General features: G+C 43.7%; 1 protein-coding gene across 1 annotated transcript; it reads right to left on the minus strand.

Annotated features, from left to right (window-relative positions):
- Positions 1-64,264: 64,264 nt before the first annotated feature.
- LOC124798756 lies at positions 64,265-208,364 on the minus strand. Its single transcript, XM_047262284.1, has 7 exons — positions 208,260-208,364; positions 179,500-179,760; positions 169,754-172,675; positions 161,768-161,922; positions 153,696-153,897; positions 82,704-82,839; positions 64,265-64,401 (listed from the first exon to the last, which is right to left on the minus strand). The coding sequence occupies exons 1-7, from the start codon at positions 208,362-208,364 to the stop codon at positions 64,265-64,267; spliced, it is 3,918 nt and encodes a 1,305-aa protein (XP_047118240.1).
- Between the last annotated feature and the right edge of the window lie 79,994 nt (positions 208,365-288,358).

Here is a 288,358-nt window from a genome sequence, read left to right on the forward strand (position 1 = left end):
TGCGAAAATGTGGGGGCAGGGGCACAGGAAGTGATGCCACCGCCCACTAGTGCTCAAGGAGATGTAGATAAAGAAATTACACCACCTCCAGGAAAGCAGGAACCAGCGAGTGGTAATCTTCCTGGCGGGTATTCACTTCAGGCTATATTAGAGCGTGTGCTAAATTACCAGGCAGAATTTGCCCAACAGCAAGCTGAGCGAGATCGCCAGCAAGCGGAGCGAGATCGCAAGCAAGCTGAGCGAGACCAGCAACTTGTGCAATCGTTAGAAAATATGAAAAAAGAGATTGCAGATATGAAACAGAATTATGAGTCGATACCTAAGGCCGTGCAGGAGTTGACTGTACAGGTCAACAACCTGCAAGTAGCAAACACTAACATGGTAGATGAGATAGGTGTCTTAGCCAACCGGTTAGAAAAGCTAGAGGTAGATTCCACACAGCTTGTAGAGCAGAAGTGGAACGAACAAGCGACTAAAATTGAAACCGAATTCAACTCATGGCTAGAAGTGAAGGCGAGTGAGATCGAAAAAAATATTAATTCTAAGGTACAAGCAGCAATAGCAGATAGAGATTCCGAATCGTTCAGTACCGCAGTAAATAGTCAGGTACAGAACGATGTGCAAACCATTAAACAAATACTCAGTGAGGATATCCCGCAGTGGCAAGTGAATATTAACAAACGGATATCCGACTTGGAAAAGGGTTTAACACAAAGTAGCAAGCATCTTGAACATGAAACTATGTCGCCAACAGCCAATGTTTTTGGCAACGCACAAACTTATACGCGACGCAACAATGGTGAATCTGTAGTCGATAATGCGAAGAGCTGTAGCTTCGGTTCGGAGAAGACAGCATATGTCCCAGGAGCAAATCCATATAGTTCAAAAATATTAGTTGAAGAAAGTTTAATCAAAAATAGGCAGTTTCAAACGTTTACTACTGAACGGAAGTCAGTACACCCAGTAGTATTCATAAAAAGCTTTAAAAATATCTTGCCTAGTGTGTGGAATGAAGCACAGAAAATTCAATACGTAATGTCATACATTCAGGGTGATGCAGCGTTGTGGGCTACGGAAGTAGCAGACAGCTGCATGACATATGAACAGTTCGAAAGGGCGTTTCTGTCGAAATATTGGTCGCCTTGTATACAAGAGCGTCTAAGAAAAGAAGTATATAATCCCGAACCGTACTCACCCCGTCTTGGGAATTTGAGACGGTATTTTGAAAAGTATATAAACAAAACGCGCTACTGGGACGAGCCTATATCACCAAGAGACATAATAAGACTACTAAAATCACATTTACCCATTCATATCAAAGAGAATTTAATACACGTACCAGAAAGCGACATGGAAAACTTCCTGTCTGTTCTAGATTCAATAGACTTGATCCAGGAAGACGCAAAATCAGCGTGCGATCACTCGCGGAATAATGGATCAGGGTGTAAACATGACAGAAATAATAGAGCACAAAACCACAACCATGGAAATGGTGGGGGTGGTAACAAGCGGCAAGAGCATTCGCAAAATGGTAGTAATGGTAGAAGCCAGAACGGGTATGGGCAACCAACTTATAACAAAAAGCGTCGATTTGACGACCGGTACGAATCCGGAATGTCAGGGACCAACCGCTGGAAAAATGCGCGAGGTCAGTGGCATAGCAATTATAGTGATAGTAATCGAAATTGGCATCAGAATCAGAGAACAAGCCCAGAGCGACAGGGTAATGACCGGTATGACAACAATAGACCACCACCGCAAAATGCGCCTATTGCGCAGCCGTGGCGGCCTACAAATCAGAATGTACACATAGTGGAGGTCACGGACAATAGCCGTCCAAGTACCTCACAAGTAAGCAACCCAACAAACTAGGATCGGCCTCGATATGCTCTCCATCGCTGGCCGAGGGGTGGAGTGAGAGCAACACGAATGATAATAATATACCTGGAATATGTATGCTGCGATACAACGACGGTATCAGTATGGATAAAGATCTACTGAACGAACCGCACGAATGTAAGAAAGATAATAACTAAAATGTGCAAGCCATAATAGAAGCGAAAATCAATGACGTTGCAGTGAATATAATCATCGACACAGGTGCCTCAGTAAGTGTAATGAGTATAGAGTTATTTAAAGCACTGGGAAAAGGACGTAGCATACCGACTTTCCCGCTTAATAATTGTAAGGTGTCTGGAGCCATAAGTGCACAGAGCCAATTAGTTAAATACCAGGTGCAGGTAGAGATTTGTAAGGAGGGCGAAGCCATAGTGAGCTCGTTCCTCATTGTTAAAGGACTAAAGGTGGCCTGCATTCTGGGAGTAGATTTTCTCCGTGAGAGGGACGCAGTGATCGACCTCTCCTTGGGGAAACTAAGCATAGTTAATAAAGGTAGGAGGATTGAGTTGTCTATTATGAAATCGAAGGAGGTACTTGTGCCATGTTGTAATCGAATTAATATCAAATGTAGGAACCCTTGGGTACTACACCTCGATGATTTTTCACATGTAGCAGACCTCTATTACCCGAATTTAGAGGATCGAAATTTTGAAACAAATGTTGAGACATTTCAAACCAAAGTGCAGGAATCTGAAGGTTTAAGCGATATCCAAAAGCAACAATTGACGCAGCTGCTATCGGAATATACTATGGTATTTACCGACCGACCAGGCATAGTCAAAGGGTACCACTATCACATAGAGGTGATGGCCCACAAAACATACTGTCGCGCAACTTACTCCATCCCTTGGTCGAGGAGGGAAGTAGTGGCTAAAGAGACTCGGAAGATGTTGGCACACGAATGTAGCTATTTGTTAGCACATCCCCAGACGGGGAAAATAAAAGGACTGTATCCACGTAAAGATGTAAAGTTATTTATTCAGTGACATGTCTGATGTAAATAGTAGTGGTAAGAAGATTTCAATTGTGTTTTAGAGTATAAGTATGTTAGTTTTAAGAAAGAATTTATGTATAGTTACAATTTTGAGGAAGTAGAATCAGTAAATTGAGCAATAATATGCAAATGGAAGACTTGGTTTACAGACAGCTAGTGTCATTAAAATACTACATGCTCTTCAAGCAATGAATAATCTTTTGTTGATAAAGTAATGATTAATTTCTTGAATCATTTTGTAGTAAGTAAGTACAATTAATGATGAAATCTCATATAAATATGTAGCAGATGTAATTGTGTTAGAATTAAGGAACCCTGAGAGAGAGTCTATACTAGCCAAAAATTGACTTTGTAGTACGAAATAATTATGTGATGTAATGTTTACTGCCAATAGTGATCTGAGAACGACACTGGAACAGAATCCAATAAAAAACAAAACCGTTCCGTGTAACCTATGCTTTGTATGTATGCATGCTTCAATTGAAGCCTGTGTACTTGGCACACGTTCTTGAATATTAATTACGCGGTACGCGAATCAAGTTACGCGAAAACTACACTGTAGTCCTGTAGGACGGACCGTTAAAAATAATACCAGTACTAAATGAAGTATTTATTGAACAATATGCCCAAGTCAAGCTGTCATGCACATGGTAAAATCTGTTTGCTAGATGGGTGATAACCTGGCAAGCTACACTAAAAGAGGAAAAGAAAGCTATGTACAAAAAAAAAAAGACACACCTTTAAATAATTATAAAAAAGCAATATATGCCTAGTAATAGTAATAAAAGTGTGTAATGAGAAGGTAACACAATGGACTCAATGTAGATGAGAGTGATTATGCTAAGAACAGTTGTTATGCATTAAAAATAAACTGTGTGCATAAACAACCTAGGAAAGGACGGAATATTGTGTGTAGTAGGGACAGAAAATGACTGTTGTATCTGCACCAATATATACGTCGGTATAAGTTAAGTGTTGAGTGACTAACTGTCATAGTGCAGTGCTCAACGAACAGTAGTACACTGTGAGTAAAAACGGTAGTTAGTGATCCGTTCGGAATCGATTCAAACAAACATCGCTCGACGGAGACATTTAGTATGTGTGTACCGAAATATTTTCGCGTGTTGAAAGACGCTCTGGCAGTGTATCAACCGTGAGAACAAGTGAAAGTGTGTAGTACAATGTGCGTGTGACGAACCCTGAATACCAGTGTCACAATGCCACAAGAAACCTGTTATCATGCCAAAACATCCTGTGCATACCAGCGAAGCGACGGCGTAATGAACAATAAACACTTTTAAACAAGTTGCATTTTCTTCCACAGCTAGTAATCTGTGTCCTTAGAGACAGTACACCGTGTGCACTACGACGGGGAGCCATGCGGAGAAGCAGAGACGAGTGCCTTGCCGCCAGCCGGCCGGTCGCGGTAAACCACGGCAACTCGCCGACATCGGCGAATGGTTCGGCGCGGTTCGCGACTGCTTGCGTCACGTCAGCACGACGTCGCTGTTGCTGAGAGCCGGTCGTTGAACCCAGCGGCCGTCGGCACGCGGCGTTCCAAACGACGCGACTCAACAATTGCTTCGCGCCGCCCGCTCCGTACAACATTGTTGTCATTCAAATGAACTATCAACTATGTGGTTAATGCACTAATATGAAAACGGTATGTTGGACACGAAATGACGTGACAAACATTGTGTTTTTCTTTAGTTACTCGATGCAGACTCAAAGTATTCATCGGTTCAGTGATGTATAGATATAATATGTTTTCGTCATGTTAATGAAGTAAACTTGCACGAATGCTAGAACATTTTAAAACAATTGTCGTGAGTAAGTGCAGAGACGATTCATTATACCACTGTAAAACTGTTTAATGAGTGACTTTCATTGCAATACAGAACACAAATGTGAAAAAGGGTAGAAGGTATATTGGTAACAAAGAGATTAAAAGTTTAACACGTTGTCATAAATAGCCTTTGTTATCTGTGAACATTGGATAGAGTCTGAACTTTTTGTGATCAAACTGGGTATTAAAACAAATCAGGCGAGATGACTATGGCTCCGGCGCAGTTTTCCCAGGTTTTCTGATCGCACGTAGCCCAAATGGGGGAGCCAGATAAATGTAATGACCCTGGGACTAGGTTTATGGTCACCTCGCAAAGTGTAAGAACAGTATAAAAAGTGTAATTAAACCTACAGTGTAAAAGAACTAAGAAGTTTAAAGTGAATGTTCCAACCAAGGTAACAGACAATAACCAAACAGACGTTAGTGGCAGCATATTGCCGAACATTCTTAACGTTAGTCAATTGCTGCCAGGGGGCATTGTAACGTCTAGAAAGAAACAAAAACAACATATTATGTAGTAACGAGAAAATTATATGTATCATATTGTTATTGTATAAAATTATGTATTTTTTTTATTATTTATTTTTGAGAATATCTGCGTCGGCGAGTAATGAAACCGCCACAGACGATAAATGTCGAACAAAGATTAAAATAAGTAACTAGTATATAATACGTGACGAATAGCAATTTCTTTGCCTTCTTCATCTGGGAGTCGAGCTAGTAAGATATCCTGTGTCGTAGTAGCGAACGCTAGTGTAGCATTCTTATGTCGAGACTAAGAGATGTACGCCATTACGTGTGAATTCATAAAGGTGTGTAACAATTGAAATATTTCAATGTTTTAATAGAGTTATGTAAATGAAAACTTGCATTATTAATTGTTAAAGCTTGCTTGCCTATTATCCCATCCTGTTGAGACATTTTTCAGTTATATAAATACACTCCTGGAAATTGAAATAAGAACACCGTGAATTCATTGTCCCAGGAAGGGGAAACTTTATTGACACATTCCTGGGGTCAGATACATCACATGATCACACTGACAGAACCACAGGCACATAGACACAGGCAACAGAGCATGCACAATGTCGGCACTAGTACAGTGTATATCCACCTTTTGCAGCAATGCAGGCTGCTATTTTCCCATGGAGACGATCGTAGAGATGCTGGATGTAGTCCTGTGGAACGGCTTGCCATGCCATTTCCACCTGGCGCCTCAGTTGGACCAGCGTTCGTGCTGGACGTGCAGACCGCGTGAGACGACGCTTCATCCAGTCCCAAATATGCTCAATGGGGGACAGATCCGGAGAGCTTGCTGGCCAGGGTAGTTGACTTACACCTTCTAGAGCACGTTGGGTGGCACGGGATACATGCGGACGTGCATTGTCCTGTTGGAACAGCAAGTTCCCTTGCCGGTCTAGGAATGGTAGAACGATGGGTTCGATGACAGTTTGGATGTACCGTGCACTATTCAGTGTCCCCTCGACGATCACCAGTGGTGTACGGCCAGTGTAGGAGATCGCTCCCCCCACCATGATGCCAGGTGTTGGCCCTGTGTGCCTCGGTCGTATGCAGTCCTGATTGTGGCGCTCACCTGCACGGCGCCAAACACGCATACGACCATCATTGGCACCAAGGCAGAAGCGACTCTCATCGCTGAAGACGGCACGTCTCCATTCGTCCCTCCATTCACGCCTGTCGCGACACCACTGGAGGCGGGCTGCACGATGTTGGGGCGTGAGCGGAAGACGGCCTAACGGTGTGCGGGACCGTAGCTCAGCTTCATGGAGACGGTTGCGAATGGTCCTCGCCGATACCCCAGGAGCAACAGTGTCCCTAATTTGCTGGGAAGTGGCGGTGCGGTCCCCTACGGCACTGCGTAGGATCCTACGGTCTTGGCGTGCATCCGTGCGTCGCTGCGGTCCGGTTCCAGGTCGACGGGCACGTGCACCTTCCGCCGACCACTGGCGACAACATCGATGTACTGTGGAGGCCTCACGCCCCACGTGTTGAGCAATTCGGCGGTACGTTCACCCGGCCTCCCGCATGCCCACTATACTCCCTCGCTCAAAGTCCGTCAACTGCACATACGGTTCACGTCCACGCTGTCGCGGCATGCTACCAGTGTTAAAGACTGCGATGGAGCTCCGTATGCCACGGCAAACTAGCTGACACTGACGGCGGCGGTGCACAAATGCTGCGCAGCTAGCGCCATTCGACGGCCAACACCGCGGTTCCTGGTGTGTCAGCTGTGCCGTGAGTGTGATCATTGCTTGTACAGCCCTCTCGCAGTGTCCGGAGCAAGTATGGTGGGTCTGACACACCGGTGTCAATGTGTTCTTTTTTCCATTTCCAAGAGTGTATTATCTGTGGTGCTGAGCTGCGTGGCGAACGAAAGAGCCGCTGCCGCGGCGTATTCAAACGACTTCCAATATAGTCTATCGTACCGCAAGGAAGCGGTAAAGTAACAGTAAAATAATATTATTTCTTTTAGCTTCCAGACGTGCAGTGCAGATCAACAGATTTTATGATGTGTTGCAGGTTGACGCGGGCTGCTGATAGTATATAACTCACAGTACAAATAAGTTAATGTACCGTCAAAATCTATTAGGAATCTTGCTGTGCTCCGTTCTGGTCTGGCAAACTTAATAGTGAAAACGTATTTTTTTAATAAGAGTCTCATGTTTTTGTGCTAGTCGTGGCATTGAATGGTGTTTTACCGAGAAACAAAATCCACTGCAAATTTTTGTTGTTGAACGATCATACGAACTGTAACAGCAGTGTTCATAACCAAGTAACTTCAATTTTCAATAACTATAAAGTAGGGAAGATATGTCGATTTTTAGAATGAGTTACAGTCACGAAAAAACGTTCCTTTAATTGTAGGCCAGATACAGAACAATAAGATCTCAATATATATATTTTGCTTTGTTAAAAGGTAATGATGATAAAGAAATTCAAAGCACGGCATTATTATCAGATTTTTCGCGGCTCTTTTCGTATATGCGTTAATAGAAAACGTGAAAACACATGGAGGAAATTAGTTAATTATCAGAGAAAGTAGTTGAACTTTCGTATCAGCTAAATAATTTATCTACGAAGGTAGATGATAATCTGAATAACACAAGACCGGTAGTCTTTAATGCCACATAAGAGTACGGACAAATTAGGAAATTCAAACAAAATCAGAATCAAATTAATACGCAGCACCAAAGAGAAATCCGGGAAGTACAAGATCAGCTGACACAGGTAATACAAGAATTACGTATTTCAGAGGAAACTCGCGCTCCAATACAGGAAGAGGGACATGGAAATACGGAACAGCCACAAAATAATAACACGGGGTACTGCGGAAAGTATGAAATAAATTGACAAGGTACACCGAATTTTGAGATGGAACCGCCGAAACGAAGTAACAATGACCGATATGCGACTCGCCGACATGATGACTTTGACTATAAGCTGTTTATTACTACACGTAAATTCAAAACATTTAAGAATTCCGACAACGACAGTCATCCACAAGCGTGACTTCATCAATTCTCTCATTGTTTTCCTCCCAACTGGTCATTAGAGCACAGATTGGAATTTATGTGTGGCTATTTAGAGAATGAACTAGCTGTAAGAATGCGATCGGTCATCACGATTGCCATAGTGCAGGAGAATTTTATCATGCCTTCCTTTCAACATATTGGTCTCAAGCTACACAAGACCGAGTAAAACATAGCGTCATAATGATGATACATTTCGAACAATCTGAATTTTCCGGTCTTGTGAAATATTTTGAAGACATGTTGCACAAGAATCAGTACCTGTCAAACCCATATAGCCCCTCAGAACTCATCCGCATTTGCTTAATCAAATTACCTGAACATTTACGGCATATTATTTTGGCAGGACGTTGCAAAGACGACATTGAAGCTTTTCAGGGACTCTTACAAGAATTACAGGATGAGCCAAAAGTCCATTACATTCTGCGAATCCACTAATTCACCGTGTAATATAGCTATGCAAGTAAAATTTGAGACACATACCTGAAATGACACGGGGTTTTTTTGAAACCAAAACTAGTGCAAAAGCCGGACAACAGATGGCGCTAGACAGCAACACGCCAGGCACGTGGCATGAGGGTGAGAGGTGCAGATTCGCATCATCTGTAGCATGGCTGATTAACACCTGCATGATGAAACTTCTAAGCAGGACATCCGACGGCAGTTTCTCACCATACCTTCTGACATGCTGTGCAATGCTGTTCACAACATTACCGTTAACTACAGGTGCTGATGAATATGAACATTTGTTATAAAAAACATCATATTCGCTTAAAATATTTGCTAATATTTGTTAATTATTGCTAATATTTGCTAATTATTGCTCTTGTATCATATGAAGCGCGATATGTTCTTCATTTTGTCCACTTTTTGAGTTCATTGAAACCCTATGTTATTTCAAGCATGTGTGTCAATTTTTATTTCTCTACCTATATTATTCCGTGAAGTATTGAATTTTCAAATGTTAACGGACTTTTGGGTCATCATGGAAACACAGTAAGAAGTGAAAAAGCGTTTTTAGGAAAAATGTAGCTTATCATCACCAAATACTTAAGCAAATGTAACTTGCTGCACATAAATAGGCTTAAAGATCCACTAAATTGCGACCAAGTGACTGCAGAAAAATTCCTGGAAGCAGTCAAGTCCATGAAATATCTTAGAGTATGTGTAGAGAGCGATATAAAGTGGACGAGTACATTAAACTACACTACTGGCCATTGCAAGATGACGTGCTACAGACGCGAAATTTAACCGACAGGAAGAAGATGCTGTGATATGCAAATGATTAGCTTTTCAGAGCATTCACAAAAGGTTGCCGCAGGTGGCGACACATACAACGTGCTGACTTGAAAGTTTCCTTCTCATACACAAACAGCAGCTGACAGGCGTTGCCTGGTGAAACGTTGTTATGATGCCTAGTGTAAGGAGGAGAAGTGCGTACCATCACGTTTCCGACTTTGATGAAGGTCGGATTGTAGCCTATCGCGATTGCGGTTTATCGTATCGTGACATTGCTGCTCACGTTGGTCGATATCCAATGACTGTTAGCAGAATATGGAATCGGTGGGTTCAGGAGGGTAATACGGAAGGCCGTGCTGGATCCCTACGGCCTCTTATCACTAGCAGTCGAGATGACAGGCATCTTATCTGCATGGCTGTAACGGATGGTGCCGCCAGGTCTCGATCCCTGAGTCAACAGATAGGGACGTTTGCAAGACAACAACCATCTGCACGAACAGTTCGGCGACGTATGCAGCAGCATGGACTATCAGCTCGGAGACCATGGCTACGGTTACCCTTGACGCTGCATCACGGACAGGAGCGCCTGCGATGGTGTACTCAACGACGAATCTGGGTGCACGAATGGCAAACGTTGTTCTTTCGGATGAATCCAGGTTCTGTTTACAGCATCACGATGGTCGCATCCGTTTTTGGCGACATCGGGGTGAACGCACATTGAAAGCGTGTATTCGTCATCGCCATACTGGCGTATCACCCGGCGTCACGGTATGGGGTGCCATCGGTTACACGTATCGGTCAGCTCTTGTTCGCAATGACGGCACTTTGAACAGTTGACGCTACATTTCAGATGTGCTACGACACGTGGCTCTACCCTTCATTCGATCCCTGCGAAACCCTACATTTCAGCTGGCTAATTCACGACCGCATGTTGCAGGTTCTGTACGGGCCTTTCTGGATACAGAAAGTGTTCGACTGCTGCCCTGGCCAGCACGTTCTCCAGATCTCTCACCAATTGAAATCGTCTGGTCAATGGTGGCCAAGCAACTGGCTCGTCACAATACACCAGTCACTTCTCTTGATGAACCGTGGTATCGTGTTGAAGGTGCATTGGCAGCTGTACCTGTACAAGCCATCCAAGCTCTGTTTGACTCACTGCCCAGGCGTATCAAGGCCATTATTACGGCTCGAGGTGTTTGTTCTGGGTAGTGATTTCTCAGGATCTATGCACCCAAATTGCGTGAAAATGTAAACACACGTGAATTCTAGTATAATATATTTGTCCAATGAATACCTGTTTATCATCTGCATTTCTTCTTGGTGTAGCAATTTTAATGGCCAGTAGTGTAACTGCACGTAAGGCACGTGACAGACAGCGTCGTTGGTGGAATCATCAGGAAAAGTAGTCCATCCACAAAGGAGGTACCTTACAAAACCCTCGTTTGACCAATATTGGATATACCGTAGATCGTCTTTCTGAAATTCGTACCACGCAGAATTGATACAGGAACTGAAGAAGATCCGAAGAAGAACAGTCTGTTGCGTTGCAGGTTGACTAGTAAACACGAAAGCGTCGCAGTGATGCTCTGCCAGCTACAGTGGCAGACGCTGCAGGAGAGGCTTCATGCATCACTGAGCATACCTTATTAGAAGTGTAAACTAATACGTTGCTTCCTGCTACGTACGTCTCACGAAAACACGATGGCGGTAAAAATTAGAGAGCTCCGAACTTACACAGAGCCCTACCAATGATCGTTCTTCCTGTCAACCATTCGAGACTTGGACAGGAAAAGGCGGAAGTGACAGTTGAACACAATGCATCCTGCACCACGCACAGTAAGGTGGCGTGCAAAATGTAGACGTAGATGCAGACAGAAAATGAAGTGCCAAATGTAAGAAGAGACAATGAGCAAAAATCTTTAGTCGTGAATCGATAGTAAGTAGTGACAGGGGACAAAAATTGTGGGCGAAAATAAGTTTTAAAGCGTGTAGTATAAATCAGAGGTTTTTAGGAAGGAAGGACACAGCTGATATAAAGAAAAAGGTTAATTAGACAAAGTAACAAAATGGCGGTGGGGCGGGTTGATCTCTCACTATCCTTTAAAGGATGTGTCCGCCTACCTGGATGGGCTTCAGCTTGTCTGCCCCTCCACTCTGCAATGGCAGATACTGGTTTAGCCGACAAAAACAATGTCGACGAGAGGGCGACTAAATACATACCACGCAAAAGCCACATACCTCCAGTCTTTGGGTAGCAGCTGAAAGTTAAAGTATCGAGAGTTCGGCATTCTTGCATGCATCGTTTGAAGAAAATGTCAAAAATTTCCTTTTAGTTGGTTTATTGTGTTTAAAATAAGGAAAATGGATATCAAGTCCGTATTTAATATCCCGACATCAACTATACAATATTACTGATTGTCTCTTGTATATGGTAAAGCTACGCATTTATATGAACTTCATTATATACGTGCACTTATTGAATGCACTCACTCAACAGTAATTGTTTAGTGTACTTTATTAATTTATTAACGTATATTGATTGATGTTTGGTTGGTGTTTGCCGTGTCTTCTGCGGTCTGCATGTGTTTCAGTTTCTGCGAGTTCGGGTGCGTGGGTACACAGAAGTTGTGACGTGCCGTCTAATGGGAACTGACTCCCGGTTGGGCCGCGACGCTTCGGTGTTGTTTGGACGGCTGGTCGGCCGTTTCCGGCATTTAAGTCAAGTCACCCATTCCCAGGGCAGCCTGAGGTCACTGCGCGTCTGATAAATATAACCTATTTCATGTGCTGTTTGTGTTTTCTTAAAAAAAAGTGATTTTAAATTCGTTGAATATGAATTGTAATTATAGTCATGTGTTGTGCTAGTTGGGTTTTGGAGGGTTCTAAACGAACTGATGCTTTTGGTAAATTACCTTCATATTGTATAATTTTTTTAAAAAAAATTTGTGCCTTTTTTTAAAATAAGCTTTATACTGTAATTTATTTGAAATCTCTGTGTGTCATCTCTTGAAGTCTGTTGGTAATTGTTATCTGCTCTGTAATATTTTATAAAAAGATGCCCACGTTGATTGTCTCTTACCTGTTTTGAATAAACAATGAATTTGGTAGTTCTTGTTTAAGGAGTGACATTATAGGTGCCTTGACCTTCCATCCTAAGTGAACCCATCATCCCCATTTCCCAAGTAACAACGCCAACCGCTTCATTTTGGTGCAAATTTGATCAGCGTGTTTTAACATACGTGTTTACCAGAAGACGGCTCCCGAGCAACTATCTCGACACCTAGATCTGAGGCACAAAGCCCTACTCAAACGCGGGGGAAAATGCTGAATTCCTGCTGGCTGATACGTAAAGCACCCAATCACATCATCTCGAGCACTTCTTTACTCACGGTATTTCTAATGTCAGTCAATCAGATTCCCACAAGTAACTTAGACTATAAATTTCGTAATTCCGAAACTAAATAAAATTTAATGAAAACCAAATACGATTCCTTTTCATAAAATAAATTACTAATAAATTTAATACTGATCGCCCCTTATGGCTACCTTTCAGAAAATCAAGCTCACTTGCACAAACAGCACAAATTTCCCTGTTGCGCAACAACTTCCTGCAGAATGCGTTTGCATAATTTTACTAAAATATGATATTCTCACTTTACGTACGGCCTCCATTCACTCTCTCAGTCTCTCCAAAACACCCATAACCAAAACATGATGAAATACTAATTTTCCAAAGTGTTTTCATTACGTCAGAAATATGTGGTAATGAAACTAAAGAAAATTAGATTATGTGAATCTATTCTCTTGGTTGTAGTTCTGCAATTGATACTATAGATGAATACATTACAGTACCTAACTCAGTTTCACAATGCCAACACAGCTGTTATGAGTTTTAGGTAAAAATTTATATCTCCAAAAGTATTGAAGTTTCTGATCTAAAATGTTAACAGTATGTTTGTGTTATCCATAGAAGTTGGTATACTAAGTGTGAAAAAGAGCGATTAATGTTTAACAGTACTACTTCAGCTTCATGTACAATATGTGTAACTTATTGCACGTAGCGTTACTCAAGTACACAGATCGCTCGACCTTTAGCCAGCCTCGGCTGCTCCAGCGTCAGAACCAACATCTGCTCTCCACCCGGCTTGACGGCAAGCTACGCTTTCAATGCATGGTGACAACTCGTAATAGCTTGCTCCGTTACGTGTTTAGTGCAATACACGACCAACTACAATACTACTGTTCGACCATTAAAAAATCTTATAGGCTCATGTTTTAAAGCACTCACTGAAAAGTGGGGTGCCATCTTTCTCATTCTACCCGCCTCAGCACCTTTAAAAATGTTCCCAAGAATTTTGACATGGGAACAATTCGCGCTCTTTTTAACATGCAAATCACCTCTCACACCCATACGCTCCTATAGCTGTGGTTCGCACATACCCATTAGTCAAACGCCGTAACTCTCTCACACCCATTCATTCCCACTTGTCCACCCTCACTCACTCATTCAGCCCTCTTCATTATCATTATCTCTTTGCTCCTATCTAACGATTACCATCTCCTGTCTCTTTCGTTCTGCCCTAATGCTACTGTTCCTTCTCACTGTAACTGTCTCGCACTTGCTTTCTCTTATTGCGTCTATCTGATTCATTAGTTCCCACTGCTCTCTCTTCTCGCTGTTATTATCTCTCTCCTCGTTGTTATAGACTCAGTCTCTCATTATCAATGGCTGCCACTGGTCAACTGTGTTCCAGTACCAATGTGCCCCCTCTTTTTCTCATAGTGCCGTTGTCTCTTTCGATCTTTCTATACCACAACCACTGTCTACTATCTGCCGGTATTTATTACTTTTCAGTCTCTCTCCCAGTGCCACTGCCTCGTTCTCTCTCATCATAAAAAAGCGCTATATGTTCGCATACCAAATTTTTTCAAAATATTTTAAAGCTGAAGAGGAAAGTAGAATGGGGCAGCTGCTACCCCACTTCTTCATCAAAGACTTTTAAAACAGGAGCATATCAACAGTATAGGACGTATCAGAGTTAATAGGGAGGCATTCTTAAGTAAACAAGCCCGCCAGTTGCACTTGCCTAATTTAATGATCCTTATGTAAAATATATACTTGGGTTAATGCTTTGCTTATTTAGGACATAATTAATGGGCAATAACTATCAAGATAATTACCATATTTTTGTGGCCAAGATGGTGCCCTTGGTTAATATGTACACAGGGGACCAAATGCGTTTAACGTAAAGTGATACTACCATTTTTAACGATGGTAATTTATGACCCAAAAAATGACGTTTTCTCACCCCCCACTGTGCTGCTATTGGACGTTCTTCCACCACCAACACATTCTCTGCTCCTCAGCGGCACCCCAGCGTCCTGAGACTGTCATTCTTACCCCGTACGTCGCTCCGGCAGCAGCAGCACCAGTAAATTCAGGTGATACTGCAAATATCCAACATGTCAGGCACCCAGTTGTACTGACCTCGATTTAGCGAATAGTCGATACCCATACTATTTTCTGCAACGTACCAACCTGCTTACGGTTCCCTACGTAGTTTCTACCGAATTTTTGAGAAGACGCACATTTCACTGCTGTTTTAACGATTTTCGCCATTTTTTAAGAAGATACATGTAATGTATGTTCCGTGATTATTTTTTGCTGAATTTTTAAGGAGATGCACGTAAAAATGCGTTTAGTGGATAATTTTGACTATTTCTCAAGATGACGCATACAAATATTGGTTTCGTGGATATTTCTTATACTGGTTTATTACGAAGACCCACGTAAAATGGTTTGTAAATACCACCAGCATTGATTTCGAGCAGGCCCTTAAATGTATAACGCTATTTGCAGTTTTAGGAGGATTTTACCGATTTTTCTAGGAGACACATGCAAATAGCTTGCTGTTAATCCATAAATAATATACGTAATGCACCTTCAGCAAGCACACTGCTGCTATGTACGGTTTTAAAGATGTTTTTCCTTTAGTCCACAATTACACTACTGGCCATTAAAATTGCTACACCAAGAAGAAATGCAGACTATAAACGGGTATTCACTGGACAAATACATTATACTAGAACTGACATGTCATTACATTTTCACGCAATTTGGGTGCATAGATTCTGAGAAATAAGTACCCAGAACAACCACCTCTGGCCGTAATAACGGCCATGATGCGCCTGGGCATTGAGTCAAACAGAACTTGGATGGCGTGTACAGGTATAACTGCCCATGCAGCTTCAACACAATACCACAGTTCATCAAGAGTAGTGACTGGCATATTGTGACGAGCCAGTTGCTCGGCCACCATTGTCCAGACGTTTTCACTTGGTGAGAGATCTGGAGAATGTGCTGGCCAGGGCACCAGTCGAACATTTTCTGTATCCAGAAAGGCCCGTACAGGACCTGCAACATGAGGCCATGCATTATCCTGCTGAAATGTAGGGTTTCGCAGGGATCGAATGAAGAGAAGAGCCACGGGCTGTAACACGTCTGAAATGTAACGTCCACTGTTCAAAGTGCCATCAGTTCGAACAAGAGGTGAACGAGACATATAACCAGTTGCTCCCCATACTATGACTCCGGGTGATACGCCAGTATGGCGATGACGAATACACGCTTCCAACGTGCGTTCACCGCGATGTCGCCAAACACGGATGCGACCATCATGATGCTGTAAATAGAACCTGGATTCATCCGAAAAGATGACGTTTTGCCATTCGTGCAGCCAGGTTCGTCGTTGAGTACCCCATCGCAGACGCTCCTGTCTGTGATGCAGCGTCAAGGGTAAACTCAGCCATGATCTCCGAGCTGATAATCCATGCTGCTGCAAACGTCGTCGAACTGTTGTTGTCTTGCAAACGTCGCCATCTATTGAGTCAGGGATCGAGACGTAGCTGCATGATCCTTTGCAGCCATGCGGATAAGACGCCTGTCATCTCGACTGCTAGTGATACGAGGCCGTTGGGCTCCAGAACGGCGTTTCGTATTACCCTCCTGAACCCATCGATTCCATATTCTGCTAACAGTCATTCGATCTCGACCAATGCGAGCAGCAATGTCGCGATACGATAAACCGCAATCGCGATAGGCTACAATCCGACCTTTACCAAAGTCGGAAAGGTGATGGTACGCATTTCTGCTCCTTACACGAGGCATCACAACAACGTTTCACCAGGCAACGCCGGTCAACTGCTGTTTGTGTATGAGAAATCGGATGGAAGCTTTCCTCATGTCAGCACGTTGCAGGTGTCGCCACCGGCGCCAACCTTGTGTGAATGCTTTGAAAAGCTAATCATTTGCGTATCACAGCATCTTCTTCCTGTCGGTTAAATTTCACGTCTCTAGCACGTCATCTTCGTGGTGTAGTAATTTTAATGGCCAATAGTGTAGCTACCTTTTTTTTAAAAGGAAGATACACATAAAAACATCGGTCAGACAATCTCCACATCGTATACATCCCAGGCTTACGTTTTCGTTACACGAACTATCTACCGCACTTCTTATGTACGACGGCACTGTCAGGTCACCCTCACACTACATTATTATGCTGGACGTTCAGAAAAAATCAACGGCTGGAATGCTACTACAGAGAAATGTATACACGCTCGCAAAATCTGCACTACACCGGGAGAGCACACCTGTGCGTGTTAACATGCGCCTAGCGGATAGATGTCACTTCCAGCTCACTGCGTTGCTTTGAATTTTAGGGACGCACACTGGCATCTACATCTACATGGCTATTCTGCAAATCAAACTCAACTGCCTGGCAGAGGGTTCATCGAATCACCTTCGCACTAATTCTCTGTTATTCCACCCTCAAACAGCACGGAGAAAAACGGACATCTATATCTTTCCGTGCAAGCTCTTATTTCACTTCGTTCATTATGGTAATCATTCCTCTCTATGTAGGTCGGCGTCCACAAAATATTTTCGCATTCGGAGTAGGAAGTTGGTGATTGAAATTACATGAGAAGATCTCACCGTTACGAAAAAAAGACCTTTCTTTTAATGATTTACACTCCGAATCCTGTATCATGTCCTTGACACTCTCTCCCCAATTTCTCGATAATATAAAACGTGGTACCCTTCTCTGAACTTTTCCGATGTGCTCCGTTAATCCTATCTGGTAAGGATCCCACATCACGCAGGACGGACAAGCGTAGTGTAGGTAGTCTCTTTAGTAGACCTGCTGCATCCTCTAAGTGTACTTCCAATAAAAAGCAGTCTTTGGTTCGCTTCACCACAACATTTTCTATGTGTTTTTCTTTTCCAATTTAAGGTGATCGTAATTCAAATGGCTCTGAGCACCATGGGACTTAACTACTGAGGCCATCAGTCCTCTAGAACTTAGAACTACTTAAGCCTAACTAACCTAAGGACATCACACACATCCATGCCCGAGGCAGGATTCGAACCTGCGACCGTAGCGGTCACGCGGTTCCAAACTGACGCGCTTAGAACCGCACGGCCACACCGGCCGGCTGATCGTAATTGTAATTTCAAAGAATATAGTTGAATTTACGGCCTTTAGATTTGATTGATTTATCGTGTAACCGAAGTTTAATAGATTCCTTTTAGTACTCATGTAGAAGACCTCACACTTATGTGTGTAAATAATTGCCACGTCTTTGTTTAAACAATCGCCACACAGTGTAGTGTTACCTAAGTGCACAAAAAGGATACTGTCATGATGTGCCCCAGCTGATACAAATTATCCGAATGGCAGTTGAAGTTGATGACCAAGAAGTAATGGTATCGGGAAGATCTGGGCAAAATGTATCAGTTTAGAGACCACATATATGTTTGCGTAGGACGCACGTTGTAGTCGGTTCAAGCTACGACCGACATGACAGCGAACATGATGCCATATGGATCCACAGGTACGCCAATGCCACAGTGGGGTGTGTGGAGCCTGTAGAGTCGGTGCCTAAGTAACTTCGGGTGGTACCGATGGGGAGTCCACGCCCGAAACCTATCATCATTAATTTTCGGAGGTTAAGGGTGTTACCCGAAAAATTTCCGTGCTCTTGGATGTAGTAGATGGTGTCATTTAGTTCCTGTGTGAAGCAGACGAGAAGTAGGAGATCATCTGCATAGGCCCTACAGCGGTAGGAATGACTACGCAAGGAGAGACCTTGAGGGCGAGTTGTAAGACTAGCGAAGAGGGGCTCCAGTGCAGTAGCCTACAGTAGCTTGGACGACGTGCAGTGTGGCTTATAGGAATCGGTCCAACAAGTCTCCCATTGACCTGCACCTTGGAGACAACAGGAAGCACTAACTAGCGATTGGCGTCCAGAAAGACTGTCTATAACCCTTATGTATCACAACTATGAGGAGGAATAGGTGTCGAACGTGATCGAAGACTCTCAAATCAATGGAGACCAGTTCCACACATAGCCGACAGCCCATAGCTATCGCAACGAGGTCACGACATTCCGCCAGAGCCATTTGAGGGGTATCCTCATAACCACGTGCAGTCTGTCCCAGTGAAAGAACAATAGATAAGACTATGTGTAGGCACGCTGTTAAGAGGTGAGCGTAGATTTTATGATAGGTTTTCATTAATGTAAGTGGACAGTATGTGAAGATATTTGTTCCTCCTGATGGCTTAGGCACCGGTAAAAGAAAGCCACTAACAATTTTGGTTGGTATCAGGAAGGACGAGTAAAGAGTTCCTGAAGCATCTCCATCCAGCAAGGTGGCATTAAGGAGGTGACACTTGGTAGAATTCCACCAGAAAGGAAGAACTCCACCGCAAGACCATATGGTCCCGGCGATTTGTTCTTCATCCCCTTGTCATTCGCTTCCACCACTTCATCCACGGGATCGCAGAGATTATCGGTGTCGACTCTGCAATGATGAGGGTCCGTTCAGGAATGGGGCATACATCCTCAGGAATTTGCGTCGTCGTCAGATCGTTGTAAAATTGGCAGTAGTGGTCGGCGAAGTCAGACACCACTGCCACTTGGATTGTGTGGGAAGTATCACCAGAGGTGGTGAGGGCAGAGACGCAAAGGCGATGTGGACGACGATGATCAGATGCAGCGTGCACCGTGGACGCCGATTCCTCATGTAGAAAGCCCTGTCATCGCGAACATACCTTGACACCATACAATTTGTTGCGTTAGAGAGTGGGGAGACAGGCTTCAGTACGCTGACGTTCGCTATGGACATCAGGTTATTGGGGCACTACGTGTAGGACAGTGTAGTGAAGGTTGGCTGTGTCTCGATCAGATGCTCGTGAAGATCTCTGTGATTGCAGGTTTCACACTCTTGAGCCACCAGGCAACGTAAACATGCTTTTTGCAGGGCGGTCATGTTATGGAATACGTTGTAGGCAGTGTGAGTCTCCAACTAGGAATGTGTTACGCTTCCAGGACCCTTTGCTGCACCAAACCAACAGAGATGGTGGAGTGATTGCGCAGATGATGGCTAAATGGTCCGAAAACCCAACAGACTATTTCTCTGCTTGGGAGGTTATGTTTCCAAGGTGGAGAGAGATGTAGAACCAGTCGTCTGCTAGCAGAATGTGATGTATAATGGGTATAACCAGGGGCGTCGTCATGAATCTTCTCCCAAACATCAAACGTGAGATGAAAGTCGTCTACCAACGTAGGCAAAGTCGGGTTAAAACCAGGTTTCTAGTCCTTTAAGTGGAGGATGTAGGTGAAATCACCGCCCACAACAAAGTGATCATAGCGTCCGGAAAACAGGGAGGCAACGTTGTCTGTAAAGAACTACTGCCGTCGATTCGTGGAGCCAGGTAGGGAACAGATGTTGACGACGTGCATGTCGATGATGGTCAAAGCCATGCCCCATCTGGAAGGGAGGAGTGTCATGTCTGTCACTGTGATCTCTTCACGTATGGAAAAGGCTACTCCACCCACCGAGTGATCGCCTACAGACGTGTATGAACTATAGTCATAAACTCCTGGTAACGTGGCAACATGAAATTGCTAAAAAAGGGCGACGTCGACGTCAGAGGCCCGAAGCAAATCGCAAAGGAGCTACAGCTTTGGTGTGGTGCCGATCATATTGATGTTGAGTGTGGTGAACCGATCCATATGTGCTAGTAGTTGTGCAAGCGCATCTGCCATTGCTGGCGGGCAGCAAGGAGCGCCTTGTAAAACATCATCGGGGGGGGGGGGGGGGGGAGGGGGCGACACTTCCGTAGGGGAGACATTTGGTCCTCCAAGTCGTCATCTGACGCGGCCTTGCAAACGATGTGTACGATGTTTGTGCCAGCTTCGTCTTGATGCAAGTGATCACGAGATGTTGGCAGGGACACAAGCCTCTCAACCTGCCCATCGATCAGTACTACTTTTGTGGCGGTCTCCACAGGTTGCCCATGCGGCAAAACGTGTTGACATCGCTAGTGACGTCCGCCGACATCTGCATGGGACTGTCGGCTGGTTGGACGGCTTCTCCATCCCCTTGTGTAGGAGTGTCTGGAGGACCCTTTTTTTGTTCTGACGCGGCTTCAAATGGTTCAAATGGCTCTGAGCACTATGGGACTCAACTTCTCAGGTCATTAGTCCCCTAGAACTTAGAACTAGTTAAACCTAACTAACCTAAGGACATCACACACATCCATGCCCGAGGCAGGATTCGAACCTGCGACCGTAGCGGTCTCGCGGTTTCAGACTGCAGCGCCTAGAACCGCACGGCCACTTCGGCCGGCACTGACGCGGCGAGCGTTGTTTACACACGTGTTCCTCATTGTCGGACGACGGCAAGGAGGAGCGTCGACCAGGTTCGAAAGCCTCGGTTGGTACAATGAAGGAGTCGAGTTTATGTCTTGGAGAGGTACCCGTCTTCTTGGCATCCACAGTCCGTGTGGCAGCGACGCCGTCGGGCGGAGCGACTGCGCCGTCTGAAGGGAGGCGCCGATCGGAGAGATCATGTGACGGGCTGAGCGAAGTCCGTAGGCGTGGTGAGGGCCGTCGCCTAAGTTACTGGTAGGGCGGTAAGCGTGTGTGGCACTGATGTTTATGACTACGGAACCTGCAGGAGACGTCTTTTGACACATTCAGGCCGCAAATGGCCCTCCCTTCAGCAACTGGAACAGGTGCGGGGCGGAACGTCTTACTTTATGATGGCACGGCAGGCTTCGATTCCATGATAGGAGGATATGTGACTCTGAAGGTCGATACAAACCTTCCCGCTGCTTTTTAAGACGGAACAGGTTCCGAATTGTCCATTTTTCGTCGACTTGTTCCAGGACGGCGTCCGCAGGGGGTTCGATCGGCTGTTCGAATATCCGTATCGTTCGTACTCCGAGACCCCCGTGATCGACGGTAACGTGCCCTACGTCGCCGTCGAAAAGACAGAGACTTAGTCCACGTTTGGCCTCCTGTAGCACACTGTCGCACGCTACGTCGTTAATTCATCTTGACGCACACGGTACCAGCAACTATGGACAGGTGGACTTCAATTAGATCTTGTGCTGGAGGCGATGTCGTGCTCTCAGCAAAGGCGCTCGCGTCGGTCGTCTGCTGCAGTAGCCCATTACCACTAAATTTCCCCGTCCCTGTGCTAACGACTACGTTCGTCGTGCGTCCCACACTGATTTCTACGGTTATTTGAAGCGGCGTTGTTTGTCTGTTAACGGTGACAACTCTGCACAAACGCTGCTGCTCTCGGTCGTCAATTGAGCGCCGTCGGTCGCTGCGTTGTCCGCGGTGAAGGATAACATCTCAAACCTGGTAATCTCGGCAGACTCTTGACACTATAGATATCGGAATATTGAATTCCCCAACTATTTCCAAAGCGAAATGTCCCATGCGTCTAGCTCCAACTACAGTTTCGCGCTCAAAGTCTGTTAGTTCCAGTCGTGTGACCATAATCACGTCGGAAACCTTTTCACGTGAATCACCTGAGTACAAATGACAGCTCCACCAATGCACTGCCCTATTTTATCTTGTGTACGTGAATTGATACTACAGCCATTTGTATACGTGCTTATCACTACCCCATGACTTTCGTTACCTCAGTGTACACATCACAAATTAGTAATAATGACAACGTTTCCAAAGGTCAAAAGTAAAATTTAAATTCAGGTAGCGAACCAGGTCGTGTTGTTACAGCAACCGTATGATTTAGTCCAATATGTTACCTCACATATTACAACAGAAGTTTTCAATAACACTGTACGCAATTGTAAGGATAGCGTAGAGGGTAAAGAACTAAGACTATGTCTATCGTTATCGAGATCGAATCCTGTAACTTCTACACATTATGATTCGTTGTTAACAATTAACTATTAATATGGGACGACCACTTCAACTTGTAACCTCCCCCTCACTTATCGACCTTAATAACAGAGAAAAATTAAACCGCGTGCACCTAATGGAAATTTGGGAAAAGCAATCGTCACCGAAGTTAATTTGTCGGTAAAGAGGGAGGAAAGGGTTACATCTAAATGAAAGGAAAAATGCAAATGAAATTGGTGGAAATTAATTTTGAAAAGGGGTGAAGTTAATAAAGAAAGTAAATGTGCGGTCGTTACGTTAACAATTAATTGGCGTTAATTAGATATTTGAGATTTGGGGAAAATTACGGTCGCCAGTCCCATGGACAACTACTATAACAACTGAAAATGAAAGATTAATGCACATATATTTAGCACTAAAAGCGTGGCAACTGAAGGTTGACACGTGTTGTGTGAAAACTGAATGTTTGTCAGAAGTAATAAATTTCGCTACAGTCTGACTTAATTTTGCAAAAGAATTAATAAAACCGGAAAATTGAAAGTTAATTTAGTGACTGAAATAAATAGTGAACTTTGTTTCTGCAGCACTACGAAATTCAATAAAATAATGTTAGTCTTGGGCTACCTCAACAATCATTTCAAAAGCTATTTGAATCTACGCAATTTAGAAATAAGAGATTTAACTTTGAACTTGAATTAAATGATTCTGAACAATTAACAACAGTAAAATTTAGTACATACCAAGCTGAGCTGCAGTCACAGGTAAGCTAAAACATGGTAACAAAACTCGCACTCTTAATTTGAGGTTGTGTAATCTAAATACTGTTGCCAGCTATGAATACTTTAACTGAACTTTGAAATTAAAGCAGTGAAATGGAATGATATTACTTTAATGCTGGCGTTTGAATTTGAGCGACACTCGGGATCATTCCGGAAAAGGAAGGGACCCTGCTTGGTAATGCAATTGGGACAATGAGCAACAAAGGTTCACGCTACGTTGCTGTAATTTTGAAACAGTTTGAAAAGCTGAGGTCTGCCATACAGTTCTAAAACTTTACGTGCTTCATGTCTTCCTTGTTGGTTGATTGAAGGTTTGAAATCGTCCATCGAGGAGGTGGCGACAGTCACTCATTGTCGGCCGTCGCTGTTGCAGAAGCTGGATGTGGGCGTGCCTTCTTCTCGACACGGTCACCAGGCGAAACGGGCTCTTGATGTGCGCCATCTAATGCTTCCCGTCCGCGACACCGTGTCAGAAACTATCATAGCAAGTCGAGCGCAATTACATGCTGCCAAATGCCGAAAGTGCGGCAACTCGCGGGAGCGTCACTCAACACACCTGCTCCACCACCCTACTCCAGCCAGACTCTCTCTGCCCGTGCTCCATGCGGCAGAGTTCACGCTACCAACGATCCTAACCACTTTGGTTCTGCACACGACCTATCGATGTAATCGTTCGATAGCATAGTTTTCCCTACGCAAGACCCAGCGAAAAAAATACAAATAATATTTACAAATAAACTAATTATATATCGACATAAATGCATAAATATACATATATACAAATTATAAAACAATTTAAAGGCACCGAAATGTCATATCTTCAGGTAAAAAAATAAGGAAAAAATTTATAGTACAATAGATGGAAGTAGGAGGATATGCATTTCCCGTGTTACAAACTGTATCGTTCAAAGTATTCACAGTATTGTATACATTTCTGTTGGTTTTCGATGCTCGTTGGAGGAAGGTAAGGACAAGCAGTCTCCATTAGCTTTCGTGTTATAAATAACATAAACTCAGCCTTCGGTTGACAATCGTTTCGTATTTTTATCAGTACCGTACACTTAAGTGTTAAACTGGGTTTCGCCTCATGATTTCCATAGCTACAGGAACACACACCTTTTGATATGCGTTAGGCATAACATTTATGCAGTGCTATCAGATGAAAAGGCAGACCTTGTCCAGAATATGCAGATGTTGTTTTAAAAATCTTTTGCAACTCAACAATGAGCTTTTCTTATTCGGTAAACTTGTGAAGCTTTTAAGAGGATACTAAATTTTTTCGTCAAAGACAATGTTAAAAGAAATCTAATTAACGGTACTAAATAGCGGATTGCGAATCGATTACAGACCCCATTTTGCCGCATTTCGCTGGTTAGATGGGAAAAAGCTGATTGACAAGAAAACGTCTTTCACAGGGAAAGGAGGAACGAAATGAAATCTCTCATGTTGGGAGGTCAAGTCATTTTATTTTAGTGATTATAAAATAAAGTGAAACGAACAATGCAGTTGGGAGTACGAGCACACTGCCGGTGTCTGTATGGTGTTGCACTATCTGGGACCTGAACTGATGCAGAGCCAGTTCTGAAATCCGTATGCACTGGTTGCATACGAAAATATTGTTACAGTGTAGTTATGGAGACCAATAAGTCAACCGCGCATTTTCCGGTGAGAAAGAGCACTGGCTAATAATCATCTCTACAGCAGATTACTGACAATAGTGCTTCACAGAGTTACAATTTCGTACTGGCGACTAAGTAAAACACCACTGAGTCAGATGTAAGTTTTGCAACTACGCAGTATTTTTCTACACTGTTGAAGCGGATGGTAAATTTAAACAAATTCCGCAGAAATGTGCACTTCCACCACGTAAAATGTAAAATTTGAGTTTATTGCAACGAAAACAGTTGATGTTTTGCAATATTTTTTTCCCTTATACCGCTTGAAGTAGGTAATGTCGACCATGTCATCTGGAAAGAAAGAGCGTGATGTTTAACAGGAACATTAATATCCTATACCTTTTAAATTGGCATTTAACGCCAGTTTTAGCATTTCACAAGTCTAGTTGCTAAACCCAAGTAACGCGATTTCTATTATCAAGTAAAGTATTCATCAGCTAATTTATTTTTAATGTAATCTACGAGCAGTTAGAGGTGTCTTAATCAACTTGAGAAGTATTCTAAACTCTTCATCAGTAATTTTTTGTGTAATCAACGAATAGTTGGAGCTATCTGATGGCAACTTGAGAAGTATTGCATTCAACACTGAAAGGAGTAAAATAATTTCCTGATTTTACGCAACAGCCTGTAAAACTGGCCAAAAAGCATTAGCGCTTCCTCGAAGCATTTGTGTGCTGGTAGTGGAATGAAGAAAATAATAGGACTAATGACTATAATAATCGAATTACCTGCTAACTTCATACTCTGCAGTGGTACCTCGTGAACTAAGAAATTCGTTGGAATAGTCAAAATTTCGAAATGGCTTCGATCGAGGCTAGGACAGCTAGAAGCATCTTAACAATCACTGACGTGGGACTAGCATAATTCCGTGTCAGATAGTTGCCCAGTTAACACAGAGGAAGATTTTCTTCACCTTGTTTAATTTGTAAACTAAGCGCAAACCAACACCCACAACAACAGTTAAGATACCCATGTCCACCTCGCAAGCAGAAGATGAAGAGGTTGAGAAAGTATATGAGGATACTGAACGGGTAATTCAGTACTCAAAGGGAGTTGAAAACCTAATATAATAGTCATGGGGGATTGTAATGCGGTTGTAAGGGAAGAGGAAGAAGAAAGAGTTATGGAAGAATATGGGCTTGGTACTAGGAACGAGAGAGGAGAAAGACTAATTGAGTTCTGCAATAAATTCTAGTTGGCAGTGGCGAATACTCTATTCAAGAATAGCAAGAGGAGGAGTAACATTTGGAAAAGGCCGGAAGATACAGAAAGAGTTCAGTCAGATTACATCATGGTCAGACAGAGATTCAGAAATGAGATATCGGATTGTAAGAATTACCCAGGGGCAGATATGGACACAATTTAATAATGATGAAGAGTAGACTGAAATTTAACCGACTCAATGCGCAGAGAAGTGGAATACGGAGGTACTAAGAAGTGAAGAGATACGCTTGAAGTTCTCTGAGGCTATAGATACTGCCATAATGGTTGGTTGGTTTAAAGAGGGAGGAAGGGACCAAATTCTGCAGTAATGAACGTTTCAGTAAGCAGATCTGTTGAAGAGGAAAAGATATCACTAAAAAGGACAATCACAGAAGTTAGAGAGAAACACGTACGATACAAGAAAGGTAACTGCGAAGAAACCATGGGTAGCAGAAGAAATACTTCAATTGAAGGAAAAAAGAAGGAGGTACAAAAAGGTACAGGCAAATTTAGGAATACAGAAGTACAATTCACTTAGGAATGTAAGAAACAGGAAGTGCAGGGAAGCGAAGGGGAAATGTGAAGATATCGAAGAAGAAATTATTGTTGTAAGGACTGAATCAGCACATTATAAAGTGACTGTGGTAACATTAAGAGTGAATTGGAAATTCCAATGTTAAATGCAGAGGAGGGAGCGGATACATGGAAAGAATACATCGAGGGCCTCTGTGACGGGAGGACTTGTCCGATGACGTGATAGTCGAAGAAACGGGAGATGACATGGAAAAGAAAGGGGATCCATAATTAGAATCAGAATTTGGAAGCGCGATGGAACATTTTAGATCAAAGAAGGCAGAGTGGACAGAAAACATTCTATCGGAGTTTGTAAAATCATTTGGGGTGCTGGCAGCAAAATGCTTATTCACATTCGCGTGTAGGATATATGAGTCTGGCGACATACCATCAGATTGAAGGACAAACATCAGCAACACAGTTCCCAAGACTACAAGAGCCGAAAAGTGCGAGAATGATCGCACAATCAACTTAACAGCTCATGCACCCATGTCGCTGACAAGACTAGCATGAGAAGAATGGAAATGAAAGTTGATAATTTGTTAGATGACTATAAGTTCGATCTTAGGAAAGGTGAAGGCACCAGAGAGGAAGTTCTAACTTGGCACTTGATAATGTAAGCAAGACTGAAGAAAATTAAGATACACACATTCGAATTATCGCTCTACAAAAAGCGGTCGATAGTGTGAAATGATGCAGGAAGTTCAAAATTCTGAGAACAATAGGAGTGAGCTACAGAGAAAGCCCAGAGATTTAGAATATGTACGAGACTCATGAGAATAAGTCTGGGAGACGAAGAATGAAGTCCACGTATTAAAAAGGGAGTAAGATAGGGATGTAGTCTTTCTCCCATACTGTTCAATCTAAACGTCAAAGAAGCAACGATGGAAATAAAAGAAAGGTTCAAGAGAGCGGTTAAAATTCGGGGTAAAGGGATTTCAGTGACAAGATTTGAGAGGTGGCATGCCTTTAGATGCACACAGTGCCTTCCCCTCTCTCATATTTGTATTTTACTCTGAGTAATTCGATTTGGGGAAGTATGGCCGAGTATTGTCATTACAAGGCTAGTATTGAGAACTCAGAAGTTATGAATATTTTCCTCTATAATTGCATGTGGTTAAAAGTTGCTATTGCTTCACACGCAGACTTCCCACGCAGCATCTCTCGTCACCCGGGTGGCCCAGTGACAGGCGGGTTCTGCTGATCTTGAAAGGGTTATGCCGACGGGTGGGAAGGAGTCGAGTGGATGCTTTCAGACGCCGACATTGTCATAAGAGCGGGGGCGACACACCCACAGGGGCATGAAGCGACTGGGACTAAAGATTCCGTTAATCCGCAGAAACTTAGTGAAAACACTTTCTGACGGGCTACCAGCAAGGCGTGGGAATGACTTGTGTTCCCAGGCAGTCTTGCAGTCTTGGAGGACAAATTCCCGCGTTTTCTGCAAAATCATATCTGTGATTGGATTGCTCAGGGGATAGCTCCGTGACGTAGCAGAATCGGCGCAGAAATTGGCGCCAAATATCTCCATTGGTAGAATAGTAGTGCTTCGGCAATAGAGTGGAATTTTCCGCCGGTTTGCAAGTTGCTGATTGGCACGTTTTAACCACGGCCACTGTCGTGGGGGCGGGAATGTTCTGTGTTCGGCTTGTATGGGTGCTCTTGAGAGAGTCGTTTCTAGCCTTTCGGTCAGAGTAGGTTACAAGACTGAGCTCTCGCTGCCCTGGACAGTCTGCCTTCCGTTGGCTGTCTAATACACTTTCATTTAATTGTAACTGTTTGACGAAGTTGCTGAAGTTTTGACTTCAACGTAACTTTCTGAGTACAGTTGGCAATTGAGCGTTCTGTGTACAAGCAGCCTATGTTGTCCGTCTTGAGCACTTTTGGCTAAAGTTGACTATATCGGAGTTATTTTGTGACTTCGCTTGTTAAAATCAGTCACTGTACCATCAGTGATTGCGTAGCGAGCCTTCTTCGTCTCCCTCAGAGGCGCATTTGTGTTGCTAGGAAGTCTTTAGTCTGGAACAACCACACCAGGATAATTTGTTTCGGGCTATACTCGCGATATTATCATCTCCACGACGAGACGTCGAAGCAACCAGCCATCGCCTCCGGTATGCCAGATCGTGTCCTTGCAGTTAAGAAGACAGCTTGGTAATGTATGTCCGCAGCACTGGCAGATTAGGGAATTTAGCTATGTGACAATCAGAGCTCAGCAGAGCGCGCCTGTTCCCATATTTTCTAACGTGGTTCTGTCCTGGGTGTTCATTGAGTTCTCACTACTGAAGCAGGAATTAATGTTGGGTTGGCTGGGTGTTTCTCTTAAGATGTGAGTTGCAATGAATTGGCTCCACATACCACTTGGTCGTAAATGTCACAATCTAGTTTATGGACATCTTCACCTTCACAGCATTTATTTGAGTATCCAATTTGAGGTACTGTAAATGTTTCATGTGTTTTGTTTATTATTTTGAGTTTAGTCTAATAAATCAAATTGTTATTTTGGAGAAAACTTTCATTCTGTTGATCGCTAGAGCAACCCTTTCATTTCTCAATACGTTAGTGAAACTTTCCTTTATCAAACTTATTTCTATCAAATTAAATTATTGCAGGTGCCAAACTCTTTTCTACTCCACTTGCAGGGTCAATTGCAATCAGTTAGCGTTTCTTTTTAATACATGTGCAGCAGCAAAAGTTGGAGTTAGAAAAGATGGGCTTAGGGCATCATTTCCATATGAAGTTTCTAGAAGAATTTAGTGTTAAATACACTCCTGGAAATGGAAAAAAGAACACATTGACACCGGTGTGTCAGACCCACCATACTTGCTCCGGACACTGCGAGAGGGCTGTACAAGCAATGATCACACGCACGGCACAGCGGACACACCAGGAACCGCGGTGTTGGCCGTCGAATGGCGTTAGCTGCGCAGCATTTGTGCACCGCCGCCGTCAGTGTCAGCCAGTTTGCCGTGGCATACGGAGCTCCATCGCAGTCTTTAACACTGGTAGCATGCCGGGAGAGCGTGGACGTGAACCGTATGTGCAGTTGACGGACGTTGAGCGAGGGCGTATAGTGGGCATGCGGGAGGCCGGGTGGACGTACCGCCGAATTGCTCAACACGTGGGGCGTGAGGTCTCCACAGTACATCGATGTTGTCGCCAGTGGTCGGCGGAAGGTGCACGTGCCCGTCGACCTGGGACCGGACCGCAGCGACGCACGGATGCACGCCAAGACCGTAGGATCCTACGCAGTGCCGGAGGGGACCGCACCACCACTTCCCAGCAAATTAGGGACACTGTTGCTCCTGGGGTATCGGCGAGGACCATTCGCAACCGTCTCCATGAAGCTGGGCTACGGTCCCGCACACCGTTAGGCCGTCTTCCGCTCACGCCCCAACATCGTGCAGCCCGCCTCCAGTGGTGTCGCGACAGGCGTGAATGGAGGGACGAATGGAGACGTGTCGTCTTCAGCGATGAGAGTCGCTTCTGCCTTGGTGCCAGTGATGGTCGTATGCGTGTTTGGCGCCGTGCAGGTGAGCGCCACAATCAGGACTGCATACCACCGAGGCACACAGGGCCAACACCCGGCATCATGGTGTGGGGAGCGATCTCCTACACTGGCCGTACACCACTGGTGATCGTCGAGGGGACACTGAATAGTGCACGGTACATCCAAACCGTCATCGAACCCATTGTTCTACCATTCCTAGACCGGCAAGGGAACTTGCTGTTCCAACAGGATAATGCTCGTCCGCATGTATCCCGTGCCACCCAACGTGCTCTAGAAGGTGTAAGTCAACTGCCCTGGCCAGCAAGATCTCCGGATCTGTCCCCCATTGAGCATGTTTGGGACTGGATGAAGCGTCGTCTCACGCGGTCTGCACGTCCAGCACGAACGCTGGTCCAACTGAGGCGCCAGGTGGAAATGGCATGGCAAGCCGTTCCACAGGACTACATCCAGCATCTCTACGAACGTCTCCATGGGAGAATAGCAGCCTGCATTGCTGCGAAAGGTGGATATACACTGTACTAGTGCCGACATTGTGCATGCTCTGTTGCCTGTGTCTATGTGCCTGTGGTTCTGTCAGTGTGATCATGTGATGTATCTGACCCCAGGATGTGTCAATAAAGTTTCCCCTTCCTGGGACAATGAATTCACAGTGTTCTTATTTCAATTTCCAGGAGTGTACACTGCTAGCCCCCGCACTTCACAGATTCTCTGATGACACTGCTATCCTCAGTGAAAGTAAAGAAAAAGTACAGGAGCTGTTCAACGGAATGAACAGTCTAATGAGTACAGAATACAGATTGAGAGTAAATCGAAGAAAGACGAAAGTAATGAGAAGAAGTAGAAATGGGAACAGTGACAAATTCAGCATCATAATTGGTGATCACGAAGTAGATGGTTCAAATGGCTCTGAGCACTTCTTAGGTCATGAGTCCCCTAGAACTTAGGACTATTTAAACTTAACTAACCTAACGACAGTCGAACTTTCTGCAATCAATAATAGCTACAGTACTCACGCAGTGTCATTCGCGAAAATGTTTTTAGAGCACCGCGTTCTGTCCAATGAAGACGATATCACTGCACTTGCAGCCACATTCCTGCAGCGCGCATTCGTCTCAGCTTCGGACCCCGCCCTGGAACGCGGAAATTTCCGTCGCGACGTTGTGGGGTGCAAGGGACGGGGGGGCGGTGTTTTGAAACCTCACTCGCAGTCCCTGCTTCTAGCGAAGCTGCTCCACCACATACAAGCTACGACAGATACGAAACTTCGTAAGAACTTTCTTTAGAACAGATTTTGTTGAATGATTTGCACAGTGTTATTTTTTATGTAAAAGTGTTTAAATCTGATTCTTCCATTCACCTTGACGCTTATATCATTTACGATTTTCGAGGCGTTCAGATTACTCATAAATTACAAGAAAATACTGGGTTCTGCCATGACAGTTACTATAATATTTTGTTTTAGATACAAGATGAAGTTCATTATGCCCGTTATTACATGGCTTGTGCTGTGGTTTTCGCACTCAATTCCATTCAGTATCAAGTATTTTGCAAGACAGACTAAAATTGCACATTCACTGATGTGTGGCAGTTCATAGCCTTTGAGGATGTAGTGAACTCTGAAAGGCTAAAGACGTTTTACATTAAAAACTTTAATATTTATTTTATAACGCTAGATGTTGCGCTCTCCCGATGCACGCGTAACGAATTTCCTTTGACTCCTCTTGCTTTTAAAAACGCAGAGCTATGTCGGGTCATTAATTACTACCTAACAACTTCACGTTGGCCCAGATTACGCACGTAGCTAATTCTAATACTTCAACTTTCCTCCCTCTCAGTTTCAGCTCTGTTATGTTATATTCACGTGCCATTAGTGAAGTACGTGCGTCGTTTTCACTTCCATCACACTTCTAAGCTGTCTGACATCGTCTCGCTAAGAACGTGTAGTTATGTAGAGACTGAAACATCAGCATTAAAACAGGAAAAGCTTGAAGGTAGCAGAAAACCGACTGAAAGACTGACTTAAAGAAATCTTGGGAAACACCTGTGCACCTCTCTCTCGAGAAACACCGAAGTCAATAAGAAACACCCGAGAATCCATGGAAACTGTTTATTCATTATCTTTCAGTATCAGCGATTCCCTGGTGGCCCATACGTGTAAGCAGCTAAGCATCGTTTGTGTGTGTGTGTGTGCGCGCGCGCGCGCGCGCGCGCTCGTTTGTGTGTGTGTGTGTTTGTGTGTGTGTGTGTGTTTGGCCGCATGAGCGCCCATGCGAACGCTTTCGCAGTCGATGGTAGCTTTCAACACTGTTTAGAGAGAGAGAGAGAGAGAGAGGACGATTCTGGCGCAAACTACTGACAGTAGGGAACGGTGCACCGCCTCCTAGCTGTACAACAAAGTATTCGTCCAATACATGATTTTATGTGTAACTGTGTACAAATACTGGAAGATTGTCAAAATAAGTACAGTAGGGACAGACTCGTTTATTCTCATTGATAAGGAAATGCTGTAAAGAAACACATATTTCTGTTTACAAACACTCGAAAGAAAAGACAGACAATTTAGGATGCAAAATGAGTAATTCTCTCTAACACTGAAAAGGACACTCTGAACATAGAATGGGTTGTTTCGTACTTAGTTCACTCTCCTTCCCTCTTTATAGTCTCTTGCATTCTCCTTGGCATCGATTTCACCAAGATTCTCTTAATTACGCTTTACTTTTAAGCAGTTCCTGTACTAGAGAGTTCTTTACGTTACGTCTGTTGGATATCTGATGATTCTTCATATTTTTGTACAGTAAATTCGACAAATTCTTTATTGAATTAATACCTGGAGATTGCCGGTGGTGTCGACATTCAGCCGAGTGTGTCACAGCCTTGCATCTAGAGCTGTATGTTCTCGATAAGTACTGTGTTACAATATCTACAGAAATTCACACTTCTGGATATATGCTTTTTAGAACGTTTATGTACACCTTGTGGTCCATAGTTCCTTCAATCAAACAAAAATCATCCACGTCATTTGCACTCATGAAGCTCCAGGTAAGTCGCGAACCTCCTCAATGTTTAACTGAAGCTTTTTATTTGTATGTTCGAGATAGGCTGTTGTATTTCCCTCAAGTCCACAATTCTATTTTCTTCATACTGTTACTCGCCTGTTTGACTTAAAAGGCACAAATGGATTCTCGTAACGAAATACAGTCTTCTTCGAGAAATCAAACCCATCGAATTTATGATCTCTTCCAAATGCAAATCGCTTCCTTTTGTTGATTTTGCTGATGCATGGTTTTCTCCTGGCTGCTCAGCCTCCATACCCAGCTCCATAAACCACATTTTTTACAGTCTGTGTTGAAACATACTTTCCTGTATGCATCTGAACTGCCGTAGTAGGTTTTGGAGCGCTTAGTTTCGAATTTTGTTGACTTTTCTAAGTACCTATCGTTTTCCCATTTCGGATAAAACAGCAAGACGACCGCATAGTGACTGGTTTTCGTACGTTTTGTTCCAATAAAACCTGTATGTAATAGTCTTCAGTGTATTGGTATTCGGTACCCAACGGGTACTGATACTGAATTGCTCTTCTAAATGGCATTCCATACGAGCAAACCAGTTGCGTCTTTACGTGTTTTTACTCGCACATTAGAAACTTGGTGCTAAGCGTGGCTCTTTTTAAGAAAAAAAATGGCTCCGAGCACTATGGGACTTAACATCTGTGGTCATCAGTCCCCTAGAACTTAGAACTACTTAAACCTAACTAACCTAAGGACATCACACACATCCATGCCCAAAGCAGGATTCGAACCTGCGACTGTAGCGGTCACGCGGCTCCAGACTGTAGCGCCTAGAACCGCACGGCCACACCGGCCGGCTTTAAAGAAAACATAGCTCGATGTAGTCATGGGATCGAGCGGCACACGTCTGCTTTCATGCCGTGCAGCTCATTCACTGCAAATACCACCATACATAGAATCTCTGATTTCTTGAAAAGATTTTCCTTTTCGAAACAACCAGATGCAGTTTGCTTTCTCATCCTTTATAGTTTCGCGCCGTTTTCAACTCATATTACTTAAATATCAGTCTACGGCTCTGAAAACAAATTGGGAACTATCTAATACCGTATTAAGAAAAACGCTCTGAGCACTATGGGACTCAACATCTTAGGTCATAAGTCCCCTAGAACTTAGAACTACTTAAACCTAACTAACCTAAGGACATTACACACACCCATGCCCGAGGCAGGATTCGAACCTGTGACCGTAGCAGTCCCGCGGTTCCGGACTGCAGCGCCAGAAACGCTAGACCACCGCGGCCGGCGTATTAAGAAAGGGAGAGGGTTGTGTGTCAGTGCGGTATCACGTCTGGGAACCTGTTTAATTGACAAGTACTCTGTAAAACTTTCCTGTTTTGTCGCTTATTGTTTATGATGGTGTGCGCGAGGCGACAGAGATTTGGCAGCGCTTAGTGCAAGCTGCCTGCCACACTTGCCAAAACACAGGTTTAAACAACATACTCCTTCGCTACCAACTGGAGCGGAAGTGGTTCAAGTTGAGCCATAACAAAGGCGAAAGTCGGAAAAGGTGTAAGTAGGCTGATTAGGTTTTTATTTTGGTAACGCCATGTAGCGCTCTATATGAGGATCTCTGACTGTGCTGTGTGAAGGCTGTGGTTGGTTTGCATTGTTGCAATTTGCTATTGTAGTGTTGGGCAGTTGGCTGTTAACAGCGCGTAGCGTTGCGCAGTTGGAGGTGAGCCGCCAGCAGTGGTGGTTGTGGGGAGTGAGATGGCGGACGTTTGAGAGCGGATGATCTGGACAGAGACTGTAAATTTGTAAGACTGGATGTCATGAACTGATATATATATATTATGACTATTGAACACTATTAAGGTAAATACATTGTTTGTTCTGTATCAAAATCTTTCATTTGCTAACTATGCCTATCAGTAGTTAGTGCCTTCAGTAGTTAGAATCTTTTATTTAGCTGACAGTATTGGCGCTCGCTGTATTGCAGTAGTTTGAGTAACGAAGATTTTTGTGGGGTAAGTGATTCATAAAAGGTATAGGTTATTGTTAGTCAGGGCCATTCTATTGTAGGGATTACTGAAAGTCAGATTGCGTTGCGCTAAAAATATTGTGTGTCACTTTAGTGAATGTCTGAGTACGTTCAGTTTTGCTCAGCTGTTTGAAAATCAAATAATATAAGAGGTTTTTTCAGCACAGTCATTTATAATTTGTCCAAGGGGACGTTACAAAGCAGAACCTCTGTCAGCAGTAAACTTTCTGACACTAGAAATTTATTTATATTTAATGGACAAATGGTCATTTAAGGTCACAGGACTCCTATTTTATTTAAAGGTGAGACACTGAAAATTACGTAGCTGGGATGGGATACGAATTCGAATCTCCTCTTTCGCAGTATTTGATCCTCTTGGTCCGGCCGCTGAGGCCTAGTAGCTCTAGGTACTTCAGTCCGGAACCGCGCTGCTGCTACGGTCGCAAGTCCGAATCCTACCTCGGGCATATCTGTGTGTGACGTTCTTAGGTTAGTTCGGTTTAAGTAGTTCTACGTCTAGGGGACTGATGACCTCAGATGTTAAGTCCCACAGTGCTCATAGCCATTTGAACAATATTTTTTATCCTCTTGGAACGACATACTTGGATCATATCGTTGTTTTCCACAAGTCTACAAACTCCACTAGATCTGCACGAAAGGCTTTTCTGGATTCAAATCCTTGTGCAGCAACAAATATTAATTTCAATTCAAGCCGTAGCATGTGCACACCGTACTTCTACTGAAAGCTAATTTTCATATTTAACGTCTCCCCCTGTGTTGTCAACCTAACTAACCTAAGGACATCACACACATCCATGCCCGAGGCAGGATTCGAACCTGCGACCGTAGCTGTCAAGCGGTTCCAGACTGAAGCGCCTAGAACCGCATGGCCACACAGGCCGGCGGAATCGGTGGGTATAGGAGGGTAATACGGAACGCCTTGCTGATTCCTAACGGTCTCGTATCACTAGCAGTCGAGATGACAGGCGTCTTATCCACATGGCTGTAACGGATCGTGCAGCCATGTCTCGATCCCTGAGTCAACAGATGGGGACGTTTGCAAGACAACAACCATCTGCACGAACAGTTCGACGACGTTTGCAGCAGCATGGACTATCAGCTCGGAGACCATGGCTGCGGTTATCCTAGACGCTGCATCACAGACAGGAGCGCCTGCAATGGTGTACTCAACGACGAACCTGGGTGCACGAATGTTGAGTTTTTGAGTTTAGTCTAATAAATCAAATTATTATTTTGGAGAAAACTTTCATTCTGTTGATCGCTAGAGCAACCCTTTCATTTCTCAATACGTTAGTGAAACTTTCCTTTATCAAACTTATTTCTATCAAATTAAATTATTGCAGGTGCCAAACTCTTTTCTACTCCACTTGCAGGGTCAATTGCAATCAGTTAGCGTTTCTTTTTAATACATGTGCAACAGCAAAAGTTGGAGTTAGAAAAGATGGGCTTAGGGCATCATTTCCATATGAAGTTTCTAGAAGAATTTAGTGTTAAATACACTCCTGGAAATGGAAAAAAGAACACATTGACACCGGTGTGTCGGACCCACCATACTTGCTCCGGACACTGCGAGAGGGCTGTACAAGCAATGATCACACGCACGGCACAGCGGACACACCAGGAACCGCGGTGTTGGCCGTCGAATGGCGCTAGCTGCGCAGCATTTGTGCACCGCCGCCGTCAGTGTCAGCCAGTTTGCCGTGGCATACGGAGCTCCATCGCAGTCTTTAACACTGGTAGCATGCCGCGACAGCGTGGACGTGAACCGCATGTGCAGTTGACGGACTTTGAGCGAGGGCGTATAGTGGGCAAGTGGGAGGCCTGGTGGACGTACCGCCCAATTGCTCAACACGTGGGGCGTGAGGTCTCCACAGTACATCGATGTTGTCGCCAGTGGTCGGCGGAAGGTGCACGTGCCCGTCGACCTGGGACCGGACCGCAGCGACGCACGGATGCACGCCAAGACCGTAGGATCCTACGCAGTGCCGTAGGGGACCGCACCACCACTTCCCAGCAAATTAGGGACACTGTTGCTCCTGGGGTATCGGCGAGGACCATTCGCAACCGTCTCCATGAAGCTGGGCTACGGTCCCGCACACCGTTAGGCCGTCTTCCGCTCACGCCCCAACATCGTGCAGCCCGCCTCCAGTGGTGTCGCGACAGGCGTGAATGGAGGGACGAATGGAGACGTGTCGTCTTCAGCGATGAGAGTCGCTTCTGCCTTGGTGCCAATGATGGTCGTATGCGTGTTTGGCGCCGTGCAGGTGAGCGCCACAATCAGGACTGCATACGACCGAGGCACACAGGGCCAACACCCGGCATCATGGTGTGGGGAGCGATCTCCTACACTGGCCGTACACCACTGGTGATCGTCGAGGGGACACTGAATAGTGCACGGTACATCCAAACCGTCATCGAACCCATCGTTCTACCATTCCTAGACCGGCAAGGGAACTTGCTGTTCCAACAGGATAATGCACGTCTGCATGTATCCCGTGCCACCCAACGTGCTCTAGAAGGTGTAAGTCAACTGCCCTGGCCAGCAAGATCACCGGATCTGTCCCCCATTGAGCATGTTTGGGACTGGATGAAGCGTCGTCTCACGCGGTCTGCACGTCCAGCACGAACGCTGGTCCAACTGAGGCGCCAGGTGGAAATGGCATGGCAAGCCGTTCCACAGGACTACATCCAGCATCTCTACGATCGTCTCCATGGGAGAATAGCAGCCTGCATTGCTGCGAAAGGTGGATATACACTGTACTAGCGCCGACATTGTGCATGCTCTGTTGCCTGTGTCTATGTGCCTGTGGTTCTGTCAGTGTGATCATGTGATGTATCTGACCCCAGGAATGTGTCAATAAAGTTTCCCCTTCCTGGGACAATGAATACACGGTGTTCTTATTTCAATTTCCAGGAGTGTACACTGCTAGCCCCCGCACTTCACAGATTCTGTGATGACACTGCTATCCTCAGTGAAAGTAAAGAAAAAGTACAGGAGCCGTTCAACGGAATGAACAGTCTAATGAGTACAGAATACAGATTGAGAGTAAATCGAAGAAAGACGAAAGTAATGAGAAGAAGTAGAAATGGGAACAGTGACAAATTCAGCATCATAATTGGTGATCACGAAGTAGATGGTTCAAATGGCTCTGAGCACTTCTTAGGTCATGAGTCCCCTAGAACTTAGGACTATTTAAACTTAACTAACCTAACGTCAGTCGAACTTTCTGCAATCAATAATAGCTACAGTACTCACGCAGTGTCATTCGCGAAAATGTTTTTAGAGCACCGCGTTCTGTCCAATGAAGACGATATCACTGCACTTGCAGCCACATTCCTGCAGCGCGCATTCGTCTCAGCTTCGGACCCCGCCCTGGAACGCGGAAATTTCCGTCGCGACGTTGTGGGGTGCAAGGGACGGGGGGGGGGCGGTGTTTTGAAACCTCACTCGCAGTCCCTGCTTCTAGCGAAGCTGCTCCACCACATACAAGCTACGACAGATACGAAACTTCGTAAGAACTTTCTTTAGAACAGATTTTGTTGAATGATTTGCACAGTGTTATTTTTTATGTAAAAGTGTTTAAATCTGATTCTTCCATTCACCTTGACGCTTATATCATTTACGATTTTCGAGGCGTTCAGATTACTCATAAATTACAAGAAAATACTGGGTTCTGCCATGACAGTTACTATAATATTTTGTTTTAGATACAAGATGAAGTTCATTATGCCCGTTATTACATGGCTTGTGCTGTGGTTTTCGCACTCAATTCCATTCAGTATCAAGTATTTTGCAAGACAGACTAAAATTGCACATTCACTGATGTGTGGCAGTTCATAGCCTTTGAGGATGTAGTGAACTCTGAAAGGCTAAAGACGTTTTACATTAAAAACTTTAATATTTATTTTATAACGCTAGATGTTGCGCTCTCCCGATGCACGCGTAACGAATTTCCTTTGACTCCTCTTGCTTTTAAAAACGCAGAGCTATGTCGGGTCATTAATTACTACCTAACAACTTCACGTTGGCCCAGATTACGCACGTAGCTAATTCTAATACTTCAACTTTCCTCCCTCTCAGTTTCAGCTCTGTTATGATATATTCACGTGCCATTAGTGAAGTACGTGCGTCGTTTTCACTTCCATCACACTTCTAAGCTGTCTGACATCGTCTCGCTAAGAACGAGTAGTTATGTAGAGACTGAAACATCAGCATTAAAACAGGAAAAGCTTGAAGGTAGCAGAAAACCGACTGAAAGACTGACTTAAAGAAATCTTGGGAAACACCTGTGCACCTCTCTCTCGAGAAACACCGAAGTCAATAAGAAACACCCGAGAATCCATGGAAACTGTTTATTCATTATCTTTCAGTATCAGCGATTCCCTGGTGGCCCATACGTGTAAGCAGCTAAGCATCGTTTGTGTGTGTGTGTTTGCGCGCGCGCGCGCGCGCTCGCGCTCGTTTGTGTGTGTGTGTGTTTGTGTGTGTGTGTGTGTTTGGCCGCATGAGCGCCCATGCGAACGCTTTCGCAGTCGATGGTAGCTTTCAACACTGTTTAGAGAGAGAGAGAGAGAGAGGACGATTCTGGCGCAAACTACTGACAGTAGGGAACGGTGCACCGCCTCCTAGCTGTACAACAAAGTATTCGTCCAATACATGATTTTATGTGTAACTGTGTACAAATACTGGAAGATTGTCAAAGTAAGTACAGTAGGGACAGACTCGTTTATTCTCATTGATAAGGAAATGATGTAAAGAAACACATATTTGTATTTACAAACACTCAAAAGAAAAGACAGACAATTTAGGATGCAAAATAAGTAGTTCTCTCTAACACTGAAAAGGACACTCTGAACATAGAATGGTATGTTTCGTACTTAGTTCACCCTCCTTCCCTCTTTATAGTCTCTTGTATTCTCCTTGGGATCGATTTCACCAAGATTCTGTTAATTACGCTTTACTTTTAAGCAATTCCTGTACTAGAGAGTTCTTTACGTTATGTCTATTGGATATCTGATGATTCTTCAAATTTTTGTAGAGTAAATTCGACAAATTCTTTATTGAATTAATACCTGGAGATTACGGTGGTGTCGGCATTCAGCCGAGCGTGTCACAGCCTTGCATCTAGAGCTCTATGTTCTCGATAAGTACTATGTTACAATATCTACAGAAATTCACACTTCTGGATATATGCTTTTTAGAACGTTTATGTACACCTTGTGGTCCATAGTTCCGTCAGTCAAACACAAATCCTCCACGTCATTTGCACTCATGAAGCTCCAGATAAGCAGCGAACCTCCTCAATGTTTAACTGAAACTTTTTATTTCTATCTTCGAGATAGGTTGTTGTATTTCCCTCAAGTCAACGATTCTATTTTCTCCATACTGTTACTCGCCTGTTTGACTTAAAAGGCACAAATGGATTCTCGTAACGAATTACAATCTTCTTCGAGAAATCAAACCCATCGGATTTATGACCTCTTCCAAATGCATATCACTTCCTCTTGTTGGTTTTGCTGATGCATGGTTTTCTCCTGGCTGCTCAGCCTCCATACCCAGTTCCGTAAACCACATTTTTTACAGTCTGTGTTGAAACATACTTTCCTGTATGCATCTGAACTGCCGTAGTAGGTTTTGGAGCGCTTAGTTTCGAATTTTGTTGACTTTTCTAAGTACCTATCGTTTTCCCATTTCGGATAAAACAGCAAGACGACCGCAGAGTGACTGGTTTTCGTACGTTTTGTTCCAATAAAACCTGTATGTAATAGTCTTCAGTGTATTGGTATTCGGTACCCAACGGGTACTGATACTGAATAGCTCTTCTAAATGGCATTCCATACGAGCAAACCAGCTGCTTCTTTACGTGCTTTTACTCGTACATTAGAAACTTGGAGCTAAGCGTGGCTCTTTTTAAGAAAAAAAAATGGCTCTGAGCACTATGGGACTTAACATCTGTGGTCATCAGTCCCCTAGAACTTAGAACTACTTAAACCTAACTAACCTAAGGACATCACACACATCCATGCCCGAGGAAGGATTAGAACCTGCGACCGTAGCGGTCATGCGGTTCCAGACTGTAGCGCCTAAACCGCACGGCCACACCGGCCGGCTTTTAAGAAAACATAGCTCGATGTAGTCATAGGATCGAGCGGTACACGTCTGCTTTCATGCCGTGCAGCTCATTCACTGCAAATACCACCATACAAAGAATCTCCGATTTCTTGAAAAGAGTTTCCTTTTCGAAACAACCAGATGCAGATTGCTCTCTCATCCTTTATAGTTTCGCTCCGTTTTCGACACATATTACTTAAATATCAGTCTACGGCTCTGAAAACAGATTGGGAACTATCTACTACCGTATTAAGAAAGGGAAAGGGTTGTGTGTCAGTGCGGTATCACGTCTGGGAACCTGTTTACTTGACAAGTACTCTGTAATACTTTCCTGTTTTGTCGCTTATTGTTTATGGTGGTGCGCGCGAGGCGACAGAGATTCGGCAGCGCTTAGTGCAAGCTGCCTGCCACACTTGCCAAAACTCAGGTTTAAACAACACACTCCTTCGCTACCAACTGGAGCGGAAGTGGTTCAAGTTGAGCCATAACAAAGGCGAAAGTCGGAAAAGGTGTAAGTAGGCTGATTAGGTTTTTATTTTGGTAACGCCATGTAGCGCTCTATATGAGGATCTCTGACTGTGCTGTGTGAAGGCTGTGGTTGGTTTGCATTGTTGCAATTTGCTATTGTAGTGTTGGGCAGTTGGCTGTTAACAGCGCGTAGCGTTGCGCAGTTGGAGGTGAGCCGCCAGCAGTGGTGGTTGTGGGGAGTGAGATGGCGGACGTTTGAGAGCGGATGATCTGGACAGAGACTGTAAATTTGTAAGACTGGATGTCATGAACTGATATATATATATTATGACTATTGAACACTATTAAGGTAAATACATTGTTTGTTCTGTATCAAAATCTTTCATTTGCTAACTATGCCTATCAGTAGTTAGTGCCTTCAGTAGTTAGAATCTTTTATTTAGCTGACAGTATTGGCGCTCGCTGTATTGCAGTAGTTTGAGTAACGAAGATTTTTGTGGGGTAAGTGATTCATAAAAGGTATAGGTTATTGTTAGTCAGGGCCATTCTATTGTAGGGATTACTGAAAGTCAGATTGCGTTGCGCTAAAAATATTGTGTGTCACTTTAGTGAATGTCTGAGTACGTTCAGTTTTGCTCAGCTGTTTGAAAATCAAATAATATAAGAGGTTTTTTCAGCACAGTCATTTATAATTTGTCCAAGGGGACGTTACAAAGCAGAACCTCTGTCAGCAGTAAACTTTCTGACACTAGAAATTTATTTATATTTAATGGACAAATGGTCATTTAAGGTCACAGGACTCCTATTTTATTTAAAGGTGAGACACTGAAAATTACGTAGCTGGGATGGGATACGAATTCGAATCTCCTCTTTCGCAGTATTTGATCCTCTTGGTCCGGCCGCTGAGGCCTAGTAGCTCTAGGTACTTCAGTCCGGAACCGCGCTGCTGCTACGGTCGCAAGTCCGAATCCTACCTCGGGCATATCTGTGTGTGACGTTCTTAGGTTAGTTCGGTTTAAGTAGTTCTACGTCTAGGGGACTGATGACCTCAGATGTTAAGTCCCACAGTGCTCATAGCCATTTGAACAATATTTTTTATCCTCTTGGAACGACATACTTGGATCATATCGTTGTTTTCCACAAGTCTACAAACTCCACTAGATCTGCACGAAAGGCTTTTCTGGATTCAAATCCTTGTGCAGCAACAAATATTAATTTCAATTCAAGCCGTAGCATGTGCACACCGTACTTCTACTGAAAGCTAATTTTCATATTTAACGTCTCCCCCTGTGTTGTCAACCTAACTAACCTAAGGACATCACACACATCCATGCCCGAGGCAGGATTCGAACCTGCGACCGTAGCTGTCAAGCGGTTCCAGACTGAAGCGCCTAGAACCGCACGGCCACACAGGCCGGCGGAATCGGTGGGTATAGGAGGGTAATACGGAACGCCTTGCTGATTCCTAACGGTCTCGTATCACTAGCAGTCGAGATGACAGGCGTCTTATCCACATGGCTGTAACGGATCGTGCAGCCATGTCTCGATCCCTGAGTCAACAGATGGGGACGTTTGCAAGACAACAACCATCTGCACGAACAGTTCGACGACGTTTGCAGCAGCATGGACTATCAGCTCGGAGACCATGGCTGCGGTTATCCTAGACGCTGCATCACAGACAGGAGCGCCTGCAATGGTGTACTCAACGACGAACCTGGGTGCACGAATGTTGAGTTTTTGAGTTTAGTCTAATAAATCAAATTATTATTTTGGAGAAAACTTTCATTCTGTTGATCGCTAGAGCAACCCTTTCATTTCTCAATACGTTAGTGAAACTTTCCTTTATCAAACTTATTTCTATCAAATTAAATTATTGCAGGTGCCAAACTCTTTTCTACTCCACTTGCAGGGTCAATTGCAATCAGTTAGCGTTTCTTTTTAATACATGTGCAACAGCAAAAGTTGGAGTTAGAAAAGATGGGCTTAGGGCATCATTTCCATATGAAGTTTCTAGAAGAATTTAGTGTTAAATACACTCCTGGAAATGGAAAAAAGAACACATTGACACCGGTGTGTCGGACCCACCATACTTGCTCCGGACACTGCGAGAGGGCTGTACAAGCAATGATCACACGCACGGCACAGCGGACACACCAGGAACCGCGGTGTTGGCCGTCGAATGGCGCTAGCTGCGCAGCATTTGTGCACCGCCGCCGTCAGTGTCAGCCAGTTTGCCGTGGCATACGGAGCTCCATCGCAGTCTTTAACACTGGTAGCATGCCGCGACAGCGTGGACGTGAACCGCATGTGCAGTTGACGGACTTTGAGCGAGGGCGTATAGTGGGCAAGTGGGAGGCCTGGTGGACGTACCGCCCAATTGCTCAACACGTGGGGCGTGAGGTCTCCACAGTACATCGATGTTGTCGCCAGTGGTCGGCGGAAGGTGCACGTGCCCGTCGACCTGGGACCGGACCGCAGCGACGCACGGATGCACGCCAAGACCGTAGGATCCTACGCAGTGCCGTAGGGGACCGCACCACCACTTCCCAGCAAATTAGGGACACTGTTGCTCCTGGGGTATCGGCGAGGACCATTCGCAACCGTCTCCATGAAGCTGGGCTACGGTCCCGCACACCGTTAGGCCGTCTTCCGCTCACGCCCCAACATCGTGCAGCCCGCCTCCAGTGGTGTCGCGACAGGCGTGAATGGAGGGACGAATGGAGACGTGTCGTCTTCAGCGATGAGAGTCGCTTCTGCCTTGGTGCCAATGATGGTCGTATGCGTGTTTGGCGCCGTGCAGGTGAGCGCCACAATCAGGACTGCATACGACCGAGGCACACAGGGCCAACACCCGGCATCATGGTGTGGGGAGCGATCTCCTACACTGGCCGTACACCACTGGTGATCGTCGAGGGGACACTGAATAGTGCACGGTACATCCAAACCGTCATCGAACCCATCGTTCTACCATTCCTAGACCGGCAAGGGAACTTGCTGTTCCAACAGGATAATGCACGTCTGCATGTATCCCGTGCCACCCAACGTGCTCTAGAAGGTGTAAGTCAACTGCCCTGGCCAGCAAGATCACCGGATCTGTCCCCCATTGAGCATGTTTGGGACTGGATGAAGCGTCGTCTCACGCGGTCTGCACGTCCAGCACGAACGCTGGTCCAACTGAGGCGCCAGGTGGAAATGGCATGGCAAGCCGTTCCACAGGACTACATCCAGCATCTCTACGATCGTCTCCATGGGAGAATAGCAGCCTGCATTGCTGCGAAAGGTGGATATACACTGTACTAGCGCCGACATTGTGCATGCTCTGTTGCCTGTGTCTATGTGCCTGTGGTTCTGTCAGTGTGATCATGTGATGTATCTGACCCCAGGAATGTGTCAATAAAGTTTCCCCTTCCTGGGACAATGAATTCACGGTGTTCTTATTTCAATTTCCAGGAGTGTACACTGCTAGCCCCCGCACTTCACAGATTCTGTGATGACACTGCTATCCTCAGTGAAAGTAAAGAAAAAGTACAGGAGCCGTTCAACGGAATGAACAGTCTAATGAGTACAGAATACAGATTGAGAGTAAATCGAAGAAAGACGAAAGTAATGAGAAGAAGTAGAAATGGGAACAGTGACAAATTCAGCATCATAATTGGTGATCACGAAGTAGATGGTTCAAATGGCTCTGAGCACTTCTTAGGTCATGAGTCCCCTAGAACTTAGGACTATTTAAACTTAACTAACCTAACGTCAGTCGAACTTTCTGCAATCAATAATAGCTACAGTACTCACGCAGTGTCATTCGCGAAAATGTTTTTAGAGCACCGCGTTCTGTCCAATGAAGACGATATCACTGCACTTGCAGCCACATTCCTGCAGCGCGCATTCGTCTCAGCTTCGGACCCCGCCCTGGAACGCGGAAATTTCCGTCGCGACGTTGTGGGGTGCAAGGGACGGGGGGGGGCGGTGTTTTGAAACCTCACTCGCAGTCCCTGCTTCTAGCGAAGCTGCTCCACCACATACAAGCTACGACAGATACGAAACTTCGTAAGAACTTTCTTTAGAACAGATTTTGTTGAATGATTTGCACAGTGTTATTTTTTATGTAAAAGTGTTTAAATCTGATTCTTCCATTCACCTTGACGCTTATATCATTTACGATTTTCGAGGCGTTCAGATTACTCATAAATTACAAGAAAATACTGGGTTCTGCCATGACAGTTACTATAATATTTTGTTTTAGATACAAGATGAAGTTCATTATGCCCGTTATTACATGGCTTGTGCTGTGGTTTTCGCACTCAATTCCATTCAGTATCAAGTATTTTGCAAGACAGACTAAAATTGCACATTCACTGATGTGTGGCAGTTCATAGCCTTTGAGGATGTAGTGAACTCTGAAAGGCTAAAGACGTTTTACATTAAAAACTTTAATATTTATTTTATAACGCTAGATGTTGCGCTCTCCCGATGCACGCGTAACGAATTTCCTTTGACTCCTCTTGCTTTTAAAAACGCAGAGCTATGTCGGGTCATTAATTACTACCTAACAACTTCACGTTGGCCCAGATTACGCACGTAGCTAATTCTAATACTTCAACTTTCCTCCCTCTCAGTTTCAGCTCTGTTATGATATATTCACGTGCCATTAGTGAAGTACGTGCGTCGTTTTCACTTCCATCACACTTCTAAGCTGTCTGACATCGTCTCGCTAAGAACGAGTAGTTATGTAGAGACTGAAACATCAGCATTAAAACAGGAAAAGCTTGAAGGTAGCAGAAAACCGACTGAAAGACTGACTTAAAGAAATCTTGGGAAACACCTGTGCACCTCTCTCTCGAGAAACACCGAAGTCAATAAGAAACACCCGAGAATCCATGGAAACTGTTTATTCATTATCTTTCAGTATCAGCGATTCCCTGGTGGCCCATACGTGTAAGCAGCTAAGCATCGTTTGTGTGTGTGTGTTTGCGCGCGCGCGCGCGCGCTCGCGCTCGTTTGTGTGTGTGTGTGTTTGTGTGTGTGTGTGTGTTTGGCCGCATGAGCGCCCATGCGAACGCTTTCGCAGTCGATGGTAGCTTTCAACACTGTTTAGAGAGAGAGAGAGAGAGAGAGGACGATTCTGGCGCAAACTACTGACAGTAGGGAACGGTGCACCGCCTCCTAGCTGTACAACAAAGTATTCGTCCAATACATGATTTTATGTGTAACTGTGTACAAATACTGGAAGATTGTCAAAGTAAGTACAGTAGGGACAGACTCGTTTATTCTCATTGATAAGGAAATGATGTAAAGAAACACATATTTGTATTTACAAACACTCAAAAGAAAAGACAGACAATTTAGGATGCAAAATAAGTAGTTCTCTCTAACACTGAAAAGGACACTCTGAACATAGAATGGTATGTTTCGTACTTAGTTCACCCTCCTTCCCTCTTTATAGTCTCTTGTATTCTCCTTGGGATCGATTTCACCAAGATTCTGTTAATTACGCTTTACTTTTAAGCAATTCCTGTACTAGAGAGTTCTTTACGTTATGTCTATTGGATATCTGATGATTCTTCAAATTTTTGTAGAGTAAATTCGACAAATTCTTTATTGAATTAATACCTGGAGATTACGGTGGTGTCGGCATTCAGCCGAGCGTGTCACAGCCTTGCATCTAGAGCTCTATGTTCTCGATAAGTACTATGTTACAATATCTACAGAAATTCACACTTCTGGATATATGCTTTTTAGAACGTTTATGTACACCTTGTGGTCCATAGTTCCGTCAGTCAAACACAAATCCTCCACGTCATTTGCACTCATGAAGCTCCAGATAAGCAGCGAACCTCCTCAATGTTTAACTGAAACTTTTTATTTCTATCTTCGAGATAGGTTGTTGTATTTCCCTCAAGTCAACGATTCTATTTTCTCCATACTGTTACTCGCCTGTTTGACTTAAAAGGCACAAATGGATTCTCGTAACGAATTACAATCTTCTTCGAGAAATCAAACCCATCGGATTTATGACCTCTTCCAAATGCATATCACTTCCTCTTGTTGGTTTTGCTGATGCATGGTTTTCTCCTGGCTGCTCAGCCTCCATACCCAGTTCCGTAAACCACATTTTTTACAGTCTGTGTTGAAACATACTTTCCTGTATGCATCTGAACTGCCGTAGTAGGTTTTGGAGCGCTTAGTTTCGAATTTTGTTGACTTTTCTAAGTACCTATCGTTTTCCCATTTCGGATAAAACAGCAAGACGACCGCAGAGTGACTGGTTTTCGTACGTTTTGTTCCAGTAAAACCTGTATGTAATAGTCTTCAGTGTATTGGTATTCGGTACCCAACGGGTACTGATACTGAATAGCTCTTCTAAATGGCATTCCATACGAGCAAACCAGCTGCTTCTTTACGTGCTTTTACTCGTACATTAGAAACTTGGAGCTAAGCGTGGCTCTTTTTAAGAAAAAAAAATGGCTCTGAGCACTATGGGACTTAACATCTGTGGTCATCAGTCCCCTAGAACTTAGAACTACTTAAACCTAACTAACCTAAGGACATCACACACATCCATGCCCGAGGAAGGATTAGAACCTGCGACCGTAGCGGTCATGCGGTTCCAGACTGTAGCGCCTAAACCGCACGGCCACACCGGCCGGCTTTTAAGAAAACATAGCTCGATGTAGTCATAGGATCGAGCGGTACACGTCTGCTTTCATGCCGTGCAGCTCATTCACTGCAAATACCACCATACAAAGAATCTCCGATTTCTTGAAAAGAGTTTCCTTTTCGAAACAACCAGATGCAGATTGCTCTCTCATCCTTTATAGTTTCGCTCCGTTTTCGACACATATTACTTAAATATCAGTCTACGGCTCTGAAAACAGATTGGGAACTATCTACTACCGTATTAAGAAAGGGAAAGGGTTGTGTGTCAGTGCGGTATCACGTCTGGGAACCTGTTTACTTGACAAGTACTCTGTAATACTTTCCTGTTTTGTCGCTTATTGTTTATGGTGGTGCGCGCGAGGCGACAGAGATTCGGCAGCGCTTAGTGCAAGCTGCCTGCCACACTTGCCAAAACTCAGGTTTAAACAACACACTCCTTCGCTACCAACTGGAGCGGAAGTGGTTCAAGTTGAGCCATAACAAAGGCGAAAGTCGGAAAAGGTGTAAGTAGGCTGATTAGGTTTTTATTTTGGTAACGCCATGTAGCGCTCTATATGAGGATCGCTGACTGTGCTGTGTGAAGGCTGTGGTTGGTTTGCATTGTTGCAATTTGCTGTTGTAGTGTTGGGCAGTTGGCTGTTAACAGCGCGTAGCGTTGCGCAGATGGAGGTGAGCCGCCAGCAGTGGTGGTTGTGGGGAGTGAGATGGCGGACGTTTGAGAGCGGATGATCTGGACAGAGACTGTAAATTTGTAAGACTGGATGTCATGAACTGATATATATATATTATGACTATTGAACACTATTAAGGTAAATACATTGTTTGTTCTGTATCAAAATCTTTCATTTGCTAACTATGCCTATCAGTAGTTAGTGCCTTCAGTAGTTAGAATCTTTTATTTAGCTGGCAGCATTGGCGCTCGCTGTATTGCAGTAGTTTGAGTAACGAAGATTTTTGTGGGGTAAGTGATTCATGAAAGGTATAGGTTATTGTTAGTCAGGGCCATTCTATTGTAGGGATTACCGAAAGTCAGATTGCGTTGCGCTAAAAATATTGTGTGTCACTTTAGTGAATGTCTGAGTACGTTCAGTTTTGCTCAGCTGTTTGAAAATCAAATAATATAAGAGGTTTATCAGCCCAGTCATTTATAATTTTTCCAAGGGGACGTTACAAAGCAGAACCTCTGTCAGCAGTAAACTTTCTGACTCTAGACATTTCATTATATTTAATGGACAAATTGTCATTTAAGGTCACAGGACTCCTATTTTATTTAAACGTGAGACACTGAAAATTACGTAGCTGCGATGGGATTCGAATTCGAATCTCCTCTTTCGCAGTATTTGATCCTCTTGGTCCGGCCGCTGTGGCCTAGTGGCTCTAGGTACTTCAGTCCGTAACCGCGCTGCTGCTACGGTCGCAAGTTCGAATCCTGCCTCGGGCATATCTGTGTGTGACGTTCTTAGGTTAGTTCGGTTTAAGTAGTTCTACGTCTAGGGGACTGATGACCTCAGATGTTAAGTCCCACAGTGCTCATAGCCATTTGAACAATATTTTTTATCCTCTTCGAACGACATACTTGGATCATATCGTTGTTTTCCACAAGTCTACAAACTCCACTAGATCTGCACGAAAGGCTTTTCTGGATTCAAATCCTTGTGTAGCACAAAAATATTAATTTCAATTCAAGCCGTAGCATGTGCACACCGTACTACTACTGAAAACTAATTTTCATATTTAACGTCTCCCCCTGTGTTGTCAACCTAACTAACCTAAGGACATCACACACATCCATGCCCGAGGCAGGATTCGAACCTGTGACCGTAGCTGTCAAGCGGTTCCAGACTGAAGCGCCTAGAACCGCACGGCCACACCGGCCGGCGGAATCGGTGGGTATAGGAGGGTAATACGGAACGCCTTGCTGATTCCCAACGGTCTCGTATCACTAGCAGTCGAGATGACAGGCGTCTTATCCGAATGGCTGTAACGGATCGTGCAGCCATGTCTCGATCCCTGAGTCAACAGATGGGGACATTTGCAAGACAACAACCATCTGCACGAACAGTTCGACGACGTTTGCAGCAGCATGGACTATCAGCTCGGAGACCCTGGCTGCGGTTATCCTAGACGCTGCATCACAGACAGGAGCGCCTGCGATGGCGTACTCAACGACGAACCTGGGTGCACGAATGGCAAAACGTCATTTTTTTCGGATGAATCCAGGTTCTGTTTACAGCATCAGGATGGTCAAATCCGTGTTTGGCGACATCGCGGTGAACGCACATTGAAAGCGTGTTTTCGTCATCGCCATACTGGCGTATCACCCGGCGTGATGGTATGGGGTGCCATTGGTTCTTATTGACGGCACTTTGAACAGTGGACGTTACATTTGAGATATGTTACGACCCGTGGCTCTACCCTTCATTCGATCCCTGCGAAACCCCACATTTCAGCAGGATAATGCACGGCCTCATGTTGCAGGTCCTGTACCGGCCTTTCTGGATACAGAAAATGTTCGACTGCTGCCCTGGCCAGCACATTCTCCAGATCTCTCACAAAGTGAAAACGTCTGGTCAATGGTGGCCGAGCAACTGGCTCGTCAAAATACGCCAGTCACTACTCTTAATGAACTGTGGTATCGTGTTGAAGCTGCATGGGCAGCTGTACCTGTACACGCTATCCAAGCTCTGTTTGACTCAATGCCCAGGTGTATCAAGGCCGTTTTTTCGGCAGAGGTGGTTGTTCTGGGTACTGATTTCTCAGGATCTATTCACCCAAATTGCGTGAAAATGTAATCACATGTCAGTTCTAGTATAATATATTTATCCAATGAATAACCGTTTATCATCTGCATTTCTTCTTGGTGTAGCAATTTTAATGGTCAGTAGTGTATATTACAATTTTAAAAACAGCAAACATTTTGAAAGTTCAAGATGACCAGCAAGAAAGTAGTTAATATAATACTTGACACAATAAATAATACACAATTTTAGTTGATCCCAGTGACTTGTGTCAGTTGAAAGTGCAACTGAATGAGTTGAACGGCCCAACAAGTACACAGACAAATGGTTTTGAGAATGCACCACCTTAAATCACGAAAAATTCAACACTCCATTCGTGAACAAGACTGCCACAAAAGTTATATACCCGAGGCAGCTGACACTACGTGTATGTTTACCAAAAGAAAAAAGTTGCTTGCGTTAAGTAACACCGGTACAACAACCACACCCAATTCCCGCTAAAATACATAAAGTACGTCTTTCAGCAGCGCCAAACAGGTTCCACTACCAGCAGGAAGTCCTTCTTAACCACCCGAAAAAAAATAAAGTTCAATAGCTGACACAGTTACCGACCAGAATGTTAACAGGGCGGTGCGACGGGCGGCCTGCTGCAGGAAGGCGAGCCCACTCACCGAGCCTCGCAGGTGGGCAGCTGGATCACCAAAGACACAGGTCGCGATGTATCCACGCAAGGAGCGGCTCATAGCAGACGCGCGCCACAGTCGCACCGCTACCGGCGTCGCGCCACATCAAGTGCCAACGAAGTTGCGCGGGAATTCAAGTCGCCGTAATGGCAGTGTCGGTGCAGTAATGAGAGGAACAATCCTGTTTTTCCCTATGTTTTGGAGCATCATATTGACTGTGCTAAACCAGAAACATATCTGTAAGCACTTTAAAGTAGGTGCAAATCATGCAACGAGAAACAACATTCTTCCTCGAGTTTTTTGTGCGTATAAATCCAGATATTCTCTACACCTTCACAAGTAACATCAGCTGCCATAAGGAAGTGCAGTGACTGGTAGTTGACTGTGAACATGCTGTAACTTACTGAGGAGAAATCCATTACTGTTCGATTACGGTACTGATATAGCAGCAAAGCTTATTTGGTCACCAAAGGTTCTCACAATTAACAAACGATACATCGAAAACTACACCTTTCGAGATATACATCCCATAATCAGGACAACATAGTTAGGAATGTATATTTTGTAACACACACTTGAGAGATACAGCATACCCATACTAAACATGATTGCCGTACACCACGCTTGTTCACCTCTTCTCTCGACTATTTCTGCGCGGTACACAATCTACCAGGTAAAATTGATGGATGACATCTAAAAATCTTTTTCAAAGAAGGTTGGATCATTTTTGCATTTTCGCGAAGTGGATGAGAGAGTCTCAAGGATGACACTCTTTCCCCACGTAAGCTGGCATACCATTCAGGGAATGATTTGCTTGATTGCACTAACTGGTGTTCGGGTATTTTTGACAGGATAGACTTATGGGTGCACGTGTAGATTTCGTCAGCATATTGCGGTCCCATCTACTCAGAGGTTGCTAAATTCGTTTACAAATATGTGCCAAATCTCTTATCTTTCTATTCACTGAGTTAAGTCAGTGCAATCAAGCAAATCGTTCCCTGAATGGTATGCCAGTTTACGTGGGGAAAGAGTGTCATCCTTGAGACTCTCTCATCCATTTCGCGAAAATGCAGAAATGATCCACCCTTCTTTGAAAAAGATATTTAGATATCATCCATCAAATTTACCTGGTAGATTGTGTACCGCACGGAAATAGTCGAGAGAAGACGTGAACAAGCGTGGTGTATGGCAATCATGTTTGGCATGGGTCTGTTATATCTTCCAAGTGTTGTGGGAATAAAACAGACTTTGCCTGCCGTTCCACGTGCTGTAATCGCATTATTTCGTCTCCGTTTCTGTGTATTTAGACCACAAAACATGTAAGCAGTCTCGATAGGGTACAGAAGGTATCACGCTACAATACCTAGAAAAAAAAGCACTTACAGTGCTTTGCAAATACCATGCACACCTCTCAAACTTGCGTGCCACGATTCTTTCTGTTTTCAAATACGATGTGAGATTTTACCAGTAGACGGATCTCGTATTAATGTCCACTACTAAGTGTCTGGATTCTTCCCAGTCAGAGAGGCTACAGAATATATACTGTACATCGCAAATTCGCACTATGTTTGAACGAGTTTCGTAATTCCAGCCGCAGTTCGTTTAACGAAACTTTCCTAATGGTCTCTGTAGGGAAGTGTCTCAGAGAGGGGAAAGGGGCGGCGGGATACCGATAGATGGTTGTCGGGGTGGGAAGTAGGGGGGGTGGAAGGGGAGCTGATGAAAGAGCCCGCTGTCACAGGCGCTCAGCTACGCTGGCGTCCAGCGGTGAAGGGGCAGTTCTCTCAGATCTCTCTTACTACAGACGTGAGCATTGCCTGAGACCACGAGATGGATCGTTCCGCGCTCCATGACAGTACCCTTTCGGTGCACTAGGGACAGTCTACATTGTATGGTGTTCGTTCAAATGTAACCGTGGAAGTTACCTGCATATGGCTGTTTGCGCCTCTAAAATGCAGAGCAACGACGCTAGCTGGAAGTGACATCTATCCGCTAGGCGCATGCTGACGTGCACAGGCGTGCTCTGCCAGCCTAGTGCAGGCTTTGCGAGTGCGTGTGCATCTCTCCGTAGAAGCGTTCCTGCCGTTTTTTTCTTTTTTTACAAGTCCTGTATCATCATATAGTGTTAGGGAGACCTGCCAGTCATTTATACACAAAACGTGCGGAGGAAAGGTCGTTTAAGTGAATTGTAGGCCTGATGCATATTTTGATAATGAATGAATTTGGGTAACGGTAAATATCCATGTTATTCGTTAGATTACCGCGATGCGGTGATTATTTGACCAATATTTTCAAGTGTAGCTTCCTCAGAAAAGAAGCTTCTTGTGGAATACTAGGAACAAACATCTTTAAAACAGTACATAGCAGCCGTGTGTTTTTTAATACATTCATAGTGGGTCTTCTCGAAAAATCGGTGAAATTACTCCAAAACTATAAATCGCGTCATACGTTGAGATGCCTGCTCGAAATGTGTGTTGGTGGTATTTATAAACCCATATGTGTCTTCATAAGAAATCAGTATAAAAAATATACACGAAATCAATGTTTACGTGAGGTGAAATTAAATACTAAACGCATGTTTAAGTGCATCTCCTTAAAAAATCGTCAAAAATAGTCAAGAAGCTCATATTTAGGTGTATGTTCTTAAAAAGTGTCCGAAATGTGTAAAATAGCAATGAAATGTGTGTCTTCTTAAAAAAAACATCGCAAAAAATTACCGCGAAATCGAAAACAGTGATATATGTTGCAGAAAATGGCATTGGTGCTGAACATTCACAAAGTCTAGCCCATTGCCTCTGGATGCTAAACTATGGTGTAAATTTGCGGTATCACCTGAATTAACTAACGGTCCTGCTACTGCTGCTGGAGCGACGTACAGTGTAAGAACGACAGTCTCATGGTGCCGGATGTCGTTAAGGAGCAGTGGAGGTGGTGGTAGTGGTGGGGGGAATGACCAATAGCAACACAATGGGGTCATATATTACCATAACTGAAAGTGACACTTATCAATTATCACTTTACACTAAAACCATCTGAGCACCTAGGTAAGCATGAATCCTTCGCGCCAACTTGGCTATAAGTTATGATAATATCTTGACAGTTAGCCCTTCCATTATGTGTTACATAAACAAAACATGCACCCAAGTGTTTACATACTGGTCATTAAACCAGGCTACAGCAACTAGCTGGCTTTTTTACTTAAGAGAACGGTGGCCGCAATTGAAGTAGAACTTTCATACGCCCATTACTACTACCGTTTTTTACCCTCCAGTAGCAGAATTTCTCCACCGGTTCGCTTCTTTTCCCTGCTACAGCAAGGCGTGACACTTCCATGAAAAAAAGTTTATTGACCAGTAAAATGTCGATGGTTTACTTACGCGAAATGAAATAACGCAAAACTAATTATTTTACATGTCAGATCGGATTTTACGTGCAAAAAAATTTAGTATATGCTTCAGTACTACAACATGGGGTTCCCACAACACTTCTATCGATAACGAATACACTTTACACCAGATTTCTGTGTGTTACGTCACTTCATAAATTTTCTTTTCACCTCACACCGAATATTAAGAGCTCAAGGCAGTTCGAGGTCGAGATCATAGGAATATATCGTACAAATTTCAGCCATCAGCTGTGCATAGCATTCTCGGAATACATGGCTCAGTTTGGTAATCTAAAACGACGTTTTCCTGGTTTTCAAAACGGTTCAAATGGCTCCGAGCACTATGGGACTTAACTGCCGAGCTCATCAGTCCCCTAGAACTTGGAACTACTTAAACCTAACTAACCTAGAGACAGCGCTCACATCTATGCTCAGGCAGGATTCGAACCTGCGACCGTAGCGGTCGTGCGGTTCCATACTGTAGCGCCTAGAACCGCTCGGCTACTCAGGCCGGCTTTCCGGGTTTTCTCTGGAAAATTAAACGGCACTTCCTTAAGCCCCTTAAGACGTACCACGGATCACATACAATGCAAAAATAACCAACGTATTTGCTCCATTTGTCTGAAGTGGAGGATTTCTGTACGGACCAAGGAATTACTGTTTAATCTCAGATTAGTGTGTGTGTGTGTCAATTCCTATGGGACCAAACTGTTGAGACGATCGATACCTATACTTAAGCACTACTTAAACTAACTTATGCTTAGAACAAAACACACACACACACACATGCCCGAGGGAGGCCTCGAACCTCCGGCGGTGGGAGGGGCCGCGCAGTCCGTGACATGGCACCTCTAGCCGCGCGGCCGTTTCGCGCGGCCTCAGATTAGTACATCTTGAGAGACATCTGACTCAGTGTCTAGAATATCTGTACTAGCTGAACTTTGAAACAGGGCATTTATTTAGTTACGTTAATGCACCGAAGAACATACACTGATGAACCCGAAATTTGGCGTTAATGGAGTACAGCAGCAGACGACTAGCGCGACTGCGTTTGACTAACACTACGACATCCCTGCAGCCCCTATCCTGGGCTCTTTACCATATCAGTTGTACTCTAGACGACTGGAACACTATGGCCACATCAGATGAGTCCCGACTTCAGTTTGTAATAGCTGATGGTAGCGTCTGAGAATGGCGGTGACCCTGCGAAGCCAAGGACCAAGATCGCTCGATGTCTACCTTTTCAGATATGGTTGGGGGACCTCGGCTGTTCGTATAGAATTTATCTTTGAATGGTTTGTTTTGAGAGTTTGTGTAACAGTCGGCAGATAACGTTTGAAGTGAGCACTGTATCCATCAAATGTCTACGGATAGCAGTCTTTGAATGCTGGCTCTTATTTTGACCAGAACCGAGGTTGGAATCTTCCTACACGTTGGTCAGGGGTCCTGAAGATGGTATAACATATCGCCGAAACTGGTAACCCAATAAAATAACAGTTTCGAAATTAGGCAGCTGAAAGGTGTTTGATTTGACATTCGACGGGGACTAATGTTGTCAACAAGGCATTGTGCCAGCTGCTAATGTTTCGAGAATGCTGTGGGCTGTGTCCACATGTAATGGACTGTGTCCTCTGGTCCAACCGAATCGATCATTGACTGGAAATGGTTATGTTAGGCTACTTGGAGATCATTTAGGAGACAATATACACTAATGGCCATTAAAACTGCTACACCAAGACGAAATGCAGATGATAAACGGGTATCCATTGGACAAATATATTATAGTAGAACAGACACGTGATTACATTTTCACGCAATTTGGGTGCATAGATCCTGAGAAATCAGTACTCAGAACAACCACCTCTGGTCGTAATAACGGCCTTGATACGACTGGGCATTGAGTCAAACAGAGCTTGGATGGCGGGTACAGGTACAGCTACCCATGCAGCTTCAACACAATACCACAGTTCATCAACATTAGTGACTGGCGTATTGTGACGAGCCAGTTGCTCGGCCACCATTGACCAGACATTTTCAATTGGTGAGAGATCTGGAGAATTTGCTGGCCAGGGAAGCAGTCTAATATCTTCTGTATCCAGAAAGGCCCTTACAGGACCTGCAATATGCGGTCGTGCATTATCCTGCTGACATGTAGGGTTTCGCAGGGATCGAATGAAGGGTAGAGCCACGGGTCGTAACACATCTGAAATGTAACGTCCACTGTTCAAGGTGCCGTCAATGCGAACAAGAGGTGACCGAGACGTGTAACCAATGGCACCCCATACCATCACGCCGGGTGATACGCCAGTATGGCGATGACGAATACACGTTTCCAATGTGCGTTCACCGCGAAATCGCCGAACACGCATACGACCATCATGATGCTGTGAACAGAACTTGGATTCATCCGAAAAAATGACGTTTTGCCATTCGTGCACCCAGGTTCGTCGTTGAGTACACCATCGCAGGTGCTCCTGTCTGTGATGCAGCGTCAAGGCTAACCGCAGCCATGGTCTCCGAGCTGATAGTCCATGCTGCTGCAAACGTCGTCGAACTGTTCGTGCAGATGGTTGTTGTCTTGCAAACGTCCTTATCTGTTGACTAAGGGATCGAAACGTGGCTGCACGATCCGTTACACCCATACGGATAAGATGCATGTCATCTCGACTGCTAGTGATACAAGGCCGTTCGAATCCAGCACGGCGTTCTGTATTACCCTCCTGAGCCCGCCGATTCCATATTCTGCTAACAGTCATTGGATCTCGACCAACGCGAGCAGCAATGTCGCGATACGATAAACCGCAATCGCGATAGGCTACAATAAGACCTTTATCAAAGTTGGAAACGTGATGGTACGCATTTCTCCTCCTTACACGAGGCATCACAACAACATTTCACAAGGCAACGCCGGTCAACTGTTTTTTGTGTATGAGAAATCGGTTGGAAACTTTCCTCATGTCAGCACGTTGTAGGTGTCACCACCGGCGCCAGCCTTGTGCGAATGCTCTGCAAAGGTAATTATTTGCATATCACAGCATCATCTTACTGTCAATTATATTTCGCGTCTGCAAAACGTCATCTTCGAGGCGTAACAATTTTAATGGCCAGTAGTGTAAGTAGCATTGTTCCAATGTAGCTGACGCAGGCATTATCGTCTTGTGAATTCACCGGATGATCTTAAATAATTCCAAAATCATTTAGACAAGATGTCTAAATGGTACGAAGTGATTTAGACGATGTCTGTGTGGTGCGAAAAGTGGCAATTAACTCTAAATACTGAAAAGTGTGGAGTCGTACCACAAGTAATCTGCCACTTTTCGGTTACACGATAAATCACACAAATCTAAAGGCTGTAAATTCAACTACATACTTAGAGATTACAATTACTAATAACTTAAGTTGGAACGATTGCATAGATAATGTTGTGGCAAAGGAAACCAAAGCCTACGGGTTACTGAATGAATACTGGAAAATGCACAGGTATACTAAAGAAACTGCCTAAACTACGTTTTTACGTCCACTTCTGGAGTACTTTTGTGCGGTGTGGGGTATGCATCAGATAGGATCGACGGAGGACATCAAAAAAGTTCAAAGAAAGGCAGGTTGTTTTGTATTGTCGCAAAATATAGGATAGGATACGTGAATTGGGTTGGCAATCTTCGTTGCGGCGGTGACTTTTTATGAGATTTCAGTCACTAATTTTCTTCGTAGAGTGTGGAAATGTTTTGTTAGTGGGCACCTAAATAGGGAAGAATGATCATCATAATAAAATGAGATAAATCAGAGCTCGCATAAGAGGATTTAAGCGTTCGTTTTTCCCGCAAGCTGTTCGAGAGCGGAACGGTAGAGTGATAGGTTGAAGGTGGCTCCATGAACGCTCTGCCAGGCACTTGATTGTGGATTGCAGGGTAATGATGTATATGCAGATGTAATTAACGTAGAATATCTGTTGCTATGGAAATAGTTACTGTTTTACTTTTATACAGCAATGGACATGTAGAACTTTCCCAGTATATCACAGAACATTTGATACGTACGCTCTCTCAGAACTGAAAATTCAAAATCTTTCCATTCCGTAGTCCTGGTTACTTATCCCTATGAAACAGGCAATAAAAATACGCAAGTGAAAAAGTAATAGCATCAAAGCAGTTCATAGATTTCATACATTTTTCATTGTTATTTGAACAGCTGATTACAGCCATAAGAAAAGAATGAAAAGCAGTGGAAGGAAGAGACCTTTATAAATAACATATGTGGCCACGAAATAGCATCGTACGTTTTCAAATTTTATCAGGCCCTCAGCGTAGAGGAGAGTTAAAAAAGTAATTTAATACAACGGCAGCAATAGCTGTGCGGACATGTAACGTTCACGATTAATTAGCGCCATACATTTGCAGTTTCCGGTGTAGGCTTGTTTAATCTGCAGCTTGTACGCAGTGTCTTGATGGAAAAAAAAAGTAAGGTTGACGTAAAGTGATTCTCTTACAGTGTAGTGAAACAGCCTTGTAACGTTTTCTTGTTTACCGCTGATAGAAAGAAGAAACTCAAGGTCGCATCAACACACACTTTGCATCACCTTATAAGAAAGCGTGCCCTTTTTTTGGCTTCCGATTGGTGGGTGAGACAGAACAGGCGCCCCTGCTAAGCTGAAGAAACGCAAAGCTCACACCAAGTTTGGTGGTCTTGCCGTGCGGTCGAGCATCTGCGAACGCTTCAAATTAGTGGCCATATGAGTATTCATAGTTTGTGTAACAATACTGTACAATTATCTGTGAACTAGACAGTTGCTCGTGCAAATAAGGCGTCGCGACGCTTGTGAATGATTTTATTCATTTTTACCTGATGAATGGACAACTTTTAAAGTATGCCTGAAACTCAGGCACTTATGCATAAAACAGATTTCTTCCATCCCCTGTACGGTATAGCGTGACACATGCAGTACGCTCTGTTTGTTTTCTTAATTAGAAACAGTATTGCATAGACCGCGGACTATCGGGTAACAGAGAAATACGTTGTCTGTAATAATCATTCACTTTATCTACAAATCGTGCAGTGTGAATGCTTGGGGCACTTTTACAGTTAAGTCAGTGATTACTAGACCACGGATTTTTAGGTCGTAAAAAAGTGTGTTTTAAGCACCTAAAATAGGCTCCTTCAGTAGATCATTTAGGCTATATAAAACCTAAAATAGGCTCTAATAAAAATGATGCAGAGAAAATAAAAATAAATTAAAATACACAATGTTGACAGTACGAACATCTTATTAGTCATTAAAACAAAGAGAATGAATATGCACACGTTACAGAGCACAGCAATCTACAACATTAATGTTGAACATAACTCCAAATATTTTTGAGTCCCTGCACGATAAAGATCTCCGTAAAAAAAGATGTGGCAATGGTTTAATTAATACATTCGTAGTTTCACATATTCTGACCATAGTTGGCTTCACAATAAATAACCAAAATCTTTTCTAGGTTTTCTAGTGAAAAGCTGTGGCGCTTGTCTGTCAGAATCCATTTATACGCTGAAAAAGAACGTTCTACATCAACAGATGTGACAGGGGCGTATTTCAGGTTGGACAGGAATGATGCAGTCAGGAGTGCTGGATTTTCCACTAAGTATGTCGGCAGCTGCACACAACTCCTTCAGGCCAGTGTTCTTCTGCAAAACCGTTTGCATTTTTGCCCGTACTTTTTCCCCTACTTCACCTGGCACTTCATTAATTTTCATTTTGACTTCTTCAAGCAAAGAAATATTGTCGTAGATAGGTCTCCCTGAGCCTTCTAATTGTGAAAATATTCTTTCATAAATGTGTAGTGGGCCCTAATATAAGTCCCGTTATAAAGAAGAATCTTTGAGTAACTCCATTGCTGCAGTTACGGATGCAGCATCCTCCGGTATATTTTCAACCACCTTCTGGACAGTTGAGAGATGCGTACTATAGTATTCATCTGCTATCAGCCACGTGCCCCAGCGGGTGACAGCAGGCTCTGGCGGCAATTGGATATCTGGAAGCTGTTCTTTGAATGCCTGTATTCTTGATGGTGCCTTAACAAAAATTTTCTTCACCATAGATATTACTTTATTTACTTTAGGAAATTGTAGCCGTACTTGGTCTGCTATGCGGTTGATCCCATGCACTATACAAGTTACGTGCAGCATCAATGGGTAGAATACTTTTAATAGTTGAAACGCTGCTATCATATATGCAGCAGCATCAGTGACGGCCAGAAGCACCTTATTCTCATCCACTCCGTTTGGGTATAGCACCTTAAGCACATTGTTCACAAACTGTGCTATTGTTTGTTGGTTAGTTTCTGCAAGCTCTTTTGAGTAAATCAAATGAGCCCTGGATGGAGCATCTGGAGCATCTGGATCTAGCTTGCCAATAATCAGGTTTGCAATGTAACGGCCAAGACCGCCCACAGAAATCCATATACAAGATTCTCCAACATCTTCTCGGATTCTGTGCAATGTGCAACATTTTAAGCTGAATCCACATAATTCTGACTCTTCAGGAATAGACTGATGGCAGTACTTCTCAAGAAAACCTCTGAAAATAGGGTTATTTAGTTTCCGAAAGGGGATGTTTGCTGCCACAAGTGCATGACACAAATCACTGCAGAACTTGTTTTTTTCGGAGGATTCATCAGATTTATTGGTTAAAAGAGTTTTCTTCAATTTTGACTTTCGTTCAACATTAGCTTTATGTGCGATTCCATCTTCATGCTGAGTTAAGTGAGATTTCTTAACACTCGAAACCTAATATGAGAGAAAAGGGAAATGCAGTTTAGAATCGCATATAAAGAGTATTTCGTATTACTAAAGGATAGCGATAAAAAAGAATCTTAAGTGACAGGAAAATAAGAAGTCTAAGAAAAAAATCAACTAACCTCCTTGTTGCATGCTTGGCAGAAAATAATTTTCCCATCTGTTGTATAATGCGGAAAATCTTGCAGCCACTGCCTTATACGAGTAGACTTTGAACTAGCTGTTTTCGGCATGGCGTAGTATTCTCACACAGAAGCTAGAATTTATTTTGCACTTAGAACGCCAGTAACACTTAACTCGTCGGTCGCTACACAATGTACTGATTTGTTTTCGCTGGGAAAAAGTGAACGATGACCTGACTTTTTTTTCCTTTTACTGCGGTGCATGGGAGCGATAGGGGAAATACAGTACTCTTTGCTGGACATATGGCACCTGACAGATGGCCACCCCTTCTGAACAAGCGAATGGAATCTACCGGTGCTTCAGATGAAAACATCTCACTACTGGCAAATTATTTTTCGAACCGGAAAATTCACGTATAATACCTTTCACGAAACAGAGTAGTTTGATAGGACTGCCTGTAGACAGCAGCGAGAAAATTCGCGAAGGGCAGTAATTTGGCTACAGAGGGCGTATACGATTAACATTGTGATTTTTTAATCCGTGCTCAGCTTAAGGCCTATGAAACCGTTTATTTGCAAAAATACACAGCTGGACAGAATCCTACGAACGAAATATTTTCAAATATAACACTTAGTACTCCCACGTTCGATTCTAATGTGTAACTCAAATCTTTGACCGGTTCCCATTCGCTCACCGGAGTTAAGCACTGTCGCACTCGGCGCGTACTTGGATGGATGACCATTAGACCGTGCCGAGTGCTGTTGGTGGTAGGGCAAGCAAAGGAAATGTAAACAGTCTCTAACGGCCTTCGCCTTCGACGAGACGTAAAGCCCTAAGTTTACTTCCTTTTTCTAATCTTTGAAAACACAAGAACTCTATGTCAGATTAACGAAATAGGTATTTTTTAGGATTTTGGTGCCGAAATAGGCAAAATTAGGTGTCAACGTCGAAATACACAATTTAAGTCTTATAGAACTAACGGTATTCAGTTTAGTTAGTCATGAAACGCATAAGTACAAACTTATATGACGATTGGAGTTTAGGTAAAAAAGTAGGTTTTAACTTAAAGATCCGTGATCTATTTTTTACATATGAATAATAAAACACGTATAAAAAGAGTATTTGGTATTAAAAGGGATAGCGATATAAAATATAAAAAAAGACCGAAGTGTTAGGCAAATATGAAGCATGTGCGCATATCAACTAGCCACCTTGCTGCACGTTGGGCAGAAAATATTTTTTTCCATCTGTCGTTTAGTGTGGAAAAACTTGGAGCCACTGTCTTATATGATGAAATAGGCACTTTTTAGGATATTAAAGCCGAAATAGGCAAAAATAGGCACTAACGTCGAAATAGGCTTTTTTAGGTCCTATAGAATTAACGCTATTAAGTGTAAATAGTCATGAAACGCATAAGTACCAATTTTTATGTAAATAGGAACTCAGGAACAAAATAGGTTTTTACCTAAAATCCGCGGTCTAGTGATTACAGTCTCACAAATCAGTTTACTACACAACCAGTTTATGTTCACAAACGTAAGTTCTGTGACCCGTTAGCTGTTCAAAGCAAATATGGAAAGTGCTTCTTGGAAATTATACGAATGGCTTCAGACAACTTAAAACTCTTGGAAAACAACATAAATAAATCTCTACGTGAGACTATCCTCTGAAAAGTTCTCTTACAAATGACTATCTTCTTAGACACCAACAACAGGCAGACAATTAAAGTCCCTTCTCATGAAAACTGCAAAGAGATCCAGTCATGGAGTCCACAACCGGCGCTGCTGGTTGGGATGCCTGGTGGTCCCGGTGCCAAGGGCGATGTCAAGTGTGGGCGGCGGCGTGGTGCTGGCGATCTTCTGCTTCTGCTGACGGAGACGGATCTGCCCCCTGCTCCCTGGGCGAGGGCAGTTATACCCGCGTGGTGGATGGCTACCAGTTAGCTATTGGTCTAGCGATGTAGATTGGCTGAGCAAAATGAGGTGGCGGATGCACCAAAAAGTCCGTAGAAGTGGCGACCGCAACTGCTCTTGACCAGGCCTTTGAACTAGCCTGCATCCCGGAGTTCGGCTAACTTCGGCGGGTGTGCCTGCGGAGTTGCAGCGATGACCCGCATAGCGGTGCTGCGTTGAGGGTTGCCGACATTGCAGGAGACCCCGCAAACACGTCAAACACTTCGTACTGACACAGTGCAGTTATTTAAAGATCAGATAATTAAATCCTGGCTTAATCTGCACTATCGGAAAAAAGTTAGTACTCCTCAAACCTCCAGCAGACAAACAGGAAATTAAATGGAAGGACTGGACGGGTTCACCATTGCTTATTACACTGAAGCGACAAAGAAATTGGTATAGGCATGCGTATTCAAATACAGAGATATGCAAACAGGCAGAGTACGGCGTTACGATCGGCAACGCCTGTATAAAACAGCAAGTGTATGGCGCAGTTGTTAGATCGGTTACTGCTGCTACAATGGCAGGTTATCAAGATTTAAGTGAGTTTGAACGTGGTGTTATAGTCGGCGCACGAGCGATGGGACACAGCATCTCCAAGGTAGCGATGAAGTGGGGATTTTCCTGTACAACCATTTCACGAATGTACTGTGAATATCACGAAACCGGTAAAACATCAGGTCTCCGACATCGCTGCGGCCGGAAAAAATCCTGCAAGAACGGGACCGACGACGACTGAGGAGAATAGTTCAGCGTCACAGAAGTGCAGCCCTTCCGCAAATTTCTGCAGATTTCGATGCTGGGTTATCAACAAGTGTCAGTGTGAGAACAATTCGACCAAACACCATCTATATGGGCTTTTGGAGCCGTAGGCCCACTCGTGTAACCTTGGTGATTACACGAAACAGTGTTTACGCCTCGCATGGGCTCGTCAACCCCGACATTGAACTGTTGATGACTGGAAACATGTCACCTGGTCTGACGAGTCTCGTTTCTAGTGTGCGGATGGATGTGTACGGTTATGGAGACAACCTCATGAATCCATGGAACCTGTATGTCAGCAGGGGACTGTTCTAGCTGGTGGAGGCGTGCAGTTAAAGTGATATGGGACCCCTGATACGACTTTGACAGTTGACACGTACGTAAGCATCCTGTCTGATCACCTGCATCCATTCATGCCCATTGTGCATTCTGCTCGACTTGGGAAATTCCAGTAGGAACAATGCGACACCCGCCCCAACCCCCTTCACGACCATAATTGCTACAGAGTGGCTCCAGCAAAACTCTTCCGAGTTTAAACGACTCCGTTGGCCACCAAACTACCAAGACATCAAGAGTATTGAGCATATCTGGGATGCCTTGCAACGTGCTGTTCAAAAGAGATCTCCACTCGCTCGTACTCTTACGGATTTACGGACAGCCCTGCAGGATTCATGGTGTCAGTTTCCTCCATCACTACTTCAGACATTAGTCGAGCTCATCCTACGTCGTGTTGCGGCACTTGTGCGTGCTCGCTGGGTCCCTACAAGATATTAGGCATGTGTATCAGTTTCTTTGGTTGTTCAGTGAAATTATATATTTATTTAAGATAAATAACTAAGGTCAGCTAGATTAACAGTATTACAAACAACACTCTGACTTTTCAAATTTAATAAATTACACACCTTAGTTCGGTGACAATTTAAATAAGGCAATAGTTACGTTGTGGCCGAGGGGTTCTAGGTGCTTCAGGCCGGAACCGCGCGACTGCTACGGTCGCAGGTTCGAATCTTGCATCGTCCATGGATGTGTGTGTTGTCCTTATGTTGGTTAGGTTTAAGTAGTTCTAAGTTCTAGGGAACTGATGACCTCGGATGTTGAGTCCCATAGTGTTCAGAGCCATTTGTGCCATTCTGAGCAATAGTTGAAAACAAATGTTGTATCTGATTGCGGTTCTTACATTTTTAGACTCGAAATTCCCACCTTTACGAACTGCAACTCAGATAATGCTTCAACAATTGAAAAAATAATTAATATTTCGAAACAGATGGGTCTTAAGACAACATAGAAGCATAACTCATTTCAAAGGTTAAAAACTTTACAGCTATACCGGAAGACAGAATAACTTACAACTGCCTCGTGACAACTAGGAAAACTAAATTCTTAGAATACACCTCTAAGGCCGTCTAGATAATTTAGTAAAGTAAAGAGGTGCACAAATTTACAGAACTGCCTACAGGCAGACAGAGAAAGTCTCCCTAAATCTCGCCCCGATGAGCAGTTAAGTAACTGATAACAGAACGAGTGTGCACAGAGTGATATAACTGCCTTCACATAGACAGTGAAAATTCTCTTAAGGTATACCCTAGAAAACTCTTAAGTGATTCAGTAAGTGAACGTGCATACATAGCCGCTGAAAAACACTTAAAAAGGAGGAGAACCAGTAACTGGTACTCAGAACCAACGTGTAGCAAAAGCTAAATGTCTATATAAATAAATAAAGAAATAGTGAGGAAAACATTTAAATAACAAATAGTTGTATAATTAAATCCAGTAAGCTGTAACTCTTACTCTTCCACTCACAAATGGCTAGCGAACGAACACGTGAGAAACTTCGGAGTAACGATAGTTTTACACCCTTTTCTTTTTAGACCCTGTGAACCTCAAGTGAGTCAGCTAGATATAATCAACGGGCTATACTTTCAAAAGTCTGCACGACATCTCAATGTGACGCTTGTGATTCATATACAACCGACCAACATGTGGTACCCTAACGAGGTTTGACACTATGTACAACAAGACAACGTGAGTGACCAAAGCCCCAAACAGTAAAATGTACACAATTTTAATACAAAATTCAAACAGTAATTTACATAACTTGAGTGACGGTAGCCCAGGGGTAGCCGGTGGCGGTGCATTCCATGAAGCCCCTACACAGAGGCGGCTCTAAGAGGCATAATACGATGAGCAGGTCCAAGCCAGTCGAAGCGTGCCACAACAGTAAAAAACTGGAACAGACTAAGGGAGCGTTTAAAGTCCACTGTAATTCTCACTTAATGCAGATCAACAGACACTTCAGATGATCCACTTAAAAAATTTGTGCTAAGTTTGAACATGGTCGCACCTAAAACAATATACAGGATTATCAAATCATCGCATCCACTGTTGAACGTGGGAAATTTAACTGCAATAACAAGTCTTTCCGGCTAGTTGCTGCCCCTTCCAAGGCAACTCCACAAGGTATTAAGTCGCACCACACGACTCAAATCAGGCAGTTTATCGGATCAAAAAGCTCCTTGCATAACGTGATTTCCACCGAGAAGAACCAACAGAAAATTCACATAACCAAGACCACACAAATGTTCCGACTTTTGATAACACCTGTGGGCACAACTATTAAATGGACAAAACGTTTAAAGGGCTACCAATCACTCCATGGCACGTCAAGTTCGGCCGAACGGCACACACTACCCACGGGCTTTCCGCATCTCACACTCTGGTCCGGCTTCAAAACGCCGACTGCCCCGTGGGATCGGCTACCGCTCATCGCCGCCCAGGGCGGCTCCACCACGCTCCCTGGTGCCACAAGCTCCGAGCCACGAGAAGGTGCGCGAGTCGGGATTTCAAAAAGAGAGCCGACCATGGCTTAACACCGTTTTAGAAGTTTCCATTTCACTCAGGATTTATTGTTGCAACAGGGCATAAGGCGTACATGAAATGATTACATTTGCAGATCAGTAGCACAAGCGGTTCTCAGGTACCAGGTAGACCCATGCTGAAACACACATAATAGCAAGTGGTGCAGCCTCTGCGGGTGGCAATGCAGGCGCTGACTCTGGCAACCAGTCGACCCTACAGATGGTGAACACTGTTCTGGGATACGTTATTCTACTCCTGCTCGACCTGTTCACGTGGTTCTGCAAGAGTTGATGGCTGACGAGTCTCATGAGTCACATCTCTTCCCATCACATCCCACACGTTATCGACTGGAGAGAAGTCCGGAGATCGTGCTGGTAGGAAAGTTGCTGCATGTCTTGCAGAGCACGTTGAGTTTTACGTGTAGAATGTGAGAGAGCATTATCCTCTAGGAACAACAGATCAACTTCCTGTTGCACGAAAGGCAAAAGAATGGGTCTTACAACATTCTGCACGTACTGAGCACTGGTCAGCGTCCCCTCCAGCAACACAAACGTGGCCGGCCGCTGTGGCCGAGATGTTCTAGGCGCTTGAGCCCGGAACCGCGCTGCTGCTACGGTCGCAGGTTCGAGTCGAGGCCTCGGGCATGGATGTGTGTGATGTCCTTAGGTTAAATAGGTTTAAGTAGTTCCAAGTCTTGGGGAAATGAGACCAGCGAGAAACTTAACATCAGGATTGATGGTCACGAAGTCAATGAAGTTAAGGAATTCTGCTACCTAGGCAGTAAAATAACCAATGACGGACGGAGCAAGGAGGACATCAAAAGCAGACTCGCTATGGCAAAGAAGGCATTTCTGGCCAAGAGTAGTCTACTAATATCAAATACCGGCCTTAATTTGAGGAAGAAATTTCTGAGGCTGTACGTCTGGAGTACAGCATTGTATGGTAGTGAAACATGGACTGTGGGAAAACCGGAACAGAAGAGAATCGAAGCATTTGAGATGTGGTGCTATAGACGAATGTTGAAAATTAGGTGGACTGATAAGGTAAGGAATGAGGAGGTTGTACGCAGAATCGGAGAGGAAAGGAATATGTGGAAAACACTGATAAGGAGAAGGGACAGGATGATAGGACATCTGCTAAGACATGAGGGAATGACTTCCATGGTACTAGAGGGAGCTGTAGAGGGCAAAAACTGTAGAGGAAGACAGAGATTGGAATACGTCAAGCAAATAATTGAGGACGTAGGTTGCAAGTGCTGCTCTGAGATGAAGAGGTTAGCACAGGAAAGGAATTCGTGGCGGGCCGCATCAAACCAGTCAGTAGACTGATGACAAAAAAAAAGTCTTAGGGACTGATGACCTCAGATGTAATGTCCCATAGTGCTCAGAGCCATTTGAACCATTTATGAACACAAAAGTGAACGGGAGGCCATAATGCCATCGGTGTGGCCAGTGCGTCTTGGACAAATGCACTCTGAGAGACAGGGCTCATCAGGCCTACCTCGTACGCGCAAGTGACCGTCAGTTGCGTGCAGAAAGAATCTGCTTTCATCGCTGAAGACCACGTCGCGCCGTTCCATCTTTCAAGTGATCCTCTGAGGGCACAAACCAAGCCGCGCACATCGATGCCGCAGTGTGAGTGGAAGTCGGGCTAGAGGTGTGCCTGCCACTAGTTCCCCTGCTAATAATCGGTTTACAGCAGTTCGTGTTGACATATCTGGGCTCACAAGCCATCTAATTTGTGGCGTGGCAGCTGTACGATTAGCCACTGTTGCCGTTACAATACGACGATCCTGGCAGGCGTCTGCGCTGCGTGGACTTCCAGAACCTGGTCCACGAGTGTGAGAATGTTCACGAAACCACTGATACCAACATCGTTGCACAACTGATGCAACACGTCCAACTTGTGTGGAAATTCCTCAAAAGGACCATCCCACCACTTGAAAGGTCACAACTGACTCGTTTCAAAAACTCGATCAGCTGGCTGTAGGAAGCAAAGGTGCTTCTAAGTGGCATGGTTGCTTGCTTGTTTCACACGTTTGTACCACACTGAGTCTTCCGGCTGTGAGCATTCCCTAGTAAAGGGCAGACACAGATGGCGCTCTGGTAGCTATGCCACTCCGCCATCAGTTGGCGGACGACGCTGAAAACAGTGTTAGTACATCTATTATTCCCCAGGTGGCATATGCTGCTATCGGATCAAAATCGACGTAGTCTTTCCAGGTGTACTCCCTTTTTTTATGAAATTCTATAATGGGAAAGGGAGGAAAGGAGATCTTCAATGTTTGAAAACTCTAGACTAGCTGGTATCCTGAGAGGATTATGCAAAAGTCATTCACAGTGTTAACTCAGACACTGCCTACATACGGCCGTACATATTCCAATATCGCACACATCTAGACATTAAGTTACATTTACCATAATAGTAATACAAGCAAGATACTGACTGTAAGGGTATCACACTGCACAGAAGGTGCAATATATGCGATCACCAGTCGGTAATACAATAATGAGAAGCAAATGTAACATTTATAGAAGTTTGTGCCAGTAATAATAACTGATGCTACAAAAATAGATAAATATTCCACATAAATATACTGTTTATTGCGAAAACGTTACATTGTGTTAAAACAGATGAGTATGGAAATAGTATTAACTTTTACTGATTTTATGACAGCTTGAATTCCCATCACTTTGTAAATCAAACAATTACCTTTTATTGCACATTATTGCACAGCTGCGCTTCATTATATACATATGAAATGCTTTGAGGTAAGCCTTACTTCAGCTTAATAATCGTCAATTATCTCCTGTCATTGGATAACATGCTTTATTAATTTAATATGCTTCAAAGCAGGTGTAATTAACTGTGGAATGTTATAATGAAAAACAGTGAAGCCATCATTATGAATGGAAATGAACTCACTAAAATGCACACTGCTGATTAAACACATTATTATTGCAAAGAATCATAGAACTGAAAGATAGACTTCGGCTTTACACTCAAATTACTACGTATCTTGAGCTTGCAATACGCCTTTACTGACCGTCAATAACCGCATAACAGAATTCAAGCTGAATCGTATCTTGAGATCACTATATTACTTGCTCCTACCATTTAGAATAACTATTGCTCAACTCTTTTCTTCCACATTTGCAACATTTCCGTTTGTTACTCGTCGCGAGTTAATTCATACATCTGGCTACGTCTTTCCTGCCAATGCGTCAAGCCAACAGCATGAATTTCCACTGTATTTGCACCGTCAGTTGTAGGAAACTCTCTACAACCTGAGAGCAATCTGGAACTATCTTTCCACGAAATTTGTACTGTGTGTGTGTGTGTGTGTGTGTGTGTGTGTGTGTGTGTGAGTGTGTGTGTGCGTGTGTGTGTTCAAATGGTTCAAATTGCTCTGAGCACTATGGGACTTAACTTCAGACGCCATAGTTCCCTAGGACTTAGAACTACTTAAGCCTAACTCACCTAAGGACAACACGCACATCCATGCCCGAGGCAGGATTCGAATTTGCGACCGTAGCTGTTGCGTGGTTCCAGACTGTAGCTCCTAGACCCGCTCGGCCACTCCGGCCGGTTGTGTGTGTGTGTGTGTGTGTGTGTGTGTGTGTGTGTGTGTGTGTCGGTCAGTGCAACTGGATCAGAATTTCTCACTCCACTCAGTCAACAGGTAGCAGGATTCTCCTCGCTGGTCGACTTCCTCCATTTTCTCGAATGTCATTCGTGTACCAAGATCTACTTACAAACCTTCATCCCAATTGTACTACTGTCCAAAGAAACATCAACTTTTTTCAAATGGTTTTTCTTTATTATCTCTACACTCTCGACTCATTAAATTTTAATGAATATAACAAACAATTCAGTATGAATTAAATGCAAAACAAAACTATCAGAGTATGCATTAGGCATTTACACATTTCTCGACAAATACGCTGAAGGAAAAAAAAATCACAACATCAAGAACGAGTTGTGCCACAAAAAAGAAAGTTGATAATCGTGTTTCTATATCTGAAGAATTGTGTCCATACAAATTTCGCGCCAGTCTCATAAGAGTTGTGCTAGTGGTGCCATTATGAGGATTAAAATCAGGTTTGTTCTAAATACAGGGTGTTTCAAAAATGACCGGTATATTTGAAACGGTAATAACAACTAAACGAGCAGCGATAGAAATACACCGTTTGTTGCAATATGCTTGGGACAACAGTACATTTTCAGGCAGACAAACTTTCGAAATTACAGTAGTTACAATTGTCAACTACAGATGGCGTTGCGGTCTGGGAAACTCTATAGTACGATATTTTCCACATATCCACCATGCGTAGCAATAATATGGCGTAGTCTCTGAATGAAATTACCCGAAACCTTTGACAACGTGTCTGGCGGAATGGCTTCACATGCAGATGAGATGTACTGCATCAGCTGTTCAATTGTTTCTGGATTCTGGCGGTACACCTGGTCTTTCAAGTGTCCCCACAGAAAGAAGTCACAGGGGTTCATGTCTGGCGAATAGGGAGGCCAATCCACGCCGCCTCCTGTATGTTTCGGATAGCCCAAAGCAATCACACGATCATCGAAATATTCATTCAGGAAGTTAAAGACGTCGGCCGTGCGATGTGGCCGGGCACCATCTTGCATAAACCACGAGGTGTTCGCAGTGTCGTCTAAGGCAGTTTGTACCGCCACAAAGTCACGAAGAATGTCCAGATAGCGTGATGCAGTAATCGTTTCGGATCTGAAAAATGGGCCAGTGATTCCTTTGGAAGAAATGGCGGCCCAGACCAGTACTTTTTGAGGATGCAGGGACGATGGGACTGCAACATGGGGCTTTTCGGTTCCCCATATGCGCCAGTTCTGTTTATTGACGAAGCCGTCCAGGTAAAAATAAGCTTCGTCAGTAAACCAAATGCTGCCCACATGCATATCGCCGTCATCAATCCTGTGCACTATATCGTTAGCGAATGTCTCTCGTGCAGCAATGGTAGCGGCGCTGAGCGGTTGCCGCGTTTGAATTTTGTATGGATAGAGGTGTAAACTCTGGCGCATGAGACGATACGTGGACGTTGGCGTCATTTGGACCGCAGCTGCAACACGGGGAACGGAAACCCGAGGCCGCTGTTGGATCACCTGCTGCACTAGCTGCGCGTTGCCCTCTGTGGTTGCCGTACGCGGTCGCCCTACCTTTCCAGCACGTTCATCCGTCACGTTCCCAGTCCGTTGAAATTTTTCAAACAGATCCTTTATTGTATCGCTTTTCGGTCCTTTGGTTACATTAAACCTCCGTTGAAAACTTCGTCTTGTTGCAACAACACTGTGTTCTAGGCGGTGGAATTCCAACACCAGAAAAATCCTCTGTTCTAAGGAATAAACCATGTTGTCCACAGCACACTTGCACGTTGTGAACAGCACACGTTTACAGCAGAAAGACGACGTACAGAATGGCGCACCCACAGACTGCGTTGTCTTCTATATCTTTCACATCACTTGCAGCGCCATCTGTTGTTGAAAATTGTAACTACTGTAATTTCGAAAGTTTGTCCGCCTGAAAATGTACTGTTGTCCCAAGCATATTGCAACAAACGGTGTATTTCTATCGCTGCTCGTTTAGTTTTTATTGCCGTTTCAAATATACCGGTCATTTTTGAAACACCCTGCACATGCTGCATCTCGGAGATTGGACGTGGTGAATTAGTGTTATTCAAGCATGCCTTTAAGGCAACAAGGACGCCATTATTAGCACCTCACTGAGTTTGAACAAGGTCGTGTAACAGGGCTTTGAAAAGCTGGATGTTCCTTCCACGATGTTACAGAAAGACGTGACAGGAATATGGCCACTGTACATGATTTCTGGCAGAGGTATTCACGAAACTGTACTGCATCTGCTACAGAAATTTGAGCACCACTTGGCAGCACAGTGACGCAACGAACTGTTACAAATCTATTACTTCAAGGACAGCACCGAGCCAGACGCCCTGCAGCGTGCATTCCACTGACCCCAAACCACCGCCGTTTGCGACTTCAGCAGTGTCAAGTTGGAGGCAGGATGGAGATCTGTTGTGTTTTCTGATGAAAGCTCTTTCTGCTTCGATACCATTGATGGCTACGTGTTAGATAGATGTAGTCCAATTGAGGGTCTGCAAACAACCCGTCTGCATGCTAGACACACTGGACCCACACCTGGAGTTACGGTCTGGGGCGCAATTTCGTACGACAGCAAGAGCACCGTCGTGGTAATCCTACGCACTCTGACTACAAAATTGTCCGTCAGTCTGGTGATTCGACCGGCTGTGCTGCCATTCATGAAGAGCATTCCAGCGGGTGTTTCCTATCAGGGTAATGCTCGCCCACATAGCGCTGTTGAAACCCAGCAAGCTCTACAGAGTGTCGACTCGATGCATTGGCCTGCCCGATCACCAGATCTGTCTGCAGTCGAGCACGTATGAGACATCATCGCACGACGACTCCAGCTCCATCCACAACCCGATATTGACCGACCAAGTGCAACAGGCATGGGACTCCATCCCACAAACTGACATCCGGCACATGTACAGCACAATTCGTGCACATTTGCATGGTTGCGTTCAACATTCGGGCGGTTACATAGGTTATTAATGTACCAGCGTTTCACATTAGCAATGGTTTATCTCGTGGTTACATTAACATGTGGTCTTATAAGCTAATCACTTAAATATATAACAAAAGCAAATGTTGTTGTTGTTGTTGTTGTTGTTGTTGCGGTCTTCAGTCCTGAGACTGGTTTGATGCAGCTCTCCATGCTACTCTATCCTGTGCAAGCTTCTTCATCTCCCAGTACCTACTGCAACCTACGTCCTTCTGTATCTGTTTAGTGTATTTATCTCTTGGTCTCCCTCTACGATTTTTACCATCCACGCTGCCCTCCAATACTAAATTGGTGATCCCTTGATGCCTCAGAACATGTCCTACCAACCGATCCCTTCTTCTGGTCAAGTTGTGCCACAAACTTCTCATCTCCCCAATCCTATTCAATACTTCCTCATTAGTTATGTGATCTACCCATCTAATCTATAACATTCTTCTGTAGCACCACATTTCGAAAGCTTCTATTCTCTTCTTGTCCAAACTATTTATCGTCCATGTTTCACTTCACTCCATACAAATACTTTCAGAAACAACTTCCTGACACTTAAATCTATACTCGATGTTAACAAATTTCTCTTCTTCAGAAACGCTTTCCTTGCCATTGCCAGTCTACATTTTATATCCTCTCTACTTCGACCATCATCGGTTATTTTGCTCCCCAAATAGCAAAACTCCTTTACTACTTTAAGTGTCTCATTTCCTAATCTAATTCCCTGAGCATCACCCGACTTAATTCGACTACATTCCATTATCCTCGTTTTGCTTTTGTTGATGTTCATCTTATATCCTCCTTTCAAGACACTGTTCATTCCATTAACTGCTCTTCCAAGTCCTTTGCTGTCTCTGACGGAGTTACAATGTCATCGGCAAACCTCAAAGTTTTTATTTCTTCTCCATGGATTTTAATACCTACTCCGAATTTTTCTTTTGTTTCATTTACTGCTTGCTCAATATACAGATTGAACAACATCAGGGAGAGGCTACAACCCTGTCTCACTCCCTTCCCAACCACTGCTTCCCTTTCATGTCCCTCGACTCTTATAACTGCCATCTGGTTTCTGTACAAATGTATTTCCGATATTTCATTGCTCTACATTTATTATTTTTAGGTGTTCCGATTTTTTTCCTTCGTGTGTTTCTGATAATCATCAACAGTTGGCACTAGCATACGGAAACCAGCACTATGTAATACTCAGAGCACAATGAAATACACGTATACTCCATTCATCGAAACGAGAGACTACATGTAAACACACAAGAGCGCGTGACTATACCACTGCCGTCGAGGGGTGAAGAAGGCAGGGTCGTGTGGCCACATCCGTTGCAGGCATAAGATCGTTAGTATTTGTTGTTATACAGCGGTGATTTTAGAACCTGACTGTAAAGTTCACCTTAAAATACCTTTGACACACAAGTTATTGATTATCAGGGTACGTATAAGTTTCAAATGGCTCTGAGCACTATGGGACTTAACATCTATGGTCATCAGTCCCCTAGAACTTAGAACTACTTAAACCTAACTAACCTAAGGACAGCACACAACACCCAGCCATCACGAGGCAGAGAAAATCCCTGACCCCGCCGGGAATCGAACCCGGGAACCCGGGCGTGGGAAGCGAGAACGCTACCGCACGACCACGAGATGCGGGCGGTACGTATAAGTGGGTGTAATTACATTCAGCTTTCACTGTTTCTGTGCTCATCTAATTGCATTTTTTCCCGTTAGCATCATGCCTCAGTAAACTCATAATGCAGTCCTCAAAGGGTACAAGTCAGTTCTGAGTGAACCAAAAACGTTAACAAAGAAGAAATCGGGATTCTTAGTGTACAAAACGGAGCTGTTGTATTCAGAGCACTCAGTTGCCCGATATTGTTCTGAAAACGGTTGCATCTACAGGTGTTTCTCATTAGTAAATGTATCGTTTGATAAGTGTAATCATGGCCATACACACATTTTGAAATCCCCAACAAAGAAAAGTCACGACAGCAGCTCTCAGAATGTGTTGATGACTTCGACAGAAATGCTATACGGAGGAAAATACATGAACTTTTTTTTCGTAATGAATTAGCGTTAACAAAGATCCAAATTTAGACAATGTTTGGAAACCTCTTTTTATGAATTATTAAAAGAAATGAATTGTAAATATGTTTGGCGTGAACGCGGTAGGATGCTAACAGACAGGGGTGCCATCATTTTATGGAGGTGGCGTTATATGCGAACCATTAAATTGTTGAGAGATGAAGGAAGTCCACTTACTGTTTGGACGAGACACAGTTGCAGTATCTGGGAAGATGACACCATAAAATCAGTAATACGAGCGTTGTCCGGATTATCCACCGGAAACAAAGACCCACTAGCTACAGGAAAACGCCTGATTTTCATACAAGCTGGGAGAAACGGAGGTTTCGTTGAAAAATGTTTGTGGATTTTCGAATCCAAATAGAGTGGAGATTATCGTGAAGAGATATGCATCGATAGACTTGAGGAGTGATTTCTTCGGATTCAGGAAAACGCAATTCTTGTAGAAAAAAAGAAGTTCCTTATGTGAATTCCAATAAGCGAGATGTATCAGAATGGCTGAAATCTAAAAATATAGCTTTTGAAGACTGTATGTTGAGGAAAGAACTACTATACATTATTTAAAAACTCAGAGTAGCACACAACAAACACGCAGTAGACGAAATGGCTAAGAATGCGGGAAAAGCAACTCAAATTCCTCCATGCCACTGCAAATTAAACACCGTCGAATTATTTGGGTTTGTTAAAAAAAAGAAAGAAACAGAACATTCAAGTCGTAAGTCAAAGAACTGCGCTCAAGAGCCAAAGAAACTGGTACACTTGCCTAATATCGCGTTGGGCCCCGCGAGCACAGAAGTGCCACATCACAATGTGGCATGGACTCGATTAATGTCTGCAATAGCATTGGAAGAAATTGACATCATGAATCCTTCAGGACTCTCCATAAATCCGTAAGAGTACGAGGGGCTGGAGATCTCTTCTGAACAGAACGTTGCAGGGCATCCAATATATGTTCAGTAATGTTCTTGTTTGAGGAGTTTGGTGGCTCGCAGAAGTCTTTAGACTAATACGAGTGTTCCTGGAGGCTCTCTGTAGCAAATCAGGACATATTTTGTGTCACATTGTCCTGCTGGAAAGCTTAATGGACATGAATGGATGCAGGTGATTAGACAGGATGCTTACGTACGTGTCACACCCCTACCTACCACGTAAACATTCAATGCAGGTTGTGGTCGGTCATGTGAAACTGTTTCGTTTTCGTCCTAGCTCTCGGTGAATAGACTACAGTTACTAAGTGTTACTAGTGGATGGAGGTGGTATGCAAAAGCCGAAGTTAGCGGTGAGCGTTGTTAAGTGTATCGTTATACACATATCAGTATTCATGTAAGATATTCTTTAGACAAAATTGAACTATCGCACGACAAAAGACAACCAATTTTCGGTAGCCGTAGCCGTTCTCTAATATGCTTTTTTGGACAGAACATGATCCAGAGAGAATGAAAGACGATTTTGGAACCAATGGCAGCTGCTGTGTAAGAGTACAGGAGCACGTGAACACCATAACTTTTGACACCTTGCGAATTTATTGGTTATTTTTCTTTGAATGCTGTTAATCGTAATGTAGATACGGTAATCTGAAATACACGGCACTAAATCTACCGCGCTGTGAAACTTGGCATCAGGATTCTGAGCACACCTTCACTGGTGCACGTTTTAAGGGGATTCTGCGCATGCGCAGCTGGAGTGACGTAACTGCCTCACGGGCCAAATACATACGGATTTGATAAACAGTACGCGGTGTCCGCCCCTGGTAGCTGAGTGGTCAGCGCGACGGAATGTCATATCCTAACGGCCCGGGTTCGATTCCCGGCTGGGTCGGAGATTTTCTCCGCTCAGTGACTGGGTGTTGTGTTGTCCTTATCATCATGATTTCAGCCCCACCGACACGCAAGTCGCCGAAATGGCGCCAACTCGAAAGACTTGCACCAGGCGAACGGTCTAGCCGACGGGCGGCCCTCGCCACACGGCATTTCCAGTACGCGGTGTGCACAACTACTACCACTCAGCTACTAGTTTACGTCTGTGTGACTAGGTGGTAGAACATTTGCAACAGACTTCTATCTACCTTCGCCATAAATCCCGCATGGTGGTAGCACACTCCACAGATATGCGAATTCACACATTATACACTAGAATTAGATTGGACATCAGTATATGTTATACTGAGAGTAGAACCTGATTTATGGGATTCTGAATGAGATATGGCACATTTTTTATCATAAAGTAATCAATTTGAGGCGCTGAGAACCATAAAGCACATCATCTTCGATTGTGAGACTAGATTTATTCGTGCTTCTGACATCTGTTGATCCTATGGTTTATCTGTACTGTAGGCTGGCATTGTACATATATTTGAACATTCAAGAAACACTGTCTCACTGGTTTGCCCGGTATTCACTTAAACAGAGGGAGGGGGTAGGGGTCGGAGACGGTGTGCTTTTGGCCCTTATGGCTCTCAGCACCTCATTTGTATTCTAGTCAAGTTACCTTGTTGGTGGATGGTACTACTTAAATTTGATCATTTCTGCAAACGGCAGTTTGTCTTTGGAGTAGATTGTCTGGTGTGCAGGAATCAGCTTTCATGTGGAGTGTCATCTTGAACTTTGTTGAACCTTTGTTAAGCGCTAACAGAAAGGAAAATTATTGGGAAAAGTTAGCCGCAAAGAAACTAGGGCAAACCAGACCAGAATCATTGTCTGGGAAGGTGAGGAAATCAAATTAGCATGACTACAAACGAACACTTAACAAAGAAGTGTATAATAAGCATAAGTCGTTTTGTGGGTGCAACGTAAGAATGCCTGATTTTTCATCGCAGAAGTTAATTCGTTAATAATACATGAATTAGCGATCTTGTGCATTTGTCTGAAGAAAAATCAAGAAAACTTCTATTTACATAAAACTTACAAGCGAAAAGTAGAGAACTTAAACAGTATTTCGTTCTTTGCATAAAGTATACTTAATTATGTACAAAACAACAAAATTCCACAAAAAAATTCTTCCTTTTTTCAGACAAGTTATGCATATTCTTCTTCTTCTTCTTCTTCTTCTTCTTCTTATTATTATTATTATTACTCACAGGCGCTGAAGTTGTATAAATATATTGATGAGCATAACTGTTATACAGCAGATGCTATTAATTTCGCACTCTCATATTTATCTGAATTTAAAATTTTGTAGACGCCCAGAATGTATATCTATCAGGCGCCACAGCGTGTAACGATTGCTAATAATATCTCAAGCGACGTTGCTTCCGATTCACTTCGACGCCCGACAGAGCGGTCTGCCTCAGCAAAAGAATTTCCGGAATCTACCACTGGCCTAGAACCGTCTGCATCGCAGAGCTAAGATTTATGCCTGGATCTTACGGAGACAGTGATCATACCAAACGCATTTTTCCGTACTACAATTTGATGATTCTGCGGCCCATGATAACTACTGATACGACTGACATGGACAAAACAGAAATATAGCGAGCGTGTCAACAAGAACACGTTTCAGAGTATGTCACGTACTGCAGCTCGAAGAGTCCATGTTCGCAATTCCAAACGATTTTCAGGTACTGCGTAGACCGGTCAAAGCAGCAGTTTGTCGCCCCATACCGTTTAAGGGGAGGTTTACTATCTTTTGGTTCAAAAAATCGATTATTTTAAAATTACATTTTTGGATCTATAAAAGTGTTTAGATACCACCTCTGAAACGGTTTTCCGAATACGGAACGGAAATGTTTGTTATTCGCGGTTGAACAAAAAAAAAAAAAAAAAAAAAAATGCACCTGACTAAATCGGTGTTTTTCACGCACCCATTTTTTTTCGGGAATTTCGACTTTGTAGCCTCGAAAAATTATTCCATGTGCTTGGCCATGACTAAAAGTGATAAAGTGATCAAGGAGCTTACGACGTACTACGGCTTGGCAATCTGACGACATTCCAGTTCGGTGTAACAGATGAAGAAGGCAAATTTAGGCAACGTATTTCCACAAGTGTTCGACGGATGACCACCCACAACACCAAAATTGTCCGGCTGGGGAAACTAGCTGGTGCAAGTGGCGCGCATTGCAGAGGCTACCGCACATCTGGATGAATATCAACACGATCAGCCGCTCTACAAAGAAATTCAAAAAGTGATTCATCCGATCTACGAGGTTCCTTTCGGAGGACGAGTTATTGTACCGGTGCTTGGGAGGAAACACACTTCGAATGAAAGTTTGAACGCGTGTGTTTGGAAGTTAGACCCCAAGCATTTGCATTCTGGTGCGAAGACTGTGGAGACTGCGAGTTTCCTGGCAGTGAGCAGCTTAAACGAAGAGCATTCAGCAATTATGAAGACCATGACAACGATGGACGTCACACTGGGACTCAAAAAATGCTTCAAATAGCTCTAAGCAGTATGGGACTTAACATCTGAGGTCATCAGTCTCCTAGACTTAGAACTACTTAAACCTAACTAACCTGACAGTACACACGTCCATGCCCGAGGCAGGATTCGAATCTGCGACCGTAGAAGCAGCGCGGTTCCAGACTGTAGCGCTTAGAACCGATCGGCCACAACGGCCGGCACTGTGGGACTCTATTCGACGCAGTTCGCCAACATTCGGACATCCACCTGATTCAAGCGGCCGAAAACCGCTTGTCACCGGCCGTACGAGAGGTTCTGGAGTAGCGCAGGATGGCCCGGATCGAGCAGAACGCCCTCTATGAGGAAGAGGAAGTACTATCTTATGGACCCGGAATAGCAGATTGAACGTAAGTTGCATAACATTGCATTTATATGTAGTTAAAACTTCACTCGCGTTTTTCTCGCGCGGTATGGTAACTGCAAATCTACTGAACTGATTGGTATGAGTCTTTCTATCCGACGAAGCTAACTAAATTGTCTAGGAGTTGTTCCATTTTTATTCCGATCCATTAACGATAAATATTTTTACTTGAACGACGAAGTAGAAAAATTGATGAAAAAAACCCTACTTTTTCCAAATGGCCACCATTTTGTTTCCTATGGTCCAAATAACCTAAGCGAGGTACAACTCCTAAAGAACCGTATATACTTCGCTAACGTCAACTTAGTTTTGATTTCAGACCAGCCGGCTGACCTGTGACATTCCGTGTGTGGAGGTCTATATCGTAATTTTGTTTCGTTCCGACGGCACTTCCGCCTTTGCTCTTCGATATTTCCGGTCGCAAAAATTCCAGTTTGTAGAGTAAATATCAATAAACATTTTGACCAAATTTGACACTGATATCTATAACAGATGCCGAGAAAAAAATTCTCAAAGAAGGTGCTTTTTTCGGGCCAGAGATAGTAAACCTCCCCTTAAGAATACAACAAGAATGGGACCGAACGACCCAGGAATATAAGTTACCTCCGTCGTACGTTATACAGCTGATGAATCTAGGAGCACCAGAGACTAACTTTGACACGTTTCAAAAGCTCCGGTTTGCAGCATAGTGGCGAAGGAAGCGACAATACTGACACAGTTCCTCGCCCAAGAGACTTATTCTTCGCCAAATTTCCTACACCCTTACCAACTGACCCGTTTCCATTCCGATTGCTGCGTCATTACGCTTTAGAGAGCGCTACATTTATAGAAAGAAAGCAGATATTGCCTCTTCGGCGAAATATGAATTGGAAAATATTTTAATATCCGCGCCGCGGAGAGCTGTGTTACCAGGTCGTCGCATAGGAGGCGGCATCGGCAGCAGCGCTTATCATCGCCTCAGGGGCCGACGCAGTCCGCTGTGCCCGCCTGGATCAGAGGGTCGGAAAGAGGGGGAGGCGGGGGTGGATCAAAGGGGTGGGAACTGGTGCTGAGTAGTCGAGGGACGAGAGGTGGGAGGAGGGTTTACGCCGCTGAAATCGAACGAAAGGCCCGGCCGCGCTGCCACTCCATTTGCGCCGATATTGTCGCAGCATATTGGATACGGCGCGTCCAGGCGCTGGCGATGCAGAGGGCTGGAGGCGTGGCCGCTCGCGTCCCACTTTTGCCTTCGCGGACGCGGAAGCCGGCCAGCGCCGCCGTGGGCCGCTCCTTTCGTCCACTCGCATAAATATTTACGCACTATAAAAGTCGCCGCTCCGCCAGGAAATTCGGAATTATGGGTCTGCGGGGCGGCCGCGACGTGCTCCGGCTCCGGTATGGGAAACGCTGATCTGTGCACGCGCCAGATCGATTCGGATGCCGCGACCCGGCAGAGAGCGTACAGGCTCCGCCGTGTGATCTCGCTGCAACCTTACGGTACTACCGCGACAAGTGTCGTTTCCGGTCCTACAGCGCATGTACACTGCCGACCATGAAAGGCGCTACACCGTGAAGGTGGACTGCAAGAAACGTCCACATCTAGATTTACATACACTGGCCATTAAAATTGCTACTCTAGGAAGATGACGTGCCACAGACGCGAAACTTAACCGACAGGAAGAAGATGCTGTGATATGCAAATGATTAGCTTTTCAGAGCATTCACACAAGGTTGGCGCCGGTGGCGGCGTTGCCTGGTCAAACGATGTTGTGATGCCTCGTGTAAGGAGGAGAAATGCGTACCATCACGTTTCCGACTTTGATAAAGGTCGGATTGTAGCCTATCGCGATTGCGGTTTATCTTATCGCGCCATTGCTGCTCGCGTTGGTTTAAATCGAATGACTGTTAGCAGAATATGGAATCGGTGGGTTCAGGAGGGTAATACGGAACGCCGTGCCGAATCCCAACGACCTCGTATCACTAGCAGTCAAGATGACAGGCATCTTATCCACATGGCTGTAACGGATCGTGCAGCCACGTCTCGAACCCTCAGTCAACAGATGGGGACGTTTGCAAGACAACAACCATCTGCACGAACAGTTCGACGACGTTTGCAGCAGCATGGACTATCAGCTCGGAGACCATGGCTGCGGTTACCCTTGACGCTGCATCACAGACAGGAGCGCCTGCGATGGTGTACTCAACAACGAACCTGGGTGCACGAATGGCAAAACGCCGTTTTTTCGGATAAATCCAGGTTCTGTTTACAGCATCATGATGGTCGCTTCCGTGTTTGGCGAGATCGTGGTGAAAGCACGTTGGAAGCGTGTATTCGTCATCGCCATACCGGCGTATCACCCGGCGTGATGGTATGGGGTGCTATTGGTTACACTTCTCGGTCATCTCTTGTTCGCATTGACGGCACTTTGAACAGTGGACGTTACGTTTCAGATGTGTTACGACCCGTGGCTCTACCTTCCATTCGATCCCAGCGAAACCCTACATTTCAGGAGGATAATGCACGACCGCATGTTCCAGGTCCTGTATGGGCTTTCTAGATACAGAAAACGTTCGACTGCTGACCTGGTCAGCACAATCTCCAGATCTCTCACCAATTGAAAACGTCTGGTCAATGGTGGCCGAGCAAGTGGCTCATCACAATACTCCAGTCACTACTCTTGATGAACTGTGGTATCGTGTTGAAGCTGCATGGGCAGCTGTACCTGTACATGCCATCCAAGCTCTGTTTGACTCAATGCCCAGGCGAATCAAGGCCGATATTACGGCCACAGGTGGTTGTTCTGGGTACTGATTCTTCAGGATCTATGCACCAAAATTGCGTGAAAATGTAATCACATGTCACTTCTACCATAATGTATTTGTTCAATGAATACCCGTTTGTCATCTGAATTCCTTCTTGGTGTAGCAGTTATAATGGCCAGTAGTGTAGATACTGCGCAAAGCACCGTAGAGTGCATGGCGGAGGTTACCCTGCACCGCTACTGCGATTTCCTTTGCTGTTCCACTCGCAAAGAGACCGTGGGCTCCTAATGAGCCAAAATTTGTCGTATCTTATCTTCGCGGTCCTTACGCGCTTTGTACGTTGGCGACAGTAAAACCAGTCATCTTCAAATGCCGGTTCCCTAAACTTCCTGAATAGTGTTTCTCGAAAAGGACATCGCGTTCCTTCCAGTGATTCCCATCTGAGTTACCAAAGCATCTCCGCAACATTTACGCGTTGTTAGAACCTACCGGTGACAAATCTAGCCGTTCGCCTCTGAATTGCTACGAGGTCTTCCTTCAGTCCGGCCTTGTACGGATCCCAATTACTCGAACAGCACGCAAGAAAAGGTCGCACCAGCGTCCTATATGCGGTCTGCTTTACAGGTGAACCACTCTTTCTTAAAATTCTCCCAATAAACCGAAGTCGACCTTTCGCCTTCCTTACCACAGTTTTCACATATTCGTTCCACGTCACATCGGTTTGCAACGTTAAGGCCAGATATTTAAACTACTTGACTGTGTAAAGTAGGACACTAATAATACTGTATCCGAACATTACACGTCTGATTTTCCTCCTCATCCGCATAAACTTACATTTTTCTGCATTTAGGGCTAGGTGTCATTCTTCACACCAATTGTAAATTTTGTCTAAGTCGTCTTGTATCTTCCTACAGTCACTCAACTTTGGCACCTTACCGTACACTACGGCTTCATCAGCAAACAACCGCAAATTGTTGCCCACCGTAATAGCCAAATCATTTATGTTTATAGAGAAGAAGAGTGGTCCTGTCACACTTTCCTGGGCGCTCTTGAGGATACCCTAGTCTCTGCTGAACACTTGCCGTCCAGGACAACTAACTGGGTTCTATTATTTAAGGACTCTTCTAGTCACTTACATATCTGTGGACTTAGTCAATATGCTCGTGCTTTCGTAAAAAGCCTGCAATGGGGCATTGCGTCAAATGCTTTCCGGAAATATGGAATCCGCCTGTTGCCCTTCATCCATACTTCTCATTTTAACATGTGAGAAAAGGGCAAGCTGAGTTGCGCATGAATGATACTTTCTAAAAGCATGCTGATTCGTCAATGTAAGTTTCTCAAACAAAGTTCATTACATTCGAACTGAGATTATGTTCAAGGATTCTGCAGCAGACAGCAGTTAGGGATACTGGTCTGCGATTTTGCAGGTCCTTTAGTTTACCTTTCTTGTATACTGGAGTCACCTGCGCTTTTTTCCAGTCACTTGTGACTTTTTCTGGGAGAGAGATTCAGGATGAGTGCAAGCTAGGTCATATTAGTTAGCATGAATCGCATTACATGTCTGAAAAGTTTGCGTTCTTCTACATCTTTCACATGGTGCAGTGGATCGGCGTTGCGCTGACGCATGCTATCGGCACCACAAAGATACTCCTTGCTATCGGAGCATCGCTGGGGGCACCAATGAGGCGTAAGCTGCGAAACACGCCCAAGGAAGTTCTCCGCGCCACTGTCAAATGGTTCAAATGGCTCTGAGCACTATGGGACTTAGCATCTGAGGTCATCAGTCCCCTAGAACTTAGAACTACTTAAACCTAACCAACCTAAGGACATCACACACTACCCGAGGCAGGATTCGAACCTACGACCGTAGCGGTCGCGCGGTTCCATATTGAAGCGCCTACAACCGCACGGCCATACCGGTCGGCACTGGTACTTACATAAGAACGCAACACCGCTCAGCTCCGCTCTGATGACAGCCTCATCGCAGTTCACATCCAGAAGGAAGCTAGTGTCGTTATTCAGAACAGAGTACCTAAGTACAGAGCTAAATGATATTCAAGTGTCATGTTTGACTGAGAACCTCCTTGTGAATGTTATTTAGAACAAGAACAAGATATACAGGCGATCTAGTGGTTGTGACTCATGAGTAGGAGCACAGAGTTGACGTTAAGCGATAGAACAAGAATTTGAGTCAAATAAAGAGTGTTGCGGCGTGAAGTCAGCGCCGACACGCCAGTCAGGAACGAAAGAGAAGAGATGAGCCAATCGCACGCTGACGGGGCGCCGACACGCCAGTCGGGAACGAAAGAGATGAGCCAGTCGCACGCTGACTGGAACTTCCTCCAGGACGACAATGCGACCGACCTGTGACGGCCCAGTTCAATAGCAATAGCAATAGGAAGTTACCAGGCGTAGCTAGTCTAGGAGGTCGAACGAACTAAACCATATGGGCAAGGGCAGGGGAGACGATTCACGGCCGGCCTGAGTGACCGAGTGGGTCTAGGCGCTACAGTCTGGAACCGCGCGACCGCTACGGTCACAGGTTCGAATCCTGCCTCAGGCATGGGTGTGTGTGATGTCCTTAGGCTAGTTAGGTTTAAGTAGTTCTAAGTTCTAGGGGACTGATGACCACAGCGGTAAAGTCCCATAGTGCTCAGAGCCATTTGAACCATTTTCGACGGTTCACACTAAGGTCTGCTGGTGGTCGCTCATCGGGCAGATAGCCAGAGGCTCTGCCTCCAAAGGAAGGCCTCTGTTTTATTCGAGATGTCGATCACAGGAGAGAGAAGTGACTGTATTCTGCTCTCCAGCAACCTCCAACGTCCAAACATGTGACCTGCCTCCGACAAACGCTGTTGGCTACGCTGATGGCATGAATTTGTTAGAAACTTCAGCGGAGCGCAGAAGGGGTCTCGTGTAGTCGCGTTAACCAAAGAGAACTGCCTCGGTTCTAAAAGGCAGGCAGTTTGTGACATGTAGGAATAGCCGTAGTACCTCTGGAAGGAAACTTGCAAAGACTTGACCAAGACTTTTTAAATAACTTTTTAAATCAATTCCCTAAATATTACTTGACTGCCTGCAGCCTCGCACATATGACAGTTGCGACAACATCAGTATTCTTGTCCAGTTTAAAGAACAGTTTCCTACTGAGCAAGTTTTGAGATTGTATCGTCCCACATATAGACATGGATGTCTTCTAAAGTGAAGTCTCTGTTATTAAAGTGCTTTTCTGAAACTGTTCTAATGATAATTATATGCTGTAGAAGCTACTCGACTTCTGGACATCTAGACTTGCTACAACATATAAAAGTATGTGTGTATGTCCAGCATCTTCTCTCATACCACTGCACCAATTTTAACCAAGTTTTGTATGCATACTACTTGACCCACGAAAATCAGCTCTTTGGGAGATAGAACATCCTAGTTCCCATAGAAGCAGACATATGAACAAATAAAGTTTTCCAGCTCCTGAAATGTAAACTGCCTAGCATGACAGGTGTGGTGAGCAGATAATATCGCCATGTCTTCCAGGGCTTCAAATGTGGACAGGGGGAAAGATAACGTGGATAGAAGTGGAGGAAGAAGGAGATGGACAGAGTGGAGAACGAGAAGATAGACAGCGAAGGGTAGACAAGATGGACAGAGAGGCGTGTAGGAATGGATGTATAGAGGGAAGGAAGAGCAGACAATGGACAGAGAGATGCAGTAGGAGGTGGAGATAGAGGAGGGAGATGGAACGTGTAGAGTGGCAGTGGACAGGTGCAAAAAGGAAGAGGGGAGGAAGACATGGACAGAAGGACTTGGGGGAAGAATGAAGTGGACAGAGAGACGGAGGGAAGAAGGGTGCTCACAGAGAGGGGGAAGGAGGAGATGTGTGCAATATGTGTGTCGAACGCATACGCTACTTAAACCACAGGGAAAAGACTAGTATCTGTATAAAGTCCACTACTATGATGTCTTGTGTTTGGTGTTTGCCCTTTAAACGTTATGTTGCATAAAGTGCTTCTGCAAGAACCACTGTAGCATTTAAGTTTAGCATTTACGGATACTGATTTCTAATTATATACATTCTTAGTGAGGTAGTACACTGTATCATCTTAGCGAAGTCTCATGACGTGATAGAAGCAGGAACAGGAGTCGGTATAGAGGAGATAGGGGTCTAGTATTACAACCAGAATTTAACAGAACTTTGGAAGACTTAAGATCGAATAAGGCAAAAGAGACAGATAACATTCCATCACAATGTCTTAAATCATCCGGAGGAATAGGCAACAAAATTACTATTCTCGTTGGTGTGTGGAATGTATGAGTCTGGCGATATACAGACTTTCGGAAAAATATCAGCTACAAAATTCCGAAGATAGCAAGAGATGACAGGGCGAGAATTATCGCACAATCAGCTTAACAACTCATTCATCCAAGTTGCTGACAAGAAAATTATACAGAAGAATGGAAATGAAAATTGAAGATGTGTTACATGAAGGTCAGTTTGCCTTTAGGAAAGGTAAAAGCACCAGAGAGGCAGCTCTGACTTTGCGGATGACAATAGAAGCAAGATTAAAGAAAAATCAAGACAGATTCATAGGATTTGTCGACCTGGAAAAAGCCTTCGGCAATGCAGAATGGGGCAAGATGTTCAAAATTCTGAGAGAAATAGGGGTAAGCTATAAGGAAATACGGATAATACACAATAGGTGGTAGAACCAAGAGGGAACAATAAACTCGGATTATAAAGGGTGTTAGTGAACTAGTCTTTCGTCAATGCTATTAAATCTATACATCGGAGAAGCAAGACGAAAAAAAAGGAAGTCTGGGGAGAGGAATTAAAATTGAAGGCGAAAGGGTATCAATTATAAGATGCGCTGATAACATTGCTATCCTCGGTGGAAGTGAAGAAGAATTACATGATCTGCTGAATGGAATGAACAGTCTAATGAGTACGGATTACGGATTGCGAGTAAATCGAAGAAAGACGAAAGTAATGAGAAATAGAAGAAATGAGAACAGCGAGAAACTATACATCAGGATTGATGTTCACTAAGTGGATGAATTAAGGAATTCTGCTATCTAGGCAGCAAAATGACCAGTGAGGGACGGAGGAAGGAGAGCATCAAAAGTAGACTAGCACCGGCAAAAGGGGTATTCGTGGCCAAGAGAAGCCTACTAGCATCGAACATAGGCCTTAATCTCAGAAATATATTTGTGAGAATGTGCGTTTGAAACGTACCATTGTACGGTAGTGAGACATGGACCGTGGGGAAACCGAGAAAGAAGAGAATCGAAGAATTCGAAATGTAGTGCTACAGGAGAATGTTGAAAATTAAGTGGAGTGATAGGGTAAGGAATGGGAGGTTATCCAGAGAAACGGCGAGGAAGCGAATGTATGAAAAACACTGATATGAACGAGGTACAGGATGTTAAGATATAAGGCCATAACTTCCATGATACTACAGGAAGCTGTAAAGTATAAAAACTGTGGAGGAAGACGGAATTTGGAATACATCCAGCAAATAATTGAGGACGTGGGTTGCACGTGCTACTCTGAGATGAGGAGGTTAGCACAGGGCAAGAATTCGTGGAGGGCCGCTTTAAACCAGTCAGAAGACTGATGGCTCGAAAAAAAAGAGGTTTTCCGGAAGCACAGAGGCCTCAGATCGGTGCACAAGGTCTGGCCTCTCAGTGGCTGTGTTATGCTTTCGGGTGAGTGTGCTTGTTGTCTTTTCTGCGACCTACGGTACACAGGAACAGTCAGCCGCCTGACCCATGTTTACCCGTCGCAAATGGGTTGGGCATGACTCGCGGCTGGCTAAGAAATTAACGACGCTTGCACGTGGAAATGATTAGCACACCAGCGCAACAAGGCAAAGTACTCGTAAACAGGAGTAATGCACATCTACATCTACATACATACTCCGCAATCCACCATACGGTGCGGATGGTTCCTTTGAAAGGGCACGGCCGATTTCCTTCCCAATCCTTCCCTAACACGAGCTTGCGCTCCGTCTCTAATGACCTCGTTGTCGACGGGACGTTAAACACTAACCACCACCACCACCACCACCACCACCATACGGTGCGTGGCTGAGGGAACTTCGTACCACAACTAGCATCTTTTCTCCTTGTTCCACTCCCAAACAGAACGAGGGAAAAATGATTGCCTATATGCCTCTCTACGAGCCCTAATCTCTCTTATCTTTGTGGTCTTTCCGTGACATATAAGTTGGCGGCAGTAAAATTGTACTGCAGTCAGCCTCAAATGCTGGTTCTCTAAATTTCCTCAGTAGCGATTCACGAAAAGAACGCCTCCTTTGCCGGCCGCGGTGTTCTCGCGGTTCTAGGTGCGCAGTCCGGAACCGCGCGACTGCTACGGTCGCAGGTTCGAATCCTGCCTCTGGCATGGATGTATGTGATGTACTTAGGTTAGTTAGGTTTAAGTAGTTCTAAGTTCTAGGGGACTGATGACCACAGCTGTTAAGTCCCATAGTGCTCAGAGCCATTTGAACGCCTCCTTTCCTCCAGAGACTCCCACCCGAGTTCCTGAATCATTTCCGTAACACTCGCGTGATGATCAAACCTACCAGTAACAAATCTAGCAGCCCGCCTCTGAATTGCCTCTATGTCCTCCCTCAATCCGACCTGATAGGGATCCCAAACGCTTGAGCAGTACTCAAGAATAGGTCGTATAAGTGTTTTATAAGCGGTCTCCTTTACGGATGAACCACACCTTCCCAAAATTCTACCAATGAACCGAAGACGACTATCCGTCTTCCCCACAACTGCCATTACATGCTTCTCCCACTTCATATCGCTCTGCAATGTTACGCCCAAATATTTAATCGACGTGACTGTGTCAAGCGCTACGCTACTAATGGAGTATTCAAACGTTACAGGATTCTTTTTCCTATTCATCTGCATTAATTTACATTCATCTATATTTAGAGTTAGCTGCCTTTCTGTACACCAATCACAAATCCTGTCCAAGTCATCTCGTATCCTCCTACAGTCAGTCTTGTACACCACAGCATCATCAGCAAACAGCCGCACATTGCTATCCATCATATTCAAAAGGTCATCAATGTCGATAGAAAACAACAGCGGACCTATCACACTTCCCTGGGGCACTCCAGATGATACCCTCACCTCCGATGAACACTTACCATCGAGGACAACGTACTGGGTTCTATTACTTAAGAATGTAACCTACATTCTTCGATGACGAAACGTTACGCAGTGGGTTTCTCATTCAACGATCACATTTGCATGTTGTTTGTTTGTGGAAAGATCGTGTTATGCCTCGTGTAAGAGAGAAACCCCATGGAGACGGCAGCTGATCGTTGTCCGATACTGATACGTTTCTTGGTCTCCCACGGCTCTCATGCGAAAAGGCATCCGGGGCGTAGAGAAGCAGCTGAAAACGTTTAAAACAAATAAGTAGACAGGTCCGGAAGGTGTCCCAGTTCGTATTTATAGAGAATACTCTGCGCCTTACATAGCTTGTATTTATTGCGACTCTCTCTCTCAACGCAAAGTCGCAAGCGACTGGAAACAAGCGCAGGTAACGTGTGTGTATAAGAAAGGCAAAAGAACGGACCCTTATAATTACAGACCAATATCCCTAAAATCGTTTTACTGTACAGAACTTGGACATATTCTGAGTTCGGGTACAGTGATACAGAAGAGCTTCTCTCCACAAAACAGCACGGATTTGGAAAGTATCACTAGTTCGACACTCAATTTTACCGTTTCTCAGACGATATCCTACAAACAATGGATGGAGAGCAACAGGCATATTCCACATTATGTAAGCCTACAGGCTTTCGTGGCCGTTCTCATTAAAGTTAAAATCTTCTGGGTTGTTAGGCCGCGTTATATTTCGTCTAAAACAATCGACGTTTAGACCCCTCTGCTAGGATCTTCCTGTGTCCACTATTGCCAGAACAGTGTCAGAGACTAGTGTCGCGTTCTCTTATAAAGGGGAGTTTTACCACGTTTGTGCTGGAGAAGTGGGAGTACTGATGAAAATTATTGTGGCTACCATTGGTGGGCCATCGGCATATGCTAATATTCCTGTACTTATACAGAAGAAAGGGCGTTATCGGCTAAGCTCTTGTGGATATTTTTGGTGCTCCTTCGTCATTGGATATAAAGGCACTATTTCACACTTATGCTGGAGAAGGTTTAATGACTGAAATTGCTCCTACTGTTATTGGCTGTCCGTCATCAATGGCTATATGCGAAACGGACAGACCTGGAGAGGGGGAACGCCTAACATACATAAAGAATCGGTTCCTTTAAGGCTTGTGAATGGGATTAACTCACCGACTTATTTTTTTAGCACGTCATTTATCTGGTTAATTGAGACATATAGTTGATAAAAGGAGTATTTTCATCAAAGATTCGAAACATTTTTTAGAAATTTTAGGCACACTGAAGTTATCTTCAGGTGAAATTCTTGTTAGCTTCGCTGTGAGATCGTTATTTACTAACGTCCCAGTGGCAGATACAATGGAGATCATAAGGAAGAAATTTGCCCGCATCTCGTGGTCGTGCGGTAGCGTTCTCGCTTCCCACGCCCAGGTTCCCGGGTTCGATTCCCGGCGGCGTCAGGGATTTTCTCTGCCTCGTGATGGCTGGGTGTTGTGTGATGTCGTTAGGTTTAGGTAGTTCTAAGTTCTAGGGGACTGATGACCATAGATGTTAAGTCCCATAGTGCTCAGAGCCATTTTTGGAGAAATTTGCTCTAGGTATCTGTGACTTGATTGAATTGTGTCTCCGTTCGTGCTATTTTAAATACAATGGTGGATTCCATAAACAAGCTGTCGGCCTTCCTATGGGCTCAACCATTTCCCCAGTTGCAGCTGACGTCTTTATGGAACATTTTGAGCAACAGGCATTAAGCTGAGCTCCTCTTAAGCCTTCTTATTGGCTCTGCTATATGGACGATACATCTGTTATATGGCCCCACACCAAAGAAGAACTTCATGAATTTCACAGTTTCTTAAATGGAATTCACCCCAAAGTCAAATTTACACTGGAGGTTGAGAGTGAGGTCGGTCTCCCGTTCCTAGACGTGTTGGTATACAGAAGATCTGATAACACTTTAGGTCACGGAGTGTATAGAAAGCTGAGTAACACCAACAGGTATTTAGATGCCTCTTCGCACCACCACCCAGCCCAGAACCACGCAGTGCTCAACACTCTGTCTTCACGCGCCTTCCGTATCAACGATGACGACAGCTTGGAGTTGGAGTTGAAGTTTTTAAAGAGGACAATGAAGACAAATGGCTATGATAGTTGTTCATTCGACAGAGCTTTTAGGCGGTATATTAATCACGCTAATAATAATGACGAAGAACCGCCTTCTCACTCCGTTAGGTTACCGTTCGTTTCAGGGGTCATTGACCGCATAAGCAGAATTCTAAAGAAAAATGGTATCCAGACATCTTTCTTTAGTCAAAACGAAGTAAAAGATTTTTTCCGACAAAAAACGGATGCACCTGATTGCCTACACAGTGCAGTGGTCTATCAAGTGACATGTGGCTGCGGCAAAGTGTATATAGGTGAAACGGGAAGAACTGTTAAAGAATGCATTAAAGAACAGGAACGGCTCACGCGACTATGACAAAAAGAAAAAGAAGTGATTCAAATGGCTCTGAGCACTATGGGACTTAACATCTGAGGTCATCAGTCCCCTAGAATTCAGAACTACATAAACCTAAGGACATGACACACTGTAGCGGTCGCACGGTTCCAGACTGAAGCGCCTAGAACCGCTCGGTCACATCGGCCGGCTCGGCTATATCAAAGTGTAAAATCGGGAGTAGCGGAACATCATGAGAACTGTGGCTCTGACATCGATTTTAATAACGTACGTGTGCTGGCCAAGGAAACAAACATTTATAGAAGAAACATAAGAGAAGCGGTTGGAATTTCCAAGAATGCATGTAATTTCAACAGAGTGAACGGCTATAGGCTTCCAACATCGTGGCTCCCCGCCATCAAGGAAGTGAATATACGGCCGCGGCGTGCGAGCGACAGAAACAACGAGCTGCGAGCCACCTCGGCGGACATAAATATTTTGGGTAAACATTCCCTCTCTCCAGCTCTGTCCGTTTCGCATGTAGTCAATGATGACGGCCAACCAATAGCAGTAGGAGGAATTCCAACAAATAACCTTTCTCCAGTGTATGAGTGGAATAGTGCCTTTCTATCCAATGACGATGGGCCACCAATAGTATCCACAAGAATTTAACCAATAACGCACCTTCTTCTGTACAAGTGCAGGAATAATTAACCTATGATGATGGCCTACCAATGGCAGCCACAAGAATTTCAACCAATACTCCCACTTCTCCAGCACAAACTCGGGAAAACTCCCCTTTATAAGAGAACGCGACACTAGTCTCGGACAGCGTTCTAGCAATAGTGGACACCGGAAGATCCTGAAGAAGAGCCTGGCAGAGGGGTCGAAACGTCGATTATTTTGGAGGAAATATGACGCGGCCTTACAACCCAGAAGATTTTAACCTTATACTCCTTATTCATAGACTTCCCGCAAGTGCTTCAGATAGTGCCCCATGCAGACTCATGACGTAAGTCCGAGCATACGGGGTGGGTTCTCAGATATGTGAGTCACCCCCATACTTTTTAAGTAATAGATCGCAGTACGTTGTCCTTGGCGGCGAGTGTTCGTCAGAGATAGTGCATCGTGAGGAATACCCCGTGGAAGTGTGATAGGATCGCTCTTATTCTCTTTACACATAAATATTTCACAGACGTAGTGAACAACAATTTACGGTTGTTTGGTGATGAAGCAGTGTTTTACGGTGAAGGGTCGTCGCTGGGTGACTGCAGGAATGTACAAGATGCAATTTTGTCATATGATGACATGATGGAGACCGTGGCTGTTGTTTGAAGACAAATGTTGATGGTGTTGGGACAGCATCCAGCCACAAATTTACTTTCAGGTCCTTTATTCAAAGGGTAACGTTACCGGTTAATAATCGTTGTGATTCATCCTCAGACGGTTTACACGCTTTCTTTATGACATGTGTGTTTTTTACATATTAATTGTCCTAAAATATAAATAATACATAATTATAAACACGCCACACACAGATGGTTGCGTTACAGATTTTCGTTGCATGTGACTAACCTGAAATGTCCGTTTGGAGTGTTTGTTTTCATAACATTCGTCCAACAGATGTGAATACATTTCCACTGAATTCTTATTGTAGCACACGTAAATTGTTTTCTCACTGAACACTTTAGGTTTGTCACTGAGAAGATTTCTACCACACACCACATGTTTTGATACATACAAAGCGCTTACAAGCGTATGAATATCAAAGATGCTATGATATATCGTAACATTTGACGATGATGTCATATGTTTGGAAAGGATCATATATTCATTTACGCAACTGTAGTGGCTCCTTTTTCTGCTAGATGTAAAATTTTTAAATTTCCTCAATATTTCCCACTGAATGGTTTTCTTCAGCAAAAATTAAAAAAAATCAATATATCTGTACAAGTGTAAAAGGCATTACAGTTGCGTAAATGAATATATGATCCTTTCCAAACATAGGACATCATCGTCAAATGTTACGATATATCATAGCATCTTTGATACTCATACCTTTGTAAGCTCTTTGTATGTATCAAAACATGTGGTGTGTGGTAGAAATCTTCTCAGTGACAAATCTAAAGTGTTCAGTGAGAAAACAATTTACGTGTGCTACAATAAGAATTCAGTGGAAATGTATTCACATCTGTTGGACGAATGTTGTGAAAGCAAACACTCCAAACGGACATTTCACGTAAGTCACATGCAACGAAAATCTGTAACGCAACCATCTGTGTGTGGTGTGTTTATAATTATGTATTATTTATATTTTAGGACAATTAATCTGTAAAAAACACACCACATGTCATAAAGAAAGCGTGTAAACCGTCTGAGGATGAATCACAACGATTCGAAACCGGTAACGTTACCCTTTGAATAAAGGACCTGAAAGTAAATTTGTGGCTGGATGCTGTCCCAACACCATCAACATGTACAAGATGACTTAGACAGAATTTCCAGGTACTATGATGAATGGCAGCTTGCTGTAAAAGTAGAAAAACGCAAGTTAATACTGATGAGCGGGAAAAGTAATTCTTTACTGCACGAATACAATATTAGTAGGGTGCTGCTTGACAGAATCATGTCGATTAAAATCTGGGCGTAAAGTGATATAAATGGAATGTGCACGTCAGGTTCGCAGTGGGTATGTCGATTGCTCGATTTCGTTTTATTGCGATAATTCTGAGAACGTCTACTTCATCAATAAAGACGTACACAGCAATAGTGCGACCCATTCTAGAGTACTGCTCGAGAGTTTTCGATTCCCACCAAGTCCGATTGAAAGAGACATGGTAGCAATTCAGAGGCAGGCCGCTAGATTTGTTACAGGTAGTTTCTATTAACAGGCAGGTATTACGAAAATGCTTCGTGAACTCAAATGGGAATCCCTGGAGGGAAGACGACTCTTTGTTTCCGAGCCACTATTGCAGAAATTTCGAGAACAGGCATCTGAGGCCGACTGCAGAACGCTTATATTTCCACCACCGTGCAATTCGCGTAAGGATCACAAAGGCAGAACGTGAGAAATTAGAGCTCGTACGGAGGTCCTTGGGGAGTAGTTTCTCGTTCGTTGTGTTTGCGAGTGGAACGGGATAGTAAATGACTAGTAGTGGTACAGGGTACCCTCCACCATGTACCACACGGTGGCTTGTGGAGTATGTTTCCACTTACACCTGTAGATGTGGATGTAGCTGAATGTGTAATCGATGCGTTGAGGGGAACACACTGAACGGCATGCAGCACCTCGACGGGCCCAAACACGCGTGTTGTGTGTGGTTGATGTTTCAGGGCACTAAACGGTGAGTCCTTCATCACCGCATACGAACAGCTCTCGATAGGGGAGACGTATTGTCCCTTCGATTCTGTGGGGTCGTGCTGCCACGTCACGTACCTTGAGTGTGGAAACTCTTGTTTGCCGCAAGAGGGACCGTGGTCGCCCAACAACACAGGCCGCAGGTGCGCAACGACGTCATCTTTTCGGTCGAGTTCCGCTACTGAATGCAGAATCGTCGTGGTAGACAAGTGTGTTGAACCTCCGTGGAGAACGAATATTGCCAGATTACGTTCGTCACCGTCATGGGCCTATCGCTTGACGTAAAGCAATAAAACTCTATCATTTCTGATTTCGGTTTGGACCCGTTGTTGTTGCCACTTGTGGCATCTGGGTGTACACTCCGATAAAAATTAATTCGTCATTGACACACTGCAGAGGCGGGGGTAGTGTCGCTGGCGTATAACCAGCCTGACTCCACAAGGTGCTACACGTACCTATGAAACAAGCGAACGAGTGGCGCTCGAGAAAGAATTATGATTTGCTGGTGGCTGGTCCCTACCACTCGACTCGCTGACACGTCGATCACAAAGTAATTTTAATCGGAATCTAGTAAATTTCACACTCTGCATACCCACAAATTTAATCATGGATTCCTTCTACAATAATATACACACACGATGAAGTAATTCTTCTTCTTCCGCTCGTTTTGTCGTTTTATGGCCATTGCGCGTTTATTTTATTTTATTCACAAAAATGATTTGTGGCTCAAAAATAATTTGGCTTCACAAAAGATTCTTAGCAGTAAATTAGCCAAACGAATACCTTGTTATGAAGTGAGTGAGTTTTAAAATTGAATAGCGCTTTTTCGCAATTTTTTTTTCTGCAGCTTTCAGGTTTTCATTTGGAGTAGTCGTTTATGAGTTACAGGCGTTGGATCATGAGCATAACTCTACTTTTCCACCAATTTGGAATAAAAGCTGACGTTTGACAATCAATTGTGGCTAAACGGCGGAACCGAGTTTAGCTTTAACGTGGGTCATTCTACACAAAATTTTACGCTCTTTCATGTTGGTACTTTGGAAATTTTCTGTAGGATGTATCGTTTTCGGCTTTCAAGTGAAAAACTGAAAAAGTCGAAAATTGTCGTGGTTTTTCGGCCCTCAGAAGTTTAGGACAAGTCAGAAACCGCCGGAAACTCATTTAGCTCTTATTTGGGATGCCTACCATCGCTTAGAATTATTGCCAGCTTGCGCGTTTATTGGCCAGCGGGTCCATTTTTCAGGCTATTTTTCCTGGGCTACTGGTCAAGTATTTATCGGAAAAAAGAAAGTTGTTTACCCTCGAAGTGCATAGAGAATGAAAAGTTTAATATAGAAGTTCAGTACTGTGCGCAATCTTTGGTATAAATACAGTTGGAATTCTCATCATAGCGTTAACAGTTAAGAAGATTCAGATTTTCAGTTGCAAGTAACCGCATCAGTTTGCATCAGATTCTGCCCAGAATCGTCTCTTAGGCTGCAGAACCGCTAAGTGGTATGCTAATGAGACTAGTTTTCGACCTGGTATATTTACTAGGATGGTTGGTTGGTTGGCTAATTTTCGGGAGGGGACCAAACAGCGAGGTAATAGGTCCCATCGGAAGAGGGAAAGATGAGGAAGAAAGTCGGTCGTATCCTTTAAAAGGAACCATCCCGGCATCATTTAGCTGAAGCGATTTAGGGAAATCACGGAAAACGTAAATCAGGATGTCTGGACGCGTCCCCTTTCGAATGGGAGTCCGGTGTGCTAACCACTGTGCCACCTCACTCGGTTGCTATGGTGATCTGTAACTCAATGTACGATGCCTCATTCAACTTAACTGTTTGGATGCCTGGCGCCTTGTGAATCTCATTTCGTCATGCATACACCTCCTAAGGTACATGGTCTGGCTGAAAGAGGGGTGTGTGAATGTTTGATCATACTGTACAAAGGAATGTATCAACAAAATAGAAATTCAGGAATGACTGTTAAAGTTAAGCATTCTACTGGCGTTAAAACTGCCACAGACGAATTATTAAATCCGTTTGCGTATCATGAACAAAAGAAACAACTGTCTACTAAGGAACCTCGTCATTTGGTGGAAACAGAAACCAAGCGGAAGCAACTGCAGTATAATTCCATGGAATTTTTAAACTTTTCTATGTAGAATACGATTTCATTGTCTTGACAGTCGCTTCAGCCTGGAACCGCGCGCCTCTACGGTCGCAGGTTCGAATCCAGCCTCGGGCATGGATGTGTGTGATGTCGTTAGGTTGGTTAGGTTTAAGTAGTTCTAAGTTATAGGGGACTGATGACCTCAGATGTTAAGTGCTCAGAGCCATTTGAATCTTTTTTTGTGTTGCCAGTGCATTAGAAAGGGCAATACATCGCAAAGAATGAATACACAGGAAAAACGTGTAGAAGTAAATACAGCACTCCATAAACACATTACTATACCTCACATGTCGACTGATTATATTAAAATACTTGTAGGAACAGACACAAACTCGATCACAGACTTTAATCAAGCAAGCGTCGTTTCGCGTATCATCTAGCGTTTACGTTTAGTGGGAAAAACCACTTAAGTGATGTATTTCAAGTAAATGATTAACAATAATTTAAAGCCGTAGTTAGCCAAATGATACGATTACAACAGAAAATTGCCGATGTAGGCGTGGCTAATCAACATGATATTTTGCTCTATGGGAAAATAAGGTATTTGTCTTTAAAAATCTATGTGGTGTGTATTTGTCTTTTTATACCAGTGTTTGCCAACCTGGGGTAATTCCCCCGAGAGGTAAAATGTAATTCTCTGTCGGGTAAAAACGAAAGTGTTCAGTTTTTATTTCGGTCAGGAAGCTTAATTACTTTTAAATAACCATTACTATTATTATTATTTAGAGAAACTATAATACAGTTTACATATACTAGCAATAGTTACATAATTTTTAAAATACCAGCAATAATACGTTACACAGTATAGTGGGGATTAGAGCTAGTGAAACAAATGTATGAACATCACTCACAGTGACCACCCACGACACGTCTATGACATTAAAACTGAGACGTATTTATACTTCACATACACTTGAATATCCCATGAAAATGCCTTCTCCGAATTGTAGGTAGTCCCAGCAATAGACCATAAATTGCTTCATTCTTCACTTCACTTCACAACAATAAACAAACTAATTGACAGCAAAACACAACATTAAATATGTAATGGCTACTATAGTGTTGTAGAGCCTAAACTGTATAATTGTTATTATTATCATTAGTTACAGTGCTAAGACACAAAACATTTGAGCCATGTTGGGCTCATGTTATGCATTGGTTTAAACCTTAGTTCCTATTCTGTGTTTGGTTTCCCACAGTTATTGCGATTATGGTGTTGTTCGCTCTCTCTGTGAGAGGCGGCAGCGGTGTGTATCGATATTCGCACCTTGTGCTATCTTTGGTCCGGTGCTTATAGTTTCCGGCTGTGCTGTGTGTGAGCAGTCGGTCGTTTGGCGTGGCGCAGTGCGGAAATCTCCGTGCGGCGTAGTCTGGCCGGGCCTGCTGGCTGTCTCTACACAGTGTTGGAGTGTGTGGTGCTGTTCCCATTGCTATGAGGTCCATGGCTCACCGACCCTGGACACGAAAGTTGAGTTTGGATTTAATTTATCAGCAAGTCAAGACTGTTCACATTGTGCCGTCTGGTTCTTGTTGTTGACTATTGGGACATTCCCACGAGCAACAATGTGTGTGCTCGAGTTGGCGAAGGTTTAGTTACCATCCGGTGGAGTCTAACTGTATTTGGTTATTTGCAATTGAAGTGCACCAGCGAAATTTTCGACCTTTTGGCCGTTAACGTTTCGGTTACCTGCCATGGCCGTTGACGTAAATTCAGGCAGTGTCCTTTCCTCACCGTGTTATAGCTGTCCAGCGTGGTGTGTAGTTTGACAGTTTAATGTATGCTAGGTTGTGGGCGTCCATGCCTTTTACGTTTTGTATTGAACTCCCGGTTGTGTGCTGGTCGAGTGGAGCACAAGTTACCTTGTTGGTGGATCTGTTGAATGTCTGTTGGTTGGGTTGTCGTCGGAACAAGAATGGTTGGGCCGACTACCTGTCTCACGTAAATGATCGTCAGTATTTCAAGTGCTGACCGACCCCCGAAACTTCTGAGCGCCGTTAGCTGCACTGCCTTTTCTTATTTTCTGCTGTGTATACTTGTATGGCACAAAACCAATGGTTTTGAATTAAAGTTGAATTGTTTTTAGTGATGTTTTAAGTCATGGGCCTTCAGCCGCTTTAAAATTAAAATTCCTTGCTTGTCAAGTGTTAGATTTTGGGCCTTCAGCCAAATTTTAGAATTTACTTAAGGTGAGGCCTTCTGCCCTCTGAATATTCTCTTCTGCATCTGACGTCTGAATTTTGAGTTAGTGGCTTTTAGCCTTTTTTTTTAATGAAAGTGGTTGAGCCCTTAAGGCATAAGATAGTGAGGGATATTCAGCCGATAACTAAGTACAGGAATTTGTACTGTAATGTTTGGTCAAATAAATAAAGTTATATGTGTTCGAGAAGCTCATTTTGGCCCCTTTCTACAGTTTCAACTACCTGTCCTGTCCTGCGGGTTTAGCAGGGCGTTTCAACATTGCCATCCTGAAGTCTTCCAGTTTCTGCTAGTCCAGAAGTAACAGTCCAGCAGTCAACCAATCAAACATTAGGCCTCAGTGTAGTGCACACATTTTTAGTTAGTTGATTGTTGGGCCTGGTGATCAACTGGTAACGCGCACGCCTGGAAACGGAGGGGTTGCATCATCGAATACGATCAGATCACGAATTTTTCAGTCTGAATTTTAATCTAGCCTTTAACGATGTAAAGAATCGCCAGAAATGACACGTGCTTCGGATTCGAAGTTAAAATGTTGGCGCGCTTCACCCTGTTGTACAACTGGGGTGAGTTAGGGACAGGCAAGCCGCCGAAGTGGTGCCAAATTGAAAGACGCTCCATCCCTTGAGTCACCTGAAATTATTATTGTATTAAATGGAGTGCCAAGTGTGGGTGAAGCAAGTGTCGCTAGGAAGAGAAGTGGTGCAAAGGAAGCATGTTCTGTAACAAATGTATTCCGTCAGTGTGGATAGCTTTCTTCTTCGAGGGGGAGTTGCAAGTAGCACCCGTGATGCATTGAGAATTGAGTCCTCATTCTGTTAAAGAAGGTGCTTACAAATAAACAGTAAAATTGTCTCACTGAATCATTAGCTGGTAGTTTAATAAAAACAACCATAAAAAGTAAATATTTATCTCTCGTCATTTTGAAAATGGAAGTGTCCAAAGAAAATTCTTTTTCTTTTTAAAGTATAATTAGGCGTCATTGTTGACAAAGGTGAGGGAGAGGGGGCGGGGACTCTGGCTAACAACTGACTGCACTCGAGGGTAATGATCTAAGGAAAATTTGTAACCACTATTCTATATGGTAACGGAATAGTTAACGCTATCTCACAAAAAGATTTCTCATCGCATATTTGTTCATTTCCAGATACAACGACGACTGGTTTCAGTTTGTCCATTATTCGTGTAAAGCGGCACTTTTCCTTTCATATATACCATATCACTCAGGCTAAACATTTTGCAGTTTCGAAATAACTCTTAGCGTTCTATGAATCATAGAAATAAATTATTTCGTACTCCCCGTCGAAAGATTGTTTGCGCTCCTGTGAAATGAAATCGCTACCTGCCGCCATGAGATATCATAGTGAGGTCGTTTCAGCTATTGGAAAAAAAAGCAGCGACATCGCGTCTAATATCCAATTTAAAGTAAAATTTAATCGTCAGAGAGCGGAATGCACACATCTAACGGTATCGTACCGATATGTCGGCTCTGGAAGCAAACAGGGTGTTGTGTGTTTGTTGTTCAATATTTGTTTTGAAGTGGTTATAACCGCGGAGGGCTTATGTAATGAAATGCTGTCCACGCAATTGCGCTCCAGTGATATTTGGATATTCCGCTTATATGAGCCAGATGGGCGCATATAGCGATACGCGAGTGTTGTGTATTGGCCTACCTTTGACGACCGTTCGTGTTGAAAATCGTAGAATTTTACTAGCGTGATAGTAATATCATGCTCTGCCACAGACTGATAGGAGGCATTATCGTAGAGCTTAAATGTCGTGGGTTCAGCTCAGTATTAAAAATGGGAACGGATACATACGTTTTTATGGTCAATATAGCAAAATAAATACATAGTGAATGAGATCTCTGCGTGCAGCCGTCAGGTAACGTGTATGCTCTCGGAACGTTAAACAGATACAGAATCGCTGCTCAGTAAAACTTATTTGCCATGAAACGTTGCTTTCAGAACATATTTTACGGACAGAAATTGACACTGAAAATATTGCTGATGAAGTACTCAGCGCTTTTCCACTCACGAGAGGGCGAGAAAAAAAACTGAGCTGCTTCCGGTGGTTTTAGGAACTCGTAAATTGATACATTTGGTGCTACGGACATACGAAAACTGCATTCAGCAAACTATTTTTTGTAGGTGGTACTCATAGTTCGTAAGTATTTGATGAAAGTCGTATCCCAGAGCCGCCAAGACCTGCCCATAAAAGAATCCCGTTTTTTCAACAAGCTTCAGTCATCTAATCATCTTCAGATACAGTAAAATTGTTTACAGCGGCCAACATGGAAACATTCTTTCTGTTGCATCACACGAATAAAAACCTTCTTGCGTCATTGCCGTCAGTACTGAAATACACTGTAGTGCCAAAGAAACAGGTACAGGCATGCGTATTCTGTTATATCCTAGCCAGTAATGCCACCCGAGCCCGCTGCCAAAAGGTTGGCAGCATCAAAGTCCGGACGCCGTCCGCATAAGCAGCGCCAGCGACACAGGAAATCGCCGCAAGTCTGCGCGTGCCACCGCTGGCTTCTGGTTTCTTAAGCGCTGGAGTCGCGAGCGCTAGGACAGTTCTGTATTCGCCGCTCAGTTGTATACTCGCCACCGAATTGTGTACTTGCTAGTCAGTTGTGTGTTCATCGCAGCAGAGTTGTTGTTTGTCGTCAGCCGACGCTGACCTAGCCGCTCCGACTCGAACTAGACAGATTTTCTGTAGACACGGAGTTCACTACTGTGTGTCTGTATCTTCGTAAATAAAGATAAGTACCGACTTTTATTTAATCAGAGTGTTTGGGTTTTCATCTTTCTGTTCACTGTTCCAGCGGACCGGTCGGCCCGCTATTAAAAGTGTGGCGGTGACTTCGTAAGCCATTTCTACAGCGAATTGTTTGTCGCTACGAACACCGCCACAAAATATTCAAATACAGAGATATGTAAACAGGCAAAATACGACGCTGCGGTCGGCAACGCCTACATAAGGCATCAAGTGTCTGGTGCAGTTGTTAGATCGGTTACTGCTGCTACAATGGCAGGTTATCAAGAGTTGAGTGACTTTCAGAGTGGTGTTATAGTCGGTGCACGAGCGATAGAACATAGCATCTCCGAGGTAGCGATGAAGTGAGGATTTTACCATATGACCATTTCACGAGTGTACCGTGAATATCAGGAATCCGGTAAAACATCAAATCTCCGACATCGCTGCGGCCGGAAAAAGATCCTGCAAGAACTGGACCAACGACGACTGAAGAGAATCGTTCAACGTGACTTGAACCTTCCGCAAGCCGGCCGCAGTGGCCGAGCGGCTCTAGGCGCTTCACTCTGGAATCGCGCGACCCCTACGGTCGCAGGTTCGAATCCTGCCTCGGGCATGGATGTGTGTGATGTCCTTAGGTTTGTTAGGTTTAAGCAGTTCTAAGTTCTAGGGGACTGATGACCTCAGATGTTTAGTCCCATAGTGCTCAGAGCCATTTGAGCCCTTCCGCAAACTGCCGCACATTTCAATGCTGGGCCATCAACAAGTGTCAGCTTGCCAACCATTCAACGAAGCATATGGGCTTTCGGAGCCGAAGGCCCACTCGTGTACCCTTGATGACTGCACGACACAAAACTTTACGCTTCGTCTGGGCTCGTCAACACAGATAATCGACTGTTGATGACTGAAAACATATAGCCTGGTCGGACGAGTCTCGTTTCAAATTGTATGGATCGAATGGACGTGTACAGGTATGGAGGCAACGTCATAATCCATGGACGCTGCATGTCAGCAGGGGACTGTTCAAGCTGGTGGAGCCTCTGTAATGGTGTGGGGTGCGATGTGGCACCCCTGATACGTCTGTGTACAACTCTGACGTGACACGCACATACGAGATGCGTTCAAGTTCTAAGGCCTCCGATTTTTTTTTCTCCGGACTGGAAAGAGATAGAAACATGCGCATTGTTTTAAAATGAGGCCGCGTTCATTGTCAATACCTCCCAGAGATGGCAGCACCGTACGGCAGATGGAATTTTACAGCCAGCGGCGAGAATAAGAACTGTTTTAAATACTTAAAATGGCGACGTTTTCCTTACTTGAACAGCGTGCAATCATTCGTTTTCTGAATTTGCGTGGTGTGAAACCGATTGAAATTCATCGACAGTTGAAGGAGACATGTGGTGATAGAGTTATGGATGTGTCGAAAGTGCGTTCGTGGGTGCGACAGTTTAATGAAGGCAGAACATCGTGTGACAACAAACCGAAACAACCTCGGGCTCGCACAAGCCGGTCTGAGGACATGATTGAGAAAGTGGAGAGAATTGTTTTGGGGGATCGCCGAATGACTGTTGAACAGATCGCCTCCAGAGTTGGCATTTCTGTGGGTTCTGTGCACACAATCCTGCATGACGACCTGAAAATGCGAAAAGTGTCATCCAGGTGGGTGCCACGAATGCTGACGGACGACCACAAGGCTGCCCGTGTGGCATGTTGCCAAGCAATGTTGACGCGCAACGACAGCATGAATGGGACTTTCTTTTCGTCGGCTGTGACAATGGATGAGACGTGGATCCCATTTTTCAATCCAGAAACAAAGCGCCAGTCAGCTCAGTGGAAGCATACAGATTCACCGCCACCAAAAAAATTTCGGGTAACCGCCAGTGCTGAAAAAATGATGGTGTCCATGTTCTGGGACAGCGAGGGCGTAATCCTTACCCATTGCGTTCCAAAGGGCACTACGGTAACAGGTGCATCCTACGAAAATATTTTGAAGAACAAATTCCTTGCTGCACTGCAACAAAAACGTCCGGGAAGGGTTGCGCGTGTGCTGTTTCACCAAGACAACGCACCTGCACATCAAGCTAACGTTACGCAACAGTTTCTTCGTGATAACAACTTCGAAGTGATTCCTCATGCTCCCTACTCACCTGAACTGGCTCCTAGTGACTTTTTGATTTTTCCAACAGTGAAACACACTCTCCGTGGCCGCACATTCACCAGCCGTGCTGCTATTGACTCAGCGATTTTCCAGTGGTCAAAAAAGACTCCTAAAGAAGCCTTCGCCGCTGCCATGGAATCATGGCGTCAGCGTTGTGAAAAATGTGTACGTCTGCAGGGCGATACGTCGATAAGTAACGCCAGTTTCATCGATTTCGGGTGAGTAGTTAATTAGAGAAAAAATTGGATACTTTAGAACTTGAATGCACCTCGTAAGTATCATGTCTGATCGCCTGCATCCATTCATGTGCATTGTGCATTCCGACAGACTTGGGAAATTCCGGCAGGATAATGCAACACCCCACACGTCCGGAATTGCTATAGAGTGGCTCTAGGAACACTCTCCTGTGTTTAAAGACTTCCGGTGGCGACCAAACTCTCCAGACATGAACATTATTGAGCATATCTGGGAGGCCTTGCGACGTCCTGTTCCGGTCAGATCTCCACTCCATCGTACTGTTACGGATTTATGGACAGCGCTGCCGGATTCATGGTGCCAATTCCCTCCAGCACTATTTCAGACATTAGTCGAGTCCATGGCACGTCGTGTTGCGGCACTTCTGCGTGCTCGCGGGGGTCCTACACGATATTAGGCAGGCGCACCAGTTTCTTTGGTTGTTCAGTATTTGACCGTCTTCTTCAGAAATTAATCAATATTTAAAGAAAACAAACGGTTTCTTGGTTGTGTATGTTAAGAAAATAGAGGGAGTCAATAAATCATCAGAGTGATGTCGACGCACTGATATATCTGAAGTAAAATTTCATATATTGAACATTTCGTTTCCTAAATACATCAATAAGGATGCTTCTTATTTGAAAAAAAAAAACGTTTTGAATTAGGAGTCTGTTATTACTGAAACTTATTTATTGAAACAAAGAAGTCTCACGTGTGGAGCTACTGGTTTCCCAGCCGGCGCCTACCAAGATGGCGGATAGGAGAGTGCTTTGCGTACCGGATAAATAAAATACGCAGGGTGGATTAAAACCAGCAGGTGTTGACTTGCAGCTGGATATTGCCTTATCAAGTGTTAGAGGAGAAGAACCTGATCATGCAGGTTGGAAACGGCGTAGAAACTAAAGTATTATATGTACACTTGCTGAGCAGAGCAATCAAAACGACACGGGTCACCCAGCCACAGCTTAAATTCTGAATAAAAATTATCAGAATTTGCGGTCAAAGACTTCTGGCATAACAAGTCACTCTCGTTCTACTAACGGGCTTGTCAAACTCTACGGGGAAGCGGACAGAGCTTCAGGGCACACTCTTGCTTCTTGGGTGGGTAACTTACCCAAAAAATCAGCAATGATCAACGGCATGAGGATCCAGAAGAGTCAGTAAACTACTGCATTAAAGACTCATATAGTGTGTCCTATGACATGTGGCCTATAACTGAAGAAGAGTCATGTAATCACTCCATTAGGAAACATTCCGGATTAGTCACGTATTCCGGTCTCCGGGAGGGGAATGCCAAGGGAGAGATGACCATGAGAAAAAGGTGAAATAACCATCGAAGTGTTAACATTATATGAAATGGAGCATGGAGTACTGTCGTTTTAACACAGTGGCGAAGATAGAAAATCTGAAAAAGGGAAGGCAAAGGCCTAATCTAGATTTAGTGAGAGTCAGTGAAGTGAAATGGAAAGAAGATAAGAATATGTGGTCAGGCGAACATAATTTAATATCAACATCAGCAGAAAATGGTATGATGCGAGTAGTAATCGTTATGAATAGGAAAATAGGATAGAGAGTGAGCTGCTCTGAATAGTTAAGTGATAAGATTGTTCTCGTCATACAGACCAGCAAACCAATCCTGACTACGATAGTTCAGGTATACATGCCGACGTCGCAAAGAGAAGATGAAGAGACAGAGAGGATACTGAACGGGGAATTCAGTACGCAAAGGGAGATGAAATTCTACTAATTACGGGGGATTGCAACGCGGTTGTAAATGAAGAAATAGAAGAAAAAATTATTCGAGAATGCGGGCTAGGCAGTAGAAATGAGAGAGGAGAAAGACTAATTTTCTGCAATAAATTTCAGATGGTAATGAGGAATCCTCTGTTCAAGAAGAGGAGAAGGTATACGTGAATAAGACTTGGAGTCATGAGAAGATTCCGATGGAGTACATTAAGGTCAGACAGAAATACGGAAATCAGATGTTGCCGGCCGCGGTGGTCTAGCGGTTCTAGGCGCTCAGTCCGGAGCCGCGCGACTGCTACGGTCGCAGGTTCGAATCCTGCCTCGGGCATGGATGTGTATGATGTCCTTAGGTTAGTTAGGTTTAAGTAGTTCTAAGTTCTAGGGGACTGATGACCATAGATGTTAAGTCCCATAGTGCTCAGAGCCATTATTTGAAATCAGATATTGAATTGTAAATCACAGCCAGGAGCAGATACAGACTTAGATCAAAATGTAGCAATGAAGAAGAGCAGAACGATGTTTCAGAGAATCCTACGGAAGGATCAGTTTGGAAGGAAGTGAGATCGTGAAGCACTAAAGAATGATGGTACGCGTTTAAGCTTCGTCAAGGACGGGCATACTGCAATAAGGAATATACAGCAGGGAGTTTAGCTTAAGAGGAGGAAAACCTCTAAAAAATGAGCAACCCCGGATGCTGGACAGTCAGACGAAGGTACAAGGAAGAAACCTTGTATGACATAAGAAATACCACAAATGATCGACGAAAGGAGGGAATACAAAAACGTTCAGGAAAAGACAGGAAGATAGCAATATAAACCACTCAGGAGTGAAATAAATAGGAAGCACGGGGCAGCCACTGTGAAATGGCTGCAAGCGAAATGTGAAGGAACAGAAAAAGAAACGATCGTTGGAAGGACTGACTCAGCTTACAGAACAACCTTCGGTGAAATTAGAAGCAAGAGTGGTAATACTAAGAGTGCAGTGGGAATCTCACTGTTAAGAGACGTAGATGGAAAGAATTCGCTGAAGGGAGAGGACTTGTCTGATGGTAGAAGAAGAAACTAGAGTCGATAGGGAAAATATAGGGGATCTAGCATTAGAGTCAGAACTTGTAAGAGCTCTGGAAGACTCGGGATCAAATAAAGCAGAAGGGACAGATAACGTTCCTCCATATTTTCTAAAATCGTTGGGAGAATGACAAGCAAACGACTATTCGAGTTGGTGTACAGAATATATGAAACTTGTGACAAACCATCAGACTTTCGGAAAAAATCTCGAACATATTATTCCGAAGGTAGCAAGTGCAGATTCACACAGTCAGCGCAATGCCTCATCTCAAGATGCTTACAAAAGTAATAAACTCAAAGACAAAAAAAGGACAACGCACGATGAAGGAAGTATCCTAATGAGATGGGAATGGGTGAATGTCACGTACATGAGCATACAAACAAATGGTTACAAATTCATAAAAATTGGATGATCATTTCAAGAGAAAGAGCTTCACAAAATGAGCAAGTCAAAAACGGTTAGATTCACCTATGGTCCTTATGCAAGCCATCTTGCTGGCCAAGGTAGGGTTTGGCAAGCACAAAGACAAGCGGCAAAACTGTCGGCGTGTGTGGACGGACATTATCTTGCTGAAATGTAAGTCCAGGATGTCTTTCCATGAAGTGCAATAAAATAGAGCGTAAAATGGAAATGCCGTGAGGCTAGGGCCTCCCGTCGGGTAGCCCGTTCACCTGGTGCAATACTTTCGAGGTGACGTCACGTCGGTGACTTGTCCGATGGTAGAAGAAGAAACTAGAGTCGATAAGAAAAACGTAGGGGATCTAGCATTAGAGTCAGAACTTGTAAGAGCTCTGGACGACTTGGGGTCAAATAAAGCAGAAGGGAGGATGAAATGATGATGATAACGACATCAAAATACCCATTCCCTGAGCGGAGAAAATCTCCACCCCAGCCGGGAATCGAACCCGGGACGTTAGGTATGACATTCTGTCGCGCTGGCCACTCAGCTACCAGGGGCGGACAACAGAGCGTAGAATATGGTCGACGTACCGATATACTGAAAGGGTGCCTCGGATGACAACCAGAGGAGGTCTGCTATGAAATAAAATGGCCCACCAGACCATCACTCCTGGTTGTCCGTCTGTATGGCGGGTGACAGTCAGTTTGGTATCCCACCAATATCCGGGGCGTCTCTTCACATGTCTACGCTGATCATCGAGGTTCACTTCGAAGCGGGCTCATCACTGAAAACAGTTCTATTCCAGTCAATGAGACTCCAGGCCAAATGTGCCCGACATCACTGCAGATGGGCTTGTCGGTGTACAGACGTCGGTGGTAGTCGGCCCAAGGTGGCGCCGTGAGCTCAGCCCTCTTTCAGAGGGTCGCTATTAATGGTTCTTGTGGCCACTCAAGCACTAGTTGCACGTCGAATCGATGAAAATACCTCTCTTGCGGTTGCACGGTCCTCACTTTGTCATTTCTCTATGTCGATCGCTTCCTTATTGACACTGTGTTCGGCCATAGTTTACTCATTCTTGCCACCATGGTCGAATAGTAACATCGCTCCTATACAAATGTCGAGCGATTCGCCGATAACTCCAACTGGCTTCATTGATCCAAACTACAGGTCCTCTCTCAAATTCTGACAGTGGTATAGTTCCTGTTCAACCGAGTACACGGAAAAAAATACGCAAATGCCCTGGTATCGCCATCCTTGCCAGCTGCACGCTGAAACTGGACTGCATCGGCCGCCAAAGTTTTCCGTCGATATCTGTTTGAATAGAAAATTGTGACCAATTCGCAGAACTCCTTCATGGTGCATCGCTTTTCTTTCTTTTTTCCTTTTTTTTCTTTTTTTCAGACGTTATAGAGAAGAATGGGAAAGAAAACTGAGGACCTGTTGGACGGCTGCCAGTCTCACTTTAGGAAAGGTAAACGCTCGAGACAGACAGTTCTCTCTGCGCTTGACAATGGAAGCAAGACTGAAGAATACTCAAGATACCCTTACAGGATTTGTTGATGTAGAAAAGCTTTCAACAGTGTGAAATGGTGTAAGATGTTCGACATTCTGAGTAAAATAAGAGTAAGCTAAGGAGAAAGACGGGTGATTTACAGTATGTACAAGGACCAAGACGGAACAATACGACTGGAAGGCTAAAAACGAAGTCCTCCGATTAAAACGGGGTTAAGACAGACTTTCGCCTCTTCTGTTCAATCTGTACACCGAAGAAGCAATGCCGAAAATAAAAGAAAGGTTGAAGAATGGGATTAAGCTCTGGGTGGAAGGATCTCGATGATAAGATTCGCTGATGATGTTGGTACCGTCAGTGAAAGTGAAGGGAATTCCAGGATCCGTTGAATAAAATTAATATTCTGATGAATACAGAACATGGAGTGAAAGTAAACTGAGAAGAGACCAAAGTAATGAGAAGTAGCAGGAATGAGGATAGCGAGAAACTTACCATCAATATTTGCGGAATTTTGACACCTTGGAATAAAAATAATCCACGACGGACGAAGAAAGGAGGACATAAAAAGCAGACTAGCACACGCAGAGTGGCATTTCTGGCCAAGGAAAGTGTACTGGTGTTAAACTTAGGTCTTAATTTGAAGAACGGATTTCTGAGAATATACCTTTAGGGCATAGAATTTAATAGTAGTGAGTCAAGAACATTGTGAAAACTAGAACTGGAGAGAAATCGAAGCGTTTGAGAAGTTCTGCTACAGAAGAATGTTGAAAATCACGTGGACTGAAGGTTCTCTGCAGAATCGGCGAAAAAAAGGAACACACAGAAAACACTAACAAGAAGAAGGGACAGGATGATCATTCTGGCGACGCTGCAGTCCACAAATTTGTAAAATCTACTGACGTAAGCCACTTTGGCAGCAGGCATATTTTGCCACGGTCCGGCGCCTAGCAACGAGAATCTCGGAAAAGTCTGATATTTCGTTATCTATGGAAACTGGCTGAAGGACGGTGAAATCACGAGGGCGAGGTGTCGCATTTGAACGCCTAATCACAGATCATGGTGTTAGGAGGCTCGTCCACACAGTAAAGCAGAATAGAGACAGATCTGTCGAAGATCTAACGACAAGTGTTCCGGGGCACAAAATTCCGTGCACTTTGTTGAACCGCGCAGCAGACAACCGCTATGTGTTCCTGTGTACGTCCTGTACCGTCAGTTACGATTGGTCTGTGTATCAACGGAAACGTATCGCGTGTTCGGGTGAATCGTGTTGCTAGTTACATCAGGTCAATGGCCGACCCTAGATACCCTGTCATACAGGCGGGCGGTTGCTCGAAGCATGCACCGCACCACAGGCCCGGCTCGTGGGCACACTGTTATGATATGGGCGACAGTAGGGATGAGAAAAACTGACTGGCCCAACCAATACCTATATTTTAATTCTGATAAGCGGTATTTTTCAGTATTTGTCTGGTCTCCGTTACAACAGGTAGTTTTCTTCTGTACTGATGACCAGATATGAATCCGATGTATCAATTGTTGGACGTAGTATCGGCGCTAAAACTTCTGGGTTTAGATAAAACTTCTCTTAAAAATCGAGTTTTGTAGTGCGTTCTGTCGTTTCTGAAACGTTAATGTTGTCTGATATTGTTTCTGATAAAATGTGTCAACTTACAGACCAACACGTTATAGAGCTAGCATTTATGAACTGATTGCGCAATAAATATTCGACTGTCATGTAATTGTTCCTGGTAAATGTTGTACTTTTCCCAAATCGGTCATTTGAATTTTTTAAAGAGCGTTTTCAGTTTTGTTAGCTAAAAAATCAATTTTATTAAAATTCTCATTAGAAAGTAAAGATATATACCAGAGTAAGAAACGGATTTTCAATTCGAAATAGTTAAATAAAAAGAGCGTCACAAATTTTATGCAAAGACTTATTATTTGTCTACCACTTCTATAAAATTGAAAAAGAGAAAGGAAGTTATGGCTGCAGTAACTAATAAAAGGCTCAACAATGTACTCATGGTCTATAAATTATAACAAAAATAGAAAATAGCTGAACTGCTACCTGTATCTATATAATATGCCTCCATCTGATTGCATATCCCAGAAAAGGAGAAAGTAACACGAAGTTCTCCAACTTCAACGTTCACCCTTTAGCACTGACTGTCCATGTGCCCAAATACTGGGATGATCCTCGATTACACTGTGATTTTTTAGCAGAGATTTAAAAAATTAGAATCGACTGGAGAATATTGGAGGATTTTTGTAGTATTCGAATCCTCATCAATCTTCGGTAAAAGCAGTGAACGGTAGACAGACAAAGTTTTCTTTTATTTACAATGAAGGGCAGCTCGTTTTGTATTGTCGCGAAATCGGGGAGATAGTGTCACAGACATGACACGTGAATTGAAGTGGCAATCATTAAAACAAAGGCGTTTTTCGTTGCGACGGATTCTTCTCATGAAATTTCAATCACCAGTTTTCTCCTCCGATTGCGAAAACATTCTGTTGGCACCCACCGACATAGGGAGAAATGATCATCACGATAAAATAAGAGAAATCAGGGCTCCCACGGAAAAATTTAAGTGCTCGTTTTTCCCGCGTGCCGTTCGAGAGTGGATCGATAGCGAGACAGCATGAAAGTGGTTCATTGAACCTTCTGTCAGGCACTTAATTGTGAATAGCAGAGTAATCACGTAGATGTAGATGTAGATTTGATGTTCGATTCTGTGAATCTCGAAACATATAACACTAAAGTGTGCGATATCTAAGTTTATTGTTGGAAAAAATAGCAGCAAAAAACTGAAAATTGGTTACTTCCGAAACCGCTTGTTTTAACCGGTTCCAATAGTCAGATTAAACTGGAGATGAAAATCGTCGTGTAACCGAAAACAAGTTGTTTCACCGATAACCGGCATTTCCAGGCGACAGTCACTTAGGCTTCCATGGGACATGTTAGAGCAATAGGAGGCACTAAGAGCTGTGGTCTACGTGAACTCACATTAATAACTTGGCCACCAAATTCGTCTAATCGAATAGCAGAAACAACTGCTCTCCTTTTGAAGTTTTTATGATTGCCATCTTCCAGAGAGGAGAGCAGTGGAATGATTATATTTTTCTGTTGTTTAAGAATGGATATTGAGCAACATACCAAAAGTTAAATAGGTAAAAGTGTGGACTAACATACTTTAAGAGAACACTGTTCAGTTAAAGTCTACTACTATGGATGATTAGTTTACAATGTTTCATAAAAAGATATGCACATAAAACGGTCTACATCTACAAGAAAGGAAGGCTAGTGATAATTAATCGCTATGTTAAGTACTCACAAGTATTACATGCACTGGTTGTTTGTACTTTAGTTACAACCAAATTCATGCTGATAAGTTGTCTTTGCTGGGAATTAGCTTTGTCAAAATGAAATAGCATGGAGAGACTAACAGTTACACTCCTGGAAATGGAAAAAAGAACACATTGACACCGGTGTGTCAGACCCACCATACTTGCTCCGGACACTGCGAGAGGGTTGTACAAGCAATGATCATACGCACGGCACAGCGGACACACCAGGAACCGCGGTGTTGGCCGTCGAATGGCGCTAGCTGCGCAGCATTTGTGCACCGCCGCCGTCAGTGTCAGCCAGTTTGCCGTGGCATACGGAGCTCCATCGCAGTCTTTAACACTGGTAGCATGCCGCGACAGCGTGGACGTGAACCGTATGTGCAGTTGACGGACTTTGAGCGAGGGCGTATAGTGGGCATGCGGGAGGCCGGGTGGACGTACCGCCGAATTGCTCAACACGTGGGGCGTGAGGTCTCCACAGTACATCGATGTTGTCGCCAGTGGTCGGCGGAAGGTGCACGTGCCCGTCGACCTGGGACCGGACCGCAGCGACGCACGGATGCACGCCAAGACCGTAGGATCCTATGCAGTGCCGTAGGGGACCGCACCGCCACTTCCCAGCAAATTAGGGACACTGTTGCTCCTGGGGTATCGGCGAGGACCATTCGCAACCGTCTCCATGAAGCTGGGCTACGGTCCCGCACACCGTTAGGCCGTCTTCCGCTCACGCCCCAACATCGTGCAGCCCGCCTCCAGTGGTGTCGCGACAGGCGTGAATGGAGGGACGAATGGAGACGTGTCGTCTTCAGCGATGAGAGTCGCTTCTGCCTTGGTGCCAATGATGGTCGTATGCGTGTTTGGCGCCGTGCAGGTGAGCGCCACAATCAGGACTGCATACGACCGAGGCACACAGGGCCAACACCCGGCATCATGGTGTGGGGAGCGATCTCCTACACTGGCCGTACACCACTGGTGATCGTCGAGGGGACACTGAATAGTGCACGGTACATCCAAACCGTCATCGAACCCATCGTTCTACCATTCCTAGACCGGCAAGGGAACTTGCTGTTCCAACAGGACAATGCACGTCCGCATGTATCCCGTGCCACCCAACGTGCTCTAGAAGGTGTAAGTCAACTACCCTGGCCAGCAAGGTCTCCGAATCTGTCCCCCATTGAGCATGTTTGGGACTGGATGAAGCGTCGTCTCACGCGGTCTGCACGTCCAGCACGAACGCTGGTCCAACTGAGGTGCCAGGTGGAAATGGCATGGCAAGCCGTTCCACAGGACTACATCCAGCATCTCTACGATCGTCTCCATGGGAGAATAGCAGCCTGCATTGCTGCGAAAGGTGGATATACACTGTACTAGTGCCGACATTGTGCATGCTCTATTGCCTGTGTCTATGTGCCTGTGGTTCTGTCAGTGTGATCATGTGATGCATCTGACCCTAGGAATGTGTCAATAAAGTTTCCCCTTCCTGGGACAATGAATTCACGGTGTTCTTATTTCAATTTCCAGGAGTGTAGATGGGAAACTGATTCTTTCATAGGAGAATTCTCGTGAGACAATAACCACCATATTATATCCCCCTAAGCTGAAGGAGCAGGGCGACAGTCCAGCAGAAGTAAGTTGATACTGGCAGCGCTTTCTCCAGACTTGAAATACATCGTCACTGTCGCCATCTCTCGGAAGGGCCCCGAAGCTTTTACTGCTACCGAGTGCGTGGAGTTTGCTTACAAACCCGGGGGCAATAATTGCATCATCCTGCATGCTACAAGCAACATACTTCGCATTACATTTCACAGTGACGGTACTAAAGGAAGTACAACTTAACGCTCCTAATCTAATTAATTGTGTGTCTCTTGTGCTTAACATTCAGTACACATACCGTATAAAATTTCGCCATGTCACGGGGTACCATCTCTTGCTTGTCTAACTTAAATACAATTGCAAGCACAGCCCGTATACAGTGTCACTCTCGACGACACATCCACCCACTAACCCAACTCTGCTACGCATGGCGAAGGTCAACTAAAGGAGAATACAGTAATGATCTGGACTTGGACTTACTAGAGCAGTCCCCCTAATCGAATGGATAGAGAAGCAGAGGTAATTTTAAAATATGGACAAGTCTTTGTTCGGCCGTCGATCAAGATCATTTATCGAACACAGCATTTGCGTACAATCTGTATTTAAAGGTTAAGGAGTCTCAAAGTAGCAATACACGATCAAAGAGTATATCAAACTTTACTATGTTTGCCAAATACATGACTGTGCAAAGTGCTGTTTAGCATGATTGTCAGACGTAGAGCTAATATGACTTGTTTGCTAGAAATTTTTACTGGCGGAAAATTTGACAAGATGACGGACGTTGTTTGTGTCGATGTTTTGCCCCATATGTGTAGTGAAAAATGGTTTTATTGCAGTCACTATGTACTGAGTTGCCGCAACTACGGAAACTACGATTGAGCGGACGATGTTGGCTGTATGTTCCCTTGTTGTGGCATTTAAATTAACTGTCATTAGAAGACCATGTAGAAGAGAATAAATTGTCGCAATGTGAGGGCGAAGCAACTCTAAACAAGTTATTAATAGACTCACCGTCGATCCGCAGAAATTTGATGTAATCGTCAGGTTCTGTGTGTAACATTTCCTTTAACATGTTGTTAGGTGTATATTTCTGTCTCATTTTAACCATTTCGTTGACTCTTATCTTATTTTCTTTTTCATCTTTAATCACAGTGCCAAAGGCAATGTTATAAATGCTTTATCTTCATTTGTAGCCACCCCCACTGGCGGAAAAATACAGTGTGCACGGAAAGCGTCCTCTTCAAAAGTAAGGTTAAATTGACATGCTTTGTTAGTAAGTGTACTGGCGTACTTGACACATCCGTGGCTAGATCAGAGCGAATTTGATAAACAAGTTTCTTGTTGTCCGTTGACTTTAACAAGTTGTTAAATGTTTCACAATCCAGTCGAAGGAAGTTTATGACTATCGAATTCTGAGTGTATATCCTTTCGTAAATTTTCATGGTAAATCTCTCTCTCATTTTAAGCCATTCTGTGGATCAGCGTCTTGTTTTTTTCTTCTGGTTTTGCTTTATATATAGTGCCACAGTCAGTGCCAAAAACGCTTTGTCTGCACTTGTGGCCATTCTCATTACTGTCAAAATACTCGCGAAGAAGGGCTTCAGTCACAAAGGGTGCAGGCTGAACACAGGAAGAACGTAGATATAGGAACCATTGGTACAACAGTTGTAAAGTGCCGTAGCTGTGTTTGGAAAGTACCAGAGCTCCAATCGTAGTAGAAAGCACTGATGCTCAAATAGTTCTAGGCACTGAAAGCTGGCTAAAGCCAGGGATAAGCTCAGCCGAAAGTTTTGCGAAGAACCTAACGGTGTTCCAAAAGGATAGGCTGAACACGGTTGGCGGTAACGCGTTTGTTGCTGTTAGTAGTTGAACTTGTCGCGAAATTGAAGTAGATACTTCCTGTGAGTTATTATGGGCAGAGGTAATTGTTGGAAACCGCAATAAAATAATAATAGGATACTTTTACCGACCTCCCAATTCAGATGATACAGATGCTGAAAGGTTCAAAGAAAACTTGAGTTTGATTTCAAACACGTACCCGACTCATACGATAATAGTTGGTGGTGACTTTAATTTACCCTCGATATGTTGGGGAAAATACATGTTTAATTCCGGAGGTACGCATAAAATATCATCCGTAATTTTGCTAAACGCATTCTCTGAAAATTATTTCGAGCAGTTACTTCATGAGCCCACGCGAATAGTAAACGGTTGTGAAAACACACTTGACCTCTTAGCAACAAATAATCCCGAGTTAATAACGAGCATCAAAACCGATACAGCGATGAGTGAACACAGAGTTATCGTAGCGAGATTGAATATTGTAATCCCCAAATCCTCCAAAAATAACTAAAAATATTCCTATTCAAAAAAGCGGATAAAAATTCACTTGACTCCTTCCTGAGAGACAACCTCAACTTATTCCAAATTAATAACATAAATGTAGACCAGATGTAGTTTGAATTCAAAGAAATAGTATCGGCAGCAATTCAGAGATTTATATCAAATAAATTAACAAACGACAGAGCTGATCCTCCTTGGTACACAAAACGGATTAGAACACTGTTGCAGAAACAACGAAAAAACACGCCAAATTTAAAGATTGGCGATCTTTTACAGAGGCTCGAAATTTAGCGTGGACTTTAATGCGAGATGTTTACAACAGTTTCCACAACGAAACTTTTTCTCGAATCCTGACAGAAAATCCAAAGAGATTCTGGTCCTATGTCAAGTATGTTAGCGGCAAGAAACAATCAATGCCTTCTCTGCGCGATAGCAATGAAGATACTATCGAAGACAGTGCTGCCAAAGCCGTATTACTAAACACAGCCTTCCGAAATGCCTTCACAAAACAAGACGAAGTAAATACTCCAGAATTCGAATCGAGAACAGCTGCCAACATGAGTAACGTAGAAGTAAATATCCTCGGACTAGTGAAGCAACTTAAATCACTTAATAAAAGGAAGTCTTGTGGTCCAGACTGTATACCAATTAGGTTCCTTTCGGAGTATGCTGATGCATTAGCTCCATACTTAACAATCATAAACAACCGTTCGCTCGACGAAAGATCCGTACCCAAAGACTGAAAAGTTACACAGGCCACACCAATATTGAAGAAAGGTAGTAGAAGTAATACACTGAATTACAGGCCCATATCTTTAACGTCGACATGCAGCAGGATTTTGGAACATATATTGTGTTCAAACATTATTAATTACCTCAAAGAAAACTGTCTATTGACACACAGTCAACATGGGTTTAGAAAACATCGTTACTGTGTAACACAACTACCTCTTTATTCATATGAAGTGTTGAGTGCTATAGGTTTAGAAAACATCGTTCCTGTGAAACACAACTACCTCTTTATTCATATGAAGTGTTGAGTGCTATTGACAAGGGATTTCAGATCGATTCCGTATTTCTGGATTTCCGAAAGGCTATTGCCAATGTACCACACAAGCGGCTTGTAGTGAATGAAATTGCGTACTTGTGGTATATCGTCTCAGTTGTGTGACTGGATTTGTGATTTCCTGTCAGAGAGGTCACAGTTCGTAGTAATCGACGGAAAGTCATCGAGTATCACAGAAGTGATTTCTGGCGTTCCCCAAGGTAGTGTTATAGACCCTTTGCTGTTCCTTATCTATATAAACGATCTGGGAGACAATCTGAGCAGCCGTCTTAGGTTGTTTGCAGATGAAGTTGTGGTTTATCGACTAATAAAGTCATCAGAAGACCAAAACAAATTGCAAAACGATTTAGAAAATCGTACGGAAAGATATAGGTGTTCGTTCTTTCCGCGTGCTATACGAGATTGGAATAGACTATTAGAGAATTGCAAGGGTGGTTCGATGAACCCTCTGCCAGGCACTTAAATGTGATTTGCAGAGTATACATGTAGATGTAGAACATTAACAGCGACTGCTTCAGCGTGAGGTTAAACTGAAAGAAATTTTTGAACTTGTACGGGATTGTTTGACAAATTCGCATCTAGATAAGGGCGAATTTGGCAAACAAGTTTCCTTGTTTATTGATGTCTTAAAGACTAAAGAAGTTCAAATGGTTGAAGAAGCAGAACCATATATGAATAGACAATATTGTGGTCAGCAAATACTGAAGCCTCGTAAATGAGGTATTATTAGATAACAGGCTGAAGACGGATGATGAAACAACGATCGTGTAACGTGACACACGATTTCTTAGTTTGCAAGCGTACAAACTCAACAAAAAGTGTGGCACAGATGTTGTACTATCTAAAGAAATACAACTGTCTTTTACGCGGTATAGTTTCTTCAGCGAGTCGTGCTTACAGCCTTTATATTTGTTAACATTCAAACAACGCGTGCACACAACCGCAGAGTTTTACGAAGAAATGACGTTGATGATGGTAGAGCAGACACAGCCCTAAAGACGTTACGTATTCAGTTTATAATTTCAAATAACAACCAGTCACAAATACGTCTTCAGAAGGTTTATTTGAATCATACCACACCCAGTTTTGGATTTCTTACAAATCCATCTTGAGATGATTGTTACAGGTTTTCTTGTTTCCTTGCCTAGACCTCGATTCGTATTCGTTACTGGTCTGCTGCACTAGGATAGACAGAAAGTTTTTTGTTCAAATTTCGGTAAAATTTGCAAGAGATTTAGTTGTTTTGACCTGTGTCAAAATATTCATGATATCGTTTTCAAGTTAGTACACGTGAAATGTGGTGGAAATATAGTGGCTGGATAATTATGTGTCATTAATTCGGCTTCTGTTGTCATATATTTTAAAATTAACAGATTTCTGAACGCGCAGTATGTGAGCTCTGTTCATTTCACAGGGAAACGTCTTAAACCCCACCATTCTATGTTTAATGGCACCTCACACGATAAAAATTTTCAAAGCGTGGCCCAACTTCCCTTGAGAAACGGAAACAATATTTTCAAAGATATTACGGTGGTAAAGATGTAAAGTTATCAGTTCTTCATACAGAGTGTTCGGAAATTCCCGTTACGAACATCTAGACTTGTAGAGGGGAGTGAGTATATAATATTTTGAGTAGGAACCCATGTCCGGAAAAATACCGTTTCCGTTCTACGGCGGGCTCAGTTCAGATGTTATGCGTGTCCACGTCTCCTGGTGGGTAGGGGGAAGAGAAAACTCTCAGAGTTTTTTGTTCTGCCATGCAGTATGGTAGACAAGATTACGTATTCTACGTCAGATGACCACCTGACATCGCGTAACCCTGCCGTGATGCTAGATCTGTCCAATGCCTGTGCGTCTCCGATACGATAAAAAATGGTCCACTACATGTGTTCGGAATATACAGACATGCTCTTTGTGTATGGCGATGCTCGAGGTAACGGAAGACCTGTTAGTCGGCTGTATCACGAACGTTTTCCTCAATGTAGCACCCCATCGTAGAAACTTTTTGTCCAAGTTACGCAGCGGCTCCGAGAAATAACCTACGTTCGCACTGAGGAGGTAGGACTGTTGTGTTCTACGGCAATGCTCCACGCATGAATATGTAGAGGATGTACTGCATCGTGTTGAAGAGAACACGTCAACGAGTACTCAAACAATTACGTGTCCATTAGGTGTTAGTTAGTCACCGTATCGTCTGGGACGTTTTGATCGGCAACAAATACATCCCGCCCACTTACATAGGGTACACGGTATGGGTACAGCCGATTTTCCACAACGCGTTGCCTACTGCACGTTGTTCTTGCACCGCTGCGTCGTCACACCCCTGTTTCCAAGTCGAGTTCCGTTCACAGATTAATGTAAGTTCACTAGGGATCGCGTTCTGAATTCGCGAAACAGCATTACCCGGATAGACGAAAACCCTCGTCCCATGCATGTTTAAGGATTTCAGCACCGGTCTGGTATTCATGTGTGGGCAGGTATTTTGAATGTCACGTGACTGGCCATACCTCTTTCCACCCAGCCTTACTGGTCTTCATACTTGACCTTCCTACAAAACGTATTGGACCCGTTCTTAAAACCCGTGCCACTGATGATTCATCACGAAATGTCTCAACGTGATGGTATACCACCTCACTTCTTACGTGCGCTTCGGAGACATCTCAACAGACGATATGGTGAAAGATGGAGGTGGTCCAACCGTATGACCGCAGCGATTTAACTACTATGGACTACTTTTTGTGGGGTCGTATGCAAAGTTTGATTTATGAGATACCTTTAGAGAGCGAGGAACATCTGCTGGCACGAGTTCTCGCCGCTGCGGCCAGCTGATATGGATAATGTGTACCAGAGCATACTTCGTAGGTACAATATCTGTAACAAAGTTGGTGGTCGCCATGTCGAGCCGCTGTTGTAATGCATTAGTACTGTTCTGTACGTACGGTATCATAGGTTCTTTCTCACTCTGGAATAATGTAAACAATTAATGTTTCAGTGTTAATACAAACAAATGTACTTTGTAATAAAAAGGTGTTTCGTTATGTTTGCTTTCGAATTGTTACTTAATAACTGTATTGCGTCACGTCTAATTCAGTTCCTCAAGCAGAAGTGTTGAGTTAAACATTTGAATGGAAACTATCATAGGACGGTACGTTTCCGGACTTGGATTCCTACTCAAAATATTACGTACTCACTCGCCTCTAAAGATCCTAAAGGTCCAACTCTATTGCATTGCCACTCACTTAAGCATAATTTTGACTTTATTATTGTATTTTTAAACTGTAGAAAATGTAATTGTTGTAAATATTTGTGCAAACACTATTTGATGAAAGTGGAGAAGGAATTGCCCTCGTTCAATTTCTGTTACGACAACAGTCGTGACAACTCTATAAATAAACAGGATACCAATAAGAACAATGGAAAGAATGACGGTGTGGTCATCTACGAAAGACAGCCAAGATGGACGGGTGACAGAGAAGTAATAAAGAGCAGACGTTAAAATGTCTTACAGAATAAGATGTTTCTCTTTCATAAAATACATTGAAACTTCCTAAAAATCAGTTTTGTATTAACGGTACCTTGAACAGTGTCCACTATCGTAACCGTGTGAGGAGGTGTCATGACTCAACAATTTAAAAATTTAATTAACAGTCAGATAAAAAACAGAATTACATGATAACTGTATACGTGCCTTGCCTCACAGTAGTACGTGAGAAGCAGGGCAGCTAACAGGACATCTGGAGAAGATAACGCCAATTTAAACTGGAGGCCACTCATCACTTAGGCAACCAGCCAGCATACAGACACCAGGGCAGGTACCAAGATACTGAGAGTTTAAGGTCAATTAGGACGGAGGAAATATTCCACAGACACACACAACTCACGTCAACAGAATTAATCTGACACAAAGGCTCTCACATGTAGGTGGAATTATCCCAAAGAGAGAGTCCAACTGGATAATACAGCAACAATGCACTTGATGGAAAACTTCTTAGTGGACACTATCGAGGTCACATGGGAGGGCTGTCTGCAACCACATCATTTATGACGGATATAAAAGGGGCCATTACCAGCAGAGTGGAGGTTCGCTAATCAGTTGTCCTGCGGAGCATTCTGCGTACGGAGTGGCAACGTCGCCGTAGCAACAGAGGAAGACTTAGTTTTTCAGCCAGGAGAAGCTGGTGGAATGACTCTGAGTACACATAACAACTGCGAGATAATTAGTTTCTGTACATTTCTTGGAACAGTATAGAACAGAGAATGCCTGTCTCTGCCTCTTACAGCATTTCATTAAATAACAAGACCAAATTATAGCCGGCCGAAGTGGCCGTGCGGTTAAAGGCGCTGCAGTCTGGAACCGCAAGACCGCTACGGTCGCAGGTTCCAATCCTGCCTCGGGCATGGATGTTTGTGATGTCCTTAGGTTAGTTAGGTTTAACTAGTTCTAAGTTCTAGGGGACTAATGACCTCAGTAGTTGAGTCCCATAGTGCTCAGAGCCACCAAATTATAACTGACGATTTGTTTCCTGTACTGCAAAGTCATGGCCGTATAGTAATACTGAAACAGGTTCGGGGGCCAGTAGTAAGCAGAACGCATGTGGCTAAGAACACTCATCCCTGATTTATTTCGGTAGCTGACTGACGGTATAGCAAACGGTAGTAGATCTGACATCTCACCTACTGTAATTCTCTATAACCTCACTTATGTCTAACAGCTCAATAAAAAGTGTTATATCGAAGTAATAACTTACTTGATTGCGACACACAGGCAATACCTAGACGAAATTTGTGGAAAGCACCACTTGAGCCAGGATGCGACAGTCCAGTAGCTTTGGTTCAAATGGCTCTGAGCACTATGGGACTTAACATCTACGGTCATCAGTCCCCTAGAACTTAGAACTACTTAAACCTAACTAACCTAAGGACATCACACAACACCCAGTCATCACGAGGCAGAGAAAATCCCTGACCCCGCCGGGAATCGAACCCGGGAACCCGGGCGTGGGAAGCGAGAACGCTACCGCACGACCACGATCTGCGGACCCAGTAGCTTTGTCCCCCCACACACAGCGCAAATAATTCAAGTTGCCTTCGAAGCTGTCATCTCTCTACTAAACTCAACCACAATAGTATGTCGCAGATCTTCCAATTTCTCCAATTGGCACTCTATTTTCTAGCGTCCACAGCTCCACTAACTAGCTCGAGATGAGAAAATGACACTACGTAAACCGAAACGGAAATAAAAATGACAACCAATAAATAATCCCTAAACAACCGGAAAACCAACATGCAAAACAGAAACACTACTAAGTCATCCATCAACCTGTTGTTGTTGTCGTGGTCTTCAGTCCAGAGACTGGTTTGATGCAGCTCTCCATGTTACTCTATCCTGTGCAAACTTCTTCATCTCCCAGTACCTACTGCAACCTACATCCTTGTGAATCTGTTTAGTGTATTCATCTCTTGGTCTCCCTCTACGATTTTTACCCACCACGCTGCCCTCCAATACTAATTTGGTTATCCCTTGATGTCTCAGAAAGCGTCCTACCAACCGATCCCTTATTATAGTCAAGTTCTGTCACAAATTCCTCTTCTCCGGGGTTCTTGTCAGTACCTCCTCATTAATTACGTGATCTACCCATCTAATTTTCAACATTTTTCTGTAGCGCCACATTTCGAAAGCTTCTGTTCTCTTCTTGTCTAAACTATTTATCGTCCACGTTTCACTTCCATACAAGGCTACACTCCATACAAATACTTCCAGAAACGACTTCCTGACACTTAAATCTATACTCGATGTTAACAAATTTCTCTTCTTCAGAAACGCTTTCCTCGTCATTGCCAGTCTACATTTTATATCCTCTCTACTTCGACCATAATCAGTTATCTTGCTCCCCAAATAGCAAAACTGCTCGACTACTTTAAGTGTCTCATTTCCTAAACTAATTGCCGCAGCATCACCCTATTTAACTCGACTACATTCCATTATCCCCGTTTTTCTTTTGTTGATGTTCGTGTTATATCTTCCTTTCAAGACAGTGTCCATTCCGTTCAGCTGCTCTTCCAGGTCCTTTGCTGTCTCTGATAGATTTACAATGTCATCAGCGAACCTCAAAGTTTTTTTTCATCTCCATGGATTTTAATTCCAACTCCGAATTTTTTTTGTTTTGTTTCCTTTACTGCTTGCTCAATACACAGATTGAATAATGTCGAGGATAGGCTACAGCCCTGTCTCACTCCCTTCCCAACCACTGGTTCCCTTACATGCCCCTGGACTCCTATAACTGCCATCTGGTTTCTGTACAATTTGTAAATAGCCTTACGCTCCCTGTATCTTACCCCTGCCACCTTCAGAATTTGAAAGAGAGTATTCCAGTCAACATTGTCAAAAGCTTTCTCTAAGTCTACAAATGCTAGAAACGTAGGTTTGCCTTTCCTTAATCTATTTTCTAAGATAAGTCGTAGGGTCAGTATTGCCTCACATGTTCCAATATTTCTACGGAATCCAAACTGATCTTCCCCGAGGTCGGCTCCTATCAGTTTTTCCATCCGTCTGTAAAGAATTCGTGTAAGTATTTTGCAGCCGTGGCTTATTAAACTGACAGTTCGATAATTTTCACATCTGTCAACACCTGATTTCTTTGGGATTGGAATTATTATATTCTTCTTGAAGTCTGAGGGTATTTCGCCCGTCTCATACATCTTGCTCACCAGATGGTAAAGTTTTGTCAGGTCTGGCTCTCCCAAGGATATCAGTAGTTCTAATGAAATATTGTCTACTCCCGGGACCTTGTTTCGACTTAGGTCTTTCAGTGCTCTGTCAAACTCTTCACGCAGTATTGTATCTCCCACCTCTTCTTCTTTTACCTCCTCTTCCATTTCCATAATATGGTCCTCAAGAACATCGCCCTTTTATAGACCCTCTATATACTCCTCCCATCTTTCCGCTTTCCCTTCTTTGTTTAGAACTGGGTTTCCATCTGAGCTCTTGATATTCATACAAGTGGTTCTCTTTTCTCCAAAGGTCTCTTTAATTTTCCTGTAGGCAGTATCTATCTTACCCCTAGTGGTATGTGTCTCAACATCCTTGCATTTGTCCTCTAGCCATCCCTGCTTAGCCATGTTGCACTTCCTGTCGATCTCATTTTTGAGACGTTTGTATTCCTTTTTGCCTGCTTCATTTACTGCATTTTTATATTTTCTTCTTTCATCAATTAAATTGAATATCTCTTCTGTTACCCAAGGATTTCTATCAGCCCTCGTCTTTTTACCTACTTGATCCTCTGCTATCTTCACTATTTCGTCTCTCAAAGCTACCCATTCTTTTTCTACTGTATTTCTTTCCCCCATTCTTTTCAATCGTTCCCCAATGCTCTCCCTGAATCTCCCTACAACCTCTGGTTCTTTCATGCGCCAAACATTACACAATTGCTTTTCATCATTCTTCTCAGCTTACAGCTGCATTCTTTGCAAATGCGGCATTTTTTAGGTTGAGAGGACTGGGTTGGGACGCGGTTCTTTCACCTGGAATTGCTGGAGAAGGGGTGGAGTTACACTTCCCTTTGCTTCGCACACCGTTCAAAGATGTTTGTAACCTCAACACGTTTTCTATTCTCTGCTTTACTTGCCGATGTTGCCCTACAGTATCTTTTCTTTCAGTGAGCCATTCCTACGACAAAGCATCTGCAAGCTACAACATAAAATTCAGCCGCGACGTGCCGTTCCCGATCATTTCTGTCTTAGACATTATCTCGCGTTTGTATGACACCAAGACGTATTGGAAGTTGTCTCCAGAGGACAAAATTGGGGCTAACGACTGGGAAGCAGCTGAGGGACTCTTCTCCCTTGAACCATTCTCGTTACTTGTGTTCTGCACATTTTTCAGGCACTTTCAGTATGTTTGGGACGAATAGTTGACTGTTTCTGGTTGTTCTTGTTTTTCCCAGCAGACGCTTACCTCTCAGTTTGTGTCTTCGTTGTCCGCAGCTCGTGGTCGTGCGGTAGCGTTCTCGCTTCCCACGCCCGGGGTCCCGGCGGGGTCAGCGATTTTCTCTGCCTCGTGATGACTGGGTGTTGTGTGATGTCCTTAGGTTAGTTAGGATTAAGTAGTTCTAAGTTCTAGGGGATTGGTGACCATAGATGTTAAGTCCCATAGTGCTCAGAGCCATTTGAACCGAAATAGAAAATGAAATTTATGGAGTAGGCACCACAACTCACTTGAAATCAAAACGTTCTTTTCAAGAAACAACCAATCAGGTACTACTGCAAATTGGTAGCTCATTACTGAACGTTCGTCGAATCAACGAGGCCACTGTGTTCGTCAGTACCACACGTTAATCGTTCGACGGATCAACATTTACGTGAGCACCTATACCTTCGTTGATTCGACGCTGAAACTTCGGGACGACAAAATGTTTACCTGATGGTAGAGCGCCGTAGGTCAATTCCATCGACGGAACCACAGAGCCGGCCGGAGTGGCCTAGCGGTTCTAGGCGCTACAGTCTGGAACTGCGCGACCGCTACGGTCGCAGGTTCGAATCCTGCCCAGGGCATGGATGTGTGTGATGTCCTTAGGTTAGTTTGTTTTAAGTAGTGCTAAGTTCTAGGGGACTGATGACCTTACAAGTTAAGTCCCATAGTGCTCAGAGACATTTGAACCACAGAGCCAACTAGACTCCTCAGGCACTACAGCGAGAACGGCGTACCCGTCACTCCGCAACAAGAGGGGGACTTACTGAAGGGAAATGAGTCCATCCAATAGACTACCATTGGTGCTCTAGGGTTAAGCGGTTGTCTGGATGCGGTTGTGTTGTGGAACTTCAGAGGAATAAATTTGGCACCTCTGAACCTCATAGCATCTTCTGAGATCATACGTCTGTCGACACCTTTCTGACCGTGACTGGTTATCAGTGGCGAAGCCAAGAATGGCCAGAAAGCTAATGTGGGTTCTGGCCGCACGCGCAGTTGCCCCCTTATGCCTTAACAACAAGTGTGAAGTACTGCCTACTGCTGAAAGCACTTCTGTGCCACCACGGCCTCGTCTTTAGTGACTGTGGCCATCTGCCTGAAGAGACTGGACAAGTGCAGAGGGTAGGTTTGTTTGTCACTAGAAGCTCCAATATTAGGCAGTTGAAGGAGCCTCTTAGGGAAACAGGAGCTGCTTAGGGAAATAGCGGGAATATAGGGAAAGAAAGAGTGTCAGCTCTGTTCATTTTTCCGGAAAGATGTGGAGGAGGCTCTACCGTTAGCGACTGACCACTCTGGGTGCACCCGTCTGCAAATTGAGGTTCGCAGTCGGTAAGAATGACGCTTGTCGCCTTCGTTTGGAATCGATCCTCAATACTTACAAGCAACTGGGTGCATTAGTGAATATAGTTAGCCTCCAGCGCGGGATGGATGCAACACCGTTCCCAGAACCGACCACAGTCCTGTTTTGGAACCGAGTGGAACCCACAAACATGAGGCTCAGACGACCCTGTGGAGGAGTGTCGCTCCAACGACCAAAGCAATTAACACCTTTGTAGCTAGTCTGCTTGAAGGACTGCAATAGGCGTCGAGTTTAAGACCCCAGACAACGTTGGACTGGCTCAGCTTTGAAATGATTTACCAAGAAAGAAAATGTTTGGCTGAATCATCTACAGCGTCGCTACCTGTTAGCACTGACTGTCATCGCCGCTAACTACCTTTAGTAAATACCCCCTCCCCCACCCCCACCCCCCCCCCAAGTCACGTGGGGAATTTTATAAAATATCTCAGTTCATTACGATTGGTTCGTGTTGTCCCACTTCATGGCTCCGTCGCTTTGTACAGAAGTATTTGTTTAAACAGAAGCATAATTAATATCGTCGGTTCAAATATTTAAGAATAGTCACCAGTACGTTCCCGATGGAAAGCCTATAATGAAACAGTTTTGTAGCTGCAGTAAACCGAAGTAGATTTATTGAAATTGTCTGATAGTAATTAATATAGCCACAGTGCAATATCGTGGCTTGTTCATATCTGTTTATCAGGTACTGACGTATGTATGCACATGAATGTGGAGCGTGTTTTCTGATACGAAAGGCTACTGAATATGCCATTTCCACTGCTGCTTCATAATCTGCTTTTCATGTTTTGGAACTACGGCGGTTGTAGAATCTGCGTCAATATAATTGCGTCATCTCTTTTCCAACACTATTTCGAATTATGTGTGTTTCAATTATGCTACAGCGTTAGTGTGAGCAAAATATTTTTTCCATATCGATCCTAAGACTGTTTGTGGTTATTTTACACTTGTAGACGTATGCGCCGGCCAGATTACGGTACTTGGGAGATTCTGTACTGCAGCCTTACTAAAAATGACGTTTGCTACTCAAGTGAGAAAAATAAAAGCAAAAGAGCCGTTACGTAGTAACACGAACCATATGCACGAGAGAGGACTGATAAATTTCGTGTGGAAGTAGTACTTACTGCAAAAGCAAAAATTTGATTCTCAAAGTTATCACCACTGGATATAATGTACAGATTCCTTCATTTTTGAGGTTATGAAATGGAGAAAATAGCGGGGGATACAATGTGGGAACAAGACTGAATGAGAAGTTCAGATTTTTCACTTTTGCCATAACAACGCGCTGTGTCCTGTAAGAGCCCTTACCAGCTCCCTAATTTTTTATGGCTTCTGTAGCAATTGATTTCGTAAACCGTTGCGTATTTAGAAGCAGTTGTAGTATTAACCTTAACCACACAGCCCGTCATTATAATCTGACGTAAGTTCCAAATAAGGAAAAATCATCATTTTCTTCGCCGACAAAATAAATTTCGTATTGTATTTGTGATCACTCACCATCTTTATCCACCGAAGTATACATTCGTCTTTCCTCTGATATGCTGTCGCTGATACGCGTTTATCTACAGGTACGCAAAGACGTCAAAAATCCTTCGGAATTCCCATCAGATATTCTAGATACGCTTTTGAAGCGCCGTTTCAAGAGAGTTTTCTTGGATTCACGACACGAGGTGCCGAAGGCGCTTATTGCTATGAGATGCCTACTAATATGAGATCTCTACCATCTCGTATTTGCGAATTTTAATCAGATGACAACATTTTATCTATAGTTTCTTTAGACGATCGGTATATCGAGAGTCTAGACTTCTCCACTTTTGCGTAGCCTATACGTTCAATTTTTAATTCGTTCATCCAATACTAAAATTTGTTGAGAACTAGATCAGGATCTCATTGAACTTAACTCTACTGAATATGCAGCCGCCTCCAAGCCCTTCGCCTGTAATAATAATAAAACTGTATAACTGTCGTGTCTATCGGTTTGAACACTCTTACCCAAAACAACTAGACGAATTTTCATGGTGTTTTCGCAGGTAACTTGATCACAGCATTGGATACCGTAACGGCTTTATTTCATCAAAATCAGATCGCGAAAAGAGATACCCATATGTATAAGGGGCGTTAAAAAAGAAACGAGCCGGAAGCATAATTACATAAACAGTACCTGTATGGTAGAAGTATTGACCCTGGCTGTAGAGACACTTGTCCCACTGCGACACAAGGCGGTAAATGGATGTCTCATAAAGTTGTCAGGGCTGCGATGTTAACCAGTTCCGCACTTACAGCTGGACGTCGTCGTCCGAGGTGAATCGGTAAGGTTATGCTGACGTTCTTCTTTGACCTAGATGGCCCCCTTCTAATTCACTTCCTGCAACACACGACAACAGTGAATGCCCAGCGTTACACGAAAACCTTCGCCAAGCGATAAAATCAAACCGACCAGGCAATCTCACCCGTGGGATCATTCTGCTCCACGACAATGGAAAGCCCTATACGGCCAACACAGTCGCGGCACTCCTGCAGAAATTCAAATGGGAGGTTCTCTGCCACCTCCCATACAGTCCGGACCTCTCTCCCTCTGATTACGCCATTTTTGGTCCCCTTAAAAAGGCTCTGAAGGGCAAACGATTCACCTCGGACGATGTCCAGCTGTACGTGCAGAACTGGTTAACATCGCAGCCCCGGGAATTTTATGAGACAGCCATTCACCTCCTTGTGTCACAGTGGGACAATATCTCAAAAGCCAGGGTCAATACTTCTAACACACAGGTACCAGTTTCTGTAATTATGTCTCTGATTCGTTTTTTTAACGCCTCTTATACTATAAAAATGACTGTATGTGTGTATTTTCCACATCCGAAACCACTGGACCGGTTTGGTACACAAATCAATTATTTTCTGTAAAGTATAGGGGTGGGGGTAAGATCCATCAATCTATGCAAGCAGTGGCCCTGGAGGTGAGAAATAAGTGTAGACCACTCCATGTATATGCCCAAATTTTATTGAGCCAATAGATGAAAATGAGAACACTTGCAACAAACTTTATACATGATTTCAAACTTTACGAAACTTTTATCGCTCACATATCCCACAAAATGATGAAATGAAAAATCTTTATTCCTTACTCCATATCTGCTGTTCATGCCGTAACACTGCAGCGTCAGCCATGGTGTTCAATTTAATGGTCTTTACCGTTAACTGTGTTTGCCACACAATTTGCAGTCTGTGTTCACATATACCACTGATTGTTAAAATTATATTGCAAGATTGCAAAATTATACCATTGCACGACATATTTTTCAGGATACGCGAAGTCATAAATATTGAGTAGCATAAAAATGAAATTGCAGAATGAAACCACTTACAGAGAAAGGTGAAATATGAGTGCAAATATTTATTTATTTGAAATTTGGCATGAAGCTACCTTGAAAACCGGAGGAGTAACATAAGCTACTTTACTTTGTAAAGCTGTTACTCTTTGACTTTTGAACTGTATCATATTTGTGAAAGTATTGTATTGATTGATGTGTGCTGTGTAATACTATTCAAAGTAATGAATTCAATCTTCAGCTTTCGCAGTCCTGTCTTCCACAGTTGCGTGTAATATTACCATATAATGATAATTTTTAGTTTTGAACCCCCTAATTACAAGTGAATGAAACACAATTTTCAAGGCATCTTCAGTGGACTGGAGTATGTACGTATTTTTATTTATACTATTTAGTTTACGTTTTGGGACGATGTATATACTGTATAGGTTATAAACAATTCTGGTGGGTTTTTCTATGACGTAGTAATAACTCAATATTCTACTCAGAGGTTCTATGGATGTTGTTCTTGTGTTTCTGTTCCAGTTGCGGGGCCGTACTTCTTGTTACAACTGCCATTTGAAATTTAGTTTTTGAGATTTCACAGCACTAGGAACTGAAAACTTGTTTTGAAGCTATGTTTTAGTTTGTGTTGCCGACTGTCGAATGTTATTGTCAAAGATCGAATGTTATTGCCAACTATTGAGTGTAACTTTGTGGTATCTGTGATAAGTTTATGCATGCGCGCGCGCGCGCGCGCGCGTTTGTGTGTGTGTGTGTGTGTGTGTGTGTGTGAGTGAGTGTGTGCATGCCGTGTGAACAGTTATTGTCTTTGATATGTTTATGTGATGGTATGTGTAGATTTTTTAAAGAATATCTATGTGTGTATGGAGGAGAGATGGGATTTTGTGTTTATGTGAATATGTGTGTGATTAAAGGAGGGTGAGAGAGAGAGAGAGAGACAGGGAAAGAGAGAGAGAGAAGATATGTATTTCTTTAATGTGGCTACGTGTGAAAGTAGTATGATTTTTATCTTATCATTTCTTTTATTAAGTGTAGTAGAGAGTCTGTGTTGATGTGTGTTTGCTTATTTATCACGTGTTCGTTTCCAGCAATGTCTTTCTGGATGTGGAAGGTTTCCTACATTTGTATAAGATATTTGTCATGGTTGTTCGTTCTGATCAATTCCATACCTTGTTCCATGTTTGTAGGATGGTGGCTGTAGTGTTTCAAGTGCTCTACAAATGTGGAATGGTTTGTTTTACACCTCCAACTCCTGATGTGACCTTTGTACTGTGTTTTAAAATTCTTGCATGCCATGCCTACATACATTACATCTCAGCTTTGAAGTTTAAGTTTGTATGTTCCTGATTCCTGAAATTTGTCGCTCTTGTTTTTTCGTTAGCTTAAGTTTGACTGGAGGGTTTGCATAGTTTTATATGCTAGTTGCAGGCCCTGTTTCATTAGTGTAATCGCAACTCTTTGCTAATTTTTGTTTATAAGTCATAGCGTACCATCTGCTTATTTTCTGTGTGATTTTGTCATTGTGTATGTGTACTGTGTGTGTTTGTAAGTTTGCAGCTAGAGAGTTTTCTTGAATTCCGGAAAAGTTGAGTATGCTATGTTTGTTTTGTATTTGTGTTTTTATTTTTTGATTGAGTCTGTCTACTACATGTCTGCCATACACATTGTTCCTAACCATTTATATGATTGTACTCATTTCTTTTTCATAGCTCCTCTTGTTGAGCAGAATGCTGTTTAATCTGTATAACACAGGTCTTACTGCTCCAAGCTTCTGGTTGTGAGGATGATTAGATGTGGAATGTATTATTGTGTCTGTGGCTGTTGGTTTTCTGAAAATATTAAATGAATTTAGCTGTTTTCTTTTATTATTGTTATGTCAAGAAAATTTATTTCATTTTCTTTCCATTTTTCAAGTCTCATTTTTATATTTTGATGTGTTTTGTTGATTTCAGAATGGAGTTCTTGTATTTCATTCACACATCTGTACTAATATATGATTTTAGATCTTTCATCAGTGGTTATCTTTTCAAATATCTGATTTTCTAAATGAGCGATAAAAATGTTCCTGATATTGGGGATCCTATGGGCAGTACCTCACTTTGCAGGTATTATTCATTCTCAAACTGAAAAGAAGCATAAATTAACACACAAAGAGCAAACACACTAAAGAAACAGGGCTTCCAAATAGCATATAAACTGTGCAAACCCTCAAGTCAAACTTAAGCCAGACAACAACCAAGGCAGACAAATTCCATTCATCAGGAATATACATACTTGAATGTCAAAGCTGTGATGCAGTACATAGGTATGGCTTGTAGGAATTTTAGAACATAGTTTAAAGGACACATCGGTCTTGGAAATAGGAAACAAACCATTCAACATTTTCAGAGCATTTAAAACAATCTCAAAAACGTCGGTGTTGAGAATGCTACATCAACATCGATTGCAACCGTACCGTATTTCTATGCACCAGGAATTGCATGGCGACAACTTTGAACGTCGTGTGCAGTTCTGCCACTGGGCACAAGAGAAATTACTGGACGATGACGGATTTTTTGCACGCGTTCTATTTAGACACTAAGCGTCATTCACCAACCGGCGTAATATGCACTATTGGGCAACGGAAAATCCACGATGGCTGCGACAAGTGGAACATCAACGACCTTGACAGGTTACTGTATGGTGCGGCATTATGGGACGAAGGATAATTGGGCCCCATTTTATCGATGGCAATCTAAATGGTGCAATGTATGCTGATTTCCTACGTAATGTTCTACCGATGTTACTACAAGATGTTTCACTGCATGACAGAATGTCGATGTACTTCCCACATGATGGATGTCCGGCACATAGCTCGCGTGCGCTTGAAACGGTACTTAATAGCATATTTCATAACAGGTGGATTGGTCGTCGAAGCACCATACCATGACCCGCACGTTCACCGGATCTGGCGTCTCCGGATTTCTTTCTGTGGGAAAAGTTGAAGGATATTTGCTATCGTGACCCACGGACAACATGCATCAGCGCATTGTAAATGCATGTGCGAACATTGCGGAAGGCGAACTATTCGCTGTTGAGAGGAATGTCGTTACACGTATCGCCAAATGCCTTGAGGTTGATGGACATAATTTTGAGCATTTATTGCATTAATGTGGTATTTACAGGTAATCACGCTGTAACAGTATGCGTTCTCAGAAATGATAAGTTCACAAAGGAGCAACCGAAAGAAAATGTTCAATCGCACCTACGTTCTGTATTTTAATTTTAAAAACCTTCCTGTTACCAACTGTTCGTCTACAATTGTGACCCATATCTTTGTGACTATTACAGCGTCATCTGTCACAAAGCGAAAAAAGTGTTCCAACTATTCATATTTCTTTACGTACTACACGAATATGTAATAAAAATGGGGGTTCATATTTTAAAAAAAAAACGCAGTTGATATCCGTTTGACCTATGGCAGCGCCATCTAGCGGGCCAAACATAGCGTCATCTGGTTTCCCCCTTCAAGCTAGACAAGTTTCGTTCTTTGTAGTTTTTTCGTTTGACGCTTATTTCGTGAGATATTTGGCCCGGTCACGGTCAGTGGACCTCCCTGTTAAGTTCCTCAATGGTCAACATGAAAGGTCGCATTGGACAACGCCGCTTCGAAGGACGAACGCGATGCGAGAACATATCTGTGTCTCAAAAGCTATTCGCCTAAATATTATGATATACACACACTTGAAACCGTCTTTTTAAGTCCATCATGTTGCCCTAAAATTTAACATAGGGTTCCATTTAAAAAAAACAAAGATAGTCTCATATCTCTGTAATAAAAAAATAGTACAAACATTAAATGTGATGCATTCAAGCAGCCCTGTCCCTGCAATTCACTGTCCAAACTGCATCTTTGTATCTATAACGGTTGGGGAGATACAAGAGGTGTTATAACGTAGCTGCCTTACCCTGTATATGTATATATATTCAAACACTTAAAAATGTACACATACTATCACAAAACCATACCAAAGGAAATAGCAGTTCACAAATGCGTACCTACACGCCCACACACACACACACACACACACATACACACACACACACACACACACACACACACACACACACACATCATAGATATCATTCAATCGCCGGCCATAACATTCGGTCTTTGGCAATAATAGCGGTAATCGGCAACACAAACCAAAACATAGAATAAAAGCAACTGTTCATTTCCTAATGCTATGAAGTCTCAAAAACAGAATTACCGATGGCAGTTATAAGAAGCAGAACAAGGCGAAAATGGAACGGAAACACAACATGTAGAACAACATCCACGGAACTTCTAAGCAGAGTTTTAAATTATTGCTACACCATAGAAAAGCCAACCACAAGAACTGTTCATAACTTCGTATATACATCGTCCCAAAAATGTAAGCCGGCCGCGGTGGTCTAGCGGGTCTAGGCGCGCAGTCCGGACCCGCGCGACTGCTACGGTCGCAGGTTCGAATCCTGCCTTGGGCATGGATGTGTGTGATGTCCTTAGGTTAGTTAGGTTTAAGTAGTTCTAAGTTCTAGGGGACCGATGACCACAGATGTTAAGTCCCATACTGCTCAGAGCCATTTGAACCACCAAAATGTAAACTAAATAGTATAATCAAAAATGTGCCTTAAGATGCTTTCAGAGAACAAAGATGAAACGCGTATGGCACTAAAATTGCATTTTATTCAGTTGTAACTAACGGTCCAAAATTGATAACTTTCAATATACCATAATAATGAATGCAATGTTTATACAATCTTCACTGTGTGTAATTCATACCTGCACACTATTTGTTGCATAAAGTGCATGTATAAGTGCTTAAATAGCATGAGTAGAGAGGGTAGAGCGGGGAGCACATCACGACCTATGCTTTCCGAAACAAGCAGTCACATAAGGGTAGCTGTTGTAATTGAAAGTACGGTAGCTTACTTACCCACGATCATAACGAAGCTACTTGTATGCAAGCACTGCCACAGGTAATATATAGTCTTCGATAAATGTGCTTTATTGCTGGTAGATCCTCGTCGTTTCCCGTATCTAAGCAGCCTGTAACATGGAGCGCTAGTGAGTGGTTCAAATGGCTCTGAGCACTATGGGACTTAATATCTGAGGTCATCAGTCCCCTAGACTTAGATCTACTTAAACCTAACTAATCTAAGGAAATCACACACATCCATGTCCGAGGCAGGATTCGAACCTGCGACCGTAGTCTATAACCGCTCGGCCACAGCAGCCGGCCACTAGTGAGTGAGATTGCTGCTGACACCTTCCTATTCCTTGTTGTTTTGTTTATAAAAATCAAGTCCTTAGCAATTTGCCAAATTCATAACTCCATCTGATCTGTTTATATTTATCTTGTGGCTGCGAACTGGTGCTAACCAACCTGGTGGTTGAAGACCTAAGAAGAATAAATTATAATTGCTGGTTCCTCCACTGCTTGATATAATGTTAGATGTGGTTTTAAATTGGTGTCAAACAAAAAAAATTTCTCTGATGTTTGTTTATTTACCCCTTAGCAGCAAAAAGGCATTTTTCTACTTTCACATGGTGTAATAAATGTTGCCACCACACTATTCACAATCAGCGTTTTTCTAAATCGATTTTCAGTAGCCCCACTGTTTGTACGTTATGCTGCATTGAGTAGAAGGTCGCGTTCCTTAAGAAACAAATTCCATCTGTTATGCTTTCCCAGATACGCTACAATCTGTTACGCCACAGGGATGTCTTCAGATGTTTGTTTTAATCTTGCCGCTATAACACGAGGAATGATTTTTGAGTCTGCGTATACGAATGGTATCGGACTGAAATCCGTTATTCTTTGTGGTTTCTTTTTCTTGGGAATCAGTACAATTATTCCAGGTGCTTTGTCGGAATATAAGTGCCTGCACTCTTGTTACTCTCTCACTACTTCCGTTTACTCTTCCTTGATGACTGACCAGAAAGTTTTATAAAATTCATAGGGGATACCTTCTACTCCTGGGCTTCTGTGTTTTGGCATTGTTTCTTTATATCTTCTAGTTTATCTTCGGATATTGGCTCTGACAAATAATTATACTTTCGTTTGACAGACACACTAATAATCTTACAGAGGTTATGATGCTTTCGTGTCGTGCCTATTTTTAGCTGAGGCCGTTTCGTTCATTATGATGATTTGTGACGTCATTCCTATGGCGTTAAAGACGCTCTGCCTCATAATGGCAAGGTATCTTATGAACCAAATTAATATTTCTGCAGTTTCCAGTAACACTGAAAGCCAGTTTTCAGTATGAATAAGTGAATCACATAGTTTGTAAATCTTCAGAGTTTGTCGGTTCTGTTTGAATGCAAATCTTGTTATTAATATATTGATTGAACTCGTCTGACGTAGGGATAGAGGGGCTAAAACGTACAAAAACAAAATCACTATAAATAATCTCTAAATGAAAACTAAACGGAATGTGGAAGCATACAGGAGACGTACGCGTACGCAGCAGTGGAAGGTATGTAAATGATTCTAGTTGCTATTTTACGTAACTTGTAGAAAGGCTACCAGAGAGTGTTAGTGATGGTCATCTTTAGTTTTGTTACCAGGCTTGGTAGGTTATAACACGGGTGTGAACAGGGTCAGGTCTTGACCGATTATTTTGAAAGACACGGATTTTTGCGTAATCGTGTGAGCCAGCGTTGTCTGCACGGTGAGCCAGCGTTGTCTGCACCTGACAGGAGTTTGAAATGGGCCTCATTATGTGTCTCCATTTGGCCAGCTTGTCGATTTACGCGGCATTCGTATCTGACAGTGGCCTGATGTAGTACCGTATGGACGTATCCACCATCAGGTTCCGGTCGATCACGTCTCACCACTACGAGGGAGAGTCGGCTTACTGTACTCCAAGCACAGCCCAGACAGCCTAACCACATCTGCGCCTGCCTCCGAGAACAGTCAGTGGAATCCCTGCAACATTCTCTGTCTTCCCGCACCAGTGGTCGGAAATCAGAAGCAGCTGGACTAGCGACTAACATCCCATGCACAGGCCGCCGTTAAAACGACAACACAAACGACTACATTTGGAGTGGGAGCATGGAATGCTGAAGATAATGTTGCATTGTGTTCAGCGATGAATCGCGATTCTGCACTACCCCTGATGACTATCATTGGCGAATAAGGGAGCTACCTGGACAGGCCTCGCACATTTCCATTGTTTTGGGGATGCATAGCATGTTAATTCCGGCGTCATGTTGTGAGAAACCGTCTGATATGACTGTAGGACACGGCTGTCTGCCCAACGGTACGGCACGCACTTAATACTTTCTGTGTTAACTTTCATGCTCCACTATCTTGCTGCCATTTTTAAACAGGGCAAGGCTCGTCTCTATGAAATAACCGCATGCCCTCCGCCACACACCGTTGGGTGGCTTGCGGAGTATAAATGTAGATGTAGATGTAGATGTGACGTTCAGGTACTCCCGTGGACAGCAGTATTCCCACATCTGTCCCCGATAGGTCTCATTTGGGACCACCTGTGACGTTAACTCCGTCCCAGTGCCAGTGTCCAGAATGTCAAAACAGTTGTGGGACAGCTTGGCTCAGGATGTGACACCCAAGTCAACCGAATCAGTGTATGCATCAAGGCAGAGAGAGAGCAATGTTATACCGAAAAGTGGTCTCATACTGCCAGGTTCTTTGCAAATTTTATTCGATTTTATAAACACTGACACAGGAGATCCAATATTAGAGTCAGAATTTAAAAGACGTTGGGGAAACTCGAGATCAATTAAAGCAGAAGGGACAGATACCATTCCATCTGAATTTCTAAAATCACTGGGGGAAAAAAGAAGCGAACGATGATTCAAGTGGTGTCTAGAATCTATGGTACTGGCGAAATACCATCAGACTTTCGTAAAAATATCAGCCATACAATTCCGAAGATAGCAAGGGCAGGTGGTGCAAAACTATTACTGAATCAGCTTAACATTTCATGCATCCAAGTTGCTGACACGAATAATATACACGTGACAAATAAAAAAATGAGGATCTGTTAGGAGACGATAAGTTTGGCTTTAGGAAAGGTGGAGGCATCAAAGAGGTAGTTGTGACTTGCTCCTGATAAAGGAAGATCGACTGAAGAAAAATCAAGACACTCTTAGGATCTGTCGACGAGGAAAAAGCGTTTTACAGTGTGAAATGATGCAAGATGATTGAAATTCTGAGAAAAACTGGAGTAAGCTACACAAAAAGATAGGTGATACACAATATGTACAAGATCCAAGAGAGGAAAAATAAGACGAAAACCGAGAACGAGATGCTGGGATTAAAACGAAGATAAGTCAGTGCAACAGTCTTTTGCCCCTTCTGTTCGATCTATACATCGAAGAAGCAAAGACGAAAATAAAGGAAAAGGTTCAAGAGTGGTATTAAAATTCGGGGTGAAATAATATCAACGATGATAATTGCAGATGACATAGCTATCGTCATTGTATATGAAGAAGAATTACAGGGTCTATTGAATGGAATGAACAATCTAATGACTACATAATATGACCTGAGGGTAAACCGGAAAAAGAGAAAGCTAAGAAATGAGAATAGCGTGACACTTAAAATCAAAATTGGTGGTCATGAAGTAGACAAAGTTAAAGAATTCTGCTACCTTCGAAGCAAAAAATCCAAGACGGACCAAGCAAGGAAGACATAAAAAGCAGAGTAGGATAAGAAAAGATGGCATTCCTGTCCAAGAGACATCTATTGCTGTCAGTCAAAGGTCTTAATTTGAGGTGGAAATTTATGAGAATGTCCTGTTTGGAACACGGCATTGTATGGTAGCGCATCATGGAATGTGAGAAAACAGGAGGCGAAAAAAATCGACACATTTGAGAGGTGGTGCTACACTTGACTATTGGAAATCAGATGAGCTAATAAGATAAGGAATGAGGAGGTTCTCTGCAGAATCTGCGAAGAAAGGAACATATGGAAAACACTGACAAGAAGAAGGGAGAGGATGATAGGACATGTGCTATGACATCGAGTCCAAGAAGGAACTGTGGAGTGTAAAAACTTTAAGGAAACGCAGAGATTGGAATAATTGAGCAGTCTGGACTGGGATTTGTTCAGAGCAAAGCGTCTCTTTGTGGTATAGGTGTATATGTATCAAAGTTTAATCTAATTAATATTAAGCAGAATATGTCATTTGGATGAAACCTTAACCAATAGTGACATATTTCGGCCTGGTAGATCGACTGCAGTTATTTCAGAGTGATTTTGAAGGGAAATGCCAAAATGTAGAGTGGGCAGTGTTCTCCTATTAGGATTCTCAAGATTAGTTAATGGAAAACCTCACCCCCTCTCCCCCCAGCCAGACAAAAAATATATTACAGCATTACCAATAAATGGTGGTTCTGACTTGCAGTGAGTATATGTTCTTAATGCTGCGGATAGTTTATAAAAGAGAAACCAAGTACGAAAACCAGAATCGGGCGACTAAAGTTGATAAAATACATAGAGATAAAAAAGTCGATGTGTAAACAGCAGACAAATTCAAGCAATTTTATGTGGAATCCAAAAGTGCCTTTTATGTTACATCAGAACTTTTACCACACGAAAATTTTGGTAATGATGCACAAAGGATCCCCCACCTTCTGAAATAAGCGATTAGGAAAACTTCGAGTGGTCGCAGTCGATATTTGATCGACCGAATTCCATAGCACTACCAAAACAGAAGATTGCTCGTTGCTTCTATTTGAACAAAATCGTTACAATATTCATGTCTACTAGCAGTTATATCGCTTTAGAAAGTTTACCACACTTGGCAGACCACCCTCATACAACTTCATTCGGTCAACTAAATAATTAGTTACGTCTGGAGTAGTGTCAACAACGGTAAATTGTAGTTTAAGTGTCAGTCGACTGTCATGGAGGCACGTTGTGTTCCAGAGAACATCAGCTCAAAACTTGCACCAATGTCCTATGCAGCCTGCTTTTGACAATTATATGCTTTGTGAGACATTCATGTGGCTCACTGTCATCTGACACAGTTTTATCATTGTTATCGCTAACCACATGCACCCCTTTCATAATGATCAGAAGTGGTTGTAGTAAAACTGACCAAGCCGCGAAGCGTGATGCTTACTGAAGTTACTTACGCTCTGTGGTGATACGAGGGTTGTCCAGAAAGTAAGTTCCGATCGGTCGCTAAATGAAAACTACAGTGAATATCAGAAACATTTTATTCGCAAGAGTTAGCTACACTTTCAAGATACTTCTCTACATAGTCGCCGCTCCGACTCAGACATTTAACGGAGCGTTATACCAAATTTCCAACACCATCGTCATAGAAGGCAGCCGCCTGTGCTTTCTGACAATTCTCTACGCTGGTCTATAGTGCGTAGCTTGCGCCCAAGTGTTTTCTTCTTATCCAGCGTTTCATGTGAACAGAGATGATACCCAGGACGAGCCAGTTAGGACTGTGTTGTGGGTGATCGAACACTTCCCATCGAAAATGCTGCAGGAGCGTCTTCACTGCCCCTGCAGGGTACGGCTGAGAATTGCCATGAAGAAGGAAGTGCGTGGCAGTTGTGTTAGGTGGGCTGCATTCATTAAGGCGATGCCTCTCAGCGGGCTCTCCTTCTTGGCGGGAGAATCGTTGTTCTAGGCAGTTTTACTCGCTCACAGTGCGCTCACAACTGAAAAGAGCGTCTTGATGCGATCGGTGGTCATACTAGAGACTCTACCCATCTGTGCAGAGCTTCATTGGGTTTTCACTGTTGTACCCATTTTGCAACCAATCGGAACTTACTTTATGGACAACCCTCGTAAATTCCTCGTCTCTTCTTCGCCTGACGAACAATATACCCAATTTTTGCGAATTATAATCATAAACTTAGCTCATGAATTTATTCATAGTTTAGTATGTGAAAGACACTCTATCAGCTCATCAGTTTTGTTGGAAAACCGTTATCATACGATGAGAGCAATAGAGAAATTATGGGTAAGGAAATATGTAATTGTGGAATGGGGATGAGCAGTGCTGTACGCAACAGTGTGGAGAAAGAAGTTCACTTAATAAAAAGTGGAAGCATTTTATGATGTAAAACGGCGCTTGGTTCACAATGTGTGACATGACTTAGAGACAATACTATCGTTCGACTACATACCTCAACTAACAAATAAGGCAATATTTTATGTGAGTTAACTCTGATGTTACACTTTTAGCACTTACGACCTTGCCAGTGATGAAACGCATTTCGAAAATAGACAAGATTTGAGAGGAGATTTTGTTTTCGTTTCAGATGGAAGAGATATTCAGAATAAAAAAAATTTCAGCCCTACGTAAGTATAGCCTTGTCCCCTCATTCTTTTTGCCTAACGATCAGGATTTACCCTTCATTTCACGTCAGAAACAGAATCAAGAAGAGTGGGAGCTTTTTAAGCATCTACAAGGGAAGCAAGTCATTGATATGAAAAGAGCTATTGATCACTTTGTGAAACCACCTCTGAAGAAAACAGAGAACTGAATTAAGCATGTGTGAAGCTGACGCATCCAAAGTTACACATTAGTGCGAGACAGCTACACAGCACCTTGGCATATGGTTGCACTTCGAAAGAAAGTGAAAATTCTACATGAGTTGACTTACAGTCAGCTTTACAACGATGTAATCAAGATTAATAAGTCACAAGCTCAAGATCTTTTCTTGAGGGATGGAAGCTAAAACTTTTCCAACGCACTTATTGCCTGTGAATATTAAGATGGACCGAACTTGGATGTTATTGAATCTGTCAATAGTAGTGGACAAAAAGAGAGATTTTTTTTCAGTACTATCCATCTCTACCATAACTTTGAAATTTTTGCTGTAGTACTTCATTTATTTTATTTTTATTTATTTATTTATCCTGATCCGAATAGGACCTCAGACAGTCATTTACATCCAACCTGGATTTCACTCATACAGTACCTTTTTTTTGCATGATAGTTATCTAAGAAATACTGATTTTAATGTGCCAACTAGAGTTAGAATGATATCTGAAGTGGCAGTGTAAGTAAATTATACTGCCTATGAAGTAATGAAGTTAATACTGACAGCACCTGCACTATGCAGCTGCTGTCACTAATAATGAAAACAATAATAATAGTAATGACAATAAAAATAAAAATAATGATGATGGCTGATATAAAAAAAAGTTATAGATGTACAAAATAGATGTTTTCTCATATTGTGAGTTCTGGGGAAAGAAAATATAAAGAGGCTCCTCTGACTAAAAATACTAGAAAACGAGGAAGATTAGGTTGGAAAGAATTAAGCAGTAAATGTTGTTCAGTACTCTAAGTAATCCGAAACATTATTCAAGAGCCAGGTGCCAGCTACTGAGAAGGCCGTTGAAAAAGTAGTTGATTGATAGAGCAGACAGAAAGGATTTTGCTATGATGGGAGTGGGTGTTCCTCCCACATTGTTCGAACAAGAGCATTGAGGTCGAAGAGAGTTATGAGGGACAGTGGTCATTGATAAGACAGTAGAGAAGACAGTGGGTATGGAAATCCCTGTGCACCATGCTGTCAGGATAACTGTGCATACGATGCTGAAAACCGATCAAAGAGTCGAACATTAGAAATGTGACACGCATAGGCATTCATAACTAGCCGTGAGCTTTCCTGAGAAAGGCCTCGCATAATAACATCGCTGTAATCAATAACTGGTGCTATAAGTGTTTGTGCAAATTTGTTTTAAAGGTCAAGAGGGAAGAGGTTTTTATTTTTTGTAGGGCATTATGAGATGCTGCTGCCTTCTTGCACATTGCAGTTATGTGTTCATTCCAATGTAAATTTTTGCTGTTATTCCTCCTAGATTCTTTGCTCAAGGAGGGAAGTTGATATTTGTCCCATTCAGGTTAAAGATGGGAGGGTTTTCCGATATTTCGGGCTGATGAATCTAGAGTGACCAATTGGTAACGTTGGGCTGAGCTTCAACCCAATATCCAGCGGCCATTTTAACAGTGCTCATAAGTCGGTATTGAGATCCTCGATACCTGTCTTCAGTTTTATTGGTTTTTGACTCAGATACAACTGAAGGTCACCAACTTGCATGTGGTATAAGCAGTAAGACAAAACTGATGACACATGATGGACATACAATGAAAAGAGTGTAGGACCTTATACCAAACCCGATGGGCCACCTGATGCTATCTGCCTCCATTGTGACTTAATGGTGCCGGATATGATGCATTGCTGCCGAGATGTCAGGTATGAGACAAACCATCACATTGCACTTGGCGAGGAATCTAGGCTTCTAAGTCTGGGAAGTAAAGTGTCGAAATCGACATTGTCAAAGCCTTTACTAAAGTATAAGAAGCACATGATAGTCGCCTCTTGTGCTTCCATGACAAGCTACAGGTCATCTGTTATCTTTATTAAGACAGATGTTGTGCTGCGGTGTTTACATAAGCCTGATTGGTATTCATCTAGTACATTGTTTGTAGTTAGGTAGTTTGTTAGAGGGTGCTGTGGCAGCGTCCATTTGAGGTTACGGCTTATATGTCCTGTTTCCAGATGTAAGGGTTATGGTGTGATTGAAAATATCTGTTATAGTTGGCAGTAGTGGGTCAACAATAAGCTTTAACATTTTGACCGTGATGCCATCGCGTCCAGTAGTTGGTGAACTGATACACATGACGGGGTTTTTGATGATGTTGCAAATAACATGCTGAACATAGAATTATTTGTGGCTACAGTCGTTTATCCCCTGAAGTAATCACTGAGTCTCTGTTTCGTTTGTGGTTCAGTTATGGTTGTAGGTAACGTGAAGTACTGGTCCAGTTCATCAGCTGAGACAGTTGGATCAGCTACAGCCTTTACTTTGTCTACACCAGGATCACACAAGATTTTCCACGGGGCAGCTGGTCTGTTTCAGGGCCACACAAGCTTTTCCATGGGGCAGCTGGTCTGTTTCTGTTGTTGGGTGATGTATGGGCATACCTGAGTTTTGCATTTCTCGCACCTTGGCTGACTGTTAGCATATCACGTGTAATTCCCTCTCACGTGATAGGTAAATTGTTAAAACCTTACTGAGATGGAATCATCATGAGAGGAGTCATTATTTCACCCTGAACCCAGTTATTGTATGGAGATCTGTGCTGAAAATTTCCTTTCAGTGACAAAAAGTAACCTCTATGAACTGCTTACATTTTTATTATTATTATTATTATTAAACATTTAATTACTGCTTTGATTTTATTATTATTATTATTATTATTATTACTGATACAAGGAATTAGTTCTTCAGTATTCAGTCTCCTTAAGAAAAGACTTAAGGTCTTTGAAATGAATAAATAATCAAACAAATGTCACTAGATGACGTTTATGTTCAGGGGATTGTGTATGGTAGACTAGAGATCTGCTGCTGCACGTTGACTGTAAGCTGTACTATTCTAAATGTATGAATTACTTAGGGACCAAACCGCTGAGGTTATCGGTCCCTAGACTTAACTTAACGCTAAGGACATCACTCACACACATGCCCGAGGGAGGACTCGAACCTCCGGCGGGAGGAGCCGCCTCTGACCGAGCGACCACTGCGCGCGGCTGCAGTATTCGAGGTTCGAGCTTCCACAACCTAAAGAAATGTCGTCTCCTAGGCATGCACAAGTATTTGAAAATGTGAAACTATAAGATGGGCAATAATTTACACAATACACACCTTTTTTATGCTGTTTAGAAACTGGTTTATTGGCTTATTATTCTCGCACAAAATCAGAAAATGCCTTTCAATTAAAGATGGCTGTCTCGCAAAAATGCCTTCTCTCTTAAGCCGTAATACATTCTTCCATACTCATTAAGATCACTCCACCTTTTCACAACAGTTGACATAGAACAAAAGCTCTCTTAGTTCGCGGTGAGTAGCGTGCGAGTACGCTTCAAATAATATCTTCTTCAGCCTCGTGTCTTTTACTCTCGCCTGACGCGAACCGCTACACACAATATTAATAAAGTATAATAACAGCTATTATGTCATATCTTCGTATTCTCACCTCAACTTTCTGAAGGAACGAGTTCTTTCCTCTACATCCTGCGTTTTGATCGCGACTTTTGTTTAGTATCGCTGTTCACCTAAAGGTCCCTTTGCTGATTTTACAATTTTATTATTATTTTTCGAGCTGACCTGATTTTATGCTCCTCTTCTTCATTCCACTTGTTTCAAATTATGACTCTCATCACTATTTCGAAGAATTTATTATAACCTTACTGTGAATGATGGGATATCCAATACGCTCAGCTTTTCCATGTAAATGATCTGAAAATAATTAAGTTGTCCACTAAATTTGCAATTGCTTTTGTGAGCTACATATTATGTATCACTTTATATTTTCTTCTCCCTAGATTCTTGCCATTTCTAAAAATGTTTATAATTTCTAAATCCTTCATGTACTGTTCTTCTTTATTTATATGTACGTGAAGGCGTAGCTCTAACGTTGTGAAACCGGTAGTAATATCAAAGGATCAACCAAGTGTTTGGGATTTATTTTCAAGAATAACAGAAGCGTCTCACTGGTGATAAAATACAAAATGGACCAAATAATCACATTTTCAGTGTTTACTGTTATATATTTTACATATAAAAGTGAATATTTATTTGTTTATTTGCCTTGCGTTCCTGCAACATTCATCCTATAACAATGAAACATTTGCGACTTGCGTATGCGACTGCGAAACTTTCTGTCGTGAAAAGGACTACTTACCAGCCGTAAGGATAGTGATGCAAAGTGGCTGACAAGAAAGCTTAACTCAGTATCGTCTCGAATGATTTCAGTCAATTTTTGGATAAAAATGTTGTGGGATAATATACCTTGCCACTCCTACAGGTGGGAAGGTGGGACTAGGGCTCAAAGATGTGTCATGTAAAAATATTACACAACAAGCCACATTAATATTAAATTAACAGTTTTCTTGATCGCTAGACTTATTGGTGACAGTTACCATGACATTTCACCCTACACTTGTGGGTAGGGGGTGGAGGTGCAAAGATATATGAGTGTACTTCAGTAACGCCTGCATGAACTTCTACCAAAATTCGCACACGTGTTACTTGGTATCTGGCAACATTTACTGTTACAATAAGATAACTACTACGGCTGAAGAAGAGGTTCCAAAAAGCATAGTTGAGAAACACCTAGAGAAATTTAAAAAAAAATTGGTGTAGGACACATTCGCGTAAAAGTACTGTCGGAGTAACTTATACCTACCACTGCTGCAGGTGGACGAGAAGGGGCGACATGTAGAAACATCCGAAGACGATACGTTGGTACTGCGTACCTGTAATTATTTGATTTGGAGTAACAGTACGGAGCGCAGTCTCTTATTTGCATGAGGAGTAGCACAGCCGAAAATTTATTTAGCTTTACAGAGTATAGAAAGACAAAAAAAGTGCATCCTAAAGCCCTCGAATAAACTATTCAAATTTAATTTAACGCATAAAAATCATTGTCTTTTATTTATTTTGTATATATAAATGTGTCTCCTTTGTATGACTACACATACTAAGAAAGCAAAAGAGGCATTTCAACACATGCCAGGCACAGGCAGTAAATAATAATGATAATAATAATATCCCATAATTTGTCAGGCTATCTATACTGTCTGTCTCTGTCTGAATTTACTCGTAATATCATAGGTCCTCATTAGTCCCTTTGTTCGCTTTTCTATAGACTTGTAAAAATCAGCGATGAAATTCCTTTCATCATGACAATTGGAGTTAGTGTACTAACATCTACGAAAGACAGAGAGGCTTCTCGGAGGCAATCTCTAAGGAAACAACACATTCAGAAAGAAATGTTTCATTACTAATGAATCGTTAACACATACTTCCAGTTCTTTAAAGTGTGTGCTAAAGAGGCAGTTTGTTTCAAAGCTGTTTCAACTTTCTATAAAAATGCCTTCTTAGTAATCATTTGCTTTCTGTTTCAGAGTATAAAAGGATTTTAAGCAGAGTGGAGAACTCTAAAAATGAAGTGAATTGCAGCGGAGTATCTGATGATGTTGTTAAAGATGTACCTTGCATATAAATGTAGCAGTTACTCGTCGTTTGCACCGAATTTAAGATACGTTTATTTAACCATAGTATAATCAGACATTGTTCTAGAGTTGAGTGCTCTATAAAAGAAATCATTATTTTATAAATTATTTCATTAACTGAAATTCTTTTTTTTGTTTTTAGTTGTTTATATTCAGATATGTAATATTTCGTAGCAGCAATTTTAGCAGATATGTTCGTAAGAGAGAGGACGTTTGCGTGCCGGGCACAAACATTTTGCATTGCAACCACACTTCTCCGTCCAATTTTGACGCTGTCTCACTCTTTCCTTCTTGATGTTTAATTGGTATGTTGTCTCCTATGGAAAGCTAATATTTTCGCTGGGCTTAATACGACACACCATTTCAAGACCACAAACAACTGAGCTTAGACGAAAATAAAAGTATGCAATTATGTTATCGTCATTTGTAATACAAACAGAAAAAGAGTCACATACATTAGTCGTCTGGTAAATTCCAAGAAAAATCAAAACAACATTTTTTTTCAGATAACAAGAAAACAATTTAAATAAGTTCTATGATGGACGTTGTTATTATGACGTCTGTAGTGCGTAGAAACAGCATAGATCTTAATTAAAAACAGTTTCCAAATCATGCTGCGTTACAACTGCCAATACTCAATTTCTGTCTACGGAAAGAAAGATAAGATCGCTGTAGTCGTTAAAAAAGTTCTGTAATAAAGAGTGTCGACGATAAAACACTTCAGTGAATAAGACAGGCAGTGCATAGAGTAGGTTATGCATAACAGTCAATGTATTATGGAGACACACTGCTCTTCCTCCTTAAAAGGGAGCGTTTATCAACTTAATGGTCTGTTGCAGCAGCGGCAAATAAATCTCGACACTGAGTTGGCAAATTAATGTGTTTACTCGCACCAACCCCACTGTGAATATACTTTTTTTAATGTTGTCGACTTTGTATGATACTGTTGTCGCACCCAGCACGTAAAAAAAAGTTTCCTAATTGGATAAACACTTAAGAGAAGTTTAACTCGAATAAAGTGGAGTCAAGAGCAGGCTCCCTCTGTTTTTCCTCACTTTTCTCGCTAAAAGAGAGTCATAAATAAATGTACATAACGTACCTGCTGTCTCGCGTGCTAATACTCAGTCAATTCCCTGTGTGATGATATATATTTTTTTCTTCAGAACTGCTGCGATGTTGAGTTTTCATAAATGTGTAATATGTTGTTCACAAAGATGTGTTTTCAAACTTCCTAAGTGAAGAATGTATATAGATATCTTGTGAAAATATAGCACAACATACATACGAAAAACGTCAGAGCTTTATTATAAAAATAGTACAACTTCTCTATACACATGAGTTCTGTTTTGTTAACAGAATTAAAAAACGATTATGTGAGTAAAAAAAGTAAAAATGATTAGTTTATATTGTTGTACAAATTCCAGTGAAGTATTAATACTATGACAGAGTAAAAATAACTTATTTACAGGTAGTTACAGGTACAAGTATCACCTCTCAACCTTAAATATACTGTCCCCACCTACACATTTGAATGTCCTCCTACGTTATGTGCATCGTCCAAACTTAACATACGCTGCCTATGCTTACGCTACACATGATGAAAAATATTTAAAATCATGATAAATGAAAAGATTATGTAACATGTGATGAAGGGTTCCCCGATTGCAAATTGAATCTTACTACTAAACAAACAAGAAGACTAGGAGTTGTGAAAACAATGGTTGACTCATTTTTCAGAATTTGGGATAGTAAGTTACAGACATCGCAGGGAAAAAAGGAGAAAAAGACACATCAAGCAGATGTTACTACAGAATGCACGGAACAACATACTTTCAATGAAAGTGTTTCATTGATGTTCATTTTACTCCCGTCTATTATGGCAGGTATCAGTACTTTAAACCATGATAGATAAACGATAATTCATTTAGGTAAAAGGAGAATCTAGATATTCATCACAACCATTCTTCACATCCCAGAAAAAGTACATTTAATGGTTGTGTTTGGTTTCGAATTTCATAAGTCAGCTTCAGACATGCATTTGTGGGTTTTGAAGAACTTTGCAGAGCACTGTCTTGTCATCTGATGCTGTTGCAGGCAAGGCTTTCACAGCCGTTGATGAATGAAAACTACTTACTGAAGACGAAATTGTTCCAATTAGGAATGCTTAATTTTAGTGAAATCACTGCTCTGAGGGTGATGACTATTACTTCCCAGATAATATAATAGATAAGGAATAGAAACACTAAATATTCAGAGGATGTTAAATTCGTGCCAGCATAAAGATGATGCCCGAATGAGAATGAAATCAAAAGCGACATAATTTTCTAAATGTTTGCTACAGTCTGCTTCGCATTAATTTTCTCCTACACAGACCACAGTCAAGTTACATGTTTTAGAAATGGTGTAACTGACTGAATGACATTTAATTTTCAAGACCACTCTATGTAGTATGATGCTATAGAAAAAAAACGTCTTTGTAATATTAAATGAAGTTAATGTGTTATGAAAAAGACTTGGAATATGTCACAGCACCCAGAAATGTCGATAAATATGGGTAACTAAAAGGAACTTTTACCTGGTCTGAAATGCTGTAATTTAGTTGAGAACGATGTATCTAAAGAGGTTAGAAAATGTTCTGATTATGCCTTGCTGATAATTAAATACCGCTGTGGTAAAAAAATTCGTCATACCGCCTGTTGGTTGCAAATTATTGCTCCAACAACCCGATTTCCTATGAGAAACTAAAGGGGAGCTGGTACAATAGGCTGGTTCACAGTAATCTAGTAATTTAATCCAGTGGCCAATAATTCATTCCAGTCTCCTTCCCACGATATTTTAATGTTCTCATTGATTTTGCTACTAAGCAGTTGAGAATGTAGTGGGATATTTACGCTGAGCTACACACATACCACAAGAATCTTGTTGCACGTAAATAGTGACAAACTCAAATGGCATGTCTCCATTACAACAATCCGTGATTGCCGATCCATAAATGCGAGAGACATAACTGTTAGGGAAGAGCTGAATGAAGAGGAGTTACTGGTGGACTTGGAAAACTTAGAATGTGCTCCTACCTGACCAAGTCTGGTCATTCGGTGAGTTGGTGTAAGGGTACATACGAAGGGCTTTTTTCAGTAGTGGCTCAAGTCCATTTTTGTTCATTCTGAGCTACAGAGTCCTAAAGTCAAATGAGCGCTGAAAAATCTGCAGTTGAGATACCAGAAATATTCAAGCATATGGCTTCTTGCTAGAGATGAACCTTTCTTTCTGTTTGTTTGGACCATTAATGTCAGAAGCATTATCGACAGAAAAGTGGAGGTAATGGACTTGTACGACTATTGAAACAAGCCCTTCATATTCTAGTCTCCACTTGTACATTGCGTGAAGAGACTGTATCCTCACCTGGCACGTTATTTATGTATATTTACCATCCATATATTCATTGCATGTGATGAGTATAGAGTAAGCTGTTTGGAGCAATAAATAACCACTTTCCTGTTTAGCCATCCCAACGAAAAGAAATGAATTTCAGTGATAACGACGATTTACAGTTATAGGTAACGATCGGTAGGACAAAGTCAAAACTATAATCAAATAATGAAAGATATCAAAAAGGTTATCTTACACTGCAACATGTGTCAAGAAAATATCACCAGACAGGATGGCACTTGATTACAGATGGGGGGCGGGGGAGAAAGAAAAACTGGACCAGAAAACATTTTGTGCACCTTAAGGCAGGCAACCCAAGCTATATCATCCACTCAGTAAGTGGATGATATAAGTAAGTTTGGTTGCCTATCGTATGGTACACGAAATATTTTGCACCTCAGCTATATTTTGCCCATCCTGTTTAACGGAGGGGAGCACACGCATGATAATTTCTGAATCGAAAGGTAAACAAATAATTTCGCCGAGCCACTGTGATAAACAAGTGTGTTGGGGAACATTTGGCCACTGAGTCACAGGCGACTGGATTTAATGAACTAGCTAGTGTGAACCAGCGGTATGTAGCGTGTCTCTCACGCTGCAGCCGAAACACTGCACGACTCGCAACCACGGCGGTGACGGTTTCCGCGACTGCTCAGTCGGTCTGTCGCGGCGGCCCGCGCCGCCCCTCAGCTGCAGAGCCCGCCAGGTCACTCCTTGGCGCCGGAGGCGGCTGCGGCGGCGGCGGCGGCGGCGGACGACGCGGCCACGTCGAGCGCGTCGTCGTCGTCGATCTGCTGCGAGGGCACGATGGGAGGCTTGAAGCCGCCGTACTCGATGCACAGCTTGCGCAGCTGGCCGCGCTGGTAGGCCGGTGGCCTCCGGCGGCCGGACTTCTGGCCGGGGGCGGGACCGCGCGCCGAGTAGTAGTTGGGGGCGGGCCGCAGGCGCTGCCGCGGCACGCCGTACCTGCGGGAAGCGAACAGCCCGCTCTGCGTGCCTAGTTTTCCTTTTTTCATGGCAGTTCAGACATAAAGGGTGTCTGAAAAGACTTTCCCTGATTACATAAATTGATAACTCAGGCTAGAAGTAAGATACAAATATGAAACATGTATCGAATTGCTTACAACTATCAAAGTCTTATTTCTGTTTTAGGTTCGCAGTACGTACGTAGTGGATGAGGTGCAGTGCCTAAGAAGCCATGTTAACCAACCAGGAGAAAGCACAGTGTGTCCTGTGGTACCATGAGACACGATCACCAACCACAGTGCAGAAACACTTGCAGATAACATTTGGAAGGAATCCACCTGACGTCAAGGACATTAAAGCCTAGTAGGAGAAGTTCAAGAACACAGGATCGGTTGCTGACCTTCCGAGGTCTGGTCGACTAAGAACCTCAGCAGACAGGGTGGCAGTCTTTTCTGCGAAGTCCGAAGAAATCGGTGCTCAGGGCCTCACGTGAATTACAGATGCCAGAAAGCTCTCTCCATGACATTTTACACAAACGTTTATTGTTTCGTGCATACAAAGTGCAAATCGCTCAAGCCTTGTTGCCCAATGCCAGTACACGTCGATATGGCTTTGATGTCGAAATGTATCACGTATTGAGGACGATGATGGTCATCTCAGACGAATTGCCTTTCCCGACGAAGCGACCTTTCTTTGTCAGTGGAGTAGTGAATCGCCATAATGTGTGCACTTGGGGTTCACAACCCTCCTGGCGAGGTCATGGAGTGCACCAGAGGCAGTCCAAAGATGAAAGTTTGGTGTGCGCTATTGTACGATCGAATTATCGGGCCATTCTTCTTCGCTGAGGCTACCATCAGATCTGCAGTGTATCTGGACATGTTGCAACTGTATGCTGTTCCTCAGCTGGTTCAGTATCACTCTGGTGTTTTGTTTCAGCAAGACGATGCACTGCCTCATTGGGGTTTGGACGTCCGTGCCTATCTCGATATGACCTTTCCTGGGCGATGGATTGGTCGTGATGGGCCAACGGTTTGGCCTCCACGCTCTCCTGACATAACCCCATTAGACTTCTTTTTATGGGTTTATGTCAAGGACGTGAACCAGATCTTGAAACCCTGCAGCAACGGATAATCACAGTCGTTGAATCGATCCTTCCAGTGATGTTGGCTAATGTGTGGACAGAAATTGAATATCGCCTAGATGTGCTACGTGCTACTAAAGCTGCTTACGTGGAAGTTCACTGATGTGTGAAAAAAAACTTTGATAGTTTGTAAACAAATAGACACCAGTTTCATATTTGTATCTTACTTCTAACCTGAGTTACCAAATTATGTAATCAGGGAAAGACTTTTCGGACACCCTGTATCTTACAGTTAAACAGTTATTTTGGTGACCGTGACAGGACAGGTCATTTAATTGCCTCTTCTGTTAATAATCTGTTCAAAAATTTATTGCTTTTGAAATTCAAGTACTTATACGTAAACTTAAGAGGTCGCTCTCGGAACAAAAGCAGTGACAATGGAGCCTGGAACTGGCAGTAGCTTCGTTAGAAAGTTTTGTATGACATTGCAGTGTCTGTGTTCTCCCGAATGAGGATGCAATTTTGCATCACACATGCATGTATGTCCGAACGAACAGGCACTGCGGCAACTACAACTGTTAGAAATACATGACATTTAGTAGCAGTTGCGGATATACAGGGTGGCCCATTGATAGTGACCAGCCCAAATATCTCACGAAATAAGCATCAAACGAAAAAACTACAAAGAACAAAACTCGTCTAGCTTGAAGGGAGAAAGCAGATGGCGCTATGGTTGGCCCGCTAGATGGCGCTGTCATAGGTCAAACGGATATCAACTGCATTTTTTTAAATAGGAAACCCCATTTTTATTACATATTCGTGTAGTACGTAAAGAAATATGAATGTTTTAGTTGCATCACTTTTTTCACTTTGTGATAGATGGCGCTATAATGGTCACAAACGTATAAGTACGTGGTATCACGTAACATTCCGCCAGTGAGGCCGGTATTTCCTTCATGATACATTACCCATGTTAAAATCGACGATTTACCAACTGCGGAAAAGGTCGATATTGTGTTATGTATGGCTACTGTGATCAAAATGCCCAACGGGCTTGTGCTATCTATGCTTCTCGGTATCCCGGACGACATCATCCAAGTGTCCGGACCGTTCGCCGGATAGTTACGTTATTTAAGGAAACAGGAAGTGTTCAGCCACATGTGAAACGTCAACCACGACCTGCAGCAAATGATGATGCACAAGTAGGTGTTTTAGTTGCTGTCGCGGCTAAACCGCACATCAGTAGCAGACAAATTGCGCTACAATCGGGAATCTCAAAAACGTCGGTGTTGAGAATGCTACATCAACATCGATTGCACCCGTACCATATTTCTAAGCACCAGGAATTGCATGGCGACGACTTTGAACGTCGTGTACAGTTCTGCCATTGGGCACAAGAGAAATTACGGTACGATGACAGATTTTTTGCACGCGTTCTATTTAGCGAGGAAGCGTCATTCACCAACAGCGGTAACGTAAACCGGCATAATATGCACTATTGGGCAACGGAAAATCCACGATGTCTGCGACAAGTGGATCATCAGCGATCTTGGCGGGTTAATGTATGGTGCGACATTATGGGACGAAGGATAATTGGCCCCCATTTTATCGATGGCAATCTGGTGCAATGTATGCTGATTTCCTACGTAATGTTCTACCGATGTTTCTACAAGATGTTTCGCTGCATGACAGAATGGCGATGTAATATGATGGATGTCTGGCACACAGCTCGAGTGCGGTTGAAGCGGTATTGAAAAGCATGTTTCATGACAGGTGGATTGGTCGTCGAAGCACCATACCATGGCCCGCACGTTCACCGGATCTGACGTCCCCGGATATCTTTCTGTGGGGAAAGTTGAAGGATATTTGCTATCATGATTCACTGACAACGCCTGACAACATGCGTCAGCGCATTGTCAATGCATGTGCGAACATTACAGAAGGCGAACTACTCGCTGTTGAGAGCAATGTCGTTACACGTATCGCCAAATGTACTGAGGTTGACAGGCATCATTTTGAGCATTTATTGCATTAATGTGGTATTTACAGGTAATCACGCTGTAACAGCATGCGTCCTCAGAAATGATAAGTTCACAAAGGTACATGTATCACATTGGAACAACCGAAATAAAATGTTCAAACGTGCCTACGTTCTGTATTTTAATTTAAAAAACCTACCTGTTACCAACTGTTCGTCTAAAATTGTGAGCCATATGTTTCTGACTATTAAAGCGCCATCTATCACAAAGCGAAAAAAGTGGTCCAACTAAAACATTCATATTTCTTTTCGTACTACACGAATATGTAATAAAAATGGGGGTTCCTATTTATAAAAGCACAGTTGATATCCGTTTGACCTATGGCAGTGCCATATAGCGGGCCAACCACAGCGCCATCTGGTTTCCTCCTTCAAGCTAGATAAGTTTCGTTCTTTTGTAGTTTTTTCGTTTGACGCTTATTTCGTGAGATATTTGACCCGGTCACGATCAATGTTCCACCCTGAAGAAAAGCAAAATTAAGGAATTTAATAAGGGAATGATTTCTCTCCAGAATCAGTGAGGAGAGGAATGTATGGAAAACACTGGCTATAAGGAGGGACAGGATGACATAAGATGTGCTGAGACATCAAGAGATTGCTCTTGGTGCTGCATGGAGCTGAAGAGGGTGTAAACTTGTAGGCAAGGCAGTGACTATCCAACAAATAACTGCGAACGTTGGTTTAAGTGTTACACTGACTGCCTCATCCACATCGAAACGACATAATTTTATGTTTCTTCACCGCGACGCAATGAAAGAAGTGGTCAGCTCTGGCAGTATTGGCATGTTGTATTCTGCTAGTGTCTTCGGTTGAAATTATTCCTACATGAAGTTGTGTGCCTCCCAGCAGATCACTAGACGTCAGACTTAGAGCATGGGTTAGTAATGCAAACCGGAAGTAGAGCTGGCATTCGGCATGGAATATCGAAATTATGCTGCTGACTTAAATACCAGGTTTGCTTTTAGTCCCGACCCATCCAATATGTGTAAAACTACGCATATATTAAGCGCTGCAGCGTATGGTTTCGACGGCAGAGAGTGCAGTATGATTGCACTTATCCCTGTATACTGCATACACTATGATATCAAAAGTATGCGTGGCGCCCTCCATCGGTAATGTTGGAATTCAACGTGGTGTTGGTCGACGTTAAGCCTTGATGACAGCTTCCACTTGCTCAGGCATACGTTCAGTCAGATGCCGGAAGGTTTCTTGGGGAATGGCAGCCCATTCTTCACGGAGCGCTGTACTGACGACAGATATCAAAATCGGTCGGTGAGGTCTGGCACGAAGAAGGCGTTCCAAGACACCCCAAAAGATTCAGATCAGGACTCTGTGCAGGCCAGTTCAATACAGGGATGTTATTGTCATGCGTTATGAATGGGTGTTCGATCGTGTTGAAAGATACAATCGCCATCCTCGAATTGCTCTTCAACAGTGGGAAGCAAGAGGGTGCTTAGTAGGCCTGTGCTGTGATAGTGCCACGCAAAACAACAAAGGGTGAGAGCCCCCTCAATGCCTCCATGAAAAACACGACCACACCGTAACACCACCGCCTCCGAATTTTACCGCTGGCACTACACACGCTGGCAGATGACGTTCACCGGGCATTCTTCATACCCACACCCAACCATGGGATCGCCACATTGTGTACCGTGATTCATCACTTCACATAACGTTTGTACACTGTTCAATCGTCCAACTTTTACGCTCCCTACACCAAGCGAGGCGTCATTTGGCATTTACTGGCGTCATGTGCGGCTTATGAGCAGCCATCCGACCATGAAATCCACGTTTTCTCACCTCCCGTCTAACTGTCATAGTACTTGCAGTGGATCCTGATGCAGTTTGGAATTCCTATGTGATGGTCTGGTTAGATGTCTGCCTATCACACATTACTACCCTCTTCAACTGTTGGCGGTCTCTGTCAGTCGACAGACGATGTCGGACTGTACGCTTTTGTGCTGTACGTGTCCCTTCACGTTTCCACTTCACTATCACATCAGAAACAGTGGAGCTAGGGGTGTTTAGGAGTGTGGAAATCTCGCGTACAGACGTATGACACAAGTGACACCCAATCACCGGACCACGTCCATGACTTCCGCGGAGCGCCCCATTCTGCTCTCTCACGATGTCTGATGAGTAGTGAGGTCACTGATATGGAGTATCTGGCAGTAGGTGGCAGTAAAATGCACCTACTATGAAAAACGTATGTATTATTGGGTGTCCGGATACTTTTGATCACATAGTGTATATAGTAACGAGTTCCGACAGCTTTGAGGAACTGAAACGCCGGAGCCGGCCTTTCATTCTTGTAACGTAATGGATACTTCGTGTTGATACTGCAACCAGTCGCTTTATAATACTTTTAGAAAGAAGACTGGAAGTTTTTTTTAATAACCATTTATTGCGGCGTTGCAATATCAATACAATGCATCTGATATTTGAACCACTTCCATAACGGATAGGTTACGTTTTTGTATCTACATTGCCGAAAAAAAATAGTACACCTGGAAAGACGGCGTCGATTTTGATACGATGACGGTATATGCCACCTGGGAATAGTAGACGTACTGCCAACAGTTTCAACCTAGTCCGCCAAAAGACGGCGTATTGGCATAGCTGCCAGGGAGTCATCTATGTCTGCCCTTTATTATGGAATATCAAAGGTGGAAGACTTAGAGTGGTGCAGAGTGTGAAGTAAGCAGGTAATCATCTCATGGAAATGCATTCGTGCTTCCTACAGCCACCTGAGTAAGCTTGAAAGGGGTCAAATTGTGGCCGAACTGGTGGGATGGTCCTTTCGGAGAACTGCCAAACAAGTTGGACGTGCTGCGTAAGTTGTGCAACGATCAGTGATAACGAGAACATTCTCACATCTGTAGATGAGGTTCTGAACGTCCACGCATCACAGACGCTTACCAGGATCGTCGTATTGTAAGGGCAGCAGTGGTAGATCGTACAGCTACCACAGTACAGACATGTGGGCCCAGACATGTCAACTGTTGCGAACCGGCTATTAGGAGTGGCACTTGGGCATGCACCCCTCTAGCCCGTCACGCTACAGCATCGATGTTCACGGCTCGACTGCTGCCGTCAGAGTATCACTTGGAATGGCGAGCTGCGGTCTTCAGCGCTGAAAACAGATTCTGCGGCAGGAAAGTAGTGGTGATTTGCGGGCAAGGCGTAGACTTGGTGAGTGCTGCCTCGTGGAGTGCATTCGTCCAAGACACACTGGCCACACCCCAGGTCTTATGGAGTGGGCTGGGATGAGCTACACCTTTCGTCCACCTCTGGTGTTTCTGGAGAGGATGTTGAGGTCGAGGCACATGCAAGATGTTTGTTAGACCCGTTCTTTCAACGTTCTTGCAACCAAAAATGGCTCTGAGCACTATGGGACTTAACATCTATGGTCATCAGTCCCCTAGGACTTAGAACTACTTAACTAACCTAAGGACAGCACACAACACCCAGTCATCACGAGGCAGAGAAAATCCCTGACCCCGCCGTGAATCGAACCCGGGAACCCGGGCGCGGGAAGGAATAACTCTACCGCATGACCACGAGCTGCGGACAAATTTCTTTTTTTTGCAACAGGTCAGAGATGAAACTTTCTGGCAGATTAAAACTGTGTGCCGGGCCGAAACTCGAACTCGGGACCCTTGCCTTTCGCGGGCAACTGCTCTACCAACTGAGCTACCCAAGCACGACTCACGCCCCCTCCTCACTGCTGTACTTCTGCCAGTACCTCGTCTCCTACCTTCCAAACTTTACAGAAGCTCTCCTGCGAACCTTGCAGGAAGTTTCATATCAGCACACACACCGCTGCAGAGTGAAAATCTCATTCTGGAAACATCCCCCAGGCCGTGGGTAAGTCATGTCTCCGCAATATCCTTTCTTTCAGGAGTGCTAGTTCTGCAAGGTTCGCAGGAGAGCTTCTGTAAAGTTTGAAAGGTAGGAGACGAGGTACTGGCAGAAGTACAGCTGTGAGGACGGGGCGTGAGTCGTGCTTTGGTAGCTCAGTTGGTAAAGCACTTGTCCGCGAAAGGCAAAGGTCCCGAGTTCGATTCTCGGCCCGGCGCACAGTTTTAATCTGCCAGGAAGTTTCATATCAGCGCACACTCCGCTGCAGAGTGAAAATCTCATTCAGGTCAGAGATGTATTGTTCCATCAGGATAATACTCGCCCACACATTGCCTGTGAAACTCAACGAGCTTTCCAAAGACGCGCAGCAACTTCCCTGACCAACACGATCTCCAGAATTGTCTCCAACTGAGCACGTTTTGGAGGTGATGGAGCGAGAAGTGATTCGTGTGACTCGTCAACCAAAAACTCTTACACATCTAAGTGAACAGGTCGAGCAGGCGTGCCATAACGTGTCCTAGGACAGTATTCGCCATCTGTACAATACACTGGATGCCAGAGTCAGCGCCTTTATAAGCCTCCAATGGAGACTACACCACATACTAATATGGGTGTTTCAGCATTGGTCGATACCTGGTTCCTGACAACTGCTTGTGCAACTGATCTGTAAATGTAATCATTTCATCTACTCCATATGCAGTGTTGTAACAATAAATCTTGAGTGAAAGTGTATACTAAGTTTTTTCCGGTAGTGTATTTTGTGGTTTCGAAGGACTATAAATTAATTGTTTGAAAGTACTCAGTCCTGGTAAAATTATCCTCCACGTAATGCAATATTTCAAAGAACTAGTCTCAGACGACTGCTTTAGGCTTTCATCTCGCTTTCTCACCTCTCTCCCCTAAAGTCAGCGTGTCCGTGGTACAGCTCCGCCAGGCCGAAGTTGATGGCCTTAGGAGCGCCTGCCCTGGTCGGAAACAGCGTCTGGTACTCCCTGTACGGGAGGTGTGTCAACGGTGGAATTGGCAACAGTTGCTGAAGCGGCACCTGAAACAAGAAATGAAATTTCACAATGTCGGCACTCGCTGTCTGCTTTCAATCAAGTCATATTGTCAGTGGCTTTCAACACATCGTCGTTGGACATTGTTGACTGTAAACTAAACTTAGTGAATGCTTCTCGATGAGAAGTTAAATTACAAATGCAACACTCTGAGCGTCGACCAGCTATTCGCTTCCTTTATTTTGGAAATATTTTCTGTGACGTATATCTTGTTTCTTATTACATTATAATTAGATATCTGATCAAATAGTTCTTAACGCATTTGCACATTACAGTTTTTTGGTTATTTTCAGGATCAAAACTTAACGCGAAGATTTCAAGGGTTCGATATACAGTTTCGCTCAATCTTTTTCACATTCGTGTCACCATAAAATTGTGTTTGGTTTCTCTATACTGTGCATGATTTCGTGATGTTAACATTCGTGAGATATCTCACATATGTATTTCGTATTTTCGTTAGTGCATTTTTAAAAACGCGTATTTACGCTGTGTATTTACTATCCGTTGTGTTTCCAACTGCAACTGTGCGTTTTTGTCTCCTTATTTGCATTTATTGTGCTGTCCGTATGCAGTTCAGTTTTTCGTTGTTTTTTGAAGTTGTTCTTGTTTTGTGTGTGTGTGTGTGTGTGTGTGTGTGTGTGTGTGTGTGCGCGCGCGTGTGCCTGTTTTGTGGACAGGTATCCCTCCATTAAGTGTAATGTACGTAAATGAAAAGAAATGTACGTCTTTGATCTCTTTACATGTCTGAGAAACTCTTCTCATCGTAACACGGCAATGTCGGTCTAATGTAAAAAACTTCTCGATTTGTGACAGTGCAGCATAGTCTGTAACACTATAAGACTACGTTAATACTGATATATTTAATTTCATGCCTTTTCACGAAAGGGATTCTTTTTTATTTTATGGTCAGTTTCAGTGCTATGTAATCTTTATAAACTAAACATGAGAAATGAATTCGTTATAAGTGAATATTGTCTAAAACACAATTTTGTAACTTTTGTGTAGAGGAAACACTGGCAATGTTAGGCACAGTACAGGGTGATTCAAAAAGAATACCACAACTTTAAAAATGTGTATTTAATGAAAGAAACATAATATAACCTTCTGTTGTACATCATTACAAAGAGTATTTAAAAAGGTTTTTTTTCACTCAAAAACAAGTTCAGAGATGTTCAATATGGCCCTCTCCAGACACTCGAGCAATATCAACCCAATACTCGTTCCACACTCTCTGTAGCATATCAGGCGTAACAGTTTGGATAGCTGCTGTTATTTCTCGTTTCAAATCATCAATGGTGGCTGGGAGAGGTGGCCGAAACACCATATCCTTAACATACCCCCAAAAGAAAAAAATCGCAGGGGGTAAGATCAGGGCTTCTTGGAGGCCAGTGATGAAGTGCTCTGTCACGGGCTGCCTGGCGGCCGATCCATCGCCTCGGGTAGTTGACGTTCAGGTAGTTACGGACAGATAAGTGCCAATGTGGTGGCGCTCCATCCTGCTGAAATATGAATTGTTGTGCTTCTTGTTCGAGCTGAGGGAACAGCCAATTCTCTAACATCTCCAGATACTGTAGTTCAGTTACAGTAGCACCTTCGAAGAAAAAGGGACCAAAAACTTTATTGGCTGAAATGGCACAGAAAACGTTCACCTTAGGCGAGTCATGTTCATACTTTTCCCGCGGATTCTCAGTGCCCCATATACAGACATTGTGACGGTTGACATTCCCGTTAGTGTGGAAAGTTGCTTCATCACTAAACACAATCTTTGAAACGAAAGATTTATCTGTTTCCATTTGAGCAAGGATAAAATCACAGAAGTCGATTCTTTTAATCTTATCAGCTGCAGACAGTGCTTGAACCAATTTCAGACGATAAGGTTTCATAACCAACCTTTTTCGTAGGACTCTCCATACAGTTGATTGTGGAATTTGCAGCTCTCTGCTAGCTCTGCGAGTCGATTTTCCTGGGCTGCGAACAAATGCTTGCTGGATGCGTGCTACATTTTCATCACTCGTTCTCGGCCGTCCAGAACTTTTCCCTTTGCACAAACACCCATTCTCTGTAAACTGTTTATACCAACGTTTAATACACCACCTATCAGGAGGTTTAACACTATACTTCGTTCGAAATGCACGCTGAACAACTGTCGTCGATTCACTTCTGCCGTACTCAATAACACAAAAAGCTTTCTGTTGAGCGGTCGCCATCTTAGCATCAACTGACGCTGACGCCTAGTCAACAGCGCCTCAAGTGAACAAATGTACAACTAAATGAAACTTTATAGCTCCCTTAATTCGCCGACAGATAGTGCTTAGCTCTGCCTTTTGTCGTTGCAGAGTTTTAAATTCCTAAAGTTGTGGTATTCTTTTTGAATCACCTTGTATATCATATCGAATCACTGAAAACGTCTGAGTGATTAAAAGAATCTCTTTGGAGTGCTAACGATATCTGATAACAGCGATCCGTAGGAAGATGTGCAGTTGCGAATAAGTAAGGATACTAATGTCAGTGGCTCTGGCGTAGCGAAAATCTGTGCAGCAATTTCTTGCGGCTGCAAGAGACACTGCAGGCTCCAACGGCTACAGTACACTGAAGACTTGTAATGAGCTTTCAGAATAAATAAGGAAGGGTACTGCATCTAGAGACGAGACGTTATAATTGTTGTCGCCGTGCTTCTACTTCGAACCTGCAGCATCAATAAATGTTAGATCAAACACGTCAGACTCTTAGGTTTTTAAAACAGTTTTGAGTGTTTTGGAGGAGATGACCTTTCTGGGAATTTTAATTTCAATGCCATATTCGACATTCTTACCTGGAACAGGACCAATGTCCTATTCTCCTGTGTTCCTACTGTAACGTTACGAATGAAAAAATTTATTAATGTAAAATAATAACCTGGCCGTCAAGAGACCAGAAACCAGTGAAATGGCACATCATAGGAAATTTTACTTTTTATTTAACTGTACTAATTACTTTTATGTGCTGCTGATAATTTTATGTGTTGACTTGGCTGTTGTATTCCAATGTTGCTTTGAAGTCAATGATGTTTAAGTGAAGTAAGATTAAGAGTGAATATTAAGTAGTTGGAAAAGTTTGTCCATCAAATACTGCAGCAGATCATTATTGTAGAGTGTACTACTGTGTTCCCTTCCGCTTTTTTTTTCTTAATCATCAGTATTCTGACTCGTTCGATGAGGCTCGCCACGAATTCCCCTCTTGTGCCAACCTCTTAATCTCAGAGTTGCACTTGCTGGCACCCTGTGTCCTTAGCTATTTGTTAGGTGTACTGCAATCTCTGTCTTCACCTACAGTTTTTATCCTCTACAGGTCGCTCCTGAAAAATGGAAGTTATTTCCTGATTTCGTACCATCCTGCCTCTTGTTTTTGTCAGTTTTTATTCCATACGTTACTCTCTTCGTCGATTTCCAGTCCACGTAAGGAATTCTTAAGTTGTGAGTATGAACTTTGACGTAAATAAATATTTTGTGCCTTCTTGAATATTAAATTTTATTCATGGCAAGTATTGACCGAAATTATCATTTCATGTGTTACTAATCGTTACGTGAAATTAAGTCTGATTAAGACCAGTAGTAATAAACTGTTCGCTTTAGGACTGCCGACTGGATTAATTAATTCCATGATCGGAATTACATTAATAGAAATTTTAATTAACGATGGATTCGGCTGTTGTTGTGGTCTTCAGTCCAGAGACTGGTTTGATGCAAATCTCCATGCTATTCTATCCTGTGCAAAGCCTCTTCATCTCCTAGTGACTACTACAACCTACATCCTTCTGAATCTGCTTAGTGTATTCATCTCTTGGTCATGCATTCCACTAATACTAACATGTCGTCAGAACGTGTCCTACCAACCGATCCTTTCTTCTAGTCAAGTTGTGCCACAAATTCCACTTCTCCCCAACTCTGTTCAGTACTTTCTCATTAGTTACGTCATCTACCCATCTAATCTACAGTATTCTTCTGTAGCAGCACGTTTCGAAAGCTTCTGTTCTCTTCTTGCAAAAGTATTTATCGTCTGTGTGTCACTACCATACATAGCTATACTCCATACAAATAATTTCAGAAAGGACTTCCTGACACTCAAATCTATACTCGATGTTAAGAAGTTTCTCTCCTTCGGAAACGCTTTCCTCGCCGTAGCCAGTCTATATTTTATATCCTTGCTACTTCGATCATCATCAGTTATTTTGCTTCCCAGACAGCAAAACTCATCTACTATGTTAAGTGCTTCATTTCCTAATCTAATTCCCACAGTCTCACCTGATTTAATTCGACTATATTCCATTACCCTCGTTTTACTTTTGTTGATTTTCGTCTTATATCCTCCTTTCAAGACACTGTCCATTCGCTTCAACTGCTCTCCCAAGTCCTTTGATTGACAGAATTACAATGTCGTCAACAAACCTCAACGTTTTTATTTATTCTTCATGGATTTTGATTCCTACTCCAAATTTTTCTTTTATTTCCTTTACTGCTTGCTCAGTATACAGGCTGAATAACATCGGGGATAGGCTACAACCCTGTCTCACTACCTTCTCAATCACTTCGTGCCCCTCGACTCTCATAACTGCCATTTGGTTTCTGTACGAATTTTAAATAGCCTTTCGCTCCCTGTATTTTAACCGTGCCACCTCCCGAATTTGAAAGAGAGTGTTCTAGTCAACATTGTCAAAAGCTTTTTCTAAGTCTACAAATGTTAGAAGCGTAGATTTGTCTTTTCTTTACATACCTTCTAAGATAAGTCGTAGGGTCATTATTGCTCCGTGTGTACCAACGTTTCGACGGAATTCAAACTGATCTTCCCCGAGGTTGGCTTCTAACAGTTTTTCAATTCGACTGCGAAGAATTCGCGTTAGTATTTTGCAGCCGTGACTTACTAGACTGATAGTTCGTTAATTTTCACAACTGTCAACACCTGCTTTCTTTGGAATTGGAATTATTATATTCTTCTTGAAATCTGAGGGTATTTTAACTGTCTCATACATTTTGCACACCAGATGGAAAAGTTTTGTCATGGCTGGCTCTCCCAAGGCTATCATCAGTTCTGACGGAATATCATCGACTAAGTAATATAATAATTATGTGAATTTGCTCTCAGTATTTATTAGGAAAAAGTTTTCACTTGCCATATCGTTTGGTCGATTTCCTTCATGGTCGATGCCTTTCCCACAAATTAACCACATGTAATCATGTTAATTATAGTATATACTGAAGGAACTGCGAAGGTTACGGGTTATTCTAGGCAACTGTGACATCTTTCTCTTCCCTAAAATGTAATCAAGTTAGTTCCAGGGGAGTGTGGATTTAGCTCCATGAAAGTGATTGAAGGGCTGAAGGATAATCTCTACGGATATTAAGTATTTTTTATTCCGGTCATCCGCAACTGTTGAAGGACATGATGTCAAGAAGCAGTCGGTGGACAGCTAGTAAAATTTTTGTTTTAATGACACGCAACCAGTTTGGTAGTCTAGAACTACATCAGGAGGTGCATCCTATATGTTAAACAGTATTATTCACTATCGCAAATTTGTGAATTAGTAAACTGAATAAATGTAATATATGAAATATACTCAAAATGCTAAACGGCCATAAGCGTACCCATCGCTCCTAGTAAACATATATTGTTCAGTGACATTATGTACATTTCGTTATCAAACTAAATGTTAGAAATATGTGAGCCATGAATTTCGTTATCATTGGTTAGGGGTGGATCATGTAGTTGGAGAACCGGGGTTTACCAACATCTGAAAAAGCCGTGGTCACAATACAAAAATCTAAAAGAAGAAAAAAATTATACTGGGAGAATGCCTCTTTTAGATGTAGGTAAATCTTAAAAGAAAGGTCTATAGCTGCATGATCCACCTACCAGCAATTTTAACGAAATTAATAGATCACGTCTTCGTCACCCTTCTTTCGCGAATGTAATGTAAATGTTGAATCAATCAGAATAACATATATATTTAGACAAAGAGTTACTCAAAAAGCTATTTGTTCCAACAACCTACTACACTACTGGCCATTAAAATTGCTACACCACGAAGATGACAGTGCTACAGACGCGAAATTTAATCGACAGGAAGAAGATGCTGTGATATGCAAATGAGTAGCTCTCCAGAGCATTCACACAAGGTTGACGCCGGTGGTGACACCTACAACGTACTGACATGACGAAAGTTTCCAACCGATTTCTCATACACAAACAGCAGTTGACCGGCGTTGCCTGGTGAAACGTTGTTTTGATGCCTCTTCCAAGAAGGAGAAAAGCTTACCATCACGTTTCCGGCTTTGATAAAGGTAGGACTGTAGCCTACTGCGATTGCGGTTTATCGTATCGCGACATTGCTGCTCGCGTTGGTCGAGATCCAATGACCGTTAGCAGAATATGGAATCGGTGGGTTCAGGAGGGTAATACGGAATACAGTGCCGGATCCCAACGGCCTCGTATTACTAGCAGTCGAAATGACAGGCATCTTCTACGCATGGCTATAACGGATCGGGCAGACACGTCTCGATCCCTGAGTCAACAGATAGAGACGTTTGCAAGACAACAACCATTTGCACGAATAGTTCGACGACGTTTGCAACAGCATGGACTATCAGCTCGAAGACCATGGCTGCGGTTACCCTTGACGCTGCATCAGAGACAGGAGCGCCTGCGATTGTGTACTCAACGACGAACCTGGGTGCACGAATGGCAAAACGTCATTTTTTCGGATGAATCCAGGTTCTGTTTACAGCATCATGATGGTCGCATCCGTGTTTGGCGACATAGCGGTGAACGCACATTGGAAGCGCGTATTCGTCATCGCCATAGTGGCGTATCACCCGGCCTGATGGTATGGGGTGCTATTGGTTACTCGTGTCGGTCACCTCTTGTTCGCATTGACGGCACTTTGCACAGTGGACGTTTCATTTCAGATGTGTTACGACCCGTGTCTCTACCCTTCATTCGATCCCTGCGAAACCCTACATTTCAGCAGGATAATGCACGACCGCATGTTGCAGGTCCTGTGCGGGCATTTCTGGATACAGAAGATGTTCGACTGATGCCCTGGCCAGCATATTCTCCAGATCTCTTACCAATTGAACACGTCTGGTCAATGGTGGTCGGGCAACTGACTCGTCACAATACGCCAGTCATTACCCTTGATGAACTGTGGTATCGTGTTGAAGCTGCATGGGCAACTGTACCTGTACACGCCATCCAGGCTCTGTTTGACTAAATTCCCAGGCATATCAAAGCCGTTATTACGGCCAGAGGTGGTTGTTCTGGGTACTGAGTTCTCAGGATCTATGCACACAAATTGCGGGAAAATGTAATCACATGTCAGTTCCAGTATAATATATTTGCCCGTTTATCCTCTGCATATCTTCTTGGTGTAGCAATTTTAATGGCCAGTAGTGTATATGTTTATTAGGAGCGATGGATACATCTGTAACCTTTTAACACTGTGAGTATATTTTTTAGACTACCTTTATTCATTTTAATAATCAACAAATTTGCGACATTGTGTGTTAGTCTTTACCATGAAGGTAGGCCGCTAAACAGTTGGTGTATCATTAAAGCTAGAGTTTCACCAACTGTCAGAGGAATTCTTCTTAACATCACACTATACACTTGGTGTACGCCCAACAGCCAATGTATATCAAATAGCTCTACAGATGATGGCTAAATTAATGTTAAGTATCTTACTTGTTAAGTAGGAGGATATTCCCTGTCATTAATGACTTGTTCATATCGCCTGACTTTTCTGTACGGACTTTGGGTTTGGGAAGGGTTTATTCGGGCAATACTAACCTGTAATGGATGCGGCAAAGGGTAAGGCACAGGGAGTGCGGTCGGCTGCGGCAGCGGCAGCGGCCTCTGCACCTCGACGTACTTGGTCTGCTCGATGGTGATGCGCGGTCGGTCGTCGTCGGTCGAGTGCTTGTCCGCGCTCTCCTTCTCGCCTTCCAGCAGCTGCCGGATGGAGCTGGAGCCGGCCTCGTGCTGGCGGACCCGGGCCTCCACCAGCCCCGAGGTCAGCTGCTGCTTCACCGCGGGCAGCGCCGCACCGGCGCCGGCGTCGACCACCAGCCCCTGCCGGTACTGAGCCTGCACCTGTTTCTGCAAGTCGGCCAAGAAGTTGAGAGAGGTCTGCTGCTGCTGTTGCTGCTGCGCCTTGAGCAGGTTCGCGTCCACGTAGCTCTGCTGGCTGTACAACACGGGCAGCCTGCCCACCGGTTGGACCCTCCCTCCGTACACCAGGTACAGTCCGCCCGGCCCGATGGGGTTCACGAGCGCCGGCTGGAGTGGCGTCACCCTCAGGCTCGGCTGGAGGACTTTCCCATTCTGGTAGGCGTCGATCGGCTGCAGTTCTTCTGCATTGCTCTGTATAACGTACTTGACAGGAGGGAAATTCTCTACTGTGGCACCACCGGCTTGCGTGTTGTAGGAAGACTGTACTACAGTCTCAGCGACCAACTCCGGCCTCGGTATCCGGTTGACCCCTGGTTGGTACTGCCCCTGAGCGACTGATCCCGCGCTGTAAGACAACGACTGCTGACTCTGGATGGCCTGTTTCTCGGCCTGTATCTGCGCTCGCAACTGCGCCTCTTTCAACGACTGTTCCTTCAACTTGGCGTCAGTTTCGGCCAGAGCTTGCTTAATCAGCTGTACCTGATGTTGAGCTCTCAGCTTCTCTTGCCGAAGGAGTTCCTCCTCTTCTCTCGTCTTAACAACCGCCTGCTCCTGTAACTTGCCAATATCGTACTGCAGTCCATTGACCGCTTCCAAGAGGAGCTGTTGCTGATCCTGTTGTACCTGCACTCCGTTGTCAACTTGGTTAACGTTTATTTGGACGTTAGATTCCTCCTCGCTGGACTGTTCACTGTAAATTACTGGAGCAGGCGTGGAAGAAATGGTAGGCAGAGATGTCTGAAGGCGAAATCCTTGATTTTGGTCATAATTGTACTCTGCTGGTATTGAATTCTGAGATATTACCACATTCGAGGATTCCTCTTCAACTTTCTCCGTCACCTGTGGGGGAGCTGGCGTTGTTGAGTAGTAAGGTCTTCTAAGTTTAGCTCCAAATCTTGACTGGGAAGACGATAAGCGTCCCTGTACTGCATATTTACTGAGCTTCTGGCTCGACGATCCCAGGGCAGAAGGAACTGGCAGCACTTCGGGCCTCGGTGTGATGGTCACGACGTCCAAAGAACTTGCAGTTGGGCTGGCGGTGTACAATCCTGAAGTGGTGCTGGACTCGACAATTATGGGCCGTTGGGTACTGACATGAGTTTCTTGCTCTGAATAACCAGAGTACGAGCCAGAAGACGCTGAACCTGCTGCGGAAGAGCTGAAATCGGGCACCACTATTGGGGTAGATGGTGTGCTCGAATATGAAACACCTAATGGAGACGGTGTGACTGTAGCGATATTCTGCTGACTCTCTTGGAAGTCAGCCACGACAATGGGTCTCAAGGACGTTCTGACGCTTGCGGGTGTTACAGCGTTGTATTCGACCACTTGGTTGCTGCCCTCATTATAAGAAACTGAGGCTTGAGCAGTCGGCAGGGTGCTTCCCACGTTTGGCAACCGGACCGCTTTCCTTGAGCCATATAACAACGCCGCATTTGCGTCAGCAACGTAAGACGAAATCTGAGCGCCACCTCTATTATCGTAAGGTGAAATTAAAGCCTGAGGCGTAGGAAGACTGTTCACAGAATTATATTCAACTCCACCAGCTGTAGCCTGGTAATTGTTCACTGCTTGATAGCCTACACTTTGTGCTCCAGTTACTTCCTGCGCTTGCGCGGCTACAACTTGAGCGAACTGCGGAGCCTGTGAAGGGACAATGAGTGTCGATACTGTGTCAACACCTGATCCCTGTTGCTCTTGCTGAGCAGATAAAATTGGTACTCCAGTGGTGGTAACTAGTGAATTTTCTGTTTGCGCATATGGACCAGGTGTGGTCTGTATCAACGGAGGTGACGGTGTTGTAGTCAGTACTGTCGTTCCTCCTGTGGCAGCAGACTGGTAGCCGGATGCACCAGTGGATTTCACACTGACGCCCTGCAGGGCAGCATCTTGGTAAGAATATGAGTCCAGTCCTGCATTCGATATCCCAGTGTAGGCTTGCTGCTGCGAACCTCCGGCACCAGAGGCTACAGACTGGTACAACGTCGGCTGCGTTCTGATTCGCTGTATTCCTGGTACGTAAGTGGGTCGTCTTCCTGTGATGCTTTCTGAGACAACCGCCTGCGACGCTTGGTCTGCTGTGGAAACAAGTACTTGCTGGGCAGCTGGTGCGACTAAGTACTGCTGCTGCTGGAGGCCTGCTACTTGAACGGATTCAGCTCCAGACGAGCCTTCCTGGGCCAGCGCGTTGATCTGGGCCGCTACAGGTACAGTGATGGCGGCGCCCTGTCTCTGGAAGGCCGAGGAGACTCCAGCCCCAGCCTGTTGGTAGGCAGCCCCCTGCTGCTGGTAGACGGCGTTCTGCTGCTGGTAGGCCGACGCTGCGGACCCTCCGGCAGTGACAGCCACCACCTGCTCTTGCTGCTGGTTGGCGGGCAACACCACAGCTGCTACTGGCGTCGCCTGCGTCACAGGAGCGGGAGTAACTACGGTCACTGCTGGAGAAACTGGGACGACTGGTTGCACCACAGTAGCTCCTACTGTCGCCTGCGGCTGGACAGCTACTTTGGAACTCGGAAGTTTCAGTTTCTTCCCTACTTGCTGTGGACAGAAGAGAGGATCATTATCGTTAGTGGACGTTGCCACAATTTACCATGTCGTCTAAAGCAGAAAAATTATGAGTGAATTAATTCAACTGACTAAATGTACACATGGTGATTCTGTAACGCTGTTACAAATTTTCAGGAACGATGGAGAATAGTATATGTATCAATTTGGGTTCAGGGACCATGGTCCGAAAACATCCGAGTCAAAAGTTACCAGCGAAAATCGTTCTGATACCTCTGACAGTGAAATACAAGTTCCAGTACTGTTGGCGCTAATATAGTGGGGTAGGCAACTTTAAGAGGCCGTAGTATGGAAAAAAGCAAGACAATAATGTCAAGCAAACATGGGCTCTGTAAATCATACCTATGCATGAACAGTCGTTCATCTTCGTTCTCTTCTACTCCATCTCTTTGGTTTCCGTAAATTTGGAGGCAGTAGTATTAAACAAAAAAGGAAAAATATGTCCAACAAATATGCTCTAAAATGTATATCTTAAGAGCTATGCGCACTTGTTCAGCAGTAGAGATGTGTTTCACAGTGCCGAAGATAAACAAACGCTCATTATTCTTAAGGAATGGATTTTGGAGCTCATATTTGTATTTTATTGTATGTTAACTGGGGCCTAGAAACGACAGAGAGGCTCCGTTGCCGGCCGCGGTGGTCTAGCGGTTCTAGGCGCTCAGTCCGGAACCGCGTGGCTGCTACGGTCGCAGGTTCGATTCCTGCCTCGGGCATGGATGTGTGTGATGTCCTTAGGTTAGTTAGGTTTAAGTAGTTCTAGGTTCTAGGGGACTGATGACCACAGATGTTAAGTCCCATAGTGCTCAGAGCCATTTTTAGAGCCAGAGGCTCCGTTCCCGCCGCAGCTGCAGTGGTCCACAACCCCACGACAACTACCGCAGTCCACTTCACCCCTCCGCAGCCCCACACCAAACCACACTTTCAGGGTTATTGTGCGGTTCGGCCACTGGTGCCCCCCCCCCCCCCCCAGGGAACATCTCACAACAGACGAGTGTAGCCCCTATGTTTGAGTGGTAGAGTAATGATGGTGTAAGCGTATGTGGAGAACTTGTTTGCGCAGCAATCGCCGACATAGTGTAGCTGAGGCAGAATAAGGGCAACCAGGCCGAATTCGCCGAAGCAGATGGAAAACCGCCTAAAAACCACCCACAGACTGGCTGGCTCAGCGGACTCGACACAAATCCACCGGGCGGATTCGTGCCAGGAACCAGGCGCTCGTTCCCGCCCGGAAAGCCATGCGTTAGACCGCACAGGTAACCAGGCAGACAGCTCATATTTACTAGATATTTTTTCTTGCTTTGCTCCAATAATACCATGTCTGAAAGTTGCTTACCCTACTGTCTTAGCAACAACAGTACCCTTACACATATTCCACTGTCAGAGATACCAGAACGACTTCTGCTTATAACTTCAGCCTCGATCATTCCTAGACGAGGATCCCTTACTTCAAATTGATACATTTACTTTTCTCCAGCGTCCCTGAAAGTTAGTGACATCATCACGGACACACTATGTAAGAATATGCACATGTAGAACGTATGACACAGAGAAAGAGACCATGAATTTCTTTCATGTGTAAATTCAAATTACATTGTATGAAAAAATGTCTTTCGCAAACAAAAAAATTATTTTCGAGAGATAATAAGTTATGTATGACTGTAGCTGTATAGTAAGATAAGCAAATCGCTCCAGCCAATAAAGTGATATGTTATGCTAAGAAACATCAAGCAGACTTACGAATATTTCATTATTTCTGTGTTAAATCCCCCCCTAAAACATGTTTTTCTTGCAGTGTCAGTTTCCAGAGAAACTGAAATACTTGATAGTAAAATAGTTTTACACAGAGGGAAAAGGAGATAATGTAGACAATTACAGGTCAGTAAACTACCCAGAAGTGTTTTGAATATTTATAAGAATTCAGGGTGTAAGAGAGTGCTGTGAGGTAACGGCCGAGTTGTGGCGCCCTGAAAGTGTTCTAAGTTCGGAGTTGGCGTGGCCGTGCGGCGGGCAGCGGCCGGGTGGTGGCGAGCATCGGCCACAGGAAGAGGGGCAGCCCCAGCGCGTGGACCAGGCCGACCGCGTGCCGGGGAATACCATGCTGACACGGTGTCGAGGACTGTGTCTTCAGTCGATGAAGGAGATGTGTATGCCGGAAGTGCCAAAGATGGCGGACTTTGCGAAACTATAATGGCAGACATTTCGCAGTTCGTGTAGAAATTAATAATAGCCACAGGAAGCATGATACCTTAAAAAGAAACACGTACATTACCATTATTTGCACGGCGATTCTGATGGTGTAATCAGATTTTCAATATATTTATTAGTTTACAGTTTAGTATCTGACTGTAATCTATAAAAGGAACACCCAGCAACGAATATTTTTATTAGTTTAAAGTTTAGTATCTGACTGTAATCTATAAAAGTAACATCCAGAAACGAATTTCCAAAATCTAAACGGTTGATCCGATTTTGTAGATCGACATGTCTTTAGGAAGCTATTATTGTAAACCTAAATTGGTATGAATTACAGGCATATAACTTGAACAGTACATGAGTTATTGGAAGTCAAAGTGGCCGATTACTATTGATCGTATCATGCCATAAGTACTCCACAGTTATACGAAAAATCGGTAGTAGCGTGCTTATACATATATTTATTGGTCTATGTCTTTGTTTATATCCGATATATACAATTCATGAAGAAATTTGTCCAATATTTACTGGGCATTAGGCTACTGGCCTTTGTTCTATCTCTTTGATATATGTTTATTTAATTTGTTTATGTATTTAATAATGCGTGTTAGAGCGTGTTTATGGTCCAGCCATAGGAATATTTATTTAATTTCAAGTTATTTAAATGTAAATCCAGTATTTCGTATGTGTTTCAATATGTTTTTGAGTGTGCTTTGGCTTGGAGACAGGACGGGAGCGCTCTAGCCAGTCACAGCGATCGTTCCAAAAAGGACACGTGGACAGACTGTATGGGAGTGCGGCGCGAGGGACAGTACGGGGGACGACAGGGGAGAGTCCTGGACAGTACGGCGCGACGGACGCACGGTCGCGGGAAAGACGTGGAGAGTGGAGCAGTTTGCGCGTGGTCACGGGTGATGAAAATATTTCGTAGTGCCTACTCGTGCACTTGTGAGACTTCTGTGGCTTCTGCAGTGAAAACGTAGTATGCGTTTAGAAGTGAATATCTCGTGAGCTATGCTGTTGCCCATAACTAATTACGTGAAGTTGGAATCTATTGTTTCCCTCTTATTCAAGTTATATTTTACTTCATTGCTGGACCATCAACACCAATAAGTCTTTTAAAGTAATAAAGGGCATTCTTAAAGGTACTTCTGCTATCGTACCCATCATTTAAAATCGTTAAAAATAGTACCTACAGGTTTTATTTAATTGCAATCTTTTATTTATAAATTTATGTGTCACATTCAAAATTCGCAATTGCCGACTGATAGGAACCTTTGACCATTCGGTTCATGTTTATATTCATATTGTATAATGCCGACGCAGCAGTATTTGGCTGGTAATGCGGCAACTACGTATGCCAGCCCCTAGACAACGAAAACAGCCAAAACTTTCAGTATTTAAACTCTGTGTCAGAGGGTACGTAGTTGAGGGCCATTCATCACATCGTTTTATTTGCAAGCCCGCAGTGCTAAGACATTTCAGTACACATAATTATTGCCAGGCATGCAGTTTGGTTCCATGAAAGAAGTATCGATAGAACACGCAATCTTGTTCTTTCTTGCATGAGGGACTTGCAGGTCTAAATGATAAGCTGAGGACGGTAGGTAGTGGTATTACTTCAATAAGTGCTTTTAATGGCATGAGTTATACAATATTTTTGAGTAAGTTGACTCATTATGGAGTTATGGGAAAATATGAATTAGGCCAAAGACTGATTTCATTCCAGGATCTATGGAACAGGATGCCTAGAAGTGTTAAAAAACATGGAACACATTTTGAACATGATGGTGCGCTGCAAACTGATGGTACGGGCGTGATTGCCTCAGAGTTCTTTACATATCCATAATATGCAACTGCATCGGGTAGTGGTTTTTGATACGTTGTCGCGGACAATGTAGAACTTTTTCTTGACACAAGCAAGTGATTTTTAAAGATTAAAAATGCAAAGTTTTAGTAGAACTCTATACTTTTTCTGCGGCGTTGGGAAAAGGCTTAGGAGACGACTTCAAGTAGCTAACGTATTTGGAATTGGGTCAAATAGTAACGAGGTAACAGTGCCGCGAATGACGCTGTTAACGACGTGGAATTTGGTATATACAATTTAGCAAAGAGGGTAGTAGATGACATTGTCTTATGGTTTACAGAAAACAGTCAGACGCGCAAAAAAGCGGTGCATTCATTTTCTGTCAAAGAACTCTGCAAACAGCGGAATATTTCTGCTACAATGACATCAAATAGGCAAGGAAGTTTAATCATTAAATTGGTACCGAGTGAGGTGGCGCAGTGGTTAGCACACTGATCTCGTGGTTAAATCCTCGTCCGGCCATCCTGATTTAGGTATTCCGTATTTCCCTAAACCGCTTCATGCAGATGCCGGGATGGTTCCTTTGAAAGGGCACGACCAATTTCCTTCCCCATTCTTCCCTAATCCGATGGGACTGTTGACCTCGCTGTTTGGTCCCTTCTCCCAAATCAGCCAGCCACTAAATCGTCAGTGCTGAAGACAGATGAACATTGTCTAAGGGGCATCGAATTCAGTATTTTGTGAAAATGTAAATTGTGGTGTCACCGCCAGACATCACACTTGCTAGGTGGTAGCCTTTAAATCGGCCGCGGTCCGTTAGTATACGTCGGACCCGCGTGTCGCCACTATCAGTGATTGCAGACCGAGCGCCGCCACACGGCAGGTCTAGAGAGACTTCCTAGTACTCGCCCCAGTTGTACAGCCGACTTTGCTAGCGATGGTTCACTGACAAAATACGCTCTCATTTGCCGAGACGACAGTTAGCATAGCCTTCAGCTACGTCAATTGCTACGATCTAGCAAGGCGCCATTACCAGTTACTATTGATACTAATGGTTCTAATGACTCTGAGCACTATGGGACTTAACATCTATGGTCATTAGTCCCCTAGAACTTAGAACCACTTAAATGTAACTAACCTAAGGACATCACACAACACCCAGTCATCACTAGGCAGAGAAAGTCCCTGACCCCGCCGGGAATCGAACCCGGGAACCCGGGCGCGGGAAGCGAGAACGCTACCGCACGACCGCGAGCTGCGGACTACTATTGATACTGTGAATCATGTAACGTCAAGAGCGACGTTCACCATTAATGGATTAAAGTTAAGTATTCCACCAGCTACGTCCGTTTTTTCTAAATTCTAATTTCCTTGTCCTGTTCCAGACCTCACGCCAGCCTGCGTGAGCTAAAACGCGTGCCTTTTGGCTTCCTCTAGTAACACGGTGTTGGCTCTCCTGCCAACCACAACATAAATACTGCTTTATGTACGGCAAAATTACACTCCAACGTCTCTGACAATGAAAAGCGAAAGCTTGATTATATCGCATGGCGTCTTACACTACCTAATGAGAACTATCCAGACAGCCTTATGTAATGAGAAATTTCCGACTAGATGTCACGCGATGCGGACCTGCCAGTATAAAAGGAGATGGGGAGTATTGTACTGTCAGTAGAGAAGCAGTCACAGCATAGTGGGTCGGTCAGAATAGTTCAGTGTCCTCGAACGTGGACTAGTCATTGGATGTCATTTGAGTAGCAGATCCATTCAAGCTATTGGTAACTGTTGGTGATGTGACTGTAGAGTATAAATGTGAGGAAACAACCAAAACTTAATAATGAGGAGGAATACCCCGAATAGTGACGGACAGAAACCATCGACTATTGCGGGGGTGGGTGCTAGAAAAAGCATGAAACCAGCGGAAGGAATCATTAGTGAGTTCCGAGTGCCACCAGCAGTTCAGCTAGCAACATGGTTGTGCGTAGAAAGTTAAAACGAAAGGGTGCAGTGGTCGAGCAGCACGTGATGAGCCACACGTATCTGTAGTCGACGGTAAGCGACACTTGAGGTTGTGCGACAGTGTATGACCGGAAACGATCAGTTAGTGGTACCAGCAGTACCCTCCGCCACGCACCGTTAGGTGGCTTTCGGAGTAATATGTAGACGTAGATAATGTGTCAGTAGCTTATTCTACTAACTACATGAATACAAAAAAATGAACGTGGCTCTGCAAGAGACGATATAAAATATCAAAACCTGGTAGATTAATTTTGTGACGAAAATCATAACGTACAGATTTGAATGGTAAATTCACAAATAAGTTAAACGTTACACCTCATTTTTTTCATTTTTAGCAACCTATTTAAAAACTGCAGAGTGTCACGAAGCATCTTCAGCCAGTAATTTCTGAATCGAAAATGCTAGTTTATAAGGAGCCTGTTGCCTATGGTAATAAATGAAACAGACCCTACATCTAGGAAAAATAAAATGAAATAACAATACATAAACAAAAATCAGATAAGAAAACTGCAAATACATGCACTTATGAAAAGAAATATAAGGACTATTGATATTAAAGTATGCTTTCAATGTGAAGAATTGGCCCTAGAACTAAACCCTGAGGAACGTCAGTCTGGCTCAGTGATGTGGGGCTGCAAGGTATCTTCTGCCGAGTAAGGGGTCAAATTAGTGAAAATCAAGGAATACTGCCGTTACGGAGTGTGAGTTTCTGTCCACGTAGTGAGCCTATAGTCCACATAATGAGTTTACAGGCGAGGTGCTGGACGGATGTACCCACCTTGCCGTGCAGCGCGGCGACGGCCTCCTCGCCGAGCGCGATGCGGGCGCTGCTGGCGGAGGTCTGTGAGGAGCGCGAGTAGGAGACGAGCGGGTGGAAGCCCCAGTCGTCGGCGGTGTAGCTGACGGTCTGCGTGCTGCCGTCGGGCAGCGCGACGAAGTAGCGGCCGGCCGCGTGCTCGCCGTCGCGCGCCTCCTCGTGGCCCTGGCGCGCGCCCTGCTCGTCGCGCACCTCGTAGCCGAACTCGTAGCGCGGCGGGTGCTGGAACAGCACGACACACCACACGTGCACTTCAGAGTGTACGCAGTTCAGCAACCGTGTAAGCTACAGCGTATGTCCAGTCACCAGGAACTCTACAGTAAGAATAACTACTAGATTACAATCTAATAACGACGTCGTGGTAATATCGAAAGCTGTTGTAACACATATTTTTTTTTCCTTTATTGAATTTCGATTTCCCCCGAAGAGGGCGGGCTGGCAGCAGCTTAGTACGCTGCTCTACAGCCTACAGACTTTCTAAAAACGTAAGAAGAAAAGAAACAATAAAAGCAGGCGATAAGACGGTGAATTAAATTGTAAAACGGCGGAAAATTGTGGAAAGTTAAAACATAAAGCAAAGGGGCTGGCAATGCTAATAAAATACACAGGAATCAGACATGTAACGTAGTAGACACACAATTAAAAAACATGGCGACAGTCTGGTTTCTGTATGCAAGAGATAACGACAGTATGATATCTGTTCGCAACACTTCCCAAAAGACACACAACACTGAACACTCACTGTAAAATACTGCACGAAAATGTCGGCACAAAGATGACACTCCCTAGCCAAGGGCAGATGGGGTGGGGGGGGGGGACCTGGACAGATGAGGGGGAGAACAAGTCCCGAGGAGAGGAAAAAACGAAAAGTGGGGGGAACCAAAGGAGGGGAGAACTCATAAGGGGGGAGAGGGGCAGAGCAGATGCGAGAGGGAATAGGAAAAGGCAGAGGGGGAAATGCAAAAGGACTCGGGGGAGAGAAGGGGGGCAGAGAGAGGGTATGTGGGGAAAAAAGAGGGTGGAAGGGGGGGAGATGGAGCCCGGGAAAAGGAGGGGAAGTGAGGATCAGAGTTGATAGGAGGGATAAATGGAGGGAGAGAGGGCATCATCCCGGAGGGGGAGTTGATGGAAGCCCCCTTGGGAAAGGAGATGAAGGGTGTAGAGATGGAGGGTAGGGGGGACACAACAGTGAAGACGCGGCACATATTTATATCCAGATAACTAGGTATTGTTTTTCGACCTCCAATCGGTCGCGAAATCAGAACCACAGTGAAAATCCAGTAACAACTGGCGCAGATGTGTTGTGCTGCGTCTCTAGTATGCCCGTCTATCGCATCACGTCGCACTTGTAAGTTCTCAGAGACAGTGATGTAGAGGACAAAGGGTTATGTTTAGGAAATATGGTGCGAAATTGTGATTTAGTGTGTTTCAGTGAGCGATGCGTCAGCCTCATGGCAGACGGCGGACGAAGGCTGGCTGGCGCATTATGCAGGTGACACAGTTTTGCAACGAGAGACGGTTTATGTGTACGTGGGTGGCAGCAATCAACAGCCAGAATGCAGCATTAGCAGAATTACGCAGGCACGGGTCGCGTGTGGCGCGGTTGCGTTAGCCAACTCATCGAGAACATGCTAATAAACACGGCGCCGCGTAACCGGCGGATTCAGCAGCGGTCTGCACTATTTAAGGGCATCAGAGGTGGGCGTCAGCATCGGTTCGACCGATTGGGCGGTCGGTCACTGTTACGTCGTCGTCATCAGTGACGCTGTCCCCGAGGACCGGCCGGCGGAGGGAGTTGCCCGCTGCTGCACCGGCGACTCCCGGCGTCGTCACGAGCCACAGCGTCTGCAGGAGGCGAACTAGGCCGGGCTTTGTGCTGCTAACCTCCTACCACCTGTGCAGCCGCTGACCGAGCACGGCGTCGCGCTCCCCGGACTGCGCGCATCAGCACGTCTACACCACGACACGAGCGGTGGGGCTGAGCTACCAGAAAACGTATTGCAAGAACCAACAATAAAGAGGAAGACTGCTAAAAACAGCCACCATCTTCTAACCAGCCACGCCCTATAACCCCGACCACGCCACCCGCTCCGGTCATCCTATTACAAATGGTGTCAGAAGTAAAGACCCCTAGAAAAATAGAGTCTCCCACAAACGTGTAGTGCCTGTTGAGCGGTTTCGCCCCATTTTATGCAACCCCACATAACGTAATTGTCACGGTGTTTCCTTCTTCGTGACAACTCTCAGACGCACGCTACTGCTGCAACGAAGACCCATTTGCAGCGTTTTCGATGGTAAATGTTTGATCACCCATCATACAGCGAGGACTTGGCTTCCTCTGATTTTCGTCTCTTCCCTCACATGAATCGCTGCCTATGCTGACAATAGACAACTAGCTGTAGGCCGCCGCAAGGAATTTTCGAAAATCACAAACAGCTCCCTTCTATGACGTAATGACAAATACCAAAGTCGGAATGGTGACTAGCTAGATAACTATCAGGAAGGTGCGATAAAATACTGCAACAAAACATTTTTGATTTTCACTATGATTTCCAGTTCGCGATCGATAGGAGGTTGGTAAAAAAATATACAGTCCTCGTACCTTTGGTTTAGCGACCACCTTCAGGTCATCTGCACATGCATAAATATGTATAAGAAACATTGGATAGCGAAATACTTATTGCAACACACTCTATGTAACCGATACACACGAATTAACACTGTAAGCTTAAGGAAGGTCTCTTGGTGTCAAGCACATAATTTTATGTAAATTAAAGGTGGAGGGGGGGATAAAAAGGGAGGACTAATAATATCGGCTGCATCGGGAATTCATGAGGAATTGTTGGTGACGAGTGAAAATGTGTGCCCGACTGCGACTGGAACCCGGGCTCTTCTGCTTACTAGAGAGTCGCATTGACCACTGCGACACCAAAACACGGTGTTTATCGCATGTGCGCCGCCTGTCTCGGCAGGCTACCCGACCGACTCGCATCCAGACGTAGCTCCACCTATCCACAGACCGCGTCCATGTCCTCTATGTTCGCTAATTTTAGATTCCCGCTCACGGTCGAAAGTAAATATGCATCTGCTCTGAAGCTTGATGATTTATTGTCCATCGAGATGAATCAATTACCTGATGTGTGGTGTCTGCTCTTTCGGATGTGTTGGAAAGAACGAACGCCGCACATTCCTGTAGTTCATATAAACATGTAATTTTTTTTAAAGTAAATAGTACAAAAATGTTATACATTATATGTACAAGGTGTTTCGAAGTCTATGCAACAAAGATCTGAGGGTGATAGAGCACATCATTGGGAGCAACTTCTGTTTGACACAAAATGTTCATTGATGTTTCCTGGTGACACTGGGTATCCTCTTGTATTGGTTATTACCCTTAGACGTGACAGAGCTTAGACCTCATGCAACGTGTGTGCGCCTTGCGCGTTGCCTAGCATCCAGTCATCTGCTCCGTATAAGAGAGCGTAACACCAACAAAATGAAACTCCCTGGTTTGCCCGTAAAATATGTTTCTCCACTTAGAGACACTCATTCTTAAGCACTCCTTGTTGAAAATAACTTTACGAATTTATTAAACACTTGGTTAGTAGACCCTGCTAATTCGGCGAAACTTCGTCGTCCCAGTGTCGGTGAATACCGAGGGACGCTTAACGTCGTCGGGACGTGTCGGGAAACCTTATTCTTCTCTAAAGTTCTTACCCATGACGTCATCTATCACCCCGAACATTTGATACAAAGGCTTCGAAACACCCTGTACATACAGTTGTGAAGAATTAGCACAACTAGTACCTTAAGGTACTGAAGATGTCGAATTAAGTTTCGAGACTGGATTAATAAAAAACGGAAAAACGTTAACATGGTGCTCATAATGCTGCAAATATTCTACACAGCCTACCCCACCTGAGTACAGCCCAGAGAACGTTTATACAACCATATGAAACCGACGTGAAACTGCTCCTTTGGGATGGCGTTCAACATATGTCCGGAAATGAACCGTTTCATTCTGAAATTAGTTTGAAGACTGGATCACTTTCAAATGTCCCGCTTCACGATATGCACACAGCGGAACTATGATCTCTCACCTCCACTGTACAAGAACTGCTAAGTGTCGCGAAGCTGCTGTTTGTTTCACGCAGTGAATCTGCTACACGCGCATTCGAGCACACGGCTACAAACCCTGTTGCGCTTCCGTGGAGCACCACAGTCGACTCTGCTATCGCGGAAGTACCAGATTCTAGCGTCCGTTATTGTATCATTACATACCGTATTGTGAAGCGGGAGAATCCAAAGTGATCCGAATTTCAGACTTATTTTGTATCCAAACGGTACACTTCCTGACGTAGGTTCCTTCTCAAAACTGCATCTGCTAAGTCTCCACTGCAGTCCTGCACAATCATGTGAAAGTAATTGTGAAACACCCAGAATACAGAATTTAAATGGCGTTACTCCTACCTGTGCTATATGGTTGCACAACAAAGCTGATCACTTACATTTCCATGCATGCAGTACACTTCACGCCAATTTGACACTTGCTGCAAGCCACTTTCACGCTCCTGCAATTTTAATGGCAACCACGGAACGCTGCGGAAAACCTGTAGTCTCCATTTTAATTTTGTATTTTTATTGTCAGTGATCAGGCAGAGAGTACTAGTAACAGCTTGTTCACAAAACAGTCTGGAGTTTGCCGCCTCCAAAATTTAGTGGCTAAGAGATGAAGTATACGCCATCATACGAATTAATTGTATGGGTGAGGAATGCTGCAAGTATCCATTTCCAATGCTCCAATATGGACATCGGTGATCAGTTACACAAATATATCGTTTGCTTCGAAGCCTTTCCTAAAGGAAACGAGATCGTGGTGGTCCTACAACCACTACAGTCTGTGCCTTGTTAAATTTTATATTGGTAGTGCTAAGGGTCGGTAACAGAATACCTCATCATGAAAATAGGCACACTGCTGCACTTGAAACAGTCCGATTTTTTTGTGTTGTCTGTTACTGACAAGGGGAAGGCCTCAGACACGGCCAACAGATGTGGATCGCATTTGGCAGGTCACTTGTGCACAACCTAAAACGAAGAATTCTAAGATATTTTAGCTAAACATCACCCTTATTATCAATGGAACCGATAGATAGTTGCAAAGCGAGCATTTTTCGTCGACATACGTCGGGAGCAGAGGAACTGTGTTGAATTACCAAACGATTTCTGCAGTTTTCTATTTGTCTTTTTTCCATATCCTAAATTGTAGGAATAGAAGAATCAATAAGGTAAGAAAAGCTACAAGGTAGACAAATAAATTCCTTAAACGATTAGTACGGAATTAAAGGTTTTAAGCTTCTTTTTACGAAAACAGCTTGCTCAGCACCTGGCGTTGCCCGGGTGAGTACTTATACCAGTCTTCTAGTAGTCTATCTCCTCCTCCCCACCCTCTTTGTCCATTTCCTCCTCGTCCTCTGTCTGTCCATCTCGTCCTCCCACCTATCTCTGTGCATCTCCTCCGCCTCCAGACTCTGTCCATCTGCTTCTCCCGTCTCTCTTGAAACACGTATGTTGTGTGGCGGCGATGGCGAGGCATTGCAGAGTCTCTGACCAGAGAGCCTTTTATCGTTCCTAGTCTGCGCTTGACCGCGCGAGAGTGCAGTTCAGTTGCGAGTTAGCAATGGGAGAGCTCAGTGCAGTTGCGCTCGAGTCGCAGTAGTGGGAGTTGCGGTCGAGTTATGAGAGAGTTCAGTTGCGGTCTAGTTGCGAGAGAGTTTAGTTGTGTGTGAGCAGTCGGCAGGCGTCGACATGGCATTCTGGTCAAGATTCAGGACGAGGTATATTATTTTTAAATAAGGTAATGAAGCAGCATTGCGCTCAGCTAATGATGTAAATTAACTGTAACTAATTTGTCCAAGGATCGCCCCAATAATAATTTTGTTTTGAAAGCAATTTTTCAACAAAGAATCCTTTAATGAAAGAAATATTTCCCTTGCTATTCCATAAAGAAAAGTTTCCCTTAAATTCGAAATTTTTGCAATGAATTTCCTCCAAGCTATGGCGAAAAATAAGAGCAGATGCACTGTTACTAAGGTAAGAATTACAGTTTAATTAGTGAACAGGGCCTAACATCGACATTTCGGTCTATTTGTGTTTTCATTGTCACAGAGATTTTATTATCACTGAATTGACTTTCACATTTTTGTGGGCAGCTTATACCTGGGTCAGATTGATAATTTTTATTTAATTGTCACTGTCATTAAATTTATTTGCTGGGAGGTTACATTAAGTTGTATTCTAGTTAACATTCAATTATTGTGTTCAAAATTTCTCTGGGAGGTTACACTTAGCTCAATGTCCATTTGCATTTAAAATAATATCTTTTAAATTTTTGTGGGGAGGTTAAACTCTCTCTATACATTTACTCCGCTCTCCTTGTGCATGTTGTCGTTCCCCCTCAGAAAGTCTCCTCTGCCCCATCTATCTGTCCATATCATCCTACAGTCTGGAACCGCGCGAACGCTACGGTCGCAGTTCGAATCCTGCCTCAGGCATGTGAGTGATGTCCTTAGGTAAATTAGGTTCAAGTAGTTCTAAGTTCTAGGGGGCTGACGACCTCAGAAGTAAAGTCCCATAGTGGTCAGAGCCATTTGAACCACAACTTGGGTCCATCGCACCGTGGGGTCTGCACTACACTCGAACCCTACCATCAGCTCTTACCAATTGAAATCGGGACTCATCTGACCAGACCACGGGTCTTCAGTCGCTTAGGCTCCAACCGATATGGTCGCCTGCAGTAGGCGATGCAGTCTCCTTCCACTGCCCATTAACGCCAAATTCCGCCGCACCGTTCTAATGGATACGTTCGTTGTGCGTCCCACATTGATTTCTGCGGTTATTTCATGTTGCGTGGCTTGTCTGGTAGCACCGACAACTCTGCGCGAACGCCGCTGTTCTCGGTCGTTAAGTGAAGGCCGTCGGCCACTGCGTTGTCCGTGCTGAGAGGTAATGCTTGAAATCTGATATTCACGGAACACTCTCGACACTTTGCATCTCGGAATACTGAACTTCCTAACGACTTCCGAAATGGAAAGTCCCAAGCGTATAGCTACAACTACCACTTCGTACTCTAAGTCAGTTAACTCCCGTCGTGCGACCACAATCACGTCGCAAAAACAGCACCGCCAGTACACTGCCCTTTTACACTTTGTGTACGAGACACTACCGCCATCTGTACAAGGGGATATGGCTGTTCCATGACTTTCGTCACCTGAGTGTATGATGAAAATTGTTCGATTTTCCATTATCTATTGATCCAGTCAGTTGTGAATCGACGGCGCGTCATAAAGTTTAGAAGTGGTTTTCCTGAAAGATGGAGGGATACAGTACCAAAATATCTTAGAGTCTTTCTTTTTAGATTGTACACAAGCGACCTGCCAAATACGAGCCGAATCGGTTGGGCGTATCTGAGGCCTTCCTTTTGTGAGTGTAGCTGTTTATCCTAACGAAAAGTCCTAGTCAAAAAACATCTCATGCTCTGAACGCATTTTACGGTGACGGTATCGTATGGACAGTTTCATTATTACGCTCACCACGCCCGGTAACTATTCCATCTGCGGAGCGTTGGAGGCGTGTCGGAAGCGACAGCCCACCGGCTCGTAAACTCGGCACGTCAGCGTAAACCAGGCGGCCTGGGAGCGCAGCTCGCCGTAATGAGCTGTATCGAATTCGGCAACCGGGAGCGAGCGCGCGCGGCGATTGATGTAGCTGAAAGCCCGGTCGCGGCACTGAAAGTGTGCACGGTCGGTTTGCCGCCTGAGTTAGTCCAGTACCTCCGTCCGCGTGATTTTATTCCCCCGCACACGCTGCGAGCCACGATTTTCACAGAAAATTTGTCGCACCTGTTTCACGGTGTGCTTACTTACTGTGACGTTGCAATTAAACGCGCAGGTAAGTGACGTCTCATATCCTTGAATGTTCAAATGCTGCTGTTCAAAGGAGCTGAAAAGTAATGTCTCCAAAATATGTACGTGAAAATGCTTAAAGCTTTTCAAATAAAACATAACGTTATTAACATTCTACATCTTGATTCTTGAAGTCTACATATTTGCAACCCTCTCCCACAGTTTGTGACACGACGGTGTGTAACTTAACAACACCGTTGCGTGAGAAACTGCTTGCTGTAATCGAGTTTCGAATTCGGAGAGTTCGTCCACACATGGAGCACTGTCTGCTTCAGCATGACAATGCCAGACGACACACGAGCGCTCTTGTATCTGCAGAAATCTGAATCTTTAGTTCACTGTCATCGATCATCCTCCATACAGTCCCGATTTTATTTTCATCAGTTTCCAAAACTTAACGAGCATCTTCGAGAACTTCTTTCCGATACTCATGAAGAATTGCAAGCAGAAGTGAGGCTGTGGCTCCGTCAAAATTTCTACTGTGACGGTTTCAACGAACTGCTCTCTCGTTGGCAGAAATGTGATCCTCGCCAGGGTGACTACGTTGAGAAACACTGACGGGAAAAAAACTGCAACATCAAGAAGAAGTTGTGCTGCTGTGGGTGGCTGAAATGCCTGTGAGTATAGTGTGCTCTCATGTTTACTTTGTATGATTATGGGAAAAGGGAGACGGTGAAACCTTGTACTGAGGGTCCGCGAGCTTAGCGTCCCCATCCGAGGGGTGGATCTCCATCATCAGTGCCAACGGCATTCACTTAATGGCACACTCTGGAGAGTGTTTCGAATTTTATACACAACATTGATTCTAGTCCAACGGCCATTTTCGTTGTGTAGCGTTTATGCCGCATCTCCCCCTACATTTCTTTGCATTTTACCGCTCCTTTTAACAATCAGTACAGAAAGATTGATGTCGCTGTAAGGAATTGAGAAGCGTACATACCACGTCGCGCAGCAGGTAGTCCCAGAGCGTCAGGGCTGTGGGGTGAGAGAGAGCCGTATCGTGCTGGAACCTATACAGACGCAGGCATTCACCTGCTAGGCATGGCGCGAAGTAGCAGAGCTGTCATCATTTACATAAACCATTTAAATGTTAAAAGACATCTCCAACCGTCTTTCTGACGTTGCCTGCACTGGTAGCTTGTTAATAGTAATTTCAAAATTTTGAAACCAGGCGTAAAAATTAAGCAAAAATTTTAGTCAAATGCGATAGTCACTGGTGAAAACTACGGAACAATCATAGGCTCGACCTGAAAGGCGGGCGCCAAACTGTTAAGACAGCTCATTACCTATCTGTGATCGTTTTCGATGGAGGCAGTACATGAATCGGTGGGTAAAGTGTGATCTCGCGTTAAGACTGAATGATTTATTAAAATTGCCTCGTGGGAGCTTGTCGTATTCTCATGTGGAGCTCTTTATTTGATTTCTGCGGTGCTCTAGAAATAATTATCATCCGGAAACTTTGCCATGGGTTGGGTTGTTTTGGGGGAGGAGACCAGACAGCGAGGTCATCGGTCTCATCGGATTAGGGAAGGACGGGGAAGGAAGTCGGCCGTGCCCTTTGAAAGGAACCATCCCGGCATTTGCCTGGAGCGATTTAGGGAAATCACGGACAACCTAAATCAGGATGGCCGGACGCGGGATTAAAGTCTACCATGAATAACGATAGTAGACGGGCTCTCAGAATATATTTTCATAATTTTATGGTTTTATAAATAGAAATTAAAAATCAAATACCATCCTAATTTTCCACAAATTCAGTTTTTATGGCACTGAGAAGAGGCCAATCGGGACGACGGCTACGGGACATCTTCACAAGATGGGAGGAAAGCAAGTTGCCTCCAGTTGTGCTCTGGAAAGCCAGCGCTGACGTTATTTGCTGAAGTCCTTCGTGCTTTTTCATGCTGACACATCTTTTTTGTAGGAAGTGGTCTATTCAGGAACCTACTGTGCAATATTTGGAGATTACAGTTTGCGTCCGTTCGGAATTATACTTGACGTACCATTATGGACACTTCATAATCGCACACTGCGATGTGCCTGTTATCTGTACCGCAGCAGAACTGTGTCTGCAGGAAATCCGGAGCATGTACCTCCCTCCATTTGGCGTTTAAATACTAGTGGTGAAAATTTCATCCACCATCAGGATTCGAACCATCCACCTCAAAATCCAACACCACCGCACATGCTTCCATTAGAAACATCGGTAACGAAACGGGTATGTAGGCTGAAAGTACCGAAAAGTAATTGATCCCTCGTAAAGCACTGTGGTTGGCATCCAAATCTCGGATTGACAGTAGGTGAAGATATGTCAGCAGTGGGCTCCAGAACCAAAGATGCTATGAACTAACACCGGTTCAGAGTGGATGCGCCAGAACATCTTCTACACTCAGAAATTAATTCCCCAGCTGAGAGCTACTCAGATAAAGGGACTATTAAAATGGAAGCTACAGGAACATCAAAACACAGGACAGTGGCACTAATACCACATGTAGCTGCAAGAAAAGAATTTAAAAGTTTTCGCCTGAAAATATGTCAAAAAACAGATAAAAGTGCCGACTCTAAGACTGCAACTCACAGACATTTGTTCGATGTATGTCGTGTAAAGTGTTCGTTTGTTTTAACGCCGGCCGAAGTGGCCGTGCGGTTAAAGGCGCTGCAGTCTGGAACCGCAAGACCGCTACGGTCGCAGGTTCAAATCCTGCCTCGGGCATGGATGTTTGTGATGTCCTTAGGTTAGTTAGGTTTAACTAGTTCTAAGTTCTAGGGGACTAATGACCTCAGCAGTTGAGTCCCACAGTGCTCAGAGCCATTTTTGTTTTAACAATGACAGAAATTGCTTCGGCACATTTCACGCACAGTTGTAATTGACGTGCATATGTATAACAATTGGATAAAGGAAGACCCTAAGTTATCATACGCGATACTCCCTGTTAGGTGCCGGCCGCGGTGGTCTAGCGGTTCTAGGCGCTCAGTCCGGAGCCGCGCGACTGCTACGGTCGCAGATTCGAATCCTGCCCCGGGCATGGATGTGTGTGATGTCCTTAGGTTAGTTAGGTTTAAGTAGTTCTAAGTTCTAGGGGACTGATGACCATCGATGTTAAGTTCGATAGTGCTCAGAGCCATTTGAACCAATTTTTGACCCCTGTTAGGTCCTTCCGGCCACAATGAGAAATTTTTTAACATTGTATCTCGTTTATTGTGTCTCTAAGGCAACAAAAGTTCGTATTTAGTTTTCATGTTAGTGTGTTTATTGCTATGGCACCGAAGAGGCTAAACTTAAGGCGCAGAGCAGAAGGGAACTGACTGATGGAAGTCGTAGAATGTTGCAGAGTTCTACTGGGCACTGGTTCTTTAAATTTACGCAACGGGGTTTCAAGAGAACGATGTCACCTATCTTCATCAGATTCCTATTTAAATTTCCCTACGATCTCTCTTACTACGTTACTGTGAGGTATGTAACAAGTAGCTAAGAGCCTAGACTTAATTCCTTCTATGGGACATTGTACACGCTGCAGAAGATCTCCTTAGAGTCTCACGCGCGATTGGTTTTACCTACTCATTGCACACTTGCAGAACTCTATCTAGAAATATAAATCCCCCATTCGGCTTGCCTCCACTGATTTTATGTCCCAGTCGCACATCAACGCTTGTTAACGAAGGTACGATTTCTTGCGGTATCAAACCAAGTTTGTGACTGGATTGAGAAAATCTTTGTTAGGAGGACGAAGCATGTTATTTTACTTCCAGAGTCATCAACAGATGTAAAAGTAACCTCAGGTGTGCCACATCCATGTGTGTTGGGACCCTTGCTGTTCGAGCCGTATATTATGGCCTAAGATAACATTACACTGTACACGTAATCCTTACACTCATTTATACTCGACAAATACACATACAACACAACTCTGACATATCCACATGTAAAGAGGCCAATGTGCGCAGAGAGAGACCAACCTTTCCGAAAGGCGACTAAACCCACCCCATGCGGTAGGCCAGTCAACAGTGCCACACGACATTTACATTTACATCAATGACCTAGAAGACACTATTAGTAATCTTAGTTTTTTTCAGATGATGTAAGTGAGTATAATGAAGTACCGTGTGAAGAAGCAGCATAATTATTCAGTCAGCCCTTGACGGTGAAAAGGCAGAAGAGCTTGCTATAAATGTATAGAAAAGGAAACTTGTGCATATCTCAAAACGTTGTATCGAATGGCTAAGATACCAGTCAGTCACAACTGAAATCACTTAACTGGTGTAACAATTGGTAGGGACATGAAATGGAATGACCACATAAACTCAGTCGTAGGTAATTCGTGTGGTACACTTCGGTTCATTGGAAGCCTACTGGAAAACAGAATCAGTCTAGTAAGGGGACTACTTACGAATCACCTGTTCGACACAACCTAGCATGCTGTTCAAGTGTATGGGACCTGTATCTATAGCATTAACGTGGGAAATTGAATGTATACTAAACACTTGTGCGAGCCATCCCGGAATATTACTCAAGTGTATGGGACCCGTACAAAATAGGATGAAGCTGGGGATGCTAAATGTAGACGGAGAATGGCAGCACGAATAGTCACAGGTTTGACCCATAGAAGAGTGTCACGGAAACGATGAAAAACGTGAAGCGGCAGACGACTGAACACAGATTCTTTCTTAAAATTTTTTCAAGAACCACTGTAATGTGAGTAATATCCTACAGTGCCGTAGAGAACGCGAAGAAAGATTAGATTAATTGTTAATTACAGTGAGGTTAACGTAGTAATTCTTCCCCCGTTGCATACGCAAATGGAACTGGAAGGTACCCTGACATGCGGGGAATTAGATGGTACACTCCGCTACGCACTTCACAGTGTTTGGCGGAATTTGGATGTAAAGCGGTTGAACAAAAATATGGAAAGACTGCCATAAATGGATACTTGAATATAAATGCATATGCTGCAGGTTGTGCTGTTGTATCTGAACATGTGTGGCACGTGTGCAATATCCTCAGTACATTGTATGCGTGAGTCGTGGTTAGAATCGTGTTCTGTGTTTGTGAGAGCGTTATATCGCAGCTAAATGAATTCGAAAGCGTGCATATTGTTGGTGCTCATACGGCAGATTTTTCCATATCCAAGGTAGCCTGTCTGTTTGGTGTTTCAAGACGCACCACGTCGGAGATTTATGCCGCGTACAGGCAAAGTGGAGATACGTTCGCTAAGTCACAACGTGGAGTAATCGTGGCAGACGGCCACTGAAGAGGACTGGACAATAAATAAGAGGACGACAGCCGAAAAAGCCACTGCAGAACTCAATGTCAGAAAGATGACAACTCCAAGGGAACTCCATAAACTGGGATTCGCAGGGCCAGCTGGAATTCCAAAAGCCGCACATCAGTGATGCAAATGACCGTGACAGGAAAACGCCGTGCCGAGGCCATAAAGCCTGGACAGTGAAAAATGGGTCAAATGGCTCTGAGCACTATGGGACTTAACTTCTGAGGTTATCAGTCCCCTAGAACTTACAACTACAGTACTTAAATCAAACTAACCTAAGGACATCGCACACATCCATGCCCGAGGCAGCATTCGAACCTGCGACCGTAGCGGTCGCGTGGTTCCAGACTGTAGCGCCTAGAACCGCTCAGCCACTCCAGCCGGCCCCTGGGCAGTGGACTAATGGGAGAAAGACATTTGGTCGGATGACCTTTGTTGCAAACTGTTTCCAGCTTCTGGGCAAGTTTACGTTCCAAAAGTGAAATATGGCTGTCGTTCGGTAATGTTTTGGACAACCATATCATGATATTACATGGACCCCATGAGTACTTTGCTAGATGGCATTACTGCCAAGTACTATGTGACAATTTCGGCTTATTAGGACTCTTCCATGGCATAACGTTTGTTCCTCAGTAATGTAGCTATGTTCCAAGACGACACGTCCCCTGTTCACACAGCTCGCATCGTTTGGGACGAGTACGAGGATGAACTTTCGAATCTCCTCTGGCCACCATAGTCACCAGATCTCAACAATAGGGAGATTTTCTGCGTATTTTGGAGAGAAGAGTGTGTGATCCGCATCCACCTCCATCACCGATACCTGAAGTTGCCACTGTTTTGCTAGAAGAATGGTATAATATTCCCGTGATAAACATACGAGGCCTGTATATATCAATTCCGAGACGACTGGAAGATACACTACTGCACATTAAAATTGCTACACCAAAAAGAAATGCAGATGACAATCGGTTATTCATCGGACAAATATATTATACTAGAACTGACACGTGATTAAATTTTCACGCAATTTGGGTGTATAGATACTGAGAAATCAGCACCCAGAACAACCATCTCTGACCGTAATAACGGTCCTGATACGTATGGGCATTGAGTCAAATAGAGCTTGGATGGCGTGTACAGGTATAGCTTCAACACGATACCACAGTTCATCAAGAGTAGTGACTGGCGTATTTTGAAGAGCCAGTTGCTCGGCCACCATTGACCAGACGTTTTAAATTGGTGAGAGATCTGGAGAATGTGCTGGCCAGGGCAGCAGTCGAACATTTTCTGTATGCAGAAAGGCCCGTACAGGACCTGCAACATGCGTTGGTGTATTATCCTGCTGAAATGTACGGTTTCGCAGGGATCGAATGAAGGTTAGAGCCACGGGTCGTAACACATCTGAAATGTAACGTCCACTGTTCAAAGTGCCGTCAATGCGAACAAGAGGTGACGTGTAACCAATGGCACCCCATACCATCAAGTCGGGTGTTACGCCAGTATGGCAATGACGAATACACGCTTCCAGTGTGCATTCACCGCGATGTAGCCAAACACGGATGCGACCATCATGATGCTGTAAACAGAACCTGGATTCATCCGAAAAAATTACGTTAGCCATTCGTGCACCCAGGTTCGTCGTTGACTACACCATCGCAAGCGCTCCTGTCTGTGATGCAGCGTTAAGGGTAACCGCAGCCATGGTCTTCGAGCTGATAGTCCATGCTGCTGCAAACGTCGTCGAACCGTTCGTGCAGATGATTGTTGTCTTGGAAACGTCCCCATCTGTTGACTCAGGGATCGAGACGTGGCTGCGCGATCCGTTACAGCCATGTGGATAAGATGCCTGTCATCTCGACTGCTAGTGATACGAGGCCGTTGGGATCCAGCACGGCGTTCCGTATTACCCTCTTGAACCCACCGATTCGATATTCTGCTAACAGTCATTGGATCTCGACCAACGCGAGCAGCAATGTCGCGATACGGTAAACCGCAATCACGATAGACTACAATCCGACCTTTATCACAGTCTGAAACGTGATGGTACGCATTTATCCTCCTTACACGAGGCATCACAACAACGTTTCACCAGGCAACGCCGGTCAACTGCTGTTTGTGTATGAGAAATCGGTTAGAAACTTTCCTCATGTCAGTACGTTGTAGGTGTCGTCACCGGCGTCAACCTTGTGTGAATGCTCTGAAAAGCTAATCATTTCCATATCACAGCATCTTCCTCCTGTCTCTTAAATTTCGCGTCTGTAGCACGTCATCTTCGTGGTGTAGCTGTTTTAATGGCCAGTAGTGTATTTTGAATGACAACGGTTTTCCTACACCGTACTAAGCATGGCCGTGTGTTGCGTTTCTCGTGCTTCTAAATTTTTGTGCGTGCCATGTAGGTTTAGATGTACATAAATTAGTCATGTTTCTGGACAAGCGTGCGTCAGCGACCACAATTACGGAGCCCTATACCGTTTGTGGAGTTACAGGTATACCATAAAAGTTCTACAATGTAGGCGAGACAGGTTGAATAACCGCTGCTGCTAATCGTCGAAATCCGCGTAAAGCAGATTCGGGCTCCTCAGGTCAGGTGCCAATACAGGGGACTTACCGGGGGGGGGGGGGGGGCGATCTCGCTTTCTCGTGGCACTGTGCCTTTACCGTCCGCCAAGAGCGAAAAAGCCTACATACCTGGTGTGGAGTCAGCGAATGCCAAGGCCTGTATCGAGCCAGGTCAACTTGCTGGCTCCCTGCACTGGTCGCAGGTATCAACAAATTTTCGAAACGACGCCACCGTCTGAGGAGCAGTCCCTTTCTGCGAGAGTCGTTTGTCGATAACCTGCGATACGTCTAGCCATGCTGAATCTTATGACATCATAGACTGGAAATATGTGCTGAAAATTTTGACTCTGTCGAGTGTCATATTCACACTGTGGTCGCTTTGTTGATTGGAAACATACGTACTGTCACAGGAGTATCGCCCTGTAAAGAATTAACTACATTCTGAAGAGTTATTCTGAGCTTCTTCGACGTAAGATTAAGATGAAAACCATAAGGTTACCACATCATTATTTACCAGGTTAAAGGTTAATGTCGTCAATGAATTTTGTGTTAATAGTAAGTAATCACGTTTCACGTCTTTCGTCTTCACATATGAGTGCTCTCTAATCGTTATTGTTAATATCTGCAGGTAATCCAACTCATTTGGTGTAGTACGCTGCTTATCTCGCAGATAAGAATAACAACTTAACGATATTTATATCTGTAATGTAAGAAGTAATGTCTAGTCGTAGCTATTAAGTACACCTCAGTACTCCTTCCTTAGTACTCGAACTGTAAGAAATTCTCTATGTAACAATTAAATACGCTAAAATTAAAAATTATCCGGTACTTCAAGAGGAGGACAAAAATTATAGACCGTACTGTTTTACTTATATCAGATGTAGAGCAAAATAATAAAACCGTACTGAAATTTCGTTGCGAGGAAACATCACTAAGCTGATCTCGTATTTTAAGGAAATGAAATAAAATGATCGTATGGCATTGCTGGCCGGGAGGCCCCATCCGGGGAAATTCGTCCGCCGAATGCGAGTCTTATTTCAGTCGACGCCACATTGGGTGACTCGCGTGCCGGTGATGAGGATGAAATGACGACGAGGACAACACAATACCCAGTCCACGAGCGGAAAATATCTTCAACCCTACCGGGAAACGAACCAGGGCCCGCTGTATGGGAGGCAAGCAAGTTATCACTCAACTAAGCAGCGGACATATTTTAAGGAGAAACAAGTTCACTTGCAAGATATTAGCACCAGCTACAATTTGAGCCGCAACTCTGATAGTACACAGCTATGTATGACCTTCTCAGAGTAGATGTTTTGAACTTTCGACCGCAGCAGTTGTTTGTTAATAGCTACGCTCCATACATGTAAGTGCAATATTATTTTAACAGTTTTCTTGTATTGATATTCTGTAACTGTATATAGGATTAACATCAAAATGAATAAATGTAAACAAATGCTTAATTATTGTGAAATGAAGTTAACGATTTTCGATTTGCATTTCAATGATGCCAGTCACATTGATGAATAGAGTATCTCCTGCGACTATACTTCACTCCAAAAGTGCCAGCAATTTAAAAAAAAGTAAGAAAAAAGGAAAGAAAATAACGGATAACACCAACGTTAGTAATTAAATAGCACTATGTTGCTTTTTGAATCACATACTAATTCATTTCGTTCACTTTCACTGCATTTGTGAATCGCACCGTAACAATATTCAAAGCAAAGGGATCTCTGATACCAACCATAGGTTAGACGTTGCTTCACCTTGACAATATGAATAAAACATATTACTAATGTCAAAACAGTAATTCACAAATCTTTTACTCACTTCGCTGTACAGTAGTTCGCGCTCGGGCATTAAGCAACTGCAGTGGGCCGAAGCCGGTGGTAAATAACCGGTGCATGTGATGTTTAAAAGTTGTACATTGAAAACGTCATAATTACGTACTATCAGATTTATGGCCCAAATTTTTCGCAGGGAGTTAATTTCTGGGGCTGTTATCCTGCAAGTGCGCTTTTCTCTTCTTGAATATAGGGTCAAATTTGTGATGTTTCCTTATGGGACCCAATAATTTTCGTGTGAAATACCTATGTTGACATTTCGGCCAACAATGATAGCAGAAAATTACGAGGAAAGGAGATCATTTTATGTGATAATATTTCTACAATATTCTGCCTTTCCTAGGATTTATCTTTTCGGGGTAAAGACTTCGCAAATTTATTTTATTTTGTATCAGTTAACCGATTCTATAATGAATCGAACTCTCATGTACAAAACATTTTCAGACTTCTGATTACTTTACAAATGAGTTAATGTGCTGTATATTTGACGTGAATTATGTGAACGAGAAGAAGTTTAAAAAAGGTTTGAATTTGTATGTCAAGTTTGTTGAAAGTCGCTAAATGCTCTTCAGCTGACCTCACGGAAACACTTATCAGTGTGTTATCAGATTTTTTAAATGTTTCTGCATCGTATTTTCTGAGTGGCGATTGGGGACCAGCTCAGAATTTGTACAAACGAGCGTGGAAAACGCCTAAAACCTACAGTCAAGGTGACCTGTGTTACTCCTCACTGTCTTGCAATCCAGGACATTGGGCGTTAAGGTAGGTCTGGTAAGGTGACTACGATTTTAGAAAAAAAAATCAGACATTTCACATTCTAATATCGTCTGAAACTTAAATTGGATTTCGATCAACCACTGTGAAGGATTACGTTGCAGTCACCGAATGCTAACTGCCACGACTATGGGCAAATTGCAGAGTACTGTAAGGAAAACCAACCGACATGCTCCCACTGTAGAGAGTGTGGCCGTCTAAAAGAGAGCTGTAAAAATAGCAAGCAAGCTCCAGTATGCATTCCATGTGCGAAAAGGAAGAAATCATTCAGCCAACGGGGTGAAGAATATGCGACATAGCAGATGTTCTTGGAGCGGAAAATTCAAAGAACCTAATATGGATTCTGAACCATTGTGTAATCCGCTGGCGAGCATCACAGGAAACCACAGAGTAAATACAAACGCAGCAAATATCAGGTAGGTGATCCAAGAAGATGAAACAATGTTTATGAAGAAAACTATTAAACCAGAGCCCACTGACCAAACGTATTATAAAATTACCTGCCATATTTGTAAGAAATGGAAACCTTCATCGAAAAGAAAGCGAGATGCAGAAAGAGCCGAACTGTTCTGAATGGCAGAATCAGAAGAGACACAGCGACACAAACAGAAAACGTGACTGGCCATACAGACAAGGACGATAACGAGATGGTAAAAAAAAAGCCTAATAATAAGAATAATGGAGAGAAGGAGCGGAGTTTCTGAAAGTGGCTAAGAGGGAAGACAAACAAAGAACGGACAGCATGTCTAGACAAGGAAGAGTTAAAGAAGAAGTACGGTACTCTCAAATTCAGAAAATGTTGAAAACGCAACAAATAAAGGTGTGGCGGCACTGGTTGACGATATCGTTTATCGTTGGACCGTATTTTTTCCAGGAGATGAGTCCTGTGGATCCTATAACCGGGACCGTCACAAGTAAACACCACGAGAGTATTTTTGCACACCAAAGTCATTCCAACCCTTCAACAGCGTGAATGTCTGGCTAGGATCATTTTTATCCAAGGTGGCCCTCCTCTGCACGTTGCACATCCAATAAAGTTGCTGCTGCAGAGGCACTTCGGAAATGTTAGAATCATCAGTCGCCATTTCCCTAAGCCTGTCTGACAGATCATCTGATCTCAATCCGTGTGATTCTGGCTGTTATCTGAAAGCTATTGCGTTCACTGCTCCAATTACGAACGTCACTGAAATATAGAAACGCATTACGCAACGCATTCTGAATGTAACCCCCGAGACACCCCGATCTGTTGTGGAACATGCTGTTTCTCGATTTCAACTTGCGGCAGAAAACGGTGGATAGCAAATTGAACATGTCTTGCACTAGTCTCACGACAATTAGAGAGCTTTTTAGGAGTGTTTTGGCCGCAGGACTTTTAAAAACCGATTTATTTGGCATTTTGTGTGATTTTTGGCCCCAGGACAATTAAAAACCAACGTCATTTTGCTTTTTATGCAGTCTTTGGCCTCAGAACAGTTGAAAACTGATTTTACCCCTTCCGGTGTGGTACGATCTTGCCGTGGTGGATGGGGTTACCTAATAGTGTCTCAACTGTTAACTGCCAAACTTGAGCAGTGATGCACATTGGATAGTATGCGCAACTCGAACCACAGCAGTCGTATTGCGAATCATCTGTTATCTTTAGGCGACACCATTTTCGTTGAGACTCCTAGAGCGCCATCTACAGATAAAATTTTCCTTATTTTTTTTCCGTGATGTTACCCCTTGCGTCAATAGCATTCTGTTGAAATCTGACGTCATTCTGAGCAGTGGTTGTCTTTCTACAGCGTTTTGACTGTGAAACTTTAATCATGGACATGCTGTACTGCGAAAGGAATGTCATAATATTCGAGATTAATGTTTTATTGATAAGGAAATTATGAGATTATGGAATAGTGATTCAATTGCATTAAGATGTGTATAGAAATAGGACGTGCCGTTTCGCGAGGAATAGACCCTCCAGTTTCCTGAATTGGTTCAATGAAAATCACAAAATAATCACCTCAGACTCGTCAGACCGAGAGCAGAACCTTTCTGTTCATTCATATGATGTCAGTTTCTTGTTTCAGCACCACTTCTGTCTGACAGAGTTGTCACGGAGGTCCTTGCAGAGATAAGTCTCCGTTGTAAGCAATGTTTCAGTTACGTCTGCACTTTCTAATTTCACAACGCAGTAACGAAGTGTGAATTCCAGTTTCAGACGCAGACTGTAAAGACTGTACGCGCAATGCTTCAGCGTTGGGGCAAGAAACGGTGCCAGCGATTTAGGCCGTTACTTGCTGGAGGAAACTGGGGAAGCTGTTGACGTTACGCATAGCTTTTAACTTGATGAGAGAGCGCCTCGCAATATAGCAACCAAGTTGGCAATTCCATCTGCTAACGAGGTTAGTTCTGTAGGAAGCAAACAGTCTCCCACAACCAGGAAATCGCCTTCCCCTTCTCGCTCATTTCATCTTCTGCTGGCCACTTGCTGTATTTTATTTGCGTTTCAAGCTCACGCACTTCCTTTCTGTCTATTTTTTCCTTCATTCGTCAACCTTTGCTCCTCTTAATCTCTCCCACTTCTGAGGACAACTTAGGATATATCAGTGTCCAAAATAACGCGTAAACTAAGGTAGACTTTTATAATTTGATTTATCTTTGCTTTATATTCTATATAGTGAAATGGAGACAAACCAGTCGCTATAAGCCATTAGTCAAGATACAGATTCTCATAAGCTGTCTCCAGCCGCTAAGGGAAGACGACCGCCGTCTGCAGACGGAAACACATCTGTTACTGATAAGTTGTAGAGATAAAATTCGACCTAACATTTTCTTTTTGCACTACATCATTTCTACTCTTCCTTATCGGTAAAGAAAATTACCTTACCAGCTAATTTGTCCTAAGGTAAGACCATCAAAATATTATAATGACACTTTGCATTCGAATATTTTCACGAACTCATATAATAGCTTGATTAATGTTTGAGCTTAGTTCATGTGTCCTGCAAGTTTATGCCCGATTGTGTGTGCCTGTCCTGCATCTATTGTGAATCCCAAGCGCTGTTTCCGATATGCAGTAGAAGGAAGTTTCTGTCCTCTTTGGAGAGGATGCACCGGTCGTCCCTAATCATCCTAAATGAGTCGTGAATAGGCCGAAGTATACGTAGCAGAGCGGAGAATGAAGTCGGGACCGCCAATAAAGGGTTCCGAGACAGTCTGTGTGGCAGTACGTCGTTCTACGTCTCTCACACGGCTCATTGCGGTCTGTATGAGTGCGGATTCTAGGACGGAAGACAAGAAGAGTTTCAAGTTTCCAACTTCAAAAGCAGCTAGTAGTTTTATAGTAACACATTTTTAAATAAACTGTTCCACAATTTTTAAACAGGAAAATGACTTATTTCTGTCGTGTTTAGTATGCTAAATTCCCAGGTGACAAAAAATCTGTATCACTCACCATTTCCTACAATTAACTGTCGATATTTAAAAACTCCAGGCGAAAAGATATACACTCCAGGGTGAATTCAAGGCATCTGTTTGCAGCTGTGTTGCGAAATCTGACCGTGAAACGATCCTCGCATCTCTATTCTTTTCATGTCACTTTTGGCCATTTTGCTCCGAGGTTGCCGAACGATTTACATACAAAATGTGCTAGGTGCTGTCGCGCCGCTACAGCTCAAATTCGGTATACTAAAGACGGCAACGTCGTGCTGCGCCGTTGTGCAGTAGTACATTCGAGGTGTGGCTAGAAAAAAACCGGACTAGTACTGGTGAAACAATAAAACGAATGCAATAAGGCTGAAAGTCGCGTGGCCTGTCACGTGACTCTCGCTCCGCCTACTGCTCGAGTTTCATCTGCCTCCTGCACTCAGTCTGCCCGTGGCGTCTGTTTTAAGTAGTTGACGTTGAGTGTACAGAAAGAACAGCGTGTTAACATCAAATTTTGTTTCAAACTAGGAAAATCTGCAAGTGAAACGTTTGTAACGTTACAACAAGTGTACGGCGATGATTGTTTATCGCGAACACAAGTGTTTGAGTGGTTTAAACGATTTAAAGATGGCCGCGAAGACACCAGTGATGACACTCGCACTGGCAGACCATTGTCAGCAAAAACTGATGCAAACATTGAAAAAATCGGTAAACTTGTTCGACAAGATCGCCGTTTAACAATCAGAGCAGTGTCTGAGTTAACAGGAGTTGACAAGGAAAGTGTTAGGCAGATTCTTCATGAAAGTTTCAACATGAACAAAGTGTGTTCAAAAATGGTTCCAAAGTGTCTCACAATTGAACAGAAGGAACGCCGAAGAATGATTTGTTCTGACATCCTGGAAAACATTGAAAGTGATCCCACCTTCTTACAAAAAGTTATTACTTGCGATGAATCGTGGTTTTTTACTTACGATCCCGAAACTAAACGCCAATCGATGCATTGGAAAACTCCTGGTTCTCCACGACAAAAAAAAGCACGAATGTCAAAATCGAAATTCAAGGCAATGATGATTGTTTTTTTTTGACATCAAAGGGATCGTGCACATTGGTTGGGTACCAGAGGGACAAACAGTGAATCAGCATTACTACATTAGCGTCCTGGCTACCCTACGTGAGCGAGTACGGAGAAAACGGAACGATTTGTGGAGAAAAATGTCATGGATCCTTCACCAAGACAATGCCCCAGCTCCCAGTGCGTTGTCAGTGAAGACGTTTTTGGCAAAACACAACATTCCCATCTTAGATCATCCACCCTACTCACCTGATTTGGCCCCCTGTGACTTTTTTCTTTTCCCTAAAGTCAAGTCAGCTTTGAAAGGAACTAGATTTGAGACTGTTAAAGCAGTAAAAGAAAAAGCGACGGAAGTAATGTATGGACTTACCGAAAATGATCTGTAGCATTGCTATGAACAGTGGAAAATTCGTATGGAGCGGTGTAGAGACCGAGGAGGAGAGTACATTGAAGGAGATAACATGAAATTGTAAATAATTGTAAATAAATGTTTTTTCCAGCATCAGTCCGGTTTTTTTCTAGCCGCACCTCGTACAGTTCCACTCAGTGCGCTCTCAACCTTAGAAGGGACTCAACAGCGAAGTCTTTTACGTAGCACTGTAATAGTCGAAATGCGACTTTCCCTCAATTTTATATACACTCATGTTCACGAAAAGACAGAACACCTTGAATGACTAGAGGTATTACGTTTATATTCACATGACACGTACATTAGTGCGTCATGTTGCTTAGTAGGCTCAGGGTCTCCATGGGCCCTGATAACTTGTTCCATGCGTTATGGCATCGTCGCGTATAATGTGCGAACGGTGTCCCGTGGTGTAGCCGTCCATGCTGCATTCACCTGGTTCCAAATTTCATTTCTGGTGGTTGGCATTGGGTCAAAGCGGTACATCTGTCGTTTCACCATACCGCACATATATGCGACTGATGGTAATCAGGTAATATGACGGGCCAGGGCAAAAGGCTGATGTTCTATGACGTCAAGAACGCACGTGTTCGTGCAGCAATATATGGTCGTGCATTGTCTTGCTGAAAAATGGCGTCTGGGATGTTGTGCAGAAAGGATTTGGCTAAGGGGTGGAGGATCTCATTCACAGAACCTGGATCCACCCGAAAACACTGTCTGATATCATTCCCGTCCTTAGTGACGTTGTTCCGTACGGCAGTGCCGTCTCATATGTTTTTGCACATTCGTCAAAGGTAGGAAGAGAAGTGGGCGACACTCGCGTAACCCATGCTGTAATATACGGGGATGGACTGTCACCCCTCATAGTATACGATGTGTCACACTGTTCCTCCAGAGCCGAGGAGGAGGCAGATCTGTACTTCAGTGCCATTAGGATGATGTGCCGATCTTCATGGAGTGCGGTCTCGGTGATGCGATGTGACTCATCTCGTCGTGTTTTAAGGCCTTCCGTGAACCATTCGACACACACCCGTTGCACTGCCGAAAAACATGAGCAGCAATTTCTTGGATGGAAGCATCATATTTTCTAGTGCCAAAAATGCGCCCTCTTTCAAACTCACTGATTTGACGGTACTGTTCGTGGATATGTTTGCGAGGCATCCATCACGTCTGCTCAACTCACACAGATCCATTACCTTCGGTTTATGGCGACAACGAGAACCGCAGTCACATTTTACCAGGAGGTGGTGTTGCGCCACGATATCGGTGTTGACCTTGGACCCGCTTGCCAACATGGTTCAAGTGCTAATCATTTCTACAGAACATTATAATGTACATGTCCTGTGACAAAAGCGTCCTGTGTGAAGTACTCCAAGGTGCTCTGTCTTTTCTGGAGTGTATTATTCTGATCCGTATTAAATACACATATTAAAAAAGTTTTCCATCAAAGCCGTTCCCAGAACTCCTGAAGATAAGTATCGACTGTGGATATTGTATCACAGACACAGTCCCTTTGGCTGTTCAGAGATGTCACTAAACCCACCCAAAGATGTAAACAACCATGCATCAGCGGGAGGAGTCCAACAGCCAATCAGTTGCAGTCGTTCCACCAGGAAGGAGGTACACGGCTCGTGTTTTCTGTAGTTCAACCTACCCTAGACGGACAATACCGCGTTTCGATCGCGTCCACATTGTTACTTTGTGCCAGGAAGGGCTCTCAAAAAGGGAAGTGCCCAGAGGTCTCGCAGTGAACCAATGCGATGTTATTCGGACATGGAGGAGACACAGAGAGACAGAAACTGTCGATGACATGCCTCGCTCACGCCGCTCAGGGCTAGTACTGCAGTGGATGACCGCTACCTACGGATTATAGCTCGCAGGAAACCTGACAGCAACGCCACCATGTTGAATACTGCTTTTCGTGCAGCCACAGGAGGTCGTGTTGCGACTCAAACTGTGCGTAATAGGCTGCATGATGCGCAACTTCACTGCCAACGTCCATGGCGAGGACCATCTTTGCAACCACGCCATCATGCGGATGGGTTCAACAACATGCCGAATGGACCGCTCAGGATTGGCATCACGTTCTCTTCACTGATTAGTGTCGCATCTGCCTTCAACCAAACAATCGTCAGAGACGTGTTTGGAGGCCAGCCTTGATTATACCTAGCGTTCCAAATGATTCCGTTTTTCCTCTTTCTTGACATACAATGTGTGAAATAATACCAAATCCTGGTAAAATTAAAAGTTAAACTTCTAGGTGCTGAACGCCTTAGACACACTGTCCAGCGTGTGCAGCAAGGTGGAGGTTCCCTGGTGCTTTGGGATGGCATTATGTGGGACCGACGTACGCCGCTGGTAGTCGTGAAAGGCGCCGTAACGGCTGTATGATACGTGAATGCCATCCTCCGACCGATAGTGCAACCATATCGGCAGCATGGTGCCGAGGCATTTGTCTTCATGGATGACAATTCGCGCCCCCATCGTACACATCTTGTGAATGACGTCCTTCAGGATAACGACATCGCTCGACTAGAATGGCCAGCACGTTCTCCAGACATAAACCTTATCAAACATGCCTGGGATAGATTGAAAATGGCTGTTTATGGACGACGTGACCCACCAACCACTCTGAGGGATCTATGTCGAATCGCCGTTGAGGAGTGGGATAATCTGGACTAACAGTGCCTTGATGAACTTGTGGATAGTATGCCCCGACGAATACAGGCATGCATCAATGTAAAAGGAGGTGCTACTGAGTATTAGAGGTACCGGTGTCTACACCAATCTGGACTACCACCTCTGAGGGTATGGTGTTCATGAGCAATAGAAAAGGCTGAAATGATGTTTATGTTGATCTTTATTCCAGTTTTCAGTACAGGTTCTGGAACTCTCGGACCCGAGGTGATACAAAACATTTTTTGCTGTGTGTGTTTTTAAAAGCTGACATAGCTGTTATATTAGACAGTGATTGCTATTTTCGTAGTTGAAACAGAAATACACTACTCGCCATTAAAACTGTTACACCAAGAAGAAATGCAGATGATAAACGGGTATTCATTTGACAAATATATTATACTAGAACTGACATGTGATTACATTTTCACGCAGTTTAGGTGTATAGATCCTGAGAAATCAGTACCCAGAACAACCACCTTGATACGCCTGGGCATTGACTAAAACGGAGCTTGGATGGCGTGTTCAGGTACAGCTGCCCATGCAGCTTCAACAGGATATCACAGTTCATCAAGAGTAGTGACTGGCGTATTGTGACGAGCCAGTTGCTCGGCCACCATTGACCAGACGTTTTCAGTTGGTGAGAGATCTGGAGATTGTGCTGGCCAGGGCAGCAGTCGAACATTTTCTGCATGCAGAAAGGCCAGTAAAGGACCTGCAACATGCGGTCGTGCATATTCCAGCTGAAATGTAGGGTTTCGCAGGGATCGAATGAAGGGTAGAGCCACGGGTCGTAACACATCTGAAATGTAACGTCCACTGTTCAAAGTGCCGTCAAAGCGAACAAGAGGTGACCGAGACGTGTAACGAATGGCACCCCATACCATCACGCCGGGTGATACACCAGTATAGCGATGACGAAAACACGCTTCCAATGTGCGTTCACCGCGATGTCGCCAAACACGGATGCGACCATCACGGTGCTGTAAAGAGAATTTGGATTCGTCCGAAAAAATGACGTTTTGCCATTCGTGCAGCCAGGTTCGTCGTTGACTACACCATCGCAGGCGCTCCTGTCTGTGATGCAGCATCAAGGGTACCCGCAGCCATGGTCTGCGAGCTGATAGTCCATGCTGCTGCAAACGTCGTCGAACTGTTCGTGCAGATTTTTGTTGTCTTGCAAACGTCCCCATCTGTTGACTCAGGGATCGAGACGTGGCTGCACGATTCTTTACAGCCATGTGGATAAGATGCCTGTCATCTCAACTGCTATTGATACGAGGCCATTGGGCTTCAGCACGGCGTTCCGTATTACCCTCTTGAACCCACCGATTCGATATTCTGCTAACAGTCATTGGATCTCGACCAACGCGAGCAGCAATGTCGCGATACGATAAACCGCAACCGCGATAGGCTACAATCCGACCTTTATCAAAGTCGGAAGCGTGATGGTATGCATTTCTCCTCCTTACAAGGCATCACAACAACGTTTCACCAGGCAACGCCGTTCAACCGCTGTTTGTGTATGAAAAATCGCTTGGAAACTTTCCTCATGTCGGCACGTTATAGGTGCCAACCTTGTGTGAATGCTCTGCAAAGGTAATCATTTGCATATCGCAGCATCTTCTTCCTTGCGGTTAAATTTCGCGTCTGTAGCACGTCATCTTCGTGGTGTAGCAATTTTAATGGCCAGTAGTTGAGGTAATTATTGCTATTTTCGTAGTTAAAATAGAAATACTTTCCGTGCTATGAAAACATTAAATAGTTCGATTACACGCGACTGGGGCACTTAAAATTTTAGACGAATCTCTTACACGTGGAATTGGCGGGTTCGATTTCAAAGCGTCAACTTGCAATTCAGACCACGGCGCCTCTTTTCCACGTCAGTGTATACGACCGCTGACGTCACGTCAGACGCGTCCCATATGCGCGCTGTGTATGGTGGGACTGTGCGGCTCCTCGCAGCTACGCCAGTCGCTCTGTCTGGTCGGCAGGGTGTCGACGCGCTTTCGTGTCTTTCTCGCCGGCACTTCCGGCTGGCCGCGGTAGCTCTTCCACCAGCAGACGGTCACAGTATCGACAATGCCGGCGGCGCTGGCAGCCGCCCAGGCCGGGACCGGAGGAACGACTGGAGCGTGTGACTGGGGGGGGGGGGGGGGGAGGGAGGGAGATGGGGGCGGAGAGCCTGTGCCAGTGGAGCGCCGCCAGGTGACGCGTCCCCGTCCTCTTGCCGCCGCCGGAGGTGTATAACGATCCGACGTCCGGAGGCTCCTCCGTCATTAGGCGGAGGAAAGGCAGTCTCTGTGCGGTGCTAAGCTCCACTTCCTGCCCGCCGAAGGAATGAATGTTAGATTTAACGTCCCGTCGATGGCGAGGTCATTAGGGATGGAGCACGAGTTCTGACTGTGGAAAGGATGGCAAAGGAAATCGACACGCCCTTTCAAAGGAACTGTACCGTAAAATAACTTCTTAAACGGAGTTGTGTACCGTAAGACATCTGTAACTACTGCATTACGACATCCAGAAAAGGAAATGGAATAAATGCTATGTGAATTCAACACGTAACACAAATGTACACTCTACGACAAGAAAAATCTCACGAAGGAATTATCCGAATTGGACGGAAATCGGTAGATATACATGTACAGACAGTTGATTACAATTTCAGAAAAACTGGAAGATTTATTCAAGTGAAAGAACTTTACAAATTGAGCTGACTGAGCCGGTGGGTTTCAGGCGCCAGGCGATATCGATTCTTACTTCCATCTCTGATCGTTGTTCCTGTGTCTCGTTCTCTTTGCGTCTTAGAGCCAGGCTATTTATGGTGGCGCGTGTGCGCAGGTCGAGGAGAGTGGGTCCGCGCATGAGCCGAGTCAGTCTGTGACGAGACGGGCTTTCGATGTTGTCGTTGTGTGGAGTTGGCGACACCGTGTCACGTGGCACGGCCGTATACCGTGAAGACCAGTTGAGTTGGAGCAACGAAAAAGCATGGACCGCTGCCGGAAAGTATTAAAGTTGTATTGACACGGTTGGCCAGTGGCGACCAGGATTTGCTAATACCTCGAGAGCTATGTGGATAGATGGCGTGTGAATTTGACATGAAGAAGTAAAAATCAATCGCCAAGCTTTCGTGGTGGGTTTCTCCTTGACTATATAGTGAATATTATTGTGTACTTAAGGACTGTTGACTGTTGCAGGTGCTCGTGCTAGTGGCCAGCAAAACATTCACCGCAGTTGTGGCGAGGCGAGTTATGTTCTGGAACGACCATGAAATTATGTTACTAAAGTGGCTAGAAATAGCGCCTCGCATTTGTAAGTTTGGGTGTGCTTAGTGGCGCGCTGAAGCTACCTGGTTCACTCGAACGTCGTTTTTTAATTTAGTTATAGATTTAGAATTTTCTGATTTTACGAATTAGTGGTAGATATTGTTTCTTAATAATTTCTTGTGTGTATGGAAGGCAAGTGGCCATGATAAATATAGGTCACATTGTGTTTTATGGCCGGATAGAGGCCGTGTGTATTTTGGTCTGTGGCCATAGGGGCCGTGCTTATTGCATTAGCGACCTATTGAAGTGACATTAGTTTTGTATTGCCTATCTGAAGGTTGATTGTCACGTTAGGTACTGCACGTTTGATTTATGTGGTGTCAGCCATTGAGCAAAGACAGATTATCTTGTAAGGTGGACCTTAAGTCATTGGGTGTGGACTGGCACATCTTTTCACGTAGTATCTAGATTTATTTTATTTTATTCTTTGGCTCAAAGGAAACAGCTCCTTAATTCTGTTCATTGGTTAACTTGTAATATGTTTATATTAAGGCATTGCTTTTCTACATATATATTTGTGTAACTTGTATATACTGCAGTGTGTCTACCGCTCATGTTTTCCTGTTTTAAGCAACGTGTATAGTGGTCGACATGAGCAAACCTCGCCCCGCAAGCTTGCAGTGTGACTGAAATCTCAGGATTTGAACCCAGGGCCGTCCGGACCCCGTTAACGCGCGATTTCTCTATTCCATTCAACGAGAGACTTGTTTTAGGCAGAAGATTTCCTACTGCCCTGAGATGAGTATAAGTTCACCCTTTGGATCGTGTGTTTGTGAAATCGTAATTGATTAACGTTTGCTCGCGTCCATCACATGTTCATCAAGCTGACGTTTTGCCTTAAGCTTGCATAAAGTCTAGAATCTTCCGGACGTTGAGTGTAGTAGAATGCTAAGTGTAAACAGAACAATTAATAGTACCCTTCAGGTCAGATAGCATCAAATTAATTTTACCTTTTCAGTAAGTGTAAAACTGAGTGAGAAAGGCGATAGCCGACATTGTAAACATTTGGCTATCTATTTCAACTATTAGTCTGGTTGTTGTTACCGGCACGTAAAGGGACCGTTGTCACAAGTGTGAACGTTAATATTGTAAATATTAATTATGGATAGGGCCTTGATATGCGAATGTTGTTAATTGATTATTACTGCTGATGAATTCATGCGTATGTGTAATCAATAAAGAAGTGTTGCAACTAAAAACTGGTTGTGTTACTGGTATACAAGGTTAGAGCGTGCAATCGCCACACCACTACTCAATAACGCTTTGGTCCACCTCGGTCACTTAAGCAAGCAGTTAATCGGCTTGCATTCATTGCTAGAGTTATTGGGTGTCGTCCTCGCGGATATCGTGCAAATTCTGTCCAACTGACGCGTTAGACCTCCAAAATCCAGAGATGGCTGGAGCGTCCTGCCCATAATGCTCAGAACGTTTCCAATTGGGGAGATATCCGGCGACGTTGCTGGCCAAGGTAGGCTTTGGCAAGCACGCAGCCAAGCAGTAGAAATTCTCGTCGTGTGCGGGCAGACATCATCTCGCTGAAATGTAAGTCCAGGATGGCTTGCCATGAAGGGCAACAAAACAGGGTGTATAATATCGTTGACATACTGATATGCTGTAAGAGTGCCGCGGATGTCAACCAAAGAGATCCTACTATGAAATGGAATGCCACCCCTGACCATCATTCCTGGCTTTCGGCCCTTATGGCGGGCGACAGTCGGGTTGATATCCAGACAAGTCCTCCTTGGTCATCGGGACTCAGTTCGAAGCGGGACTCATCACTGAAGACTACTTCAATCAATGAGATTCCAGGCCGAAGAACTCTCTGAAGACCCTGGACAGCGTTGCACTACCAGCCTGACCCCTGATTTCGGGCCGTATGGCGGGCGACAGTCAGACTGGTATCCCACAGGTATCCGGGACGTCTCTAGACACGTCTACGCTGGTCATCAGTGCTCAGTTCGAAGACACTTCTACTCCAGTCAACGGTATTCCAGGCCGAAGATGTGTCTGGTGACGGCCCAGGTGGCAATGGGATACCAACCCGACTCTCGCCCGCTATACGGCTCGTCAGTCACGAATGATATCCTGGAGTGCCCATTCTTTTCATAGCAGGACCTCTTTGATAGTCATTAGTGACACCCTTTCAGCAAAGCGGTATGTCTATGGTATTCTACGCCCCGTTTTGTTGCTGTTCGTTGCACGCCGTCCTAAGCTCACATTTCAGCAAGATAATGTCCACCCGCACATGAAGAGGGTTTCTGCTGCTTGTCTTCGTCCTTGCCAAACATTGCCTTAGCCAATAAGATCGCCAGATCACTCCCCAGTTGAGAAGAGAACGTCCGGAGCATTATGGGCAGGGATCTCCAACCATCTCGGGATTCTGACAACGCCACTTGGAAAGAAGTCCCTCAGAATACCGTCCAACAACTATGTCTATCATTGCCAAGCCGAATAACTGCTTTCATAAGGATCGCCGGCCAGAGTGGCCGAGCGTTTCTAGGCGCTACAGTCTGAAACCGCGCCACCGCTACGGTCGCAGGTTCGAATCCTGCCTCGGGCATGGATGTGTGTGGTGTCCTTAGGTTAGTTAGGTTTAAGTAGTTCTAAGTTCTAGGGGACTGATGACCTCAGAAGTTAAGTCCCATGGTGCTCAGAGCCATTTGAACCTTTCATAAGGATCAGACGTGGAGCAGCGCGTTATGGACTTGTTCAATTCCTGATGTCTTCTCTCTTAAGTAAATCAGTCATTTTTTGTTTTGAAATTGCACTCATTTGTTTGTCTGAACGTGTACAACACATCTACCTACACTCCTGGAAATTGAAACAAGAACACCGTGAATTCATTGTCCCAGGAAGGGGAAACTTTATTGACACATTCCTGGGGTCAGATACATCACATAATCACACTGACAGAACCACAGGCACATAGACACAGGCAACAGAGCATGCACAATGTCGGCACTAGTACAGAGTATATCCACCTTTCGCAGCAATGCAGGCTGCTATTCTCCCATGGAGACGATCGTAGAGATGCTGGATGTAGTCCTGTGGAACGGCTTGCCATGTCATTTCCACCTGGCGCCTCAGTTGGACCAGCGTTCGTGCTGGACGTGCAGACCGCGTGAGACGACGCTTCATCCAGTCCCAAACATGCTCAATGGGGGACAGATCCGGAGATCTTGCTGACCAGGGTAGTTGACTTACACCTCCTAGAGCACGATGGGTGGCACGGGATACATGCGGACGTGCATTGTCCTGTTGGAACAGCAAGTTCCCTTGCCGGTCTAGGAATGGTAGAACGATGGATTCGATGACGGTTTGGATGTACCGTGCACTATTCAGTGTCCCCTCGACGATCACCAGTGGTGTACGGCCAGTGTAGGAGATCGCTCCCCACACCATGATGCCGGGTGTTGGCCCTGTGTGCCTCGGTCGTATGCAGTCCTGATTGTGGCGCTCACCTGCACGGCGCCAAACACGCATACGACCATCATTGGCACCAAGGCAGACGCGACTCTCATCGCTGAAGACGACACGTCTCCATTCGTCCCTCCATTCACGCCTGTCGCGACACCACTGGAGGCGGGCTGCACGATGTTGGGGCGTGAGCGGTAGACGGCCTAACGGTGTGCGGGACCGTAGCCCAGCTTCATGGAGACGGTTGCGAATGGTCCTCGCCGATACCCCAGGAGCAACAGTGTCCCTAATTTGCTGGGAAGTGGCGGTGCGGTCCCCTACGGCACTGCGTAGGATCCTACGGTCTTGGCGTGCATCCGTGCGTCGCTGCGGTCCGGTCCCAGGTCGACGGGCACGTGCACCTTCCGCCGACCACTGGCGACAACATCGATGTACTGTGGAGACCTCACGCCCCACGTGTTGAGCAATTCGGCGGTACGTCCACCCGGCCTCCCGCATGCCCACTATACGCCCTCGCTCAAAGTCCGTCAACTGCACATACGGTTCACGTCCACGCTGTCGCGGCATGCTACCAGTGTTAAAGACTGCGATGGAGCTCCGTATGCCACGGCAAACTGGCTGACACTGACGGCGGCGGTGCACAAATGCTGCGCAGCTAGCGCCATTCGACGGCCAACACCGCGGTTCCTGGTGTGTCCGCTGTGCCGTGCGTGTGATCATTGCTTGTACAGCCCTCTCGCAGTGTCCGGAGCAAGTATGGTGGGTCTGACACACCGGTGTCAATGTGTTCTTTTTTCCATTTCCAGGAGTGTATTTCCGTCCAACTCGGAAAACTCATTCGTGGTTCGTCTTCTTTTTTCTTCTTTTTTTTTCTTGTTAGGGTGTATAAAACTGACAGCTGAAGAGTGAAAACATCAAATGTTCTAAGCACCAGTTATGCACAAAAGGGGTTTTCAACGCTGTTCTGTTCTCGGCAATTTGTTGCATGTCCTTTGGCTTGTTCCAAGTGTCAGATCATGGGGAAATTGCATTAAACATTCATTAATAGATGACACGTGTTATTTGTGCCAAATAGCTCTTCCCACTAGAGTTCCCAGTGCGACGCCTCGAGGTCTCCTCCACTTAGCCTTATTTCGATTGATGAGATGACACGCAAGTGTTTGGTATGTAGGTACAGCTTTTTGAGCTGCGAGAGGTTTTACAGTCATACATGAACGAAAAAAGGGAACCAAGGCTTTACTAAGGAAGATTTACACAAGCTTGATGAGTCTTCTACAGCTAGGAACCCGTTCCTTGTAATTACAATGCACGCAACTGATGTCTTTGGTTTTCATGATGCTGATGAAACATCATTGCCAATGCAGGAGAGTAAGATATCCAGATGCAGTTTGATCACTTATGTCTTACAATCAACGCATCTAAAACAGCTTTTAAAAATTCTGGCTTGGAACAGAAGAATGGAAAGAAATGTCACTGTATACCAAAGATGAGGCTGGCGTATTTTCTGTCGAACTTCATCCGAAAAACCACCCATGTTTATCAGTTGCAAAACAGAAACACTTGTTGACGTTGTTGCCATTTTTACCACCGAAGCATAGTGAGTTCTAGGTTAAACTTCGTAATATCTGATGTCAAGAATGGAGCCATCTGAGAAACAGAAGTCTGTACTGAGAGTTATTTTTACCATTTAATTTCTTTTGTTATTCTCTTGCAAAAATTTAAAATAAATGAGAAATTACTTTCGTTGTCTACAGTGCTAGTAGTTAAAGCAATGCTGCCGTATTGCTGTACTTGTATTGTCTGGAATAAAACGTAGTGTCTCCGTGCCAACGACACCTGGAACAAAAACTTTCTTAGCAGCACTTACAACCAGTCAGTTTCTGGTATGGCACTTGTAGCGTTCTTAATAAATAATTTATTTTATAGTTTGTCTCATTATTTTTTGCAGTATTGATTTGAGCAGCATAATTCTACTCAGAGTTATGGATACAAGTAAGCTATGTAAAAAAGGCATATATCGTTTTTTGATTCTTGGGCGACATGTGCTCCAGTGATGAGGATGAATTGTAATATTGCTACACTCAAATACACTTTACACATACACATATGACACAATTCTTACGTATCCTCAGTGACGCGCAAAGGAAGGACACCCATCCGAAGGTGGCTGAACTCAACCCGTGGAATACCCCATAATGCAAAACTACATTCATCACAACATTCATACGTGGGAAATAGCTTCATCTCTGTTACTCTCTTTTTCTTCCGCGACTAAGAGTCTGAAGGAAACTGCTAAAAACAAAACATTATGTCACAACATGACACATCAAGTTGACCGAGGACTTCCTTTGTCTGGAGAAATACAGGAGCTGCCCACTTATTTTAGTCTTAATTATGCCAACATAAATTTAGCACTGGAGGGCAGCGTGGAGGGTAAAAATCGTAGAGGGTGACCAAGAGATGAATACACTAAGCAGTTTCAGAAGGATGTAGGTTGCAGTAGGTACTGGGAGATGAAGAAACTTGCACAGGATAGGGGAGCATGGAGAGCTGCATCAAACCAGTCTCAGGACTGAAGACCACAACAACAATTATGCCAAGACGTGTTTCGGGTATGACTAGGGCCGTCGATAAAATATGATCGATGTTTTGCAAAAAATATCGATATACGTCCGCTATATTTTTTCATCGTGATATCGATATCGAAATGGTATTATTGGGTGCCCATAATTTTATTTTAAATTATATTCTTTCGCAGTTTTTGGTAACTATTTAAAATGGTTCGTTTGAAGCTGTTGTAGAGTATATAAATTTACTTTCACTGTGTGAATGAATCTTACAACATTTTGAGCCTTCGTCACGTCCATTCTTTCTCTCTGATTGTGTGAGGCAAATAAGTATAAGTGGGATATATTAAGTCAAATTGCACTGGATTGAGGCGGTGTGAATGGAATAACAAGATTTCCGATGTGGAGAAATAGCAAAAAAATTGTTCAAATGGCTCTGAGCACTATGGGACTTAACATCTGTGGTCATCAGTCCCCTAGAACTAAGAACTACTTAAACCTAACTAACCTAAGGACATCACACACATCCATGCTCGAGGCAGGATTCGAACCTGCGACCGTAGCAGTCGCGCGGTTCCGGACTCAGCGCCTAGGAGAAATAGCAAACCGGAAGCGTTAAAAAACAATTTTTACCGCAACCAGTATGCTATTTTTTCACATCGGCGTTCTTCAAAAACAGTTGCTGAAAATGATGAACAAAAATCTAAATTACAGCATCGGTCTCGGAGGTGGCTGGGGACGTATGAAGGGAAATGTTGACCAACAGAAACTGCAAGGTTTAACTTCACCACGCAATTTTGACAATGCATTTGCTGAGTCGCTGGCGTTTGCACCAATGAAAAATCAGGGAAGTCGACAGGAAGTGTTCCGCACAAATATGTTACGTGACAAAACCGAACGACGGACCCATTGGCCACCTGTTATTGTGACACTTGCATGCTCTTGCCAATGGTAGCAAGCAGAGGGTGAACATGCATCGTTTTCCTTTCAATTCTTGCCCTAATGGGGGGATAAGCAGGCTACTAGCTTGTTGATGTACAGAATATCTAATAACAAATCTATACTTAAATATGCAGCTCGAAAAACGGCGGGCCAGCCGTTGTCGCCGAGCGGTTCTAGGCGCTACAGTCTGGAATCGCGCGCCCGCTACGGTCGCAGGTTCGAATCCTGCCTCGGGCATGGATGTGTGTGACGTCCTTAGGTTAGTTAGGTTTAAGTAGTTCTAAGTTCTAGAGGACTGATGACCTCAGAAGTCAAGTCCCATAGTGCTCAGAGCCATTTGAACCATTTTTGCAGTTGTGCGCTACTGTGGTAGTGTTGCAGGTGTGGAGAGTTTTAACAGTAATTAGTCATTATCGCACATTTCAGCAGAAAATTTAATTTTTGTACAAACTCCAACTTTAAACCATGCAGCAATGGACTCCGACTCATTTATTTTACGATGATTCCTGGTTCTATCAACAAATGTCATACGACTGACCGATGTCCCGAGGTCTAGATTAGACTGGGACAGTTTCAAGTTGCCGTAAGCAACGATTGTGAAAGCAGAAAACTTCCTGACGTGTCGTGGGCTACACAGCAATGTCAACACATCCCATCTGCACACAAGTGTCGCTTCGCACAGCTGTCACAATCTCGTACTACGGCGCACGTCACGTTGGCTAAATAGGACGGCGAGTGCGGTTGTCTCTGGTACGTTATCGAGCAGAGCCCGCTGTTAGAAGAAGGCCCAGTAAACGCCGCTGGCCGACACGGCAGCACGGTAGCCCCTCCCCGCCTGCCGTGGTATCCACTTAGTCCCGGGCAAACATTCCGCCGGCCCAGATCTGATTCTTACCCGCGTAATCCTGTGGGCGCCCGTAAGCCCTGGGCTTCCTTCCGCCAGAGTGGTCTCCTAGCCGGCACGCTCCTCGCTTCACGATCCAGATAAATAAGACCGGCTTTGCGGGGCCCTGCTGCGGAAGCGGCTGCCGCCTTCTGCGCCCACTGGGCTTTTCTTCTGTACACCCGCGTATCTGTCCGCGGCGCCTGCGTTACTGACGTCAACCTCGCAAGGAAACTCGCTCTCCTCGCTACCTAGTACCTACCTGCCCATCCTGTCTCCGTTCACAGCACCAGAGAAGATAAATCATACAGTCGTATCTCATTCGAACAGAAAGTTCTCGTTAATTTCTCTTTGTTAATGGTGGTTTACTTCCATTGCTTTAGATTTAATTACAGTAGAGCGTCGATTATCCGAACTTCGGTCAACCGAACGACCGCTTAACCGAACTGTGTACTACCTCGCACGTGTTACTCTCCCACCTTACCGTTAATCATCCCCCTCACTCCCAAACCAAGTTTCCCACAGTAGTCGCTGCACTGGGCCACCACTGGCGGAACATTGCTTCTAATGGGGCCATCACAAGGGGCTGCTGACCGGACAAGCCGCCAGTTGCTGTGTTTCAACAATCAGCACACTTCTGTCGGCTTGGCACTGGCAGTAGAAGTGGCGGCAGAATCAAAGCTGTTCACAGCAACAGCTGCGCCAGCTTAGAGTTGAGGCGTGCCGCTCCGCGCAGTTTGAAGGATTGCGCACCCCCAAGAAGAGCTTCTCACGGTGCAAACAGTCACCTTCTGTTCCCTGTTACGACCACTTGTGCGCTGCTGCGTGAAGAGGTGAACATAAACATGTACAGTTCGATTATCCGAACAAACCAGTTTTCCGAACACGCATGTCCCCCAATTACTTCGGATAATCGGCGCTCTACTGTATGAGTGACAACAACTAGCCACTTTTTCTGTAGCTTTATTTCCTCCAGAACTCGTTTCGGATTTCCACCCTTCTCCAGTTGCCGTAATACGTATATTCATTGATATTTTACAACTCTACATTAAAATAATGTCTTGAGGAATTACTGTTTTGTTTCTATATCGTGGAAGTTTTTGAAGGCTTGTTTGCTCATGAAAATTCCTCTTTCAGTATACTTGACACTGCAGTTGTCATCTGCTATTTTACCTACCAAGTAGCAATATTAATTTACGTCGTAGCTAAATGATTCTTTTATTTTGCACAGGGGAGCTGTGGCGTTCAAAATCCAGTCGATAAAAACGTTTTATTGACGAAGTTATAAACATATTACTTTGATTGGATATGAGTCAATTCTAGGGCTGCTGATATTTTTAAAAACAATGGGAAACATATACGTCGATATTTAAAAAATGTCAGTATCGGCCCTCAATATATCGAGAAAAAGGATATACGGTAAAAATATCGACGTACGGGCGTATAAAAATATCGGCTACACATTGAAAATGTACCACCATTTTTCAAACGGTTCAAATGACTCTAGCACTATGGGACGCAACATCTGAGGTCATCAGTCCCCCAGACTGAGAACTACTTAAAGCTAACTAACCTAAGGACATCACACACATCCATGCCCGAGGCAGGATTCGAACCTCCGACCGCTGCAGCAGCGCGGTTCCTGACTGAAGCGCCTAGAACCGCTCTGCCACAACGGCCGGGCAGCCGTTTTTCGAGCTGCATATTTAAATATAGATTTGTTATTAGATATTCTGTAGATCAACAAGCTAGCAGCCTGGTTATCCCTCTTGGGGCAAGAATTGAAAGCAAAACAACGCAGCTGGCCGTTGTGACCGAGCGGTTCTAGGCGCTGCAGTCCGGAACCGCGCCACCGCTACGGTCGCAGGTTGGAATCCAGCCTCGGACATGGATGTGTGTGATGTCCTTAGGTTGGTTTGGTTTAAGTAGTTCTAAGTTCTAGGGGACTGATGACCTCAGAAGTTAAGCCCCATAGTGTTCAGAGCCATTTGAACCATTTTTGGAAACAATGCATGTTCAAGCTTAGCATGCTAGCATTGGTAACAACATGCAAGTGTCACAATAAAAGGTGACCAATAGGTCCGTCGTTCGGTTTCGTACTTGATGTCGACTTCCCTGTTTTTTTAAATTAACGCAAACGCCAGCAGACCCAGCAAAGGCAGTGTCAAAATTCCGTGGTGACGTTGAACCTTGCAGTTTCTATTGGTAGCACCGAGCGCCGATTATGTCAACATTTCCCTACATACGTCCCGACCCACCTCCGAGACCGATGCTGTAATTTAGATTTTTGTTCATCATTTTCAGCAACTGTTATTGAAGAATGCAGATGTGAAAAATTGGCACACTGGTTGCGGTAAAAATTGCTTTTTAACACTTCTGGTGTGCTATTTCTCCACATCGGAAATCTTGTTATTCCATTCACACCGCCACACCCCAGCGATATCGGACCTCATATGTGCCACTTATACTCTTGTCTCACACAGTCAGAGAGAAAGACTGGACGTGACGAAAGCTCAAAAAGTTGTAAGATTCCTTCACACAGTGAAAGTAAATTTACATTCTACAACAGTTTCAAACGAACAATTTCAAATATTTACCAAAATCCGCGAAAAAAATATAATTTCAAGTAAATTCATCGGCACCCGATACTGCCATTTCGATATCGATATAAAGATGAAAAAATATCGCCGATGTATATCGATATTTATTGCAAAAGTTATCGATCATATTTTACCAACAGCCCGAGTCATACCCGAAACGCGTCTTGCCATAACTGAAGCTAAAATAAGTTGGCGGCTCCTGTATTTCTCCAGACAAAGGAAGTTCTCGGTCATGTTGTGGAATGTTGTGGAATAATTTTGTGTTTTCAGCAATTTCCTTCATTCTCTTGGTCATGGAAGAAAACGAGAGTAACAGAGATGAAGCTAGTTCCCACGCACGAATGCTATGATGAATGTAGTGTGGCACTATGGGGTATCCCACGGGTTGAGTTCAGCCGCCTTCGCATAGGGTGTCCTTCCTCTGCGCGACCCTGAGAATACGTGAGAATCGTGTCATATGTGTATTTGTAAAGTGTATGTGAGTGTAGTGGACACGTGTATAGTGCAATATTACAACAATTGATCCTCATCACTGGAGCGCAAGTCGCCCAAAGTGGCGTCGACTGAAATAAGACAGATCTGTGTCCATTCGAGCAAATATGGGACACTATCGGTCGACAACACCATCTTCATCCATAAACAGAATTAACCGTCTCTGTATTAACCGATCAAGTGGAACAGGCGTAGAACTCCAACCCACAAACTGACATACGGCACCGGTACACGTTTGCATGCTTGCGTTCAACATTCTGGCGGTTACATCGATTATTAATGTACCAGAATTTATCATTTTCAGTGGCTTATCTTGCGATGTCAGTCATTTGAACGTGTTACCTAGAAAAATACATTCCCGAAATTTCATTACTCAACATTAATTATTTTTTGGTGTTGCGATTGTGTGCGTCAGTTGATGTCGAATTGATAACAGCGCTCTGATGTCGGGACATTTGACGCCTCATAGTTTACGCATGATGAGTCACTTCTTTCGTAAAAAACAAGACGTCTTGCGAAAAACTTGCCTCATTATAGAGGCCTTTAGTGAAGGTAAAAACCAGGAAAGCTAAGCAGGTAGCATTTAAGTAGGAAGCAGTACACTAAGTAGAGTCTAGTAAATTCTGACGATATATTTTCTGCGAATCACGCAGGGACTGCCAAAGGAGATAATAACAGCATGTTGAATCTCGGAATTACCAAAAGTCGATGGATGCAGTAGAAAACAGAAAGGAATGCGTATAACTACAATTCCTTGCTTTGACGGTGATTTAGATACAGCACGACAAATTTTAAGTGGATTCCAGTAGTTTTTTAAGGAAGTGTTGAAAGGGTACAGTACCGCCCGACATTGAAAATAAGTACAACATTCTTCGTTATTCTTGTCAATACAACATATTTTTTCTAATAATAACTCAATTTCAATTAATACGGCGAAGCCGAATACCAGTGTGGGAAAGAATGACCACTTATTTATTTAATTGATCACATGTGCACTCCCACAAAATAAATCCCTACATACTGTTTGGTGAGATCTGTGAAATGAATGAATGTATGGTCGTCTGCTAACCGCAGATAGTGAATGTGAATATATGATCATCTTTGAGACGATCTTTTGGTCACCTTTTGTGGAACCAAAGAGATGAAATTTACCGGAGCTTTGAGTGCATGAAATGTGGCTGACCAATGGGTAGCATGGTCTTCCCCCACCTCGACGGAGGTGCGAGATGACCTGAAGAATGGCCATGTTTCAGCACTCTGCCGCTGGATCTAGTGTTGGTAAGACCTGTCTTAGGTGTGCTCCGTAAAGACAAAAAAGTGGAGACATGGTATGCATGTGAAATACTTAAGAGTAGTTTCGAATAATAATTTCTCTATTTCAGGAACTTTTGTGGGGAGAATCAAATGTCAGGCAGGTAATATTAAGGGGATCGTAGTAATCTTCGGAAGTGACCAACGGTCACAATGAAACCACGTTTAGCAATAAGTTGAAATACTTCCGAGTAGTTAAGTTAAGCTGAATTACTAGCGTGTGTACTATAAGTTGGAAATATTTAAGAAATGGCGTGTGCAGGACTTGAAATTAGAGACGAGTACTTCCATGTGGTGAGTACTGTGTGACTCTCAATCTGTGTATGAGACAAAGGACATAGAGATGTAGTCGTCCATGGTATCAGTTGAGGACTCGCGTGTGTGATGAATATGTTCTTAATATTACTATGCATGTTATGTCTCCGTGTGACGCTTGATTCAAACTAAAATACTCTGAGAGAGAAGCAAGGTGAGTCAACCGTCTATTCAGCAACGCCACTTGGCTTGCATTGCAAAGGAAGACGTGCATATATCCTCCAGAGTTCCTAGTAGGAAAGAAAAATTACGAAGTGGGGCAGTGTTGTGTGAAACTGGGATAAATACTAATTGAAGTGGGAAAGCTGAAAGTGATGTGATTATAATGTTGTGACTATTCCTTGTGTTGTATTACATGTTCCAGTGTGGTGTATGTCATGTAATTTAAGTATGTGTGGTTTGCATGGGAGAGTAGCAAGGTAGTTTCAGAGGTAGTGGGTTATGCATGTTCCTTTTGTACCGCTCGGTCTGAAGGAAAGTTTCGTGTTGATGGTTGTGAGAGTCGAAGTGTGAGATATAGCAAAAGATCCACCATCCTATCCAGAAAGTGCACTGTAGCGTTAAATAATTACGAGACCATAAGATAGAGAATCACCAATGTAAAGCCATGCCCACTGGGCGGAATTTCTCATGTGTTATTGTTGTAGGTGATAGAATTTGTGTGTTTAGGTTATAGAATTTATCGGAATAAATGTTGTTGTTGTTGTGGTCTTCAGTCCTCAGACTGGTTTGATGCAGCTCTCCATGCTACTCTATCCTGTGCAAGCTTCTTCATCTCCCAGTACCTACTGCAACCTACATCCTTCTGAATCTGCTTAGTGTATTCATCTCTTGGTCTCCCTCTACGATTTTTACCCTCCACGGTGCCCTCCAATGCTAAATTTGTGATCCCTTGATGCCTCAAAACATGTCCTACCAACCGATCCCTTCTTCTAGTCAAGTTGTGCCACAAACTTCTCTTCTCCCCAATCCTATTCAATACCTCCTCATTAGTTACGTGATCTACCCACCCTATCTTCAGCATTCTTCTGTAGCACGATATTGCGAAAGCTTCTATTCTATTCTTGTCCAAACTATTGATCCTCCACGTTTCACTTCCATACATGGGTACACTCCATACAAATACTTTCAGAAACGACTTCCTGACACATCTATACTCGATGTTAACAAATTTCTCTTCTTCAGAAACGCTTTCCTTGCCATTGCCAGTCTGCATTTTATATCCTCTCTACTTCGACCATCATCGGTTATTTCGCTCCCCAAATAGAAAAACTCATTTACTACTCTAAGTGTTTCATTTCCTAATTTAATTCTCGCAGCATCACCCGATTTAATTCGACTATAGTCCATTACCCCCGTTTTGCATTTGTTGATATTCATCTTATATCCGCCTTTCAAGACACTGTTCATTCCGTTCAACTGCTCTTACAGGTCCTTTGCTGTCTCTGACAGAGTTACGATGTCATCGGCGAACCTCAAAGTTTTTATTTCTTCTCCATGGATTTTAATACCTGCACCGAATTTGTCTTTTGTTTCCTTTACTGCTTGCTCAATACAGATTGAATAACATCGGGGAGAGGCTACAACCCTGTCTCACTCCTTTCCCAACCACTGCTTCCCTTTCATGCCCCTCGACTCTTATAACTGCCATCTGGTTTCTGTACAAATTGTAAATAGCCTTTCGCTCCCTGTATTTTACACCTGCCACCTTCAGAATTTGAAAGAGAGTATTCCAGTTAACATTGTCAAAAGCTTTCTCTAAGTCTACAAATGCTAGAAACGTAGGTTTGCCTTTTCTTAATCTTTCTTCTAAGATAAGTCGTAAGGTCAGTATTGCCTCACGTGTTCCACCATTTCTACGGAATCCAAACTGATCTTCCCCGAGGTCGGCTTCTACCAGTTTTTCCATTCGTCTGTAAAGAATTCACGTTAGTATTTTGCAGCTGTGACTTATTAAACTGATAGTTCGGAAATTTTCACATGTGTCAACACCTGCTTTTTTTGGGATTGGAATTATTATATTCTTCTTGAAGTCTGAGGGTATTTCGCCAGTCTCATACATCGTGCTCACCAGATGGTAGAGTTTTGTCAGGACTGGCTCTCCCGAGGCCATCAGTAGTTCTAATGGAATGTTGTCTACTCCCGGGGCCTTGTTTCGACTCAGGTCTTTCAGTGCTCTGTCAAATTCTTCACGCAGTATCTTATCTCCCATTTCGTCTTCATCTACAACCTCTTCCATTTCCATAATATTGTCCTCAAGTACATCGCCCTTGCATAAACCCTCTATATACTCCTTCCACCTTTCTGCCTTCCCTTCTTTGCTTAGAACTGGGTTGCCATCTGAGCTCTTGATATTCATACAAGTGGTTCTCTTCTTTCCAAAGGTCTCTTTAATTTTTCTGTAGGCAGTATCTATCTTACCCCTAGTGAGACAAGCCTCTACATCCTTACATTTGTCCTCTAGCCATCCATGCTTAGCCAGTTTGCACTTCCTGTCGATGTCATTTTTGAGACGTTTGTATTCCTTTTTGCCTGCTTCATTTACTGCATTTTTATATTTTCTCCTTTCATCAATTAAATTCAATAAATAAGATAGTGAAAAGAAAAATATTGGTGGCCTTTTCCTTCGAATAGTATGTTGTCATGATACCCAGGATTTATAATTTGTGCGCCATTCATATTCAGTGCGGTGGCCACGTGTTGATCAAAGCCGTTAAATAAGAAAGAAAATGTGGTATTTCCAGTGCGTAGTGAACAGTCAGAGTTAAATATTTCCAACTCATAGTACTCACGCTAGTAATTCAGCTTAACTTAAGTACTCGGAAGTATTTCAACTTATTGCTAAACGTGGTTTCATTGTGACCGTTGGTCACTTCCGAAGATTACTACGATCCCCTTAATATTACCTGCCTGACATTTAATTCTCCCCACAAAATTCCCGGACATATTCTGGTTGATTTTGTGGCCTGTGGAAGTGCGATACGAAGCCTCAGTGTTCGTTAACCCAGGAGCGTATGCGTAAGCCCCTGTTGTTGAAAGGTGAAAGTTTCCATAGCGCACTATTCATGAAGATGTAGAAAATGGTTCAAATGGCTCTGAGCGCTATGGGACTTAACAGCTAAGGTCCTCAGTCCCCTATAACGTAGAACTACTTAAACCTAACTAACCTTAGGTCATCACACACATCCATGCCCGAGGCAGGATTCGAAACTGCGACCGTAGCGGTCGCGCGGTTCCAGCTGTAGCGCCTAGAACCGCTCGGCCACTCCAGCCGGCATGAAGATGTAGAAGAAAGAGTAAAATTTTACTGTTGATATAACATCCTGATAAATGTTCACAGGAACCTAAACAAGTGACTTCAAGCTTAGTACAAACAACACTCTCAAAGCATTTCAGCACCATCTCCGGTCTGAACTACACTGAAGCGCCAAAGGAACTGGTCTCTGGATGCGTATTCAAATGCAGAGATACGTAAACAGGCAGAATACGGCGCTGTGGTCGGTAACGCCTATATAACACAAGTGTATTGCGCGGTTGTTAGATCGGTTACTGCTGCTACAGTGGCAGATGATCAAGATTTAAGTGAGTTTGAACGAGGTGTTATAGTCGGCGCGCGAGCGATGGGACGCACCATTTCCGAGGTACCGATGATGTGAAGATTTTCCCGTACGAACATTTCACGAGCATACCGCGAATATTAGGAATCATCAAATCTCCGACATCGCTGCGGCTGGAAAAAGATCCAGCAAGAAAGGGACCAACGACGACTGAAGAGAACCCTTCAACGTGACGGAAGTGCAATCCTTCCGCAAACTGCCGCAGATTTCAATGCTAGGCCATCAAAAAGTGCCAGCGGGCGAACCAGTCAATGAAACATCATCAATATGGGCTTTCTGAGCAGAATGCCCACTCGTGTACCCTTGTTGACTACACGACACAAAGCTTTACGCCTCGCCTGGGCCCGTTAACGCCGACATTGGACTGTTGATGACTGGAAACATGTTGCCTGGTGGGGCGAGTCTCGTTTCAAATTATATCGAGCGGATGGACGTGTACGGGTATGGAGACAACCTCATGAATGCATGAACCCTGCATTTCAGCAGGGTACTGTTCAAGCTGGTGGAGGCTCTGTACTAATTGTGTGGGGTGTGTGCAGTTGGGGTGATATGGAACCCCTGATAAGTCCAGATATGACTGTGACAGGTGACACGTGCGTAAGCATCCTTTCCGGTCACCTGCATCGATTCGTGCCCATTGTGCATTCCGCCTGACTTCGGTAATTCCAGTAGGACAATGCGACACCCCACACGTTCATTATTGTTACAGAGTGTTTGTAGGAGCACTCTTCCGAGTTTAAACACTTCCGCTGGCAACCAAACTTCCCAGACATGAACATTATTGAACATATCTGAGATGCCTTGCAACGTGCTGTTCAGAAGAGATCTCCACCCCCTCGTACTCTTACGGACTTATGGACAGCCCTGTAGGATTTATGGGGTCAGTTCCCTCCGGCACTACTTCAGACATTAGTAGAGTCCATGCTGCGTCGTGTTGCGGCACTTCTGCGTGTTCGCGGGGGGCCGTATACGATATTAAGGAAGTATTCCAGTTTCTTTACACTGTGAAGCCAAAGAAACTGTATATTTTTATTGTATATACTCCAGGCACTGCAGGTTCACCGCTGGTGAACTCGATGCCTTGCATCATTTGGAAAAGTGTGTGTATGTATATGGATTCCTAATAGTATTTTCGGCAGTGTTAGAAAGATAGTGTTACATGCATGAAACACATGTCACAAAAAAACGAAACTTAAACTGTTCCGTTTAGTTATTATTCACTATATTTCGGAAATGGAGTGATTACACAGGTTCAGTTGTAGGTAAATCACGTGGCAGACATCAGTACACAAAAGGAATTTGATTAAAAAAATAAATAAAACCGTGCACCTCATCCTGGAATACCGAACAGGACTATCAAGGTAGCACGGATTGTCACAAGTTGCTTTGAGCATCACGAACGTGCTGGGCAACATCACCTGCATAGATGGCTTGAACGTAAATGGTAACTGTTGAATGAAAGATTACTTACGAAATTTCAATAAGCGACATAACTAAAGAACCTAGGAAGATACTACAGGTCCTACGCACTGCTACAATAGGCATCACGAAGACAAAATCAGGCTGAACAGGGAGGCATTCATGAAGTGATATCCCATCACTCCATCTGCAAACGAAACAAGAAGAAACTGATACACACTGTCAAGTCATATTAATGTTACCACCTGCCAAAAGCCTGAATAGCCACCTCTTGTAGTGAGAACCGTTGCGAGATGTACGGCAAGATAGTCATGAGAGTCTGGAAGGTACAGGCAGGGATGTGGAGCAATGCTGACTCCGGTGCCGCTGCCAGCAGCACTAGATTACTCGACTAAGAATCCATGGCGCGAGTAGTCCGATCAGATTACTACCATAGATTCTCAGTTGGGTATAAATTAGAGCAGTAAACACATCCTGGTGCTCTTAGAAGCTGTGTTACACGTCGCATAGTTCTGCTGATAGATGCCATCATTTCGAGACAAAACAAACTTCATGTAATGGTCGAGATGATTCCGAAAGATGCTGATCCATTGTGCCTTCCAGAATGACAAGATCACCCAGGGTAATGCCACGAAAACATTCCCCAGATCATAACGCTCTATCCATCGGCCTGGACCATTCCGACGATTGTTACAGTGTGTTTGGATTCAGACGTTACTCGCCGTACACGCCAACGGCCATACGTTCGATGGAGTATAAAACGTGAATAATTGAAAAGGAGCCTGCTATGGAAGGCCACACGCATAAACGTTCCCTGGACGGCCGTTGAGGAGAGACTGTTGGCAGCCCCTTAGTTCATCTGGGCGGTCAGTTGCTCAACACTTTGACTTCTGTTCGCCCGCGCATATCTACGCAGTCATCGTTCACCCCATTCATGTATGGTCCATGGTGCACCAGATAGAGCCGTTTTGCCTCGCACGGTATTCTTTAACCACGGCGACACGGAAACAGTTTGCAAACAGAGCTGTTTCAGAACGCTTCCACACTTTGTCCTGAGAACCAGTCATCATGCCGTGTTAGCCGACAGACAAATCGCTCCGTTTCCGCATTACGACGACGACTGCTTCGTGTTCCGTGTCCCCGACAAGCATTGTACTCCCTCCGCTGTTAGCGGTGTCACCTCCGTCTGTGAGTGGTTATTGTACGTTGACGTCGAACACAAGCGGTGGTCACAGTAATGTGGTGCAGTGGGAAGTACCTTCTGTTACAAAGATCACAGTGTTCGCAGAGTATGGCTGTATAGCATATAGATTGTACCGGCTGCTCGGTAATTCATTACTTGGAAGTTGGCAACGCACACGGTTGAGTGGAACGAAATGATATGGTGGCGATTGGAAGGAAATTAGACCCTGGAAATGTTATCACGACTTACTTCGCCAAGCAAACTTCTTACACAGTCTACTGCTGTTACAGCTATCCAGTTTGTACATTATCTGATCCCAAGTATCTGGACACCCGTAACGCGGAGTTGACCGATAGATGTCACGAGAGGTGGATCTGACAGGATAAAAGGAGGCGGAGAGTATCGCATTTCAGTAGAGAAGCAGTAACAGCAGTATAGATATCTCAGGAGTGCTCAGTGGCTTCCAATGTGGAGTGGTCGTTGGATGTCACCAGAGTAACAAATCTATCAGCGGACATTAGAACTCTTCTAAGATTGTTCAAGCCTACTGTTAGCGAGGCGATTGTGAAGTGGAAACGCAATAGAAGAGCCATAGATGGACAGAAATCAGGCAGATTTAGTGTACTTACTGAGCCGTGCGTGGCTCATGTTCGTGGCATCTATTATTTAACATCTTGTTTTTATCGTACGGCCGCCTCATCATTTTAATTTCAATTACTGGTGTCACTGAATTGCTGTCTTGCTTGCCCGTGAGTGGCAGCAGCAGCGCGTATCGATATCTTCCCTGCCGTATTATCTTTGCTGGACGGCTATTACTCCCGGTTGTCGCGTGTCGTGAGGCAAATCGGACCTGGCAGTCGTTGAGTTGGAGCGCGGCAGAAGTGCAGTCGGGACGTAGCAGCAGTCGGGGACGGAGCGCCAGGGAGGCGCGCACACCCAGCAGTCCCCGACCGCTCGCGACACAGGATAAACTGTCCGACGGACGGAGATGACAGCGGGATCGACCGTTGTCGGTCTTTCAGTTGGTCGCCTGATTGGGCGACGGGTGTTTGGTCTTTTGACCGTTTCTGGGCCTCGTCACTGGGCCATCTTGATGGATAGCTCGGTTCCTTTTTGTGCGGAGACATCATGGCCAATGGGCAAGAATTACCTCTGCATGATTGGCTCCGACCCAGTGTGCACGGATCGCCGTGTCTCCCAGTTCCGGACGGACATCGGGTTGAGTCGGGTTGGAGCTGCAGTGAGCTCCGGATAGTCAAGACTCGCCCCGTTGCTGACACACATGGTTTGAATGGCGGCGACCTTGTTTGGTTGTTGGCAGGTTGTCTTGTCGGACGACGTGTGTTTCGTCGCCGACCGTCTTTCGTTTTTGTGTGTGTTCAAATAGGTCAAATGGCTCTGAGCACTATGGGACTTAACTTCTGAGGTCATCAGTCCCCTAGAACTTAGAACTACTTAAACCTAACTAACCTAAGGACATCACACACATCCATGCCCGAGGCAGGATTCGAACCTGCGACCGCAGCGGTCGCGCGGTTCCAGACTGTAGCGCCTAGAACCGCACAGCCACCCCGGCCGGCTTTGTGTGTGTGTCCGCCGGTGATTGTTCTGGTTGTTCATCAGTGATTCCTTTAGCGAGTGTTCGAGTTTCTTGTGTCAGTGTTTCGTCGAGCGCTGTGTGTCCTGTGTCAGTGCGACTGAGCAGTGCTTTGGATGCTGTGGTTCTGCCCGCGTGCTGCAGTGGCCGGCTGGTCGGTTGCGGCGGAGCGGCGAGTGAGTGTTTCCTTGCCATGTTGATGCTGTCCGCCGCGGCATGTGGTTCCGTAGCCGTTGCGATGTTCATGTGTGTCGGTAGTTGTTGTGCTTTGGCTTATTGACACACCAATGTTTGGACACGAGTGTTGCTCGTCGCCTCGCTGGCGTTTTTGTTGTGGTGTTTTTGGTCTGGTGGCCGGGGTCGGGTGGTTGGTTTGTTTGCCGGCTGTCTGTCGGTTCAGCTGCCTTCCGATTTTGTTGGTCAGGCTGCCTGTCTCGCCTAAACGGGCGTTAGTGTTACAATTCCAGGCCGACCCTTTGAAACTTCTGAGCGCCGCTCCGTGTCTGTCACATAGTAACCTCCTTGTTTGAGTTTTAGTTATTTTGTTGATGTGTGCCCTTCAGCCGAGATTTTATACATCCTGAATTAATGTTTTTGTGTCGATGTGTTGCCCTAAGCATGAAACCGTTATTCTTTATTTTATATGAAATGTTTTAAGATAAGGCCTTCTGCCTTTTGACTGAAACTCCTCTTATTGCTTAATATGCGACCTCCAGCCTAGTTCCATTAAAATTAAATTGCTAAGACCTTCAGCCGATTACATTGAAGATTTAGAAAATATTCTCGGTTGAAACCTCCAGAAGAGCCTTGTATTTCAGTTTTGCTTAGGCATTGTGTCGTGGATTTTGAATGTGGCCTTCAGCCGATCTAAAGTTAATCAAAGGAGGTCGATTAAAGTTTTGAGTGTTTTACATCCTTGTAGTAATATTGCGTGTTGATAAATAAAGGTGTATGTTGAGTGCAACTGACAGCAACCTATTTTGGCCCCTTTCCACAACCTAACCCACTCTGGCCCGCTAGCCCAGGCATTTCACTTACGGACAGGGACTGCCGAGCATTGCGGAGGATGCGTATCATAAATCACATTAAATCGGCCGAGGAAATCACTCGTGAAATGCTATCAGCAGTCCAACAAGCACAATGTCTCCGCGTCGGGAGTTAAAAAGAATGAGGTGCAACGGTAGGTCGGCTCCTCATAAGCCACACATTTTGTGGTCAGTCCAAAACAGCGCTTGAGGCGGTGTACAGAGCGACACACTGGACAGTGGATGACTGGAAACAAATGACTTGAAATGATGATTACGTTACACCTCAAGGTAATCTGAAGGAAACATTTTGATTTGGTGTATGTCTGAAGAACGCTACGTACCATCATGTGTTGCGCCGAAAGCGAAGTACGGCGCAGGTGGTGTTACAATATGGCAGTGTTTCTCGCGATTAGAGCTTGTTCCCCCTTACTGCGCTTAAGAAAACGCACATCGCATTGTACACTGCGTAAAGTGGAGGTGCAGTTCGGAGACGATGATTGTTTGTATCAGAACGACAATGTGTCCTGTCGTAAAGCGGTGTCTGTCCAAATGGTTCAAATGGCTCTAAGCACTATGGGACTTAACAGCTGAGGTCATCAGGCCCCTAGACTTAGAACTACTTAAACATAGCTAACCTAAGGGCATCACACACAGCTATACCCGAGGGAGCATCGAAACCTGCCACCTTAGCAGCATCGTGGTTCCAGACTGAAGCGCGTAGAACCTCTCGGCCATAGGGGCCGGGTGGTGTCTGTGAAACGGAGTAGACAACAGCATTCCAGAAATAGACTGGCCTGCCCAGAATCCCGATCCGAACCCAATGGAACACCTCTGGGATGTGTTAGAACGTCGACTTTACTCCTGGAAATAGGCAAAATAATGTGAACACAGGAGGGTTGTGTTTGAGGGTCAACAACACAGGTAAGGTACGTGTCGCGCTGGACAGTGCGTTTTCAATACGGACTAGGCATCAGTGCAGATTGTTTACGAGTAGTGCACACTTCGTATTTGCATTCACAGGCCGAGTTCGACGTGCAAAGAAAGATCTAACAGAGTTCGAGAGAGGGCAGAATGTGAGGGCTCGAATAGCTGGAGCATCAGTAACTAAGAAAGCCAAATTATTGAGTGTTTGAAGAACAATTGTTTCAACAGTCATGACAGACTTCACAAAACATGGAAATACATCATCGTGTAAACGTAATAGTGGGCGCAAACCAAAATTAAATGGCAGAGACTGTCCTACGCTAACACGAATTGTGTCAAAACAACACAAAACTACGGCGGCTAAAGTGACTGCAGAACTCAATAGTCATCTTCGAGACCCCCTATATATCGACACTGTCCGCCGAGAACTCCATAACAGAGACCAATAGTGAAGAAAACCAACGCAAAGAGGAGTAAAACATGGTGTCAGGAGTGATACGTGATACAAACCAGACACAACAGGAGGGACCGGGCCCCTTTGCTTTTCTCTTTTATCACTCGTTTATTACATCAGAAAAATACACATTTTAAGATGAAATTTAACTACATGAAATATTGCTCCCAAAAAGGTTAACATAATCAGTGACAAAACTTAGTTCTCTTAAGGGTTTCTGCTGGCAACAAATTTTAAGGAGAGCAATGTAAGGTTTATATCAGTTTAGCTCAAACACGTAGTTAGTAATGGAATCACGACACAGACACTTTAACAATTTCGGCAACAAATAAATAGCTTGAATTTGTACTCACAGTAACCACCTAGTCAACAGCCTTGCCACTGAATAAGTAGTAGGCCATTTGGAACGAATTAGCAACACCCAGCAACTAGGGGAGTTAATACCAACAGTCTTTAAATGTCTTGCTCCTCATTAAATAAACTAACTTACAGTAATTAAATGAATAACAAATCAAACACACTACTCTCCACTCAAACTCTTCTGTGGAAGCCAAGCCAAAATGAAGATTCCATTAACTGACTAGCACAGAAGTCACACTAAAGCTCATCTCTGTGTTCCCAGACACACATGGGGCAAACTTATACAAGACAAGATTTTGAAGGGAGCACATCAGTAAAACCGGTAGTGGAGCTAACTCGTGGCACTGAAAATTAAGGTACTAGACCGGGTCACAAGGTGGTACACAATGAGGTTGCCTTAGTGCTATATTTCGCTCCAAAATATTAATTCAAGTGGCCAATTCAAAATCAAGCACACATAAATCAGCATTAATTAACGAGGGGTGACACCAGGTCGCTCGAAGGGATGACAACACTTAGTTGAAAAGACGAATGCCGGAAGCGGCAGTAACATCAAACACCTTCTCCGAGTTTTAACCAGGATGCCATCGAGATTACTGGAAGAAAGAGATTGAAAATATATTGTATGCTACTCAAGAAAATATATACGGAGCATTTACATCAAATGTGTGTAAGGAATTTCATTATATATGTATACTCTAACTGGAAATTTGCACGGAGGTGTCGTATCGTTGGTAATCAGAAGGGAACTTCCGATGAATTGGAAACGAATCTGCAATTATTAGATCCTTCCCGCTGTACAAGTAAACATTTAACCAAGCACAAGGAAGGAACCCCAAAGAGAAAATTCAAATAAAACCCTCAAAAGATTATAAAGGACAGGGAACCCCACCTATTCAAATTTAAATGAATTAGCTCTCCCCAAAGGCAGTGTAAACGCTAAAGCCACATTTAAGAGGCCACCAAAATTGGTTACAAAAGTATTATACATTTGCTCCTTTTCTTTAAAGGAAACACAAGGCTGCTTAACTTCCGCTGGACATCCGTTGGACATCCAAGCTAGGCGGTGGCAAGGCACGGCGAGAAAAATCGGGAGACCAGACAGGCAGGCAGCCAACACATATCCTCCGTCATGAACCGGCAGACCGCGTACAACCAACTCCTCATATACGTGGTTGCTTCCCACCTTGTACCTCGCGGCGTCTCAGTAGGTGGACCGAGCAAACGTCAACTGCCACTCGCCCGCGAATGCGGAAAGCAACAAGGCAAGCAAAGATAAGAAACATCGAACGATCGATAATGGACATCCAAGAGACTGGCGCTCCAGTAACGAGCGCCACGGCTCAAGGAGCATATATCCCGGACGGCTTGATTCTAACAGTTAATTAAGCATGGAGGTGGAAGTGTGATGGTGTGGAATGCCATACCATGGTATTCTGCTGGTCCCATCATTACTCTAAAAAGGCCGTGTTACAGCCAACGATTATGCAACCATTTTAGGTGATCAGATGCACGCCATGACTAAAATCTTGTTTCCCAACAATAATGCCATATTTCAGGATGATAATGCACCTAATCACGCAGCCAGGGCAATACGACCGTGGTATGAGGAGCATGCAACTGAACGGCAGCGTTTTTCCTGGCGAGCGCAGCCTCCGGGCTCGAACATCATCGAATCCTTGTGGGCGGTATTGGAGCGCAGACTAAGAAGCAGATTTCCGCCTCCCTCGTCATTACAGGAGCTAGAAGAGGTTCTGATCGAAGAGCGGCATAAGGTCCCACTGAAGACTATACAATCATTGTTGTTCTTGTGGTCTTCAGTCCAGAGACTAGTTTGATGCAGCTCTCCATGCTACTCTATCCTGTGCAAGCTTTTTCTTCTCCCAGTACTTACTGCAACCTACATCCTCCTGAATCTGTTTAGTGTATTCATCTCTTGGTCTCCCTTTACGATTTTTACCCTCCACGCTGCCCTCCAATACTAAATTGGTGATCCATTGATGCCTCAAAATATGCCCTACCAACCGATCCCTTCTTCTAGTCAAGATGTGCCACAAATTTCTCTTCTCTCCAATTCTATTCTATACCTCCTCTTTAGTTATGTGATATACCCATCTAATCTTCAGCATTCTTCTGTAGCACGATATTGCGAAAGCTTCTATTCTATTCTTGTCCAAACTATTGATCCTCCACGTTTCACTTCCATACATGGGTACACTCCATACAAATACTTTCAGAAACGACTTCCTGACACATCTATACTCGATGTTAACAAATTTCTCTTCTTCAGAAACGCTTTCCTTGCCATTGCCAGTCTGCATTTTATATCCTCTCTACTTCGACCATCATCGGTTATTTCGCTCCCCAAATAGAAAAACTCATTTACTACTCTAAGTGTTTCATTTCCTAATTTAATTCTCGCAGCATCACCCGATTTAATTCGACTATAGTCCATTACCCCCGTTTTGCATTTGTTGATGTTCATCTTATATCCGCCTTTCAAGACACTGTTCATTCCGTTCAACTGCTCTTACAGGTCCTTTGCTGTCTCTGACAGAGTTACGATGTCATCGGCGAACCTCAAAGTTTTTATTTCTTCTCCATGGATTTTAATACCTGCACCGAATTTGTCTTTTGTTTCCTTTACTGCTTGCTCAATATACAGATTGAATAACATCGGGGAGAGGCTACAACCCAGTTTCACTCCCCTCCCAAACATTACTTCTCTTTCATGCCCCTCGACTCTTATAACTGCCATCTGGTTTCTATACAAATTGTAAATAGCCTTTCGCTCCCTGTATTTTATTCATGGCACCTTCAGAATTTGAAAGAGAGTATTCGAGTCAAAATTGTCAAAAGCTTTCTCTAAGTCTACAAATGCCAGAAACGCAGGTTTGCCTTTCCTTCATCTATTTTCTAAGATAAGTTGTAGGGTCAGTATTGCCTCTCGTGTTCCAACATTTCTACGGAATCCAAACTAATCTTCGCCGAGGTCGGCTTCTACCAGTTTTTCCATTCGTCTGTAAAGAATTCGTATTAGTATTTTGCGCAAATTCGTGGCTTATTAAACTGATAGTTCGATAATTTTCACATCTGTCAACACCTGCTTTCTTTGGGATTGGAATTATTATATTCTTCTTGAAGTCTGAGGGTATTTCGCCTGTCTCATTCATCTTGCTCACCAGACGGTAGAGTTTTGTTAGGCCTGGCTCTCCCAAGGCTGTCTGTAGTTCTAATGGAATGTTGTCTACTCCCGGGGCCTTGTTTCGACTTATGTCTTTCAGTGCTCTGTTAATCTCTTCACGCAGTATCATATCTCCTATTTCATCTTCATCTACATTCTCTTCCATTTCTATCACATTGTCCTCAAGAACATCGCCCTTGTAAAGGCCCTCTATATACTCCTTCCACCTTTCTGCTTTCCCTTCTTTGCTTAGAACTGGGTTTCCATCTGAGCGCTTGATATTAATGCAAGTGGTTCTCTTTTCTCCAAAGGTCTCTTTAATTTTCCTGTAGGCAGTATCTATCTTACCTCTAGTGATATGTGCCTATACATCCTTACATTTGTCCTCTAGCCATCCCTGCTTAGCCATTTTGCACTTCGTGTCGATCTCACTTTTGAGACATACAATTATTATAGGACAGTATTCCATTAGGGGCAAATGGGGGTCCAACCATTCCGAACTAAGTACAGGTGTTCACATTATTTTTCCTATCTCCTTTATATCATCACTACCTTCTCTGGTTTCGACTCTTGAGGCTGTATGGACCGCTGTTCCTTCACACACATTCAGACACCTCACTGAAAGTGCCTCCGGCAGAGTTCAAACCGTCATAAAGGTGAACTCTACACACACTCTATAATAATGTCTACTACTGAGTGCTTGGATAGTTTTGATCAGATAGCGTCAATAACAGCGTCCCGGAAGAGCTTTACTAAGGCCCAGATTCCGGAAAGTAATTGTTCTCCAGCAGTTAGTTTCGTTACAGTGAAAGGGACCATACTTATCGGAAGACTTCAGGTTCAGTGCTGGTGAGGGCAATTATTATTTTCTTTTCCCACGGTTGTTGACTTCCGCTGATGTTAGCTGGCCGGCGTAACGAGAGCGCGATGGCCGGTTATTAACTGGAGCGGGCAGAGTCTAACCTAAGCTGGCCCCTCCCCTCCACCGCTGCCGCAATAAGCGACCTCCGGCGGTTGGTTGGGCCGCCTCTGCCGGTCCCACGGCGCCGCTCCCCTTTTCCGAGGAAAGCCGCCCGAGATAAGCCGGCCGCTACTCTCCTCAACAATCGCCGCTCGCTCCTATTGTTGTCTGGCAGCCATCTCGGCGGGCAGCGCACTTCCTTCCCGCGGCCGTCCTTCCTGGTACACTTTATGCAGAGGTTTCTTTTGCCGGCTCACTCGGTGTGTACCGGACGGCCTTAAGTGCACTCGGCTGTCAGCCTCCTGTGCTCCTTTTCTTCTTCTTGCCCGGTGTTTCTTCTCCGCTCGCTCTATTGCATTGCAGCTGCCGCGATGGACATCGGGCAAAAAGTACAACTCACAGGAACATCCGTGTTTAGCCGCTCTAGTAATTCTACTGTGCGCTGCGGTGCTAGGTGACCCAGAAGTGACAGTAGAAGTGAAGGACCTAAAATATGAAAATATTGTCAGTACGAAATATTTTTCGCAGAGATGCTGAGACACCGGAGGCGGTTTATCCGTGCAGCACATGATACGGGCCCCGCACTAAACGGGATCCACCAGTATCGCCAGATATCGCGATTTTCATGAGATGTCCTGATTTTTAGGTGTGTCATGACCGTTCCGCGTTAAATCTTAAACCACATCGTTGTTCACGCTGCAATATTGACAACGGCTGTCTAACAAGTGCGTAATGGGCCTTAACGCGTGTAATATTTCTGGCTTATTCGGCCATCATATTAGGCTCCAGGAAGCTATTCCCAGGGCAGTGGAGATGCAAGAAGCATAGAGATGACGCAATGTGGGATGAGGTACCGGTGACAGATTTTAGATTCGGTACCCTTCCCATGAGAAAGACCGCCTGCATGATGCTGCTGCTCCGTGATTGGCTGCTGTGTTCGGCGGTAGGGCGCCAAATCGTTAAAATTTAGTTACTATTATTAATTAAACCTGTCATCCAAATTACTTCATTTTTTTAAATAAGCTTCTCTCAACAGCCAGCTATCAATCAGTCATTTCAAAATTATTAAAATCAAAGTATTACTAAAACAAAAGACTGACGATATTACTGCAGATGCACTTCGGTGGCGTTCGGGTCACGCTTTGCTGGCTTGGCTCGCGAAGTATCTCGGGCAGTCCGGCTCTCCTGTTCTGACCGTTCCAGTAGACAGACATGTTGTCTGTTATAGCAGTATTTGTTTCATGCAATTTTATTTACTACAATTCCGATCGTCGCTAGGTACAGACATGTTGTCTGTAATAGTAGTATTAGATTATGTAATTCAATTCTTCAGTTCTGACGGTTCCAGTAGACAGACATGTTGTCTGTGGCAGGATGTATTTCATGTTATTTTAGCCAGATATAATGACTGTGGAAAGATATGTTCAATACGTTGTGATCAAGAATAGTTTCTCGTGTCTATGTCAATAAAAACGCGAGTGGCAACCCAAATGAGTTATAGTTTATTCGTAGCAGCAGTTCCTTGCTAAGTTAATTTCAGCCTCAAGAAAAAGAATCCACGGCCTGCGCGCTGTTTTCTGCGCTGGGGACATCATCATCATGAAGACAGCAGGTTAGTGAAGTGTACAAGAACTTACGTATTCCACACAGGGCAGTGGAAACTACTAGGCACCTCACGTGTACTACATGCACAGTACAAATGTGCTCAGTGACACGTCATCCGCAGTAATGCAGAGGAGGTAAAGAAGGATGAAAGTATTAACACTATCTCACTTTTATTCCTTTTTTCTTGCCGTACGCGGGCATTAAAATGGTACATAAAATTTCTAAAATGACTTTTGACTTTCCGAACACATTAATTGTGGTATCGAAAAAGTTAAAACATGGTGCGCCTGTAGTCGCCAACAGCTGATGAAGTAAAAGGACACCTTACCACATGCTGGAACTGTAGGTTTCGAAATCACTGAGGTATGTGCTTCTATTCTTGTATTATTTACTACCACTGTCCTTTAACTGGCCCCGATTTTTCAACATCTTCCAACAAGCCTTAATATTGGATGCTTACATTTTGAAGTTTCGCAGATAGTCTTAACCGTTTGAGCGCCAACAATGTAAACAGAATTTGATGCTTAAAATTTTTCACGAAATTGACTTTTATAGTCTCAGTAAACAACAAATTCAAAAAGAAATTTGCAAAAAGCAAGCAATCAATGGTTTTAGAGTTGTGGCTTCAGTTTGGAACCGATGTGGCATAACGTTTTCAACCACCCATCATTACATAATGTATACAGTGACACAAAAAACGCAGCACTAAGAGATAATTAATGTGCAATAATGACATTTCAAGAATGCATTTGTCTAGCTAAGATATTTAAGTGACTAACACTGTAAGTCACAGGCTAATATGACGGGGGGGGGGAATATGCCTTTGCAAATATGAAATGCTAGTACATTAATAACCACTGTAACCGCCAAAATGTTGAAAGCAACAATACAAACGTGTAGACGTGCCGGATGGCAGTTTGTGGTATGGAGCTCCATGCCTATAGCACATGGTCGGTCAATAAAGAAATTGTTAACACTGAAATTTCCTGGCAGATTAAAACTGTGTGCTAGACCGAGACTCGAACTCGGGACCTTTCCTTTTCGCTGGCAAGTGCTCTACCGACTGAGCTACCCAAGCACGACTCACGCCCCGTCCTCACAGCTTTAATTCCGCCAGTACCTCGTCTCCTACCTTCCAAACTTCACAGAAGCTCTCCTGCGAACCTGGCGGAATTAAAGCTGTGAGGACGGGGCGTGGGTCGTGCTTGGGTAGCCCAGTCGATAGAGCACTTGCCCGCAAAAGGCAAAGGTCCCGAGTTCGCGTCTCGGTCCGGCACACAGTTTTAATCTGCCAAGAAGTTTCATATCAGCGCACACTCCGCTGTAGAGTGAAAATTTCGTTCTAGAAATTGTTAACGGTGTCTGCAGGTGACGCTGGTGTTGTCGTCCGATGTCCCATATGTGCTTGACCGGAGACAGACCTGATGTCGAGCAGGCCAAGGCAACATGTCGATACTCTGTAGAGCTTGTTGGGTGACAACAGCGTGTGTGGGCGAGCTGTTATCCTGTTGGAAAACACTCCCTGCAATGCTGTTCACGAACGGCAGCACAACATGTCGAATCACCAGACTGAGATACAATTTTGCAGTCAGAGTGCGTGGCATAACCACGAGAGTGATCCTGCTATCGTACGAAATAGCACCCTAGACCAGAACTCAGGGTACAGGTTATTTGTGTTTAGCACGCAGATAAATTGGGAACAGGTCCTAAACTGGCCTCCTTCTGACCAATAAAATGCTGGTACATTAGTAAGTGACATAACCGCCAGAATGGTGAGTTCAAGCACGCAAACCCGCATGCACCGTGTTTTACAGCAGGTGCCGGATGTCAGTTCGTGGGATTGAGTTTCATACCTGTTGCATACGGTCGGTCAATCCAGGAACAGTTAATAATGGTTGTGGATTACATTGGATTTCTTGCCTGATGCTGGCCCATATGTGCTCGAATGGGGACAGATCTGGTAACCGAGCAGGCCAAGGCAACATGTCGACACTCTGTAGAGCATGCTGGGTTACAACAATGTATGTGGGCGAGCGTTATCCTATTGAAAAACACCCCCTGGAATGCGTTTCACGAATGGCAGCACAACAGGTCGAATCTTCAGACTGACGTACACACTAGCAGTCAGGTTGCGTGGCATAACCACGCGACTGCTGCTGCTGTCATACAAAATCACACCCCAGACCATAACTCACGGTATAATAAATCTAGTGTGTCTAGCACGCGTCCTTCTACAATACCCAAAATATGGTCAATACTGACACCGAGGCAGAGCCAGCTTTCATCAGCAAACACAACAGACCTCCACCCTGCCCTCCAATGAGCTCTCGCTTGACACCACTGAAGTCGCAAATGGCGGTGGTTTAGGGTTAGTAGAAAGCACGCAGCAGGTCGTCTGGCTCGGAGCTGACCTTGAAGTAACCTATTTGTAGCAATTCGCTGCGTTGCTGTGGTGCGAACTGCTGTTCAAATTGCTGCCACATATGCAGTGTAAGTGGGCTGCTTCTATGTTGGCAGCGCTGTGTAGCGCATTGCATTGGATCTCTGACTGCGCTTTCTTTGTAAGAGACTCTGTGGCTGGTTGGACTCGTTGGAAGGTAATTGCCAATAGTGTTGGGCAGTTGGAAGTTAGTCGCCAGCAGTGATGGAAGTATTATTTGGCAGTTGGAGGTGAACAGCCATCAGTGATGGATGTTAGATGTCAGAAGTTTGCACAGATGGAAGGTAGAGTTCCGAAGTGTTAGCGTAGATTAACGATCTGTACATGCTCGACTTGGAGATTGAATATTATTCATGATTATATACCTTTGTACTAGATGTCAATGACGATTTACATTCATGTTTGAACTGGATGCCACATTATTAAGGTAAAAAATACCGTATTTGATTTGCAACAAAATCTTTCCTTTGCTAACCAGATGCCATATTAGTAGTTAGTGGCTTTAGTAATTAGAATCTTTTATTTATATGGCAGTATCGACACTCGCTGTATTGCAATAGTTCGCGTAATGAAGACTTTGCGGGGTAAGTGCTTAATGGAATGTATAGGATGTTGTTAAGATTTCTTTTTAGTCAGGGTCATTCTTTTGAATTAATTATTTGAAGTCAGGTTGTAATTTTTTTGAGCAGACAGATCGCGTTACCGTTGTATATTGAGAGTAATTAATGAATACAACAAGTTTGAGTTCTGTTTGCCAGGGTAAATTCAGTAGGTCAGTGTTGTACGGATAAAGACTAGGAAAGTGACACATGCATTCAATTTCACTCAGCACTTTAAGCAAATATTTTACTGAGAAGTTTCACCTTCTCAGTCATCCTGCAATATAAGTACAGACACACTCATTTAAATAAAGAAGTTTCAGCAGCACAATGCATCGCGCCATACGCCGAAGACGATGGTCTTCCCTCCTGGTAGTGCCACGTGGCCGTCCAGAACCCTGTAATCTTCCGCCCGTATATCTTGTGACCACGTCCGGCAGCAGTTATGTACAATGGCTACATTCCTGCCAAGTCTTTCTGCAATATCTCAGTATCTCGTAACCTGTTGGAAGTAGTATACCCTGCCACGAAATAGAAGTAGATAATTCCTGTGATTATGAGCAGAGGGCATTCTTGGCAACCGGAATAAAATCTAATTGGATACTTTTACCGTTCCCCCAATTCAGATGATACAGTTGCTGAAATGTTCAAAGAAAACTTGAGTTTGATATCAAACACGTACCCGACTCATACCATTAATAGTTCGTGGTGATTTTAATTTGCCCTCCATATGTTGGCGAAAATACATGTTTAAGGCCAATGGTACGCATTAAACATCATCCGAAATTGTAATAAACGCATTCTCTGAAAATTATTTCCGACAGTTAGTTCATGAGCCTACGCGAATAGTCAACGGTTTGGAAAACACACTTGACCTCTTAGCAACAAATAATTATGATTTAATAACGGGCATCAAAAAGGATACAGGGATTAGTTAACACAGGGTTGTCTTAGCGAGACTGAATCTGTAACCCTAAAAATCATCCAAAAACAAGCGAAAAATACACCTATTCAAAAAAGCAGATAAAAATCTCCACTCATTGCAAATTAATAACATAAATGTAGACCAGATGTGGTTTGAATTCAAAGAAATTGTACCGGCAGCAGTTGAGAGATTTATACCAAAAAATTAACGAACGACGGAGCTGATCCTCCTTGGTGCACAAAATGGGTGAGAGCACTGTCGGAGAAACAACGAAAAATACATGCCAAATTTAAAGATACGCAAAATCTTGAAGATTGGCGATCTTTTACAGAAGCTCGAAATTTAGCTCGGCCTTTAATGCGGGCTGTTTACAATAGTTTCCACAACGAAACTTTGTCTCTAAACCTGGCAAAAAACCCAAAGAGGTTCTGGTCGTATTGGAAGTATGTTAGCGGCAAGACACAATCAATGCCTTCTCTGAGCGGTAGCAATGGAGATTCTATCGAAGACAGTGTTACCAAAGCAGAGTCACTAAACACAGCCTTCCGAAATTCACATGAGAAGACGACGTAAATATTCCAGTACTGGAATTAAGAACAGGTGCCAACATGAGTAACGTAGGAGTAGACATCCTCGGAGTAACGAAGCAACTTAAATCGCTTAATAAAAGCAAGCTCAAAACATGGTTCAAATGGCTCTGAGCACTATGGGACTTAACATCTGAGGTCATCAGTCCCCGAGAACTTAGAACTACTTAAACCTAACTAACCTAAGGACATCACACAGATCCATGCCCGAGGCAGGATTCGAACCTGCGACTGTAGCAGTCGCGCGGTTCCGGACTGAAGCGCCTAGAACCACTCGGCCACCGCGGCCAGCTTAATATCAAGTCTTGTGGTCCACTCTGTATACCAATTAGGTTCCTTTCAGAGTGACATCAACCCACCACGACCGGTCAGAGAGGTAACTAACGGTCACAACCGTTACAGCATATATTTAAAGCAAAACCTGATTTGCATATTAATTGTGGCGCTACTTTCATCACTCTTACGCGACTGGTGCGTAATATCAATAGACATGATATTTCAGATGTATAAACACGCCTACCAACTTTCGTTTGTGCCGCCCAACTCCTTCTTGGTGTTGTGGTTTGTTTTTCGTCAGTGTATTTTAGTACAATTCCGCATTTTTCTAGACAAATTCCCACATATCAAACCTTCCATAAACCCATAATGCCTAAAGCAAATTATAATCCTAAGTAACATGCAAAAATTGGCCTAAAACGTAATAACCTCACATGAAAAGCACATATTGCTCCAGGGGTTTCATTTCGAAATCACTTAGGAGTGGTACAAAGTCCAATTTACGTTAGAATAACTTTAGGTATGTTTATTTGCACTATCAATGACCACCTCAAAAGGTCCCTATAAAAGAAAACCACGTGTCACACTCCCCTACAGTCACGTAGCACTGTTCATCTGGGCGCTACATAGTGACTTTTACAATGCACGACATTCGTAGAAGCACCTCAGTGTATCACTAGATGTCTCTGTTTTGCAATAGCATCTTATAAAAAAATGGTTCAAATGGCTCTGAGCACTATGAGACTTAACATCTGTGGTTATCAGTCCCCTAGAACTTAGAACTACTTAAACCTAACTAACCTAAGGACATCACACACATCCATGCCCGAGGCAGGATTCGAACCTGCGACCGTAGCGGTCACGCGGTTCCAGACTGAAGCGCCTAGAACCGCACGGCCACACCGGCCGGCTAATAGCATCTTCAAAATATGTTTGAATTCCTAAAGGACCACACTGCTGAGATCATCGATCTCTAGACTTACACACTAATTTAACTAACTTATGCTAAGAACAATACACACACAGTCATGCCCGAGGGACGACTCGAACCTCCGGCGGGAGGGGCCACGCAATCCGTGGCATGGCGCCTGAGAACGGGCGGCCACGCAGTTCGGCTGCAATAGCATCTGTAGTTTCATGTGAAAGGAAGGAGTTCTGTTTACATATCCACTATGGTCTGTGCGTTTCGCAACGAACTTTTTTGACAAACTGGTTCTGGCTACAGTACCCCCCGCACTACGCTGCCTACCTTTTGGGGAAAATTAACCATTAGCAGTTTTCTACTCAGAGTAATTGCAATGTTTAGGATTATTTGCGGATGATGATGCAGTATTTTCAAAGCACGGGAAAAATAGGTCACTGACTAAAGTTTTCCATCATTTGAAGAATACATTTGACGTAGCACTGTTTTATTAAAACATTTTATATACTACATATTGTCAGAATAATTCCATTTACATGTTGCGTTCCACTATGGTCTCCTGTGCTTCCCTACGAATTTCCGCCCTCAGTATCGTCGAAGCTGCAACTTGATTTACATCCGCAAAAAGATTCGCCAAAAAATCATTTGTTTTGTGTCCTCGCACGAAACGGTGTGCCGCTATCTTTCACTGTTTTGTCGCAGCATTATGCAGTGTGTTGCGAAGCTTTGTCACAGCCAGAGTTCTGCATTTCTTTAATACGATACATTTTACATTTAGAGTGTTATACAATTAAAAAAAAATTAGGGACAGTATGCTGAAGTCAGCGCCAACGGGCAAATTTTAGTTCTTCATGCCGGTAATTCGAGCTATGGTAAAAATCAAGAAGCGCTCCCTGCTCTTCCCATTTTCTGAAAATGTTTCCTTGCTATGTGAAAAGAGATCATAAGATGCGATGACGATGGATTGTTTTAATGTCTTGGATAGTGGTAATTATGTTTCTTAGATAACAATTCCAAAACAAGAATTTTTAGGCTTTAAGAAATAAAAAAAATCTTACCTTCACATATTAAAGTAAGGATAGTACTATCTTTTCATTTTGTTAAATAGTGTCGTCGCAGTTCGTCAGTGCTTCGACCCCCGCGGGTTCTATCAGAAATATGAGGGTACTCTTTATTATTGAAGAAAACGCTAACATCTCCACTGATTTTCCGACTCCTCCTCATACGCTACATCTGCTAAGGATTCGAAATATATACTCTGTGATTCATCTCTATATTGCAATATCTTTAAAATGAGTACTTATCTATGACTGGAATAAAGGAGCTTCCATGTATTATGGTGCGGTATAATGTTACATGTAACATGATGTCGAATCTTCGGAACGGGTGACGTGAAGAATTCAGGACTCAGGTTCAAGGCGCGAGACGACTTAATCGTGTGTGGCGTCCCCAAATAGAGGTAAGAGCAGAAACGCACATTGCAGTGCAATCAGTGCCCTTAGCAGTGAAGTAGGACGCTTGCAATCTGTAATTACTGCGATGTTTACACGTGTGCTGAGTGCAGACACTTCTCTTAACATGGAGGGAAATTAATAATCAGTAACAGTCATTGTTACTAATAACGGAACTGCAACTAGCGCCGTCTCTTTTTTGTTTCAAAGAACTACCGCAGCCGTGACGCTTACAACTGTGAAAGCTGTTACGATCTGACAGTCTGAGCGATACATCATAGTGCGTCTAACGGAGGCAAATCTGTCGTCTATAGTCCCTAAGAACAACGTTTGTTTTTATTTATTTTTGTGCATAATTAACGAAACAGTATGTTTTTATGTCCCGGGTGATAGTTAAATATCAAGGAACATGAGTGATCGCGAAATAATTGCAAACAGAGCAAAAACCGGTGAATGGTACCGATATGACATAAGTACTTCACGCTTAAGAAGTATATACAAGCACTTACAGGTGTAAAAATTATCGACACACCATCTGATGTTTTGTTCTTCCTGGCAGTCATTAGGGCCCCCTTCCCGTAAATACATGTTTCGCCTTATTATTGGGTGAGTTCCTCAAATTTAAGGTAGAAATAAGATTCAAACTTCGTAATAATACATCACTTACGTTATAGTTAACGTAAGCGTACTTATTATATAAATGGGTTTTAGTGATTGCGTATCGAACACCAAGAAAAGGGCGAGAACAACTGTAGAGGGAGAAACAAGCTAGTAACAGAAATACATCAAATACAATCCCAATAAATCAACAGACAAAATGACCCTTTTCTAAGTACACGGATCTTTGAAAAGAAATAAGCTCGTAATTCTTCACTTGATTTCTTGGCGTTTGTTTCTGTGTTATCCTTATTATGATAGTCACTTGTCTTGTCACGTAATAATGTGGAACGAAATCTTAATAAGTCTCGCATTCTTACGGTTCACCCACTTTTTGAACAAGCGAATACTTATATTTAAACTGGTTACTTCATACTCAGAAGGCGCCTGCATTGAATATTCCGACGTTTGGTGCTCTTTTTCTGGCTGTGATGTAACAACAGTTGTAGAATTGTAATTTTTTCCGATTCGGGAAACAGTTTTACGGCTTTTGAATTTTGTTTTAAGCCTGTATAACAGTTTTTTCTTCAGCAACAGCTGCGGTGTCTTATTTGCTACGTTAAATAATGTAGTTACTGTATTCTATATGAGTCTTTGATTGTTTCTGTTTTACATCATAAACTGGTTCGATTCAAAGTGTAGCGTTAAATTCCACGTTATTGTGTAGAAATACATCGCCCCGTGGAGGGTCTCCTCCACTACTGTGTGCTAACCTTTTCTTTCCCTTAAAAATAGACGTTAATCCTCGTTAAATGTACGTAGGTTGAAAGAGAATGGTAACGAAACAATCTTGTAATGTGCTATTTCACGCCTGTCATGATCCTTAGGAAACCTAAAGAATGACAAAATTAATATGATGTCTTATTCCTGTAATTTCTGCAGTTTACTGCACTTCTATAAAAACCATTCTACAAACCAATACAAACAATACTCTTTACATTCATTACATATCGTAGTCAGTATCAGAGGGAGCGTCGAGCCTGTATGTGTACTAAGTGCGTTTACACCTTTGCAACTTTCTGTGCGCAGTACGTGCATACGGCCGTTGCACGAAGAGTCAACGGGGCGCATGCGTCTGATTGCGCACAAGAGAATGTACGCAAGCGCAGGTGGGCAGACGCATGCATCAGGCATGCGCCTGTCCAGGGTTCTCATTGTTTGCTGCTTTGTTTTACTGTGTCTCACTGTGAACTGATGCAGTTTTACTCACGCATTTAAATTTGTCTGTGCATTGGTACATTCGCCCATTTGCCGGCCGCTCTAACGAGTAATACGCGGAATTTGAACAGTACTATTGTGTATTTCCTATTTTCTAGCTGGTTAGGTTCGTGGCTTATAAAGATGGGGTTTAATTAAATAACTGTCTACAGCTCCTCACAACTAGAGAAGGCCTGGAAACAACAAAGACAAACGTGAACAGAATAGGAAGCCTACACTTGTACTTCGGATTGATGAAGAGACTTATAACCAAATAACAATAATCTGAACCTAAGTATTGATATTTTTCATTTAAAACCGCCTTATCAGGAACGTCATTTTTCTTGGAAATAATTTCGTAGAAGTCTTGACAGAATAATTTTGAATGATTATTATTTGCTTTTACGGCCTCATTGGACCACTTTAGTCAATCATTTCCTGGGCCTCTTCTTCAGTAAGTGCATGTTTCGTTCTTTCTAAACTACCCAGTATCTTTTCATTCGTTCTGATCTTTCTTGTCTTTCCTCATCTGTAAATACCCTTTTTATGGTGTGTCGTTTGTCTACTTTTGGTTTAAGTCTTGTTTTCTTGTCATTCTGTTTCTTGTGATTTTTCTTCTTGTTTTGCAGATCATCCAAGGTTAGATCCTATATCTAGTTCTCCCATATCCTCTTTAATTTCCTTGATCCATCCTACTTGCTGCTTCAGATTCCACAGTTTCTGCACGATTTTTCTTGCTAATCTGGTTTCTGGCGTCCTCATTATGTGGCCAAAGGAAGGAATTCTCTTTTTACGTATAGTATCTGTGATGGGCTCCAGTTCCCTGTACACTACTATCCGCCATTGTCCTTCCTTCTGGCATTTTTGATTTATGCATGTTCTAGCTATTCTTCTCTCTACCTTTAGTATTTTGTCGACTCTGTTTCTCTGAGTAACTTTAAAAAGAGTCTCGCTCGCGTATGTTACCTCTGGCTGGACCATCATCTTTTAGTGTTTTAATTTTGTTTGAATTGATAGACATTTCTTATTGTGTGTAGACCATGTTAGGTTTTAAGCTTTTATCCTTTTATTGGTTCTTTCTTGTCAAGCAGTTGTGTGTTATAATTTCTGCAAGATATTTAAACTGCTTCACTGTTTTAATTTTTCTGTTGTCTACTGTTACGCGGTCTATTACTAGCTGATCTGTTACCATCATCTCGGTCTTTTCGAAAGATATCTGAAGTCATACCTTTTGCGCTATATTTTGCAGGCTCATTATTTGATTTCTATCTTCTTGTACATTAGTAGCTAGTAATGCCAAGTCATCTGCGAATACCAAACAATTTAGGTTTATATCATCTTTCTTGGTTCCAACTATTATGTTTTTAGGATTCTCTTTGTATCATTTTCTCATAAAGTATTCAAGAGCACAGTTGAAGATCAGTGGTGATAGACCATCTTCTTGTCTTAACCCTGGTTTAATCGTAAACGGCTCAGATAGTTATCCTCTGAATTTTACTTTGGAGTTGGTGTTTGCAAGGGCGCCTAGTCACGATCCGTGCGGTTTCCCCCGTCGGACGTTCGAGTCCTCCCTCTGGCATGAGTGTGTGTGTTGTCCTTAGCGTAAGTTAGTTTAAGTTAGATTAAGTAGTGTGTAAGCTTAGAGACCGATGACCTCAACAGTTTGGTCACATAAGACATTACCACAAATTTCCAAATTTCCAAGTGCTTATTCCCAAATTAGAATATTAGGTAATGTCTTCCACTGAAAGTGCTTTAACTGGGTACTAATTTAACATGCCAAGGACTTTAAGTAGTCTTTGGCAATTATGTGTGCTCTAAATTGGTGTGTTCTAAATTCTTCAGTCAGATTTGCTCTAATTTCTTCAGTCAGATTTAGTATCGACTGATCAGCACATTCTACTTTGTCTCGCACACTCTGCACGTTTGGTTGTGACATTGTGTGTTTGGCCTATAGAAAAAAACATAGGACATAGGAATAGTAATATAATTAGTTGATACAGGTATACCAAAATTAACTGTATAGCTGTAATTGCTGTGCGCTGAGATAATTCAAAGATGAGCAGGCGTCATTACAGAATCTTTCATTAATTATGGTCAAAATGGAATCCATAAATACAAGCTAGTGGACAGACAATTTATTCACTATGGCACTGAGGAAAAATTTATTAACATACATCGCTCTTATTGAATATGAAAAGCATTCGACCGAGTAAAGCTATTTCAGGTCTTGCTGTTTTGCTTGTTTTCTCCACCGGCGCGTCTCCCTCCTGTCCTCACACAGCAGAAATCAGAAAAAAATTGACGTTTTATTCCAAATATCACATTAACTTCTGCTATGGGTAGCCGACATTTGAGATGCCACAATACCATAGCGAAGCAAAAACACAAACTCCAGTGTTGAATATGAGTGAACTGTTGCCACATAAACCGTGTTAGTGATAGGCGTCTATTTAGTATTCGGTTGTAATAGTCGTTTCTGTATGGTACTACTCCTAAGAAGAGACACTGTGTCAACAGCGTGCGTTTACTGTCGCAGGCACAAAATAGGAACGTAAGTGATAGGAGAACTCACATACCCTTCCCAAGCAATTGTTAAACCGTCTTTTTTTTTTCGTCTAGAATGTGCCAGCTACCCTTGGAGGTGGCCTATCTCTCCACCCCCTTGGTGTGTCCCTGAATGGTTTATGAATAAAAATATGCACTGTAAAGTTTTATTAGCTTCATTTCCTAACGTGGTCATTTTGAATATTATTTAATTATACGAGCATAAAATTTCAGATAATTAACACAAGTGACTTCAATACTCAAGAACACACATGTTATGTAGACTTCTAAGCCAAGGACATGCGGTGTGATTGTAGTCTACCTACGAAAAATGTATCAATATTTTGTAGAAGAAAGCTCACATTTACATCGGCATTCTTAATTTAGATGTACCACATTCTTCCAATCATAACAAGTTCTCATGTAGGTCTTGGCGTATTGTTTCGATAGCAATGGATAATGCATTGTTGGAAAACCATAAAAAACACCAGAAAAATTTCTCTAGCAAAATCTCCTTCCCCCCACTAACCCCCCCCCCCTCCCCCGCAGTCTTCCCCTCCAGCCCCAGCGCCATGAATATGACAACTTCCACTCTTTATCGAACGCACTAACACGGCATTGTTAATTATTTTGCTGAATATAGCAGAAAACGACAGTTTCCTTTAGTATTTTTCTAAATACGGTAAGAAAAATACTAAATGAAACTGTCGTTTTCTACGATTCAGCAATGCACAAAGGTGATAGAAAGACGAGAAAGAATGATTGTTATTTAAATCGCAGTAATCGTTTTACACCCTATAAAAACTCCAGAACTACTTGAGATATTAAATTACCTGAAATACTACTGTCAAAGCACCACTCGGAGTTTCTCATTTTCGTTGCCCCGATTTCCGTTGTGACGAAACGAGTAATGGGCGTCTCTCTGTACTATAGAATTATTTTTAAATTTGTCCCATTACGCTCCAGTTCAGCACTTAGCAGTTGTAAAAGTCTCAAATTTTGCCGCATTTCGTTTATAAATCGGATACAGAACTCATTAAGAATTTTTCGTCTTTTGTTCTGCATATTTAACGAGGTACGGGGTTGAAACTTATTGGTTCGCAGGAAACTTAACTGAGGAAATTCCGGGAGGTCCATTATCTCACTATTTGCGCTGCACACTTGCCCAGACGCTCTTTCCTTCTTCTTTCTCAATTTTTCTCTCACGGGGCAGTTTTGTAAGACTGCCGTTCCGCCGTAGGAAAGAAAGACGACCACCAGCGGTGCGGTCCCGTTGCGGGAAACCAATTGCTCTGGCGTTCAGCGATGTTCACGAATGAGTGAAGCCGAAAATCTCCAATAGGCGGAATACAAATGTTGTTACTTGTGGTGGTAGTAGAATAAAGCGAAAGGAAACATTTTTTTCAGAAAGCTTGTGGACGCAATAACGTATGACTTTAATCTATCATTTGGCGTACATAGCACACTGAGAACAAAACATGTAACATAACTTTATTTACCTGTACACGTCTGCCGTCGGTAGCTGCGCAACCGCCGATCCTGGCTTAAAAGTGGCTTTCGAAAGCAAGATATTGTCAGTGATGTAGTCTACACCAGTTCAGATACTTTACTTGCACTTAGATGATGAATAATCTAAGGTTTATGGTCAGATAGAGTCTCATTATAATTTACGTGCAGATAAATGGTGACATTCTTCGAGTGCAGTAACGTAACACTGAAGTGATACATAAATTCACGCGTGGCAAACGAACAATTAACACAGCACTTGAATCATTGTCCTTGAATTTTAACAGTCATATCAATACAATAACTGATGTGCACAGTGAATACTATTACAGGTAACAAAACAGTTTGATCCTGTTGTCACAGTGAATATCATTATCGAAGTTTGACGCAGTCAATAATGATAGTTAATTTAGATAAAACTCGGCACATTTCACGACTTCCAATCTGTTCACTAACGCATTTCCGCATTGTGCTGGCCATAGCTCTTGTACTTTTTATAATGTTCCACAGAATAACGGCACTTGCTAGATGTTTCCAAAGAGGTATACGTAAGACAAAAAAAGGAAGCTATGCGCTGTAGCAGAGATGCTGTTAGATGAGAAAGATGTGACTGTCATTTTTTTTAAGTCGACAGAAAGAGAGGAATCTGTGGTGTGTCTTGATGAAAAGAGTACGTGAACACTCTACCCCTCCTTCTATTTAACAAAAAAATGGCTCTGAGCACTATGGGACTCAACTGCTGAGGTCATTAGTCCCCTAGAACTTAGAACTAGTTAAACCTAACTAACCTAAGGACATCACAAACATCCATGCCCGAGGCAGGATTCGAACCTGCGACCGTAGCGGTCTTGCGGTTCCAGACTGCAGCGCCTTTAACCGCACGGCCACATCGGCCGGCTTCTATTTAACAGTTTTGTTAATAATGATGGATTTTGGGTTGACATAAATATCGTCAAGTAATTGTAACAGTTTTGTTAATAATGTTGGATTTTGGGTTAACACAAATATCGTCAAGTAAAGTAGAGTGCCTGTCTATTTGACAAATAGTTCATCTCACCCCATCTAAATAGGAGTTCCTTTCATTGGGCGACACGGTCAACAGTTAGCAAGTTCTACGGTCAACAATTTGCAGTTTCTACAGCGGCTGTATTCAAGATGACCATCGCAACAGAAAGAAGAGGTAAAGTTTCCTACTAAGATGAAATTACAATAAGGACATTTACTATTAAATTTCCTAGAATATTTATTTCAGATATGTTTGATTGTGTCTGTTCGGCAGCCGGCCGCATAAGCATTTCGTTAACTTCCATTTATGGCTTTATAGTTAAACTTCATAAAACATTTCCACTTCAAAAACTATAACACATTACCCAGTCAGTAGGAAAAATAGAATAAAATACGCTGCGAACCGAAAAGAGACCGAATCCCGCATTCATTAGATCGTAAGTAAAAAAATTGTAATTGGAACAGTGATTGTAGAAATATTATTTTATTCTGTCTTTGTTACACGTATTCGACAATGAGGATAGAATGAGAAAAGGGAACGGTACCAGCAAAAGGGGAAAAAGTTATGGAAAAAAGTTTTTCTGAACTTTACGGAATATGAACAGAAGTTTGCCAACCAAAGGTAGGATCAAGAATATTCCAGGGTTCATAGCACGCAAAAGTAATTTCTCCACAATATCCTGATCCCCACCTTTTCACAAATAACAGTATTTATGGTAGAGCTTATTTTTCATTGCAGTATTAAATATTTTCACATACGTAGCAATGACAGTAACGAGAAGCCGTCTCTTCGCGAACGTATATAACGACCGAAATTTTCCACAACTATTGAGTTTCTGTTGTGTTTCAATAATTCAATTACAGTTTGACAGTAAAAATAGAATCAAAAGTGTCAATGAGAAAATTAATAGCAATTTCTACTAATGTCTCTTTTCGAAAACAATTTGGACAGAAACGATGCAACAGACGCAGGAAATTTTCCGAGCTCGATACTGAGTGAATGGAACGGACACACACATATTCAGGCTACACGCGCGTTAGACATTCACCATCCGCATGTATCAGCCATAGAACAATACTCACAGAAATTAATACAGATGAATACGTATAGAATTGAGTGCAAATATCACAAAACGTGTCCAGTGGTCTTTGCAATTTAGATCAAACTCTCAGTACCTTAACACCAAAAAGTCACGACACTTTCCAACGACTTCGAAAATTTGCGTACTAACATGTACACACTTGACAGGTGCAACTAGTAAATTTGATACAAAATTTACTAATACATACAATCAGAAAGTAAAAAAATCTTTCTATTATGAGTGAAGTCTAAGTGGACGTCAGGTCGCGGTAGTTCACAGGGCCCACATGAAAGCTTAGCTTAAGTGGTAACAGCATTTCAAACACACGAATCTGAAATGAAGTCTGCATGCGAAAATTTATCGGATGACGTACAAAAACTCGCGCAAGATTAAAACCGACTACGAATGTATCTATAAGAATGTAAAAAGATTAAATCAGAGAGCTGAGGCCGGCGCTTTTGACAGTGATTCTACCCTGGTTGAAAAGTGCTTACGGGAACAAAACACTTATGTTGATGCTGTTCAAGAGGTTATAAATGATCGTTGTCACGCGAACATTATTTCGCCAAAGTCAGATTACGATAAAAGCGAAGGGGAAAGGTTTGCCAACAATCAAACGTAAGTGACAGTGGAGGATTTGGAAATCGTGAGGTAACTGTTTCCAATAGAGGAATAACAGTTCTGGGTACCGTGGCTCATCATCAAGAAGTAAACATAATGGTTGCAATAATTGGCGCTGTCCCGACGATAATAGACAAGGGTATAGGAACGGGAATGAAAAAATGGTTCAAATGGCTCTGAGCACTATGGGACTTAACATCTGAGGTCATCAGTCCCCTAGAACGTAGAACTACTTAATCCGAACTAACCTAAGGACATCACACACATCCATGCCGGATTCAGGATTCGAACCTGCGACCGTAGCGGTCGCGTGGTTCCAGACTGTAGCGCCTAGAACCGCTCGGCCACAGCGGCCGGCGGGAATAAACACCCACGCATAAATAACAATTACGGCTATGGGAATGGCATAAACCAAAATCAGTGAAGCGCTGCCCTCAAAAAAGCGCAGAATAGAACATGGCAAAATACCGATCACGTTGTAAACATTGTAGAAGTGACTGTAGGGAGCGGCAGCACCCCGCCTCCTTAGACAATAAACAACGGTCGGTCAACTTAGACCCCCTCCCCCGTCGCGAGGACGTGGGCAGGATTTTGTCTAAGGGAGGGTTCGATTTGTTAAAGAGAACCTTAATAAGTTTAATTTATTCTGAAAACAATTTACGTGTTAATTACAAAACAGGGCTTGGAATACCATCGAGGTAATGCTGTGCCGCGGATGACAACCAAAGGGGTCCTGCTATGAAAAGAAATGGCACCCCAGATCATCACTCCTGAAAGTCGGGCCTTATGGCGGGCGACAGCCAGATTGCTATTCCACCGCTGTCTGGGGTTTCGCGGCGCGCTTTTGCTGACCGTGGGGGAACAATTCGAAGCGGGACTCTTCACTGAAGACAATTGCACTCCAGTTAATGGGATTCCAGGCCGAAGAAGCGTCTGGGGACGTCCCGGACAGCGGTGGGATACCAGCCTGGCTATTTCACGCTATATGGCCCGACATCCAGGAGTGATGGTCTGGTGCGCCATTTCTTTCGATAGCGAGAGCCCTTTTGTTGTCATCTTCGGAACCCTTACAGCACAGCATTACGTAGACGATGTTCAACGCCCTGTTTTGTTGCCTTTTGTGACGAACCGTCCTGGGATTACATTTCAGTAAGATAATATTCACCCGCCCATGGCGTGAGTTTCTACCGTTTGTCTTCGCGCTTGCCAAACCCTACCTTGGCCAGCTAGTTCGCCGGTTCTGTCCCCAATTGAGAACTTTCGGTGTTTCATGAACAAGGCCCTCCAACCATCTCGGAGCTTTGTCGATCTAACGCGCCAATTGGACAGAATTTGGCACGATATCCCTCAGGAGGACATCCCACGACTCTATTAATAAGTGCCAAGACGAATAACTGCACGTTTAAGGACCGGAGTTGGACCAACTCGTTACTGCCTTGCTCAGCCTGTAAAGCTGTTTCTCTTGAATAAATCATCTAATTTTTCTGAAATTATAATTTGTTTGTCTGTTTATACACATCTATAGATTTCCACCCCATTCGGATTATTCCTTCGTACTGCGTCGTTTCTTTTGTCATGAAGTGTATTTTAATGAAAAATTAAATGAGCGTATGGCATCGTTGTGGCTGCGAGGCCCCATCCGGGGAGTACAGTCGCCGAGTGCAAGTCTTACTTCATTCGACGCTACATTGGGTGACTTGCGCGCCGGTGATGAGGATGAAATTATGATGAGGACAACACAACAGCCAGTCCCCAAGTGGAGAAAATCTCCACCCCGGCCGGGTATGGAACCCGGGCCGGCATGCATGAGAGGCGAGCACGTGGTGGTAACCCAGCTAAGCAGGCGGACTGTTGCTGTTGTGGTCTTCAGTCCTGAGACTGGTTTGATGCAGCTCCCCATGCTACTCTATTCTGTGCAAGCTTCTTCATCTCCCAGTACTTACTGCAACCTACATCCTTCTGAATCTGCTTAGTGTATTCATCTCTTGGTCTCCCTATACGGTTTTTACCCTCCACGCTGAATTTCAATGCTAAATTTGTGATCCCTTGATGCCTCAGAACATGTCCTACCAACCGGTGCCTTCTTCATGTTAAGTTGTGCCACAAACTCCTCTTCTCGCCAATTCTGTACCCATCTAATCTTCAGGATTCTTCTGTAGCACCACATTTCAAAAGCTTCTATTCTCTTCTTGTCCAAACTGTTTATCGTCCAGGCGGACTAGTGTACGTTAATGTTTCACAACGAAATTTAAAACATGGTTCAAATGGCTCTGAGCACTATGGGACTTAACATCTGTGGTCATCAGTCCCCTAGAACTTAGAACTACTTAAACCTAACTAACCTAAGGACATCACACACATCCATGCCCGAGGCAGGATTCGAACCTGCGACCATAGCGGTCACGTGGTTCGAGACTGAAGCGCCCCGAACCGCACGGCCACACCGGCCGGCCAACGAAATTAAAATATTATTTCCTTACACTAAACATGTTATACGAAATCATTGAACGTTAGATTCGTCTATCAACGAAACGACCATTTCTTTTATATGAACGATTGAATTCCTAGATAATTAATTATTTAAAAATATTTCTTCGGTATTTGCAGTTGGTCACTAATTGTCCTAAATAAAATCCAGTTCGATTTTATACTCTGATAAATACCCCAGAACTTTACCTGTCTAGGGACCTCGATAACAGATTCAAACACTTACTTAGCTAAGGTTGACAATTTTCCAAACATCATGCGAAATCATTCTTCCTTCTGTAGTTTTCGCTATGGAGTCAGCCGTTCATTTTCTCGTTTATTTATTAGAACTGCAAAATTAGTACTCAATATTCATGAGTCATCCGACCCAAAATAAAAATAAAAAATTAACATATTTACAGCGTAACCTGCAATCAAACTCACTTTCGTTATAGTTATTATTAAAGCCAGGATCTCCGCGCAAATTGATGTTTTTGTGTATGTAGGTTACACTTCTCAAACTATGGTGTTTTTCATTTCATGATCTAACAATAAAATGTAACCGTATTTTTTCCGTGCATGTTTGCATATTTTGACCTTATAGGAAGTAAAAATTGTTTATTTTGGTTTTTGTATTTTATGTGACTTAAATCCTCCATATTAATCACCTTTTTCTACCAATAGTGCATAATACTACGCTATTGTGTATAATAGTTCATTTTTTGAGTTTCTATCCATAAAATATGGAATTTCCAAAAAGAAAGTTAAACCATTTTATTCGACAATGATCTCGGAGTTCTCACCAAACAGAGATATAATGTCGTTAGTTGTGAGTTGTATTTTGGCAAACCAGTACGAAGCAGTCATGCTCCAGTCTCCCTTCACCATCCAAGGCCTTCAGTTTGGATTTGAACCAGTATGTCATCAGGAATGAATGAGCGTGAATTACATGGGACACCGTCATTATTACCGACAGTATTATTGGATTACGAGATCTGACACTGTTCTCTTCGACAGAGAATTTAGAACTATTTCTGGTGGCGAAAATGCAAAGAGTCTTGAATTATTGAGCCTTATACTTCCCCAAACTTCCTCATTTAAGAGTGCATCTGTCATTTATTGGAATTTAGAAAGATCATTTTTTGCATTAGAGAATGTCCCTCAGATAAAATCAGGAGAATTTGGATTATTATTTACTTAGCGTGTGGCTTTTAGTGTAGGGAATCTCCAAAAAGGTGTTTGGCCTGCCTTTGGTGCAGCTCCTTTCATTTAAGCAGAGAGGCTGCTTCTTTAAGAAAATTGAATTCTGTCAGGTAAGAAAGCATTTGCCCATATCGAAACCGGGAAAAGAAACCACAGAAAACCATTATTAAGCTTGTCGGCGGATGGATTCCAACCACCTCGCCTCTTGAACCTACGGATTTGCCGTAACTCATCAGCTCAACACGCAGAGCTACCATAAGTCGGTGTGGACTTCGGAAAAACAGGTTGTGGTACACTATTTTGAAATAAAATAAAATGCATCACAGCAAAAGGTGGAAACCTGATATTCTGTTTTTCCTTTAATTGTGCATGTTTGGTCATTTGATGGATGCATATTTTAAGATTTAATTATGCATTGAATCCCGGCTCCGTTATTATAGTATGACATGGTCTTACTTGGATTTTGAACGAAAGGGCAGAAAGAGTATACAGGGCGTAGTCGGCTCGGAAGAAATCAAGTAGCCACTGACAAAATCTTTTAGAAACGAACGATCTATAGAAAGTCATTACATACCCCTTTCGTTCTCCACAAAACCCTCTCCATCATTCTGTGTCGCAACTGGTTTTCGCCGGCCGTGGTGGCAGAGCGGTTCTAGGTGCTACAATCTGGAACCGCGCGACCGCTACGGTCGCAGGTTCGAATCCCGCCTCGGACATGGATGTGTGTGATGTCCTTAGGTTAGTTAGGTCTAACTAGTTCTACGTTCTAGGGGACTGATGACCTCAGATGTTAAGTCCCATAGTGCTCAAAGCCATTTGAACCATTTTTGAACTGGTTTTCATAATTATTACCCACGTTACTACATTAGGCGATATTTTGCCATTTGTGCTACTAATGACAGAATTCTGAGTAATGTTTTTTTCAAACACAGCATCACCATTTAGGAACGAACAGCGTACCATGAAATGGACCTGATCAACCAAAATGGTCACCTAATCCTTGGTAGTAACGCAACCTTGGAGACTAAGCATAGGGACCATGGAATTCCACGATATGACTGCCCAAGTGATCACAGAACCCTCGCAGTAATTCACTCTTGGGACATAAACTCGGCCATAAGTTGGAAACAGTTGGCAACAAGAGTCATCCGACCAAAGACTTTGTTCCATTGCTTCTTAGTCAAGGTTTTATGGCTTCGGCACCACGTTTCCCTGTTACGGACTTTTCCATTACTGATGTGTGGGTTTGCAATTACAGCTCGTCCTCCAATTCCCTACTTATGGAGCTCCCTTAATATTGTTTTGGTGCTGACATGGCTTGCGAGTGCGACATTGAGCTGTGCAGTGACTTTAGCATCTGTTGTCTTCTTTATTTTTCGTCACAGTCATCTTTAATGACTGCCTGCCACGATGACTCAACATACACTTTCCTTGCATGCGGTATAAATCTTCGATACGGCCCCTCATGGAGCACCGAACACTTCGGCGACTTTGGTTACAGAAGTACGGACAGGTGCGGTTCATTATCAAATACAATAGCGCAACCTGCAGGCTTTGGCTACCACCTGCATTTATGTTCAAGCATGCATTTCTCACAATGTTTGCATATTTTTGTCCAACATTTATAGAATCCTAGCATGCTAAATTCGTTCTAATGAATGTTGCACAGCAGCATGTTTCGATTACGGTATATTGATAATGTTTGCTTTTGGACCGTCCAACCACAACTGAATGAAACATAATTTTCGTGTCATACGCGTCTCGTCTTTATTCTCTGAAAGGCATCTTCAGTGGCCTGGAATATGTACATATATTTACCATTTAGTTTACATTTGGGGCAATGTACCTACAGTTTACAGACAGTTCTGTCAGTTGGTTTTTCTATGACGTTGTAGTATTTTAAATTCTACTTACAGGTTGCGTGGACGATTTTCTACGTGTTATGTTTTTGTTCCATTTTTGGTGCTGCTCCTTTTCTTTTAATTGCCACTTGGGGTTCTTCTTTTTCACATTTCACAGCACTAGGAACTGAACACTTGTTTTGATGCAGTGTTTTGGTTTGTGTTGCCGACAGTCGGACGTTATTGCCAAAGATTGAATGTTACTGCCAAATTTCTAATGTAATTTTTGAGATATCTGTGATCTGTTTGTGTATGCATGTGTGTGGAGCGTCTGTGTGTGTATGTGTAATAGTATTTGTTCCTTTTCTCTTTGTGTGTGTGACCAGAAGGCGTTGGAGGGGGTGGGGAGGTATAGACACACACACACACACATATAGACACACACATACACACACACACACACACACACACACACACACACACACACACACACACACACATATATATATATATATATATATATATATATATATATATATATATATATATACAAACAGGTCACAGATATCTCATAAAGTACACTAGAAATTTAGCAGTAACATTCGATCTTTGACAATAACGTCCGACAGTCGCCAACACAAACCAAAACATTGTATCAAAACAAGTGTTCAGTTCCTAGTGCTGCGAAATTTGGAAAACAGAAATCCCGAGTGGCATTACTTGTATGTAGAATTTAAAATATTACTACGTCATTGAAAAACCAATCTCCACAACTGTTTATAACCTATAGCCACGTTGCCCCAAAATATAAACTAAATAGTAAAAACATATATATATATTCCAAGCCACTGAAGACGCCTTGCAGAGAATAAAGGCGAAACGGGTATGGCACGAAAATTATGTTTCATTCAGTTGTAGTCGACGGCCCAAAAGTAAAAATTATCAGTTTACCTTTATATTATACGCAACCGAAGAAGACAAGACTACAAAAGTTGAAGCATGTTTCGGATTTCACGAACTTGCAAACATATGCACCTTAGAACAGATTGTCTTAATTGTTGTAATGGGTTATTATCTGTTTCACAGTAGAAGTATTTTGGTTTTGTTTCATAAGTTTTTTTCTTTCATTTCTTGCTGCGTTTGATCCCGGCCGACACATGTTCTTAGACGCACATGTGTTTTTGCTCCCGTTTAATCACGGCGAACGGACCTTCGTAGCCATACATGCATTGCAAAAAAAATATTTTTGAAGGGGTTGGTGGGCACAATTCACACTAAGTGGTGGTCACAACACGCTGCAAACGGTATGCTGGCTGTAGCAGGTGGTCAAAATACTAGTGGGTGGTCGCAGTTAGTTTGCGAAGTGTAGGGCCAGACTAGCGCGCAGGAAGGTTCGCTGGGGCTACAAGTCACTGGGAGCGGAGGTGAGAGAGGCGGGGCGTGGCGAGCGGAAGAATGCCGGATGCGGCAGAGCTGGAGAGAGGGGCAGCGAGTGACCTTGCTGCGGACGGCCGCCCCACATTCGGCTCAGCTTAGCGGAGCAGCGGCCGAGAAATCGAGCCCCAGCCGCCAGCCGCCCGCTACTGCCAGGTTGCTGCTGGCGCTTCCTGCGCAGTGCTGCACGAACAAGATCGCGTCCATCGGAAGACGCCAGGGAGCTCTCATGTGGCTTATATCGACGGCTTCGGGGAAGAGCAAAGGAAAGAACAGTTCGTAGTCCCAGAGCTAATAGGATTTGAGTTGTTTTTGTTTTTATTCATTTTTGTTTTGAGCAAGATACTGCGTGGTCTAATGCGGAGGAGGTACTGTGCCACGTGGAGGGGCCGCGCGGTTCGAGACGCCATGTCACGGACTGCGCGGCCCCTCCCGCCGGAGGTTCAGAGTCCTCCCTCGGGTATGGGTGTGTGTGTCGTTCTTAGCATAAGTCAGTTTAGGTTAGTTTCAGTAGTGTGTAAATCTAGGGACCGATGACCTCAGCAGTTTGGTCCCTCAGGCATTCACATACATTTGAACATTTGAGGAGGTACTGTGCACCAGAATCGTTCTGCCCAATGTATATTCCCCATGCGGACTGTTTGAGAGAAGAATTGTTATCTACATCCACTTTCACAATCTCAGATTGCTGTTGCTTTACCGAACGACATGGTGCATGGGTAAGATGTGGACTTGTATTCGGAAGGACGGTGTTTCTAATTTCCGATTTAACTTTTCCATGGTTGCTTTAATTCGCTGAGGTTCTTTCGGAAAGGACTCAGCAGATTTTCTTCGTCGTCCTAATGACTTTCTCGTAGACTGAACGATTAAACTTAATCTTCCTTACTAATTTTTTTCTCAGATTTGATTTAGTGAAATTTAGGAACCTGAGTTACCATTGAATAATTTTCGATTAATTCACTTTACGACAAAAAAAGGCGAGGCGTCACGCAGCAATTATTCGAATTATTCGAATGAAGCGGCAGTCGGGAGATGTGCTGTACATGTAGAGACAAATGATTACAATTTCAGAAAAATTGAACAGTTTATTCTAAAGAAAGAAAGAGCTTCGCAAACCGGGCAAGTCATTAACGCGTTGATCCACCTCTGGTCGTTATGCAAGCACCTATTCGGCTTGGCACTGATTGTTATAATTGTTGGATGTTCTTCTGAAGAATATCATGCGAAATTTTATCCAATTGGCACATTAGATCGCCATAACCCCGAGCTAATGCTCTGGCTGGTCTCCATTGACGAGAGATGAGGCGACCTTTCTGGCGAAGGTAGGGCTTGGCAAGCAAGAAGACAAGCTGTAAAACACTCGCTGTGTGCGGCGGACATTATCTTACTGAAATGTAAGCCCAGGATGGCTTGGCATGAAGGGCAACAAAACGGGGCGTAGAATGTCGTCGACGTAGTGCTGTGGTCTAAGGGTACCGCGATTGGACGGTATGCCACTGCTGTCTGGGCCGCCTCCAGACGTATCTTCGCTGGTTATTGGGGCTCATTTCAAAGCTGGAATGCCGGCCGCTGTGGCCGAGCGGTTCCAGGCACTTCAGTCCGGAACCGCGCTGCTGCTACGGTCACAAGCTCGAATCCTGCCTCGGGCATGGATGAATGTGATGTGCTTAGGATACTTTGGTTCAAGTAGCTCTAAGTCTAGGGGACTGACGACCTCAGATGTTAATTCCCATAGTGCTTGGAGCCATTTGAACTATTTTTGAAGCTGGAATCATCACTAAAGACAATTCTACTCCAGTCAATGAGTTTCCAGTCCGAAGACGTGTCTGGAGACCCCCTGGGCAGTGGTGGGATACCAACCTAACTGTCGCCCTCCATACTCCCGGACAACCAAGGGGTGATAGTCTAGGTGCCATTTCTCTTCATAGTGGGACCCCTTTTATCGTCATCCGCGGAATCCTTACAGCACAGAGGTAAGTCGATATTCTAAGCCCCATTTTGTTGTACTTCATGCAAGCCAAACTGGGCTTATATATCAGCATGGCGAGAGTTTCTCCCTAACTGAGAAAGCTTGGAGTATTATGGGCAGAGTCCTCCAACCAGCTCGGGAGTTTGACGATTTAAGGCACCAACTGGACAAAATTTGGCACAATCCCTCAGGAGGGCATCCAACAACTATATCAATCAATGACAAACCGAATAACTGCTTGCGTAAGGGCCACACGTGGACCAACGCGTTACTGACTTGCTCAATTTGTGAAGCTGTTCCTCCTGACTAAATCATCTTGTTTTCCTGAAATTGTAATAATTTATTTTCAGTACATGTACACAACATCTAACGATTTCCGCCCCATTCTGATAATTCCTTCTTCTTTCCTCTTCTTCCTTTCTTCGTTTGGTTCATCTAAGGACCACGCATCAATTTCAATGCTTCCTTCTTTGTTGTTCTTTATTTTTCCTCCGTATTCTTTATCATTTCACTATGTATTTTTTTCTCTCCTCGGACCCTTTTGACCCCGTCTTCTTCTCCCCCCTGCCTTGGAATCTTTCCATTTTTAACACTTTCCTCTTGAAAATCTCGCTTTCTGTTGCATCTTCTTCACTTATGTTGTTTCACACGCAAGTCGCCGAAGTGGCGTCAACTAAAAAGAACTTGCAATCCGGCGGCCGAACTTCCCGCATGGGGCCTTCCGGCCAACTATGCCATACGATCATTTCATTTCATTTTCCAAATCTTTCCTAACTTTTTGAATTCAGGCTATTGTTGACTTTTTGTCCCAAAGATATTTAAAAATATGTTTGGTTAAACTGTTGCTGTTCATTCTGCATAAATGTTTTCTATGTTGCGATAAACTTTTTCATTGCTTCTTAATTTCCAAACCTCTGTGTTTTATGGTGGCCCAGGTATTTTTCGAATGATTTTCCTTTCTAGGATTTCAGCTTTGTGTAATTTGTGGCTCTGTACTAAACATTCACTTGCATAAAGACATTCTGGTCTTACTACTGTGCTGTAGAGCTGTATCTTCAAATTTTTCGACACTTTTTTTTTTCACTAGCTGCTTATGTTTTATGACCCACCGTCTAATTTCTTATGGTGGGTCGTATGTTGCCACTTAGCCGTTGTGACTGGGTCCGGGCCCGTAGTGACAAAGTAACACCCGTCCCCACTCACACCGTTGCCCGTGTCCCGCCACGTGGAGGCGGGCTCTATTTGTTTACATCCATTTGATATCTTTTTTGTACAGCATTAGAAAAACTTATAACTAATACAAAATCAAGTGAAATATTAATAAACAAAACGAAATTAAATATTTAGAAAGAAGTAAGGAAGAGAATTTTTCGACAGACACTTTTCGTTGTAGACATTCCTAGCTATTCCATAAACTCTCTCCATTTTATGTACTGTTTCTTCTACGGCGAATTTTTCTAAGCCATTTTCTTGGATAATTTCTCCCAAATATTTAAATTTACTTACTCTCTTTATATGCCCAATACCTGTTGCTAGGGGTTCCGGAGCATTTTTTTATTTTTGTCGTAAATTTTGTTTTCTTTTCTACAGATATTCTTAAACCTGCTTTGTTGGCTTTTTCTTCTAAGAGAATGATTTGTATGCCAGCATTTCTTAGGTTTTCAGAAAGTATAGCAAAATCATCCGCGAATGCTAAGCAGTGAATTTCAGTACCTTTGTTTTTAGTTCCCAGTCTGATTGATGATAGCTTCTGTTCTTTTAGTTTTTGTTTCCATTCTCTTACTATTTTCTCTCGTGCGCCGTTCGCCGGGTGCAAGTCTTTCGAGTTGACGCCACTTCGGCGATGGGGCTGAAATGATGATGATTAAGACAACACAACGCCCAGTCCCTGAGCGGAGAAAATCTCCGATCCAGCCGGGAATCGAACTCGGGCCCTTAGGATTGACATTCTGTCACGCCGACCACTCAGCTACCGGAAGCGGACACTAGTGTCTCTAGTACACACTTAAAGAGGAGCGGAGACAGACCATCACCTCGCCTTACGCTTGTTTTTATGTTGAATGCCTTCGGCATTTCGCCCCGAAACTTTACTTTTTATTTGGGGCCTGTGAGCGTTTCACGAATAAAGTTTGCTAATTTAAATTTGATGCCAGATTCTATTATCACTTTATCTAGTGTTTCCCTATCAACCGAATCAAATGCCTTTTCAAAATCTATATATGTTACAACTATATCTTTGGAGTTCGTACGTCTGTGGCAAATTATAGACTTCAGGTTAAAAATCCGTTCTGAGCGAGATCTGCCCTTTCTAAATCCACTCTGGCTATCAAGTGTTGCTTCTACCTTCGTCGTTGTTTTCTGTTTTTGTTTTTCTGTTTCTTTTTTTGTCTTACACTCTAAGTTATCCACTGTCGAGGCATTACATGGAACTGTAAATTCTAATCTACCGTTATAAACTCAACCAACGGACTACCGACTGCTTATTAAATGGTTCAAATGGCTCTGAGCACTATGGGACTTAACTGTTGTGGTCATCAGTCCCCTAGAACTTAGAACTACTTAAACCTAACTAACCTAAGAACATCACACACATCCATGCCCGAGGCAGGATTAGAACCTGCGACCGTAGCAGTCGCGCGGTTCCGGACTGAACGCCTAGAACCGCTCGGCCACCGCGGCCGGCCGTCTGCTTATTACAGAATGTGAACATAACAGAGACATTAGTGGTCTATGGCACTATTTTTCGTAATATCTGAATGAAGTATTTATTAGGGAATACTACTAAGTATGGCATTCATATGGGTGCTCACAGGAACTGCCAGTGTGTTTCCTACAATATCAGTGTGGTGGCGTTATGGATCACTGTTTCTGCGCTATTTCAATGAGTCGTTGGAGCAGCACTGCCGGAAGCACGTCTGAAGGACATACTATATAATATCAGAACCATATGAATTAACTATCATTAATAAAACAACTGAATGGATCATCCAGAAAGAATAATTTAATGAAAGCTCTTGTTTATTTGATAGTAATTACTTGTTTATCATTGGCTTATACTTCATTTTCCGTTTCTTTTCAAAGCTTCGAATAGAAATTAGTGTCCCAACAAACTGCCACACCAGTGGCTCTGAGACCCTGTTACTCCATCGCTCTCATGTGATAGGCAAGCATTTACGTTTTCTCTGAGATAATCCAAAATTTCGTACGAATAATCAAGATGATTGTCGAAACTGTATCTGTTCACTCATAACAAAGACTAACTTGTTTACTAAATATCTTTCTTTCTTTTTTTCTTATTTGCTATACTTCCCTCTCTCAGAATATGGGAAGCAAAGAACTTGCAGCGGAACAGTAGAAAAGAAGTGTCTCAAAATATCATCGATGAACAAGTGGTCATAGCTATTAAGATAAGCATTTTAGAGCCCATGTTAGATGTCTATCCTTCTTATTTTAGTCCATACTACCACTGCTCAGAGTTTGTCGGTGGAGTTGTTGAGCCATATCGCTGGTCGATCATCAGTGATCGGCTTGTTATCTCTGGCGCGTCCCTGGGCATGAGCATCTTTGGTTTTCGGCTGGGGCGCGCGGGACGGCGGCGAGGCAGCAGGTTTGCGGCGGCCGGTGAGATTGGCGGAGTTGGGGCTCGGGGGAGGCACATGTGTGATGTCTGTTACGCTGGGGCTGTTCGCTATTCGTGAAACTCCTGCAGCGGTTACAGGTTCCCTGAAAGGCATTTCATATAAACTGTGCCAAGCTTCGCAGTGAGAGAGGAGTCCGGTTGGTGTTGGCCTAGATGTTTGTACAAATTGAGGTGCCTGTGTGAGAAGCACGGCGTGGGCCTGTTGGTTGCTTCGTCCTCCTGGCAGCCACCGCAAGCGGATGTTCGGCCGGAATGTCTATAGTCTGTGGTGAGCAAAGTGTGAACAAGTTCTCGCAGGATGTGCTCCCAGCCTGACTCTTAGCCTGTGTTATTTGTGGGTGCCGACCCCTTGTCTGTTACTGCTTCCGGGTGTCCTGTAAGATTTCACAGCAAAACTGTGTTTTTGTGGCATTCTGTGTTTCTGGCTCAGCCTCCGCCTACAGAGGGATTGGACATCTTTTGGAATTCCTTAAGGCTGTAATTTAAACATATATAAAAAAAATGAAGAAATTGATGATATGTATGATGAGATAAAAGAAATTATTCAGGTAGTGAAGGGAGACGAAAATTTAATAGTCATGGGTGACTGGAATTCGAGAGTAGAAAAAGGGAGAGAAGGAAACATAGTAGGTGAATATGGATTGGGGTTAAGAAATGAAAGAGGAAGCCGCCTGGTAGAATTTTGCACAGAGCATAACTTAATCATAGCTAACACTTGGTTCAAGAATCATGAAAGAAGGTTGTATACATGGAAGAATCCTGGAGATACTAGTAGGTATCAGATATATTATATAATGGTAAGACAGAGATTTAGGAACCAGGTTTTAAATTGTAAGACATTTCCAGGGGCAGATGTAGACTCTGAGACCGCAATCTATTGGTTATGAACTGTAGGTTAAAACTGAAGAAACTGCAAAAAGGTGGGAATTTAAGGAGATGGGATCTGGATAAACTGAAAGAACCAGAGGTTGTACAGAGTTTCAGGGAGAGCATAAGGGAGCAATTGACAGGAATGGGGGAAAGAAATACAGTAGAGGGAGAATGGGTAGCTCTGAGGGATGAAGTAGTGAAGGCAGCAGAGGATCAAGTAGGTAAAAAGACGAGGGCTAGTAGAAATCGTTGGGTAACAGAAGAAATATTGAATTTAATTGATGAAAGGAGAAAATATAAAAATGCAGTAAATGAAACAGGCAGAAAAGAATACAAACGTCTCAAAAATGAGATCAACAGGAAGTGCAAAATGGCTAAGCAGGGATGGCTAGAGGACAAATGTAAGGATGTAGAGCCTTATCTCACTAGGGGCAAAATAGATACTGCCTAGAGGAAAATTAAAGAGACCTTTGGAGAAAAGAGAGCCACTTGTATGAATATCAAGAGCTCAGATGGAAACCCAGGTCTAAGCAAAGAAGGGAAAGCAGAAAGGTGGAAGGAGTATATAGAGGGTCTATATAAGGGCAATGTACTTGAGGACAATATTATAGAAATGGAAGAGGATGTAAATGAAGATGAAATGGGAGATACGATAATGCGTGATGAGTTTGACAGAGCTCTAAAAGACCTAAGTCGAAACAAGGCCCCGGGAGTAGACAACATTCCATTAGAACTACTGACAGCCTTGGGAGAGCCAGTCCTGACAAAACTCTACCATCTGGTGTGCAAAATGTATGAGACAGGCGAAATACCCTCAGACTTCAAGAAGAATATAATAATTCCAATCCCAAAGAAAGCAGTGTTGACAGATGTGAAAATTACCGAACTATCAGTTTAATAAGTCACGGCTGCAAAATACTAACACGAATTCTTTACAGGCGAATGGAAACATTGGTAGAAGCCGACCTCGTGGAAGATCAGATTGGATTCCGTAGAAATGTTGGAACACGTGAGGCAGTACTGACCTTACGACTTATCTTAGAAGAAAGATTAAGGAAAGGCAAACCTACGTTTCTAGCAATTGTAGACTTAGAGAAAGCTTTTGACAATGTTGGCTGGAATACTCTCTTTCACATTCCAAAGGTGGTAGGGGTAAAATACAGGGAGCGAAAGGCTATTTGCAATTTGTACAGAAACAAGATGGCAGTTATAAGAGCCGAGGGACATGAAAGGGAAGCAGTGGTTGGGAAGGGAGTGAGACAGGGTTGTAGCCTCTCCCCGATGTTATTCAATCTGTATATTGAGCAAGCAGTAAAGGAAATAAAAGAAAAATTTGGTGTACGTATTAAAACCCTTGGAGAAGAAATAAAAACTTTGAGGTTCGCCGATGACATTGTAATTCTGTCAGAGACAGCAAAGGACTTGGAAGAGCAGTTGAACGGAATGGATAGTGTCTTGAAAGGAGGATATAAGATGAACATCAACAAAAGCAAAACGAGGATAATGGAATGTAGTCGAATTAAGTCGGGTGATGCTGAGGGAATTAGATTAGGAAATGAGACACTTAAAGTAGTAAAGGAGTTTTGCTATTTGGGGAGCAAAATAACCGATGATGGTCGAAGTAGAGAGGATATAAAATGTAGACTGGCAATGGCAAGGAAAGCGTTTCTAAAGAAGAGAAATTTGTTAACATCGAGTATAGATTTAAGTGTCAGGAAGTCGTTTCTGAAAGTATTTGTATGGAGTGTAGCCATGTACGGAAGTGAAACATGGACGATATATAGTTTGGACAAGACGAGAATAGAAGCTTTCGAAATGTGGTGCTACAGAAGAATGCTGAAGATTGGATGGGTAGAGCACATAACTAATGAGGAGGCATTGAATAGAATTGGGGAGAAGAGGAGTTTGTGGCACATCTTGACAAGAAGAAGGGACCGGTTGGTAGAACATGTTCTGAGGCATCAGGGGATCAAAAATTTAGCATTGGAGGGCAGTGTGGAGGGTAAAAATCGTAGAGGGAGACCATGAGATGAATACACTAAGCAGATTCAGAAGGATGTAGGTTGCAGTAAGTACTGGGAGATGAAGAAGCTTGCACAGGATAGAGTAGCATGGAGAGCTGCATCAAACCAGTCTCAGGACTGAAGACCACAACAACAACAACAACGACATAAAGAAAATGTTCTTTCAGAATAAGCGCTGTTCCTTTGGGACCCTGTTCAAACAGGTGTGGAGTAATGTTAATGAGTATTTGTTATTCGTCAAATGAAGTGTATTTAATGTCTTGCATTTTTCTTGGGCACGCAGCTGTGTTACTGATGAATTTTGAAGTGTTCTGTCAGGTGAATGACTGCTTTCCCACTTCAGTGTATTCTTTTGAGTAGTATTGTAAGGTTTTTGGATATTTGTCAGTGGGGTGTATTGCTTCAATTTTGTTTTTCTCTTTCTTTTGAATTACGGGGAATTGTTTAGTTTATCTGGTTATTGGCTTAACTCGCGCTTCACGCACTAAATCAGCTGATATTGAAATTGTTTTTTTATTCCTGTTTGATGTCAGACAGATTCAAATGTAACTTCATGTATGTTATTTGAAATAAACGTGTTGGATTGACCTTGATGAATTATGTGCAATCGAAGTAAGGGACCCAGTCCTTCATTAGTGCTTAACAGTGGCGTGTGGTTCGGGTTGTGAGCCCCGTGCTCGGACCAGTTGTGGTCCGACCTGTATATATTTAGAATCACGTAAAAGCATTTTTATATTAATTGTTCAGTGTTACTTATGAGGGTACGTGATGCCTGTTACATACATGTCTTTGCATTGCATGGAATACACCGCCATCATTTCGAAAGCTCTTTTCGACCTTGGGCTATGCAATTCGTGCGTATCGCAGGTTATAAAAATCGCGGACAGAGGTGCAGGTGGGCGCGAGGTGTCGAAGGTGCGCGGTCCGTCGCGAGGGCGGCTGTCGGACCAGTGCGCACAGTATTGTCCACAAATTGAGCGCTCTTATTGGCTGACTGCTGGAATGCGCTCCAGCGACGCGTAATGGGTCTCCGCGCGCCGCTTCCACGTATCGCGTGTAATTCGATTAAACCCGCTGTCCGGAATCTGTGCCGGCCCGCGCAAACATTTACGAGCCCTCGCGCGCCGCTGGCCTGCCGTAACGCCAACATTTGCGTTATGGGCACTCCAGTCGCGGCGGATTTGTGTCAAGCGGGCGCAGCCTCGCGCGTACGGGAAGCGCGGTAGCTGCTCTGGGAACAACACCGAGCGAAAAAACTACGTAAAACAGCAAAAAACAAAACAAAAAAACCGTAATGTATTCGCTATCGCGGTATTAATAATCCCCAGGCGCATTTTCAGAGTGGTGGCTGTAGTCACTCGACAACAGGTTTCGAAGCGTAATCATCGCGGGGATTGTGTGCCTCGGCGAATAACACCGGCGCGAGGACTGTGCGAGCGATGAAAATGTTGCCACACTTCCTTCCTGCGTTTTAAATTTTCAAACGAGCGGATCAGCACAGCCGTAAGTGCTTCGCTGGAGTATCGCTGCGATGCAGCATATTTTAATGTTTCGCCAGTACAGCAGAGTAAAAGCAAAGCAGTCTCTAAATCCATTTAACGTAGTTATTTTACTCGGAAACAGCGTACTTGACATGGCCTTACAGAGGGGTAGGCGAGACGGGCCGCTCCAGGGGCGCAGGCACAGAGAGGGTGCAAAAATGAGCAAAAACAAGATATAGGAACAAAGGCTCTTTAAGGATTAGCCAGGAGACGTACGTGAGTTCTCCTACCCGCCATTGTCTCTATCTTCTACCCACGAGAAGAAGCCTTTCCCTCGACTCGTGGCTGGAACTGTGCGCTGTAGTCACAGTTTCATTCCTCCCAAGCAGCATCGTAAAGAAACGACTTACACTGGACATACGTACACCGTTAACATTATTTATGTGTCCGCAATGCCCTTGGTTCACACAGCTGACACCTACACAGATCGATCTTGTTCACCAATGGACATCTCGCTCCTCCTATCTCAAAGGTTCACGAGAGGGTGCGAAGCATATAATGCTATTTGATCGGAGGTTTCCGATTTTTGCCAGTTGAGAACTCTTAGCTCTGATTGTTGCCAGTGTTACGAGTGGAACAGGGAAATGTATCTATGCTTTATAGATCTAGAAAAGGCATATGACCAAGTTCCTAGGAGGAAGTTATTGTGTGTTCTACGAGATTATGGAATAGGAGGCAAACTTTTGCAACCAATTAAAGGTCTTTACATAGATAATCCTAAGAACTTGGTCATATGCCTTTTCTAGATCTATAAAGCATAGATACATTTCCCTGTTCCAGTCGTAACACTGGCAACAATCAGAGCTAAGAGTTCTCAACTGGCAAAATTCGGAAACCTCCGATCAAATATCATTAGCAGTTAGAGTTGACGGTAAATTGAGTTCATGGTTCAGAGTAGTTTCAGGGGTAAGACAAGGCTGCAACCTGTCTCCACTGTTGTTCATATTATTTATGGATCATATGTTGAAAACAGTAGATTGGCTGGGTGAGATTAAGATATGTGAACACAAAATAGACAGTCTCGCATATGCGGATGAATTAGTTGTGGTGGCAGATTCGATTGAAAGTTTGCAAAGTAATATTTCATAGCTAGATCAGAAATATAAGGACTTTGGTATGAAGATGAGCATCTCCAAAACGAAAGTAGTGTCAGTGAGAAAGAGATATAAACGGATTGAGTGCCAAATAGGAGGAACAAAGAGCAGGTGGACTGTTTCAAGTACTTAGGATGCATTTACTCACAGGATGGCAACATAGTGAAAGAACTGGAAGCGAGGTGTAGCGAAGCTAATGCTGTGAGCACTCAGCTACGATCTACTCTCTTCTGCAAGAAGGGAGTCAGTACCAAGACTAAGTTGTCTGTGCACCGTTCAATCTTTCGACCAACTTTGTTGTATGGGAGCGAAAGCTGGGTGGACTCAGGTTGCCTTATCAATAAGGTTGAGGTTACGGATATGAAAGTCGATAGGATGACTGCAGGTACTAGTATATGGGAACAATGGCAGGAGGGTGTCCACAACGAAGAAATCAAAGAAAAACTGGGAATGAACTCTATAGATGTAGCAGTCAGGGCGAACAGGCTTAGATGGTGGGGTCATGTTACACGCATGGGAGAAGCAAGGTTACCCAAGAGACTCATGGGTTCAGAAATAGAGGGTAGGAGGAGTTGGGGTAGACCAAGGAGAAGGTACCTGGATTCGGTTAAGAATGATTTTGAAGTAATAGGCTTAACATCAGAAGAGGCACCCATGTTAGCACTGAATAGAGGATGATGGAGGAATTTTATAAGGGGGACTAAGCTCCAGACTGAGCGCTGAAAGGCATAATCAGTCTTAAATGATGATCATGACGATGATGAAGATGATAACTCTTAGAAACGATAAGAGAGTGAAATTCAAAATATGGTTCTGACCACTATGGGACTCAACTGCTGTGGTCATTAGTCCCCTAGAACTTAGAACTACTTAAATCTAACTAGCCTAAGGACATCACCCACATCCATGCCCGAGGCAGGATTCGAACCCGCGATCGTAGCAGTCGCACGGTTCCGGACTGCGCGCCTAGAACCGCGAGACCACCGCGGCCGGCGCAATTCTTTTCATTTATTATGCCATACACAATAACATACAGACTTTGTATTCCTTACTTATTTTTAGAAGATTCACACAAGTTGTATTTTACACAGACCTATCACACTGATGTGACCACTTCTCAGAAGCCTGACTGAGCGAGGCGGCGCATTGCTCAGCACACTGGACTGGCATTCGCGAGGACGACGGTTCAAACCCGCGTGCGGCCATCCTGAGTTAGGTTTTCCGTGATATCCCTAAATCGCTTCAGGCTAATACTGGCACGGCCGACATCCTTCCCCATCTTTCCCTAATCCGATACGGCATATGACCTCACTATTTGGTCCCCTCCCCTAATATCAACCGACTGACCAAAAGGCTGAATAACCACCTTTTGCAGCGCGAATCGCTGCTAGACGGCAGGAAGGGAGCCACGCAGGTTGTGTAAGGTACCGACAGGGATACGAAGCCATGCTGACTCCAGTGCTGTGACCATCTGCGCTAGGTTTCTCGGTTGGGGATCCGTAGTGCGTATAACCTGATTGAGGTGGTTCAATAGATTTTCGATTGGGTTTAAATCCGGGGGTTTTGGTGGCCAAAGGAGTACGATAAATTCATCCTGGTGCACTTCAAACCACAAAATTACTCTGCGAGCTATGTGACACGTTGCATTGTCCTGCTGGTAGATGCCATCGTTCCGAGGAAAAACTGACTGCGTGTAGGGCTGGACATGGTCGTCAAGATAGATGAAGACTTATTTTGACCCACTGTGCCTTACATAATGACGAGATCACACAGGGAATGCCACGAAAACATTCCCCAGACCATAACTGTTCTAGGTCGTTTGCTTTCAGACGTTTCACGCCGTACATGCCAACGGCCATCTTTCCGATGGAGCATAACACTGATTCATCTGAAAAGACTACCCGTCGCCACTCAGTGGACGTCCATTTGGGCGCTGGCGTGAGAATTCCAGCCTTCATCGCCGATGAACGGCAGTCAGCATGGGTGCATGAAGAAGGCGCCTGCTACGGTGGTCCATGCGCAGCAAAGTTCTCTGCACATCACTGAACAGAAACAGTTTCCAGTCCCTTGGTTCATTGGGTGGCCAGTTGCACAACAACTGCGCGTCATCTACGACCCTCGGTGGAACACAGCTGCCTCGGTGTCGGTTTTGGATAGCACCACTTTGCCATGCACCTTATACTTTAATCACGGCGGCACGCGAATAGTTTACAAACTTGGCCATTTCGGAAATGCTTCCACACTTGCCTCGAAAGCCTATGATTACGAATTTTTGGACGTTAGAAAAATCGCTTCGTTTCCGCATTACGACAATGACTGCACTCCTTTCCACGTCCCACCGACACGCTTTGCATATTCTCCATTGCTTGCGCTGTGCCACCTGCAGTCTGTGAGTGGTTCCTGCATGAGGTGGTGGTCGCATTAATGTGTCTGGACCAAGCATTTAATACAATTATATATTTATTTTTATGTTAATACCGTCACTGCGCGATAGCGATGGAAATGATACCGATGATGGTGCCACTAAAGCGGTGTTACTAAATACAGGTTTCCGTAATTCCTTCACGAAAGAAGATGAAGTAAATATTCCAGAATTCGAAACCAGAACAGGTGTTAGTATCAGTGACATAAAAGTAGATATCTTAGGTGTTGCGAAACAACACAAATCAAGTCTTCCGGTCCAGATGGCATACCAATCAGGTTCCTTTCATAGTATGCAGACACAATAGCGCCTTGATTGGTGCAGTTTGTTTATTACTTTTTCCACTAACATACGTTCGTGAATGTTACCGTGAGCGGCCCGTATCCTTGAAGATATATCTACATCACAGCATTTCTCCCAACCATCAAAATACGATAAATCTTCGAGAACAATCTTCTCTAGTTACTTCCCTTTCAGAACAGTGGTTTAGTGTCAGCCCTGGACCAAATTCGTAACGACAAAGTTGAAAGAGGCGGCGGAAGAAAGTGCTAACCCTCAGTATAGGAAGAAATATTCTGGACATGTAATCTGTCGTGTTTTGCGAGTTCAACATGTGCCGGTAATAAATAGTTACTGTGCGTACCGCTAGAGAGCGGTATGTACTGTATAAATTGCTCTCGCCTATAGTAAATATATTATTGTCTTTGATTTTAACCAAATGTATAACACGGAATAACTCAAAGGACGCTGTTGTGGCACGGTACTTTTTTCCGCTGACCCAGTGAATCGACAACCGGTTTTCTCTCTGCCGTTGCGGCATTTTATTTCTAACACGAACACGTCCCACAAATGTTGTAAAGAAGAGAGTCGATCTCTTTGGCTACACTACTGTCACTTTTGGGTGTAACTGTACACAAAAGCAGGCTGTGCCTGTTCCGTCTGCAGTCCCACGACGCAAAACGTTCCTAGTAACTTTTGCAAAAGAGCGATGCTGGCGGGCTGCTCGGGGATCGGGCCGAGAAGCTTCTCTTTGCGGTGTCTGAGAGCTTTGTCTCGTAAAAGTAAAGCGACGGCCGATAACGCTTGCGCGGTGCCGGTTTTGCAGGGCTCTCTGGAGAACGACGTCTCTCCAAAGAAACACGAAGACTCTCCAACGTAGTAGGGGCGGGCCTGGCCTTCATAGACGCGCATCGAGACGTTTCAGCTGGTCGAAGAGCCATTCCACCTTATGACGCATTCTTTCTACTGACAGCTGCGCAGTGGTAAGCCGAACAACATGAATAACTGCTGTCTTCTATCTGTTAACTAAGTAACTGTTTACAGATCACTGATTTGTGCTATTTTGAAAGCGAGTTTTTCTATTCAGTAGCTTTCTGAATTTATATATGGGTGTTGTGAAATGTGTTGTAAGTAGGGATACACTATTGAGCCTGGACATTGAGTCAATCAGAGCTTGGATGGCGTGTGCAGGTACAGCTGCCCACGCAGCTTCAACACCATACCACAGTTCATCAAGAGTAGTGACTGACGCATTGTGACGAGCCAGTTGCTCGGCCACCATTGACCAGATATTTTCATTTGGTGAGAGATCTGGAGAATGTGCTGGCCAGGGCAGCAGTCGAACATTTTCTGTATCCAGAAAGGCCCGTACAGGACCTGCAACATGCGGTCGTGCATTATCCTGCTAAAATGTAGGATTTCGCAGGGATCGAATGAAGGGTAGAGCCACGGGTCGTAACATATCTGAAATGTAACGTCCACTATTCAAAGTGCCGTCAATGCGAACAAGAGATGACAGAGACGTGTTACCAATGGCACCTCATACGATCATGCCGGGTGATACGCCAGTATGGCGATGACGAATACACGCTTCCAATGTGCGTTCGCCATGATGTCGACAAACACGGATGCGACCATCATGATGCTGTAAACAGAACCTGGATTCATCCGAAAAAATGACGTTTTGCCATCCGTGCACCCAGGTTCACCATTGTTGTCTTGCAAACGTCCCCATCTGTTGACTCAGGGATCGAGACGTGGCTGCACGATCCGTTACAGCCATGCGGATAAGATGCCTGTCATCTCGACTGCTAGTGATACGAGGCCGTTGGGATCCAGCACGGCGTCCGTATTACCCTCCTGAACCCACCGATTCCATATTCTATTATCAGTCATTGGATCTCGACCAACGCAAGCAGCAATATCGCGATACGATACACCGCAATAGCGATAGGCTACAATCCGACCTTTATCAAAGTCGGAAACGTGATGGTATGCATTTCTCCTCCTTACACGAGGCGTAACAACAACGTTTCACCAGGCAACGCCGGTCAACTGCTGATTGTGTATGAGAAATCGGTTGAAACGTTCCTCATGTCAGCACGTTGTAGGTGTCGCCACCGTCGCCAACCTTGTGTGAATGCTCTGAAAAGCCAATCATTTGCATATCACAGCATCCTCTTCCTGTCGGTTAAATTTTGCGTCTGTAGCACGTCATCTTCGTGGCATGCCGTGGATTCAATAAGTACTTCATAGGATTTCAGGTGCCTACGCAAGGTCACACACTTCCCGTAGTTTGCGGGCGTTTGGTTTCTGGGCGCGGAGCTGGTGCCCGACAGCGTCCCTGTTGGGTTTAATCGGATCGAGATAAGCCACCTTTGATCGCCAAGACATCAACGCGAGTTCTGTATCACGCTCCTCAAACTATTGCAGCAAGATTCCGGCGTTGTGACACCCACAATTATCCTGCTGGAAGATGACATCGCTGTTGGGGGAATGCATGAAGCATAACGGTTTACAGCTGGTCCCTAATAACGTTCGCGTAGTCGACGGCTGTCATGGTACCTTCGATTACTACAGCATATCCCATGGAAGCCCAGGTGAATGTCCCCCATAAAATAATTCTGCTCCCACCAGCCTGCGTCCGTGGCGCGTTGCATGTTTCGAGGAGCCGTTCGCCTGGAAGACGACCAAGAACCTGATTTAACAATATACAGGATTCATCCGACCAGAGGGCACGATTCCACTGATCCGCTGTCCAATCTCGATGAACCCATGCCCACCGTAATCATAGTTGAAAGTGGCGCTGGTGGTGGTGGTGGTTAGTGTTTAACGTCCCGCCGACAACGAGGTCATTAGAGACGGAGCGCAAGCTCGGGTTAGGGAAGGATTGGGAAGGAAATCGGCCGTGCCCTTTCAAAGGAACCATCCCAGCATTTGCCTGAAACGATTTAGGGAAATCACGGAAAACCTAAATCAGGATGGCTGGAGACGGGATTGAACCGTCGTCCTCCCGAATGCGAGTCCAGTGTGCTAACCACAAGTGGTGCTGGGTCAACAACTGAACACGCAGGGGTCCTCTGATGCATAACACCATGTTCAACACCGTGAGATGAACGGTGTGCTCCAAAACGCTTATGCCTTCGCCAGCACTGTACTCTCTCATCACATCACTTCCTATCCTACTTTAGAGAGCGGCAAGCCTCCGATCCCTATCTTCTGTGATGAGGTATGGACGTCCACCTTCTTATCGCCTACTCGTGGTTTCAACATTCTTCAACCACTTTCCATAGGTGCTGACGACAGTAGCACACGAACAGCCGACCATGTTCGCCTATTCCGAGATGCTCGCTCTCAGGCACAGGGCCACAACAATCTTGCTTTGTCAGAGTGGCTTAAGTCTGCGGATTTCCACACTTGCGCCACCTACCGTCGCTGAAATGATTTACCATCCGCCTCTGCTCCGCCCATATACAGGGTTATTACAAATGATTGAAGCGATTTCACAGCTCTACAATAACTTTATTATTTGAGATATTTTCACAATGCTTTGCTCACACATACAAAAACTCAAAAAGTATTTTTAGGCATTCACAAATGTTCGATATGTGCCCCTTTAGTGATTCGGCAGACATCAAGCCGATAATCAAGTTCCTCCCACACTCGGCGCAGCATGTCCCCATGAATGAGTTCGAAAGCATCGTTGATGCGAGCTCGCAGTTCTGTCACGTTTCTTAGTAGAGGAGGTTTAAACACTGAATCTTTCACATAACCCCACAGAAAGAAATCGCATGGGGTTAAGTCGGCAGAGCGTGGAGGCCATGACATGAATTGCTGATCATGATCTCCACCACGACCGATCCATCGGTTTTCCAATCTCCTGTTTAAGAAATGCCGAACATCATGATGGAAGTGCGGTGGAGCACCATCCTGTGGTACGTTTAGCTCCCTGCTTGCTTTATTCGTCGACTTCCGCGGGCTACGCGTGAAGCTTGCCCGCACGCGTTCAACCGTTTCTTCGCTCACTGCAGGCCGACCCGTTGATTTCCCCTTACAGAGGCATCCAGAAGCTTTAAACTGCGCATACCATCGCCGAATGGAGTTAGCAGTTGGTGGATCTTTGTTGAACTTCGTCCTGAAGTGTCGTTGCACTGTTATGACTGACTGATGTGAGTGCATTTCAAGCACGACATACGCTTTCTCGGCTCCTGTCGCCGTTTTGTCTCACTGCGCTCTCGAGCGCTCCGGCGGCAGAAACCTGAAGTGCGGCTTGAGCCGAACAAAACTTTATGAGTTTTTCTACGTATCTGTAGTGTGTCGTGATCATATGTCAATGAATGGAGCTATAGTGAATTTATGAAATCGCTTCAATCATTTGTAATAGCCCTGTACTTCTCTTACCGCGTGACGTGCTCTCAGTGACACCAGGCTGCGTAAAACCTCCCGGTGGGAATGGTCATAATGTTTTGGCTCATCAGTGTATTACTGGTCCATTTATAAGCAGAAACCTTACAATAGAGAAGGAGAAGATGAAGAGGAGTCCCTCTGCGGTACTGCGGCAGAAGTATCTGAAAAGAAGAGGTAGAGAGCGCATGAGAAGGGTCCGCGGGAGTCGAGTGTGGTACATCCGTGGAGTGATACAGGAACCGTCGAGCCTAACAGCGTGTCGCGGAAGTGAAGCATGACAGGTGCTTCAAATTGTGGAAAAGGCTCGGATAATGAATGGTTCCAAGTGTTGGTGGACTGAAAAGGAAAGGTGAGCTACATGACGTACTGCAGGTACTCGGAAAAGCTATGTGTCAGCTATTTAAGTACTGGAAGTACGCTCATGGTTCAGCCGACGATAACGACGGACCACCTCTTGAATTAACCGCCTCTAGAAAAGGTAGTGGTTTAGTATTGTAATGCATGGGCTAGTCCTTAAATCCATATCATTGATATAATAATCTTACATGTTTTGTTGGCAGTGAATTATCTGTTGAATACGTCTTAAAACGAGTTCCTGTTCCGAATGCTTCATTGAGATTAAGTGTCATACTGTTGAGTATTAGATACAAGCTCTGTTCGATTAATTTATTTCTAAATGGCGCTTGAATGATTAAAGTAGTTATTCCAAAATCAGTCCTCGGATTCAAACAGTACCTGTTATTACGCGTCGATGATTTATTAAGTTTCTTTTCATTGCTACACCAAAAACAAAAACTTGATCAGGGTAAAAAAAGAGGTTTATTACTGAAAAATATTGTGACTGCTTACTAGAAAGTGATAATTCGTAGTTTATTCAAAGTCTACATTTACACAGTAATTATATTTTTCAAAATAGGTGATGTCTGTCTCGGACTGACGACCGTAATTTTACAAGCCATTCCTTGTTGCACCCTTCCGCTTAAACTGTATGAACTCATACTCATTTGTAATTTGACTGTTTTCTGTTTCGGATTCCTTCTCAAAACTTTGACTTTTAAACCGAGTGCTTTCGAAAATCCGAATTTACACGACAACGATTAAAAGTCGTGTTTTCGGAATAGTCACAGCATTCACAAAAGAGTTTAATTTTCCAGTTAATTCTTCGTATTAGCTTAGCTTCAGAATACATATAATCTTAATTTTAATAATCAACAGCCTCAGTTGCACCGTTTACCTAGAATTTACCTAGGTTTCAGTCGGGATAACCCAACCTTCTTCAGAATAACAGTAACTACCGTTTGTCCATAGTGGACATCGTCAAGCTAAAACTATGCCCACTATGGATAAACGGTAGTTACTGTTATTCTGAAGAAGGTTGGGTTATCCCGACTGAAACCTAGGTAAATCCTAGATAAACGGTGCAACTGAGGCTGTTGATTATTAAAATTAAAATTAATATTTATACAGTTGCTGACAGGGCCGCGAAATGTTGAGGATTTTTAAATGCACATAATCAATTACAGACAAGTAGTACGACTGGAGCATCCTCTTCAACTTTTTTCCTATCTTTCAGAGTGTATGACAAATGCCTGTCGATTTACCCAACCCGTTAAACCGTAGCAGAATACCATACCAGAAATTAAAAAACACCATTTCAGTGTAACTCTTCAGGCTTTCCCGGCGAGATCTTGACATGTGTTCATATGCCACTAAATCACTAGTGTTGTTCCGACTACAAACGGTACATACGGAAAAGCTAAAGTAGGAGACAGTTGTTAAGTGCTGTCTGTATCAACAGGGTCACGGTCAGAGGACTAACTACAGAAAAACAACCAATAAGAAATGAACAATGAACACCAACAGCATGACAGCTTACAGCACTGACTACTAACTGTTCTCATGACAAGTAAAATGGCCCATATCTTAAAACGTTTTAATTTTCGGACATATACCGGGCGGTTATAATTAAACTTTCCCTATTTAACACTTTATAACACGGAAACTAATTACCGTACGCGAGTTCCAATCTTGGTAGCATTTGTTAACGGGTGCATGATTTCCATGAGTCACAGCGCCACCGTCTAGTCCCAACTGTGGCCACCAGGTACCGTGATCGGTCATTGTGATTCATAGTCTCACACACCTGAACAGTCATAATGCATTTGTTGACGCGTCAACATGAGCTTGGACAAAAGGAGCAGAAGCTCTATTATCAAAACAACAGTAATGCTGCAGCTGCTCTTCGAGAATATTGCCGGCTTATAGGATTACGGGAGGGTCCTCTTGCTCCACCTGCTGTGCGGAGAATGATGAAGAAGTTCGAATCAACTGGAGAACTGGTCGTCGCTCCGGTAAGAGGCTAAAGAGCGGTTGCACCACAGGTGGTTGATGAAATCAATGTTGCTATGGCGGACGTCGCTGCGCGCAGTTCCCGATTGTCAGGCAGTGTGCGTGCTGTGTCACAACAGTTGAACATCTCGTGGTCCACAGTACGGAAGGTGCTTCGAACCATTCTCAAATGGTTTCCGTACAAGATCCATATCGCACAGCAGCTTGCACCACAGGACCCACAACGACTCGTTGACTTCACTCTCCACTTTCTCGCAGGTGTTGAAGTTACCGAGGGCTGGCCCTGGATCATCCTATGGACAGACGAAGCTCATTTTTCTCTGATGGTCGAGGTGAAGACACAGAACTGCCAAGTGTGGGGTTCTTCACCTCCAGTCATTGTGCATAAAGTTCCTCTGTATGGTGAACGTGCCACCATATAGTGTAGCTTCACGGCTATGTTCATCATTGGCCCATTTTTTTTGACATGTTGTCGCTCAAGTACAAAAGACTTGCAGTGTGTCTGGCCAGCCTTACTGCGATATGCTTCGCCAGTATGTCATACCCCTCCTGGAGGAGACAGACGCATTGAATTCAACAGTTTTCATGCAAGATGGGGCCACAGAGCACAACGCTCGTGAAGTTCACCTGCTTCTCCGAAACACATTTGGACACAGTCGAATTATCAGCCGATCGTTTCCAAATGCTTGGCTGGGGTGATCACTTGGTCTCACTTCCTGTGATTTCGGGTTGTGGGGCTACCTGAAGGACAGTGTTTACCGGAGGAACATTCACACATGCGCTGATATGAAGCGCAGCGTATCAAAGGACGTAGCCACCATACCTACAGGCGTGCTGCGTTCTGCTGTGTGGAACGCAATCCTTCGCTTTCAGAATCTTCAGGACACTGATAGGCACTACACTGAACCCCTTTTGGAACAGTAATGGTAACGGTATGTAATGGTATGATATCCTGTAGCAGTACATTAGAAGTGTTTCAATTGAATTGATTCTGCATTATTTCTCTTCCCCGTGTCGTTGGCATTAATGTACCGAGTTTGGTCCCTGTACTGTAATTAGTTTCCGTGTTGTAACGTGTTAAATAGGGAAACTTTAATTATATCCATCCGTTATTTACTGGAATTTTTTTTCTATTTTGACCAGTGCTGGCTGTCTCCTCTACGATTATTGGACACTTGTTACGAATGCTCTGAATATGGTGAGTGTTATGTTGCTGTTGTTGTATGTTCAGTACAAAGACTGGTTTGATGCAGCTCTCCAAACTATCCTGTCCCGTGCTAGCTTCTTCATCTTTGCGCAACTACTGCAGTCTACATCCATGTGCACCTCCTTACTGTGCTGAAGCGTTGTCCCCCCTCTTCATTCTTCATTCCTTCTACTAGCCACGTAAGGCTCTTGTATGTTTACATATCTCCTCTACTGCCGCTTTGCACTTTCACAGTAAGTCTCGTTTTTTAATTCCCTTTTGTTTGATTTATTTGCTGCATTTTAATATTTTCTCCTTTTGTCGATTTGCTCCCTTTGAAACTTTTCACAACTACTGATTGTTTCAATTTATTCAGATCTCATTAAATTCCTGCCTTCCTGCACTTTCTCCAGTTCTAATCTGCAATTCATAACGAATGAAGTATGGTCAGAGGCTACATCTGCCCCTCGAAATGGTTCGCAGTTTGAAATCTGGTTTCAAAATATCTGTTATAATGTTATGTAATGAATCTTAAAACTATCCTGTAACTCCCGGCCTTTTTCACGGATGCAACCTTCTTTTATGATTTATAACTATTAGGAATGATTAGATTGTGCTCTGTGCTGAATTACTCCAGGCGGCTTCCCCTTCATTCCCCTCCCCCAGTCAATGTTTTCCTACCGTTGTTCCATCTAATCCATTACTATTAAATTCTCGTCTCCTGTAGCGATCGGAATAATTTCTTTTACCTCATCACACATTCTTTCAGTCACCTCATCACCTGCTGAGCTAATCGATGTACAAACTTTTACTACCGTAAGGGGTATTGACGTTGGTTTTGTCTTTCTCCTGGCTACGACAATGCATTCACTACGCTGCTTTTCCTATTAATTATTAGGCCTACTTCTGTTATGGAGATCAACATTTGATCATGATTTTAAGGGAAATGACCAACATCTAACCATGATTTTACGGGAGGATGAAGCGAGATCTAGTCGCAATAAATTTCAACTGCACAACTACATCGTTTTTTTTTTTTTAATGAGTAACGGTGGACATATGAATATACAGAAGAACTGGCTGACTCTGCTTTCTTTTACGCTATTGTGTCATACGGTACCGTTCTTTCGCGTAACTCCACAAACCGAGAAAAAGTTTCTGGAGTGCAAAAGGATGTAGCAAAACGTATTTTTGCGGTAAATTCAAGAACAGCACGCCAATGCCGATTCAAAAAATGGGATATTCTGGCTACTGCATCTCAATCTATTGATTCTTTAACGATGTTAATTTTAAGTTATAGGACAACGAGAAGTATACTAAACAAATCGGAACATTTTGTGTTAAATTCCTCTGCTTTCTATTGCGACTAACTTAACACGATCTTTTACTACCGGCTCAGCTGAAGCGTAGCGAAATGTGGTTGTGTTGTGTGAGTCAGCTGAGAAATCAATAATGTGTACAGTGTTTTTAAACGTGAACGTCTCTGTAATTCGCTTTGGTGAGTCCTTTTTACTTACGTGTGTTGCTTATATCATAACTGCTGGTCGTTACGATGCGAGAGTATCCGTGGCTTACCTGTTCAGATGGCTCCGAGCACTATGGGACTTAACATCTGAGGTCATCAGTCCTCTAGACTTAGAACTACGTAAACCTAACTAACCTAAGGACATCACACACATCCATGCCCGAGGCAGGATTCGAACCTGCGACCGTAGCAGCAGCGCGGTTCCGGACGGCTTACCTGTACTGGTGGAGATTCCCGGGTTCGATTCCCGGCGGGGTCAGGGATTTTCTCTGCCTCGTGATGACTGGGTGTTGTGTGATGTCCTTAGGTTAGTTAGGTTTAAGTAGTTCTAAGTTCTAGGGGACTGATGACCATAGCTGTTAAGTCCCATAGTGCTCAGAGCCTTTTTTTTTTTTGTACTGGTGGAGAAACAAGTAAACATCCCCTCGATATGCATAGGCTGTATCATTCTTTCTCCACTCAACGTTTTCTTTTGATCAAAGCCGTCTTGTTTCCGTAGATGTGCGAGCAGAAAAAAGTGTCTATGCTGAAAATAGTATCTATTATCAAATGAAATATTTTCGAGATCTGGTTGTCAGGAAATTTGAGCTATCCGACTGGCCTTTGAGCGGTTAGTATTCAAAGCGGTGAACACTGACGAAATGAACAGGAGAAACAAGCGGTCGGTAAGGGAGCCGAGAGAGTTAAAAAAATGACGGACAAGAGGAAAATTGGGCGTGCTTGTTGTCAGCGCTGATGGATTGTTTACAGGCGGCCAACTCGGTGGCGGTGGCGGGTTTCGCCGTGTCGGGTGTCGGTAGCTGCGATCGGGTATCGCCTCAGCTGCGGACCGGCACCCCCGTCCCCCGTTGTGTCTGTAAACCACACCGCCCCCCCTCCCCCTCTCCACCCGTCACCCTCCCACGCCGTGACCAGAGGCAATCTCTGAGACACCCGATCCCTGATCCCTGCTGCACGCTAACTGCCCAGCTGCTCTTTCCGGTGACGCAAGAGCGATAGGTGTGAGTGCATGCGCAGATACCGCTATACAGCAAAGCACGAGCACAGGTACAGAAGCTGCGGAAGTTGGTTCAAATGGCTCTGAGCACTATGGGACTTAACATCTAAGGTCATCAGTCCCCTAGAACTTACAACTACTTAAACATAACTAACCTAAGGACATCACACACATCCATGCCCGAGACAGTATTCGAACCTGCGACCGTAGCGGTCCCGCGATTCCAGACTGAAGCGCCTAGAACCGCTCGGCCACTTTGGTCGACAGCTGTGGAAGTACCCGCAGTCTTACAGGTAGGGTACTATACGAAGTAAAGCACGATATGTTTTCTCGGACTATAGTGCAGTCCTGTGGCAAGTATTGTTATACTGTAACTGTATTCGAAAACTTACTGTTTTCTGGTCATCGGGCACGATTTGGTCGAGCGGGGCTTCATTAAAAATGAAAGGATTAATCAATGAAATGGGGTTGGAAAAAAAGGAATTGGCGTGTGTACCGATAATGCAACACAATTCCAGAAACAAAAGCTGGGTCACAGGTTAAAGTTAAATCTGCAAGCAGTGGTTCTACTAAGAATAATTTCATTCATTGCATGTGTCTTTAAGGAAATCTAGTACTTAAGAAAATTCCTACAAATCTAAGTGCTGTATTACAAAATGCAATTAAAGTTACCAATTTAATTAAAATTTCCTTTCGCGAAACTCGTCTCTTCGCAAACTTATGAAATGACATTGGACTGATATTTAGCACATTTCTACTGCATACTTAAGTTCGATGGCTGGAAAGCGGGCGATCTCTGAAACGGGTGTTAGAGGTATGACATGGAATAATACTACTTTCCATTCATAATAATCAGAAGTGTATCCATTTCTTCAACAGCACAAATTCTGCGTAAATATGCAATCTGTGAGATATACGAGTACACAGAAGCGCCAAAGCAACTGGTACAGGCATGCGTATTAAAATACAGTGATATGTAAACAGGCAGAATACGGCGCTGTGGTCAGCAACGCCTATATAAGACAGCAAGTGTCTGGCGCCGCTGTCAGATCGGTTACTGCTGCTACAATGGCTTGTTATCAAGATTTAAGTGAGTTTGAACGTGGCGTTATGGTCGGCGCACTAGCGATGGACACAGCATATCGAGGTAGCGATTAAGTGCGGATTTCCCCATACGACCGTTTCATGGTGTGTACCGTGAATATCACGAATCCGGTAAAACATCAAATCTCTGACATCTCTGCGGCCGGAAAAAGATCTTGCAAGAACGAGTCCACCGAAGACTGAAGAACGTGTACGGGTATGGAGTCAGCGTCATGAAATGGACCCTGCTTGTCAGCAGGGGAATGTGAGGGCTGGTGGAGGCTCTGTAATGGTGTGGGATGTGTGCAGTTGGAGTGATATGGGACCCCTGATACGTCTAGATTCGAGATACGACACGTACATAAGCATCTTGTCTGGTCATCTGTATCCATTCGTGTCCATGTTGCATTCCGACGGACTTGGGCAACTCCAGCAGGACAACGCGACACCTCATAGGTCCAGTATTGCTACAGAGTGGCTCCAGGAACACTGAGTTTAAAAATTTCCGCTGTTCGCCAAACTCCGCAGACATGAACATTATTGAGCATATCTGGGATGCCTTGCAACGTGCTCTTCAAAAAAAAAAAAAAAAAAAAAAAAAAAAAAAAAAAAAAAAAAAAAAAAAAAAAAAATGTTCAAATCGCTCTCAGCATTATGGGACTTAACTTATGAGGTCATCAGTCCCCTAGAACTTAGAGCTACTTAAACCTAACTAACCTAAGGACATCACACACCTGCGACCGTAGCGCGTGCTATTCAGAAAAGATCTCCACCTAGTCGTACAGATTTATGGACAGCCCTGCAGGATTCGTGGTGTCAATTCCCTCCAGTTTCACTGGCTATTCAGTGTATTTGAGAGACCCAAGAGCTATTATACAGGAGCTGGACAGAACTATGAAAACACCACGAGACATGCATGCTTGAACATAAATGCTGATGCTAGCCAATCCTGAAGGCTGTGATGTTGTATTTGACGACGGGCGGAACTTGTGAAATGTCGTCAACATGTAGCAACTGTCATCCGTGTTCGGAACAGTGTTCTGTGTGGTTATGAGTGGATTACGTCGTAGCTAAGTGAATTCGGAAGAGGCAAAGCCGTTGGTGCTCGTATCGTAGGTTCTTCCGTAATGAAGGTAGCCGAAATGTTTGGTGTTTCAAGAGGCATCATATCAAAGATTTATATCTCATACAGGGAAACCGGAAAAACATCATCCCCTAAGTCACAAAGTGGACGGAAGTCTGTGTTCAATGGTCGTGACAGACGGCCGTTGAAGAGGACTGTGACAAAGAATAGGAAGACGACAGCTGCAAAAGTCACGGCAGAACTGAATGTCGCACTTGCGAACACTGTCAGCACCTAAATAACACTAAGGGAGCTCCATAAGCAGGGAACTGCAAGGCAAGCCGGAATTCCAAAATCACTCGTCAGTGATGCAAATGCCCATAACATGGAAACGTGGTGAAGCCATAAACCTGGACCACTGGGCAATGAAAGAATGTCATTTGATCGGATGAATCTTATTTTACTCTGTGGGCTCCTTGGGTACAAGGATTATGTGACCACTTTGGCTGATCAGGTCCACCCATGAAACAGAGGTTTTCCCCATTGGTGATGCTGTTTTCCAAGCCGACAGGGCCCTATTCTCAGAGCTCGCATCGTCCAGGACTGCTTTTGTGAGCGCGAGGATAAATTGCCAAATCTCCCTCGACCGCCACAGTCACCAGATCTCAATGTTGTTCAATTATTGTGATCTTCCTAGGAAAGAATAGAGCGTGATCGTTGTCCATCTCCATCTTCGTTACCTGAACGTGACACTATTTTTCAGGAAGAAAGGTAAAGATTTCCTTGTAAACCCTACAGGACCTATATTTATCCATCCTGACACAACTAGAAGCTGTTTTGAATGGCAACGGGTTTCCTACACCGTATTTGGAATGGTAACGTATTAGACTTTTGGTGTGTCCGTGTTTCGTCCGACTCCTGAAGCTCTCCACTGGAAAATACGAGTTATTTCACACTGACGATATTTTGAAATTTAAACATTTTGAAGCAAAAGATGCGAAACAGTACTTTCGAAATATTTTTATGAGCAGGCGACTTTATTGCTGATAATAACTTAAATTTTGGTTTAGTTAAACACGACATAATAGATCATTTGATCTGTTAGCGCCATATTTTTCATAAATACTTTATATGACTCTAAAAATTAATCAGTTACCTTAAAATGGAATCATTTGGCCATTGGAATGGAACATGTGAACATCTAGTGCTAAGAACTTGGGAAAAATTTGCAAAAATGTCGTGTCATTCGAATCACAATCTTAAACTCTCAACCGAAAACTTGAACACTTTTCGACTTTGTGTTAAGGCAGAATTTGAGTACTGTTGGTTTTACAGTGACAGTACTTTTGCCGTTATGTTTCAATAAGCAGTCACATCCATCGCATTAAAAATAAATTCATGTTTTCCGCCATTCACTAAAATATCCTTTGTTGTATTCAGACTGTAATTGCTAATTTAATGAATAG

Source organism: Schistocerca piceifrons, chromosome 5, assembly GCF_021461385.2.
Source record: "Schistocerca piceifrons isolate TAMUIC-IGC-003096 chromosome 5, iqSchPice1.1, whole genome shotgun sequence".
Taxonomy (NCBI): Eukaryota; Metazoa; Arthropoda; class Insecta; order Orthoptera; family Acrididae; genus Schistocerca; species Schistocerca piceifrons.

Bases quoted from the DNA above. Each gene is read 5' to 3' on its own strand.
- LOC124798756 (XM_047262284.1), bottom strand. From the start codon at position 208,364: ATGCGCGGACCCACTCTCCTCGACCTGCGCACACGCGCCACCATAAAT. The intron at 172,676-179,499 runs GTGGGTACATCC...TTCTGTCCACAG, and splicing joins TCGCCGCGCTGCACGGCAAG to CAAGTAGGGAAGAAACTGAA. The intron at 153,898-161,767 runs GTGAGAAAGCGA...CGCTTCCCGCAG, and splicing joins GCTGACTTTAGGGGAGAGAG to GTACGGCGTGCCGCGGCAGC.